This window comes from Zonotrichia leucophrys, chromosome 10, assembly GCF_028769735.1.
Source record: "Zonotrichia leucophrys gambelii isolate GWCS_2022_RI chromosome 10, RI_Zleu_2.0, whole genome shotgun sequence".
In the NCBI taxonomy this organism is placed as follows: Eukaryota; Metazoa; Chordata; class Aves; order Passeriformes; family Passerellidae; genus Zonotrichia; species Zonotrichia leucophrys.
Genome location: NC_088180.1, coordinates 11,454,442 through 11,740,929, shown reverse-complemented (window position 1 = coordinate 11,740,929; position 286,488 = coordinate 11,454,442). Strand labels below are relative to the sequence as shown.

Sequence of the window (286,488 nt, the reverse complement as noted above, 5' to 3'; positions counted from 1 at the left end):
TCCTATAAAAAACATAGAACATTCAGGACAGCCAAAACCTGTAAAAGTGACTTTCTACTAGCAGCTGACAGAGCCATCTCAACTGCAGCAGGCAAACACAGGGTGGAAAGGAGTTCTCATGGTATTCCAAGGGGGAGGCAGGAAGATGAGGGCAATGTAGTAGAAGTTTTCCTAACCTTCCTCTGGCCAGAGGTCTCAAGAGGACTACAGCAGGAGAATAACAAGGCCATTCAGAACAAAATCTTACCTTCTAACACTGCTTTTTTCTTTTAAATGTCTGTGTTAATTTTGCAAGGGAAAATACCAGTGGGAGTAATTGTGAATCCAAGTACTTCTGAACTTAAATGTTTACTCTGGAAAGGCTAAATAACTTGGAGACAAATCTATGCTTCAAACACTGCTTCCTATATGCACTGTATGGAATTCTGCCAGCAGCACAGGTACCTATGGCAAGATGGTCTCATGCACACACCTGGTCTTCTCCATTAAAGAAAGAGAGAGATGCAAGGGCAGGATGGAAGTGGTGACTCCCCAGCTGAGCCAGATGGCTGATCTGGTTATTGTCCTTGGCTGCTCACCTTCCTGGAGATGGGAATTTTCTGTTACCTAATTTTAACAGGAAGAAGTTAAGGAGCTCAGGAGCTGTCTTCCATACACTTAAAACAATGCCTCAAAAACAGCAGTTAAGAGAAAGGGAAGGAGAATAGGGAGGAGGTTATTAATTAAATCCAGGCATTGAACTTGCTGTGGCCTTTTCTCACAAGACAACTGTACATTAATCCTTGAAAGAACATTCTTGACAAGCCATCTGTCCCCACACTTACTCAGCTGAGCTCTCTTTTCCAAAAAATAACTTCTATCTCAAAACAAAAAATTTATTAGTTGGGTAGCAACCAAAATAAGAGAAAAATGTGAGAGAAAATTTTCTTATATTGGTACCTACATAAAAGTCTTTGCCAAAACATTTCCAACTCCAATTTGGTAGGGCAGAAGGCTGAATATGAAGAGCTCTTGATTCCTGGGTAGAAGGTGATGGGCACTCCGAAAAAGGGTTCTTAAGTTATTCCATGAAGTGTCTCACCCCTTTATTGCTCAAAGCAATAAAAAAAGAAATTATAAATAGCTAATAAAAAGCCAAATTATTGCAAAAATAATGTGCATTACTTGCAGAATAATGAGTCGTGACCGCAGCTGTGCTTCTTGAACTTTCTGCTAATTAAACTTATGATAATCCTGGCAAGACTTGCCAAGATATTATAAGTCATGCCTAAAAAGTTCAGTACACTTACAAAAATATATATAAGCCTCTGCAGTATCAAGACCCACATCTCTTCTCAATGAATTTGTCATTCTTACTAAGTATAGAAAGCAGCAATTGGAAAAAAAGACCAACCAAGGGCAGAAAACCCTGAGGGTAAGTGTTCTCACCAAAACACCCTAGGTAGTGGACATCATCAGGGAAGGCTTCTTCCCCCTCTTTGCCTTAAATTCAGAGACATGCTGGAGGTCTAAGCAGCTGTTTGGCTTCCCTGATGGCAGAACAGTGTATGAGGAACCATTTCAAAGGATGATACAGGAAAAACGGTAAGATGTAGCACAAAAAATATTTATTTCACCACACTCACACAGGTTTTTACATCTTTGCATACAAAGGAGACTGGACTAAAAACTATCTCCTTGAAAAACTAGTCCATAGGGTGAGGTTTACAGTGGGAAACTTATTGTGCAAGTCCATGTCCTATATCAAAGATAAAAAAATACAGGGGCAGAAAGCAGAGCATATAAACCTTGTTAAATAATTGAGTCACCACAGTAAAATCACAACCTGCATTTAACTTCCTCACTCAACAATTATTTTTATTTTTGTAATTATATGTAATCCACAGTAATGTCTGACTTTCCTGCAGCAACCAGCACCATAGATATCTCCTAAAATGGACACACCTTGGCACAAAACTCAGGTGCTGATTTCCCAATATAATGTTGGGAGGCAAACCAGTCATAGAAAAAAGCAACATCCTTATGGCCTGTCAAGGCAAAGCTAATTAAAAGATTATTTACCCGTTAAACCTCTCCCCACAGGAAACCAAAAAACATTCAAATACAGTTCAAAGTGGTCATTTCATAAGCCTTTTAAAAAATGGCAATTAAAGTGCTTAATCCTCTTATTTTATTGCCTCTATTTAGTTCAGTTTGTGTCATGACACTGTGAAACCACTGGTTTTGGTATCAGAGAGGGGAAAGGGAGAGAGTCCATCTGCCAGCCCACACACCTGTGCATTGATTAGCACTGCTGGACCTTGACCCAAAAAAAGCACTTGAGGCATATTTACCATCAATATTGCTGTCTGCTGGAACAAACAAGTGAAATCCTCTACATAATCCCATTTGTTCTGGCTTTCACAATGTGCTGGCTGGACCCACTGAGGCATCTCAGCAGCTCTAGGAGTGCTGGCAGCAGGAGGGATACATCTTCTTTTGGGGGAGAAACATTTTTCCACAGGAATCTACAGGGAGTTTCAGAGACCAAACAGAGCTGACCTGCACCTGGATGTGGTGCTAAGTGGATTTTAGCAATGCTTCACCTCACAGACACTGCCAAAGAGCGGGCAAGAATAGATCCAGTATGTGCCTTTCTTCCTGCAGAGTCACCACTGCTGCCTCCAGGATTCTTCCAGCCTCAGATGCTGTATTTTTCTAATAATTAAAGTGAAGATTTTCATATTACATAAGAATGCATTGTTCTGCAATGAGTCAGAAAATGCTGGTTTAAAAATATATTGTACTCAGTTCATTGCTGCATGTCATCTTTTTTTCTACCTTAGCAGGTAGAAAAGCCCTGAGACCAACTTTGTATTTTTACCCACGAGCTGACAGGCTGTTTCCTACCCTCAGCTGGTGGTGAAACAACAACTCATCTTGTCATGCTTTTAATGCCTTAACAGCTTTGGTCAGGTTGCTGTAAAATCCAGATATGCTAGATGGAAAAAAGGAATCCACCACTGTCTGGGGAAGATAGCCACCAAGATCCGTCTGGAAGAAAGTGAGGAGCTCAGTCCTGTTTGGCTCCCTGCAAAGACAATGAAAGTCATTTTATAGACAGTGGTTTAAGAGCATCAAGAACTTTTCAGTGACTCTTACTTGTATTACAACAGATACTTCCAAAAGCTTTTCTTTTTTTAAACAAAACAGACAAATTTCAGTAGCTACAAAATTTAAATTTATCCAGGCCCTAATTAGCCTGTTTACATGACTGTTTATAAATTATGGCAAATCAACCAGATACTTATTTACCAAAAATTAAGACCATACTTGTATGTTTTGCTGAATTTCTAAATTTCAAGACGTCAGGGAGAATTGCACCATGATAACAGTTTCTGCAACTGTAAATACTTCCCTCTAGTAAATGAAGATAAACTAATTCATTGCACAAAAATGAGAACAGGAAGGGCACTCAGTCATAATGATTACTGGGAAGGCAGAAACATACCATTGCCAAGAAGTTACAGGTCACATGTGGCCACATAAACACACAAGACAGTGGATAAGGAGGGCTTTAGAGTTTATACCATTCAAGCAGGATGTTTCTTACCCTGGAACAGGTATGCAGAAACAGCCACAAGGATAATTAAAACCTCTCACAAAATTTGGCTGAGGAGGACACAGCGGGTGTTCCACATTGGTGGCTGAAAGAAAAAGCATTGAAGGAAAGTGTCATTCTTCCAGCAGACAGGAAAGAGTCCTTGGCAGGCAAAACTCCAGATGGGAAGCAAAGTCACTGTTCAAAATGTATTTAAAAAGAACTGCAGTACAACCTCTTCAGTGTGGGGCTGACAAGGGGTCAGAAAAGACCATTAAAAGGAACCACTCTGGCTTTAGAATGGGGAAATCAAAGAAGTGCTGCATTTAGAAGCAATTGTTACTGAGCTCTGAAGGAGGAAACACTGACATTTGACACAGTTTCATCAAGGCCATGTTGTGCCAGGGCACTGCTTTTCTTGAGAGGTCATTTGGGCTGCTTCCAACAAATCCACATCACACAGATACATCACGTGGCTGCTGAAAAGCTGCACTCCAGCAAGTATATAAATTCCTGACAAGGCTTTTCTGAGCAGGATAGGAAAATGGGACACCTGAATAGTGGGGCAATAAAAGCTTAGACTTGTAAAAGTAAACAACAGAATGAAAGTGAAAAACCAAATAAACATCCTTCTATACAGTAGCAGCCCCTTAAAAATCAGCACTATTTTTTTTATAAAACCAATCATTTTCACATACAGGAGTGATACATTTATTCAATGGCTTCACTGAACCCTGTGCAGAAAATGTTAAAACAGGATTTAGCCTAAATGAGACTCCTTTTAGAAAATTCTGTAAACTTGAAGCAACAAAAAACCCACACTCAAAATACCCCAGAATTTAACAGTAAATGAAATACTTATTCAATTTCAAAAGCATAGCAAGGGAACAAGCCATAGGCCAGTCTTACCATTATCTGAGTGTTAAGATGATTTACATACTCTGGGAACAACAATGTAGAGAGATTACTATTTTCTCTTCTGATCAAGATCAGACCAACAAGTACTGACCAGCTTGTTACTTAGTTTTAATTTGATGTTTATTTCTGGTAGCTTTATTTTATAGTCGTCTCCAGTAGCTGTTGGTTATCTCCAAATGTAACATGAAGCTGTTCAGAACACAAGTGACTCACCAGCAGACAGCATCGTCCCATCTTCGTATTGCTTCATCACTACTACATCCACAAACTCCCTCGGTGAAATAATCCTCATGCAAGCTGAAGGGGTTGTGGTTCTGCATATAGACACAGTCTGGAAATCACAGAACAGAGTTATGTCAGTTATGTTTCCAAAAGTAAAAAAAATTTCTGTACTTTCTGGCAATCCTTTAGTTATACTTTCTAAACTCCATCAAGGTGTTCTATACCCTTTGTTGATGTAAAATATGTAAAACACCACAGTTAAAAGGCACCACTATGATCAGTCAATGACAGGAAAAAACCAGAGTGACAAGGTGTTGCTTAAATGTTCAGAGGAAACAGATACCACAAGAGATGCTGAAATGCAATCTGGCACATCTGTGCTCCCAGGACAGTTAAAACCCTTGTCCTCCCCAGGACACTGGCAAAGATAATTTCTTTGTGTGGTATACACAAGATACAACTTGATAACCCAGTTTGTTACACAGCACAAACATTAACCCTACCATCTGCCTCCCTGATTGGCTCCCAAAACAGAAGTTTCTACCACATTGGTAGATCCTGGCAAGTCTGTGAATTTCAAGTGGCAGGCTGCAGCATTCCTGAAGTTGTCTATAATGAGTACTAAATACCTACAGGATTTCCTCAAGAAAAATAAGCTTCCTGGAACTTCCACAAACATTTCTGAGACTAGCTGTGTTTGCACCTGGCTGCCCCCAAACACATATGACTACCTCAGATTGGGGATCTAAATCCAATGCCTTTTTAATTTTCCCACATGCTTTAAAAAAGGAATTCAGACTGTATAAGCATGGCAGCAGAAGCTGCTGCTCATACACAGCCCTGTTCATCTGTCTGCTCAAATTGCAGCATCTCCATTTTAATGACAGATGCAAAGCACTGGGTGCTGAGGCCAGCTGAAGGCAGGGTGTGATGGGCAGAGCGTCACTGCTGCCATGGTGAAAGACGGGGCCTGAATTGATGCCTGATGACGTGAATGCCTCACTGCTTAGCTAAGTCTGGGTACTCTCTAAACCTATTCTTACATCACACTGAGCTTGCTAAAAACAATCATTCTTAACTTGATTAGCAGCATTAACAACAATGTAGTGCAGCAATCTCTAATGTTATATATTTAACGTTATACATGCATATATATGTATGTATATGTTATACATTTGCATATTTTAGCCAAGAATGATTTTCCTTTCCTTCCAGAAAAATAAACTATTGTCTATACATATATATATATATGTATGTTAATGAAACGTATAAAGTGTATGCAAAAGGACAAAGCAAAAAAGAAACAAAACCAAAGGAAAAAAGGTTTCTTACTTAACCCAGCATCGTTCAGCTGATCCAGCCAGAAACACACTACAACTTAAGACTTGATAAGACTCCCTGCACATAACATCGGCTGTCTCATAAGGCCCAAACGCTGCATTAATCTCCCCAGAACAGTTTTTAAGGAACTTACGTCACTGATGGCTTCGATGACCTCGAAGTCCTTCACGTTTTGGTCCCACTTGGTCCTGAGCCCGCCGGCCACCGGCTTTATGCACTCCCAGACGTTCTGCGGGCTGGCGGGCAGGACGCCCTCTCCCTTGTACCTGCGGGGAACGAAACGAAACCGAAGCGCGCTGCTCTACCCTGCCCGGCCCCGGCAGCACCGCGGGCAGGATTCCGCTCCCCAGGAACGAGCATTACTCACAAATTGCCAGCGAACTCCGCCGAAGGTCTCCAGGACACCGCCACCTCACCCTGCGGGACGGGAAGCGTTCAGTCCCCGGGCCGGCTCCCGCCGCAGCCCCCCAACCCACCGTGCTGCGGCAGCCCCGCCAGCCCCTGACCCACCGTGCTGCGGCAGCCCCACCAGACCCCGACCCACCGTGCTGCGGCAGCCCCGCCAGCCGTCGGGATCCCGTCGGTAGAGCCGCAGCTGCTCGGCCGCCGCCTCAGCACGCCCCGCGCAGTCCATGGCGGGCGGGCGGGGCCGCTGCGGCGCCGCTTTGAGCGCCCGCGCCGCGCCGCCCCTGGGCCGATGGCGGCGCCGCCCCTCACCTGAGGGTGACGCCGGCCCGGCCCGGCTGCGCCTCACGGGACAGCGAGCGCGGGGCTGGTGAGCGGCAGAGCCCGGGCAGCGGGGCAGGCACGGCGGGGATGTGGTAACGTGTGTGGGATCGGAGGCGGAGCGGGGCTGCCTCAGAGATCGGGCCGCCCCGCGCTCGTCACTGGTGTAGTCCCAGTCCCAGTGACGCGGAGAGAAACAAGCGAAAAACCAACCAAGAAATCTTCAGTATCTAAAGGAAGTGGGAAATTGCAGTGGTGAAAAACGGGATACAATTTGGAAACTACGAGTAATGAAGTGCGTCTCAGTGGCATCGAAAGTTTGCCACTGGGAAGGTTACCAGGCTGGTCGGAGGTTCACCAGAAAATTAACAGAGGATCTAGGATTTAATCTAGACCTCTGACTACGTTGACAAATAACTCCCCTGCCCATGTGATACACTCTAAAGAAACTCACTATTCTCTCTATATAACATTTTTTCCTGGTTTTTTTGGGCCACAGCATATTCAAACAAGGCATAGCAAGATCTACTCTAAGTAGCAACTCGGATTGCAGGAAACTGATTCCCTGCTGAATTTATTCAGGAAGCATCTTCAGCTCTGGCTGCATCAGATAAAAAGGAGCCTCATCTGATGTATTTCTGTATTGTTTTAATTGAAGTGCCCCAAGTACATTGCTTTTGATTTTCCAGTAGGCAGAGATTTTGGGTTTTGATGGCGTAACAGAGGGAATAAATTGGAATAAACTTCTTTTCTTAGATTTGCGACATATCAGTTGTGATATTAAAGTAAGGTACAATAAAGAGTAAAACACAAGACTTTTTCCAACTTGAGTGGCTGCATACACGATTTTTACAAGAACTACATTGCAGTTACTCTGACAGACTTCCAACAGCAAATAAAGCACAACTGCACATACACCGGCTCAAAACACAACGAGGCAGGGGCACTTTCTCAGACATTTGAGCACACCAGTTCACTAGGCTCAGACATACTTAGATCAACACTGTTTTTAGATTTTTTTTTGGCGAGTTTTGCCCCAGTTTTTGGATACTTGTCCTTGGTATGAATGACCTGGATGTACTGGTCATTGCTGCTGTTCTGCGGATCACTGCTGGATTCAATGGAAATGGAATCAGACTCTGTTAGAGATTGCTCCAGCTTTTGCTTTGATTTTGGTTTCACACGTGGCTCAGAATAATTCAGGTGTACTTTCTTGTACGCATATGGAGGCCTGTCCAGGTCCAGCTCAAAACCATCATCCCAGGATTTGTAATGCACTCTGGCTAGATCTTTGCTCATTAGAATATGGCCATCAGCACGATCTCCAATGTAAAACCGTGATGCTGGCCGAAGGTCAGACAGCGAGCGAGGGCGATGGGATCTGTTCATGAATTCTTTCTCAAGTTCTTCTTCATCCTCCTCATCTTCACTGGGATGAGGAGAATACATCTGGTGTGGTGTCCGAACCACGTATCTCCTGACATGGCGTGGATACAACTCAATAATGTCTCCTGCTTCCTCCTTTCTGAAATGCCTTTGGAGTCGGGAGGTAGAACGCAGCGATTTTTTGCGGGACTCGTTTTCATTAACCAGAAAATACCTGGTAGCATACGGTCTGCATCCCAGAAATACAGGAGCCCCTGCCCCAAGGACATCCGAATTTACCTGCCGAATGGCTTTTCTGAAGAGAGGGTCAGAATGGACATCTTCAGTGTGCTTTTTGAAAGTCACTGGTGTGTAGGGCTTTGTTTTGGACAGCTCACTTGCACTCCTATGAACAACACTTGGGTATCTTTAGGAAGGAAGAAAAAGAAAGGAAATATTGATATACACACTCATCAATCAATGGAATTGAAACATATAAAAGAATTCACTGCTCTGGAAGTCAAAGACTAGGTTGAAAAAGTGAAAAAAATTATCATATCTCCCCTGCTGCAAATTTTAATAACAATTTTGAGAAACATATCCTAGAAATTAGGAGATATATTTGTTGTTCTCTAGGAGAGGATTCACATTTGTCCTCTCAAGTTATATTCCCTTTCTGTTTTCTTATTGTTCTGAGAATTGTTCTTTATCCACTTGGAAAAAAACCCCAGCAGGTAGTTTAAAGCCTCCATCTATTGATATGTCAAGCTGTTTTTTTTATAACTAAAGCTGCACAGACATTCTGCAGAGAGTTCCTTCACTCTGTATTTGTTTTCTTCGTGGAGATGGTATCCTGCACAAAGTATTTTAGTTATGTGCCTGAGGGCAAGTCTAGTGTTTACCTTTGCTTGAGCTGTGTGTAAACTCCATCAGCTACATCATTTCAAAGGTTTATAATCCCATCTCTGTTAAGGGAGAATTAAGGATGTGGTGTCACAATGATATCAATAGTACCTGTGAATGTATCTGCTTTTGAAAAATTCCTCTGCTGTCTTACAGCTCCAGACAGTCTGAATGCACAGCTGTTTTGAAAATAAACAAGTATGGCATGGAGCTGCTGGAATAAATACCATTTCAAAACCAAAGCAGTCTTACCTGTTTGTGATATGATCATTTCTTGGTTTCTGTACACTTGACACAGAGGGAGCTGGTGTTAAAGAGGTCGAAGTTGTGGGAGTTGCATTGGCAGGTCTCACAACATCAGTTGCTGGCACAGCTTGGGGCACAGACTGGGAAATGGTTTGAATTCTGGTGCCTTTGCTCACAGGAGATTCAAAGTTCAAGACACTGCCGTTCTTTCGGGGTGTTGAGGACCGAGCAGAAGACTCCTGGCTGATGATATCGGTTTCTTGCTCTGGTCTTTTGTCATTAGCATCCAGATTTTGGATTCTGGCTAGAAAACAGATATTATTAGAGGAAATTTCCATGTCTCTGCATTTAGAAACTGTTGTGCAAATTCAGTTGCTTGAATTCCCCCTTCAGTCAGGGATCCAAGGCCAATAGAACCTCTTGTGTTCAGAAAAGAGAAACTGGTGTCATACTGGGAGACTTGGTGATCAAGGGGTAGATCTTCATACATAGCAAATAGAGTATTTGGGACACAGAAAAACACTGAATGTTGCACTGTAGGATTGCAAAACGGGCAACAAGCCAATTTTTCATCTGCCTACCAGACTCTGAATTGCATGCAAAGTCTGAGATGATTTGAATTATCAGAGATGCATCTCAGGTTCTTCCCTGTTGGTGATAAAAGCAGGAAAATACCCAGTCCAAAAATTCCAGGTGAATTCAGGTTTAAACTATGCACAATGCCTTTCAGTGTTGCCAAGATTGGGTCAAACTGAGCTCAGAAACCATCTAAAAGGAGGATTCTACAGGAAATACAGTTTTTAAAATGTAATTGTACTTCCCTGTATGTATGAGAAATCAAAATGAGTTTACATCCAAATACTTTATTAATAGTGACATTTCTAAAGGTCACCAACTTACCTACTGCCAACTGAACCACCTTTTTCTTATCTTCAGTTCTTTCCTAAAATACATTCAGAAGAATGAGAATTTGTAAATTATTATGGATTAGAGAATAAATCCCCAGCTCTGTAAGGATTAAAAATACAGGATTTGTTTTATTTTGTGAAAGACTAGAAGTGACTTTAGAGATTTAATTAGGCTCATACTTTACTGAAGACCCCTCAAATTACATGTGAAAGTGCTTTTCACCATACTTACTGTTTGTATCTTCATTCTCAGTTGATTGTTGGTGAATTTTAATGATCTTGCAATACTTTGTAGGTAGTAGATTAGCATGCTAGAAGAGAAAGGGGTGATTATGAGTCATTTCAGACATTCTTGACAGTTTCTTTTTAAGGGTTTTTAGGTCAAAATGATTTACAAATTCAGCTGCTGCTCTGTAACATTTTCTTATATGGTAATAATGGATTGCAGCCTTCTTTCAAGCAAATATGGATGAAAGAAATGACGCTGAAAACAGCTTTAACAGCAGTTCTAATTTCACCTGTAGTTTTTGCAGGTACTTTCATTGTGTATGTAACCTGGGATGCATTTCCAACTGGTTTTGTTTTGGTTTTTTTAATTCTAGACAAATAATTTTGACAGATATTGTTTTGTTTTTTTCCAGTCCAAGGTTACAGAACAGGGACACCATAGTTACAGCTGAGCTTGCACAACCATGCCAATGCAATTTTGTTGGCTGGCTGAAATAACACCTTGTTTGCCCTGGCACAGATGAGAAGAGATCCTGGCAGATTATGGCCTGACAAAATGGATTGCACTGGCTTTCAGACAAAGTCTTATAGGCTAGATCTCATACCAGAAACAATTACATATGTGCTTAGCTGTCAGTTTGAAGCAGTCAAAAGTAATACTTAAATTTGTAAATATTACATGACTGGGACCTTAGAGGGAAAAGTTACAGATAAGAAGTGTTGCTTTGGTCTTTCTCTTTTGAAAAGCTGCCAGTGGGACAAGCTCTGCCTTTGCAGTTTGCACAAGAAGAAAATGGTACAAAGATACAAGCAAAACAAAACAGAACTTTTCAGGGAAGCAAAGTGAATTTCAAACAGCTCAAAATCAATATTATTTCCCAACTGTGAAGAATTATTTATAACCCAAATAAGAAAAGACTTCCACTGGAGAGTCTGCAGCAAGTTATATTAAATTAACACTTAAGAGCAGACCTTCATAATTGATTTATCTTGTCATAAATCTGGATGACTGAGTAGCTTCTTTAAATGACAGACTGAGTCCTGCTCAGTGTCAGAAACTGAACTGATGACCATGAAGAAATGGAAAATTTATTTCTGAGGAGTTCTTAAGAGGGAAGAGGTTCTTAAACTTCCTGGAACCATCAGCACTGCAAGCCTTGACACAATGCAGTGCTTTAACGAAGTATCCCAGAAGGAGAAATTCCTTTTGAAAGCCTTTTTAACATAAATCCATTCCTGTCTGGTCCATATACCGCACATTCAGTGAGGTGTTGGAATTGTTGTTTCAGTTGTGCTTAGTGTGAAACTACAACAGTGCAATGTTTGTTCCTCAGTATCTACATTTAACTCACCAGAGATAAGGCCAGTATTAATACAATCATTTAACCTGCCTACAAAAACCAAGGTACTTACAATAACAGCAGTAGTGCAGGCAGGACAACCACAGGGCTGCTGATGTAAGTAATCACTGTGTTGAACCATGTGGGAAAATCATTTTGAATTGTTTCAGAAACAATATCATATATTTTTTCTTGACCACTACAGGAGGCGTGGGAAGAAAAAAAAAAGTAAAATTAAGTTGTAAGGAATCCTGAATATATTTGTTAAGAAGTGTTGCATTGAATAATAAACAAACTTGGAGGGTGCTTGAATGCAGACATAAGACAGTGATGTTTGAGAGATTTCTCAGTGGCACATTGCATTATGTAAATATAAACTAATTATGTATATAAAGCAAATCAACTCAGGACTTTGACCTATTCACCTTATTAAACCATAAACAATAAAATATTGGTAGCAGAAAGCATTGTCCTCTCAACTTGTTTTGAATTTACATCTGTAATTTGTGTATTATGAAACATAATAAGTTTATTGTAAGAAGGGGAAATAAAATCTTTGCAATTTTCATTGTTCATCATACCTTACCTGAAGGGGCCACAGCTTAAGGATGGCTTATATCGGGCAATAGCAAAAATTGTTGGTAACATGCACAAGAACAGCATAAACAGCAACATGGCCAAGTAGAAATTATTGGATCTGCAAGAAGGTGTAACAAGTTTCAGATTATACTCGTCAGAGAGAAAACCAGAGACAACATAAAAGGTGCAAGTCTGAATCTACCTATCCAGTTCAAGATCAACATGTCTGGAAGATTAAAATCTTCTGCTATAATTAGAAAGTCTGAACAGAGATGGTTTCAACTGACTTCTAATGATCAAAATTCTATTTGCACTGTTTTCCAGATACCACTGCTGCAGCCAGAGAACTGGTTACTGCACCCTTTGACAAAAGCTGCCCTTACTGCCTAATTGTGTTGAGGGAGAAAAAATACAGCAGCAGCAGAAGTCAATTAATCTTAAAAAAGTTAGAAATGACTGATTATTAAGAATTAAAGATGCCCAAAATTATTTGCATTTTGAATAAACTGTTAAGATATTCATCATGATAGAAGAAAAATTAGGAAGTCTGTTGTGCAATGTGCAATGGACAAAAGCAGATATTGCATAGCTTTTAAAGAGAGAAACATCAAGAAATAAGACTTGCAACAGCTAACACATATGGGTTATTATGCTCTGTCAGATTTGTATGGAAATAAAGCATTTATGTTAGGCCATAATAGCTACCTAGGAACGTTCCCTGACATATTTTTTAATTCTTGCACATCTTCAACTACCTTACTTCACAAACCCTCCAGTTTCTCAGTAACTATGTCTTTTTTCCTCAGACCTTTGCTATCAGAGTTAGTGTGAAATTTGATTGTCAGCTTTTAGAGCTAAAACTTGCTGTAATTTTCTTCATATTGATGGAAGATATTTCCATTGCCTGCATTTTATTTTTTTCCTTCTATTTCATTCTCAGTTTGACTCACCGAGATGCTCTGAAAACCTGCTGATGGGGTACATTGCATGTCAGCACAGCCCAGCTCCTCAGGTACATGAGTCCAATCAACTTGAGCACATTGAATGCTGGTAAGCAAGGTGAAAAGAAAGCTCCCATCCTGTAAAAATCATATCATATCATATCATATAATATCATATATGATATCTTGTTGCCAGAGGCCATTTTGATAGAAATAAAATAAACTAAAAAAAAAACCCCAAACCTCACACCAGGTAAACAGATTAATAGCTCACTATTAACCTATGATCTCTTAATATAAAAGACTACCCTGTCAATATCCATATAAATAGGTTTCATTTAAATAATCAAATTGATTTAACAATCAGCCAACAAAGGACAAGAAAAAACACATAAGGACTTCATACCAGATCATTCCTTGGTTGTAGACCAAATGCAATACGTTCTCTGCAATTTTGAATTCTCCATATTCTGGCTACAAGAAACACAGTGTAAGATGAATACCTTTATCTTAATCTCATTTTCAGGCCATTTATTAGGTTCATTTGACTGAATCAGTTTGCAGACAGTACATGGCCTGAAACACCAGATCAAAAAACCACTGCTGGCAGGCAGTGGGAACACAGCAAAACCTTCTCTGCACTGGGGATTAAACAAATTTATTCCTCTTTAGTTTACTTCACATCTTTAAGGACAAACAGTCCACGGCCTTTCATGCCAACAGCTTCTTGCAAACCAAGTATTACCCACTGTAATTTTCTTAGAGGGCTGTGTGGTGTTGGTTACTGTTTTTTGGACCACTATCTACATTAAGTAAAGATGTTAGAGCTGCAGAAAAGAGGATGTGGGCAACAACTACGTGCCCTCTGTGTCACCTCAGACTGTGGGAACTGCGCTATGATATTATGTGAAAACCAAACATTTTTACTTCAGAGCCATGTGAGTAGGCTTGAGAAAAACATTCATCTCAACGTTTATCCTATACCCTCCAATTTAAACTCAGTGTGAGCTGTGCCTTTGTAGATGTGTGCTACCGAGAAATTATTCATCTGTGGAAAGACTTTAAGGACATTTAGTACTGAGGAAAGGAGCCTACCAATCTTTCACATCTTAGCTTGATAAAATAAGGACTGTACTTACAAACTTGCTTTCTAGATCCCAGCACCAGCAATCACTCAGATATCGGACACACAGCCCACGGAAAAAATCAATTAGCAGGATGCTTGCCACTGTGAAAATCATGTCGATAATTGAAAGCTTGAGCATCTCCTGAAATGCACATTGTTCACACATACTGAGTCATTCTGAAAGCAAATGGACTGCATATGGCTCTTTTGCATTTGTAATTCTATTTTTGGCTCAAGCTCAATATTCTGATAAAATATGAATTGAATATATGAATAATTTCCTTTTAAAATTTTCCTGTTTGACTTTTCCCTTACTTGTCTTTTTTCTCTTAAAGAGAATAAATATAATCAAGCTTCTAGGGTGCCTTTTATTGTTTGCAGGTGTAAAATTCTGGTCGTGATGGTCAAACTTTCTTTTTAATGACTTTCTTTTTAATGTTCTAAAAATGTATCTAGCTAAACTGAAATGGTTTGTTTTTTGTATTGCACCCATTCTTTTATTAAGCTATCTCTTGTAATATGTATTTACAAAGTGTTTCACCATGAGAAAAATCTTATTATTCAGACAAACAACGCAATGGGATAGGATCATCAAACCATAAAAAATAGTTTTTTCATGCTTAAAAAAGAATGTGGTTATCCTATATTTAATTGAGCTTTAAAAATATACAATTAAAATAGGAAAAAATCAGTTCTATAAATCTCTAAGCCATTCTGGGGAAAAAAGCAAACATTCAAACCCCTATTTTCCATGAGATTGTGCTGAAAGGATATACAAGAACAGAAATCAGGCTAATAAACCTCAGAGGGGTCTTTTCCTCCACATGTTCAAACAAGACCTTTAATATTCCTCATTCTGGAACAAGAAGCTCAGAAAATCAGAAGCACACTAACATGGTTCTTAATCCAATGGCCTGGACATGACTGCGACACTGTCAGAGACAACAGTGACATCTTGTGCATTTTTGTGGTTAAAATTTCTCTCTGAATGTATTAATGCCCCTGGAAGTCACAAGCAATGTACTCTTCACATGTAGAGAAGCAAGAGGTGTCATATTAAATCTGCAGATTTTCTGCACCCCAAATGTGAGAACATGGCACTGCCATCCAACTGTCCCCATTCCTACAAACTGATGGGATTTTGAAAGCATTTGTTGTTGCTCTCTCTCCCTCGGAAAAAGTGAAGAGCACTTGATTGTCTAGAAATTTATTGAAGCAGAGACTTCTGATATTGTACAAATGACCAAGAGCACAATCTCATGCTTGTTTCAGATGCACCTCCATCTCTTGAGGCAGCAATCTGAGTCTGCACACAGTGCATGTTGCTGCTTATATGTCTGTATAGTCTGTTTCTCTGCAGGGGTTAGAAGGATGCACCATGTTAAAATAGGATCCATACCACAGATCTGTACAGATCTGCCTCTGCAGAGCTGAAGACAGAGACCAAACCTGGCAAAAGAACATTTGGACAGCACTAAAAATACTGCAGATACTGAATAAAACCCAAAGCTTGTATCTATAGCACTTTGCACAATCTCTTCCTACATCATCCTTGGCTAAATTCTGGAATTTATGCAAAGAAAAGTTCTGAGATTAAACACAGCACGACATGATTTTAACTTTTTGTCAAATGTGAGTTAAGTGGAGTAAGTTGATGACAATAAAACAATTACATACTTGACCAACATAAGTCTCCCAGCACTGATCCTGTGGGTTCTGGGTGTTAAGGGAAATAGTTTGGTTAACCAGTGAGTCTGTCAGGCCTTGGGTGAGATGCTCTTCTGACATGACAAAGCCATTTCTCTTAATTTGTACATTAGGAATGGTTACATTGTCGTCCTTAGAAAGAGTGTTGGTTGCCAAGGAGGTGGTAGAATTACTCGCATTGTTGTTCACATCAGAGTCCTGAAATAATAAATGTCCCAAAAGCTACTTTTTAACTGTAAATAGGTGCAGATGTCTGCACCTTCTACAGCATACACTCACATACAGACATTTTTTCATATATTTCCAAGCACCAGTTAGGCAACTGTTAAACAGCTGTCAATGCACAGAGTCAGATGGAACACCAAAGGGCAGGACTTAAAGCTAATTCAGGTAGGTGGGAATACTTCAAATTGATCCAGTTATGCTTAAAAATTAATAATTAAATTAAAATTAATAATTAAAAAGACTCTATAAATAGTCGTAAATAAACATTACTCTCTAAACTTAACTTGACAATGCTATCAACCCATAATATTTTAATACATTTCAAACAAATTTTTATCTAACTTCATGTACTTCACAATAAACAGAATTCTGTCTAGGAAGTCTACTAGCTTTACACGTCAGAAAACATCAAGTTAAACTTACAGTGACACTCATACTGTCCACTTTATCCAGTAGGGCAATGATTAAACTGTAGAGGTTTCCCAGGTATAGGACAAGAACCCTGAAAAGAGAATAAAATACAGATTACCAGCACTGCTAACCATTGACTTCTCATAAGATCTCTGGTTTGGCTGTACTAAAACAGGAACCAGAACACAGTTCTCCTTTCCTCCTTTTCTCTCCACATATTTTTTACACTGCATAATGCCCATACCTGGCAAGCTGGAAGCGAAGAGTGGTCCTTGGATGGTACATCTCCAGAGCTGCCACAAGTTCAAAAGCAGAGGGTGCAATCATTGTGATCAGTGACACAACTACACTGACCTGTGGACCAGAAACATGAAGTCTTTGATGCTGGTCTTCTGTGGAATCTTGGGCTGACTGAAATTCTGCTGAGGCACATGCTTTGGTGATTGCTTTTCTTGGAGGGGATGCTTTAAAGAGTTATTATTGACATTAGTAATAACAGTAGTTATGATCCAAAAATTATAGATTTGCAATACCACTCAGGAATCCTTACTGCAGATATTGTAGCTTCCAAGTTCTACTTTATTAATTGAAATCAAAGTAGGAAATATGAAATTGTGTAGGAAATATGGTGCTAGCATCTTCCTCTGGAATGGGTGAGTGGCTTCTTCATGCCTGTTCACTTTCTACTGTCACTCATTCCTCTGAATGGAAATCATCACAGAACATTCAGTATCCCCTGATAACTGAATCAGTTACTGTTATCAAAGTCAATTCCTTTCTAGTCCATCAGCCCAGTGTTTGGTCAGCTCTGTCCGAGGTGTAAAAGTAGATTTGTAAGTGACAGGAAAGCTTTGTGCTCACAAAATAGGGACCTGCTAGAACTGCCCAGCTCAGCTGCACTAACACCTGCCTGCAGAGCTGAGGGAGCAAGCGCACCAAGGCAGATCCACTCTGCCCACTAATTCCTCATTTCTCCTGGCTCATCTCTTGCTATTTATACCTCTGTGCACACTACTGCTGCAGAAAGCCCCCAGACAGCAATCCTGCTTCTAACACAGAGATGGCATAAAGACAGAGTACCTCATTTTTTTCCCAAAGAGTCAATTCCTTCTTGGTGCGCTCCAGCCTTTGGGATCGATCCACGACAAAGTAGATGATGTAAATACTTCCAGCAAGGGACAGAAGCACGAGGATGTTTGCAATAATTCTTAAGCTTATGGTCACTGCCCTAGGAAAAAGATTTATACCAGTCTTAATGACACCTTGGTAATTTCTAACAGGTTTTGGAAGTATTAGACAAGAAGATTAGCACTGATATCTGCATTGAAACAGTGCTTTGAAAAGTATCTCTTATCTCATATACATACAAGTTTTTGCTTTTCTTCTTTTCCTGCTCTTCCAATATAGCTTCCTTGAAAGAAACACAGCATTACCATTTTAATAATGTTCAGCAAAAATAATGCACACGTCTTTCACAGAAATTAAAGCATACTAATAAAAAAACCATCACATCCTGGAGGTGCAAGCAGGTAAATGCCACTGTCCTCATTGATTTGTAGCACTGATATGTGATATTAAAAACTGATGGAGATTTCTGAGAAACAAATACATAGTAATCAGATACTTGGGCATTTTCAGCCATGCATGCTTAAGGAAATACAACAAGAGGGATTTTTTGGCAGGATGTGCCTTTCAAATATGTGTGTCACTAATATAATACAGTACTGTCAAATGTAATCCTCAGTCATTGAATTAACTAAATATCATAGCGTATTAATTTACTCTTGGCACAATTGGAAGTAATTTTTGTTCAATGAGAATACACCAAATTTGGTAAATAAATTACTTTTTATAAAAACACATATGCTCTTACATTCTAGATGCAAAAAATCTATATTTTAAACAGGTTTTTTAATATTTAGAGATTTAATATTTTAATATGTCCCTCCATTTGTTATGGAGAGATGAAATAAACCATGGAATTATAGAATATCTCAAGTTGGAAAGGACCCATAAAGACCATCAAGTCCAACTTCCTGGTACTCAGAGGAATACTTTAAACTAAACCATTTCTCTAAAAGCATCATCCAGATGCTCCTTGGACTCCAACAAGCTTGATGCCATGACCACTTCCCTGGGGAGCCTGATTAATAGCTGATAAAATAAAGAAGAAAGAACAATAAATTGTGTGCAGAAAGTTATAAACCAAAGAGAAAGATATAAAACTTATTATTATGTAAAAGAGCATCTTGTAAAATATGACCTGTTGTACCTGGATTCCCTGAGGCATAAAACTTCCTTTGCATAAAAACAACTATACATTCTATAAATTTGTTTATTTTCCTGCCAAATCAATTTGATTCCAACACTCAATGAAATTTCATCACTAGCAGATTTGTTTCTGGTTATCTAACTTCTTGTCACACATACAGGCACATTAAATAAAACTCTCCCAAGGAAGGACACAATGGCCTTGCTGGGATGTCAGCAAATATGATGTGCCTCTAATACCACACAGATGTGATACTTGCCCTCCCCTAGGCAAATAGATATGCAAATAAATACAAAAAAACAATAGGAAGTGCAAGGGGATGAGTGGAAAAACTTACATGGCTTACAGATAACAAGTAAATCAACTTGAAATAATTCAAAGGTCAGTTTCTCACCCTGATGCTGTTGACTATGGCTGCAGCTTTGCTCTCTGCAGCCTCAGGGTTTCCTATCAAGTAATCCCAAGCACAGAACAGTCTCCAGCAGAAAGTGTAATTTTCATCAGAGGCACTTGCTAAACTCATTCTTGAGTTCTTTGCCATTCTGTAAAAGAAACCCAGGTATTTAACTGCTTCTGGTGTGTGAAGATGGTAATGAAGGAAGTCACTGGTTTGGTTCATGGTTTTAAGATGTTTACACATTTAGAGCTACCAAAGGTTGCAGAAATTAGCATCACTGTTGGCAGCTTTCTGAAGCACATAAAACAGGAACTTGAATTTACATCTAAAGAGCAATGACTCATTGTGGAAAAGCATTTCAATATTTACAGTCTTTACAACTGACAAATAAAGCAAATAAATCTTACTAGATGTGGGTTACACCTATTTCAGTTTTACAACCTCAAGGTAGGATCCAGTTGAAATACGTAATCACTAAGATCGCTGTTACAGGAATTAAATCTAGTTTGGCATAACTAGTGATTGTGCACAAGGTCTGTTTGTTTGCTGTACTATTTTAGCCCTCAAAATATATGTTGCTGTCAAATAGAAACCCAGGGCCATTTTACAGACCTTGGGAAAAAGAAAGAAAACCCCTCCTACTCATGTCAGGTGAGCATGGTTACAGAATACTGCAAAACATAGGAAATGAAATGAAGATTAATAGCTTATGAAAGAAAGGGCATCTGAAAGGACAACATTAAAGGGAAGCTGTACAAGCTAAGAAAAGGATCACTGAGCTAAGTCAGAAGAAAAGCTGATCCTATCTAGAAATTACAGATGTGTAGATCAGTGTCAAATATACCAGTGACCCTTGGCACAAACCAGCAGGTAGATTAAAAATAAATGAAAAGGGAAGGTTTGACCTCAAAACTGAGAGCGATTACAGACAACACTAAAAACATCCCTGGACTGCACTGTGCCAGATGAATAGGTATCCAGAAGGGAAGAAGAGAAAGCAAATCAGGAGAGGATAGAGTGACCTTGCCCCTTCTCCAAGCATTGCACATCCCTGGATTTATGGCCAGCTCAGGCAGTCTTGCTCTCTCTGCTAAGCAACTCCCACTCTTTCCCTTCCACAGCAAAAAAATTAAGCTTACATTCCAATGGGCTGCCACATACCCACTAAAGCAATGCAAATGATATTACACCTAGGATGGCACTTTTATATTTGTATTTCAATAGATGGGAATATTAATAATGCTGAAAGCATTACACTTCAAATAGAAATTTCTGTCATAACACTATTTATAACAGACAAGAGGGGAAAGGACTTCCACAGAGACAAAGCTTAGAGATGATCTGTGCTGCCCTTCCTTTAAAGTCTGGGAACTGGAACAGAGGGTGAGGATTAGCAAGATAAAGGGCAGTCTAGAGTTGAACTCATTCTGCCTCCATGATAATAGCAGAGGTGAGCATGTTAATAGAACTACACAGAATAAATAAAGAGGAAGTGGAGTAAATACCATTGCTGATTGCCTGAGCACACAGGTTTATGAACAGCAATAAATAAATGGGCAGTCTTACTTTTTTAGAAGGATGATGAAGCTGTAAGCAAACACAGCCATTCCAACAAGGAAGTAGGCAAGAGGCAGCCGGTATCCAGCCTTCCCAATCTTCCTGTCCCGGCCGTAATAGCCATAAAACAGAACAGAGTACTGGAGGTAGCCCTGCAAAGACCAGAGCCCATCAGTAAGAGCAGTAACCAACAATCACAACAGAACAGTGACAGCAAAATAACAAAGAGTGGTTTGAGTCTTGCCCCAAGGGACCAGATGGTGTCCAGGTCCTGAGCAGATGCAATGTGCTCCTTGGGAATGGTCTTGCTGAGCGTGCTGCCGAACGGGGCTCCAGCCAGGAGCTGCGGGAGAAAGAGGAGGTCTCAGGAGATGGGGAAAAGAGAGAAGAGGTCTCAGGAGCTGCACGAGCCCGTCTGAGCCAGGGCAGCACAGTGGAACCCATCAAGAGCTGCCCACTTGGATGGTGCTCTCAAGGTAGCGAGCACTGTGTCAGCACTGTGCCAGCTTTAAAAGCCATGCTTTCAATGTGAGCATTTCAAAATTAAATGGGGCAGTGCTTGATCTCAAAATGATAGTTCAGGATTAAATTTACTTTTCCTTAAAAATTAAAAAGTGAATGTGAACACCTTTTTTTTTCTGGTTTATTTTTTATTTGTTCGAGGGATGTTTACTTTTTTATTTTGTGCAGTGAGAATAAAACCATGTGTTCAGATAACACTATTAAAGCACAGGGTAGGTGAGGCAAAATAATATATATGAATAATTGAACCAAGTTAACAAACTGCCTTACTCATATGCAAGAGCTAAACAAAGTTGTGGCTGTTCAGAACTTTTAGAAAATGCTTTCTAATGGACAATAATCCAGAGTCTGGAGAGGGATGGTTTGTTTTTCTTGGTGTCATTTAAACTTCTCATTAGTGAAAATGACACTAATAGGGCTTAAGTGTACTCAACACCCACTACATCTTGTAAGAATGGATTCTTTATTTTAGTAATCAGATAAAAACATATTCTCTAAAAACATTAGTACCATGTTGACAAAATACAATCTTGAACACTAATAGAAAAAGTCTGTTATCCTTTGGCAGAGAAAAACCTCTTAATACGAGAATTTATTTTAAATAATTCATTTTGCAGTGTACATTTTAAACTGATGCATGACTTAAAGTGTGGTGTTTGTTCCATTGAGAAAGGAAAGTTCAACAGTAAATGCTTCCCTGTAAATATGAACAGTGTGTTCTTACCTCTGGTAGGACTACAAATGCTCCTGTCATTATGGTAAGGACAATATTGATTCCAAACAGCCATCTCAGGAAGATGAAGTAAGAGGCAACTCCAGACCCAAAATGACCTTAAACCACAAAAAACCATTATGTGACCTGCACAGTCTATAAAAGCTTCAATCATTTATCCATGAAGTGGTTGAATAACAGGCAAAAAGAAAAACCTTTCTTATGGAGGGCATTCAGCAAACTAGAGAATTTTTTCATTTTCAGAATCCCAAAAGGACAAAATTGACTTTTTCAAAAGTTACCCCCCAACTAAGACCATCATTGAGAACTGTGCAGTTTCTGAGGCATCAGGAAAAGATTAAAAACCAAAATTTTAAATAAAGATTTCACTGCTGAAAATATTCATTTAACTCCCTCCCAAATATTTAATTCAGTATACATTAAAAAAATACATCAGAAGACTCATCATTTTAGCAAGTGTTTTACTAATAGCATGAACTCTTTATACTTACTCTCGATTTTCTTTATTCTCATTTCCCAAGGAATAAAGATCACCACAAAATTGTATGCAAGTCGAATGAACTTCTTCCAAAGCTGAGAAAAAAGCAGAGAAATATGACACTTCTTCACATGAAAAAAAAAAAAAATTAAAAATGAAGCGCTGAGTATTTTGCTCATGTCTTTATCAAAAGAATTGCTCCAAACATTGATGACTAAGGTCTTATTAGGAGCATAATGCCTCAAAGAAAATTCTCTTAGAGAAAAAATATGCTTTTTTATTCAACAGCAGCAAATTTAACTACTTTATTCTCAGCTCTACGTTGTGCAGCCAACATCTGCAGAAATCCTGTGGTTATATTTTGTAGTCTTTATTCAACCTCTATTTTTGCCTGGCCAGATGCTTTTCCTGCACACACTGTACACCTGGGGGAGAAGTAGTAAAGTCCACCTGGGCAAAAGTGAGAACAGTTTTTGAATTGTTGAGTTAGAGCTATAACTTCACAGTGTCAACAGAAAAAAAAATTGTATTCCAGGCATTATAAAGTATTTTTCTTACTTCTAGATATTAAAACCCCATCTATATTTTAAGGCATATTTTGCAAATATGAAAAGCTTATGTAAATACATATACGCCTAGTAACTGCATTTTGTTCTTAGCGCGTGTTCAACCACTGAGTTCCTAATTTTGATGATGTAGTGCTTGTTTTGCTGTGCTACAGTTTTTGTCTCCTTGGTCACCAGGTTATTCTGTAAGAAAATATGTGGGGAAAAAAAATCTCTTCCAGTTAAAAAAAAAAAAACAAAACAAACCAAAAAAAACCCCAAAAAACCCACACCAAAAAAAAGGCAGCTCATTCTGTTGCTGTTGCTGAATTTAGCCCTAATGTAAATTCTATACCCCTAATTTGTGCTAGGATAAAAGAATACAGGTCCCCTACACATAATGCTGGTACTAATTAACTGCTGAATGTCTTCAAGAAAATACAACAGAAGCAATTAGATTTGACATAAACTTTTATTCACTGGGAACTATAATTTAAAAGCCTTTTGTGTTTGTATAGGAAGAACTATATGAGCAAGCACCGAGCCCAATCTCTGATTTACTGATATTCTGATTTAGCACTTTCTTCCTAGCTAAAGTCCTAGTTCCACTCATATCAAAGGCAAAAAATAGTGTTTATTTTACCAGCATTTTCACTTCGCTGCATTTGTCACACATGCAATGGCAGAAAAAAGAAGACTTACTCTTTTTACATTGGAAAGTGCTCTGAGATTGGGGCCAGCATCTCAGAGCACCAGATACATGTGCAGCTCTTCAGTTGTTCACATGAATAAAATGCATGGTGTTCTATTGGCCTAACCCTGCCTTTTTGATTTAAGATAAATTATTAATGAAAAGTCTACTTGTTTTGATGACAAAAATATTCTTGACTGCTTAGATGACTAAAGAATTCTTCTCTTGGTTGCTGATTAAATACTATTTCCTGAATATTATAAATTTCCAGAAACTCAGGCCAGTGTCTGTTTTCAGTAGTGTAAATAGATTTGCTAAGATTTGATTCAAATTCTCTAAGTATAATGCAAGCAAATCCTCTTCTTTAATAATGTATTTAACATAAGCTATTGTAGGATTGTCTTCCAAACTAAAAGCCAGACATATTTTTCATGCTAAGCTATTGAACTGTGGCCCCAGTTTGTTGAAATTGCTCTTCAGAGGATACTGCATCATGTTTGTTGTTATCCCTTTCACATCACCCCCTCTAACAGGCATCAATATTTGTAGGCTGTCTGAAAAGAAAGCTTATACTGCATTAACAAAAGGATATTCATCCCTCAACACATGAAATTAGTCTGCAAAAATGTAATTGCTAAAATTACAATGGAAAAGAGAAGAAGGAAAAAAACCAATAAAGAAGGTTTTAACTGTTTTTTTCTCTCTCTACAGTCGCGAGCTGAAGTATCAGGAGTGCAGAGCGAGCACTCACTTCTCTGAATCAGAACTGCAAATGCTTATTGGTGGGAACAAGAAATTTCAAAGAAATTTCAGAGGTTTGAGCCCAAGCAGCCTTACCTCTGCCCCAGCAGCAAAAATGTCAAAGATTTGAGCCCAAGCAGCCTTACCTCTGCCCCAGCAGCCTGGTAACCCCTCGTTCTGGTGAGCCTCCCCTCGTACTTGAGCACGATCTCCTTGGCCTGCCTGCGTGAGAGGGGAGGTCAGTCTGCATCGCTCACATCTCTCATTCTGCACCAACAGCATCTGCCAGAGGGCTCAGATGCTCTGAAATACAGCCATGGGATGGCCCACCATCAGCTCCTAACACAGGCAATGCTTTTTTCTCTGACTATTGAGCTTTTTACTGATACTTTAAAACCACTCAGACTTTGAGAGAATTTGGCATTCAAGAGTTTGACTGCTGGGAAAGTTTTCTGTTCCTCTAATTTATTTCTCTGTCCTTTTGTTTCAAGGTCTTTCTTTTAAATGGTAGAACCCAAGTGAGTAAAATAGCAAGATCCCCTTTACAGTCTGACAATCTCCTGTGGATACTGACACCTCTTCTGCAGGTGTGGTCCTGTGAGAGTTACATGTTCATCTGGCCATACACAGTCTTTGACCTCAGCAGAAGGTGAATTGGGACCACCAAGATCTGATCAAAAGGACAGGAAAGCAATAAGTCACAGACTCTAAGAGAGAAAAACCCCTTTTTGCTTCCCACAAGGACTCTTGGCTGGGTAGGGATTCCTCATGGCTGTATTGCCATCTGAGCACCATACAGGGTTTGGACAGAAAATGCCAGATCAAAAGGGAATAAAAAACCCAAGCATCACACTGATCATGAGGTGAAAGGCCTGACACAGTTTAGACAGATGGGCCTGAAGAGTTAGTCACATGCTCTTTCTTTGGAAATCTGGAATTATAATAATTGAAATCCTAAACTGTGAAACATGTTCTTAGTACACTGACCATACTTTTTAAACCTACAAGTGTCCAGTATTTACTGCATTTACAATATGTTGCCTGAAGCTATGACCAGCTTCTGTTCTCGTACCATGTAATTACCTTAAAAAGGTATTTAATGACCTTAAATACATTAATTACCTTAAAAGGCTGGTTCTCCTTTTTGGGACACAGTGAAACAATTTACCTTAAAAACATATTATGGAGCATTACCAACAGCCTTCCTTGAGACAAATTAATAGCTGACAGTCTCTTTTAGCAGTTAATAGTCAAAGCGTGATTTCTTGCTCTTTTTTTGTTCTGTGACTTTCTAAAGGGAGCCACAGAGACGCACCAATTTCCCTTACAGACTGTCCACCCAGAGGCTGCCGTGTCAGCCAGCCCTCAGATCTGCCCAGAGCATCCTCATGGAACACTTTCCTAGCAGTTCTAAATCATTCCTGTGCTCCCTCCTGAGGCTGGGAGCACTGTCACAGTCAGTGAGCCTGAAAATCTCTGCACAGGCACCTTTACCTGAGCGCCCTCAGCTTCTGCCGCATGGGCCACGGCCGGCAGCGGATGTTGGACATGATCTCCTTCTGGTACTGGATGTTCTGAAAGATCTGCTCTGGGTCATGGCTCTCAGCCTTCTCTTCACCAGCATCGTCTTCTGAGTTGCTGGCAGGCAGCACATAACCCACGAGAGCAAAAAAGGAGACAAGTTATTCTGTGGGATTCCTAGCAAAGCACTGATTCGCACAGGATTCAACTCTTGGAGCATTGTAAGAACGAGGGAACTCACACAACCTTCTTGTTTTAAAGTTGATTAATAATTTGGATGGTTTCTCCATATCCAGGACATACTTCTTTCCCTCCCCACCACTTGCTGTTCAGTCATAAATTATCCCCACTCCTGACCAGGAATCCCAGCCTTTCTTATTCAAGCATTTCAGGCCATTCAGCTTTTACATCACGCTAGCAAGACTGTCTGTGTATTTTTCTGGAACAAAGTGCTGTCTAAACATTTCCAGAAAGAGTAGATAACATTAATGTAGTAATCATACCCATTTTTTTATTGTTAGAATGGGGGGAGCAGGCGATTCAGTCATGGTCACCATTTAATCCTCTTCCCTGCTGAGGGGCACAGGGGTGTGGGACCCCACATACCAAGAATTACTTGTCCCTGTGAAAACATTCCTGTGCTTTGATGCAGATTTCTGTGGATGATTATTAAATCACCTTTTCTGATGCTGTCACCACATTTGCTAAGCTACAGCTCTTGCTGTAGCTGTGTTGGTCTATGAAACAGCAGCAATATTCATTCTTACAGAGGCTTAGGTCTAAAAGCCTGTGGTGACTGTGTCTCCCTGAATGGCATGAAGGGATCTGAAGTACTGCAACAACCACCAGCCAGGAACTTTCCCAATTGTATGGCTATGTACTTGCTGGGAAAGTTCTCTGCAATTTTACTGAAAAGGCAGCCTTTTAATCACTTAGAAATAAATCATAACCTAAACCATGCCATGGAATAATATTTGGGGGACATACTTCATCGGACCACTAATCTGTTAGTCTGCAGTCCTGTCCCTTCAGTCACAGGGGACATTCAAGGGAAATTTGTAATTACACAGGAGAAGAAAACGAGACTTCTTACCATATACCCTGAACTCTTTGGAGTTACTTTGCTTTATGTACAGTGTTTATATTTCAGTATGAAATATGAGTTTGACAAAATAAAGAAAAACAAAGAGGTTTGGAACACATCTTAAAATACAGAGAAGGATTTTTCTCATGCCATTTCCATGCTACCACACTGTTACTCAAACCAGGCTACCTTCCCCAGCCTGACACACACCCTGTCTGCATGGAAGTGAAAAGACAAGCTCCCACTGCTGTGCTGGACAAAGCAGCCTGTCCCTTGAGGAGAGGGGGGGTCCCTTACCTGTGGGGAGGCTCCTGGTAGGTGTAGATGCCGGTTTGCCGTTTCACCGTGCGCTGCTTCTTGCAGGACTTGGCAGCTCTGGGTGCAGGGGAGCCTGGAGCTGCTGCCATGGAGCAGGTGGGACTCTGCAGGGCTGGAGGCAGCCTGCAGCTCGCTGGGCAGGCGTCTCAGCAGCAGCCAAATGTTATTAAGCAGAGAGCAGCGAGCCCTGTGGAGCAGAGGATCACTGCCCGCTGCTCCAGCCTGGAGAAGCTGCTGCTGCCTGGCACTGCCTTAAAGCCACAGCACACTGCAGCCCCTCCACTGCCCCTCCAAGGCCAGATCAAGGTGGGAAGCAGAGCTCAAAGGAGATCCAGCCTAATGCACAGCCAGGTTTGCCTTGTTGTGGATGAGGGACATTCCTCATCACACCACTGCACTGGCTCTGGGTGGTGTTTCCAACAAACCTTCTGTAGGTGCTGTTGGTGTTCCTGCTTCCTGTGCTTGACACAAGGTTCTTGCTCAGGAAAAGCAAGATGGTGTTTTGGCCTTTAGCAACAGAGAAACATGCAATGTCATCGTCCCACAGGGCTTCCAGTTTTAGTGAAGGAGAGTCCCCTGACACCCTTTCTATGGTCAGCACCAACACAACCTCTCTGTCAGCATCTCTGTGATGCTGGCCTTGTTTTCCAGGACAGAATAAACTTCTCCAGGTTCTGCTGGGCCCAGGAAAGTGAGTTTTTAGAGCTTTTCTCCATCACAGAAGTTACAGATATTCTGGTGCCATTATTAAAACATAGCAAAACAGATCAAAAATACAATATATTAATAGTTCCTGCAGCCATAATTTGATGCTCAGAAAGTGGGAGTGAAAGGAAGAGTTTGAAGAGAGTTTTTACTTGTTCCTAACTTGGTATTTTCTCTCCTTAATAGCTCTGCACACAGTGCAGCAACAATTTTGATTGCATAAATCAATGGTCTGTTGTAGCTAACTTTCCCTTGCAGCGGCCGACAAAAAGAACATTTAGTTCTTGCTTCTAAATTTCCTGTAGAGAATAGCACAGACTGCTTTTTCTCTCCATCCTGAATTAATCTAAAATACTGCCCCTTGGTGAAAAGTTTTACTTTTTTACTGTCTATTGTCCTAGACTTATTCAGTTAAATAATCAAAGGGCTAAGTGGTCACAAGCCTTATCTTTTCTTACAGAATTGAAAGAGTAAATTAATTATGTGTAATTTACTGAATTTCTGAGATGACCAGATAAATATGATTCTGCTTTTCCAAAATGTATATCTCACAATAAAGCCTAGAGTTTTCTTGCTGGGTGAAGCTTCCCTAGTAATCTGTGTGTTGCATTAGCATAAAGCAGAATGGTAAAGAAATGCCCCTATTCAGAGTTCAGCTGTATTCTGCATTACAGAATGTGTCATATGCATGACTATTAAAGCCTAACAAAACCTACTTACTGTGTGGGGCTTTTTCTGTGAACTGAACTCCCCAGTCCCAGCTTCAGTCTGAGCATCTCTTGCACCCACCTCCTTTAGCCCCAATAGAGACTGAAGCCTTTGGACTCCAGTTTACAGCTCACCATGGATGGATCACAGAAAAATTTACTTTTTATTTGTTTTTTAAGTCTGTTAAACAAAGGCTGTTAGAACTTTGACATCTCAGTCTTTCTGCACCATTCCTAAATCCACAAACTTCTGAATGGCTTTCCTATTTGGCTTCCAGTTCACATGATGGAGAAAATATCCCACCACCCTCTCTCTATCAGACCATTCATCAAGTGAAAGCAAACAGCCAAAAGGAATAGATATCAGCCCAGAAGCACATCTCCATTAAAAGTCTTATCATCTCTTCCTAGCTGGAAAAACAAAAGAGCTATTCTGGTTGCCAGGAACACCCTTTAGAGCTTTGATGCTCACAGAACTGCAAACACACCCACATCACCACTTTTTTTGACATGCCACAAGATATATTTTCAGTTATATAATTTAAAAGCAGGAATACGTTAGCTCAAATGTCCTTCCTTGGCTGAAGTTATTTTTCTTTGCATCTCAGCCAGTGGCACAGCACTGGGGGCAGGTTCTGCTGCCTCAGCTCATGAGGATGAGTGCCCCTCTAACACAGTCCATCAGCTCCCTGCTTATTCCAGCTTTGTGTATAAATGTATCTCATGTTGCAGATAAACACTCACCCAAAAGACAGCCTTTGACACAGTAATGCCTGAATTCCCCTGAAGACATAAGCTAGATCTCCAAAATCTGCTGGAGAGAAACACAGATATCTCTCCTTCTGTACTACCATTCCTGCCTCATTGTTTTCCCTCAGACTTTGGATGTCCCACTTTTCATCTAAAGGAACCACAGTGGAGAGATTAACATCATTTACAGTTTCTAGAGATGACTATTTCACAAATAAAGCAGTATCCTTCAATGCCATGGTGTTACAGCCCTACCAAACCCATTAAAACACTAACATTACTGATTTACATCAATCTAATTGGCTAGTGCATGTTAATGTGTCAACAAGGCAGAAAAATTTTGTTCCCCTTTGTTAGAAGAAAGCTGAGAGTCTAAAAAAACACAAAGGGACAATTTAAGGCTGACATTTATACGGCTCTAACAGTGCCAGTGCTGGAGGCACATACATCATGAGAAGTTACTACCAAACACTAAAAGCACAATGAGCAGCAAGAGACTTATGAATTCCAAGCCCATCTGACAGAAAGATGCAGGGAAAATGGAAAGCAGGCTTCAAGGGCTCATCCCTGAAGTTGGCAATATCCTCTGTTGTCCATGATCCCTGCAAGAGCCTCTGAAGAATTCAAGTGTTAACTCAGATCACAAAGAGGGTTTTGGTTTTGCTTTTCGACTCAGCCAGCAGTTCAGCAACCAGAACACCCAGCTGCCCATTCCAATCTGCTCTATTGAATCCAGAAACCTGCTTGGGTTTGTTTTAGTCTGAGGGAATACTACAGGGGTTATAGATTTGATTTCAATTGCTATTAACAGGATGTAAAACAGGACATTAGCCTTTTACTGCAAAACTTTCAGCTCTCTGTGTGTAATAGGAAGACTCACATTTGATCCACAGGATCATTTTGCATTTTCAAACACTTACCCAGGAAGGAGCTGGGCTGGTGAACTCTGCTTACTGACAATTCAAGGAAAGAGTAGGCTTTATTCTTTCCCATATGCTCTATTCCCATAGAGGTAGAGTTTACATTTTACCCATCATTCCAGCACTGCAGTTCAACTCAGGACCTTTTCAAAATCTCCCTGCTTGGGAGATTCAGAACATTGCTGACTTGAATTTCAAGGTTAAAAATTAAGAAAGGGACAAGTTTTCCAGTCATCTTTGTAAGAAAAAGAGAATATTATCCCTCCACATCCTTAAGTACAGAAAACCAAGGTGGGGAAAAAGCATTTGGAAACACTAACCAAGACATCTTGTGTATTTTTAAGCGAAGTAATTATCAGCAGTGCTGACAACTTTCACAGACCCCAGTGATAGGCAATGGTGCTGCAGAGCATCCACGTTTGTGTGAAAACATTGAAGCTCCTCCTAGTAGAGGACCTTGACTTGTAGAGCTGAAAGAACTAAGATCAAAAGTTAGACTTCACATAGACTTCAAAGGCAGACATTTAATTCTCAATTTGCAACCTCAGTTCACCTGTTTAGTCCCCAGATATGCAGCTGGACATAAGAGCAGTTATGGGATTTCCAGGGTAACAGTGCCAAAGCAATAGTTTTCACTTACTGGGAATAAAATTGATCTACTGAGCTCTGGTAAATCATTCTCTCCTGCTAAGATTGTTTGGACAGCCTAATTTCATACGGTAGGTTCTGCTCTTCAATTTCAGCATGTTCATAACTCTTGCTGACATTTATCACACTTGGATCAAGGGGAATGCTCCCATCGTAGTTCAATTTTCTTTGTGAATTCACATCCCACATAAAAAAAAAAATCCATTTTAAAAAGCTCCTTCTGTGCAGTTAACTGATCTTACAGCATCATGAGATGATTAGTTTTATTCTGGGATGAGTTTCATGACTATTAAAATACATATTTCTCTGACAGTACAACTCAAAAGAAAATATATTGAAATCAGGAAATTTTCAGGAGTGTTTTAGAGACCAGTGCTAAGACAGAGGGTAAGGAAGAAAACCAAGGGAAAAAAGGGGCTGAAGACAAATGGAAACATCCCCATGCCAAGCCAAACACCCATGGAGGGGAAGAACAGGCATTAAAGCTTTTACAGCCAGCTCAGCTGATGCCTTGGCTTGCAGCCCTGCCTGGCTCACTGTCCCTGGGACTTGCAGCTCTCAACTTTCAGGTGGCAAAAGAGCAATTGGACACCATCAGAAAACTGATTTTTCAAGAATAATATATAATCTGCAGCTTCTTCTGCTATGAGGAAATCAGTATTTTCTTTGCTTAATGATGAAATGAGTATTTTCTTTGCCAGCAGTCTGATGTGCATCCCACAGACGTGTGCATTTCACCAGAGACCTTTTTGAAAGCCCTGTAACCAAATTATTTTCCAGACTTACGTGAGTCGTTACAAGCCAGACCTAGGAGTCAGTGAAAATGAAGAAGATAATTTTAGATTATTTAATAAATAGATAAAAAAAAGAAGAAATTTCTCATTTTAGAAGAAAGAGGAAAAATATTCCAGGAACTGACAATGGCAGAAACTAACTGAATACCCAGGACTTTACAGAGTGGTGATATTTGGGACAACCTTGCTAGTCAAAAGCCTGGAAGAGGTGGGATGTATCTGGAGCAGACATCCATAAAAACCTATTTTTGGTTTCCTTGGGTTTTGTGACATCCATTCAATTTCCCAGACTTAAAATCCCACCCTAATTTTAAAGGGTTTGGCATTGGAATAGTAAGATTAGTTCACTTACATTTATTGGCTAACATCTTTACAAAGGAGATGTTCATAAAAAATGGACAAGGAAATTCAGATGAGCTTAATTCACTGCATAAGGAATGTAAGTAATCCTATTAAAAACCCAGGAGATTGTTTAGGTACACAATGCTTAACTCATTAGCAAACAATAATCATCATTTGTCCAAGAAAAAAACCACAAATGCAGCTCCTCAAATTACTGTCTGCAAAGAGATCAGTTTATTCCTCTTGCCCTCCAGGATATTGCATCAACACTGTGCTTGGGAAAGCTGGGGGTACCAGGCTGGGGATACAGGATCACCTGAATGCAGCACCTAACACATTAGTTAAAAAAAAACAGATCTAGAAATTGATCAAGAAACTATGAGGGAAAAACTCTGAAAGGGTATAAAAACAAAAAGAAAAGATTTGGAGACCTCAAAATATTACACTCCTGTAGAAAATTACTTTAAATATTCTTCACAGAAAGACAGTGTGGTATAAATACTGCAATAACTCAATGCAACAAAATTAGTAATTTCTTCTTATCCTACCCTAAAGACATGCCTCTAAAGCTAAAAAAAAAGGATGTTCAGACTGATGTTTATTAAAAGTAGGCAAAATGTTATTAATTTTATGCAGTCTCAGAAGCACTGTGCTGCCTGAGCTTACTGAATATCAGATGACCTTGAAAGTGCCTGAGTCATGGGCAGTTCAAGCTGCAGCCTAAACAACCATCCTAAATCTTATACATCGTCACCTACTCATTATCTGGGCTTTGTACTTTCCTACCACTGGGGGATTTTCACATAAATTATACAGGAAATGAAGCAAAATGCAATTACATTCTCCAACAGCTCCAAGGCAGATAGATAGCAAAGGCATGCAGCACAGTTCAAGAGTCAGCTTTCAACAAATGTCACCTATTAGGAGGAATCTAAATGAAACATATATCACTAAGCCTCCCACTTCTAAATTATATCATTATCTCATCACTAGGACAAGCAGTTATAAGGTTACAGCAATTTCAAATAATCAGCTTTCAAACAGATTTCTCAAAGGGACTTTTCATCTTTGCTTTTACACATCACCATTTGGACTTTCACATATACTAGAAAATTCTGTTCTATTATATTATATTAAATTGAGTTATCCCAATGAAAACATCTCTAGTAAGGTTAACCCAGACACTTAATAATCCATTAGCACCCTTGGTTTTTCAATATAACAAGTTTTCTCATAATGGCTTTTCAGTCTCAAAAGGAAAAGACACAGCTATGGAACTTCTGAGTGTTCTGGATTGATGGGATTCAGCTGAACAGTGGGAACACTGCAATGATGAATAAAATCACATTTTTTCCCCTGCCTTCAGTGGATGGTAAGTAGGGCCAACAGCCTTTGCATTAATCAAGGTCCCAGGAGACCACATGGAACACTCACATCTTCAAGGGATGATCCCTTCTTGACCCACTTTTTAAAGTGAGGATCTTGGACTTTTTGTGGTTTGCATTTGGGGTCTTTTATGGGTGCTACCCTCAGTGCAAAAGCATTAAAAAACAACACAAAATGCAGTTTACAGACATTAGGTAAACACTAACAATATCTTGATACATATATTTCAAACAGTCCTTTCTTCCCAGGATCTCACCATGCAAATACCTCTCTCTGCTGCTGAATTAATTATCACTGAGCTTATGGACATCAAATGTTTGAGGCCAAAAGTTACAAGAAAAGCCTCAAATCATAAAGCAGTGAAGAGACTTTCTTAGTTACTGCAGTGATGATCTCTCTCCTGCCAGCACACATTAAACACACACTGGTTTTTTGGAAGTTCATCTATGGTGTTCACTGGTCTCATGGTACATTTTATTTCCTCTGTAGGCGGAATGTTTTGAGAAAGCTCTTTAATAGCCAGCAAGGGCTTAGCTAAATTAACCCATCTAAGATTTGAGATGTGCTGTGAAGATGCATATGAGCAGCCTCTAAGGCTCAGCTAAAGCAAAATAGTTTAAATCTTAATAAGAAAATTATGACTCACAACCTATCATTAATAAACTTTTTATTATTATTAAACAACAAACTAAGTCTGATTTCTTTTTTTTTTTTCCACTTTCCTTTCTTGTATTTCCTGCTCATGGTATAATCATTAAATTCTCATTACAGTGTTTAATTTTCACACTTTTAGACAACACCATATATTCTTCTCAAGGTTTTAACATGTGCAGTTCTTCACTATTTAAAAATATTTCTAAGGTGACACCTATATGCAGAAAACATATCAAAAGAATTGAATAAATTTGTTTAGGTTTAATTAAATGGGTGCAACCTCTTTGCAACTTGTAAATCATCTTAGCTGTAACTAATCCTGATTTGTTTAATTGGGTAAGTGGTTTAAATGCTTAAAGGACTAAACTAAACTAGCTCCAAAATAGGAAGCTATTTAATTCAGCCTGTGCAAACCTTTATATTTGTATTGTATTTCAAAGCACATAAAGGTGAACAAGAATAAACTACTGAAAATATTGGTTTATGGTTTAATTAGTCCTTTTATGATATGTACTTGTTTTCAAATAGATAACATGTCTATCAATAGGAAAGAAAAAGTTATGGAAGTGGTGATATCTGAGAAAAAAAACACAAAAAGAACATGAGTGAAAGTTTTTATAAAAATTCTTACTTTTCATGAATAAAAGGATTTTCCTTTGAGGCTCCGTTTCTATTATCACACAATGAATCTTCTGCCATCACAAACACAGATGTTCCCTTAACTCTGCACAAATGCCAAAAGCTTTGTCTTAATATGCACTCTGGGAGGGCTTCTATGTTAATGAGGATATATTAGAAATTTATTAAGTAAAGTTCCTGCATCTCTGCTGGTCCTTAGCCTGTCCCTTCTGTGTGGTCCAAGTCGAGCACTGCCCAAGATGAGCCTGCAGGAAAGCAAAGCAAATCATGAGCTTTGCAGGGGGAACAGGGTGAGGACAGCACCCTGCCCCTGTCTGTACCATAAATGTGTTTGTGGGAAGAATTGGATGCACCCAGGGGTGATCAGTGGGATGAGAACCCCTTCACCTGCAGGAGGACACAAATGAACCCCTGAATGCGGCAGGAGGATAAAATGCTGCAGTCCTGGATTTGCTGCCTGAATTAAACACCCTGGTAATTAATTTCTCCATTAGATGCTGCTTCCAGACCTGGGAGGGGGCAAAGCCATCCCCACCCTTATTGCACGTATGAACATAAATCACCGCAAAGATCAGATCGGTGCTTCCAGGAGAACTTTCAGCACCTGCAACATCCCTCTCTGCTGGAGGCTCCTGGCAGGCAGCAGCGTTTGGGTTTTCCCTGCAGAGATCCGAACGCTCCACCGTGTGGCCAAGCTGCTCCCTCTGCACGGCTGCCTTGGGAATGGTATTTTCTGCATTGGGAATGGTGCTTTGCCTCCAAGAAAATTTAGATTGACTCTAGGGAAAGAAGCAAAACATCGAAAAGAAGGTGTTTTCAGCTAAAAAAAATACCCCTCAAATAAATTCTCCAGATACAGTCACACGTATCTGGTTTAATTGCAGAGCATTGGATGGCCATAGATAAACCTGAGAGCACTAAAGTCACAGGGAACTGATGTAAAAGTTAAATCTCCACTCAAAGTCCATATCAGAATTTAAAAATCAAAGACCATTCTTTTCATTTGCTAATAGGGTGTGAGCAACTAGGAAAAAGAATCTTCATATATATTATGCAAAATGTTTCCTTATTCTCCTTCTTCCTGAAATATATAAACTGCACCACTTTTTCACTTAGGGTTGAGGGATTTTTCTTTACTTTTTAATATAAGAAGCATTAAGAATAGAATATTTCTCACTTGAACTTTTTTGCTCAATTCTTTAGTGAACTTTTTAAGCACTATTTCTTCCATATAGCATAAATATTCAGTGTCACATTAAGCGCTTAATATCCACAGGTGACTAAGAAACTAAATATTATTATTAACATTTATCAACAAAGCAATCAAAAAGAAGGGATATTTAGACTCCCATTTAGAGAAATAACATCTTCTGCTGAAATGTGAAGTTCTTGTAAATAATTAGATGGTTTTGATACTAAAGGGAGGCATTTGATTCTAATGAGTAATGTTTCCCAGAAATGTGACTCCATTGTCTAATTTTCATAAAACTAATCTCTATTTCTCATAATGATGAATAATAAAATCAATATATTCGAAGTGTCAGAACATAAAACAAGCTTGGAGTGCAGAACACGTGATTTGTCAGATTCGTGGTCCTTTTTGTAGAAGGTAAATGAAAATGTTGAAACAGCATTCATATTTCAACCGCCAGAGCCTACTTCTGAAAATTACTTTCTCAAACCATTAGTATAATCCACTGTTTACTTATTGTGAAAAGTCTCCTTGAAATAAAATCGAGGGGTGGTGCATTCAATACTGAGTGCTCTGCTGCTCCTGCACACACAAACCAGACAAATTCCGTAAAACATCAGTTTTAAGTACCAAGTCCAGACATTTAAGTGTTCTGTTTAAACACAAGGAGCTAATCTGATTTTCTTGTAGCCTGATTTGAAATTTGCAACATAATCTAAAATAAAGAAACCAAATCAATGAGATTAGGAACCTGTACTTTGAGGAAAAAAACCCAACAGAATAAATCCATAGACATGCACAGAAACAAAACAACTGGAATCTGAGATGAATGTAGCTAAACAACATTCTCTCATTTGAGATGACATACACTGATTTCCTGGAACATTTAACATTAATGTGATTTGCTGCTGATCAATTAGAAACCAAGAATACCTGGAGAGGAAAGGTTCAAGTCACTGGATCATAAATCTCAGTTTTAGAAGGTGAAAATTCTCAAGCACCCATTCCTGAAGGTCACATCCTCCCTGTGGCCAGGGCAGCACCTTGCAAGAAATTCCATAGTGGAAAGAAAAATGAAGGCATGAAAGCAAAGCTTAAAACATTTGTCCCCTGAAGAGGGAAAGTGTCTGCAAAAAACTTGATAGAAGTGGGAAATGCAGCAGGGCAACTACAGGAAGGACTGAGGGGAACAGGTTTCATCAGTTTCACATTTCAGGTTTCACCAGTGCTGGAACCCAGGATGCTCTGAGTCACACCACATCCAAACCAGCCTGAAAGGGATTCTTCTGAAACACTGCTGGGATAAACAGATGTTGTTTATCAGATCTCAGAATGTGTCAAAGATCATTTAGCAACGAGTTTCACTGGTTGTTTGTGGACCATGTGTGTTTCAGCAAATAACGTGAGCAACACATAAAGAGAAATTATCAGGTTAGGAAAATTCTTGAGAGATTTCTAGGAACAGAAGTTATAGGGGGAACTTTGAGATGTCTGAACATTTTCTTTTAGTAACAAACATTTTTGAGAACCCCCATATCAATTGTAGCCACATCAATAATTACTACACCTCTGGAAATTACACTTCTATTTCGCTCTCATATCTCATCACACATATCAGATCTGGTAGACAACTGCTTAATCAATTTTTGGTGATTTTTACAGAAACATAGGTGGTTTGGCTGTATAATCCTTTTCATGCATCTGTGGGGGATACTAGTCTCTGAGCATTTAAATGAGTGCTACTATAAAATGCAATTTCCTGATCCAACTGCAAGAAAAGAATTTTTTTAAAATCATTTTCTGTGCTTCAACTGAAGCACAGCTGAGAGAAAAACTTCAGTGGGGGACTAAGGCCAGAGAAATGAGAAGGCAACAAAGACTTCAGCTTCTGCAGCTACTCAGCTCTTCACAAAGCCTTTTGCCATGACCTCCCATACATTTAGAACACAGCCACTTGTCACCAAGAAATCATTTCCAGTCTGCCCACCAGGCCAAGGAAACAAGGTTATTCAGAACAAACCTGAGGACTGGAATCCTCCAATTGTCAAGTGGATGGTTAAACATGGTCAGCTCACCTGGGAATGGTGGTGGTGGGCCAGCTTGCTAGGGATCTGCAGGAACTTCCCCTAAGTATTGAAAGAAATTGTATTCATTGTGGTGAACATATTTATCCCTGGCTAGGTGAGTAGCCTGTGATACCTTTGTGTCCCAAACTGCTGGTGAATCACTGGAAGCAGCAAGGGAAGCTTCTCCTGGAATATTTAACAGCACCTGCTGGGGCTAAAGGCTGGCTGCTGGCAGTGGGATGAGCATAGTCAAAAGGCATTAATAGTCCTTAGAGGAGAATCCATGTAGTGAATTTCCTGTACCTTCATCACTTCATCCTGTCAGGACAAATCAGCCTGCTTGGTCTCTGCCTTTCTGAAAGCTGAATAAACAAAACCCTCAGGAAAACAATTGCTATTTCCAGTGAAATGAGCAGCCTTTCTTTCACTGATTTGCCAAGCAAAAAACTGCCAAGAAGATAGAGAGAGGAAGACAGTCAAACACTTATGAAAAAGGAAATACCATCCCCAAGTTGAATTTGGCTGGTTGAATTGGCAGGATGGGATCAGAAAGGGTATAATCAGAGAGAACAGAATAACAGAATGAATCGGAGTTGACTGGAGGAGGAAACAGAAGTAGATTGTTCAGCCTTGCAGCCTATTGGTGCTGCTGTCAGACACAGCCAACCCTTCCAAGCTCCTTTGGGAAGTCGTGTGCTCTGCCAGGATACAAGAGATGGAGCTCCAGCATGAAAGGGATCTTTCCTGCTTTCAGCCAGTGCCCCAGGCTCTGCATGCTCCCTCCTGTAGTTACTCTGTGATGATGAGGGAGGGAAAAACGCCCAGGATTTGAATGCAAGTGAGAAATCACCTACTAGTATGAGCAGTCACTACTCACTGACATCTGCTGTAGGACTCTGCCTACTGCACCCCAGAAAAAATTCATTGTTACAGGGAAGCAAAGCCTGGAGATGAGCCTGTCCCAGGCAGGCTGTGCTGCTGCCCAGCTCAGTGTGCCAGCCTGCTCTGCTGGTGACCAGGCACAGTGTCCCCACGAGATGGCTGCAGAGGCTGTGGCATCACAGCGAGCACTCAGAGCTGCAGGGCTCAGAGTGCCTCAAATGCATGGGGCACTGCAAGAAGTCCCTCTTTCAAAAACGCAAGTCCTTGAGACATTTGTCAAAACATCATTAAAAACGATTTTTTTAAAAAGCAGAATTAATTAATTCTCCCATTGTTTAGATTTTTTTCCCTTCCTGTTTAGCATTTTGTTCTGCTCATTTTTTTGGTTATATGCTCCACACAATTCAAATAATCAGCATCAGATTATTTTTTCTTTCTGCTTTTTTAAAATCAATCTTTTTTTGGTAAGTTCTTTTGAAGCTTCTGCATCTCTGTTTTCTGCAATTAGGCTTTTTGTGTTAATTACACTGATTGCCAAACCTTCCATCTCTCCCATGCTTGGCTGCCATTCCCTGCTCACGGTGCCTGTTCACTACACCGCCCATTCCTTCTCATTTTGGATTTTTTGGTAACTGGCCATGCCATTCCCTAGCTTGACACCAGCTGTGGGTCTTAAGCTCCAATTCAGCCGAGGAACATAGGCATAACTCCAAACACAAGCTTGAGCAGGAAAAGCTTGGCTGGTCACCTAGCCCTGGAAACGTTGCCCTGACAAGGAAGATCAACAGCACCTAAACAGCAACCTCAGCCAAGGGCTCCCACTCACTGTGAGTGTGGGCAGCTAAATCCAAGTTTTAGCATGGGTAACACAAACACTTTAGTCCAGGGACAGCTACTTGCCTTTATAATTGTAATTTTCTGAGGTCTGAAGGACACAGTGCTGATTTTAGCCCGGAAACCTCTTCTGTAATGGGTATTAAATGTCAAACAACCAGAATCCCTTTCTTAGCCTATATCTAATAACAGCCTTAGTTTGCAAAGTCCCACAATAAAACCCTACATATGATTTCTCCAAAATCCATCTCTATCCCACCCTTGGTTGAACCCTGGCTCATTGTCAGGTTTCTCTGCTGTTCAGAATAGCTACACTTGTTCAAATCCATTAATTATGCCAATGTTGGAGCAAACTTTGGCTAAACAGTAAACCAAAGCCTACCTATTTCTACCCAGCCCATCTTTAGGCATGATTACTTACAGATTTACATCCTCATTTTTACCATGAAACCATTTTTCAGACTGATTCTTCCAAAGTTTAAACAAACAATTGATGCCAGCCTCAGCCACAACCTCAGCATAGAAGCCAACATCCTATTTTATCCTTTAATTGTGCTCAACCATTAACCAATAAAAAAAAAAACAAACTACCATCACACATATATTTAGTACATTTGGGTTTTTTACATCCCTTTTTTTTCTGCCCCAAGAGGGAACAAAATTATTCAGTGTCAGACTTTCATGGACCTTGCTCATCAGGAAAAAAAAAGCTCTGGTCTAGATTTTGACCATGAATAAACCTTCATGGCCTCATCTAAACCCAGTGCCTTAATTTTCATTATTACAGTGTATGCAAAGCATGTGAGTCACACAGATATCCCCTCTGGATAAGGCCACAAAGGCTTTGTTCTAAGCCCAAATGTGCACATTTCCCCTTCTGAAATCAATCCACGTGGCCATTACTAGCTGTTGTTTCATGCTTGTGGATTTGAGGCTTGGCTCTTATTGGAGAGTTGATTGATTAATTTCAATATTGCAAAAGCCTCATTTAGCCAGGGGGACATTTCTGGAGCTCAATTTTCTAACTGAAAACCAACCATAAGAGTACATTAAAATTATCTAATTTTGAGCCTCTGAATCTTTTCATGAGAACTTGCTCATGAGCATCTTTCCCATTTATTGTTTAAAGATACTTTCAGTCATTGTGTCATTGAAATTAGACATGTATGTGATTTTTTCCCCCTATTTCTAATTCTAGAATCTAAAAAGGATTTTCTTGCAGCTTGCTTTTTACAACCTCTAAAAAGTGTGACAATTAAGACAGAGATCCTCAAACAAGGTCCAGAACATGAGGAGGTTCTAGAACTAGGCATAAATATATAAGACAAGTGCTAAACCAGGCAAAACTGTTTATTTTAGAAAGATCTCATTACTGAAGCAGAAAGGACAGTTAATCACTTTGCTTCTGTTTCCCTGGGAAACTGTTCCATTAATGGCATTTCCCACCAAGTTAGCACTTTATTAATATTTTATTTGAAATTAAATCAAATTATGATCATTTGAAGAAAGTAATATAATTGCAATTTAATCTCTTTTCCATTTTCCCTTCCAATTTAATTCAATACGTGATAAAGAGTGGGAAAACAGAGGGGGTGGATTTTTTATATCTATACTTCTTAGTTGTGAGAAAAGAGTGGGTAGTTGTAAATATTTGTGGAAACTTTAAATCTTAAAAAACGAATATGAAAACATGGAACACTTTCATGTGCAATTCAAAATCAGCCTTTGAGGTGGAAAAAAGTGTGCTGCAATATTCTCAGATTTTTAAAAGCAGTTATAATTTTTTATCCAAGCTTGGGAACAAAGGAAGCTGCAAAAGAAAGATTTATCAATAAGCACACAGATATGAAGAAATTGTAAAAGCAGTTGATGGGTAAAAATATATTTACTTCCCCTGCTCAAAAAATTACTGTTTTCTCCCTTTCACTGAGGTTCTGTAGTGGTTGTCTGGAGAGTTTAAAAACACCTGCTGAGAAATAATTTTATTTTTTATATATATAAATACACATACACATATATGCATACATATATATGTATACGTGCATACATATTTTATATATATATATATGTATATATATATAAAATACATAACAAGCATTTTCAATCAGTGATGAATCCTAACATTTTTAGAATATTTTACATTCTGAAGTAGGATTTCTTTTCCAAATGATGACACATGGATTTTAAATATTAGTAGGAAATTATTATTGAAATATATTATGAATATAAACATTACCTTTAAATTCATTTGTTTTAAACCATAAAATATCCTGCATGTATTTAATTTTTCTAAGTGTGACATTAATATTAATGTATCTATATATTAGATAAAATTATGGAAATAACTGGAATATTAAGATTACTATGAAATTGTATGCATTCATACCACTTACATCTGCTGTCTGAAAGGGCTGTATCAGATATTCTGAGCAGAATAATCAAGTGCTGTAGGCTTTTCTAGTTATCTCTTTTTCCTGATATTACTGTAGTCATTACAAGTGACACAACAAACTAAGCACTGACCAAAAGACAACTCTTGGACTGAAAATAAATCTTGTCTAGTTGGAAAAAAAAATCATGCATTGTGAGAGCAATTCCTTCTCAAGACAGAAATGTAAACTGATTTCCAGACAACAGCAGTCCCAGGAATCTCAGGAGTCTTGGGGGAATGCTGGCAGGGCAGCAGTGCTGTGGGTGAGGAGGATGGGATGTCCTCTGCAGCACTCATCTCCTCTTCATCCTGTCCAAAAAAGCCACATTTGTCACCTCCACTGACAAGGACAGCTGTGCCCTAGAGGTGGTTAACTCATAGGATCCAAGAAATATCTGCACATGAAAAAGAAATGCACTCCATCCCTTATTTGGCTAATTAAGGAGAAAACCAGTCTTAGCAGTTTTGAGAAAATCCAAGACAAATTTAAGCATCTGGTATTTTCCACTCATCTCTTCATTTGGGCTTTCTTGGCATATGAGCTGGAGTTTTGGCTGATTTCCACTACAAGCAGAGAAGAGAAGAAGTCAAGAAGTGTCCTCACTTTCCCACCATTCATCTTCACTCTTTTCCAAAAAAACAGTGATAAGGCCAGAGGAATCTCTGTGGGCATCCCAGGCATAGTGGAGCATCTGACTTCCTTCTAAAAAACTTATACTATATGTAGTTGCAATAATTTTGACATATTTTCTCCACACATCCAATTACTTGGAGCCTCTTGACAGCTCTTTTGGCAACTCCTTTTCCTGCTGCCTCCTCAGCTACAAAAGGCTGTTTTTCTTGTCAACCCTAGTTGCATTTGCAAAAAAGAAAAAAAAAAGCCAGGAAGAGATCTCCAACAGATTAGCAAAAGAATAAAAATCTTCCCCCCTCCTCTACAAATATTTTCATGTATCTAAATTCTGTACAAATAACTATGTTCCCAGGTTTAACCAGGAGTTGCACTCATTACTGAAAAAGAAAAATTTCATACTATTCGTCTTCAAAATGATGGTGTGTGAGAAATGTTCAGCCTCTTAACGGAGCTTATTTGACTTCACTTTATCAGGAACATAATTTTACAACAGCTGATGACCAAGATGAATAAAATCTGTTTCTTGCACGTGAGGAATACAGGTTTTGCACACATTCCCATTAAACAGCTTCACTCAAGCAAGACTACAGAAAAATGTAGTTTGGGGTCTCATGTTTAACACCAGAAGAAGAAATCACAGCAGTATAAATTACAGTTTGATCTCCAACACAGACAGTTTAATAGGCCATGATTTAGCAAAGCATTTAAGCAAATGTTTAAATCCCATTGATTTAAGTGGGATTTAAGTACATATTAAGTACTTAGCTGAATTGAGGCCATACTGTGAAGGGACTCTTAGAATAAGGAAAGCACAGTAGGCTTTAGGGATCTTTATTTACAGCTCAGATGTTTAACTTTGCAAATTTGGCTTAGGAACCTGTATAATGCAAAAAAGGAGCCAAGGACAGACTGCAAGAACATTTGGCTGCCCAGGGTCACTTCAGGATAATGCAACATACCAATATGAGATTCAGTTTCTAAAATGCTTTTATCCTGAAATTTACCACATATAATTTATAATTAAGCTGACTTGCCTCAATGTGTCATTCAGCAATTGTATGTACAGATCTCTGATACTGCCAAATTTCTTGTGCTCTCATTTGTTCTTTTCCCATTTTCCCTCTCACTTTTAACCCCAACCTTCTGGTTGCAGGGTGAGGAGGAGGCACATGGCATTTGCTGTTTGTCAATCAACTCTCACTGCAGAACTAGAAATATAAAAAGCAAAAAGCAACAAGTGTTTCATCCTGGAACATGAAAATGTGTTTCCCCAAGAGGGGATCAAAACAGATATTTCACTTAAAGGATCTCTGTTAAAATGATATCATTTCTCCCATGGATGTATCAAAACTGTGTTGTGTCTATATGGACTTTGCCAAATATTATAGCTGTAACAAAATATTATATTGACTGTAGGAGGACTTTTATTTATTTATCTTTTCTTCTTGACCCCAAATCTTATCTGACTCTTATCTAATATATCTAACTCTACTGACACTATTGCAGAAGACTGAACTGTTTCTATTTATCTTGCAGAGTAGGAGTTTGCTTTTGGGGACATTAATAACTCTTATTGTCAGTTTTCTTCTTTCTGGGAACCAGCCTATTTCCGGAGAGCTCTGGAAACAGGAAACAGAACATTGTATCATGTCCAAACACTGCATTTTGTAGGGAAATAAAGACTCATGGAATCACTACTCATAAATTAAAAAAGATTGCTTTTGAGAGAAGTTCTTATGTAGCAGTATGCCCTGAGACTTATTGGAAACTTTCTTGGTACTGTTTTTATGGCAGGTCCAAATAACAATATGATCAAATTTTAGGCATCTAAAAAAAAAATCTCTTTAATTTCACTGCTCAGGTTTGGCTTATTTCTAATAAACATGTACTTATATAGATAACACTGCAGAAATCAATACTCTTCATAATTCTATAAATAAATAATAAAGAGTATTTTCTGTTAGTTAAGAGAGACGAGCAATGTTTTCAAGGCATTTAGTTTGCTGTGGGGAAAGTATCCTAGCAAAACTAATCCCTGATTTATAAATTCAATTTTCAGATTTGTGCTGAACAAGTTTGTGATAATGCTGCGAGTAAATCTCACCCTTTCCTGACTCCTAACAGGTGGTAAATTTTCAGAAAAAACATTTTTTATGCCAAGAAGACACAGAGAGTCTGTTAGAGCCACTTACAGTGCAGCCACTACAATCAAAGTACTTCCAAGTACTCACCCAGCTCAAAAACATACAAGTGCAAGGCCAGTTTAACTACATGATAAGCTGATTTTCTGTCACTGTGTGCACTTTTCCTGGTAATTAAACCCTGCTAAGGAAGTTGTATCAGCCAGGGAATGCCCTGATATCTCTGTGGGTGCCTGTGGAGATGAGCGCACACAAACCATCCGCCCCTCTTGCTCTCACCTGAGTGTGTGCAGAATACTCTGATTCCATTGCTCAGACTTGCTCTGGATTTCTTAGAACTGTGCTAATCCCAGCTTGAACCCCAGGACACAGCAGTCTCTGAGCTGAGGCCAAATGCATTTCTAATGATTAGCAGATAAATTAGGGAAATACTGAGCCTATTAAAATGAACATACTCAGGAATGTAATTGGATAGTGAATTAAATCATTCCTTTCACACTGATTAAACCAATAAAACAGGATGATGGCTCATGCTCTGAAAGTGTATTACCTGACATTTCATCATCCAGTCTGTCAGAAAACAGAGAAGAAAGAGTCACCAAGCTTTAGCAACTACATTCAGAACATTATGGCTATTTAAAAAACAGTCTGTGTTCCCACTGTAAATACCTCAAAGTAAATTTTTACGCTATCCAATGTGTAAATATTTACAATGGATAGAAGCTTAATTTTTCTTCATTCTCAATCATGACAAAACACATTTGTCTCATTTTCCTCCTCAGCTGAATCAAATCTTTTTGATAGTAGTATAATGTGGCTACAAAAATCTACTTTGGGAAAAGATTTAGGTAAACAGCTAAAGAGGATTACTTTTTCAGCAAATACACTAGAGGTTTCCAATACTTTTTGTTTTCACTTGCAATCTCTCCAGACAGGCTAAACTCCCAAGCAGTGGGAAGCAAATAGCTTGTGTAGCACAGAAAACAGTGGTTCTGTACTGGAGGAAGGGAAAATAAACAATTTTTCAGTAAACTTTCTGTTCAGTATATTACTAGATTGAGCCACTGTCAGTTTTATACCAAGGTGTTTATCTGAACAAAATAAATGCCAGAGAGGCTGTTCTCATTCAGAAAATACAAGTTAATATCCAATTTCAATTAACTGTGAAGTAGGAATCTCAGGAATTACAGTAGGTGTGATAATCTCATGTGGAGTTAAAATACTCCCAGCAGTCACACCCCAAATGTCTTTGGGTTTTATTTGTTTAAATTACCAGGTAATACCTTAATGCTTTAGGACGACTGTCTCTGTTCTAGAGGGTGAATGGGGTTCTGCTGAGCTCTAACCAGGGCAGCTGCACTTGGTTTGAGTCCTGTGAGGAGTAAAGCAAATCTCAAATATCTGCCCTGCCTCCTGTGCTCTCTGCAGAGCTGCCAGCCCTGAGTGGAGAACTGAAGCAGCTTTTATAGGATGTGTCTTTTCTCAGACCCCAGGAGCCCTGAAGTGCTCGAGCTGATGCTCCACAGATCTGCCCAAGCCCTGGAAAGCATCCAGCAGTCCCAATGGAGAGATCAGGAGAGATTAATTTCATCTGCTGCTGGAGTCAAGTGTGCTGCTGCAGGGTAAAGCAGCGCTTTGTGAGCTCACCCTGGTCAGATTAGACTGCTCCAGGTCCCAGAGTTATTCCAGCACAGAGAAAGGCTCCACTGCTGGTTGCAGAGCAGGCTGGCTGTTCTTTGCCTCCCTTTGGGTTTGTGGCTATCAGTTTGTCAGCACGGAGGGCTCCTGGCAGGCACTGCCAGCTCTGGGCAGTGCCACCACCCCACAGTGCCACACATGGATGGGGACTCACCCAGGGAATGTGCTGGAAACTGGAAACCCAACTTGGCCCGATCAAGGAACCATCCCGGATGAGAAGGGAATTTACTGAAGGAATTACCCAAATGAGACTGGCAGGCTGTAAGCAATGTAATGTGTTGGTTATTTCCAACATCTAGGGGATATATTGTCCTTCAGATAAAAAATAAACCCGTAAGAGGGGAAAGTTATTTGGTAAAATCACCACAAACCAGAAAGAGTCACTGTATCTTCAAAAGCAAAACTATTTTCAGGCCAACAAAGAAAAGGATTTTGAAGTCTCAGCTATAAATATTCAAAATATTCCACAAACCACTTTGAGAACCCCTTAGACATGGCCAAAAGCCCAGGCTTTAGAGATATTCTTGTTTCTGTGACATTGGCATCAGGTGTTTTTCTGCAATTTTCCGTAGAAACCTTTGCCTTGTCCTCCACAACCTGTGTAAGGTTACTGAGAAACAATGCCACAGACAACAGTTTCCCTGCAGCTTTCCTCCTTTTTTATAGGTTATGCTTTATGGTTTGTATGTACTAAAGTAGACTTAAAAGACAATTATTTCTTTTAATGTCCTACAAGTTCTGTACCAGAGCTCTGATTCCATTGCAGACATTTCTGCTCATCTTAGTGCCAGTTGTAGTTTACTTGCAGAGGACAGAGTGTGTCCATCTGAATTCCTGCTGAAAGTTACTTAAGAATGTAAAGCAACTAAATTAAACAAGTATCCTTATAATCAAACCCACAATAATCTCTATAATTAGCTCTTTTTATCTTTTTTCTTTTTTCATAATAGAACAGCAAAAGACCAGGACTTCTCAGACAGTAAGAAGAATCAAAAACAGAAAATAAGATCAAATATCTTTGTTTTACCAACAATTTTTAGGCTCAGAGACCAGCAAGTCTGTGGAAAAGTCAATACACAGACTTGTGGGCACCATTATATAATTTCCTGTTGCTTTTCCAAGAATCCCATGATCATTTAATGTGGCACTTGCAGGAAATATATAAAAAGGAGTATTGAAGACAGAATTGCAGCAGTGTGATGACATCAATACAAATGCAAATATACACCATCCAGAGATTGTTCCAAGAATGTTATTAAAAATAATCAGCTCTATGAATTCTGGGAGCCCAGGACGGCTGTGCCAGAGAACCTCTTTGGAAGGCCATTGCCAGCAGAGTACAGAAGACACAATCCAATAAATGAGGCCAATCTTTTGAAGAAATGCTAAGTTTGATCCATCATCAATACCTGAGGAACTACCCAAATCTAGGAGTGCAAAGCAATTCTGAAATCGGTACAAAACCACCTGAGGTTTCCAGAGGCTTGGGGAGACACCATTGGTTCAGATGCAGCCAGCACAAATTATTCACAAAACATTAAATTTTCCTTTGTGCCAATGATTCTATGGAGTCACAGCCCAGAGGCCTGACATCTTCAGAGTTTTATTTGCATTTGGGCATTGAGGAATGGCACCTGCAGCTCACCCTAGCCCTAGGAAAGGGGGTCCAGGAGCCCTTGGTACCAGCTTGGCACTGCAGAAATGTCCAGGACAGCAAAGCAAGAGGGAGGACCAATATTTGCTGCACTACAGAGCAGGGTGGAAAATCCAGGCTGTTTCCATAAGGGTTTAATCTACCCCTGTGCTAGCCCAGCTCAAACTGTGTTAGTGTCAGCTGCCACTCTGAGATTTATTAGAAAGGAGTTTAATGGCTCCATCAAACAGTATCCTTTGTTTGAAAGAGGGAAGTACTGATTGCTGATATTATGCCCAAATACATTTAAGACTCTAAAACAGGCTATGGGCAGTAAATTTATTAGAATCAAGTATTAGCAGCTTATTTTTGGTCTATGTCAAGCACTCAGTGCGGGGGGAAGAGATCCCCCACCAAGTATTCAATTAGTAACAATGATCTCACAATGTATTCCTTCTGCTGGGACTCTCATAAGCACTGAGCTCTGAAAACTGGCTGAAATCACTGCTACCAAGTGTGAAATAGGGCAGTGGGAGAGAAGAGGGAATAATAACAATAAAAGGAAGGACTTCTGAAAGTTATAAACCAATAAAAAGGAGTCTGAGCATCACGAGGTAGAAAGCAGGAGGTGCCCACATAGGAAAGGCCTCAGGCTTTGGAGAAATACCCACATAGCAAAGGCCTCAGGCTTCTTCTCATGGCATCTATCCCAAAGAACTTGGACATCCACAGGTTTTCTTTAGTGTGCTGTGACTACCTACTAAAATATCATAAGATGGATCAGGTGCTGCAGTTCCTACCTTAGTGATTCTCAGAGGAAGGTGAGAAATTTGTCAAGGACAATTATAGGACAAAGAGCATGGTATCTGCATAGGAGGAAGAATTTCAGAATTTTACAATCCAGCTTTAAATATACTCCAAACTCTTGCTAGCTCCTCTGAGAGGTGTCTGCAGGGTGCACATGTCCAATAATTCCCCTGGGCCCTGAGCTCAGCTGCTTTCCAAGAACCTCATTGTGCAAGAGCAAATTTGCACTGACATCACATGGCCCTGGCATCTCCCCTCAGCTCTCCCTGCAGTGTGCCAGAGTGTATAATCTCAATTGGAGTAAATAATGTTGTTTCTGTGACACCTGATGACTTTCACCTGATAACTGGAGAGGGCTCTGGCCACCAGGACAGGAAATGGATTTTCCCTTTGTCTCTGTCCGTGTTACACCCAATTTGGTTTTTCTGTCAAAGGCAGGCAGGGACTCAAGATGGCAATAGAGAGCTGGAAAACTCAGATTCCTGCAAAGAGCTATAAATATCCCTTTTGTTGCTTAATGTGTTGTTAAACCACTTGCTTGAGAGGCCTTTAGTGTTAATCTGCCCATCAGTCTCTCAAAAATTCCCATCTAAAATTATCAACAAGTAGTTTGGTCAGTAGAGAATGTTTATTTGCAGTTGCACAACTCTCAGTTTGCAGAATATTATCTGCTTAAAACATAAGCAAACAGCCACAGTCTAGGAAAGCCAGGACTGTGAAAATTAATTCATAACCTTATTTTGCAGCAAATTTAGTGTTAGAAGATTTAGCAACATTTAGCATACTTTGGATATATCATATGCCTTATGGGCAAATATTGTAATATTTTTTTTTTCAATGGCTATCAGTAAAACATATGATTTTAGATAGGAAGTGTGTGTTTTTGCAAAGAAGAGGTTTCTAGTTCCCCGTGTGTGGAACCACCCTGCAATAGAACCTGGATGCAGGATTTCTGGCTTGGCTTTGGGGCTGCTGTGCAGAACTGCTGTGTGCTCCCTGCCAGCTGCTGCCTTCCATCCCAGAGGTGGCAGCCTGGAAATGATGAATGAACTAATTCATACAGTCTGCAGCTGAGTGTCAGAGACATACCTAATACACATTGCACATGCCTGCATGTAAGGACACAAACTAAATTTGGGTTACCAGCACTGAAAAGCCAAGGAATTGTACAATTACCACTTACCAGTATTTCCCATGTTAAATTCATCCAAAAAAAGGTAACATTTTCTACAAGATTATCCTTAATCAGTCTTTGTTCCTTGAAGATCTTGTAGCAGTTTACCTCTTTCAGCCCGAGTGGCTCTGAGGGCTGTGTCAGGGGCTGGGCCAGAGCTGATAAGGGTTTATCCCTTCACTTCTGTGGACTTCACATCGAGCCTACTGCCCCTGCTGGGAGACAAAAAAAAATTGGTTTTTTTTTTAAATAGAAAAGGCTAATTTATGCCTAAGCTGCTGTTTCTGATCAGAGTAAATGTTGAAAGCTTTAAAGCTTTAAAGCTGATTACAAATTAAAATATCTGTGTCCCCAAATGCTCGCCTAACTTCAAACAATTGGCTGCAGAGGGGGAGCTGCAGGGACAGGTGTGCTGAGGACTGACACCTATGTCAAGATCAGAAGAGGGCACTAGGGCTTAAGTTATATTCAGCATAATCCCAGACAAAGAGAGAGGGGGAGAAAAAAACAGTGAAAAGTGTCAGAAATTTTCTTTTGTTATTCTGCTGCTTCTCTCTCATGGAGTGAGAAAGCAGGCGGGGCTGGAGGCCCATGGGACCGGGATCTGTGGCAGCTCCAGCACAGCTCAAGGGGCAATTTCTGTCACAAACATTTACAGCAGAGCTGCCAAACTGTGGGACATCACTCCCCAGCCCACCCCACCCTGCTCGGGTCAATCCCTGCCTGTTGTTCCTCTGCTGGGCTCTGCTCTGTGCAGGCAGCAAAGGCAAAGCCACCAGGGTGGAGCTGCTCACAGGGACAAAGAGCTGCCCATCCACCCTGCTGGGCAGCAGGGAGGGACAGGAGATGCCCCTCATGCAGAAGATTTTACACTGCAGCTTAACGGTGATAAAAAAGCCTCACACCCCCCAACAAAAACCCCTTTGTGTCTTGTTCTCCTCAGAGCCATGAAACAGAATAATTGCATTATCATTGTTACTGGCTGCTAAAGATGGTGTGGTGTTTGAAGCAGCACAAAATGAATTTTCATTACACAGGACCTTGCCACAGATTGTGCATGTCCTGTGCTAAGGGGGGGGCATTCAGTGGTGGTGTGGAACCACACAACACTAGCCAGTTTATATCAGCCAGCTCAGCTCTTTTATCCTCCTCTGCTGCCATTGCAGGGAGGATTGTCTGGACAAAGAGAACCCAGGGTTTCTCTGAAACACCTTCTGTGTGAATATTTTCCTCCCCTTTGGCTCTAAACAGGATTTAGGAAGAGCTGCGCCACACACACTGCATCACACCACTGGACATGTGAATATCCACTATTTATCAATAAATCCATATAAACCTGAGTTGCATGACATACAGACAGCTGTACTAGTTGAAGCAAAATTACCCTGTGTTATAAAAGATAAACACATAAGACTGTAATAGGACTGTAATCAACACTTTCCAGATGTCCTCTCCCAAGTCCCAGCCATTTCTGGCTCAGGGACTTCAAGTCAGATGGTGTCTTTTTTAGATATCCCTTGGTAGATTTTGATATGAATTTCCTCTGGCTTCCTTTAGAGAATGTAAGAAAGATCCAGGAGGAAATACAGTGAATTAGTTTTCTGGCATTTGTTTCTGTTGTCACCAAGAAGAGCAGCCCCAAATTCATCCTTACTCCACACAGAGGTCAGCCCATGCAAGGATGCTGAGGAAGAGCTGTTGGACACCATTGCCTTAGAGACAGGAGTTTTGTGTCCCTTCCTTACTGTTGAACATAAAACTCATCTCAACATCCCTCCTGAAAGTCCATATCCACCTAAACCACCCCAATGGGAGCATTTGGCTTTAAGCTTCCAGGACTTGGAGAAATCAGGGGCCAGAAAGCCCTTTCAGAGAAGAAAAAAAAAAGAACCTTCAACACAATCACTGTTTGAAAATTCATTTACCTCTTATTAAAATGGAAAAGTCAAGTACAGCATCAGTGTTGGGACTGCAGAATTTGTAAAAGCAGGAGGACAGAGATGGATGTGTAGCAGCCTTCAGAGCACAGAAAGCTGTCCTAAAATCACTGTAGGGCCACTGCATTTTATCCTTCCTGCTGGCCTTAACTGTAGCATATATTGAAATACTGAAGGATTCATTTACCAGGAAATGTGCATCCTTTAAATTTTCTGTCAATTCTGTAAAAGAATTATTGGATTCTATGCACTGAAATGCCTGAATAATGTACATGATTTTTCAATATAGCTTGTATTATTGTTAGCTTGCAATATATGCACATGTAAACAATGCAAACAAAATATTTAAGAGGCATCTCACAGTGGGCAACAAATTATGCATCAAGTATTTATTATCTAGTGTATATTCCTCTGTACGCTGGAGGGAAAAAACCTTGGCTTATGCCTAGAAAAAAAAGATATTCTGAACCCACTGAGAATAATTCAAATTGCATTTTATAAGAAGAAATTATGGGTACAAGAGACCATCTGTCTTTGGTTTCTTAAATGCTGCCTTTCAAAATGCAAGATCCCTAGCCTGAGTCTATTTTCTATTTAAAAAATAATTATTGTGTTTTACTAAAAATTGAGGAAGGAAAAGCTGAACTCCTCATGCTTCTTCTAAGATAGACAGGAACAGAAGGGGACTGGCACGTTTGTGTGTAAATCGGGAGCAACTTCATCAAAGAAATTATTAATTTGGGTAGAATGCAGGAAAAAAAAAATTAAAAATCAGAGAACAAACCATTTGGGTTTCTGAAGCAGCCTATGTTACAGCACCTCTCCACAGACTGACCCTTAAAAAGTTTATCAGTGTGGTTTCCCAATGTGTTTGAGGGTAGCAGGTCTCTGTAACTAAAGTCAAATCTTCTAAGGTGGCTTGATATTGCTCTGGCATCTCCCTTTGAACAAGACTTTTAAATCTTATTCTGCAGCTTTGAGATCACCTTGCCAACTCAGACAAGTATCCCTCCTGTTCCAGACAGAAGGTGCTGACACTTCTCTTCCTAAAAACCTCGGAAAAAAATAAATGTCTGTAGCACAAATATCAGCACGTGAGGAATCCTCATGGACCTGAGAGGAAAGGGATGGAAAGTCTGAATTACAGGTAGGAAAAGCTGCTGTACATGCTGGGCAAAGGGCTTTCCCAGGAGACCTCAGCAGCCTCATTTACCTGGTGTAAATGTGTGTGGATGCTGAATATCAATTACAGATCAACAACAGAACATGCAGAATTTCTAAAAGATAAATTTGGTTCACATGGAGGACCTTGTCAGAACTTTTCTTACCTCCTTGTAACTGAATTGTGTCACCACTGAGATTTCCTTGACTGCTATCCCAGGTTGGCTATCACTTCTCTCCAAAACAATTTCCTCTTGGCTGTCTTTGCTTTTCAAACTCAAACAGTTGAGAGAAGAACCTAAAAATTCAGATTATCAGAGAAACACAGTGTTGCCTTTCATCTAGTCCATCCCATGCTTACAGCACACTAAGGACCAAAATAAGAGCCCATATTCAGCCAGATTCTCATTGATGTCAATGCTCTCACCTCAGAATTACTCAGGTCACATGAACACATCACTGAAATAAATTGTGTTCCTGGAGAATTGGCTCTTCCCATGCAGAGTCACAGTCACGACAGCAGAGTCTGATGGCAGGGATTAAAGGTGGGATCTCCCACAGAGATCTAAAAAGGCAGCAACACCCACCAGAAATTTACTACAGTTATGATTCAGGATCTTGCCACCAACGTCTTGGAATGTCTGGTTATTTTAGCAGACATTCCAGGGGGCATACACTGTCAGAAATATCCAAAGGATTTACACTAGCCAAGAAAAGGAGGAAAACACTTAATGAGGGTGTATTCCTGACTGCAGTCAAAACTACACTTGTGTAATTCTTAAAATTTTGAAATTCATCTCTCCACTCCACCAGTATAAAGCTGGACAGGAGAGGATTCTTGATGGTACTTTAGGAGAAATGGAATTTGAACTTGAAATGAAGGAGCTAATTTATGGCTAATGGCTGCTAATGATGGCAGCAAAATTGTGTGTTTATTGCAAACATTTAAAACTTCAAGGGCAGACATTTACAAAGGTGAGAGTCAATAGTGCCTTCATAAAGCTGGAAAGTAAAAAGACATAAATGAGTATTAATGTTATGTTTAAAAGGGAAAAAACCAAAGTTACACTAATGCAGATGTAGAATAAGAAACACAGAAAATGAAAAAAAAAATTAGGATAAAAAGTGTGGCAGTTTAGTGGGATTGATTTGCTCTTTCAAAGTCAATAATAAAAAATCTCTGCTTTGAAAAGGAAGGACAGGCTCAGTGAAAGGCAAATGCTTGTTACTTTTATTTTAAAAAGCATAAAAAATAACGAGGAAAAGTTGAAAGCTAGGGATGTACTTTGGGGGAATATGTCTTTCCCTAGACATTAAATGGGAACAAAACCCACATGCTTTCAAATTAGGACTTTTAGAGACATGAGACACATATTATATATCTCTTGGAAAAGGGACAGTGATTTTAAAGATGTTGTTTAAATTTAGATCTTTGGTATTTTCAAGTATTGAATATGCCATCAGGAAAGGTTAGGAGCAATGTGCCAGCTTCACTAATATCATCCATTTCTATCTGATCAAGCCAGTAACAGATTGGACACAGATTGATCAGGATAAATTTGTGTGGAGTTCAGCTCTCCCTGGAAGAAAGCACTATGTGAAGTTAAACATGGTTTCATGGGAAAAAATTATGAAAACAAAACAGAAAAGCAGAGAAATGCCTTGAGACAGTCAGAATTTGTAAATGAAGTGATAGAAATGGTGAAGGAATTGCCCTGACACCTAGCACTGAACCTTTTGGGCACACTGCTCCCACTTCTGGACTGATTGCTGCAGGACAGCTGGATATGGACCCATCATTATTGCCCAGGAAATCATCCCAGCCCTCAATAATGTCAGCAGAGGAGACCTGAGGACATGACATGCTCCTTCTGGTATGAGTCCCCTCTCAGAGCACAGTGGGGATTTGGACCTAGGGTTTAATTTAGTGCCAGCCTGCACACAGCTCTCCCTAATAACCATCCAAGTGACCAGAGCATGCCAGGACGGTGCCTCTTTAATTATAAAAGATGCTTTTCCAAAGACAAAAGAACTACCACCACCCACCCATTCCAAAATCAAAACCAGACCAGAATCTTGGAGAATTTACAAAAAAAATAAAACCATAACTCATGTTTAACAGATCAGTGCTCTATCTTTTCAAGCTTTGTGTAGCAGCACATCATTCACTTCACCTTAATTTCACTATTATATTATAGTTTGCACCACTGTAATTGTCTCTCTGAAAACAGATCCCAAAAAGATTCAGAGAGGCATCTCTCTACCCAGTGTACTGACTGTGCTTATTGATGTGAGTGGTAGAATAATTTACATGAGAGCTATCAAGATATTCTACAGCCAATTTGTAATCTTCTGTTTTCATGGTAGAGAGAGCAAACATTTTCATGAAAGAAGGCCAGCTTATTTCACTGTATGGATTTTTAACTTGGGGGATGACAACTTTCCTTTTTGAAATGAAGAAAAATGCAGACCTCAAAAAAAAAAAAAAAAAAAAAAGAACAGAAAAACCCTCACATCTTCTGCTTCTCTGTGGAAGAAACTGAGAAATCCACATTACACTGCAGACCTGTTCCTCAAGCACAGCATACACAAACCAGCATTTGAGGTGATGGAATGGAAGAGTGCACAGGCTCACTCAATATGCTCCTTCCTTTACCCACAGAATTTACTGCTTGCAGCAACAGCTAAGAGGAGAATTTGAATTGTGGTTTTTACTGAAGTGCACCACTAACCAGCAACTCTGCCATAAGAAACACTGATTGCATAAAGCCATAAAGCATTGCAGCATAACAATACACACAATTAAGAAATTAAAGAGTAGTTAGGAAATCTCACCAAGACCTTGGTGGAATTAAGATAAACTTTTACAAACTGAGGAGCCAGCACTGAGACTGGAACAGTTTTCAGAGGGAGGACAGTGTGTAGGGCTGGGTTTTGTAAGGCAATGCTCATCCATAACTCAGGAAATGTTTTTGGTGAGCCTCATGGGGCAGAGACAGCTCCTTCCACCCTCAGGCCACAGCTCTCAAGTTTCACACACTAGTCACAATAACCATAAAGGACACTGTTTAAAAAATAAACTAAAAAAAAAAGAAAAAAAAAATCAGCTCTATTTTCCCACCTCATATATTCCTGCAGTAACTCCCACAGTTCTGAAGGCATGGAAGAAATGGTAATTTCCTACAGGAGAAACCTTATGTGCTAAAATAATGTAACACAGATAATAACAACTTACTCCTTGACTAAACATTACCATGTCCCTGCAGCCCCATGGGAGGGACGACACCAGAGTAAGTTCCACATCAAAAATTGGATAAAATCACCATGTTTTTGGTCCCTAGAAGGAAAAGTCACCTTTAAGAAAGGTAAAAGCTCTTGCTTTACTGTGGTGGGTCTTTTTGATGCTGGTGAACAGAACATGACAAATACTCCAGCAAGGCAAATCTGCTGAAGGTGAAAAGCACAGCCAGACTAAACTGGAATTATCTGCGTGGCACTGGGGCTGATGTTTGTAACCAGATACTGTGGAAACACAAGTGAACTTGACCTTGCCCTTATCTTTGGACTTGCAAAATGATCTCTGCTGGAAACTTCCTCACATTTCCTTTCATGTGCCAGATCAAGCCTGAGACCAATCAGATAAAGCAGCGTGCCCTGAAGGCTCCACTGCAGCTGTCCAGGCAGTTAACCTTAGCCATGGAAGAAAGAAAATAATCAAACAATCTGTTTTCTTTGCAGCCCTACAACTGCTGCATCACATGACGTGACACTAATTTCCCCACAGTGTGTGCTTTGAAGCTGACAAGTGTTAGGCTGTGATTAAAAATTCCAAATGGATGTAAGTATCTGTCACTCAGATGGGTCCCTCAGCTGCACTGGTGGCCACAGGAACAACCAGGAACCCACCAGCCCATTTATGTAGGAGGAAAGTGCTGCAGAGACTTAATTAGAGGGTGCATCACTTAACTTCCTCAGCAGATACAGACTTGACTCACAATCAGCCTAAATGAAAGGCAAATAGTTATTATATTACCCTTTAGGATCAAGGACTATACGGTAGAAAAACACAACCAACCAAACCAAACTAACCCAACAACAAAACCCCTTAAAATCACCATAAGAAATTTTGCATACCTGCTCCCAGAACTCACAGGTTTATTGTGATCAGTTTTATTACCTGGTTCAGGAAAATAGCTGTTTTACCAGCTAGTTTTCATTTCCCCATGAAAAACCTCTACCAAAACACACTAATTACGATAAACAAACAAGAAGTGTAATTGGATAACTTCAGTACCTGCAGGGAATTGTGCCTTTTGAAGTAACCTCATGTCAGACAAAAATGACAGCTCCTTTTAGACACTATTTCTTTCATAACTGTGCTACAGCTAATTGTAAATGCTTTGAATATGCACTTACAATTAAACAAATATCTTGTGTCTTGTTAGCAGGACACAAGATTGAGCTATTTTAGCTTCTTTGATGAATCACTCATTCCAAAACCTTTTTAGAGTAATGAATGCTTTTTAAGTAAAATACAGCTGAACTGTAGAGGTTATTAAAGTGTATTAAAGTGTATTAAACAGACATTCTAAACATTAAATACCAAGTGAACACAGTAAGTAGGAGCACTACAGATGATTTAAATCAAGAACCAAAAGCTAGAAAGTGAATAGAAAAATTAAAAACATTTTCAATAATAGTTACAGCAAATACTCAAACCAGTTGTTTAGTCTAAGATGAAATCCTTATTTGGGACATATTGGACCAAAAATGCCTTTTGATGTTCATGTGCTGGCTTTCTTTCATGGAGGAGCAGGAGGAATGTGGGAGAGGAGCAATGGCATTTTCCTTTCAAACACTCACTTGTGTGAGTAATTTTACCACATGAAGACTCCTGTTGGGTTTACCAGGACTATTTGTGTAAGGAGTTCCTCATGGGCATGATTGTTCACAGGTTCCAGGCTATTAGAGGCTATTAACTCTGCTCCATGGTAATAACATTATTTACATGTTTATTCTCAATGAACAGGCCCAGTCATTAAGAGGCAGTAAGGAAAATATTTCACTGGACAATATATTTCTCCAAAGTACAGTTATTTTAAATATAGATCGTCAAAGCTGCTATCAAGCAAGGAGTTGAAAAAAAGCAAATGAGTTTGAAAGTCACATTCTTTTTTTCAAACTTTTTTTTTCCCCTGAAAATTGACCCAAAAGGAAGAGGGGGAAAAAGTCCCTGGCACAGGAATCATCTATAAATTGTGAACACCCTTTTGATTATGCTGCAGAAGCTTCAAATACAAAACAGTTCCTTTTCCCTTTCCCATACCGAAAATGTTACAAAACATTTCCCTTGTTTTGACTTACAAAATTCCACATGAATTTTGATGAAAACAGGAACTAAATAGTATAGCATTTTACTCTCAAATTTGTATTAAAAACCGCAGTGCTTTCCACTGTCAGAGCTATTTTCTTTTGTCATTATAAATACCCAGAGTAACGTGGGCACAGTTTCTCTGCAGAGGATCTCTGGGTAGTGTGTGCTGGTGAATTCCAGGGTGCTTCTACAGCAGTGCAGGAAAAAAACCTCCTTATAATCACACAGACCTCAGGGCCATCCAGGATGAGAGATTTTCCCTTCTCCACACCTTTTTCATTAAATTGGGAGAAGTCAATGTTGGCATTGGATGCCTCCTTGGATTCCAGCATCCCTGTGCAACCACTGCAGCTGTTTCCAAACAGGAGGAGGGATGACCTGGCATTCCAACAGAGAGGACTCAGAGTTATCCCATTTGCACATCCACCTCCTGTAGCTTCTCTTGCCTTTGCCCATCTTGTTTTTTGCACTGAAAGTGATAGCTGTCCCACCCAAGAGCAATGGGCTCCAACATACAGGGTTATACCCATTAAAGACCACGCATGGCAAGAAATTAATATCTTGTTAGAAACATGACACTGATACAAGGGCATTATAATCACTGAAAGATTTAAGGGGACATGATTATAGTAATTTATCTCTTGATGTGATTACAGTAATTTGTATCTATTAAAATTAACACACATTTTAAATCTCTTGCCATGTTAACTTTTTTAAGGAAATGATATGCTTCAATTTCATTATATGAAATTCACCCCAAGCACGCTACTTATTACTTTTCAATTTTGTTGCACAGCTATAACACAACCACAAAACAAAGAGTACCAGATACAGAATTAAGTTACCTCAATGATCAGAATGATAAGAATGAAATTGTGGGTATTTCTGGCAGTTTTTGTGAAGATTTTTTTTTCTTTTGAAGGCTCTTCTGCACAAGTGACATAACTGTTCTCTTCCCTTGACATCACCTGTCATAAACATTGCACCAAAGGGACAAATCAATATACCTTCAATCCATAGTAGCATTTCCCCAGCCAGATTTTGCTTGTATGCCATTCAGATACATCCACATTTCCAAATGGCAAGGGAGAGAGGATTTCTGATGAATAAATATACGGAGCAATTAAAATGAATGCCCATGGTGGAATCTTTCTAGGATAATAATAGATAAGCAATAACTAGATAAGCAATGCTCATTCTTTGTGTGTTCAGAGGAATTTCAAACCAAGAATCACCCCAGCATCAGGTAGCAGATGTGCTGTTGCTGTTTTACAGCTGAGGAAGGCAAGTGGCAGCAACACAGGCATTTGGAAAGAGGATGAAATAGTTACAGGGACAAAATAAGAGTAAGCACAGCTTTTCACACACTAAAATGAAGCTCTCAGGAGGCTTCTTTTCATTCTTCTGTCTCCTGGTGACATGAGGGGTCTCCAAGCTGCCACATATCTATACTAAAAATCTGAGAAAAGTGTTGACCAACTCTTCAGTCCACTAATTTTTACCCACTAGCTGGAGTTCAGCTGTTAATGCTGTCCAAGCACTTTCTCCTGGATTTGAATTCTGATTCCTACCTTTGGAGAAGGATGTGTGAGCAGTGGCAAGCACTTGGTTTAGATGATGAAGGTAATGAAGGAAAATAACTAACAAACCTCAGCAGCAAGCAAGATGGAAAGGTCACAGACCAAACAGTGCCAAAGTAAAGTGGATTTGGCAGAGGAGAAAAGAGAGGGGAATAAAAACAGCATAAAATTCAAATTATCCCATGTTAGCACAACCTAGAGAGCACTCCCTTCCTGCCCAAGTCCCACAATCAAACACTATTGATCTTCCCTAACTTCTAGCAGATTTCAGGCAGAGGAAAATCAGGTTCCAAGAAAACAAATCAAGTGCCAGAACTGTGATACCTATTTCTGCCTCCTTTCCCTCTTCCTGGGCAGGCCTGAATTTCACCAATTTCCCACTAATCATCATTTCAATGTTCTACATTTACAGCAGCAAGCCAGAGCTAGCTGCACTTTCCCTTCTATCCTAAACTGGCATAGTTTCAAAATGTTGTGCCATAATTTCACAAAGCAGACTGGGGACACACTAAATTTGTATCTGCTTTTGGCAGCAGTTTATACCAAAGAGGCACTGTGTCAGGATGCTAAAATAGTTTTTAAAAATCCAGGGAAATGTTGGGTACAGCACACCTTCCAGTAGCTGGTTTCAAGCAACCCATGTGCAGCACTGTTACACTGCTGTCCCATAAGAGCCAAACAACTGAGCTTTGTTTTAGGCTGGCTTAACATTGACAATGTCTGTATTTTTAATTTCTATCTAAATCAAAAGGAATATTTGATTCCAGATAAAACATTTAAACAAATGTACATAACTGCTAAAACCAATTACAGAAATTATGTGAGGACATGCAAGAAGGAAAGGTCAAAGGTTAGTCTATATTAAAATTCATGACAAATTGGTTGTTCTTTTAATTAAAAAAACCACAGGTTTTCATTTTTTAATTTGATAAAATACATGTTTAAGAAACTTCACTCCTACCACATACTGGTTTTCTGTGGCTCAGTTTGTACAGTTCACACAAAAGACAAATGTGGTTTATATAATTATTTTTGGACACTTTCAAGGATTTCCTAAAATGCTTCAATAAATGGTTAAAAAATCAGGTTAGCCTCTTCAGAAAAAGAGCACAGCCCAATATTGATGAATTCCCAACATTCAACACCTCCAGCTCTCTTTGCAAAGAATATCCATGCAATTTCCATGTTCCCAGCTGCCCAGCTTCCCCTAATTCATCTCAGAATTTTGTGCTATTGTGTTTACACTATGTATGAAGGTAATACTTCCTCCAAAGAGGAAAATTTGATTTCTTATGATGTATAAAGTAACAAGAAGAAAGTGGACCTAAACTAATAGTAGAGTATTTAATCACAGTAACTCAAGCAAATATTATGAAACACATTTTACAAACAGGTAATTTGAGCTGATTTGAGCAAGGTGATGGAATGAAGTAACAACATCAAAGCAAGAAATGCTATTTCATTATTTATTTGGATTCAGATCACTGGATATAAGCAGCACACAGAGACACTCCCCACTTCATGCAGATATTTCTGACAGAGGCTTGTTGCTGTCCTGACTTTCTGTGTTGGCAGCTGACATTAAGCAAAGTCACCCCCATTGCTGGAAATAACACACAACAGAAAAAGGGCCACACCAACTATAGATTAGCCCTGCTCCAACCTTTTGAAAGAAAAATGTTGTGCTAACTTTGAGATTTAGATGAAAGAACATGCCTGTATGGTGGAACTAACCCACCAAAGAAGCTGCTTTGACTGGTCTCTATTTTCCCAGCTGTTCAGCCATTGAAGGGCTGTACTGCAGTGTGTCACAGAATTTTAGTTGTCAAATAAACAAGCACAAGAAGCCTGCAATACTGGGATAAATATTTTCTTCTCTTTTACTCTTTTAAACAACTGACCACTGCTATTTCTTGAAATAGCAACATACAGCATCAGACAAGAAATTACCTCAAACTTTGCATTTTTCAAGGTGTCTTCCCTTCCCAGCTCTCCCAACTCTTCTGTGCAGAATCACAAATCCATTATTCTACGATCCTTTCCCACTCCCACTTACTCCATGAGACCAGTCCATGCCAACGGCCTCACCATGACAATGGCTGTGAAAGGTTCAGAGTCTGTCTCTGAAAGAATGACTGACTAAACAATGACAAAGACAGAAAAAAATTCTATAAAGTTGCACTCACTTTCCCCCAAAAAGCCACATCAGAAGGAAGGAAGGAAGACAGCTTGACTGAATACACTAAGGAATGCATTTAAATTTAAATTAAAACCTGATTATTGACATAATGCATTTGTATTTAGGAAACCCAGTGATTAACTGAAGAGAAAGTAAAAAGAAATGAAGCATGGCCTACAATAGAATTGTGGAGGCAGCATGCTTTAGTTGACTTGAAATGCTGCTATCTCTATGTAAAACTGTTGTAGGTTTTGAATGGGTTTTTCTTGGTTAAATTTGTTTTGTGTTGTAGTTTTCAAAAGACTTAACCTCATGAATGGTATGTGAAAAGAAATTTCAGTGCCAATTATTTTCTGTAGCTTAATAAAAAATACATTCTTAATAATGCAGATACCATGTGTTTAATTTATTCTGAATATATAATGATGCAAATGCAGACAGAAAAATGGCTGTGTTTCTGCAGGTAGAAGGGAAACCAGCTAACGTCACTGTAGCAGAATTTCTTGTACAGGTTTCATCAACATTTCTAATCTATCTGCAGCTGCCTGAGCAGGTGGAATGTGTTTGGAGAAGAGCAGTATTAGCTTTGCAGTGCTATGTCTATAGATGTGAAATTCATACATTTTCTCTGGTAATTTGCATGTGTCTGTATCATCACCAGTGATGCTACTAACATTGTGACTAAACCAGTGATATATTTGTCAGTGTTGTGTTAAAATTATCTTTTATTAAAATAGTATCAGCCATTCATTCAGGAATTTTTTTAAATGTCCTGTTTTGTTTTGTTTTTAAGTGAGGCTTCCAAGTGAGGCTGACCAATATTTTTCCCTGTCACTGCAAATGAGAAATAGGAACTCAAATCAGAGCTCAGTCTCCAGAAAGATGAAATGACCAAGAACTAAAAGCCTGGAGGTGAAAAGTAATTGGCACGACAACTTCTGGGATGTATGTAAAATATACTGAAAGTGTCAAATAGAATAGGAATTTTTGGTTGCTGTGATAACAAACAACCATCATGATACAATTTTCACTCCCAGAAGTGTTTGGACAATGCTCCCAGGCACATGGCGTGGTCCTGTGCAGGGCCAGGGCTGGATGAGCCTTGTGGGTCCCTCCCAGCTTAGCCAATCCTCTGATTCTGTGATAAATGAGAAAACCTTGATTTATCAGTATTTGATCAGTAAATAAAAAGGGGCTTCAGGAAGTTTTTTTTTTTTTTTTTTAATAAAAATTGTCAAAGGGGAAAAGAAAAATTCACCTCAAGGTACTTCTGAATTAGGCAAGTCCAACAAAGTTGGCAACCACCCCTTTTCCTCTACTTGCTGCTAGGAGTCGCTCCAGACATTTGCCATTCTGTAAAGGCCCCCTTTCAACGGGTCAGTGCTCACCCACTTCCATGTGCTCTTCCAGGTCCTCTTCCTCTTTCCACATGATATTTTCATTTTCATATGATATAATTACAGTGCAATCCTTTGATTTCTACTGCTCCCAAAAAAGACAATAAAAACAATACAGCAAGGTAATGAAACAAACTTATCTAAAAAAAACCAAAAAATGTAGATATTCACAAGTTTAACAATATTATTTCCTCCTTGGCAATGTCTCTCCTCCACCTTTTTAATAAAAAGCATAAGTGTTATAGAATATATATGGAAAAAATCATCAGTGCCAGATGAAAAGTGTTCCAGGTAAGCAGCACTCCCAGTTTAGCAAATTGTAAAGGTTCAGAGTTGTTTGAAGTTGAGACCCCACAGACAACAAGCTGCCTTTAATGCCAGCATTAGCCCATCTCCTCCTGCCCTGGCTGCCCTTTCTGGGGCTATTTCTGTAAATATAACAAGGTATTAGATTGCCAAGATCACCAGTCAGAGCACTTCAGGTCCTGACATCTACTAAGAGAATGGTTTGGGCACAAACTTTCATCATTTTAGATGTTTTGACTATGAAGTCATGGGCAGCATCACCCTGGGAATCCTATTTATAGCTCTTGTGCTTCTCTGTATGGTCCTGAATTAAAGGTAGAAGATTACTTCACTTCTTTTTTACACAGTAGCAAACTTGTTGAAATAAAGTCAGTTCAGTTGAATTTTTAGAGCAAAAGGAAATCAGGCATTCAGAGTGCTGCCTTTTAACAGTGAAAGGAGCTTTTATTCTTTTTATAAATATCATATTTTATATGAGGTTTATAAATACACTTGGCAAAGAAGTTCCATCCAAATGTTAGCAATTTCATATCTTTCATTTAAAGGATATTGACCCAGTTGATTTGTAATTAATTGCAGGCTTTTTCCCATTAGCTTATCGATTGAGGAGCCTGCAGTGCATTCCTGACTGCATTATAAATTACAGCTGTGCTTCCAGGGTACATTTGGTTGCAGTTAATTCCCATTCTCTACATTTTTCACATTGTAAGAGTTACCTGCTCTACATCTTGCCAAACCATATCCCTTACAGTAGAGAACTACAGGTCCTTTGTTTTTGTACATCTGCTTCTATTAGCAATAAATCCCATTTTCTGCTTATTCAGATTTAAGAATGCAACAGTGAAACCCAAAAATGCCTTTATTCTCATGCTCTCAAAAAAAGGCCTCAGCCAAAGATCAGGAAACCTTCTGGAGGTTTTCCATTGATTTCAGAGAGCTTTGAATGAGTCTGATTCAAACCCAGCAGAGTAGGTTGTTGCAAAAGTAGGCTTGAAGACCATACTTTAAAAAAAGCCCCACACCTTCAAATAATTAAAAAAAAAATCCTTTACTGGAAGCTCAATAAACCTAACAACAGTATAAAAATTAAAACATAAGATAAAATAAAAGCAAAACATCTAGGAAAGGGGCAAATAAAGATGGAGGCATTAGAAAACAGCAAGTGCATTCATATAAACTTGCTTCTCAGTAAAGGCTATTTCTCTTACTAAAAACCCCAACCAAACAAAACTTGCGCTTAAATAGCACTTACCTGAATTCACAGTAGTGGAGTTCAGTAATATGGATTGGAGTTCTCAGGTAATCCACAACCTCAACCATCTTTATTGTCTACGCAAAGAGAAAACCAAACCAAAAAAACAAAACCAGTAAGAAATTAAATTAAAAAAAAGTAATTTAATCTAGATTATGTCTAAATTGTGGCAGGAGAGAACAGTATCACACCCTAAATTTTAAGGACCAAGGCAAGAGCAGCTCTCATTGCAAAAAATAGAGCCATTTCTTTTTCTGTTCAGGGAGGTGCAGTTCTGCATGGTGGTTGTAGGCACAGATGTGTGTCCTGAGCAGCACCTCTGTCAGGCTCATCCTCAGCAGCCCTTAATTCCATTTTAGTAATTTAGAAATAAGCTGCTTTCCCCAAAATGCGTCTTCTTGGCACCACAAACTCAACATCCTGAAAATGAAAGGATTTCATTTAAGTACCTAAATTACTGACACGTTCAAGTCATTACCAAGAGGGAACATCTCTTGGAACACTGGAATTGTCGTCCATCCTGGCAAACACTGTAGCACTGCATTTCCACCCAAAATGGGAAGGCTTCTGAGGCCAGTCACATTTTAGAGGTCCATCTTCTCTCTCTTGATCTTCACAGCAGGATTTCCACTAAAAACCCAACAATGGGGGAGAAACTGATGTCTTGCTTTCATAGAAAGGTTTTCCAACAAATGAGATAGAATTAAACTAGAGAGGATAAACCCATTCCAGCTGAAAAAAGCCTGCCTCAGAGAGGGTTTCTGTGCCAGCACAGGCTAAACCAGTTCCTAAAACAGAGCATAGTTCAACACCAGAGAGTTGTTCTACATTTCTTTCAGAGTCTTTGCCAACAGAGCAGTATCAATTTAAGGGCTCAGCTGCACATCCCGGGCAGCACAGCCACATCCATGAGCACTGTTCAGCCTGGGCACTACTGCATGAGCAGGGACAGGGTCCCCCATGTGCAAATTCCTTTTGAACTCACAAAGTTGCCCTTGCACCATGAGCACAGCCAGGCCCATTCACTGCTCACTCCTGCCAGGCAAACACATGCAGCACAACCAGAAAAATTCAATCTGCTCACACAAATCTGCCTGACAGGGATCAAACTCCCCATCAAACCTGGCTTGACACCATCCTGCCAGCAAACATCTGTAGCAGAGACATGGCCTAAAAGTCACTGCTTTAAAGGGAAAGGCCACCAGCTGAGCCTTGCTTTACCTTTGATCTTTTTGAATGTTATATCAAAGCAATCCAAAGGGCCTCTGCTGAAGGGGTTGTTGCTGCACTGAAAAGGCAAAAGCAGAAACACAAGAGGAGGTGAGGGATGAAATACACACACACAGAGCGCCCTAAGCCCCCCAGAAATAAAGGGAGTTCTAGCAGTATTGACTTTATTGTGGGTGCCTGTCACTGGCTATCTGAAGACCAACCATGCCGCTTGTATAAGACCCAAAATGTCTGAATGCATCTGGCTAGGGATTACATGTCCATATGTGCAACCAAACCATTAATCAAATAACTCATTTTTATTCTGCCACTCATCAAATTTCTTTCAGAATGATATCAGTTAAAATGTTTGCACAGATGGCAGCTTCCAACAGCAAAGACTGAATACCACATACTGCAGACACACAGTGTAAAACTACCATGACACTGCATTATTTCAATCTATGCACCTAGCTGCTTCAAGCCCTTGAAAAATGTTCCTGTTTAAACCATAATTTATGAATGGTCTCGGAATAATCTGTGGCTGCAGCCAGCACACAGTCATTGATCAGGCTGGATCCATTCACCTTTTTGGACAGAGGCTAACAGGCTGTGTGATGGGCTGCTGTGCAGGTTCCCTGTTCCCAAGTGGAAATTCCACCTGCTTTTCCAATGCACCAGCTGACACACAAAGACATGCTGAGGTGTGCTCTCACCCAGCCTAAGCAACCTGAAATAAGGATTCTGGATATCTGTGAATGCACACTCATTATCACACAGCAATTTCTGTTTACCTCGAGACCCTTGTCCCTTCCTCCAAGGCAAGCCAGCCAGCCCCTGCAAGGAATGGTGACCTTGACACACATTAATTTGACAGAGCTCCCATGCCTGCTGTAATTCCCTGGAGGAAAGAGATAGTACTGATCCGAGTTCCTCGGGGGATGGGCTGTGTCTCGTAGTGTCCTTGGAAAGCAAAGCACTACCACTGCCAATATAGTGAAAAAAGCTATTTTGGAAAATAAATTTTTGGAAATTTTTGGAAAATCAATGACCAGACCTACTGGGTGTTTTCCCTTCCACAACACAAAGAAACATGAGGCACTCCAACTATCTCCCAAGGAGGGCAGAAACTCACAATCCATTAAAGCAAATACTTAGAAAAACAGAAATCCCCAAAGGAGTTCTCTGGTACACACTTATTAGCAAAACTAATCTTGGCTTCTTAACTCCCTGATTATGCTTTCGAGGAATAAGGAAGAGGCTTTTAGTTTTCTTGGCAATCCCACTGAAAACTGCCAAGATGAAGAACAAGTAAGAAAGGTCATTTCAATAGCTGAGCAAATGGCAGAAGCAGACTACCAAAAAGTAAGAGAGACATGATCTTAAATGAAATGTGCTGGACAGAATTAATCCCCCCCAGCAAACTAAAAAAGAAGGCTGGTCCATATTCAGCTTACAGTTTTTTGCTTCTGTTACATCCCATGTTGCCTTCCATCTTTACTCTTCAGCAGTCTAACATTGTCCCTGGCCCTGCTCTTGGCCATTCCCATTTAGCCACACCTGCCTCTGAAGCACAGATACACACTGATATCACAACAAACATCTCTCAGAAAACAGAGCTGAGGTCTCCTCTGCACTGCCACTCACCTTGCTCTGCTCTATATCCTCATGTTTGCCCCCAAAACCACTTTCTTCAAATTGACTTTGTGATGTGAACTCCTCATTAGAGAAACTAATCCAGGCTTATAGAGTCCTACACACCTGAGCTTTGATAAATTACTGGAGGCTAACTTGACTCATACCTGAAAGTGAAATACCCTTACATAGCTCATAACTGGTTATTTTTGTAATGAACTTTTTTATTTACAGCATCCCTGCTGAAATCCTTGATGTTACACTGCTGTGCACAAACAGTAAATATTTTTTTTCATTCACTGTTTTGGCACAGACAAGCTGACTAGCAGTTAGCAGCATTAAGCCAGGCTTCTCAGCTGTGTAACAGGTATTAAGATGAAATCACAGCTGCATGAGTTTTGGTTTACAAATATCCTTCTCTGGGTGAGGGGAAGGACAAATTAAGCTTAGTCTCAACTGACATCAATTGCAAGGATTGCAAACATAGTATGTTAGGTCAAATATACAATTACTCACTAGAAAGTGCTTTTTGTGTACTTGAAAATCAGTCTAATGGACTGTCTCAGTGGCAATGGCCTTATTTGTGCATGCAGAGCATGACAAAGGATACAGGTAAACTGCCTGGTTTTGATGAAAGAGGGCCTCAAAAAAGGCTGGAGGTGCAGACAGTTTATAGATGGATTACAGCAACATAGCCTGTGCTGGTCAATCACAAAAGCATAAACTATATTAATTCACTTTAATGTAGTAACTGCACAATCCGTCCTAAAATATTTATCAGCTGGTTTTCCCTCATCCACAAGAACAAACATTTAAGCAGATTGCTTAAATGGTTTAACTGAATAGAATTAATGCAATATTTTAGTGAAATTCAGGCTTCTGGACAAGATGCTTCTGTTTGCAACTGTGACCCAAAGGCAGTATAATTCAGCATTCCCATATTAAGTAAATTAATTGGCTTTCATTCTAATTCGTCATGTTATCAGAGACAGACATATAAAACCATAGGGTGGAAAGAAAGAAAACACAAAGGAGGAGGAAAAAAAGGAATATTCTTCCAGTGAACAAAGCACAATTTATGTTTTGGTTTTTATTAACCAAGCATGATTAAGCTATGTCCAGTAGAGCTGGAGAGTCAATACACAGCATTCCTATCAGCAGTGATACATGCCTCACTTCTCCAAAGGATGATTAAATGGGTGTAAGAATCCACTGGGATATTTTCAGTGTGACACTTCTGCCATGACTTTATCCAAAACACAGAGTATCAGCTCTCAGGAAACATGCCACTTCCTAACTCAAAGGCTTCAGAAAGCCTCAGTGGCAGCCCAGATAGAGCAGGAATTTCAGTGATGGTTTGATCACATACCTTGCTCCATGGTGTTTTCATTCCCTAGGATGCATCACACAGTGTCAAAGCTGCACAGGCTGTAATGAAAGAGCAGGTTTGCAAACACAAACTGCTTTGGGCCTCCCCCTGCACTGCTGACCAAGGACTTTTCAGTGAGAGGAAAACGCAAGTGGCTGAATCGAGTCAGATCCTTCCCATTGCAGAGGAGGGGGAAAATGGTATTGCCAAGGCAGCTGAAACAGGGGAATTTCAGCTCATTATACTTGTATAATAATATTCTTAAATAATTCCCAGAGAAGTGGAAAATCAGGGAAAATTATGACAGGCAAAGCCTGGCTGCTGGTCAGAAACCCAAGAGCCAGTTTAACCACATCTATCTGGCATGGGTTTTTGTGGCAACTGGTATCAATAACTCACCCTAATGTCAAGAGTGTGTATTTTTTCCAGGAGTGGTCAGGATCTGATTTTTTGAATCAGATGATGCTGCCATTAATAAAACCTGCAGTCCATACGATGATTAATTAACATGACTAATATCAACAAGCTTGAGAGCCTATGTGTCAAAGACAAACCAATCATTCCTTCCTTTGCTCTTTAATGTATTTATGGTCTTGTGCAGAGGAGGAAAACATCTAGTAAAGGAGAAAGCTATAAATAGTAATGGGCAAGCAACTATAGCAATTTATTTTTTACCATGGTAAAATAAGAGTAGAAGCAGTTAATAATGGAATTGTCCCATATTAAAAAAAAAAAAAAAAAAAAAAAAAAACAACCAAAAAACCCAAACCCCAATAAAACCCCAAACCAAGTAGGGAGAAATTATTAAAAAAAAAAAAAAAAGACAAAAACCAACCAAACAAACAAAAAAAAACCCAACAAAATAAAAGGGGCTTCTCAATCCCTACTTTATCATGAACAAGCTGACCTTTGGGGAAAAATACCTGGGTCTTTTGGAACAGGAGCAGCCTGGATTTCTATCAAAGCACTGGCAGTGGTGTTTTTTGTGGTAAACCATTGGGATTAAAAAAACAAAGCAAAATTATATTCTCATTTCTTAATGTCAGGCGTTTGCAGAACTCCTGTAAGAACACAGAACATGATTGGTAGTGTAGCAGCAATCCATTAGGGGTGCAAGGCTCTTTTCACAATCCCTGCCCTCACCACGTTATACATCCCTAAAAACAAATTAACCAGAACAAAAATTTGGAAGCCTAGAGAACAAAACACCCAGCAAAACACTCAGACAGTTTAGTCAGGAATGGTTCAGGACATTTGAGTTAGAAGTTGATAAGGTGGTGTCTGCAGCTGGAAACCTTATCCAAAACTCAGCACAGGAGTGCTTTGTGCACTGACCAGGGCTAAAAATTCATAATAGCATCCACCTCCAGAGCAGAATTTTTCCACAAAGAGATCTGAAATTTCTCCCCCAAAAGAGGCTCCAATCTGAGCCCTGACATGACAGAAACTCACCACTGCTGAGGACAATTTGTAGTTGGCAGGACAATGCCTTTACAAGGAGCTATTGAAATAGATGCTGCTGCACTGGGTTTTGCTATAAAAACAAGTGAACTTGATCACCAATTTAAAAGTGTATTCACAATTGCTATTTGATATTTACAGAGAACCTTTAACCAATTCAAAACAAATTAATCCTACACAGAACAGAGAGCTCCTATATCAGCTTCACAGAGGCATATGACATGTTCTCATCATGCACATGAACAAACAGGAAAGAACAGATTTATTGTGAACTGGGGTTTTTGCTATAAATTAAAAGGCTGTTCCCTTTTATATGTCATGTGTATTTAATTTCACTCCATAGGGTAATCCACTGAGAATTCAGAGAGTGCCAAGATCTACTTTCCCCATTCCTTTTATTTCCTTAGGCAAATATCTAGAATTAGAGACAGAGAAAAGATGAAAAAAAAAAAGAAAGGCCAAGGGAAATACAGAGGCCCAAGAAAGAAAGTAAGACCAGTCTAAACAAGGATTTTTCCTGGTCTCTGCAAGCAGCACTGATTATTTATAACAGGCAAAGGCATCTGTCTTTGATTATGATTTCATGTATACTGAGGATGGTGGAGAGCTTAGTGTGTGCCAGAGAAGACTGTCAGCTGCAGTTTGAAATTCTAGTGAGAAAAATGAATCTCTCTCCCAGGGAGAGCCTTCTACCTTTGACTAACTGAAGGACAAACGGAAAGAGCTTTTGTGCCAGGAAAAACAAAACTGCAAGCCATTACAGAAGGTAAGGAAATCAGATTCAATTTGCAAGCAAAGATAGAGTCAGAGCACACAAATTTTACAGAAATATCCTTTGAAGTGTAACTGTTCAAAGGTGTTTCAACCGGTTTAAATTTAAAACTGAGGAATCCATATGATGGAAAAGATCAGCTTTCCTTTCTACGAACCTTTTTTTGGTAGGCTACAAACAGCCTTTGGTTTTGTGTTATTTGAGAAGCATTGCACAGTGGCTTTAGGGAATAAAAGCAGCCCAAAAAGGCACTAGGTAAGTAAAGCATGAGGATACCCAGAGGACACACATAAATCTGAGAGAGGCACTTTACCATCTCTCTACCCATGACAAGATGCTCCAGTCTAACAATCTATTAAACTGGCATGTAAAACATTAAACCTGCTGAATGTGTGTACTATGGTCCCTTTCAATGAAAACAGAAACAGCTGGACCTCTGCAGCCCAGTCAACCCACAAGGGGAGGGATAAAAGCAGCCAGAAGCATCTTGCAAGCAGAGGCTTTTCTCTGAAAAAAGACAGGGAAATGGGGAGTGTTGCAGTGCTGTCCCTTTTGGAAGGGTGGAAATTGCACACTGCAGTGACAGGCCTAAAAGCCATCAAGACATGTGACACTCTGCAGCCTGAGCAAGTGCTCTGAGCCTTTGTTTCATTTTCTAGGGCTGAGAGAAGCAGCTTCCAATTAGTCATTCCTGTCCTTGAGGACACCCCTTCCCTATCTGAGATCAAATGAGCAAAACGCCAAAGACTTCAGGGCTCCCTTCTCCCCACTGCCAGGTACATCAGCAATAGGCATCACTTGTTCCTCTCTCCTCATTTAGAACTAGATCTTAGCCCTCAGTTACAACCAGAAACCCTTTCCTGCCTTTTCAAAAAGCCACCAGGCACCCTGACTGTGCTACCAGTAGTGCCAAAAGGACATCTGCTGATTTGATGGACAAGCTATGGTTAAGAGTCAGCTGAAATCTGTACAGCCTGTCAAGAGGAAGGAGCTGACAGCATTTTGTTGACACATTTCCTCAAAGTAATGTGCAGTCTTAGAGATTTGATTTTGAAATACTCTGCATTTGAAAGTTGCCAAGTGATAAAATGTCATTTGCACTGAAATTCCATTTTATCAGCTTCGCATCAGCTTGAGCAAACTAGAAGGAAGGAGTCTAGATAATTTTTAATTATGGTGGCAGGGTAATTATGGAAGTTTAGCCACTGGAGTAAAATGCTCTCAAAGAAAAGCTGTTTTATTGATTGATTGGCTACATCTGGTAGCATATATAAAAACTATAAAATCACATTAAATTATTTTCTTGTAGTAGCTAGTCTTTTAACACTTCTCATTTAACACACTCCATTAAAAAACAGAACATAAATCCCAGATAAAATAACAGAACTCCAGTCAGTAATCACCATTGGATTTCGTCAAAAAATAGAGCTTCAGGCTTGAGCCTGGACTGTAGATGTGACTGGGATTTTTGCCATTTCAGTGCCACTGGAATGGGTTCAGACTTGGGGTTGGTGAGTTACACTAATAATGATAATGAATGATAATTTCTATCAGGCAGCCTGGGTTAGCAGGGAAAGCTGTCACATTCTTTTATGTACCTGACATTGTGCTGAGAAATTGCTATCACTGAACAAGCTGACTGAGGGCAAGTGTGATAAAAGAAAATGTCAAACTGAATCCAAACTATTTTCTTATTCTCCCACTTCACCTTCCTTTTTTAGACCGTGCTTAACCCCTTGGATTTTATTTTCAGACCACAGCATTTCCTAGTCCAAACACCCTTGCCATTTCTCAAACCACTCCCATAATTTCTTTCAATTCTGAAAATGGAGCAGGAAACTTCTTAGAAGAGTCACAAGGGACAGGGCATAAATACTGAAGCCAGTATTTATTTATTTATTGGAAGTGATTTTAGTGATGGGTGCACCACACCCAGTAACCCAAATCTATCAGGAAAGGCTGTTCAGCATTTTAAGACTGTTGGGTTTCTCTAAGTGCCCCAAATAGGGCATATTAAGAATAAGGCCACAAAATTCCTAAGGGCATTAAAGTCTTTTAGAGAATGCCCAGTGGCTGCATGCATTGAGTTTGCTTTGCACATTTTCAAAATTTGACTTCATATCACCTTCTTTATTGATTTCTGTGTGAAAGGGGAAATCAAGTGAAGCATCTGTTTCCTTCTTCAGGACAAAGTCCCGGCAGGAGGAATGCAACATTCATTTTTTGGAAAGCCTTAGCTGAAGGGCTTTTATCCTTTAGGTATATGAAAAGATCATTTCTCAGAGGGCACAGATGAGATTTCAAAACCAGCAGCACTGGCTTCTCAGACAACAATGAACACCCTCAGGTACCCCAGGCACTCAGTGTCTCTTACAGACTTACCTTTGCAAAGCCAGGCACAAATGGAGCTTCCACATCTAAAACCTGCAGCTGAACAACTTGGAGGTGAAATGCCGGTGTCTAGAGAAAGCAAAAGGCTTAACAGCGCTGGAGTACCTTACTCAATGTCCAGGTACAATGATAAGGATACAAAAAAAAAAAAAAAAAAAAACCAAAAAGAAAAAGAATACTAACCATTATCAGGTGCTCTCTCATTAAACAAAGAGCAAGCAGGGAAAACTTCTCACACTTGTACACAGAACTTGCACCTAGCAAGACAGGAAAATAGTAATAACAATAACAATACACCTCCTCACTTTCCATAATACAGCCGGGCCTAGCGTAATATTGCCGGGCCTGGCGTTTTATACCCAGGCCTAGAGTAATATAGCCTGAGCTCTTAAATGCTTATCTAATTTCTTAAATTCAAACTCATGGAGATACTCCATGGGCAAAAGGGAAATATATGTGAATTCTGATTCAAAACTAATATTCATTGTTACTCATAAGAACTTACAAAACATCCCAGATATTTTATATGTTTACATGGGAAGGAATCTCATCAGACACAACTAGAATTAACTTGTTGGTCTCAGATGATGCTTTTGATCACTGTAGCTTTAAGGAGTGTGTTTGCATTTCTGCTCAACTGAACACTTAAGAAAAACCAAAAGAAAATGTTGCTTGCTATGCCAGTCTCACTAGAATGGGATCTACAGTGATAAAATTTCCATTATGTTCAAAGTCATCAGCAATCAGTCAGTGGGACAGAAGAACTGGGAGCTGCACTTTCAAACAACATGTCTAGGTTATTTCTTTTTGTCTTTAGTGCAGACTTGGTGCACAACAGGTAAGATAATAAGTGTGGTTTCAGCATCACAGACAAACCTGGCCTTGGATCTGCAGAAATACAAAAAATAAACATCTGGTTAATCAACTTTAAACTAAATAACCCTATGTCTTTTAAAAATTAACAACAGCACTAAAATATCATTCAAGTTTGATTATACTGTAACATTCAAAATTGGGTGAATTTTTCCAAAATGGGGTGAATATTTGTGCATGACTCATGAAAGCCCTGCAAATCCCAGCCAGCTCCGGAAAGGGTGACACAGCTCCACCAGCATCTCGCCTCTGCCATAATGAGCTTTAATTATGTAATTATTTCACACTTCAAGTGATTTGCACATGTTGTTCGTGATCCTAGAAGCCATAGTAGTAACATATGAGAAATTATGAGGCTCTGTCCTCAAAGCTAGATGTCTGCAAGTAGCAGAAACAACAGAAAATCCTTAGAAATCTTGTTAGAGCTGAAACATCATTTCCCTGCAAGATCATAACAACTGTTACCCAGCTCAATCTTGCACTTTTTGGATATTCTCTTTTAACAGGATGCACCCCTGCTGAGGCCTGAGCTAGATCAGCTCTCCACACTCAGATAGACTGAACTGCTCAGATTTAAATTTGTGTTACTGAAAGCTGGAAGGGGATAGACAGCAGAACATAATTTGAGGTTTAACAACGAATAGAAAACAAGGAGATGCTTTTCATTGCATTAGGCATATTAAAGACTGAAGATTTACTGCACCCACACACACTCTCTGGAAATGATCAGTTATTCTACCTAGGTTAAAAAAACCTGCAATTGTCTTTGCAAAACAAATCATTAGATTTGCATACAATCATACTGTGTAGCCACATGAAAATAAATTATATTTTCTGCTTGCATTTCTATTGCAGATTTAATTGATGTAACAGTGCAGAAAACTGAGACAAAATTTTATTTCTTCTGCCTTTTAATTACCATCTGCTAACATAAGATTACATTTCTTAAAGTGACTGGGTCTACCTGCCAGCTGAATTTTTCGCCTGATTTCCTCAAGCTCTGGCAGCTGCCTTCATTATTGGTGAAAATGGCATGGCAAAGCTAGCATGAAAAATGAGGCTAAGCACCTGTCACTTCATTTTTCTGCAAAGAAACAAAGAAAACACATGAAGCTCTCTGCTCTGCACCATCTATACTCAGCAACAATTTGCTGCAAATAGAATAAAGCATCAGTTTGTTCTTGCACGGAGGAAGAAGCACGACATATAAAAGCACCTCTAGCAAACTTACATTTTTATGATAATCAGAAAAGATAAATCTCTGAATAAACAGTGCAAGGAAATAAAACAAAGAAAGTGTGCTGCTATAAATAGAATCATTCCCTAAATACCAACAATTTGGTGATAAGAGCTTTACTACTGAACTTCACCTAACAAGCTGCAGTCATGCCTCTGATTATTTCCCTCTACAGCACAAAGAGCCTCCAATTACAGCATGAATCAGCCAGGTACTAAGCACATTAGGCCCATGAGTAATCTCACTGCAATCACAAGTGTTTGGATGCTCCAATATTTTCTAGAATTGAGCCCTTGATCCCTGTGAAAGATGGATAAGACCTGATGGGTTTCAAGCCAGTGCCTGCTGGAAAAGGGAACCATTACATCAGAACCAGCTGTTTGAACATCCTTGGAAACCTGTCAGCTTTTATGAGTGGGAGAACTCACCTGAAAAGAACCCAAGAATGGAAACTATGGAGGAGGGCAAAGAAAAAGGCATAAAAAGCACATTATACCAGCTTGTTTCTATTGAGTTTTCTGCTTCATCGCAAAATAAGTGTGGCTATGTCAGCTGCTCTTTTCCAAAAGCAAAATAAACCAGATCAGGATGCCTGGAGCAGTGCTAAAACCTAAAACCAGGGCTGGATCCCCTATTTTCTGCAAGCTCAGAGTGAACATTTTGGCCAATTTGTGCCAGGTCTTATCTGCACAAAGTACAGAGCTACAGCAGGGGCTCTGATTGCCTGAGAGGGAAAAGAGTGAATCCATGAGATAATTCCTTTAAAGAAATGCTAAACTAAGCAGTATGAGCAGATTCTGCTATGACTGAGTCACAACCTGGTTTTTCCAATGTGTGGAATATCTAGAATCACCTGCCACCTTGAAGAAACTTTATCTCCTCTAAAATATCCCAATTGTGAGCTGTGATGGCTCTTAAGAAATACACTGCACAACCAAAAGGAACATGTAGCTACAGAATGTTCTGAAGTAATGGGAATTTTCTGGCCAAGAGTTACCTCTGTGGCATAACAATACCAGGAACTAAATTGTGACACAAGATGTTGCTGATTTTGCTTGAAGATAACTTTCTGCCAGGCAGGATGCAGAGAGAAGCACTGCCCACTTTGCAGAGTGACAGTTGAATCTTACAAATGATAAAAAAGTAAAATAAAATAAAATATATAGATTTTATGTTTCTGCAGTTGTGTTTTCTAATGTGTTTTTTCTCCATCCATTGTCTTATTTTCTGCCAAATTTTAAGGGAGCATCTGCAGATGATTTTGCTGAAGTGTGGCAGGAACCATGAACAATCTTAATTTTACAAATGGTCCAGAAGCTGCCTAAAGGAAAGGCTTCAAGTTATCAGATGCTGAAGTTTGTTTATACAAGGTCACAAAAAAACTGTGATGCATTTAAATATAAGCGAATCATTTTATAGAATTTTCAAAGTATTTTTTTCAATCAGAAAGATCCTCATTGCTCCCATTTAAAACTCTATTACAGTCTCTTCTTTTATTTCCCCCTAGCAGAGGCATATGAAATAAAGCTTTGTATTATGGAGATACTTGTCTTTGCTCCATGAAGTTACTGTAATCATCCTCTAATCCAAATGATCCATGAGAAGCCAAATCACCAACTTTAAACAAAAGTTTGAAGCTATATCTAAAACATGTCCAAAACACTCACTCTGTGAGATTCAGTTTTTATACAAAACTGAAGTTGTCCTGTTTTCCTTTGGAAATGAATATGCACATGCCCAAAAATTGAATTTCTTTCCTTCTGCTTTGCCAAAAAAAAGATTTTTAGGAGGAAAAGCCATGAAGAGATCTGAAATTTCAGTCATCCTGGAATGAATCAAAGAGTTTAGGGGGTAAATATATACTTTATTTCATCCATATTTATGGAATGATAATTGAAATTTTTTGCATGACAATCTTTGATGAAATTCACTTGAGCATCTAGTGGGAAGTGTGAGGAGTCTTATTGGTTTAATTCTTTTTAAAGACACTTCTAAATTTTGTGAGACAGTGACTGAAATATCACACCAATTTCCCAAGAAATCCTTAGCAGTGCATTTTAGCACTTACAGTGGTGAAGAGTTCAGACCAGGGTCAGATAACAGCAATGCTGTGTGGGCTCCTGTTATCTTCACTTTCACTGCCATCTCTTATAATTAGTGTGCTAAAACACACATTCTAATGCTTGCAACAAAAAGGAAAACTACATCTGTTAGCAAGTGCCAGGCTGCTCATCCAATGCACTGATGGATCGAGCTGGGCCATGTAGGGACCTTGTCCATCACACATTTCTTACAACAAAAGCAGGATTGGGTCACTGCTTGGGGTGAAAAATTGGCAAATACAGATGTTGCAGGCAACAAAACCAGGAGTTCAGTAGGTGGCAGCCTTTGCTTGGAGTTGGTGTGGAACCAGCAGCATGGGTGTTGGACCCGGAGATGTTCTGGGAGGAGGGAGATGCCAAACAGAGAATTTCACCACACGAGGTCAAAGATGCCAAAGTATCTCTCCCAGATGATCAGGGGCAATCCAGCCCTGTCCAAGCTGCCTTTCTGGGGGGCGCAGCCCAGCACATTTCCTCCTGCCACTTCAGCAGGGTAGGGAATTGGGTGGTTTGTGCAGGTGGTTTTGGTGTTCAAACCAGGACAATTTCAGCACATTGCCCCCAGAGCATGACACCACTTCCACAGCTCCAAGGCTCTCTAGATTAAAGCTTTAATGAAAAGAAATATTTGTCACAGCTATTCCTCATGACTAAATACATCCCTGGGTTTTAACTTTTTCCCTTTTCGCCTTACTCCTATTAGTTTTAATTATGAAAGGAAAATAAAATAAATTTTTTTTTAAGCCTACCCCAACCTTTTTATGTGTTATTTTTTTAAACAGTCTACATTATTTTAAAGATCTGGCAATTAAGAAGCATGCTTTTCACCACATAACAAGACTGAAATATGCAATTAGAAATGCACGTGGATTTTTAAGGTGCTCTTACACATTAAATAAGTTATGCACCAGGGGCTAAGTAACCACCTATGGCTTCTGCCATTCTTTTAGCCAATTTCAATATGGCAGCTTTTGATCTGTAGAATTACATTTAGAAACCCTCAGCCTTCATGTGTAAAGCAATAAGCTTAGTAAACAGTCATTTAATCCTTGATTCTTAAAGTTAATAGAAGAGAAACAATATATATAAAAACAATATATCATATATATATGTGATGTGTATTTAATTTGAAGGAAAACTATTCACCTTTTCTTTGTTCTACCTTAGTTGAAGGTAAGCCAGTGTCTTTCTATGGCATTAAGAGTGTTTATGGATTTGATGTCAGAAGACTCAAAGTGTGGTAATCTATAAGAAAAAGAAAAAATCACCAGACTTCATCATCTTGAGGCACATCCTTTGAAAAACCAAATAGTCATATTTCTGAAGCCATAAAAGACAATTCCTGTCATCTAGCTTGACTACCACATACCACAAGTCAAATATCCTCTCTCAATTATTTCTGGATTGGATCCACAGTTTCAGACTGAGCTATGGCATCTTCTTCAAAAGGATACTCAGACTTTAGGGAGGGAAAATATTCATCTTCCTATTTTGGATAGTCTATTGGTAGCCCTGACATCAAGATTAATTCCAGTGTTAACTACACCCCTCTATATCCCAAAGAGCGCAATCTCCAGCCTCTTGTCCACATTTCCACCCTGATTCTTTTGCTACGCTTTTATTATCCAGTGCAAAACCATTACTTTTAAATGTACTGCACCCTAATGCTGGCTGGGGCTTACTGCAAAATTACAAGGCTCAAAAAATAGGAGATGCACTCTTCTCAATTATACAGAGCATTATTCCATACAGGAATACAACATTCTTAAACTCTCAGCAAAGAGATAGTGTGAGCAAAGGTGAAATTTTAAAAATAAATTAATAGATTAATAAATGAAAGAGCTGAAGATACATTCAGTACCAAAAGCTACTGAAGGATTGACCCAACACTCTGTAGTAGCTGACAGAGCTCTTCCTTTCCCAACCCTAATTTTAACCTTGTTTTTGGCATTCCTTGACACCTTCTTGACTATGTTCCTGTTTTTGTAGAGACACAGCTGAGATTCTGGGCTAGCAATCCAAGGGAATGGAAAGCCAAGGTTTTACTTTCCTCAGAGAATGGCCAGAGCATTCTTTGACTCACTTTCTGAAAGACAGGAAAGTCAACACTTGTTATTTTGAGGTGTATTGGAAGGTTTCCTTGCCTGAATTTCAGAGGGAACATCACCACCTTCTCTAACCAAGCCCCTAAATTGCAAAACCTGACCTAAAGCATTTCACCGAGGCACAGGGAGAATGCCAGCAAACATTCTGACAAATATCAGGTGCAGTCATTTTGGTTAGATAGGAAATGTTCTGATGTATTTGAGGAATGTGCTGAAAATGCAGTGTGAATATCAAAAAGCTGAGTAGGTCTTTCAAGTCATTTGCTGTCCATATGCAACATCATTATCTAATATCTATCCAGTCTTTCCCAGAGAAATCAATATTAGACTGTGTGCTAAGTTCATATTTTATTAACTACTCCTAGAGCAGAAAGTGCATGTGCTCAGTTAAGCTCCCCCTCTGACTGCCATTTAAAGGTGATGAAATCTTTTAGATCCAAAACCTTTCTCAACATGCTACAATTTCACACCAACTAGGACAAAGTTATTAATAAAAAGATAGCAAGATAGCATCCTCTCAGATTACCTGGGCAATTTCAAACATCCTTTCTGTTTTCATAAAATATATGTGGAGAGGGAGCAGAAATCAGGATTTATTTATACCCGACACCAATAATCTGCACTACAGCCCTGTACTTATGTAAAAGAATAAACTGTTTGAGGCATCACAGTTACAAAACTTTGACTGGCAAAGTGCATTTAGCAGGCTGCTGGGAGGTCTGTGTAAACAATAATAATTTGTGTCAGGACTTATGTTGAGGGTCATTGTGACTTAGTGTAATGATGCTAAACAGCATGACTTTCTTATTAGTAGATAATATAGTCACAATATTTAATAAGTAGTTATATTGTGGTCCTATGACAAATTCATCACTGGTTATGAAACACCCCACAATTGTCTACTATTTCCAGCCAGCTCATTTATATTAAAGGAATTTTGGGAACAAAACGGCTTCTGTGGTAATTCAATTTTATAGCATGCTACACTGCATATTAAGGTGTATATCAAAAATTTGCAGGAAGCTGTACACAGATGCTCATGACTCTGCAAATCAGAGTGAGATTACCTTCTAACCCCAGATATTTTCAGAAGTTCAGTGAAGGTCAGCAAAGACCAACCAAATTCACTTGACAATTTTGGGGCAGGACTCTTCTTGTCTCAAAACAAGAAGATCCATTTACTTTTTCTTGCTATCTTCCTTATGACATTTTCCTACTCTCTCAGCTTCATCTTTTTGTCATGCCTTTTTTCCAACTACTTTTGACCATGAACCATTTGATAATACATTGACATCTGCTTTTCATCTAAAAATCAGTTATTAACTCGCTCTTATGGGACACAAGAAACCTCAGACTGCAGCCTACATATAGTCAAATTGAGATGAGTGACCAGAAGAGCACTGGTTATTTATACTCTGTCCTTCCCAAACCTTTCCAACAGTCAGCTTTTGATGCTGTCCTCAAAGAGCAAAATCTATATTTGAAGCTTTTTTCTGCTTTTAGGCTTTATATACCTTTGCCATTCTTCTCGGCTTAGGGCTCTGTGCTTTCAACCTCTTTTTCTCCCTTAGCTTCTATGCTGGTTTCAGGCTGGTCCATCAATTTTATGCAATTGATGCAAATTTATTTATGGTCCTCAATTCAAATCTGGTCTACATCAGGACTGTATGCATGCAACTAAGGTAGTTCAGGAATGGGGGGGGGAAGTGAATCTATTGGTATATTGTCTTTTTCTGTAGAGGATTTCAAAGGTAGAATGTTCTTTCTGATTCTGCTACACCTGTCTTCAGCTAAGAACTTGGTTCTACTACTTCAATAAATATCACAAGACTCAGATCTCACTAAGAAAGTCAAAAAGACTTTAACAAAGAAAACCAGGATAAAATCCCACAATGGGAAAATCTACTTTCCTTTTGCAGTGATGGATATTGCAGGTTGGGAGAAATGAGAAAATGATCTGGGTGAAAGGCATGTGAAATTATCTGGGAATGGTCACCCAACCCAAGATACCCAATCATCTCCACAGACTCCTATATTTTTATCACCTCCCCTCACTCTCATTCCCTACCAGAAAATTTACCACTATTTCTATATTTTAATTATGATTCTTGCTCAGACCAGAATTAATTTTGTCCAAAATTATCTTTATACTCCCCTTTCTTGGTATTTCTTTTCCTTCACACAGTTCAATCATGCCTTGATTAAGCCCCTCAGTAGGAGCTCTATCATCAGCCAGATGCTATCAAAAGATTTTACATTTCCATCCTCATACTATTTCTCCCATAAGTAACAAATCTAGCAGCATGCTGCTCAACCCCAATAACACAAATACCTGCAATGCAAAATATAATTTAGCACCATGTTTCCTCACTGAATAGGGAGAAGCTTTACTATTCTGCTACTCTTACAAGAAGTTAAACATTTTCCCTACACTTTTCAGGTCTCTTCTATCAGAACTGCTCTGTATTTATACTACTTCTGCTTTTAATTTACAGCTGTCTCCTCTCACTCAAGTCCAACCTTTGCCTTGCTTGCTATCTGTATGCAAGTCACTTTTCACAGTTCTGTAAAGCATTATCTCATTATTCTGTCTCTCGCTGTTGAGCATTTTCAGACCGTCCGTGTGAAAGATGAGATATAAAAATAAATTGAATTGGAATACATGATGCTAAGTCCTGAACTTAAACAGACTACACCCACAGTGCATATATAATTTGACAGCTACAGGCTATGCTTTCATGGCATACATCAAAAGGATTAATGCAAGGGAAATGAAGTTCTAACCATCCTGGGCAGTCTGACCTAGACATCAGACCCATGGCCACAGAACCCCAGGTTGCTGTTAAACAATCTGCCAAAGAAGAATTGGGGTGATTCCAGCAAAATCAAACGGGATGATTCCAGAGCCAAACTTCCAAGTTCATCTGGAAACATTCCTGTGTTTTGTTCCTGATGTCCAGGTAGCATCCAGCCTTCATTAATACAACATAAAAAAGCATTTGGGAGCTCACAGATTTCTGTCAGAAAAAACCAAACAACAATAAAATCCCCACAATAGAGGCAGGATGATTTAGAGCACTTCTAAAGCACTTCTAAAGTAGTATGGAGGTTTGGGTGTTGACTTCGGTAAAACTGGACAAATATTTTCATTCTAAGGAGGAGTAGCAAAGATGAAAATACTGAGGATGTAGGTTGACGTAAGGAAAAGGAAAAGCTTCTTCCAATTGTGTGGTCTTTAAAAAAATCCAGAGCATTTTTGTTTTCCATTGGTATTTCAACTGACATAAAATAAGAAGGACAGAGATATAAGTAATTTCATGCATCAAATCCTGTAAATATGACTACTTGAACATTAGAAGAACAGAAAGTTCATCCCATACCAATGTGTACAGATTTAAGAGTTGTAATTGTTTCACCTTGTGGCAAAACAATAAAAGAATACATCAGAGAATCAACAGAAGTCATTCCAATTGCTCTAACTGTAGTTAACTCTCTTGGTGTAAGAGCTGTGACTTTGAAACTTACCTTCCTTCATATGGTCTTTTATCCGAAAAATAAGATGGCACTGAAGTGATATGAAGAATAAATAATGAATGTATTTAGACTTTTTATTTACACATAGATATATCACTATGATCTAAATCCATCTAATAAAACTTAAATCTGAAATGGTTATTGTGACTTTTGTTTAAATTCAATAATTAAAATTATTAAAAATGATCAGATTTTAAATTGTAGAAACAGATTTTAAATATAAGACACTAATATTCTAGGCCTTTCTGAAAATTAATTTCCACAGGACAGCTTTTCCTACACTGACTGCAATAAGATTAAACTTGCATGCCTTCTTATTAATCTGATAAAATATCAAGCCCCAAGATAGGCATTAATTTTTGAGTATAGGAAAAATTATTTTCTACTGCAGCGAAGCTCAAAACTATAGCTATGTCAGGACTTTTTATTTTTAAACAGTGAAAAAAAAAGCACTAAAAAAGCCTTTGCATGCTCCTTCATAGTGCTGAGGCACACAGAGTATTTCCCAAAAACAAACATCTCTCTGAGCCTAATGGGATGGCATATGTGACGTAGTCCATCATTTCATGTAGATTTAAATGGCTGGAAGTTATTCAATTTTCAAGATTTATATTGCAAAATACAGATATTTTTAGGCAGAAAAAACACCTGTTTCCATCACTTTTTTCCTACTCAACACAAGTGATGTTTATTGTGGGTTATGTTCTCCCTCTAGACAACAGTGACATAACGTTGGTAAAGCTGCCTGATAATGTAGGAGGAATTTAGCCAAGAGCAACAGCCATTGTGAAGTGGATTCAATCCTTTCAACAAATCTCCACTAAAAGTAATTTAACTCAGGTAAAACTTGATATTTTACCTCAAGCCTTCATTTAGAAGTTAGTTACCCGCCAGTACACATATTTTAAATCCTCATGGCATATATTGAACAAACTGAAATAGAATAAATGTTTTTAAAGAGAAACAAAGGAAGATTATGTACAAGCTGGCAAGTAGAAATGTTACAGGAATATTTATTGCAATTATCAGCCAACTTTATATTTTAATGATCTGGGTTTAAATTAGGGAGAAGCATAAAACTTGTGCTATAAAGAAGCAATTCCATTTATTCCACTAATAAGTTGCAACCTGTTTCCGTTTTATGAGCGTGCACATAAACGTATTCAGTTAACTTGAATTATGTATGCATGCCTGAATGTTCATGAACCATTTCTAATGGCTTTAGGTTATTGCAAATCTGATATCCTGAGAGTAACTTATCCACAAACATGTATGGAAGTGGCAAACTCAGCCCTGCGCCCCATTTGTCTGTTTCTGCTTAAGAGTGCCAAGGAAAAGGGATTTTAAACTTCACTTCTACTGCTGCAGATGGGTGGCCTTTAGCTCAGGGGCTGCTCTGAGAGAGTCCTGATGGCACTGAAAAGCTGGTCCTGCCTGCTGAATTTACACAGCTCCCTGACAGCTTCCTGTGGAGAGATGAAAGAATCTGGGGACATTGCAACAAGAGGGAGAGATGGCATGGAAAAAGGGACATGATAAAAGAGCACTGTGCTGCTTGGAAAAATTATGTTAAATCACTCTTGGGATTGGTAAATAATGAAGCACAACCAGAACTATTCAGCTTCTAGACAAAATCTATCATTATTATTGCCATCATCATTTTAGAATTCTGGTTTGCAACCTGAGTGCTGAAAAAAGAAAATAAGAAGTTAATCACTGAAATCACTATTCAAGAAAATTTATGCATCTTCCTCAACAATGAATTAGCAGATTACCTGCGTTTTAGTTTTACTTTATGCTGCATTCACCTTTCTCTTGTCCACAGACCTGCTCTGCAAGCAGCACGCTGATACAATGTGCTCACTGGTAGTAAAAACCAGAGGAATACTATTTAACAATAATATTACTAACAGAAGACAAGAAAAAGAAAAGAAAGAAAGAAAGATTCTTAAACCAAATCTTGAACCCAATACACAGCTTATCACAGGCCAAAACAGGAATATAAAAGAACAGTCAGGAGTTTAAGCTATGTAAAGGATTGTTTGTTTGACTGGTGTGTGGATATGATGAAAAGGACAACAGACAAGCAGAATTTTAGAAAGAAAATCCAGATGCAGGCTGGGCAAATGTGGGATGCAGCACAAAGAAAATCCTAGACAGAGCTTTTGAGTCTGGGTACCAGCTGAAAACAATCTCCTGTTTTTGATCCTCCTATGCTCAAGGAAAAGGTACTTGGCATGTCTTTTTAAATAAACAGGATTAGATGAAAGACATTTGTCTCCAACAACAAATTCTCTTTCTAACTGGAACAAACTTGTGAGACTGAATGCTTGACTAACTCAAAACCAGTGACAATGTTTTTTTGAAAAGACTTCCAGTATTTTCATTAACATCATATGCACCATGGCAATGAGGTGGCCTGCATTTTACCAGTACAAAAAATAAAACTTCATATTACAGTTTTACCAATAAGCTGTAAAAACACCCATTCTGAAAGTCACTGTGAAGTTTGATAACCCATTACAGTAAATAACATTTCTGGGGGCTAATCTGTAGTGATGACTCAAGACATAAAATCTCTTTCCTACAAACCTGATTTCTGGCACTGGAAATAACTGCACAGCTGTGAGATTTGCTGACTCCAGTATTTAACATCAAGAACTTGGAACACAAGATCTCAGTTCTAATCAAGCAGCTATATATGTTTAATGTAATTCTGTCACTGTACAGCATAAGCTCTCCTTTCTTTGAAGAGCTCTGATGAAGGACAGATCCAGAGCTGTATTGTAAGGAACAGCCTGTGATACTTCTGTGTAAAATCAGCTGTACAATCAAAATTCTGAATTTATGGATCACAGAACATGAATAAAAAGACACATACTTAATATCAGAGTTTTCCTGAGAGGTCAACAAATTACCAAAATGTGCTGGTGGGTCCATTTTACAGTGCAGAGGATTTCTATGACTGTTCAGTTGTTATTTTCACCCACTGCAACATGCCTACAAATGAATTATAAAAATTAATATCAAGAATAGTCATGGCCTTAGAGAAGATTTAGGTCTAGGCATTCTCAGACAAAACACATGACTAAGCCATCACTATCAGCAATACTAAATTTTATCAGCTTATGAGGGCAGGACAGAAACTGCCCGGGTGAGTAATAATTATTTTCCAATTTCCAGCTAGGCCCAAGATCAGATACTCTGGAGGAAAGGGTGACTGTGCTGGCCAATTTACAGCGATGTTAAATCTCACCTGTGTGTGACTACCAGCCCAGGGAGTGCCCATGCCCACACAGAATTCACCTCCCTGTGCTCAGCCCAGCTCCTCATTACACTGCCCAGTGGCTGAGCTGGACTGGGCTCCTAGCAGCTGCACACATTCCTTCCTTTTTCTCAGCTTCATGTTTCTGTTTGATTTTGTTGACTCTATGGAAATGGAGCCAACTTTTCTGCCAGTTTTAATGGATTTTGCCTTGAAATAAACAGAAAAATGCCCATCTATAATAGCTGCTAATTTAGTTCCTAATCTGTGTTATGCCAGACAGGAAGTTTCTTTGGCTGACTCTGAGGGAAACAGTAAGAAACACAGAAATGAGAAAGGGCAAGATTTATCTAGGAGGTGGCAGCAGCTAAACTCTTCAGCTAATGCAGCTGCTGACATTTCCAGCCATTCAGTGCATTCCTCCCTAGGGAGAATAAAGCTAAAAGAAACTACTTAGTATGAAACTACTGGATGTCCATTAAAAGTCATTCTAGTGGTGAAGATGAAGAGGCTCATTGGCAAAATACTTTTTGTATAAATCTAAAAACAACATTAAAAGCTATCCAAAAGGCAGGCAGTTAAATAGATTCTTTCACACTGAGAAGCAGCAGTACATGAGACTAAAATGGATTCTAGGAAAAAAAAAATTACTTTTGATTCCAGCCACTGATAAAGAGATTTCCCAGTCAATGTCTGTGTAATGCTGGAGAGAAGGATTTTTTGCACAAAGCCCTAAGAGGTCCTAGAAAATATGATTCAAAGAACAGTTTTAGGAGCAAAATTCTAAGAAATTTTTAGGGATGGCAGATGACTTTCTTATATTAACACATCTTATACAGGATAACAGAAATAAAAAATAGCTTTGTTCTACTGAAGTATGGGACTTAAAGGTTCTCTCTGTTCAAACACTATGGAAATTATGGAATCTTGGATAGTAACATCTGATGCTAATGAACTTTAAAAATGAATGGAGATGATTTAAACTAGTTCAGAATTAAATTTAGTCAAAATATCTTTAAAATAACTAGCCTATGAAACAGGATAGGCAGTTTTGGGAAAAGAGTCTTTGTAAGGTGCCTGCCAATGATGGTATCCAACTCCAACAAATGAGAATATACCAAACATCTCTCTGGACATGACTCTCCCATGGAACATTCAGTAGTAATTCCATAGCCCTATTCCCTCATGCTCAAAATATTTCTGCACAGTAACCCTTCAGGATACAAATCAAGGTCAACACTTCAGTGCCCCAGGCTTTTCACAAAACAGCAACAATTCCTGCTCCCAGAACTCCAAACTTGCCAGATTACCCATATTTAAGTCCTGTTTCTAGCAGATAGCTCTGGGAATGGGTGAAGACTGCATGAAATATGAATGGAAAACAGCTCCACAGAAGTACAGTTTTACCTCCATAAGTAGATAGCTTGGTCAAGTCTATAATTTATGTTCCCTCTAGACACTACAGTCACAAGCAAGGCAATGCATTCCCTGATTTAACCAGATTTTCCAAGGGCATGGGTTTAAGTGCTGCTCACTGACCTCCCTCTTCATTTGAGTTCACTGGCCATAATGAGGTGCTGTGAACTCCACTGTTAGATTTACACTTTTGTTTCACATTCATCTTATCTGCTCACCACCTCCTCAGTTGGACAGAAAGTCAGAACATTTAGCCCTTTATAAAAGCTGGCAAGATTTATCAATCTTTTACCTTGTTATATAAGCCTGAAATGAAAAGCTAAAAGAGACTAAAAAACTTAAGTGGGAATCTTTGTCAACTTCTGTGAATGCCATTTAAGAAAATCGAACAGAAAAGAGATGTACATGGAGAAGGCGGTTAAGGAAAACATTTCAATTCATTTTCAGCAAATCTGGTTTTCTACTTTGCTGCTGAAATGAAAGCACAAGTGGCAACAACTCCATGCCTACGCTTGTTATTGCCTACTCAAGAATCAAGTGCTCTTTCACTCAAGACTTGATTGTTGGAAAGAAAATAAACTGTCAACCGGTGAGACTTGTTATCAAGCTGGAAAGTGAGAAAGGCTTGCTTGCTGCTGCTAGTCTTGGGATTTCATCAAAATGGCTTTTAGAAGCACATTCTTTTGCTGTAATCCTTGAAGGAGCTCTCTTGGAGGAATAGCATGCAAGGAGATCAGAGGGAAAGAGCCCCCCACCCAGGCCTGTTTTCCTTACAGTGTCCTTGCCCCTGTAATTGAGACAACATGGTTCAGCTGAGACAAAAAGGGATTCCAGAGGCTTCAGTTCTCCCCTTAGTTCTATAGTGCCCTGGTTTTACACATTGGAAAGCCGTTTAATCTTTCCCTACTTCAGTTTTCCCATCTGTAAGCTATGACCGATATTCAGCTTTTAATGACACACTAGGAGGTCTCGGATGATGTCTATTTACTCAAGCTAACTTGCCACAAATTAATTTGGCATTTGATCAAACCTCATGTTCTCTGTTCTCTGACAAACAGCCTTCTCTGGGCTGTAACCCCCTTCCATTCTCTGAAAGTTGCTCTCTTTGTGCTGTTCCCCACCCAAACTTCAAGCTAAAGATCACTTTGCATGAAAAATGTTCAACAAAAGCTTCTTGGCCTGCTACTGACTGTCACACAGGTGTGAAAGTCTCCTGGGAGTAAACCCTAGGAACAGCTCCAGAATTCATACAGCATCCCACTGTGCTCATCACTCACTTCTGCCTCTCTAAGCAGCACTTCAGCAGGAGATTGCAAATAGTGCTAATCCAAAGATGACAGAGCAATGGGGATTGGAGCAGAAACTATTTTAAGTGATATGACTAATAAGTCCAAAATGATAGTAGCAGTTTCATTAGATTTCATTTATTAGTTGCTTGTGGAACAGCTTTCAATGAGACCTATACACCAGGGTCTACATATTAGTTAATAATATTTCAAGGTTATACTTATCCTAAAAGGATGTCTTCTAGATAATTAAAGGTAATTGACCCAGGTCAGTATTCTTATTAAACAGCGACAATGAAGATGATTTTCATAGACCAGATTAAAATAAACATAATATGGGCCAGTGTCAATATAACCTGACAGGGAGAAGACAATGCAAGACAGCACACTGGGAAAAAAGAGTCATAATTTTACTGCTCAATTTAGCCCAAAAGACTGGGGTTTATTCACATGTTTAAATAATTCTGCAGATTAAAGAGTAATATATGCAGAAATTAGAATTTTTAGGGCTAAATTGCATCCAGTTTACACAGTAGACAGTGCAGGCCTTTCCTATATGGTTTAGCAAGAAGAAGCAAACATGGCAGGTTAACCAAAGATTGATTTACCCATTTAGCCCTAGTGTCCTGCTTTGGTAACAGCCAAAGCAGATGCTTAATGAAAGGTTATGAACACAGGACAAGCACAGAATTTATCCTGCCAATTCTCAGCAAACCTGCAGTTTGGAAATTTCCTGAGCTGGAGCCTGGCCCTACATCAGTATCTTTAATGACTCTTCATGAACTAATTTTTCCATGAGTTTATCTAATCATTTTAAGAAACCATTTCTATTTTGGCATCTCCAGCATCCTGTAGCAATAACTTCCACAATTTAATTAGGTGTTGCCAGATCACTTCACTTGGTTTTTTTTAAGAGAAAATAAATAATCACTATCTCTTCACTCACTTCATGCTCCTCCTAGCCTTATGTAGCTCCAGGATATCTTGCCTCCCCCTTATTAGTCACCTTTTCTCAAAACTGGAGAAACCCAGGTGACTGAATCCTCCCTTGCACAGAAACCATCACATCCCTCTGATCACATTGTTTTCTTTTGTACCTCCACAACTTGCATCATATTCTTGAGATGGGACAGCTGGAATTGCACAAAGTATTCAAAAATGAGGTTGCACCCTGTATTTTATTCTAAATGTGGAAAACATTAAGAACATCATTTATAACCCTCCATGCATTTATAGCACGCCCCAATTCCCCCTATTCAGCTGTCACAGTATGTCTCTGCTCTTCATGTTTTGTCCTCATCCCAGCTCTGTGCTTTCCATCATCCCTTCACCTATGCTCTGTCAGCACTACATCTTTCTTCTTCTCCTCCATTTCTTCTGACCTCAGATACAAGACAGCAAGCTCCCTGACCCATATCCCTGAAAATCTGGAGGATTTATGGTGCCTCTCCCTGTATCCAAGCTTTGTGCACTACTCAGACTCACATGCTGTATAATATCTATAATATCTAGTAACTCCATAGCCCTATTCCCTTATGCACAAAATATTTTATTTTGTGCATAAATAAAATAAATAAATACTTTATTTTAGCCTGTCCCTCTGCCTTAGCAGCTGAAGGTAGAATTCTAGCTTCAGAAAGATTCACTGCACACTTTTCAGACATTTTAAGGTAAGTTTTTATATATAAAAACACCACAAGGCATTTTTCCTAAAGAAGTAAAGCTAAGTAAGATGTACTTGCTCGTGTAGAATCCCAAACATAGTTAAATAAATCAGGCATCACAAATTGAGGCTCTGGTCATAATGCACTTCTCACAACCATATGGACAAAGAAAAGTTCCCTTCAGGGCAGGCTCAGCTCCTGCAGGGGGCAAATTACCCTTCAGAGGTGCTTGTATCTCATTGACTATATTGAGAATCTGGGACATGTGTGATCCTAAAATTAACATCTCAGTTAAGTGAGATGTCTCTGGAATTTTGCATTTCTAGGACAAAACAACCTGGGGTTACATGGAAACAGAGCAGCAGTTAAGAACCCAGCCTAGACAGCCTTCATCCCAATATCCTAAACCTTACAAGCAATACCTTAAGTTTTAAACCCACTTTTTCCTAGGTAGATTTTGTACAGTTAAAGGCAGACCATACAACAATTGTTGTGGACTGTGCCAAGCAAAATCCCCAGGGTGTTTGCTTCTGTTGGGAATAATTGCCAAAGTGGGCAATTCATTGAAACTTTAGCTATCAGGTTTCCTGCTTTCCCTATAAACTTTTACAGACTGGGCATTTCAAAATGGTCTAGCTCATATCCAAGTGTTTTTTCATGGCTTCAAGGATTTCTTTTCAACAACACACAGCTAGAGGTCCACTAAGCAGCAAAACCACAGCATCTGCAACCTCTCTCCTCCTTCTCCTGAATGCTGAGCAGTCCCTACATTTGAATTGCATTTTTGTCTTGGTTTCTCAGCCTTCTAGTGTTACTTTTATGCAATTGCCTAGTTAGCAGAACACTTCTTGCCATCCCTTTCCTTGAAGCAGCCTCATACTTCAGACTGACACAATAAAACCAAACCTCAAGAATCTCTCACGCAGACCAATTGGCCCTGGGTACTGCTTGTTTCATTTTTATTTTTCATTTTATTTTTTCATCATGACTGTAAACCAAAATGAACTGAAGGGAGCGAAACCACAGACACCAATGTACATGTAAGACTTCAGCTGAAGTCTCCAAAAAGACAGATGCACCCATTTCCTCAGGGGAACCTAATCTTTCACCCACATCTCCATAATCCCATGACAGCAGAAAACACATTTGCTTGCAGAATTTTGTCTATGGATCTACAGTATCAGTTCTTGTATGAGGGTGACTCCATGGGAAATTAGGACGAACTGTTTAAACAGGGAATGACAGGAAAAGAATTCAAAATACCCACCTAAACTAGTCAAAGCAGGAGTCAAGGAGCTTAGTATCACAATACACCACTTTTGAGCACAATAGCATTCAATTTAAAATCAAAAATATTGAGTCAAATTGTACTGATAATGCAGAATGCTTCCAGGCAAATGCTACATGAGAATGTTTGCTTTTCCTGTATTTCAGATAAGGATGAACAACTTTCTTTTTCCCCTTGGTACTCTAGGACTATTCTATCCACCTGCTACCTGTTTATATTTCTTGTAATTATCATGGGCTACACTTGGTTTACTCAAGGATAACTACCACACATCCTAAAACTTAATTAATTGAAAAAAAAAAAAAAACCTAAACATTTATCTGGATTAATCTTCCAAATGCAATTAGGGAATTTTTTATTCTACTATCACTTCTTGCCAAGGAAAATTTGTACTAGAAAGGTGTATAAAAAAGAGGCTGAGTTATTCACTTTACACATGGAGTGAGCAATTGCAGCACAAACTCATCCATTACACCTGTCCTATGAAAACACTTCCTTTAGTGCTTCTCCCCATTGCTGTGACAACAAAAGGTGTTTCTTCCAACAGGTGCAAGTATGTACAAGAATTTAATTCAAACACATCATATCACATTGCAGATTAAAAAGCAAGAATGGCAACACTGCTGGAAAGCACCACCCAAAATTATTATGTATACACATATACATTAATGTTGCCATGTCATCAGCCATAAAAGAAGATAAGTTTTTCACTCATTTGAACAGACATTATTTGCTTTGCTAACTAAACCCCTGCCACAGTGGTATTACTTTAGAATAACAAATATGATCAGAAGAGAGACATGAAAGTGTGACTCCAGATTTTCTCTGCATTAGTCAGAAAGGCGAACACAGAGACCAAACGCCAGAGAAACAGATCTCTACAAGCTCACAATAAAGGCTGAATATAGGATGCCCCTGAAGAGGCAATCACTGCCTTGTTGTAAGGCTTGTGTGAGGTGATCACATCTGTGGTTTTTACCATGAAGCCAGAAGTGGCTCCATGTGTTGGACAGGCAACCCTGAGTGCTGTTTTTAGAAATGCAGCAAGGAGAACTTATTGAAGGCATTGAGATGTAAGATCCTCAAAAGTTAATGTATGATCCCCACAAGTAACAGAAAAGAAATTGTCTCTAGTCAAAATATTGCCTGAATTGGCCCTTCTACAAATGGCAGAAAAAGAATAATTTAGAGAATAATTGTCAGCAGATATTCTTCCCCATCTATGTCCTCTGACTGAGCTCTGGCCTTCACACTGAGCAAGATGATCCTGAGACTGAGCAAAAAAAAAACAAAAAAAGGAATGATTTGCCCTTTTGTGAAGTTGGTGGGGTTTTGCCATTTTTCTCACTCTTGACAAGTAAATAGATAATAACAGGAGCAAAACTAAGATCTCTTTCATTCCAGTTTGGGCAATTCAGATGAGACAGTTGCAGATCTTTATGGATCTTCCTTCCTATGCCACCACTGATGGTCTAAATTCTTTCTCAGTTTTCCAAAGACTGAACTGTCCTCTTTACTATTTACCAAGCCTCCATTACACCAAAATCTTGTGAAGACAGTTTGGCAGCATTATTGCCACTTTATCTTTAAAAAAATTATGTTCTTCCTGTTTGCCACTTTGCAAAGGGGTGTTTATTTGAAAGAATAGAGCAGGGATGGTACTCTGTGAAATGGCTGCTCACATGGCTGCTATATAAATAATTCCTTCCTGTGTTTATGGGCCTGCCCCAGTCCCAGGGCTGTGGCCAGATTTGGACAAGCCTTGACAGGTCTGTGCATTAGTGCTGCTCAGCATTATGTAAGTCTCACTCCTCCCAAAACAAAGCAAGCAAGCTCATTTCCCCATAGCCCCAGACCCTCCTGGGAGGAGGATAAAGATCTGAAACACAAACCCTGACCCAGAGCCTGATGTGCTGCCCTCACAAACTCGGCCCTCTCTTATCACCACACGTGGCTAAACAAAAGCTGGATTCTTCTGACTGAAAGCAAACCCAGGTTTTCAACTCCTTTCCCCATCAATACCGAATCCAATATCTAAATTTAGATTTGAAAAGGCTTCTCAAAGAGAACTAATGAAAATTATATGACTTTTTAAACAATCTATTAATTTTCTCCCTTTGTATTAAGAGGCTGTTTCGAAAATGGTTGTGGCCGAATTCCAAACCCCTGCACTAGAAGATATGCGAGGAGAGCACAAAACATCTTCTATAAAAAGATTTTTCAACTGGGAAAGTGAATATGTCCATTTACCAAGCAGGCAAGAGGCCCTGCTGAAATAATTGAAAATGTAAGCGGCATGGCATGGCATAGCAGGGAGCAGAGCTGTGCACTCTCACTCTGCAGTGATCCCAGCCATGGAACTGAGCCCACCCCAGCCAGAACTGGAGCCAGAGCAGGGATTCAGGCAGACAGGGCTGCTCCACAGTCTGGCTCCTGCACCCTGTGCTAGATATTCACCCTGATCTCAGCAGGAAAGCATGTGTTTGCAGAGCTGGCTTGGGCTGCGCAAAGTTAAACTCTTTATTAAATTTTCTACTTGGCAGTAGGCAGCAACAACTTTCGAGCATGCTAAAAAAGTTTATTTTTAAGATCCAGATTTATACAGTGGAGCGCTGCACATGTTTTCTGAATCAATGTTTTTCCCCTCCTTCCCTGTGGAGATCAGGGCTGCAATTTTTCCAGAGATGTTTAAGATTAAGAGTCTAGCCCCCCCCTTTTCAGAAATTCCTAATTTTAACTGGCTATGATCCCTGCAGTGTAACCATTCAGTACTACTGACGCTGTTTTTAATCATAATTTTTGGTTTTGACCAGTTCATGATCAAGTAAGAGGTGCTACTTGAGAAAGAAAGGTACAAGCAAAGATTTGAAGTTAAAGATTCATAAATGCAGGCTGCTATAAATAATTAATTTTGCCTTGGTTTTTGGTTTGTTGGGTTTTTTTTCCAATCATGCATATTTGATCTTATTTGGAAATAACCAGAACTTTTACAATTTTTCTAATCTTCAAAGCAGCTCTTTTCTAAACACCTGAAACCCCCAATTTTTAAACTACCATTTAATATCAAATTCACAAAAAGCCTCTACTAAGTGGGTAGCTTCCTTACTAACTGCGTTAATTGCTAAAAGCATAAGCTAGCTCTTAGCAACATATAAAACCCATGGAATGCATAGCTTTATAAAATACAGATTGAACTTTTCAAAGCTCAGATTTAACCAGCTATTGGCTGACTGTAACACACTGGTTATCAATAAATCCAATTTGTGTCACAAAATTGATGGTATACATGTACAAGTTAACACAGAATCTGGCAGCAGTGTATTTTACAAAACACTGCCATGCAATTTTTAAACAAGCTGAATTAAAATTAAATCTCAGAAAACCTGTCAGCACCCATAAACATAGACAAATTGACCTCTCCACCACCCCCTGCACTCATTCTTGCCAAAAGAAAATTACACACAAAAGATGAAATCACTCTCAAATCTATCTGCCAAGCCCACAAGGGGAATTCAGATCACATTTTCTATCTATAAAATGTCCATTTTAGCCACTAAAGCAGGAGCTACAAATATAGAACATTTAATGCCAGTGTCAACTGTTAAAATCAACTCCATAATTTAAAACCTCTGTCCCTCCTCTGCTCAATTACATATTGCAATCAAATCCACTTTCAGCTGAAACCCTGTGCATCAGTGACTCCCTTTTTCACGGCACAGAGACTTCCTGCTAAAGAAACAGGGAGAGCCATTGCTGGAGGAGAATGAAGCACCTACAGCACAGTGCAGATTTCATTCTTCCCTAATTCTGCAAGACAAAAGCGTTGTCTTAAAGCACACAGCTTCTGTTTGCAGTTCAATCAATGCTGACATGACAAAATACATTGACAAGGTTTCCAAGAGAGCACTTTGCCCAGCTGTGCCCTGCTGGGTTACCTAACAGTGACACCATGTGAAGAGCTGTATGTCACAGACATGTTTTATAAAAAATACTTTCCTTAGGATTTTTTCTCCTGAGAAGCTGAGACGCCTCAGGAACAAAATGTAAACAATGGTTATCTGCTGCTGTGGGATGCAACAGGTGGATCTGTGATTGTTGTGGTTGTTTCTAAGTAATTGATGTGATTGTTTCTAAGTAATGGCCAATCACAGTCAGCTGGCTCAGACTCTGTCTGAGACACAAACGTTGGTTATAATTTTTTCTTTTTCTATTCTTAGCCAGCCTTCTGATGAAATCCTTTCTTCTATTGTTTTAGTATAGTTTTAATATAATATATATCATAAAATAATAAATCAAGCCTTCTGAAACATGGAGTCAGATCCCCATCTCTCCCCTCATCCTCAGACCCCTGTGAGCACCGTCACAGCTGTGCCCTGCTGGGTTACCTAACAGTGACACCGTGTGAAGAGCTGGAAACTTCACAGCCCTTGAGGCTGAATGCTTTTCTGCCAAGCACAACAGGAACAGCACCAATATTCCAGGGGACAGGGAGAATTTTCCCTGCTGCTTGCACAGTGCTGGGGTCTCTCTGGAACATCCAATCTCCTCTGTGTCCCCCCTTTCCCATCACCAGTGGGATGTGCAGTCCTGTACCTGACAGCTGAAATCTCACATCCATTGTGCTCCAGCCCTCAGGGTGAGTTTATGGCTAACCTGGGTAAGGGAGAGCTCCCTTCTCACAGGAAAATCACTTGATGCAATACTCAGATGTTCCTGATGCACTGAGAGATAACTGGAGAACGAGACCCCTGAGAAGACACTTCATCACCCTCCCAAGCACCATGGAAAGAACAATTTACTGGTTTCTTGAGCTGATACATTTCCTGCTCAGGATAATACAAATCAGAGGCCCAGCAGCTTCTTTTCTATCAGGGCATCCTTTAGGTTGCATTAGAAAAATTTTAAAAGCAAAAGTTCAGATATAAATTATTAACCACATTAAATCAGTTCGATGGTAGAAATTTGTTTATGGTTACTTAATAGGTGCAAACAGGGGACATTGCCAAGCTGCTGACAGCCTTCCAACTGAAGCAACAAATTACAAATTTTCAACCCCCCCTCCACATTATTTCAACTGCACATATTTTAACATTTTTAACTTGGTGGAGTTATAATTCCAGAGAAATCATTATTCCAAAAAAGAGAAAATTAAGTACAATTAAGTTTCTACTGAATTAGGTAGAATTGTAACAGCAAGTTGTGGGAAAGAAGAGCAATAGGGTTTACATAGCAAAATTTTCTGGTTTTTAAACAAGGCAACACTTGTGTAGCTACAATGGAATGCTACTCCCACTAGATTTCAACTGCACTTCTGCAAACTAGCACATGTAGATAGACAAAATAGGAAGTGTTCTTGGATGGAAAGTACAGCTTTTCAGTTGAAAAAACTGTGGCTGTTCATAAAACTAAATTTCAATTTAAAAAGGTTTATATAGTACAAACACATGCAGCTGAAGTTAGTGTGCTCAAATTTCAGTTTTACACACAAAAAAAAAGGGAAAATCAAGTAAATTAGGACATTTTTATGAAAAGAGAAGTATTAGTGGTACATACAAGGACTAACATTTGGAATTAGCCTAAATATGCCAAAGTGTCAATGACAGAGGAACCAGTCACAGAAAATCTTTTTGCTTTTAAGGAAATATCAGGGGTTCCAGACATCTAATTTGCAGTGTAAGCTGATTTCAGAGTATTCCACTTTAGAAAAAATAATCCATTACAAGAAACTACTACATTAACATTTAGTTTTCTCTTTTGTGTCTTTGTCACTTCCTAAAAATTAGAAGACACATAAAATGTATTTCAAGAGCAAATATGATGAAACTGATGTATGACATGGCATCCTCTGCTACCAAAAAAAAAAGCTTGGAAGTTCTTTTATGTGCAAAACATCCTTAAAATGGAAGGAGAACTGTCTGGGAAGCTCACACACCTACAAAGGAATTGCATCACAGGGAGGGTACTGGACTTGCTGACGGTCCAGGCACAACTGGGTGTCCCGGTATTCTCACTGCCACCAGGATTTCACTGGTCTGGGAGCACAGACCCCAACTTAACCAAATTTAGACCCTCCCTCTTGCTCCAGTTCTCAGCAGACAAGTCAAAAAAGCAAAAGAAGCCAATCAAAATTTTGCATGGAGTGTGTGCTTCCTGATTAAATCAAAGTAATTGACATTACAGGTAAGATTTAGGCCTCACCAAGGACAGCCAGTACCTCAAAATCAAAAGAGATAATTATCTAGCAAAAACAATACACTGAATACCAACCAAGAAAAGAACAATGAGATGGAAAATGGAAACTTCTTCAAAATAGGTGACAACTGTTATCCTAAAACCTTCTTTGCTGTGTGGGAGTTGAACTTTGAGGAGCACCCTGGGGTTCACAGCTCGATCAGTGAGAACCAGGAATGTTTTATTTGCAATGCCTTTGCCTGAGATCATCCATCTGCACACTCTGCTGCCACACAGCTCCTTCAGGAGCTGCCAGCACTGCCCAGCCCTTCAGACTAGGTGGGTTTTCCCATGCAGTACATCTCCTTTTTACCAATAATTCTCAAAATCTATATTAAAAAGCACACACCATGCACCAAGCAGACAGATTGCAGTTAAGCTAGTGGCTACAGATAAGGGCAATAAGCAATTAATGACAGAAAGTATCCAGGCACCAAGTTTCATTTTTTCCCCCAAAATAAAAATGGGATGTGTTAAAAACAAAACACATAAACCATTAGTGAAATACATGTTATTACTGCCCATTTATCTCTTTATGAGTAACTGTTTGAGGAGATACGAATACCACAATATTTAGGCACATTTTCTTCCTTGGCAGAGGTGGCTGCTGGAAAATAATCAAGTCATGAAATGCTCCAAGTTCTGCTTTCTGCTGGTTTAATCCTTTAATTTTCCCCTCACTCTTTATATAGGCTTTAGAAACAAATTAATCCAACAATTTTGAACTAACACACATCTATGAAGCGAACTGCAGAGCTGTCTCAAGTAAACCTCTCCCTATGAAATTAATTGTTGAATTTCTCACCATCTTTAAAATGCTTTTTTCTCTGAAAAGATGCAGCTCCCTAATTAAAGCCAGGAAGGTAGTTCTTGGAAACTCTGAATTTTGTTGGTATACACATAGGCATAGGCAAACCCAGCAGGAACCCCTAAGCCTGGAAATCTATCTGCTTCTTTCAGAGCAATTTTGGGATGAGGACAAACAGAGGGAAAGGCAGATGGCAGAAGTGTAGCTGTCAGCAAAGGCAGAGCTGAGCAGAGGCACACACCTCACCACCAGAACCTTGAACCTTGGCAGAAACAGATGTGACCTCAACATTCCATGACCAGAGGTGGGACAATGCTGTTCTGGAAGCTCACACCAATCTCTGAGCACTGAGGTGTGGAGTTCAGGCCCAAGTGTGGAACCATGGCTTGGAAAATGAGCTGTAAGCTTCCCCCACATTGTTCAAGCTGCTGCCAGCTCCCAAATCCAACTGAAAGTTTTACAAGGAGATACTTTCCAATGTTGTCACTATCAGAGACCAACTTCCTTATTGCTTGAATAGGGTGATGATGAGCAGGCCACAAAATCTGAGAAAGGATTAGATGGGCCAGTCTTGCGTGACTAGTCACAAAATTTCCTTTAATTCAGTGCCAAAACCAAGAGAATCTGAGGACCAATGCAGCCAGGATTATCACAAGAAATACACTTCTCCAGAAGCAAAATAGACCTACTACTTCTCATTAAAAATGAACAAATTCAAAAAAAAAAAAAATTATTGCAGCAATACTTTCTAAAAGAGCACCTAAAACTACAGACCTATTTGCTTCAAATGATTTCATCTCTTTGGTCCTCTGGGACTTCCAGACATATTGACAAACTAAACTGGTCTAACTACTCTGGCATCTTGGCATGTAATCATTTAAAACAGAGACACTTCCTAACTTGTGCAAAATTGAAACATTTGTTTGAGAATAATTAGTGCCTTAGCCCAACAACGCTTGGCAGATTTTTCTCATTAGTTGAGAAAAATGATTGAGGCAGTCAGACAAGCAAGCAGACTTTGTCAGGCATTCTGTGAAAATAATTTGGACCACACACTTGGCTGCAGAGCCAGATAACGTATGTCATTCTTTGCTATCTTAACAGGTAGGATTAAAAAAAAAAAAACCACAACAAGAAACAACCATCTGGCACATGAAAACTGAATTTTTTCACATCTTTAGCACAGCTCTTCCATGTTCTCTGTGCAAGCCACAATGATCAAGTCATCCAGTGTTAGGCCCCCACTTATACTCATTTCTATTTCCTATTGTACAGTCAGAACCAGAGCTGAAAATATTCATTGTGAGTCACAGGCTGTGCAGGTCCCAGAACAATATTTGCAGAGAATTCATGCTGGGATAGCCAACTGTGCTTTCCTTCTCCAGGGATGTTTTAACGTGCAGAGCATGCTCAAGGCAAACTGGGATCAAGGAAATATCAAATCACAACATGTTTTAGTAGGCTGTACAACTTCCAGATATGTTTCCTCTCTGAGGTCCTTCCAGAGATCAGGCTACTACAAACAAAGACAAAGCTCAGGGTGCCAGGTAACTTCACTGTACCAAACCAAACTGCACAGGATTCATTCTATAAATGTAACTATTTGCTATTTTAAGTTAAACATTCATATATCAATGCAACTAAATTAGGCACAGGATGGATAAAAGCTTTTTGTCCTCCAGATATATCAAGAACTTCTGAAGTGTATTTTACACTATTTCAGTGAGAAAACAAATTTCAGGCTTTAACATGAATTTGTAGAACAAATCAGCTGGTCAAACCATCAGATGTAAACTGATATAGTACAATTTATAAATGTCAAATTATGAAATAATTACATTTGCTAGCAGCATTTACATATTTCCCATGTCTGCCTGCAGCCTTTAAGTAGCCATTTGGCCTATTATGCTTAGATAACCACCTGGAACTCCTCCCTGGGAAAGTTCCCAAGTCTAGACACTAAAAATCACATATGTTTCCAATTATGAGAAACTATTACTATAAGGCCGACATAAATCTCCTACATCAACAATCAGTTGCCAATTATATCACATTCCACAATATGCCTTCTTGCTATAACTAATTTATGGAATGCTTAGCCTAGAAAAATCAATAAAATTAGGCGAAAAGGAGAAGTAAAAATATCAGACCTTGACATCAGGGTGAACATTTGAACCCAAAAGTTAGTTTTGTATGGCTGCAATGAGCTGGATCAACAGAACTATAAATTGTACAATATAAAAAGGTTCATTGTGCAAGCAGTGTTGGCTGTTACCCACAGCATCCATCACACTCAATCCTGCATCATGCAACAAGAGTCTTTAAAACACATTTAACAAAATTTTGGTGGGTTTTTGTCTTGCTGTGTTACACATCCACTACACAAGAGGCCAGAATTGCAGTAAGGCTTTTTTGAACAGTGCAACAAAATCCAGGGAGATCTGTTCTGCTTCATGTCAATCACTCTGAAATACTTTTACCATGGTTGTAAACAGCAACTGCCAAAAATCAGCTGATTTTTAGGAAACTCTAGAAAACAAAGATGATTCAAAATGAGATTAGTGGGAAAACAGCCTTTACCAAAAGCAAGCTGCTTACACGAAGAATGACATTTTATACATAATCTATATACATATAGAGAGGGAAATATCACACTTTACAGGACTAGTAAAAACACTTGTAATTCACCTAAGGTATTAGAGCATTTTCCCTTTGTTTCCCACTGAGAGGATTTATTCATCTGCTTTCTATAATCAAGCAGTATCACCTTAATGTTTATGGATGTCACTGTATTCATTTAAGCACAATTTAATTCCTTATGAAAAATTGCGATTTTTTTTCAGTACAGTGTTGTTTCAGTTTTAAATTGTGAATTTGTTCTGAAAATGATAATTTCCCTCAGTTTACCAATGGGGAAGGGCATCCAGAAATAAAAGGATTGCAGTCTTTGTTTTCTGGACTATAGACTCCTGAAGATTACAGCCCCTCTTTCGAGGCAAGTCAATCAACATTTTCAGATTATGTATTATCAAATATATCAGTTTGTTTTGTTTGCAGTATTTTATATAGAAAGCATTAAATGCAAGCAACAAAAAACTACAGAACTAACTACAGGTCTAACTACAGAAACCATGGAGAACAATCTTTTGCCATCTAAGTCAGACTAATCCCATGTTCCTCTAGACTCCTGCTGCTGGAATACCTGAGCATCTCCTGTTGTCAGCACTTGCATAAAAATAAGAGAACAAGGAGAGCAAAACTCTACAAAGCTGTCTTCTGAAATTACCAGAGCAAAGTTTAGTGTGTGATTACATTCATTTAAGTTCAACAAATTCCTGACATTCTGATGACTGTAAAACATTCTAGGGAAAATTGTACTTGTCAAATTGCTAAAAGTATTTCTTTTCCTAAATACTATAAATTTCAATAAAAGTTGGTTAGAATCCTAATTTCAGCAACAGTTCAGAATCAGAAATACCTCTGATAGATGGAAAATATATAACATTGAGGCTTTACACTCATTAGAAGTTGTTCCTTGGAACACAGGAGTCACCCCAAAAATGTTTCACTAGGAATTATCTGGCATGGGACTTAAATTTGTGATAACACAAGGCATATTATCTTCCTTTATAGGGTTTTCCACAAGTTAATATATTCAGCAAAGCAATAGTGCAAAATAAAGGGAATTTTGGGACAGGAGTTTCAAGGTTAGTCTCTTTTTCTCAGTATTTGAGGTCTTTAAATCTTCAAAGCAGGGAGATGTCAGAGCACACACCTCATTTGAGAGGCCAATCAGTAGTAAAATTGGAGAGTGGTTATCACCTTTCACACCTCAGAAGCGATCTACATCCCCAAGAATTCTGAGAAGCTCAGTGTTGATGAGACTACAACGACAAAGCAGCTAGGTACATTGTGCTACCATTACCTTAGGAACGGTGCACATTCAATTTTGTCCTTCATTCTTTTTGAAATGGAACTATCCTCCAGGTTAATGTATTTGTTGTATAAACAGCTCATTCGAGGTTTAGCAAAAAAAAAAAAAAAAAAAAAAAAAGAGAAACTTAAAAAAGCATAGATGCAAAAGAATTGTTTTAAAGAAATTAAAATTTTCCCCCAAACAAAGGATGGTTTTAAAACCCACAATTCCTTAGTATTATTGTTAGATTAAACCCAATATAATTACAAACCAAACAATTATCAGAATGCTAATTTCATGGACAGCACATTAATTCATCTCTTTTCTCATTTCCTAATGATTCACCTTATAACACCAAGTTACATTTCTGCTTACCTCAAGCAATTCCTGAAAACAACATTGTGTGAGGCAGAGGAACTTTGAGGTGTTTTTAATGATATCTTCAAAGAGGAAAAACTTGGCACAGTACTGAAAAAGAAAATTCATGCTTAACCTGAAAAAAAATTTGGATTAAGATTAATCATTCAAAAGCAAAACACACTTGCTTTTTATGTTTTAAGAACTTGATATACTGGATAGTTTTTGCAATGGCCTCACTTCTGTGAACAATTCAAAACTTTATATATTTTAATTCATTCCAATTGACCTTTTTCAGACATGTTCTAAAGGAAATCCCCTAAAAATCCAAGGAAGACCCTTTTTTGTGGCAAGTGGCCTAGTATTTCAGAATTTTTTTCCCATACAAATATAGGGCTTAGTACCAATACAAAACCACTAATGGCTAAATCCCATTGACTTCCAGCTAGATACAGACTTCCCACCTACCAGGGTTACTTTTGAAAGTATATAGATATCCAAAAATACAGATCAACAACTGCATTTTCAAGAGTACTTAATGGTTTAGATCATATTTCATACATTCCTATGGGAACTACATACCTCACCTGGTTAGATCCTTCTGAAAATCCTAGAAGTGCCTGTAAGTGGGAATTTTAATCTCATCCTTCCTATCCATGAGTGTTTGACTTTACATGCATTACTCTTTAAGCACCATTACTCATTTTTTCTCATATTTTTAACTCTGCAGTACAGATATCTGCATATTCTGTATTACAGCTGTACTGGCTAGGTGCAGTTGATTATTTTGGAATTAGGTTATGACATAAAAATAAAGCAGCAAAATCTCAAAACCTTTCATTGACTTGACAGAAAGAACTGCAGTTGGGAGACTGTGAGAAGGTGGTTGTTTTGATTTTCCAAACCCACAGAAATGCAATATTTAGTAGCAGCATGTGACAACTGCATTGGCAGCATTTCCAGAAACCACAGACGTGCCCGTGCCCCTCCCACTGTGCCAAACAAGACACTCAGCACTCCAGCACCAGGTGGGGAAAAAGGACATCAGGACAGGCAGAAATGAGGATTGATCCTCTGCCCACTGCAGGCAGCGAGGATTTTATCACTGCATTACAAGCAGTAGAACCATTAGTTGCCTTACCTGCAAGACACAGCATGAGAGCTCTTAAAAAGAAAGGTAGGGTAAAATAAAAAAGCAGCACTGATGTGTCAGTAACCATAATATAATCAGGGATAATTTGTGACCTAATTGAGAAACAGAGGCAGGGAGATAAATTTCCCCAGTGCTGTGTGAAACATTAGATGCACACCCTAATAAAGATGATGAGATTTGTGTCTCTAATTTGGCCTGAAGTGCACAAACTGTCCTATCCTCAAATATTTCTCCAAGTGCATTTTTCAAGTTTCAGCAAAGGAAGGAGTGCAGATTATGTGGCTTGGAATGAAATGAGCCATCCATCAATAAATACAGCAGCAGTAATAAGCAATGAAATGAGCTGGGATAGGGCATAACCAGCAACTAAAAAAAAAGAGGAAAAGGCAGAAGAGATGATGCTGAGGATACACAGTCAACATGAGGCAAAATGAATGATAAATAGGGAGGGGCACAGACTGTGAAAAAGGAAAGTGTCATTCACCAGCAGTGACACACTGACACACTTGGCCAGGATGGATGGATGGATGGATGGACTCAGGGATCAAACACGGCACAAGGAGCAGCTCCGTGGGTATGTTACTGACAGACAGACCTGAGAAAGATCAAATGCTTCTTACATCCCAGTGTGAACAGGGGGCACAGGTGACTGATTTCTAAAATAGGACTATGGCCTTCTAAGAGATGAAACTGAAATGCTTTAGGAACTTTGGCTTATATAGCTGCAGATGCTGTTTTAATCTAAGAAGTAATAAAACATCTTAAATTCTCAATGAGAAGGAAATTACTTTCCAAGCTTTTCAGAAGTTAAGCTGGGGAAGCAAGCAGGTATTTACATTTCTGGTTAGACACAGATCCCTCCAGACGAGAGTGGCAGTGAAACAGGGAGAGGCTCATTTTTCCTAGAGCTAAATCCTGACTGAAGAAAAACACATCACATTTACTTCAGAGACCTTCATTTACCAAGAAAGGAAAACAAACAAAATCCTACTTTTTGCAAGAAAGCAAAATTCTAATAAAAAGCATTAAGTCAAACTCTTCTAGTTTTTCAGACTCTCAAGTAAAGCTCCACACCCTGGCTGCTAAAACTCACCTGAGGCAATGCTGTACCTCTTCTGCAATGCTCAGCAAGCCAGTGGAACACTTAATGAAAGACAGGATGTGAGTCTTTGTAGAGCACTGTAAAGAACATGGAAAAAGGAAAAAGGCAAAATCACAGAGAAAAATTGGATTTTGCTAAGTTTAACTTTGATATCAAAACAGAAACTTACATTTTAATCACCAGTGAGAGGTACAAAACTGAGAACAGCAAGCATATGATTTTTACAGCATAGTGTTCCTTACAGTGCCCTTTTCAATTGTTTTCATTGCAGTGGGCAAAATCCCACAGGCTCCAATGGAGGACAGGTTCACCTCTCAGGTTTACTATAAATAAGAAAAAAAAAATCCTGTGTTACAAACACCCAGTAGTCAGAGAAAGAAGACAAAGGGCAGGAGCACCAACAGATAAGCCAAGCTGAAACAGCTCCCAGAACAACACAGCAGGTTTCACCTCTCCACTTCCAGACAATGCCTAAGTCATCCTACCTTCCACTTTAGGAACCTGCCACTTCCACTAGAGCACACACAACTGAGGACGAGCTTTGTGTTATTCACAACACTCAGATCAGGAGGCTCCAGGGAGGGAACAAGCCCAGAACTGCCTGAGAGATCCCTCAGAGCCCTGGGTGCTGGCTGCAGGGTATCCCTGCACACAGCACATTAGCTCAGTTGGGTGGAAAAGCAAATGGCACTCAGCAAAGGAGCCCTCTCAGATGTGCTGTGTCAGGAGCAGGCTCGGTCGGATGTGAGCTCACGCAGCTCTGAGGCAGGACTGCAAACATCTGTCAGGCACAACAGGCTCCACTCACTGCTGGGAGGCAGCTCCTTTAAACTCTTCCAACAGCAAAAAATAGTTTCCAGAGCAGCTCTGACTTTCTAGGAGAATTGACCAAGGGTGGAGGAGCCACCACATGATGTTTCATGGAATTAGATCAGCAATTTGCCATTCCTTGTGTGGCAATTGGTACAGCAGGGTGTGGAAAAAGCAAACACTTCAGTATGTGGACAATACCTCAAACAGCTAGAAATGCATTAAACCTGCTTTTATTTAGCTCTACCAGGACAAGTCTTGGCCTGTATTTAGTTGAGTAGAAGATGGTTAACAGATTAGAAGATGGTTTACAGATTTTTCTTCCTTCTAAACTTGTATGAGATAGGGAGTCTGAACTGAGATAGAACACACATTAAAGCAGCACCCTTTAGGTAGGATGGACCATTATTCACAAGAATTTGTGAACATTTTGAAGCTCAGGATGTGCTTGGTAAGAATTCTCGACATCTGGTCGTGTCTGAGTCCAACCTCACTGAGGCCTGAGCCCCTGGGATTTTCACAAAGCAGCTGCAGAATATTGCCTGGCTGCCCTCCAGCTCCTGGGACCCGGAGGACTGTGTCTGGCAGGACAGAGCAGGCAATGTGTCTTCACAAAAACCTGCTGCAATTATGAGAAATCACTCACAAGGTAACAGCACAGGAGAAGAAGCAGGGGCAGACACGCAGGACAGGGAGATTCAGGACCATATGAAGACATTAATCAGCACAAGGAACGAGCTCCAGGGTCAGCACAGACAAAATACCAGAGCAGCCAGATCAGAGCAGGAAGAGAGTGATCTCAGCTGATATCATGAACTGGGGAACAGCTCCCAAGGGGCTGTAATCACTGAGGAGGGGTGAACAGCTTTTGGTATCAGCCATTACACATATCCCTCCAGATGAAGAGTTCCTCATCTCACATGTTCCTGGTTTAGGGGTGCATGAGAAAAAACTGTGACAAGCATTATAACAATCCATCTCACTTCTGAGGACCCTTGAAAGGCCAGGAAAGCTAAAATTAAAAATAAATAATATAAAAAAACCATTCTACTTTAAGCAATACCTGCCAAACCTTTGTCAAAACCTGATATATCCACCAACACCTGTTTAATCTTTGGCATCAAAAACGCTTCTGCAATTTTAATTTAATTTGAAAAATCAGCGACAAGGAACCAGACAGTTTAATTTACCCATGAATGCAAGTAGTGGGCAGCAACATGAAGGAATTTATCTCAAGCTTAATCCTAGGGGAAACATTTATATGAAGAAGAAAATCATAAATCTTAAACTACTGATATTTGCTACTGAGGCAAATCAATTTAAAAATGGTTAAAGGAATGCTGGAAAACATCCTGACTACCATGAAGAATTCAAAGGAGTTTTTTCAAAGATAAGCTCAACTATAAATTTCAATTTTAAAAAATCAGCTGAAAAAGTACACTAGAAAAATACATAAAAGATAAACTGCTTTGTCAGCTGTGATGTAAAACTAAAGGGGGAAGGTCATAAAATTGATGCCCAGGTGACCCAGACTGCCCCAGCAGGGACACCAAAGCCCCCACACCCTCATGGTGCCAATCTGACACAGATGTGGGATTTTTCAAAACAGAGGTATGAATATTTGCTGTAAGGACCAGCAGATGAATATAAAATTAGGAATTAAGCTAATACTGCCCACTCACATTTGTTTTAAGCATCACTGAGTGACCCACTGCAAGAACAGGTTTGCATACTTAGCTCATTTAATTTCATGTTTCCATGTCTCTTCTTTTATCACTGTTGCTAATTACATCCTTGAGCATATTCTTGCCAGGAGAATGTTTCTGCTCATCTCCTTTTGGCCAGGGACTGATGCAGCAAATTGCACTGCTTTTCTTTTGCGGGATTCCTCCATTGCCCAAAGATTCCTTCTGCCTCATCCTGGACAGATTTCCTCCAGACCTTGGGACAAAAAGGCAAATAGGGATAGTGAAGGCAAAAAATTTGCCTTTTTGCAAAAGGGATCGTGAAAAAACAGGACCACTTGCAACAGAGGCAGAAGAAAACTTCTTGACAAGATGATCTCACTTTATTCAGGGGAAAAATGCCCCTAAAAAACCAGGAAACCAATTTCTGCTGAAATGAGCCTTGGCAAAAGCCTTACATGAGAGATGTTTGGAAGTACAGGCACTCTGAAAGGTGAGCACTGCACTCACCAGTGTCTACTGATTTCTTGCTAGAGCCTCAGCTCTGCAGAAACCAACATTTCCTTGCAATACAAATGCTAAAAAATAGATCCTTTTGTGGAGGATTTGGGCTTGGCCAAACCCTGCAACACCTGGCTGGCTCAGACACTGAATGTTTACTGTTTGGGGTTTTTACCAATGACATGCAATGCAAGCATTTTCTCAGCATTTCTAATATGTCCTGTTTCCATTTTTGACCCTTTATTTCATTGAAAATACAAAATAGATAAAAATAAAGCAGAAAAATAATTTCCTAAGCCATTTGGAAATTATTCTGATCCTTGCTACTTACTGCAACAAGAACAGATGTTTCAATTGTCTGGAGGGAACTTCTCTTTGTGTATGTGTGTTTTATTTTGTATGGGGTTTTAGTTTCTGAGGGCTTGGTTTGTTTGTTCTTAAACAAATTTTGCCTTAAAAGCTGATCTGGCTGGTTCTGTGGCAGCAGGGTACAGCACAAGATAGAACTATCTCTGTTAATCACATGGTACTACTGCAGCTCAGTCACAGGAATTGTCATAACAATCCTCACAGCCAGTTTATCAAAGAACCACTTAATCTGACATACATTAAACATCAGCTGCTGAACATAAGTTCATATTAATTCCAAGCTAATTGGAGTCACAATGCAAATCCTCTACCTTGGCTGCAGAAGGAAAGCTGCAGAGAAATAGATTTGATTAACCGAATACACCACAAAAGAAGAATATATAAAAATGGGTCCTGCTCTGCCCAGAGCTCTATGTGGGCAACTCCCTGCTGGAGACACCAAGTGCTGCAATTACCTGTCAGACAAAACATTTTGACTCAATGGACCATCCCTCCAAGTTTTTACACATAACTGGGTAGATAGTTTCCAGGTAACTGGAATTAGGATTAAAGTAGACTGGAATATCTTCATCTGATATGGTCATATTGCAGTTTTATTTGGTTTTTGTGGTTTTTTTTTTCTCCTGATTTAGTGTGTATCAAGGGCAGCATATATCAAGGCCAGTTCACACAACTGAAATTCAAAGGAAAATATTCTAAAATGTTGCGGTGATAATAAAAATTGAACACTGAACCATAATTCACATAAGTAAAAGTTATTTCAGAAACAAAACCATATTTAACATCTCAACCTAATTACAAAATTAATTAATTAAGTGTATGAAATATGTTTGGAATTTCTCTATGGTTTATTTCCTAGACTCTATGTGAACAACCTCATTGGAAAATATTGCATATAACAGGTTAAAAGTGGCTGAAAAAATCAGTCAAATATTTTAATCACAGAATAACATTAAGCTCAATTTACCTTCTATGCAAATAAATAAAAAGGAAAAGACACCTAAATAGTATCACTGAGCATTGTGATCTATTGCACAGGTGAGAGGGCAATAAAATCAGACCTACATTAATTAATAATTAGGAATAATGGGCAGGAGCTGGCCTATCAGGATTCCCATTAGAAAAATCAACATCACTGAAACCAGACCATTCTCTGTTCCTTCTCCTGTACTGAGGTTGAGCTCTGGGACCCAGCCCTGCAGACACAGTGACCTGCAGCAGCAGCATCCTCCTGCCACCCTCCACGGCTGACAAAACCTCCTGAAGGACAAGATTCCAACAATAAATAGGAATTTCCAGGCATGTGTTTAAAAGCTTCCATGCTGTTCGTGGTGATTTGTGATTCTAATGCCTGAGAGTTACTGCAAATCATTGCATTTCTGACTTTATGCTTATTTATGGCCAGCTCCAAATCAATGAAAATCTTAGAGAGTTGAAGTCTGCTGTCTGAAAGAGTAGGAATAAAGTGCATTTTATGGTGTATTAATTATTATGATCTAGTGGTTAATCCCTTACAACACAATCACAAGTGTAGCCACTGCTTTCCAGTACACTTGTCAAAGAAACAAAAGTGTTAATGTTAGGTTTTTCACTATTGCCCCTAGTTTAAACCATTGCTGCAAGGCAGCAGGAAGCTTTGAATTTTTTTTTCTTTTCACAAATTATAAAATCTGCAAATTATTAGAGTGCAAATTAACAAGTTTCTACTGTGTCTAGTTTATGTATATTTAAATCCTACTTTATTGGCTCTTAATTAAATACATATAAGGAACCTCAGTTTGAAATACCACCACACTCTCCTAATCCCTTCATCATTTTCTCTACACAGTGCCTTTCTGATTTCCCATTTCAAATTGTTTTCTTTGTAAGCATTTTAAAACTAGCTTTTACTATTTCCACTTTCTAATTACAAGCACTCATATTAATTTATCCTAATAGAGCCTCCTTCTTTGCAAGTACTGTTTCTAAACACAAGAGAACTAAGGTGAAAGGCATAAAGATCTTATGATAAACCATTAAAGAAACTTGCATCAGCAAGTTTTGCTTCTTTAAAGAAGCAAAACAGAGGTCAGATGAGAAGGGAGCTGATGGACTCTCTTTGGACAAGGAAATGAATTTCTTAGGTATAAAAATGATTTTCAAAATGATGATAAACTATATGTATAATTTAGTTCAACAGATACTTTTGGCTGAAGAAAAACAATGAAGTGAAAGGCTCAGAAATGTCACAGTCATTATTTGTGAAGCACCTGCCTTCTTCCAGGCCAGACTGACACACAGATGTTGGCCTTCCTGCACTCTGCCCTGATTGCTCAGCACTCCAAGGGCTGTGGTCTGTGCCAGGATGCACATCCTGCCATTTCTCCTCTTACTGATGATTTACTTGGCATGGCAACACTTAAATTATGGGCCAGAGGCAGAACCAGGGGATGGACACACATCATTCCCTTGTTCCACTTGTAACTGTCCCTGCAGATCGCCTAGGAGCTGCTCACAGACCTCCCCTCCTAAACAAATAACATGGTTTTGCCAATCCATTTGCTTTGTCAAAAAGGGAGCTCCTCCAGCAGTACAAAAGGGGTTTAATGTCCAGGCTGGGGAAAGGAGTAGCAGGAGACAATAATATTTTCACTCAGCTGAGCTGCAGGAGGATGTTTGAGGATGTTCAAGGATGCTCACCTGCAGCTTTGGTACCAGTGCAGAAATCAGCATTAAGGGAGTGTGCTCAGAGATGCTCTCTCCATTTGCAGGCCTTGTCCTTATGGATGCACACTTTTATCTTCTGAAATAGCAACAGCTAAGTTTGCCAAATCTGTAGGTCACAACTCTTCTTTTCTTGCATTTCATGGAGCTGTTTGTTAAGCTGGAGAAGATAAGTCGTTTCATGAATAAAAGCATTCTTCTATTCCTAAATTATCTATAAACAGACTGGTTTTTATAAACTCATGGATTATTCATGCATAAAAATCCTGTATTCAAATATATTACTGCCTACAGTCTGTTTGTTTACTACATGCTGCTCTTACAGCTTCAACTATTTATGTCATGCTCGATTGTAAATCACATGGCATTGTTTCTGATCCAGAGCTGGGTGAATGAAAATGTTATAAAGGAGAAGAAAAAAAAGACTTTACAATGAAGATGAAGCAGTTTTAAAGCCACCTTCCAGAGAAACCATACACTTAGAATCTCATATGTGTATATATAACTCAAGAGAAAGACTAAGGTGGGGTAAAAAATCCTCAATCATTCAGGCAGCATAATATTCAAATTTTTGCAGTATTCACGTAAGTCCAACTATTTTGCTTCTGTATCACAGGGAGCACATATGTTGAAGGAAATACAGTAAAATCCAGGTCCCTGGAGCTCAAATTTAAATCCTTTACACACAACAAAAGTAAAATGGAGACTGAAATGGGGAAGCTGCAATCTGTTCTTGGTTTGCAGAAGCTTCTGTTCAATTCATTTACTGAACAGCAAATCTTCTGCACTACAGCATTAATGAGAATAGATACAAAAAGCTTTCAAACTTAAACAAAGAAATGGCTGCTACTTTAGGGTATTTTCAAGTATTTCCCAGAGATTAACGTATGAGGCAGATGCTCGAATACCAGCACACAATACTTTAATTTAGTTCAGCATCTCTGCAGGCAGTGGCTTCTCCATTACTGCTGGCTCCCAGAACACAAGAGAATGTTATTGCAGGGCACTTTTAAATTAAAATCCCCAAATAAGCTGTTAGACTTTACACACATCAATCTTTTGTAAATACAATAAGGCAGATTTAATTGGTTTTACTTTCATTTTATAACAAATGTTACTATCTATTATGTAAGAAAGCTATTTTTAAAAAGACCCATAAAATGGATTAGAAAGCAATTCTATAAGTGATAAAATAGGGGCAGAGAGTTATTATGGAGGAATGTCAGCAAGTGCCCAGCTAAGGTTGTTTACTCAATGCCAAATAATCATCTTTGGAAGTTGAAATAATAAACTTAAATAGTTTCAAATTAAGTCTTGCAAGAAATGGAAGCGTTATTGAAGCAGTAGAGGAAATTGGGAAAAAAGAAAAACACCACATAAAATGAACCCACATAACAAATATTAACATGATGACAATGAATGGTTTATCCGAAAGAATGAGGATGAATAATGCTGGGCTAATAATGACTGGCCTGATCTGCAAAGCTCAGAATGGAAAGTAGCTTCATGGAAATGGAGGTATTTGAGCACATGGTCTCTGTTTGAACCCCAGTTAAACCTGAAAAAAATATTTACAAGCTAGTCTTCTGTTGATTTTCTGTGAACACTTCAGAGCTGTGAATTTCTACAGTTAGAAAGGATGTCTGACAATGTGGAAGAGTGAACATGGAGAACATTAAATCTTATTTACAGCTGTGCAATTATTCAAGTCTATTTTCCAGTTGTATCCTGTTGCACTGTTAAAGCTCAATACATTATCTATTTGTAGCAATACCCACACATCCACATATGAAAATACTTCAGTTCAAAGCCTCGAGCACTTTAGCTAAGGAGGAAGGTCTGTACCTCTCTGTGACCTGTCCTTTTCCCCAGAGGACCAAACAACACACAGGCAGATATATGCATTCAGCTACTGGGCTGCATTTTTGTCAGGAAAGTTTTAACCTTTGCTGTGCAAAACAATTGACAGTGAACTCAGTTACAATTTCTGAGAACATTATCAAGAAAGAAGGTATTAATTAAAAAAAAAACAAACTCAAAACAGTCAACCAAAAAACCCAAAAACCTGTGTTAAAAAAAAAAAACATATTAAAATTGTATATGCATGTATTGTTTATACATGTATTTATTTATTAACATATTTTTAGCAGAAGCTTTTCAAGCTCTCTGAGAGGACCTCTGCTCAGGTCCAGACAGGGAATGTAAATGACAGGACCTGAAAATCAGAGCTTTTACTTTAGTAAAGAAGTTTCCATAAAGTCCTGTTTCACTTCATTATAGGCTTCAGACCCAAGGTGGAACAAATTAACATAGCCCTGTAACTTATTGGACAGCTGACCTTACACTGACCTAGCAGAGTAATAGAGTTTCAAGAGTGAAGTTTTCTGCACTCAGATATCCACAAAAATTAGTTAATTTCAGATTGTTTCATTTACCTGTGTCTATTCCATATCTGAAATCATGACATTATTTTTTATATTGTTCACCTCCTGAGGGGCAGCATAACTCTTGCTCTCTGACTTCTGTGTTTCTGGCACGTTCCTCTCCCCATCCAAATGGGTTTTCTCCTCTTCCTCCTGCTCCTTGCAGAGCTCTTCCTCCTTCTTTGGCAGTTGTGCTGCTCTACTTTCCATAGCAGGAAACTCACCTTGCTGATAAATCAAAGAGATTGGAAGTGGGGACTCATCACCTTCCTGCAAGTGGTTAAAATAAAAATGGACTATGGTCATTTCTGTGGTTTCCACTCTTCTTTGCCTTAAGCTGGAGATTTTATCATCTCTCTGAGTTATTTTCAGCTTTTAGTGCAACATATTAAATCTTCTCTGCCTGACTTTGTCTTGTCATTTGATCCTGATTTCCCCTCTTATATGCAGCCTCCATTGGTCTTCTGTGTCATTCAAGTCTCTTCCTGCATTACTCTCTCACAGGGGTCATATCATGGAAGGGGATATCACCTGGAATATCCCTCTTTTTTCTGATTACCAGATGTGGAAGTTTTATGCAATAAACCCAAGCCTCCCCAATACATAATGAGTTTTCTGCCAGCCTAATGGCAGGAGTGCATGTCTCCAAATGTGAGCCACCACCTCCAAAATGCACTTTGATCACAAGAATCCTCAGCAAGCAACACATTACCTGTGGGTACATAAAAAGGCTATGGCCAAACTGTCCCACAGCTCCAGGAGGAGAACTGGTTTTTTTGGTCACATTACAGGTATAGGATGGCAGCATCCAGACCTTGAGGGCATCCAGAAGAGGTTGAACAGCAAAATAGCTCTGTAAACAGAGATGTATTCAGGAAAAAAATAACTTCAAGCTTTAAAACAGAAAGCAATTTTTTTCTCTCTTTCAAATACCACAAACCAGCAGATGTCACAAACCTTGATGATCCTGTATAGACAATACAGACCTGCCTCTCTATTTAATGGCTCCAAATTCCCTCAGAGTTAAGCTTTGCTGCTACAATACCATCAGCTAATGCAGATATGCCACACAAATTCCTCAGGAAATTAGCAGAGCTGCTTCCAAGCACAAAGCTCTGTGCTGGAGGATTCCCATGCAGAGTGCTCTGAGCTTTCACTCAGTGCCCAATGCACTTTCTCATTGCTCTGATGAGGAACTTCATCAGTTCATTCCAGAATCTAGGTCCTATGTTAAAGCATAAACAAAAAACTCCAGCATATAAAATAAAGTTTACAACAGCACAGTGAAGATTTTCTGCTTGTTTGCCTTTACTGAGCTGAGATCAGTATTTTGAAGTTGAAGCACGATGTGCACGAAGGCCAAGCCAGGAGAAGGGATGTTCTTTACAATAGAAGAAACGGGCCAATCCTTAATTCTTCTTGGCTCTGCCTTCCAGGAAAGTGAAATGCATCAGTCCAGCCAAGGTTTCAGCCTCTCCATGCTCAGTTTACCCAGGACACTGCTGCCCACGTTTGTCTGTTCCAAACCAAGTACAACTGCATTGCACACTGAGGTCTCGAGGGACACCAGGCTCTCCAGGGGCCAGAGCACAGCACAAAGCTCAGCCTGGGAACTGCCAGGGGACTGACTTGAGTCCCCAAAGCCAAGGACACACAAAACAACAGGAAAACGTACCTGTGCCCTTCCTTACACAGCACCAATTCCCTTCAGTCACAGACCTGCCTCTCTTGTTCCACCCAGGTTCTCTTTGCTTTGGAGATTTAGCCAGCCCTCTAACATTTCTTTAATTTGGGTGTCTAAAAGAATCATTTAACTTTCTTTTCCATCTTCCTAAATTTGCATGGTTTATATTATTTATCTTTTCCACTTCATTAACCAGCTGAAAAATCAATAGCAGTGAATTTTATCATAGTTGCAGAGGAGCCCTCTGTTGTGCTAAGCTGCTATTTTAGGAACCGGAGCAGTTTGTGAATCTATCTAAGTATTTTGGCAAGCTGCTCTTTTTGCCTTTGCCCTCCCTTTTGCTTTGGACACAACACAGAAATGTTTCTGTGCCTCTGCATGGTGAAAATTGATATAAAACAGCTTTGGTCATTTTTATATACTTTTTTTTTTCCCTGCTAAGAAAGTTAATACCATGGAAAAAACTGGTCAGGAGGATCGAATGTTTATGCAGGACGTCATGCTGCTTTGGTGTGCCAGCTCTCCAAGAGTCTATAAGGAAGCCAGCCAGACAGGCTCTGCAGCCTGCACTCTGACCCCAGCGACCTTTTCATTTTTCAAAGTTTATCTAGCCCCATCCCAGCACAACTTGCATTGAAACCAATCCCTCTGCTCCTGGATTTTTGGCAGAAGGTGACTTCCTTCATATGGAAAAGTGTTTAATACCAATTTAATGGTCTGTCTAGCCACTGTAAGCCCCCAGCCCCCTCCCTGAGTCTCCCACTGGCAAGAAACTGTGAAATAATATGCTTGAAATAGCCCTAATTCTTCTCCTCAGTGTGGTAGTTGTTTTTCTAATAAGCAATTTTTTGAAAAAGCCATAGAGGAGAAACTATTAGCTACAGAGTTGAATGACATTTTTAATAAATTCCTTTGCATATATATAGTATTTTTTCATTTAAAAAACTTGTTTTTTTCATTATTTCTTCTCTTAAACATTTGCACAGTAAGGAAAGGGCCCCAGCAGACCCCAAAAGATTTCCATTCAGACTTGTTGGAACTGTAATAGCAAATCACATTTATGCAAATTCACTTCTATGCCAAAAAAAAAAAAATCTAAGTAACAACTTTATCTTGGTTGTAAAAAGAAAGATCTTGGCACAATGCCAACAAAAAGTCCTAACAAAGAGGGAAGTAAAAAGGAGATTGGGAGATGCCTAGTTTTCCTAAAGCAATGAGTTTGTTGCTGCAAGAAATGTCTTGATTCAAAGGAAGCTGCAATTGTCCTTTGAGATAAGGAAAAGTCTGAAAGTTTACAGCAGGGTTGCTGTGTCAGGGGACAAAGTGCAGCCTCACACCTCCCCCAGGCAGGGTTAGGATGGGGAGAGGAAAACAGAAACCCAGAACTGGGAGAGATGCAATGAGCTGGCTTTGGGCGAGCTTCAGCATCCGCTTAGTCACGGCCTTACACTGGAGCAACCCATCCTTCCCACTTTGGGGATGCAGGAACCAAAGCTGTTCCAACAGTGATTTCAATTGCTTTCTAGCCTTTAAAAAGTAATCCAGCCCAGCTGTACACCCCTTCAGAGGAGAGAGCTGAGAATGCCAGCAACACCCTGCTGTGCCTTAAGAAACCTCAGAGAAGTCCCTCTGAGGAAATAGGAAAGTGCTGCCTGCACCCAAGTCCCATTTGGACTCAAACCATTTAATTTTCCAGGAAGAGGGAGGCACATTTAGATAGGACCAAAGAACAAACCCCCATAGTTTAATGGCAGTGAGCTGCCCTGTGTTGTGCTGAAATGCTGCAGGGCAACATTTTGGCTGTGGGGGATTCAATGGCTTGTGCTGCTGCAAAGGATCACCTCCCCTGTCTCTTGGGAGCAACACAAAACAGGAAACTATGGAAGGAAGAATGAAAACATTCATATAGGTTCTGTTTGTAACATTTTTTAAGTTAGAATTTTCTTGAGTGAATACAAAACCTAACTGAAAATCTAGAGTGATTGCTGGTTTTTCTCTTTTTAGAAATACAATAATTTCAATAATTCTAATAGTTTGAGTTCTAATAATTTCAAAAGCCAGAGAATCTAGCACAGCCAGTCACATAGGGGAAGTACTAAGCAGGATAAGACACACAGGTTTGCAATTTCCATCACCTACAATACTGACACTCCACAAACATCTACAGCATCATTCTGCAGCTGAAAAAAATCCCATCTCATTAACAAGAACAAACAGCTGCAAACATTGTAATTTTATGTCCTTTTTTTCACCTCTTTAGGAGTTGTCAAGAGGGAGAAAGTACCGTATCAGCTGTGACACAGCAGCCCCAGGGCTGATGTCCATCCCACTGGATTGCAGTCTGAGCCCCAATCTCAGACTGAGGCCCAGTGATCAAAATAATTTTTGTTTTCTCTCATGTGGCTGCCAGAGAAAAGCATTTCAGAAGCAGTGAAGTGAGAGAAATAGGAAATACAGGATAACATGAAGAAAAAAAGCTCGTATGGAAACTTCCTGGACTTTTTGATGTCTCCATGAGAAATGTTCTGCACACACCTGCCAGTCTTCACTCCAAGATCCACTGCTCTGTCTCATGGTCTAGAGCTTTCAAGCAGTGCCATCACCTACCTTTCAGGAAGGAGTTCAGACTTCATTTCTTTGGCAACAAACAATATGCTCATCCCTAATTCCTTTTCTAAATACCACATGGTGGCACAGCCTTGGAATGATGTCAGTCTCAAGACACCATATGTGCCGTTAAACTGAGCACAGCTCACGCACTCTGCAACCACAAAGAATCCAAAGAGATGAGCAAGGGTCCTCTTCTGGAAAATGGCTTCAAATGACCAAAGAAAATAAAAGTATTTTCAGAAAAATGCAAGTTATGATACACAATGATGATGCAAGTTTGGATAGCCAAGATTATGAAAACACCCAATCAACTCCAGTTGTGCAATTGTATTTTCTTGCAATTTCTCCAAATCCGTCACATTGGATAATTAATGAAATAGGAGGAAGGTGGTGACACATGATGCTCAGAAAGTTTACAGAGAATCTATGCAGTGAGGTATTCTATGTTTGTTCCATGCTTCTGAGCTGCGGTTAAGGTGTTATGCATCATAAAAACTCTGCTTTGCTTCTTTGGGATCCTACAATTCAGCTTCAAATAGTTCAGCAGCACAGCTTGCCCCACTCCCATCCTTTCACTGTTAAGTGCTTTTTTCTTACCCCCAGAGATCAAAGAGATGTTTTTGTGGTTTGCTGTTCCATCCACATTCCCTCTCCCTCCTCTCTTCCTTCCTTCCTCTCTGCTCGGTGCAGCACAGCAGCCCCAGGCATTAATCACTCACACCAGCCACCTTCACACGAGCTCATGGAGCCAACATCCTGCTCTGGACACTACCCCAGCCTTCAGCAGCCCCCTGGCTCTCACTTGCAGTGCACTGAATCCACTGCTAGCTGCACAATTCCTCTCTGGCTCTTTGACTAATTTTAAGGTCTAATTTTGATTCCGAGTCAAATCAAGTACATTTGAGTGTTTGATAAAGACTGTGAGTCTAGTAGGTAAATGATAATTGAGGGAAAAGTCTCCAGATTGCTGTTTTCCTGGACTTTGCTGCCACCTCATTCCCTTGACAAGGCTAAAGTTTCACATTTGATTGGAACAGGGCAACAGCTTTATTTTCCAAACCAGAGAATCTGGGTCAGCCGAGGAATAAGAGGACAGACTTCATTTTACAGGACATCAAATATAAAAACCACTGCTCTGAGCAGACTGTCCTCCCATTAGGCTAATTTAGGCTAAGTTTTACCAAACACTAAAATAAATGAGCTACAGCTCTTTTTCCTGGCATGATACTGGGGAATGGTCAACTGAGAGCTTGGATCAAGACCAGCTACAGCAGACCATGACAGATCTCACCTATTGCTTATTTCTTTTTATCCCATCACACCAAGCAGGCTTGCACATTATTAGAAGTTTCCAATAAAACAGGTATGCACTTAAAGGTTTCCTCACAAGCATTTGGTTTTCATGTATTAATGTACAGACACCTTCTGCACTGTTTTGCCTATGAGGTCATACAGTCAAAAAGGAACTCATAGTCAAAGCAAAACCTGCACTGATATTTTTCTTCCTTTTCAGGCAAGTTGAATGATTTTTTTTTCAAAGGCATCATTAAATATTACTTGTGAACTATTCCATAAATAATCCTTGCACATGGTGCATTGCAGCATTTAACATTCAAATTACAGCTATTCTGGCTGGACTCTCAGGTGCGTCGTGGGTTATGGGCTTCCCCAGAGGATAAGCAGAACCTTCATCTCCACTGTGATTATTCACAATGTTATGTATATATCTGTTATATATTGTTGAAATTGTTGTCAAAGTAAACAGCCCTGTCAAGAGTTACCCTTACATTAATTTATACGAAATAAATTTGGAGAAGGGAAACAAAGGAACAGAGTTAAATAGAGTCAACAGTTAAAAACACATATTGTAAATCTCAGGATATTGTTTTTCTGCATTGCAATAAAAATACCAAAAAATACAGTGTGCATGTAGCCAAGGATAAATAACTCAAAATATTATGAATAAATCAGCAACTGAGTGTGAATAAACATCACCTCTCAATCCGTGTGGAGAATACATGAGGCATATTGAGAATGCACAGTCATTTCCATAGGAAGTCCCGCAATTCCTGCTTCAGGATTTTTCATTCTACAGCACATGTGGATGGCATTGTCCTGCTCTTCAGCTTGCTTGAAATTGTTTACAGTGTATTATTACTTCACTGCTAATAAAGGACACGGTGCAAGAACCCTGCCAAACAGCACTTTTGGTAAGGCAGAATAGGCCTTAATTCCAGGCACATAAACCAAAGGGGAAAAAAATTACTGTCAAGGGACAGGGTTATTTTCCCAAAGGAACATCTGTTCTTAACATATCTCATGAAAACACATACAATAAACCGTAAGTTCAAAACAGAAACTGCACTCAAACACTGCCCAACAGAAGTCCACAATCCCGGGAAAACTTCTTTTAAATCCCCAGCAACCCGTAGGCTCGAGGAGAACCATTTCCTCTGTGTACACTGCAGCCCTTCAGAACTGCAGCCATTTGGCAGGGAGCTTGCAAAGCCACAAAAGGATGGGAATTAGCCATGTCAGCATCTTCCCTAGCTGCAGAATGTAGCTCAGTCCTCCACTCTGCCAAAAATCAGTTGTAAAGCCAGCATGACAGCCGAGAGGAAGGTAATCCTGGCCAGCTGTTCCCAGCTGCAGCCAACATCATCAGCAGCACACAGCAAGCACCAACATGCAGCAGCTAAAAATCTACCTGAGAGGAGGTAGGGGAGATGAAGTCTGATTCCAGGATCAATAAAGTGCCTTGGGGATGCTGACAGTGCTTAGCTCAGCTCAGCCAGCTGATCCAACAGAGGCTGCAGCAATGTGGCTGCAGGACCTCAGCACCAGGAATGGGAAATTCCCATCAATCCACCACCTTGGGCACTGCAGAAAAACTGCTAGCCAGAGTATCAGAGCCTAAGCACATCTCAAGCCTTGATTAAAAACCAGACTTTATTATGAGGTAGGAAAAAAAGCAGCTTTTTCCCTTCTCTTCAGTGCCTCAGCTACTGCCTGCCCACACGTGCAGAGAAGCACTGACTGAGGCACAACAATTCACACCATGTTCAATTCAACTCAGGGGGCAGCTGGGACCAAAGAACCTGTCTTGTCTTTCCACTGTTTTTTTGCTGACAGTAACTTTAGGGATGTCAGATCTGTTCTTACTTGTTCATCTTAGCTTCCTCCTTCACACATACTGAGACAACAAAAGAGTTCTCTAACATATGTGCAGAAATGATGAAGGCTTACAGTTGTCATCTAAATATTTGTATTGAAGTGATAATTAACTGTTTCTAAGAGCTTGGCTTTACTACAAAGATAGCAAGTCAGAATAAGGGTATTAAGTTTCCTCTGTTATCAATCAGTAATTTCTGCTCTAATGCTGCAAAATGTGCCTTAGGGGCACCCTCTCCTCCTGCTGCTGTTCTGCTCAAGGGAAAAAGTGATGACTTTTTCTTATGTTATACTCCATTACACCACACAGCTTCAGCTACATGCTCCTGCTATCCTAAATGCACCATTCTGCTCATCTACACAGATAACTAAATTTAATTACATTAATAATTGTTGTGGTTTAGTACGTTGCCAAAGTTTACCTCCTAGCTTGTTAGGCCTACAATTTAATTAGCAGCAGTGAATTTTAAATGAACGATATTATCTAAACAATTATTTAAGGGGGTTTGCTGTTGTTGTTTCTGCACCACCTAAACAAAATAAACAAAATTATCTATTTTCCTCACTGCACGAGTCAGAAGGGAAACAGTAGCCCAGACACTTGTGGCATAAGGAAGAGATTCCTTTGGACCCACTGAAATCAGTTTAGAGGGTCAGCTACAATATGGTAATTTCTCTAAGTGCCAGCATTCCTCCAAGTTGAGTTTTATCTGATTTGCAGTAAATCCACAATGGTCCTTATATCTCTGATAAGGTCCTGGGCTGAACCTATATTTCCAATATTCACACTCACCTTAAGCTTTTTGTTTCTGATACACAACAGAAAAAAGCCTCAGTCAGGTACTTTCGTCCCTGACACAAGCAACTCCAAATCTCCTTCATTCATTTGAATCCAAACTAAATCCTCTTTATCTCAGACATGAAGATGATAATACATACTTGTCATTCTCCTGTAATCAACACAACCTTAAGCTTAAGCAAACTCTGATTTTAGCCAGCTGGTAATCACTATTCATTCCTCTACATTTATTTTAATTATATTAGACATATTCGATGAATATCACCCATAAATTTCAACCACTAAAAGAAAAGCCACCATAAAAGCCCTAAAAACAAAATAAACACCAAACTCACATGTTTCCTGATCTCACCAGTCCCTCAAGTGGACTTTTTCTTGCTGTTGTTCATGAGGTGGGTTATTTGTGGGGGTTTTTGGATGGTTGGCTGGTTTTGGGCTGGTTTTCTTGTTTGTTTGTTTCATTGGTTGGTTTGGGTTTTTTTTTTTTGAGGGGGTGGGAGAGATGCTCTGCTCTGTTGCAGCTTAAGGTCTATGAATTACTTACATCACCGTTCAGGTTAAAAGACAGCTCTTCAAGGTGTTTATTAACCATCCTTATGACACTAAATCATGATTATGAATGTTTTCAGTTCTGCAGAGTGAAAGGTCTGTAGAATCAATAAAGCAATCCACCACAATGCTTAATTAACTCTCTCTCATAACTGCACTTACAACAACAACCATGCTTGAGAAAAATGAAACTAAACAAATCAGCCTCAAACACCCACACCAAACTACAGAGGAGCAGTGAGTTAAAGTCAGAAAGAGTCTTCTGGATACGGAAAAGAAATAGATTCCAAATTGTTCAGTACACTTAGGAAGGAAGCATATTGGAAAGCACACAAATATTACAAAAAGAGCCATGAAGCTCTGCACCAGTGTGTGCAGGTGACATATGCCAGAGCCAGAGAGGGGATGTCTCTCCTGTAACTGAGCTCGTTTGGTTCCTGCAGTGATAACTCAGTTTGCTTCCCAAAGTGAGACTTCAGGAGTAATAAAAGGAAACAAAACAAATGTCCTTTGCCAGCAGAACAGTGGTGATTTCTCACTCTGCCAGCATCACATTAGCTGATATTACTGCAAGTGGCTTTTCAGCTCTTGGTTGGCATTACTGTACGCCTGACAATAGGAAAAGAGCAGAGAACAAAGCCTGGAGCTGAGATATGTTTGCCAAGGCATCTTGCTCAAGCCAAAAGGAGGAATACTCACAAAATTAACATCTTGCTCTGCTTCAGCTTCAAGTGGTCTGTCATTTCTGGGGGCATTTTAAAGAATATATACAACTGGCACAATGACTGCTGGAGAGCTGCTCCTGTGCTTTTTGCATGCTATCTCACTGTAACCCACACCACAAAGCTGCCTGGATTGCTAAATCAAACAATTACAAGGATATTGAACATCTGGAAGGCTGCAGGCCTGGCAGAGGGTTGACATCTTTTACACTTCAAGATAATGACCTGCAGTTTTATGTGTTTTCTGATGGCCACGGCCTGATTGCTGAAGACAGAAACACACCATCACCCACCATGCCTCATCAGCTGTGAGTACAAGAGGACTACTCATGGGGAATTTCCTCAGATCAAGAACATGATTTATTGATCAATTACAAGAGAAAATAGTCTCCCCATTTTTACATCTGAATTCAACAATTCATTTCTTAGTAGTGAGCATTTAATGCTAATGATGAACATCTGAGGTTCCAGAGAAATCCGATTTTCAGGGACAAATCTCAACTGGCCTAGAAATCAGTCTTTCAAAATTTGTATCTCAAAAGTTGGACAACCAAATACTACCAGATTTTTCTGAAATGTTTTTTCTGTTTTGTGATCACATTGATAAATAATTGTGTCTAATTGATCTCATAGCGTAAACAGAATGTTTGTTAGTAAAGTCTCAAATCAAAACATATCAGAAGTATCCTCCTTATAAAATTAAAACAACACATCAGATTATACACTTCTACTGGTTATGAAAATAATGGTAACCAAGTAACAAAAAAAAAGGCTGAAATTCAATGTGTCTGAATAATTTACACATTAGGTTCTGGGAATTTATTTGAGCTGGAACTTGCACAAGAAACTGAAGGAATGCAAAAATCACTTAGGCACCAACTGCAGGGTGAGTTTCAAACAGGTATCTGAAAAATAACATTTCCAGAATGAACCACTGCCTCCAGCATACCACTGAAGACAGAGAAAAGGTAACACAGAAATCAGTAAATCTTCCTTTAGTGCCAGTTCCAGGTCTATGTCCAACTCCTACATTGCTCTTGAGAAGGACGGCAGGTTTGTGTGTAACCACACTCACTGAACAGCATCTCACCAGCCTCTCCCTAGAAATGTGCTCCACGAAGATCAGCCTCACTCAATGCATGTACAGCTATGGCTACTAAGCCCATCCTTTATCATAAAAGCTCACCTCAAACAAAACACATGGAAAGGAACTACAAATTTAACCCCAGATACACTCCCAAATTTAATTTTACTTTTCTTTCTAGTGTACTTAAAACTGTATTTTGGAATCCAAACCTTGCATCTTTGCATAGTGGTAAGTTCTTTTACCAACATCCAAAATTATACCAAGATTTTTCTCTGTGCTGCACCATGCTGCATCATCAACTCCTGAAATATTTAGGAAAGTATTCCATACAAAATTCAGGCTAAGCAGCTACAACCCTCACCTAATTAAAGGAATTTCTTCTGTTGCAAAAAGGAAGGTCTGTGTTTGGATAGATTTTTCATATGCCCATTAGAAAAACTTTCACTATTTAAAGTGTACCATTTACCTCAAGAGGTTAAAAAAAAAATAGCAGCACACTATTTAATTAACAAATTCTCATTATTAATTCTCATTATTTGTGCCTTGTCCAAATTGAAAGCAAAGCCAATATAATGACATTCATCTACAGTTCACTCCACTTTGCTGATTTTGTGGAAACCTTTTTTAAACTCACTCCTACATCCCATGGTAACAGTGCAGAGCTCAGAGATGCGCAGGTGAGGGGCCACTGCCAATGTCCTCAGCACTGATACCCTGCCAAAATTGGTATTCAAGTGTTTCTCTGCAAAAGCAGAACAAAGAGATGATTTTGTCTGTATACTACTTAATTAGAATTGGGTCTCCCTGGGGAAAGTACAATCTCTGACACTTCACCTGAAGGCAAATTCCAGGATCCTGTACAGAAAAGCTCATCAGGGGAAATGAGGCACATCCTGTTTACTTTTCAGCTCACTTAGCTCATTAACATCCACGTACACAGACACCTCACCCAATCTGGGGTATATTATGCATTCCTGCAACACAACTCTGTAGCCATATTAGTTAATGGCTTGAGGGTGTTTTGTTTATTTGGTTGTTATTTGGTGTTGTGTGGTTTGGGTTTTTTTCTTTGATATACTTGGTTGGGTGGTTTGAGAGTTTTTTTGCAATTTAATACCTATGCTTTTTAAGTAAGTCACTGTCTCAAAAGAATAACTGTTACCCACACAGATTTAATGAGGAATTTAGAGGAGTGAAGCCCATGTTATGATGCAGTCCTTTTTCTAACATCACTCTAGAAACCACTGACTATAAATGCCCTGCTTGTAGCATGAGTTCCAGCTCTGTTTGTTTTTAAATAATGATCACACTTTTATTTCCCCCACCATTTACTAAAGAGGAATGGGCAATTTAACATGACATTTTTTCAGTGCAACAAATCTTGGTGATGTTCCACTTCAAAGTCATTGCATAGCCCAAGATCTGATATGCACACAAAAAAACATAAGAGAAAATGGGTTATTGTGTTTTTTCTCCAAAATCAGCAGTCCCCTTAACAAGACCTTCTAGATCTGAATGCAGGCAAACACCCCAAAGAAAAATACCTTTCAAAAGGAAAATACAGAAAACCAGGCAAAATTTAATTAGTACTACAGAACTAATGCTTCTTATTTGAGCACCAGCAACGTAAGGAGTGTGACTATATCACAATTTTTGTGATATAGCCCTAGTGCTCTAATGAAACACATCCAGCCACAATTACAGAGCTGACCAAAGTCACCATTGTGTTTTATCCAACAGAAAGGATTTATGCAACCCAGGATCAGTGCCCTGCTCGCTGAGCCCTGTGACACATCTGCTGCACTGGAGCCAGCCCTGCCTGGGGATGCACTGCTGGGAGCAGCACATCCCACAAACTGCTGAATAAATCCATCCCATCATCTGGGACCATGAACATTTTTCCTCAGAGCTGAATGGAAAGATGCTTTGCTTTCCCTTCCTATTAAGTTGTATTTTGCTGAGGCCACAGCACACGCACCACAGTCTCGTCAACAGCTGTTTTTCCTTCTAAGCTTGCCCTGTCACTTAGGGATTTGAATTTTTGCTGATAAAGTGTAATAGAAGCTGCTTCCTGCTACACCACAGTGAAACAGATGTTTTAAAAATTGTGGTAGCCCTAAAGCTGGTCTCTGTAGCAAAATCTGTCTCAGGCTAACTTTCCTTCTGTCACAAAACCAGACATTATATTTCTTTTCCTGCTGCTTGATTGAAGTGAATATCAAACTAGCATTTTAAATAAGACTTCTTTTTGGATGAGCGGACTGCCACAGAAAACAGCAGTGTCAGAAGGAAGATACAAAGGTGCATATCAAAGAAACTGGGAGAAGAAGGTGCTCAGGTGGTCCCTGAGCTCACCTTGCTGCTCCCAACACAGGATCAGCACCTTTGGCACTCCTGGCAGGTGTCTGTCAAGCCTGATCTCACCGAGATGAAGTGATTCCACAGCAGCCCTGAGCAATCCATTCCAGTGACAAATTATCCTGAACAATTGCAAGGTTCTCCTCCTATCTAACTCCTCATCTCTTTTTCCTTCATTTAAACTCATCAGTTCTTGTCCTGTCCCATGAAGACATGAAAAAACAGATTATTCTCTTCCTCCAAATGGCAGCTTTTTGCATATACCTTCTCAGCCTTCTTCAGCTCCAGACTACAAAATCCAAATGTCTTCAGTGTGCTTCCATAGCTGGAATTTTCTTTTATTATCTTTATAACTTGCCTCTGTTCCATCTGCTGTGTATCTGCTTTGCTCCGTGGTACCCAGGGCTGGACAGGGAGCTGGCTGACATGGAGCCACCAAGTACAATGAGAGGCTTTCCTCCTGTATTTAAAACACAATACTTTTGAAACTTTTATCTTTACAGATGACACTCTTAGGGGTTTTTCCTCATAGTTTCCATTTTGACACAGAGAGTTCAGGACTGGAAGATAGCTGATAGACAGAGATTCGATGTGCAGCTGAGACAGTGGCTCACAAAATATTCCTGCTCTCACACCAGATCCAGGTAATGTGCACCACACGGTCAATGTTCAAAGTTTTAGGATCCAAGAAACTTCCAGGAATGCTGGAGAATAGTGAAATCTACACTCTAAACACACGTTTTATTTATATATAACTCAATTCTCTTTACCACCTTTTGTGCTGTTTGGTCCTGGCACTGGCAATAGCCTTCGTGCACTCTTTAAATGTGTAAAAATAACCATCATTTCTCTATTCCTAAGGCTTGGTCTGGACAGAAGCTCAGCAATTGCAGCTCCCTCCTATGCAACCACAGTCATGCCCAGTATGGCCTTTTGCCTGTGGCTTGAGACAGGCACATACCCTCTCACCCACTGAGGATTTGTGTTTGCCAACACACATTATTTCTCCCAGCTCACACACATTTGGATGATTCCTAAAACATTCCCCAAGATGCTGTCTGATTAGCTGATACCAGCAGGCTTTGCTTACCAATGCTTTTCTCATCTGCTCCCCTGCATTTGCAGCACTCTTGAGTTTCCTACTCCTACTTCCAATCACTTTATCTTCCCACAGAGTATTCCAAAGCTGTCAGAGGTTAGACTGTCAGGGCTTGATATTTCCTTATCTTTGCCCTACTCCCTAAATTTTTGTCTGAAATAAAACCTTTGGAGAGGTTATCACATGCCAGGCTGCACATTCTTGCACCTTTCATGTCCTGTGCTTCCCGCTATTCACTATTACAGTTTGGCTGTATCAAATTTGCTATTTAGACCCACACCCACAGCAGAACTTTTGGGCTGAGTTTGAGAAATCTTGTAAGTTCTGCCAGGAAAACAAAGAAAGGATGCCGCAGCAAAATCTTTCCTTACAAATATAAATAAATAAACAAACAAACAAATAAATGAAAATAACTGCTAGACCCAGGGTACCCATCCATTCAGAGTGACCGGACCTCCTTACCCAAACAAGGGCACAGCAAACACCAGCCAGGAGAGGATGCCTGCCTGACCCACTAAAATTAAAGGAACTATTGAGCAGTAATAATTCATTCAGCTGGAATAAACAGACATCTGGATCTGAACATGACTGGAAAAACTCCATTCCTCAAAGCTATCTTAGTAACTTCATGGAGAAGCCTCAGCTTGGCTTGCAGTGGCACAGAGTAGAGGACACCAACAGGTGCATGGCACACTTGGTGTTTTATGTTTTTATGGCAGTACAGATGTCCCTGCAGAGCAATGGGAATTTTGTACACTCTAAGTCATGCACCAGGAAGGAAACAATTGCATCATTCTATCCTGAAGCAGAAATAGAAAGCAGACAAGTCAACGAGAAGAAATTCCCCAATTATAAGAGCTGGGAATGACATCTTAATGTCTCATTGGAAAAATGAGAAAGGGGAAAAAATTCAGCTTAACCTAGACATGGGAGAAGCAGCCAAGGCAGACATCTTCAAAAGACCCTCAGGGATGATCTGTTCTCCTGTTTTATACTCCATCTATTTTCCCCTCTCCTTTTCATGGTCACTGCTCTTGTCCTGGAATCCTACAGGTGAACCCCTTAACCTACATATGCTGCAGGACTCAAAGCAAGGCTGCAATCCCATCACTGGCAGATTTTCCATGTACTTTCTCAAACCACAGCATGAATAAGCTTCTTGCAATCATTTACCGGTAAGAGAATTCATTTCCCTTTATAACCAACAAAACAAAACAAGAATTCTCCATCTGCTTTCACATGTGAGAGAAATGTTTGACTGAAATACCCTTCTACGTGATTCAGATATGGAAACTCTTTGAAGCCTTACTATAAAATCTGTATCACATCACACTACAGCTAAGTGCAAAGCCTCTGAGATATTGTTACCACTTTTGAGAAAGGTATTTCTATTACAAAACAGTCAGTTACCTAATGCAACGTTCCTGCCCAAGAGTCCTAGTGAAACAGCCTCTCTTGCAGAAAATAAGCAATTTTATAAACCTGAGAATAAAGCAAAAAAGTCATTAGTTTGGTCCATGGAAATAGTAATATGAACAAAGAACTACAATAGTTGTAGTTCATAACTCAACAGACATTTCTATTAAAAAACAGGTATATCTACACAGAGTCTGCAATCCCCCTCCCTGCGAGGTCATCAAGAGTTTCTATTGCCTTTTGCTGCTTCAAATGTTTGCTTAATGAAACAAATGAAAAATCAGAAAAGCAGGATTCAAACAAGTGCTGAAGAATCTGAGAGCAGTCCAGAGGCAAAACTGAGAAAGTAGCAGTACATTAGAAAGCAGTTCATGATACAGATAGGAAAATGCAGGCAGAGGAGGGATCCCTGGTCTCTGCAGGTAACCCTGACAGAAAACTTGAACGGAAAAAGAAAAAGAAAATTTTGAAACGCACTCAGATTTAATAATTTGTCTTAAAACACACACTTTTTGTGCAAGCAACACAGAAAGTGGCTGGCTTTTTGTAACCCCAAAAACTCGGGGAATCCGAATTTTAAATTCCCAGATCCGCACAAAGTGCATCTTTCTCCAGCCTGAGGTAGCAGAGGCTGGGCTGGAGATCAGTGCTGTCTCAAGAAGGTTGTGAGCTGAGCCCAGAGGCCCCATTTTTATATGCAATAATTTTTCTGCAGATGAGCAGGCAGCCCGTGAGCTGTGAGCACACAGGGCATCTGCAGTGCCTCGTTCCCTGCTCCTCTGCAGGGATCTCCCAGCGCCCAGAGCTGAGCAGGAGGGAACCGGAGCAGCCTGGGAGTGTCCAGCTGGGGGGAGTGTTCCCCCAGCTGTGTGACAGCATGGCTTTACAAATCACAGCCTTTCAGGCAGTAATTATGGCTAAAACCTCCCAGCCTTGCTGGAGCAGGCTAACGCTGCCGTAATTCCCAAGTACAATAAGGAGCAGTAACTCTGCTGATCAGCTGCCTTAAAACCCTGGACCAATTAGAGCAGAGGGACTAACAGAGATTAACACAATTGGATCAAACTGATCCTGTGGAAAGCAAGGCCTTTTAGAGGGAGCATGAGGTTCCCTTCCAGGGAACAGCATCGAGCACAGCACACAAAAACTGCTCACTTTTTTCCTCAAAAGAGAGCTCTGGATTGAGCACAATGCAGTTCTGATGTACACAGGGAAAAAAAAAAAAAAAAAAAAAAAAAAAACAAAAAACCACCAAAAAAACCCAAAACAGCGAGGGGTTCTAGGAATATTCATTCTTTTTGTTTGTGCACATAATTTCTGAGTTCAGAAGTGTTTGGGCACATGGTGGGAGTGTTCTGTGCAAGGCCATGAGCTGGACGCAATGATCTTGATGGGTCCCTTCCAGCTCAGCATATTCTATGCTTCTGTTCTATTCTGTGATTCTCCTTAGCCCTTGGCCTCTTTAATTATAAGTCTGTGTTTCAAGAAAGTTTCAATGAGGCTGCTGTAAGAAAAAATTTCCTCTCTGAAATGGATCGTGCTTTTTTCTTTAAATATACACTAAAACTGCTTACAGATTGTACACATACTGAAAAATAATAAGAAGAATATCCAATCTATCTTGTCAGATTTTGCAAGAGTAGAGTTGCTGAGAGATGCAAAGCCTTGAAGAATTAAAGGATTGCAATTTCCATGCAACAGATCCTACACACAGGCTGGTAAGAGATTTTGCTGGTACAATAATCAATATTGGCTGCAGGTTTCTGCATTTCTAAGGTATTCTACACTTGTTTAAAGCATTTTTACAAAGCTGGGCTTAATATTTTTGCCAGTGAACGTGTTACTATCAGTGCCAACAAGAGAAATTCCTGGAGCTTTTGCTCTCCAGAAAGTTAAGCACACCAGTGTGTCAGAGAGAGCATATGTATAAAAGGAGATTCTCAGCTGTCTCATCAATTATCCAGGCAATATTTAATGATAGATTAATGTTCCAGAAAATAAAAAAAAAATCACTAGGTAAAACCTGTTTCTTTCCTACATTCTCTTCTGTGCCACTGACAACACAATTTTAGATATTTCAGATGAAGGACAAATATCACAGTGTCTTCATGTTGCACAGAGAGCCCCTTCCTTCAAGATCTTGCAAAAAGAAACTGGCACTGAAGATTTCTTTCATAAGGCTACAAAGATCTGTCTCCCAGCACTGACCAGGTGACCTTGAGAGGATTTACTGACCTACTTTCCAATTTTGACTTTTAATTGACAATTCACATTTCTTCCTGACAGCAGACATTTCACTTGAATGTCGTTTGGATTATCATCAGACAGGAACTTGGGCAAGCAGAATTAAAGAGGCTGATTAACAAATATTCCAGTTTTTAACATCTGAGTTAGATATGAGTTGTTGAATTCCAAGATCTCCACACCCACATGGTGACCTGTCAACCTTAACTCAGATTTGTTCAGTTGGAAGAGAGGAACAAGTGCTCTGCTTGGCACAACCAATTCCAAGCTTCTGTCCCAAGAAATTACAAGATTTTCAAAACAGTGATTCCGCTCAGACCTGCTGTTCTTTTCTGTCTTCTCACTCACTTGAAATTTTGCTTAAAATTTTAGCTCAGATTAAACAACAAAACCCAGTTTTTCTAAATAATGTGGACAATTCCAGCCTTTATCACTGCAATAGTGCAATACAGGCTATGGCAGCCAGGCAGAGCACGAACAGGCAGGTGCTGAACAAGTTTTCTACCACAGGCAGCTTTGCCAGCAAATATCTGGCCTGCAGTACCCTTGCTATTTCTGTCCTGGATGTCTCTGGAGGAATGGCTGCCAAATGAAAAGTACCGTACCAATTTGTGCGGTGGTTTTGTGATGTGCATAAATGAGTTCTTGGATAGGCTTGAATTCCTCCTGACTCGTGATTTAAGTGCAAATTTCAGTTCTGGTGTGTCTAAAGGGGAAAGGTTTCCGCATTGCTATGCAAGTCTGCCAGCTGGCCCCCACTGCCACTTTGTTCCTTTGCTTTTAAAACTAAAACATGAAGCTTAAAACAGTTGTTTTAATATTTAGCATTGTAGAAGGTTGTGTTCATACGAGGGCCCTGGAGAGAAGAGCTTTTGAGCAACTGGGGGAGCCACTGAAAGTCAGTGTATATAGGACACATCAGCTGCACTGCTTTTATATCTCACCTCTCCTGACAATGAGCTGGGAACCATCAGGCTTGGCCAAGGACTTATAGAGAACAACTGATACTGAAAATGAAGTTAAATATTAGATGTTAGGCTGAATACATCAGTGTTCTTTGATTTTAAAAGGCATGAACAAGGCTATAGAGGTCTTTTCTAGCTTTAAAACACTGAGGTGATTTTAAGGTGGAAAATTCAGCTCCACATGCCAAACACCTGAACCTTATAACTGTGCCATTCCAGGGGCTTGTTAGAGATAACTAGTCCAGCCTCTAGCTACTGAGTAACACATACCTTGCACTTATTATATTGGATGCTTATGTCCTCTTACAAACTTTTTCCTTGTTTAATGGTCTGTAATCTACTCCTTAAAACTGCCCTTTCTTTGGCAGTATTATCCCTCAGTTACTATATTTATTCTAATGTGGCTTTATGAGCACTGAAACGAGATGGAAAATTCTCTCACTGCCCTGTGAACACCCATCACACCCTGCTTACCAGGTTAGCATAATGCCCCAGGTGATTGTGCTGCAGAAATTCAGAGATTCACAGCCCTGGTTTCCCTATAAAGCTGATTTAACATCCACTTGTGAAGCAACCCAACAGACACACAACAGGATAAAATAGAGGCCAGCTGAGCTTGCACTCAGTACTTTTCAAGATGAGTAAAGCACACAGGAGTCACTATCCTGTCCAACTATTGTATAAGATGTTAAAAGGCTTTAAAATCAGAGGCACTTGTTTTAAAGCATATTTAAATATTTACTGCATGCATTGCAATCTCTCAACTTGGTGCATGACTTTCAGCTCCTGTAACTGACACAGACCTCATGCTCTTAGTACCTCTGCCAGAACACAGATTCTGCACTCCTATTGAAAGCAGGGGAAGTTAAATCACTCCTCTTGGACCCCCGTCAGAGTCCTTCAGTCTGCCTATTATATAAACTTCCTTTAACTATGAGGAACAAGAAACAAATAACTATTCTCCACTAAGGGGCTTTTTATTTATTAATTCATTTTGGAATTATAGTCTCATTTTCTCTCTCAATAGACCAGAATCAGGTTAAATTTCTTTCACTAAATTTCCTCCACAACTTTTACTTACATTAATGTAGGCACTTTCCTGGTACTAAATTAGCATGACAAGCTACCTTGTTATGGGCATGTTAACAGAAATGTCTATATGCTTTCTTAGTAATGAAAACCTGCCCTCGCTGTTATTCTAATAATCAGAAATTCCATCTCTCCCTAGCCAGCTGCCAAATTTCTTCTTTCCTGAAAGTAAATAATGTCTATTCAATACTTGTATATTATACTTCTGGATCCAAGCCAAACGGTTTTCATGCCATGAAAACCTTGTGATTTAAATGCATCACGTGAGACAGGACAGCAACAAATCAACCAGAGCAGGATAATGGGTTTGAACAGGATAATGTAACAAGCAGTTGTTGAAGGTTTGGAAAAGGACTAGGAAACACACTGGTGCTAGAACAAGATCCTCTGCTGCCTTCAGCTTCAGTGGCTGTTTGTGATTTGTTCCACTGTGCAAAAAAGCACTGGAAAAAGCAATGTTATTAAAACCCAGATGTGTGGAGAGAGCTTGATTCCTTCTAAATATGTCAACATAGGCTGAGCTATGCCATCTTTCTCACAGCCATGCAGGCAGCTGCCTGCACAACATCCACACAGAAATAACTCCTACCCTGGCTATGGAGGAGAAGCATTACCATTTTACTCAGCTGAAGATAACCTGCATTTATCCAGAAACTTGATTAATGTACCAGATCCCTTGAAAATGTGAAAAACACAAATTTGGCAGAGATTAATTTTTTCCCCTACCAATCCCACTGCTAAGAGCTCCAGGAAGAAATCCTTCTCAGTTGAACATAAATACGTAGCAGACTTCTAAGAAAACAATCCTGTGAGCACAATTGTTGCAGCGGACAGAGAGTGGCTGGTGATGGATAACAGGAATATTAGTGAACAAGGAGCAGTTATTCCTGCAGTCACTCAGCAAATCCAGAGCACAGGCACTTTGTCTCTGCAGAGTTTCACTGTGCCACATGAGCTGCTCAGGAGGAAGACTATGGTTTTAAACATCCTTCCCGCTGAAGTGCACATCATGGTAGTTATTTGCAAGGCCATTTAATTTGCAAGATATGGGCATTGAAATGCTAAACACGACCAATTTACTTTTGGAAAATATCATTGATGCTTCAGGTGCCACAGATAAGTGGTTTATCCCTGTGCACACAGGCAGATTGTTCACTTCACAGGCAGTGGGTGCTACCATACCTAGTCCTGCAGGACTGTCCCCTGTGGGGACAGAAGTGTGACCGTGTTCACGGGGGTCTGAGGATGAGGGAAGAGATGAGGATCTGACTCCATGTTGCAGAAGGCTTGATTTGATTTTTTATGATATATATTATATTAAAACTATACTAAAAGAACAGAAGAAAGGATTTCCTCAGAAGGCTAGCTAAGAATAGAAAAAGAAGGAATGATGACAAAAGCTTGTGTCTCAGACAGAGTCCAAGCCAGCTGACTGTGATTGGCCATTAATTAGAAACATCCACATGAGACCAATCACAGATCCACCTGTTGCATTCCACAGCAGCAGATAACCATTGTTTACATTTTGTTCCTGAGGCTTCTCAGGAGGAAAAATGCTAAGGAACGGATTTTTCAGAAAGTACCATGGCTACAGAAGAGCCAAGATTTGGGTCCTGCTTTGTGTCAGGAGTGCTGTGTCAGCTCAGCCAGGCACAGAGGGTCCTGCTCACAGTCCTGTGTGTCTCCCACTCACAGCCTGGTGCTCCCTTACCCCACTTCACCTGATGTGAAGTGCACATCAGGCATTTCCAACCCCTGTGACAACCTCAAGGCTCTGCTACTCTGTCTTTTATGGAGTGATTCATGCCCAAAAAGCAGGTTTGTGAAACTGATGTAGTCATGTTCATAACACAAGTTTTTCTCCTCCTCAGCATGAGCCCAGGCTTCAGGCATTCTGCAGCAGGTGACCAGAGCCAGCTGCCTCCAGGGCAGAGCCACATCCAGCGTGGGCAGCACTCCCAGCACAACCTGGGCATATCTGCAAGTCCTTCCTGCTAAACTCTGGAAAAGTCCCTCAAAAAAACAGTAAAAACCACTGTGAGACAATAAATATTCTAGCTGCTTACCCTGGTTCACTGCCAGCTAAATGAGTTGTTGGGTATCTCTCCTTTCTTCTTGCCAGCATTTCTAAATGCAATGTATAAAAAAATTAAGGTCATCAGCAGGAGTTAAGGGCTGTTCTGAATTAAAAATTCTGCCCAACATTTAAGAGCAGAAACTTAAGTTACCAGCTGAACACATGGAATGTAATGAAATACAGAGAAACACAGGCCCTCATGAAATGCAACACAAGTAAGAAGAAATACTTCAATTTAGTCTGGTACTTTCCTATTTCACAAATAGTTGGTGAGTTGAAGAAGCCAACAAATCAAGCCAGAGAATGACCTAAAACCCCAGAAGAATGAGAGTTACTAAAAATTACCGGTAGGAAAAAATCCTAGATGCTTTAAAAAGCCAGAGATGTTTTTAACAGCCATTTAAAAATACATATCTGCTCCAATGCTCAGGTATCAAATGCTGCTCTTCCATTTATTTTTTCTAACATATCACACACTTTTCTTTCCCACCATCCACAGTTATAACTACAAGAGCACCCACTGCAACACACTCAGTCTCCTCTAACCACAGAGCTACTACTTCAAAGCAAAGCAAAAATCTGATTTATCAAATACAGAACACAGCAGTATTTCAGATGTCAAATCTCCTCGTGCTAAAATATGTATATCCTTGACAAACTAATTGTTTTTCTGTGGCACTGTGACCTAGCCAAAGCCTGAAGCTGCTCTGCAGCCCTGATCAAGGGGCTGACAGCAGCAAGAGTGATGGATGGCAGAGGCAGCCACTGGCTCTGGCTGAGCAGGCTCCGCTGTACCACCCATCCATCACCCTGACAGCCCGAGAAATTCTGCTCAAATTTATCTACAGGGCACTAAGCAGGCAGAAGGCAGAGCATATATCCCACCAGCTGAAAGGGTAGATAACCAGGGAGGAACATCAGGCCATTTAGTTTCCAGGAGTAAATTGGTAAATCCCATTTGGCTCTGCTGGCCAGGCAAGTGAGGTTATGCCAGGAAGAAATGCCATGGAAATGCAACTGTGAAAATGGTAATGATGTATCAAAAATGAAAAATAAAGTTACTGGAAAGAAGTCTTCCCCTCCTGGCTTTTATTTAGAGAGAAAAGCCCAAACTAAGGTTAAGAAAAAAATAAAATAATTAAGTGGAGCCTGGGCACTGTGTGTGCTGTAAAGAGGAAAAAGATGAAAGGTCATAAAATAATTGAGTCCTTGAATGCCAACAACTGGAGTTTTAAATCAGGACTTGACTGACACAAAGGTTGAACTATCTCTGTCAGTTTGTCAAACCATAAATAAAGTAATATTCTGCATTATTTTGCAGTGAGTGATGACAATATTCTCTTCTGCATATGAACTCCTTCCCAAACTGACACAGGGTGTGCCTGTATCATACCTGGCACATCACTGGTGTTAGTGCAACTCACCAGAATAAACTTTGTCTTATGTAACAGCAATACACCTTAATGTGCCACATAGAAGGATTGAATAAAACACTTCTGTTTTATACATAGAGGGAAAATCAATTTGGTTGTGGCAGGCCAAAGGGGGCATTTTAAAATTAAGTTGTAGTCAAGACAGAGTTGGGCAGAAAAAATTTAGAACCCTCAAAGAAATCTTTTTTTTGATCCCTCCTGCCTTTCTCTTTTTCACTTTGAAAGGCAGCAGGCTGCAGCTTGACTGTACCAAAATACTCCACTGGGTATTTATCTTGAGAACTTCCTGCAGGTGATACAGTGATTTTCTGTAAATTTGAAGATTAGAGAATTTAATACTCATATTGAGTAAACAACTGCCTGTCAGATTTTCAAATGTTTTCCTGCAATAAGGGGGAGAACCATAATTGCCTGAACTGCTTTGTTTGATTTGTAAACGAACACCCTCCTTTAATCAATTGACACTAATTAGTAAATTGGTGATCTGAACATTTCTTGCTTTATTTTCATAAACTCCTGTAATTTCTGGTACCGTGCTCATGTGCTGTAAGTAAAGGTTGTAAGGGTTTTCTCAGAAATATCTGACAATTTTAGCTTTATACAAGAATTGACTCATTGACTTTCAAGTTAACTGCTCTTGAAATAAGCATTATGTAGTTCCTAAGCACTTGCTTGTAAATTCAGTGAGAAATAGATTTAAAAACCCCCAAATAAACATATGTTCTTCACACACTCTCCTGTCTATTTCTGCATTGTGTCACTTGTAAAATTTAAAGTGTGTTCTTGTGACAATGCAAGAGCACAGGCCCTGGTAACTCATCCCAAAGACATCTCTCACATTCAGAGCAGCCAAATTCCCACTGGCTCTGGGAGCACAGGGAGACCAGCTCAGCATCACAGAGGCTGTAACAATATGCATATCTGAAACCAAGATGTTAACTTTTACATTTGAGTACTCAAATGGCTGCTCTGGGCAATTCAAAGAACCTTTTCACCCTTCTGGCTGGCCAATTGCTAACTCTGGGAAGTCACAGGGTAACTTTTTGGGCAAATTAACTCTGAAATTTCAAAATAAATGAACAGAGTTTGATTTACCAAAAAAATAAAAAATCAGGCCCTGTTTAGAAGGACAATTACCATTTCTACCCCAATTCCAGAGCAATCTTCATTTTGTAATTTCTCTTGAAAAAGAACATAGTAAATCAGAATGTTATGAAGGCAACCTTACCAAATTTCACTTGGCCTGTCTGGGTCAGACTTCATTTAATTAAATTACTTGATTTCCATACCAAAGTTCAGTGTTATTATTCAAACTAATCCTTGCCATTATATTAATAACACCAAAGAAGCCATGCCATGCAAAAAGCATTTGTGCTAGGAAGAGGTTTTGACCATGAAGAAGCACAATCAAAGAAGTGCAGCAGCATTCAGGAGACAACTTAAAGAATAGATGTCTCTTTAATAGTGCTTAAACTATCTACTCCAGATCACAATGCTGGTGTTGTTCTTGCTTGGCTGACCATATGGAAATTAAGCTTTGCCCCTGTTCTTCACTGCTGTTTTCCTAATGTTGGCTTCTGAGCCATTTAATTGCACTCTGTCATAAAACTGGGTGCTCAGCCTGACAGGAACAAGGATCACCTAAGTGCTATTGTGGTGACCAGAGCACTTGTATAGGCAATGGAGGTGAAAACCTTTACACTTCAGAAAGAGAAAAGAAAATGCATTTCACCAAGGGGCAGCACAATGCCCCTCCTAAGCCTAAACAATTGCAAATGTACAGGCTCTGGACGCTGCCATATTCACAATGGGGCCATTCATGGGGACTTTGCTGAGGCAAGTTAGGGCAGGAGGGTCAGAGGGCTCTGAACTTTGATCTATCGCTTCAAATTTGGCAGGCCTTAAAGAACCTCCTGCTTCAGTAAGTTTCTTGATTAACCTAATAAGAATTACACAAGAAGTGCTGTGATCTTAGCCCTGCATCGGATTAGCTGCCTAGACGGTGTTCTGTGAAGCCTAAAAATCTCATCAAGGAGCATAATGAGAAATAGACGATGGAAGTGCCGAGAAAAAGGGCTCCAGTTTGTGTTTTAATTGTGCAGGCAAGGAAATGAAATGAAAGTTACACGAGAGCTGCATTTTCTGAAGAAGCAGAGTATTTCTCCATAGAAACATTATCTTAAACTCTGAGGGGAAAAAAAACCCTAACAAAATTGAAAGCTGGGAAGTGAATTCAAGATGAACCTTCAATAATTCAGAAACAATTTTTTCCTTTTGCCACCTTCCCCATAGAATAGAATCTAATACCGACATTCATATTTATGATAAATTCTAAAAATTAGTTCAACAAAAAAGTCACCATAAGCAGCACTAAAGGATATCCACAGCTACCTTATCAAAACCGTGTCAAGGAAGAAAGAAATTTGAATTGTTACAAAGAAGAAGGATTAGCAATTAATTCCTGAATTAGGCCATTAGTATATTCAGAATTTTTTCCATTTAATGAACTACCACTACATTAGCCCATTTTTATTATATTGTAATATAATTTAATTTATAAAATTAATCAAATATAATTCATCTTTGAATTAGCAGGATTATTCCTTTTCCATAGATGTTTTGAAAGGTTTCATTGCTAACATAAAATGCGAATCTGAGTAGCCACAAGAAGCGTACTCTTCAGAAATATTAAGAATTTCTTGAAAGGCCTAGGTAAAAAATATTCATGCTTCAGCAATTTTAGCTCATCCTTGCACTATATCTGCAGACTGGAAGATCAGTAAGTGACCATGTTTTGGTGTCCTGGTTTGCAGTGGCTCAAATAGTGAAAAAAGGCAGGTTAGAAGCTGACTTATGCAGGACAGTTCTCTGCTCAGTTTGGGATCAAGTGCCAGCAAAGGCAATTGGGTCTGTGCCTCAAAAAAAAAGTGGGAGAAAGAAGTCTCCAGGTATGCAATTAATAAAAAGGGAGAAAAAACCCCAAACCCCACACCACCAAATCAGTGGGTTTTTTAAAGATCTCTGGTTCTGTTTATAAGGTGTTGGGCTCCCCCTTAATAGAAAGTGCTTGGACAGCACTTGGGATCAGGCTCCCGAGTTTCCATGCTCACTAAAGACTGCATCCTAAAAATCCAGAATGAATTCCACCTGTGAGCACTGCACAAGTCCATGGACAGGATTTGCTCAGCACGCAGAGCACTCCCACCAAAGACCTGGTGCACCACAAAGTGTCTGTGCAGCTTCACCAGGGAGCAGCACCAACACCCAGCCACAAGTGTGGGTGAATCCTCAGCACCCTGCGCTGTATACTCACACAGCAACAGCAAAACATTCCCCAGGAAACATTCCAAAATTGCTCCTTTGAAAAGTGAAGGAAGTTCACTCGTGGGTCAATGGGGTAATTATGGCAGAATGAGCCTGCCAAGCTCCAACAACAGTTTCACGTTTCAACAATGCTCCTTCCCACAATCCCAAGTGAGTGATTTCTTCTACTCCATGTGCTTCTTCTCTTATGAAATAATAACAATAAAAGACAGCTAATCAGCGCTATCAATTAGGAGTCATCTCATAGTATAAAATTATACTCTGAATTGAAAAATGAAAACATTTTAAGCTGCATTTTAGTCACTAACAATCTTATTTGTTTTGCTATTCTATCTCAATGTTCCTGAGTTTTCTGTGGAAGAATTTGTAAGATCCTGACATGGTATCTTGTCTGAATATCAAAGAGCTCAGAGACCAGGAGGGAAACTCCTCCAAGAGGCTTTTATGATACAGTGGAGTAAAACCTGGTGCCAAGTGGAAAGTAGCATATTGAGTTGAGTTGCTAAACTTGCTGGGAAGCTGTTTACATATACAAGCCACAGTAATTGCAAGATAATAAATTTATTTATCTTCAATTAAGCAAACCTCATGGAATAAGCTTGCATATCATTTGTGCTGTCTAACACTCATGTTTTTTCATCGCTGTTACAAAAGCTTTTTTCCAGCAGGGCCTGTTAACAGCAAAATTAAAATGTAACACGAAAAAGCCATCCTTTATAGCCAATAGAGAAGAAAGCACCAGAAGGAAATAAGTGTTAATGATTAAAAAAAGCAAGCAGCACTTTGAAAAGACGTAAGATATATGTGTAGCTTAATGGATAGAGCAGTGATGCCATCCATCTGCTTTTGCTGTGCATAAAAAAGAAAGTTATGAGCAGCTACAGACACAAAGGCTGAGTGGTGACCCTGCCTGAGCATCCCCTTTAAAGGCCCAGATGTGTTTTCCTTCTAGTTTGTTAGGTAAGGAATTGAGCTGACTGGCAAGTCTGGGCAATTCTAAACAATTAGCTACACAAATGATGTTTAAACCCCCTTTGATGTTCTAGCTGAGCTGCCACAAGCAGAGAACAATAGATCAGAGATGTGAACTGCCATGCAGGTATGGAACAATAGAAAAACAGCTTTGGTAAATTTTCTGTGCCCCCACATCATACCTACAAGTCTCCATAAAATTGTACACCAGGGAGAAATTACCAAAGCAGAAGTATGCATCCAAAACCAGCGTGTCTTGCAAAACAAATATGCAGCAAGTAATACAACAATCATATACACTTTGAAATTCAAAGCCTCCATCTAGAAAAGATTTCTCTATCTACATGCTAGCACCAAACTGAAAATATTTGTTTGAACTCTCTATGAAGCATCACTAAAAATATTCAGAAAGGTTTAATGTTATATACCTGGGGAACCATCTAAAATGCCTCCAAGAGAAACTACTGTGAAGATCTTTAAGAAAAGCAGAGCAGTGTCTTTTTCTTTCATGCAGGTATGAAAAACCCCCATCAATTTAGAACAAGATGAAGCCTATATTCACTTATTTTATTTTTATTATGTCTGTACATTCAGATTTATAACTACTGAACTGTCGACTAGACTGTTTTGTTTCTTCCTTAGCTAAATATTTTAGCCTAATCACACAGTGCCTTCACAAAAGTGACACCCTGCCAGGCAGTGGAGCACAGTGTCTCCTGGAGCAAGATTAATCTCCAAATAAGTGAGGATAAGGAACAACAGTGTCTAGAGTGGCTCAGCATCTTTAGGAGAGAATTCAAACGCAGTTGATACATTGGGTTAAGCTGCCTTGGCAGTGGTCTGTCCATAAGCCCAAAGGCAGATGCATCAGTCATGGAAACTATTATGTTGTGCCTATTTACCTAGAAACACTCAATTTAAAACTTAATGGTCTAATGGTATGGCAGGAGCTGTGGTTTGTAAACAGGCAGGAAATTTGACTGTGTGGAAAAACAAAAAAACTGTTGCAAGCTTTGCTTGCCTTTCTTTTCTTTTTTAAAGACAGGGATTTTGCAAATATTAAATAGTTCATCTAACTTGGGAGAGCTATGCAATGTAACAAAACTGTTTGATTTATTGTATTATCACTGGGCTTTGTAGAGGCTCCATAGGAGGGTTGCTAAATAAAAAAGGTTCTCAGTTTTGGCATGAGAAATGCACTCCTCAGGTAGGAAAATATGCATTTATCAACAGCTTTGCCTATCTGAAAATACTACTCTGTTGGAAAAACTATTTCTGTCGTTTGCAGAAAGTGCATATTTCAATTTTCAGTCACATCAATATCCTACTCTATTTATGATTACTCTTATTATTTGTGGTGCCTCTCAACCCAGTGATCCCAGGCATGAGCCAAGAAATGCGTGAATCCAGAACAAAGAGTACAGTTGCTAAAAGCTCACATTGAGGCTGGGAGCAGCAGGCAATAGATTGCACAGGCAGGAAACATAAAGACATATCAGCAACAAAATCAGTGCCTGCTTTCTGTCAGTATCTAGGATAGTTCCCACTGAAAATTTTCGCTTAAATTTTGAAAGGAAAATTATTGCCCATATGCATAGTTTATATTAATACCAAATATTTTGTTAATACCAAATATATGTAAATAAAAGCACATTACATATATTACAATATATGTAATGAAAGCACATTTATTACATATATTACAATATACATATTATGCATTACAAACAAAACATGATCACATACCCATAATTGCTATCATGAAGTTGTTCAAGAAAAGGCAGAGAAAACACCCAAATTTAAGGGCAAGGGCATTCTCAAAGCAGCTTCTTTGCTGGATTTATATGAAGGCATTCAAAGGGGCTTATATCTAGTGCTGTGCTGGTCAGGGAGGCTTTGCAACAGCAGAATTCAAAAAGGGGTTACAACACAAAAGCTTCAGATTAGTTTTACTGACTGTTAAAAGGTGAGATAAAACAATTCATGAATTCAAAAAGATCAAGTAGGGAGGAAGATCAATATGAAAGGAATTAGTGCCTAAGTTTTCAGATAGATGTGCCAGCATGCTGCTTGGATTTATAATTATAAAGCAATTAATACTTAGCTCAATAATAAATTATTAGCTGCCATGGAAACGACTGAAATATAAGGGAAGCTATTAAAGGCAACGAGATGGCCTGCAGGAGACAAAGGGGGGAGGCAGCTTATTCACCAGGCACACTGTGCCCTTCCTCCAGCTTCTTATGCTATCACACACCACTCTGAGATTGCTAAAGGAGAAATTGCAAAATGCCTGAACTCACACAGAGCCAATTGTCAGGGTTTAGCAGGGCTTTTTTTTTGTGTTAAGATGATAATTTGATTATAGAGTCAGATATTTTTCTGGTGTAATCCTAGGGATATCACACATCCCTTTTTACCTGAGCAACTAGTTGAAGCAGCTATTTTCAAGAACTTGTAGGGGACAGGTAATGCCACTGAAAAGCAGAAAAGGAGAGTTAATGCCTTCTATCAAAAAGAAGAAATTGAGGAGCAAGAAAAATATAGGCTAGGCAGCTTAACTGCAGCTTCCTGGAAAAAAATCATGAACAAACAATTCATTTGTAACCACCTGGAATAAAACAAGAAGATGATGAGCAACCAACATGGATTTGTTCAAAGCAAATTATATCAAACCAGTCTAATTTCTTTTTGTAACAAAATAAAAGACTCTGACTTAAAACACTGAATGGTGCCCTGATGTCCTCATGTGCAGACAAAGGAAGTTTGGTCTAAGTCAGGTACTACCATGTGACTAACAGAATTTTGCCTGCAGATTATTGACCTGCATGTTGCCAAAGTGGAGAGAAGCATCAAACAGGGCTGCACAAACAACTCTGGATGCATGGCCCTGAAAATCCATCACTGATTTGTTGATGGAAAAGCACATGTCATTAAATGCAAGTAACATGGCATGGAAAGTCTGCCACTACTTTGGAAAACAGGATTAAAACTCACAGTGTTTACAGGGGATCCCAAAATCGATATGAATCAATGATGTCATTTTGTAGTGAAAAAAACCCAAGAAGACAACTGTGATACTCAAACCATAAACAGGCTTCAGGGTACATGGATACACAAAGCAGAAGTCCATCCCTCTCCCTTCTTTAGTGTGACTGAGCACAGGACAGATAGACTGGCACCAGGCAAAGAGAAAGCCACAAGAATTATCAAATATTATCTATGAAAACAGGTCTAAAGATATGGTTAGAGCTAAATTTTAGGGGGAAAAAGCTTTCTAAGCCAGAAACAGTTAAACATACAGTGAGCTGCCCAGGGAAGTTCTGTCTGGAGAAACTTCCTGAAGGTCTTTTAGGACAGGTTACAAAATTTTAATTAGGAGTATCATAGGCATAACTGACCTCATTTTCCATCAAGAGGCACAACAGGTAACATCTTTGGGTCTCCTGTGGTCTTATTTTTCTAAGAGTTTACAATATTATTTTTTCCCCATTTCTAATCTCATCTGGATGAATTGTAAGGAATTTGTCTGGGGTTTCCAGACATGAGGCAGCCTTTTCCTGGCAGAAACCCTAGACTGACTACAGACATGCATACCCTCACAGGGCACATATGCAATATATTGAATGCTTCAGCCAAGGACTGCTCTATATCCAGAAATCAACAGCACATGTGCAATAATCCATCACTTTTGGGAAGCATCAGACTTTATTGAATAGGCACTGGAACAACAGTGCAATATTCAGGGAAACTGAAGTCCCAGAAATCCTCCTATTCTTTGGATACAAGAGGGATGAAACAACAGGAGAAATATTCTTTGGTCACAACTCTAGGCCATCACTTTACCAAACAAAAGCACTTATTCTCTCAACTCATATTTTGTTTTCTCATACAATTTACTAGCACTCAGCTGGCTGCATCTGTGATTCCTTTGAAACAAAAAAAAAAAACCAATTCAACACTATCTGCCTGAGCTCCTCTGTTTACTAGTCTCCACAATAACTTCTTCAATCACACACCTGAACTCCATTATCAGCATTCACATAGAGTACACAAGGTGATGGGGTGGTAATTTTTTCCAATTTAACTTAAACAAGGGAAAGTGGTTCTTCAGCTTCAGAAATATTTCCACCAGCATAACTGTATTTGGTCTTATGCTTACAGAATCACAAAAGCAATGATCTACATCAGAAAAATCTGTAAAGGAATTTATACTAAATTGAAATAAAATAAGGAATGTTACTGGAGCTGGTGGCCACAGAACAGGAACTGTGCAAATAATTATAAGGAGGAAGAAAGAATGCAGAGATGGTGAAGCCATTGAAAATTCATCCTGTGCCATCATAGAATGGTTTAGTTGGGAGCAGATAAGCAAATCAGCTTCTGCCAATTGCCCCTCTGACAGCAGGCAGCAGCTCCACCACTGCCTTGCCCTGCTGAGCAAAAGCATGGGAGAAGGCAGTAACTCCAGTCAATAAGCACACCCACTGGTATTATCATACAAAAGAATTGATGAAAGGAGTTCCTGAAAAAAAAAGTTTCTAATTATACTAATCCCAAAATGTACCGGCAGAAATCAGTTCTGCATTCCAGCCCATAGGAACTGAGGTGTGCAGCTGTGTGCAATCCCCTGGATGCAGCAGGGTCTCAGAGATTCTCAGGGAAGAGGAGGAGCTGGTTTGATACAGTCTAGATCAGAATGGCCCTGAGCTCAGACTTTAAAAAATATGCTTCCTGTCAAGGTATCTTGTCCAGTGTGAGCAATTCCTCATTGAATTGCAGCAAGCAAAGCTTCTATGGATTTGCCAAAGACCATCATCTTCTGTTTAGCCACACCCGTATTTGTTTACTTCAGATGTTCTCTTCCTTCTTTTATATCAGCTTGAGAACAGTAGAAAACAAACCCCAAAGACAGCTCTCCTTGTCACCCTGTATCAGCAGGAGTTATCTTTCTTTGCATAAAGTTCTGCCTGCAGAGCATCATCCCAGCAGATTTCTGTGTCCCACATCCGAGAGGAGCAGGATTACCTGCACACACAATGCAAGTTACTGCTCCAGACTGACATGAACACTCTGAAATAGGGGATCCACAGCCCTGTGGCTTCTCTCCTATTCTCTTTTGGCTTTTCCCCAAAAGAAATACCACAGAATAAAGTACAATACAAGGAAATCCAGTCACAGAAGCTGAAAAGAGAGCTGAGCTGTTTTTATCCGCACATCAGGGTCCTTTGGGTCAACGTGGCTTCTTTCAACCTGTAAATTCTGTGTCATCCACAGCAAGAAACAGCCCAAGTGATGCCCATGGAGGGGCTGGGGATGGCTGGTACCCCCAGCCATACCCAAAGTGAAAGGAATCACAGTTAAAGCACAGTATGCTGTAAGACATCTTTCAGCATAGAAAAAACATAAGGGAGATGATGACCAAACAAGAAAGGAGATCCTTTCTTTCAGAAGTTCCTTTTTTCCTGGTTGTTAAATCAAATCTGACCATCTCCTAAATTTCTTTTATCATCTTTTATTGAATTTTTTATAACATTTTCCATGCCCATATTACTCCAAATTTTTCATTATTGCTGCCCTATTTTTAACCTCACTCTTCCCAGAATGTGGCTTGTAGATGTGATGCATAAATCACAAGGCTATTCTGGCTAATCTTGTAATAAAAATGTAATTTATAATACTTTGCACAGAAAACAACAACACTTTCCTCAACTGACTCAGCACTGAAGTTCTAACAACCCAAAATGTGAATAAAGCATGTATCTTATCTGGCTGTTAGTTTTGTATATCACCTTGGAAAGATTATGATTCTCCCTCTCCCCAGGCTTCAGCCTCTCCATGGATGACAGATGTATGCCATGAACATACTTCTAGAAATGGTATAGAACAGATGTTAGGGTGTAGGTATAAGGTAGATAAAACAAAGATTCAGTCTTGATTTGCTGGGTTAGCAGATGACCAGTCCTCATAAATCAAACAAAATCCAAGCAAGAGATAAGACAACCTGGTGGAGTTAGCTAGCCTCATCATTTCTTACTGAGATGTCTCTCTATTTCACATTTCATTCTAAGGCTGTTATTTCAACCCAATCCAACTGTACAGGGCTACAAGTTCAAGTAAAAAAAAAAGATGCCCAATGTTCACAAATTTGCTGACACAATAAACAATAAAGGTACTGAGCACTTCACCAGATACAAATGTTAATTGTCATCTTTCAGTTCCTACAGATAATATTTGACAACTCTCTTCCTTTCACCTGAAAGCATGAGAAGGAGGTGAGACACAAAACACATCTCTCAATCTCCTACCCCAAATAATGTTCTGTGCCTCTAGGAAAGATGTGGTACAACTGAACAACTTTGAAAGCATTCCATCCTATCGTCACAGGACAGAGCTAACACAGGCAAATAATTAACTACCTTACACCCACCCTGTCCTTCCAGCATTGCTTTATCTCAATCAATGAACCCTTCACAAGGCACCAGCACTCTGATTTGCACTGCTGGCTGTTTGACAAACAAATCAGCCACATCGTTTTCTAAAACTCTATTTTTATTTTTTGATGAGCATTGAGTAATGTCTGTAACACATTCTTGATATGAAAGCTGCTCAGCATCATGAGTCAGTGCCCTCCTCCCCCAGCCCCAGCAGGAGTGACAGATCCAGCACTGATGCCTCTGCTCAGGTTTCATTTCATTTCATTTCATTTCATTACACAGTGTAACAGGCCAATATCCACAGCTCGGGCAGCCGAGCCAGGAAACTCAAACTGCTGCTGCTTATTAAACATTGTGCCATCAAATCACGTTAGGAGCATTAAAATGTAAATAAATACTGTTGGGTCACTGGTTAGACTTCTCCTTAGCTCATCTTTAAAGTGCTTTGAGAAATCTTTTTGCAAATACCTCGGTGAAGCACCAAAGGTTCTTTAAAGATGTTTGCCTTTGAAGATCCAGCTGCAACAGGATTAAATTTACTTTTACAGCAGTCTGTGGTTACAAAAAGACATCCTCCCAACTGGAGGGTACTGGGATACCTAGAGTACCTCTTGGCAGCTTTCAAAGCATTGGAGCCAACCAAGGAAACCAGCTTTTGTGTATGTCAAGGAGGTAAAAAAAAAAAGAAAAGTTTAAAAAGTGATAATACTGTTGAGGTGCTCCCAGTGTCCATCTTATACATAGGAAGAGTTGTGGAAATATATTTCAGTTTCGGTTGTGCCACCTTCAAGAAATGAAGGAATAGTTGCCCTCTCCACAGGCCACAGATTGTGAGGGTAAGGGCTGTTTATTTTTCATACATTTGCATATCTTAGATGTACACTCTATGCCTTAAATTTAACCTTATTCCAAATGAAGTCACTTCTACATCACATTATTTTTAAATTTTTTAAGTTCAAAATAAATCCAAACCCAGGGTCATGTGTAGGCAGGCAAACATCTGAGTGAATGGGAAGCCAAGGATTGATTGCTTTGAGCCTAAAGACCTGCACAAATCATGATGCAGAGAGGCTTTAATAAAGTACATTATGTGGACGGCCAATGCTGGTATTTTCCCTCTGCTGTTCTGACCTAGAAGTGCCCAGCTGGGCAGGCCTTCCACAGCTGCATTCATGCATGTGGAAGAATTTGGTACCAATTCTGAGCACTGGGAAATCTTCATGGTTATTGAGCCACGGGAACTGCACCTTAACCAACACTAAGGGCTGGGTGAGTGACTCCAGACATGATGTCTCATCATTTTAGCATCGTGCACACTACATGTAACCTCTGCAGAGGATTAAACAACTTAACCAAGTACCAGGGATTAAAGAAATGCATTCTGACCTTGTAAAAGGTATTTCACACACTCTTTAAAGCAATCACAATATATTAATTAACATATTGAAAGAGAGGCATTAACTACAATCTCATTATACTTCTGAAATTAACATATCTGGATAAAACCTAGGAAAATGCAAAGTTATTGTTTTCATTTCTTTAGTGTCTTTCTCAAATATGATAATGCAGCCATGAAGCCACTTAATAATTAGGTTAAGAAAATGGACTGGAAGGAAGCAGAAGCAGCTCAAAATATTGAGCCAATGACCAAAAAGTCAAGCAAAGTGTTTCATTGAGCATAATGGCCTCAGAACAAATTCTGGAAAGAGCTCAGTGCCTCTACAGTGTAAGTTCAAGGTTCATGCAGAGTGAAGTAAAATCATGGATCCCTATAAATTAACAGAGCTTTAGCTGACCTTTACCTGACTGCCCTGGAGAAGTGAACAGCTCCTTGGTTTCTATTGTAGAGGAAGCCTTGCAAATAAACAAATGGGGTTCCAGAGGTCAAAATTAAATAGAAACCTCTTGGTAGCGTGTTAACCTGTATATTTGTTTGGACAGGCACAAGAATGTGTTGACAAGGAGGCTGAAATGAGCAAAATCTTTGGACCTGTGACATGGAATATAATTCTATCAGCAACTGAATTTTTTTTTCACATTTGGCAATGCTTTTTTCCTACAAGCAGGATGCATGGTATTTGAAATTCAGCTCTGGTAAGTAATCACACATGTGATTTCAGAATTTGCTTTCCATTAACATTAATTCCAATTCAAAAGCATAAAGGTTTGTAAAGGGAAAACAGGCACAACCACATCAAGTCACTTGAAAGGCAATCATGTGTGCATTCAAACTGCTTTTACAATCTCAACCCTATTCCTTTCAACCACCCCATTTAATGGTGGCTGTACTATTTCTGTTGCTATGGGTATGCACACTTGAATTTTCTATCATTATTAGAATTTGTGTTAAGAATCCACAAATGTGTAAGTTCCATAATGAAATTCTCATCTTGAACATGTTAAAACACAGCTGTGAAAGACAGCAAGACTACATCCAGGACAGTGGGTTTGCAGTAACAGCCAAGAAGCTTTAAACAGCATTAAAGGCAGAAGCTAAGAGGCTGAAAGCCAGCTGTAAAAATTCTCATTTGACTTCTTGATGCCAAGTTAAGCAGGGCTACTATGAAGGAAGATGCTGCTGCCTTGGATTTCATGTAGCATCTGTATTTCCAGAGAAATACAACAACATACATAGCAACAGAAGTAAAGCAAAACCTATGAAGGTTTTCCCAAGAAGCACAGTAAAGAAGCCACAAGGGGAGAAAATATCAACAGGAACATGTCCCTACTAAAACTTAAAAAAAAAAAAAATTAAGTTAACTTAAACGAAGCCTGGGCTTTACTTGGACACCATGATTCTTACATCTTTATAATCCTTACACCACCACTTTTCAGCAAGCCTTGAGGTGGTTGTCTGAGTCACAAAGGCCAACAAGGCTGAAAGTCCCTTGGCTTTGCCCACTCTTACTTTCATTACAAATTCTCTCCATGTTTAGATCTAATTTGTGACAAAATTAAGATTAATCTGGAGAAACTCTTAATACTAAGAAAGTTTCCCTACTATTATTATAACCCTTTGACTTCCTAGGATAGTGTCTCTAAATGTGTCCCAGGTTCTTGCATTTACAAAACCATAGCCAGGCCAGCTCAGTAATCTAAGGGAGCTCAAAGCCTTGGACATAATCCCTTGTACATTCAATACAGTTCATGATCCTTTTATGCATGTTTATTCATTTGTTCCTAGTTTTGCAATGTTAATGAAAACCAAACCCAAGCAAGCTTTATTAGATTTTCATTGCAAATATTTGCAACTGAGATGCAGTTAATTAAAATTAAAACAAAAAAATATACCTTGCAGAGCATGTTCACTATGGAAAACTATTTATGTGTACTTTTCCTTGATCTCTTTGGCAAGGTCTGTGTTAAATCAGGATTTCAGAAGATGGGACTGAAATAATTTAGGACAGAGCCACAAATTAGAAACTTGCTTGAAATTTTCATCATATTGTGGATAAAAGAGATCAACTCTAAATGAAAATTTAAGACATTTGTTTGTTTTCCCAACCCTGAATCTACTTTAGCTGGTACCTGAAACTTGCCTAAAAAGTCCTTTATCAAGAACAAGTAGCAGATAACACCATACTGCCACAATAACACTGCTCTTTCCTACAGAAACAGTACTTGCATCACTTACAAAAACACTGGAATTTAATAATTAAACACAAAATTACTTGCTACAAAGGAGGTTTTTTTGTCATTGACAGTGTGAATTTTTGTATCAGCATTAGTGAGAACAAACTGGCCAAGTAGCCATCTGACTGCACATGAAGGAAAACAAATTGATCACAAGAAAACTTAATTTGGTAAAATTGCATATTCCTGTTTATTATTTGCTTTCCCCTTTTATCTTATAAAAGAAAGCTGTGTGCATACACAGCTGTATATGTCTGTATAGGCACATACACCTGTACATATCTTCTTGTCATTATTGATGAATGTCATGACATTAAAAGATCATTTAAGATCTAAGGCTAGCTGTTATTTTGTTAAAGGCACCTGCACTGGGAGAGGATCAAATAATAAAAATGTGAAAGGGATATATTATTTCATTTTATGTCCTCCAAGGGTGCAATGCTCATTGAACTAAGTGCACCTAGACAAACCCATTTCTGCCACTTCACAGCATTCTCCAGCTCACATACCACATGTGAAGGGCTCCAGCACAGCTTCCCCACCAGCAAAATGCTCTTGAAGGTGCCTGTCCTAAAGGCAAGGGTCTAAGCAGAGCAGACCATCTGCAGTGGGGCTCTGGTGAACAAACCACAGCTCTGAGGGACACAGGAAAATCAGAATTTACCAATTGGCACAGCTATGAGGGCCCTTGTTCAAGTGCAAAAACAGTGACTCAGGACAAAGGAGGCCCAGCTCGTTTGTGCCACATCCTGGACAGAGCAGCTGCCACCCCTCCCTTCTGCTGTCCCTCAAAGGGACACGTGGCCAACGGGGACACAGAGGTGCCACCAGCAGCCCTGGCACAGCCCCCGGGGACACCAACAGCCCATCTGTACTGCCCTGCCTGGCCCCCTGCCTTGCTTGGGTTTTCCAACATTCCAAACCGCTGCCAAAGATCTATTAAAAAACCCTTTGGATTCCTTTTTCAGGGAATCCATACAAGCCAAGAACCATTTGGTCCAAAAGCAAATTTATCTTCTCTGTTAGTTTGGGGAAAACACCTTAACTACTATCAGTTGTCTGGAGGCTTGGTGTAAAAGATGCTCCACCCTCAAAACTCTCCAATTTATTCTTATTTGCTCTTCTTTTTCTCTCATTGGGTCCGTAAGGCCTGATGTATTTACACTAACACCTTTTCTTGCAGCTAGAGACCTCTCTGGAAATTTTACCTTTATCACTCATGAAGCACTTTTAATACAGCACAGTAAATCCTGTCCTGCTGGATTCATTGTTGGGGTTTTTTTTCATTTTTTTGTATTTTTTTTCCTTTTTTTTTTTTTTGTGAAGTCATCAGAAAACACTAGAAATAAATTCATGAGCCCTCCAGAGTAGCAAATTTAATTGCTGGTTTTTTCCAGGCTCTGTAGGACAAGTACAAGTCATGTTTCAACCTGAAACAAAAGGACTGATTTATAGCCCTTTTTCCTTTGATATCAAACTGGGATCACTTCATAGGAATATTTTGAAAAGAGACTGACTCATATTTCAACCCTTTAAAGCAAATCACAAGAATGAAACTTTATAACATCATTTTAAAGCAATTGAAGGGTAAAAGTAGCTAACAGGAAATACTCATATCTGTTTAAAACCTTGGAAAATTAAATTAAAATTTTAATTTACTGTATTTGGGGTTACATATTTGTACTTTCACATAGATGGAAAATGTAGTGGACCTAATTGTAACATCCTAGCAACTAACACTGGCTTTGCTTATGGATGATATTAGCTATTGAAAAATTAATAGCATTCTAACTTTCCAGGAAAATGGCAGGCTCTCTGGAGGAGCATAGCATAATGGCAGCTCAATTTATTTTGAAATGTTTGGTTAGGGCTGATTCTTGGAAATAGCTCAGCTGTAAGCCCATACAAATGCAATCCACCAGTGCAGGATTGAGGAATGAAATCCTTTACCACACCTAGAAATGCAAAGCTTGATTCAAAACAGCTGTTCCTAAAGGTTCTATCATCTGCTCAAGAGGGTAAAATAACAAATAAAAACAGACCTTACTCTTTGAAATTATGAAAGGTACCCTTATTCCACTAGGTGGTTGTTTATAAAGATTTGCTTGGTTTGCTGTTGTGGTTCCAACACACCTTACACATCTATCCAGCAGGATTTCTGGAGGGGATCTGTCTGCCTGCAATATCTCTTCTTTAGTGTTAAGCTCCTGCTTGGTTTAATAAATTTTCTCTCAGCTTCTAAAAGTCATGGTGCCATTTTAGGACATGACTGTGCTAAAGAGAGAGAGCAAAGTGTACCAGGTAGCTTAGCTAAAATCATTTGCTACTGTGTGATGCATCTGTTACAGATTTTCCCCTGGACTGAGATAAGGTTGGAGCTGATTCATCTACAGATGAATACCAGAAAGTTTAAATTGGAAGAGGGGATTATAAAGAAAAAAAAATCCTTAGGCCTTTAAATGATGAACTGAAAATGAAATATGCCTCTCCAAGTGACTTACAGGGTTTACAGCTCTCAGGATATCTTCCATATAATCACCTTTCAGTGTCCTGTGTTTACCACAGGAAATTGCTCCTGGCCAAGACCTATATGGTGACTGCAGACCATTGCAGCTCCAGAGTGTGCCTTGCACTGCGGGCAGCATCTGAGAGGGCACCTGAGCTGCTGCTGCACTCAGCCTCCTCCTCTCTCACCAGAGTGAGCCTCTCACTCGTGCACAGCTCAGGGAGTCTGGGTGCAAAACCCCACTTGGACAGACACTGGGAAAAGGCACGGTCCATAGAAACCAAAAAGCTTGGCTGTCTGTTACAGGACAGAAATCTCTCTGCTGAGACATTTGCAAACTCAGGACAATCTGTCTCCCACCTTGCTCATGGCTGATGCTCCCACATCCCACACCTGAGATGCCCAGAGCTGACAGGAGAGCCCACAGGTTCCTGCAGGGCTGAACCTCCCTGTGCTTGCCAAGAGAGGGAATGGCACCCTGATGAGCATGAATTGTGTCAGTGGAACATAAGCAGGTTCAATATTAGCCTGTGACCATCTTGTTTTACCAACATCATCACTGTCTCCATGCATATGTTTTATGTGACAGAAGATGCAAAGGCTCAGCTATTCCTCAAGGCATTTTCAGAAGCGTTTGTCTTGAGCTTTTGCTTTTCCCCCAAAGTATTCAGCTCTAAAGACTGAAGGAATTGCTTAGGGTGACTCACATCCAGGCTTTACTAAAAGCATGAAACCCTGTGCTCTTGCAGACACTCGTTATTTGAAACAGACTTTTCCTAAAAAGTCACTAGAAAAAAAATAATTGAATTGCAGAAAATGGAAAGCCCATGCTCATTGCACCCCTGCATTCCATAATCATGGACTTCAGTCCAGAAGAACCTCCATTCAGAGCTCTGTACCTACCTCACCAGACCACATCACCCCCAGGAGATGATGCAATTCTGTGCATGTTGCACAGCTCTGTGTGTGCTACCACTACTGACATCACATTTCACTTTAAATACATGTATACTTTCTAAGAAAGACAGGTAGAGTGCTTAAAATTTTGGCCTGATTCTGTTGAAGATTAGTCATAATAAAGTAAGGAATGTATTTCTTTTAAAACTGCCATAAAGATTCAGTGAGTCACTGTCCTATAGGTGCCTGGGAGGCAGCAACCAGTGGGAATTGCTGTTTTTACAGTAAACCATAAAAATGCATTGATTTACAGAAGTAACTATTAGCTAAGCTGCTGAATCATAGATCTCATGCAGAAGCATTCACAATGCCACGATCCCCTGAGAATTTACCTCTTAAGCAAGAGCTCAGATGTAAAATCACAAAACCCAACAAACTAGGCACTATGGAAATAAGTTGAAAATTGAGGTGCAATCCTGCAATTTATACAGCATTTAATAGTTACCAGAATGAAGGTTATTTCATGTAAGTGACACAGAATCAGCCTCTCAGCAGGAGGTGTGTTAGCTTATGAATCAGCAGCGAAGCACCACCAAACAGAGGTACAATATTTGGCACTTCATCTGAATAAGAGCATACTGAGCAACAAATTTCATCATCCTTTGCTGTTATACTCATTACCAACTCACCAAAGTGGATTCCTTGCACTTATTCTTCATTTAGGTCTTTCTGTCGTGGACTGCTCTACAAAATTTTTGTCACTTCTGCAGTAACACGGCTCCATCACAGAGGTAAACAAGCCTTCGGTAAGGATTTAATCAGTGGATGCAGATCACAAGAAAAATATTTATTAAAAAACCCACACACTATTGTGTGTCACAAGTGCAAAACCAGCACAGCCCAGCACAATACCTGACATTATTTCATTGTGCTTCCCTGGCAGCTTGCAGAAATCCTTCATAACATATTTATCAACAGCTCTTGAATCATTGAGTGATACCAATCTCAGCCAATTTTTCTGGCAAGATTTTCAAGGTCTCATGAGCAAGAATCTTTCTCAAAGAAGACCACTTAGAAATCCAATTAAAAACAACTTCACTAGAAAGAATAGCAGATTTCCTCATTTACTAAAGCAACTAAACAACACAATATATGCTTTAACTGACTTGACATTTTCAAGATAATCTGTGCCTGTGAGTTGGCTCTTGGAGACCCAAGCCTTGGATTGCATGTTGGCTGCTGGACTCTGACAATGGGACTGTGCAGGTATCATTGTTTCTGCAACCTTTTACTGAAACTGAAAATGTCTTTTGATATTGTGCTGAAATCCACCTACAACACTGGCCTGTGGCTAATCATTGCCAAGAAAGCTGCAATGGCAGAAGTGGTCTGAGACAAAGAAAACCCTGGGACTGAAATTTACTGAAATAAATTTACTGTAAATAAATTTAAGCTAAGTGCACAGCCCTGCAATGCTGTTCCTTTAAAAGTCATCAAACACTTCTTAAACTCTCTTAAATTACCATAAAAGCATGACTAAAGTTTAAAAAAGCCTAATCAAAAGAACCCCCCATGAAACAAGAAGCTTCTTGCTTTAGATAAGATTTCTGCTCAGTAGAGAAAAATGTCTTGAGCAAACAAGAGATGGTACATGATTCAAATTACAACTGTACACATAAGTAATTAAAAAAATTATTTGTCCTAGAAAAATTACTTGTACTCCAATGAATTGAAATCTAAATTATAAAGCTCAATCTTATTATTAATCCTTCATCTTTGCTACAGCCATGTCTGCCTAAGTATACTCTGTACTCCTAAGGGATTACTTTTAAAACACCAGAGATTTCATCCTAGCTACTTTTTCCTCAAGAAATCCTTCCAAAAAAAGCTCCTACCTTTGTATCTCACAACAATAAACAAGTCAGAAGGTTCTTTGTTCTCTTGACAAAATTATTGATTATGACTTTCAGGGATTAAAACCTACTATATACCCCAGGAATTGAATAATTATATTTTGATGGCAGTTAAGTAGGTATTAAGACAGCAATATCTCAGAGGTATTGATAAGTCTTTTCCATAATAGGACAGAAAATGTACACTTACAACTGTACAGGTCACAACCTTGCTCTCCATCACCTCATTCTTACCAGAGCATTTCCCACTTTCCTGCTATTAGATCATAACAGCCCTAAGGAGATATAAAAGTAGTGTAGGTGACATTGACCCCAGGCTGATGATGTCCCCCTGGGCCTGTCCTGCAGCTCAGGGCTGTTCTGTGGGGCTGTGGCTCCTCTGCCAGACCAGCACCCCTGCCCCAGGCACGAGGGTGGCTCCTAAAGCCAAGGGACACCCATCTAGCAGAGCCTGTGCTCAGCACCCGGGAACATCTGCCCACATCTGGCAGCAGCACCAGGTAAACCATCCTGCCAAAGGGGAAATTACACTCCTTGGGAGGAAAGGCTTTTGACAGGTTTTTTCCTTGAGTAATTTGTGTGGAGGGCTGGTTGACCCTGGAAGATCACACAGTAATAGGAGAACTAATATATGAAATTGCACAAGGGATGACACAAGACAGCAAGCAACTGATTAGGAAGAGGACTTGGGGACTGTATCAAGCTTCAGTGCTTTTCTTAACCTGGATTCAATTTTATTAGAGACACTCTTTTCCTTTTTTAAAGATTGGTCTCTGTATTTCAGTGACTATATGAAAATTCTTGCTATTCATCCATTTATTCTCATTGGGGCCATGCCTAAGCACCTCTGTCAGACTTCTTCAACCCAAATCTCTCATGCAGGGTTTTTGCACAAGGGACAGGCATCTGGGGCAGCAATTCACAGGTTAAGGAGGGATCATCATGCTGCTGTTACTGCTAAGAAATGCATCTCCCATTCAGTCCCACCAAGAGGTTTCAGAAAGTCTCTTTGCTTCTTCGAGCTACATCAAATCACACAAAATCACCCCTTACCTTTTCCAAAGGACTCTGCCCTTCTCTCAGATACTCACAGCCACAACATTACTGCCTTAAGACTAGAGAAAAATTTCAGCCAGGAAAACCTGCCTCATTGAATAGGAGCAGACCCAGAAGTAAATTGAATGCAATTCTTCTTGACAGCTTGGAACTTTTACCCTCTTCTTTCTCACTGACAAGTTGTACTGTAAGAAAGACAATAGACTCCTTCAGCATCTGTGTAAAATTACTTTACTCATTTATGCATTTATGAATGAAATAATTTAGGAAATGATACTTTGCCTCTGGGAAAGTAGGCTAGCAAACTTGAATAAATGTAATTACTTGCTTGTTAGTTATTTCTCAAGATGGATAAAGGTTTCTGAAAAATCTTGATGTGGTGTGGGAGAACAATTAGATCTACCCTTCATCTCTTCTGTTAGTTTCTACACAAATCTTCTATTGCATTAATTACAGGAAAACTGGGTTTTTTTCTTCTAAGATTTCCCACCCATGTGACCATGGCAGCAAGAGTAACTCCACCAAAGCTGGCCCAGGCAGGGTGGTAATTGCAATTACCAGTATTACCAAAATTTGTACAATTTTACAAGAGCATAAAGCAACCACCACCCCTGAGTATCCAGAGCAGAGCCCCACCTTTCTGAATCAATTCATCCAAACTACTGACACAGAACAGCAAAGATTCCGTTTTGACTTCTCCAAAGAGTAGAACACAAGCTGCAATTATTCGTTACAAGAATGCAAAATCTTAGCTGGAAAGCTCTTTAATTGTCCTTTTTTATATAAAAACAATTTTATCTCAGCAAGCAGTTTATAAACATTCCTCTTATCTGCTACTGGGGTTGTTAGAATAATTTTTTTCATAAAACAGTTAAGCTCTTTAGATAGATGAATTAAAATCTACATTTTAAAAAATAACCTCAAGCAACCTGCTTTCTGCTCAAATTAGCATTTGCCTTTGAAAATTGTCTTTTCAACTTTTGCTTCAAACAAAAGACATAAAACAAAATAAAAATCCTAACAGGATTTTTAAATAACTCTCTATTTTTTGTTTAGTTGTTATGAAATCCAGACAAATCCTCCTTATATTGAGCTACTCCATAACAGTTCACTGTAAACCCTTCTGGAAAAAATTCTGGTTTTATTCAAAAATTGTGCACTAAAGCATTTGGAATTGAGCAAATCCTAGCTTATTGCAGAAAGCACTGGAGCAGACATTTAAATTTCCTTACGTGATCCCAATAAGTAAATTGTAAAAATAAAGTAAATCTCATGCGTGTTTGCAATATTGTAGCTTTGGGCCCCTGACCACCCAAACGTGTCTGCAAACTAGAATGACCACACAGAAAGCAACAGTACAGAAAAGACCAAAAAATCCAGGTCTAATCTCCCAGACGTGAACTATTTTCAGCCTCCAGTTCACACTGTTAAAAATTATATTTGTATTCATAACCCATGTTTTTCTCTTCAAGTACTGATCTGAAACACACACAACTGGGTTTGAGACAACACAACGCAGAGGAAAGCATAAATGCAGCAGTGAAAGCTGTCTCTGTGCTCTGTAAGCCTAGCATTGCTTGCAGGAAAGCAAATTAATAAGTTAAATATCAATATCACTGCAGCACATCATCTCCCTCAGACACAGAGGGGCACACAGAGCCCACCAAGGAACTGAGCACAGATACACAGGGCCTGGCACTGGCGATGATGGAGCCAAACTCAGGTCACTTTCTTTCCTTGTCCTCTTCATAAAAGATAAAAATAGAAGGTAAAACAGGAAACTGCTTTTGAACAAACAAATTCATTGGATTTAATGTTCATTGTTTCATTTAAACACCTTGGTCAATAGACGTTCTACCCACAAAAATTATTTTCAAAATCAAAGAGAAGGAATTAATGAGGTGACACTGGCATCACCACATCTGTTGACAAACTTAAAGCATCAGGGAATACTTTTTAATTTCTCCTCTTCATTTTTTGCCAGGTTTCAAATTTTTCTTGCATTTGAAAAAACAAACAAAAAAAATTAGACACCCACCACCTATTAAAAGCAATTCTGCCAGTTTTTAACAAAAGGTAACACTCTTTTCTTCATGTGTATACTCTTTGTAAATGATTACACACGCAAGAAATTCTTGTGGCTGGTTATGTTTAAGTTACTTGGCCCAACAATAACATTGTATTTTTAATAAGAAGAAATAAATCTCTATAGGTACAAAAGGACCAAATCCAAGACCCAGATTTATAGAGCCCACAGAGCAAATAGGAAGGTGTGATATGGCAACCAAGAACCAGCAGCAACAATACCTTTCAGGTGATGCAAAGCCACAGGACCTTGCACAGGACCCACCACCTCACTCTTCACTGGGGAACCTTTCTCCTCCAGCACAAACAAACACAGAACAACAGAAAGGCAATCTAAACAGGAACAGCTTTTCACCTTCAGCTACGTCTATGAAGAGCTCAAAGAACAAATGATCAAGGATTTTGCTCGCTGTGCGAGTTTAATATTTCCCAATACACACTGGATGGCTGTACAGTATACTGGAGCACTGATTTAATTGGATCTAATTCAGCGTTGCTTGACAGCCCAGACTAGCCTGCTGATGACATATACCACTGTTTTAATAAGTGAAAGGGCCCAGAATTGTTGGGAAAACACACTAAATAAGGAGGTGGCTCCCTTAGAAGTGCAGAATTCAGCTGGTGGCTTTTAAAAGCAACTAGTTTCTAACTGCTGGGTGCATTTTGTCACTGAAAGTGATTGCTTCAAAGATGCACAACAAAAACAGGAGTTCCTGTTATCTGATTCACATAATTACTTTTAATGTCTGCAGATACCACAGATCTGTTGATTGTTAGCCAAGCTCTGAGAGAAGGTAAGCACAAGAAAGTGAGTTAATTTATTACCATCACCTTGGATTTCCTTCTTGTGCACTGGAAAACCATGACAATATTGCTATCTTGCTTCTTGTTTAGCATAACTCCACTCAGAAGTATGTTATAAACAGCAAGCCATTGTTTATAAATTGAGTGATGATATAAACACTGAAATGAAATACAGCAGAGAAAAATGGAGAAAAAATGTGGTTTGGTTACGTATTAGAGAAATGTTATATTTCCAGGCATAGGGCTTCCAAGACTATGTTTTAGAAGTGCTATTACTGTTACTTGATGGAGTTCAAAATGCCTATTTTCCAGCTGGCATCTCAAAAGGTTTACAGTTACTCTGTCTTACAACGAACCAAGCTTAAGAATAATTGTCCTCCTGCAGATGCCCTGAAATGACCTAAATCCTTTATTTGGCCTAGAAACAATAAAGCACACAAGATAATTTCCAGAAAGTGCTCTTTTGACTTCTTAGGATCTAAAACTTCTTAATCCTACTACATCTTCCATGCTGGAAGCAGACCAGCCCTGTGGCTACAATTATTCCTCTTTACCAAGCACCATCAGCATGCCTGGTGCTTAAAGACACCATGGCAATAACTCAGCAAATAGGAAAACAAATGTATCAAGGTCCAGCCATAAAATACAGCTTGAAAGACAGACTGGCACAGCCTAATCAGGTGTTTGCCCTGTTTGGGAGCCTGTTGGACAGAGTTCCCTGGGAGACGGACCCAAAGTGCAAAGGATTCCAGAAGAAATGGATGTTCTTCAAGAAGGCAGTCTGGAAAGGTGCAGTAGCAGGACATCCCCATGTGCTGGATGAGGAAAGGAAAGACTTAACCAGGGGGCTAAACAGAGCTTTGCATGGAACACCAGCAAAAAAGGAATCTATGACCTTAGGAAGAACAACAAACCAACTTTAGGAAGACTAAAATGATGTATTAATGTTATGCAAGGGAAAAATTAGACTGGTCAAAGTCAGAGTAGAACTTACTCTGGATAATACCATAAATTATAATAAAAATATTTCTATAAATACATTATCAATAAAAGGAAGGATAAGGAGAACTTCCACCCTTCATTGAATGTGGGAGGGAACAGAGGAAAGGCCTGAGGTATTTAATGCCTTCTTTGCCTCAGTCTTTTAGGGTAAGATGAGTTGTTTTGCAGGTACCCAGCCTCCTGATTTGGCAAACAGGGATGGGGAGCTGTAAGAAGCCCTCACAATCCAGGGGGAAATATTCAGTGACCTTTTACAGCATTTAGACACACACAAGTCTATAGGGCCCAGCAGGAACCACCCAAGGGGACTGAGAGAGTTAACAGCTGGACTTGATTTTAAAGGACTTCTCCAACCTAAATGATTATATGATTCTAGGGTTGATGCCACACTATTACTCATTCTTTACTAAAGACTACAATACAGGCTACAAAGCACAATGAGTCTTCTTGTTTCTGCCCTTTTTTTTGTTTCTATTTTTCATCTTAAACAAACTTGCTTTTCTTCTAAATCTTCAAGCAATGCAATAAGTTTTTCCTCCTTTGGTTTAACTTTAGAGTGGATATGTCAGCCAAAAACCACCACCAGCTCTGGGTATTGATTTCTTCAAAACTCTTCCTGGTCTGACCAAGCTCCACGACATGAAGGGGAAAAAAAAAATAAGTCCCTCTCATATTAACTTGTGGCATTGTATGTTCAGCACACGCCACTAACTTTACCAAACTGCTGAACAACATCCTTTAAAGGCTTCAGAAGACTGCAAAGGTCTGCTACAGCCCTTCCCAAGGTGCCAGGGAGTTCATACAAGTCAGCAGTTGCACAACCTCACTCATGCTGGATCCTGCTCTCTTTTGGAATAAAAATCGCCTTTAACAGTTTAATGAAATATGTATCTTCCCAAAGTTAGTTACTGGAGGGAAAAAGTGTTTCTCCACACCTCTCAGTGGGTGTTGACCTCAGCTAAACCTTTCATGACTCACTGCCGTCCAGAGAATGCAACCAGAGACAACACAAGTGATTTACTATTCCTGCGCCTCGAGCCCTGCCCTCAGTAGGGCACCACTTTAGAGAACGGAGGTCGTGTTTGTGACCCTGCTGAGCAAAGCGTGGTTCGGCAGTTGGGATGGTTTCTGAGTTATATTTTACACCCAGAGTTACAAACAACTGGTACAAGTCCAGCAGCTATGATGCACCACCAAGTCAGCAAAGTTCTCTGCTCATAACCAGTCTGTCAACAAGCTCTGGCTGTCAAGCATTTGAGAGAAAGAGTGCTGCTAAGCTGTTTCCAAAATGTCCCTGGTTGTCCCATGTGCTCCAATCCTGTCAACCATCAGTGCTCCACCAGTCCTGTAAACCACATTCTGAAAAACTAAAAGTTTCCAATTTTGATTACTTTGTCATTTATTTCATAGCTTCAGCAAGGTCTCTAATGTTCAACTGGAATGATAACCACAGCTCATTAGAATGAATAATAAAGCCTAGTTTATACTGTTTCCCTCTAGTACAAATTTCTCCTTGCTTCCAAGATTCTTACAACTCTGATCCACATATGCACATGTGTGTGTGCACTTAGAACTAAATATAAGCTAAAGACAAGGATCACGACCAAATTGGGTATGGAATACTCATCCAACCTTTCTTGATGGGTGTTGTCCACCATGACATGAGTTATGTACTCATGATCTCCAAAACTTCCTGTGGCCCCAGCTGGGCACGCACTGTTGAACTTGAATTATTTACAGTGCTCAGAAGTTTCCTCCTCCCCAAACTTAAGAGCAACAAGAGCCCAGCCACTACAAATAGCATTTCTCAAAAAAATGCTCCATTTCTAGTCTGGGCTCCAAAATCTCTGGGGAGGTTCTCCCACAGGATATATTCTCAGGGAGTTGCTTCTGTTCCGTTTATGGCCCGTTAATATTATGAGAGAGTAAAAAAACAAAACAAAACAAAACAAATCTTTAGCATACCTGAAAAACAGACCTATTACACTGCAGAATTTTAACATTCACCCAGGGAAGCAAAACCCAAACAAAACAAGAGGCTAAAAGTAAAGATCCAAGACTCTGAATGTACTCCAAGGTCAAAGCTGTTTCCTTTGTGCCCAATTTGTGGCAATCCACTGCAGCCATAAAATTGACATAAATCAGACATATGCGGAGAGCATTGAAAAATGTCAACATTACAAAAAAACACCCAGCAGTAACTTCTGAGTTCGAAAGACAGTCATTTAAAACATCTCACACAAGATGGAGTGTTCACCAAATAAGGAGACCCCCCTGGAGCTGAGGAGATTGGCTGGGTTACCGCATTAACCAAATGTTTTAAGTAGTGCCCTTACACCATTAAACTTAAAGTGGTGTCAGTGTTCCCATCTATGCTTTAATTTCCACATTCTACAACCACTATTAAAACAAAATACTTCAGATTAGATCTAGCCTAACAAGGTGGGGTTTTTTTGTCTGTTTGTTGCTGGCTTGGGTTTCTTTAAAATGGTGTTTTATGTTGCCCTGGCTGCATATATTCCAAGAGGTTTAAAACAATCCATTTCAACTGAGTTTTTATTTTGCTTTTAATATTCAGAGACATTTGAGGTTTAATTTGAACATTCATAGTCATCTCCCACTTTTTTCTGCTGAAAAAGGGCAAATTGCCATTAGCATGCAATGCCATATGATTGTAGCCTTTTAAAATATCACGCAGTCTGATCCTTGCCAACAGCAAGCTCTCGTAATAATTTTTAAGCCTCAGAATCCGGGACAAAAGTTATCAGGCATCTCCCATCCCTGTAATCGCTCAGCACCTTTGAGAATCAGGCCACTTTCATTGAGACGTCTAAATATAGTTTTAGATACTTAACTTTAGGAACTCGGATTTTTGAAAAAATGAGGTCAAAATGATTAAAGTAAATCTCATCACCTTTGACATTCATAATTAAATGAATATTTAAATGAAAGTAGTTGCTTAAGACTGTGTGTTCTTTCTGGCAATACTCAGTTCTGAGTATTTTTTTTTCCTAATTTGCAATGTTTTATGGCTTTACTACCGAGACAGCTTGCTCTCAGTGTCTGAAGTGCAGTGGTACATTCCAGCAGGTTTGCCAGCACAGAAGCACCACTCTGCCACCTTCCTGATAAAAATGACAACATTCCAGTGCCTGGAACAGCTCAGCAGGAGCTGCAGAGGCAATATTCCAGCAGGTGCACCAATTTGCTGAAACACCAGGCGAATTTCCCCCTCCTTACCACAACAGGAAATGACAGGAACTGGAAAGTTCAGCCAGGAAAAGCTCCAGACTGGGCAACACCTCTTTTCTTTGGGAAGCAAAGATCCCTTTTCCCACTGTGTATTTGCCTCTGCAGGAGTCAGAGCACTGCTGGTACCAAGGTGTGATAGCTCTGCTCAGCTGATGGCTGGTACCTTATCCTGCCCCCACACACACATTCAGAGCTGTGCCTTCCCTTCTTTTTCTTTCCTCATGTTTAGTTCTAGCTCAAACTTCCAACAGCTAACATAACAATCTTGTTTAAACTAAGACTAAAACTTACTCAACAATATCCTCTTGCCCAATAGGAGAAATATTTCATCTACAGCAGCAAAGGAGCACTCATTCAGGGTTATGGAGCCCCCTACAAATCATAAGAAAAGCACAGTCACTGGTTGTTTGTTTTTATTTTTAATCTCACAGTAATTCTCTGCAGTTCCTCCCACTATTAGGATGATTTTAACCAAGATCATTCTGTGTGCACATGCTGGTAAAGGGCAATGTAATGCCTACAAAGTCATCTGTAAAAATGCAATCCCTAATATAAAGCAGATAAAGGAGAAATTACATTTTCCTCCTCCACTTGTGGTTAGTCTGGTTGCCTCAATCCAATTTTCCTAACTGACTTTGCATTACTCTGCAGTTACATGTTTGCACTTTAATGTTTATCTCCTAAATCTTGAGCCGTGCACTTCAGTCATGTCTGTGGAATATGTGATGTAATCTCACTAGATGTGTGTAATTAGAAAGATATAATCAAAAACCATAACCCAAAGGAGGATTTTTTTTTTCCTTTCCAGACTTTAAATTCATAGGCAATGTTGAAAACAGTTTGTAATTTAATCCCTTTAGTATGCAGCAGATCACTAAAGGATACTGTGCATAAACTGAAAGGGCTTTCTTTGCTGAGAAAGAAAAATGGTTCACGTGACTGTTCAGTATCTACAACATGCAGAGAACCCCCATACATGTTCTGCTTTTACAGAAAAGAGATTGCAGTTCCCCCTGTACATCTACAGGACCTTGGAGGAACATATTTACCTATTACTGTTACTCAGGAACAAAGTACTTGAGCTCACTTTCATCTCCAGTGCAACACAGCACCACAAACTAGGAGGGAAAACTTTCTCATTGTCATAACAAGATTAAAATGCCATTAAAACATGCAACAATCTCAGTAAATGATAATTGCTATAACTAATAGCCAGGAGATTAAATGAAGGGGAAAGAAGTTTGGTCTGGGTATTGGGAATGAAATCCTAATGGCAAGACCTGCAGTGCACAACCCCAGCAGCCCTGCAGGCTGCAGGGACAGCTCGCTGGGAGCTGGGGCTAATCTGCACACGCAGTCACAGCTGCTCATCAGAGAGGATTTTATAAGGCTTTACGCTTTTATTTATTTTATTTTATTTATTTACGCTCCTCAACATAGACAGCGCTTTTTACAAAATACACAGGGATGGAAAACACAGCTCCAAGAGCTTCAAAGGAAAGCTTTATCAGTGGAATGGCTGGCATTGCTTCTCTGAAACCAGCTTCTGTGTGCCCAACTTTATCTACAATGAGCCCACCCGCTGCAGGACTGGTCCAGCCCCCACTGCCAAGGATGCTTGCACAAATAGCAGGCAGCACACACAGGCAAAAAATGGATTTGAACAAAGTTCAGACCCTCTTTAAAACTCTTGTATGAAATTGCTTTCAATGAGAAATAGCTTTTTTTTTTAAGCAGTTTCAGAGAACTGTTTCTTTCAAAAAAAGAAAAAAATTGTTTCACTATGAAAACAAGAAGAACTACACTGATTGAAACACATTTAAACACTCTTGTAGTAGAGTGACCAAAAAAAGGTGTAAATGTGAATATCTACACTTCTCCCCAGTGCAGTCTGACAGAACACCTTAAGCTGCTTCTCTTTATCCAAAAGTGGCAGCTCAGGGACCTGTGGGACAGCATCCAGCCAAGCTGGATCAAGGAACCAACTCAAACAGCAGCACAGCCAGCAGACTCCTCTTCCTCACAAGAACACAGCTATCTCATCTTTTACAATTCAGCAGCATCAAAACCAAATTAACTACAAACATTTTACTAATAACTCTTACCCACATCCGGCACAAGGTCAATGTGTGTGAGAATCATTTTAAAATGTGTCTGATGGTCATATTCCTTATTTTAAGTCTACCAAGAAAACCAAGTGTGCTGAGCAGCTGAATTGGTTAACTTTTTGCTCTGACTGTGAATTGCACCATCCTCTTGTCTGAGTTACATGGTCACTTATTAGACAACGTGTTATATGAGATGTTTTACAACACATTAATATCTGCTTCTCAACTACCAGCCATCTTATTAAATTCTCAGCATGTTCTCACTTTGGAGCCATCCAGATAATATAGACAGCAACATTAACAGCAATAAAGACATTGCTAGATGTAATGTAGTATCTAATTAACAGTGATCTCAGTGGGGCACGGCCAGGAGAGGACAACTGAATAAAAATCATCTGCATTATTTAAAGTTACTGAAATATACAATTAATGGCAACAGCACCCATTTTAATTAAAACTTAGAAGTTGTGATCCAAACTGGCTGAATCTGACACAAAAGTAATGTCCTTTATCAGGTTTAAAGCAATTAGCCAATTTCTAGCCATCCTTTTCTTGTCTCTCCCAATTATTTATGGTTTAATATCTATTAAAGCCCACGGCCATGGCCATCACCAAGCACCCAAATTCCATATTGTGAGAACAGAGCTCTAAAGACCTTCTGGAACTCTTCTCCCCTTTTGTGTTGGCCAACCACTGAAACAGGGGTCAGGGTTGTTTATCCCTGCAAGCTGCTCATTGTCAGGATGAGCAAAAAGCAGAAAGTCCTACAGCTGGGAAGGCCTCAGGATTTTCAAAAAACAAAGTGGCCACACTGGAGCCCAATGCTGGACAAAATGAAGCCACTTGTTAACATATTCCTCTCTATTTTAATCTCCTGCTGTTCTTCATTGCCAAAAGAGGGCTGCTACTGCCAGCTGTAATACCAATGCTTGGTTTCTGATCTGCTATACACACCCTCCAGGGTACTTTCCAAGTGCTCCATCACCTGTTTCTCTCATCATTTCTGTAACATACAATGGCAAAGAGGAATGCTTTCTGTGTCAGCATGGGGGAGCATTTCTGCAAATACACAGGAGTCTGTGGTTGTAAATGTTGATCTACATTCATTAAAGCCACCCCAAGCCACTGAATCTGTTCTCAAGAACGAATTTGAGCTGTATGATCACAGAACCTCACTTTTTTTGGTACTCCATTCTCAGAAGATATTTTGTTTTTCTCTTCCAGAGTAGCACTTCCCCCTCAACTTGTGAATCATTTCTGGTCTTGTTTTCTGTCTCTCACAGCATGTCAGTTCCAATGCTCTGCTTTAATGAAACACTTGGCAAGCCAGTACAGCTTTTTCACCTGTAGTTTTTTAAATTAATTTAGTATCTTCTCAAGCAGCACATTCCCTTGCAGACCACATCAAGATAACACTTCAGCCATATGTGGATGAAAGCCTCTCTCCTCCCTGACACAGCCAACTCAAACACAAGCAGCCACTCCCAGGAAGCTGCTGCTAATAACATATTTCCTCAATTTCCTTTTTCAGTTTTTCTTTCTCATTCATTCTCCTCAACAGGATATTGAAAGGTTTCTGACCTCCATAAAGGTCATTGCATTAGGAGATAGCAAATTCTTCTCTCAGCCTTGATATTTCCCACTTCTCAGCCTTTCAAACTTTGGTATAAACTCTTCAGCTAATTAAAAACTTCTTGCAGAGACTCTCCAAAATATCCTTCCTTAAGTTTTTGTTTTCATCTCCTCTCTAAAACTGTATTTATTTAATCACCAAGAAATAAGCATTGTTCACTACGTTGCCTTTTATTTTTCCATTCCATCACAGATCACTTTCACACACATACCCCTAACTCACCACTCCACTTTCAGAGAGGCTAAAAAACATCAGTCTTGGCCAGACTGATTAGTGAGACACAAAGTACCAGCTAGAAATGCTTCTTCACCATGGCTTTTCATTCAGACACCTACTAGACACACTTCTACATACTATTGTATGTGGAAACTTTTGTTTTTAATGGCAACTCACTAAATGGGCATTGTCAACATGCTATGTATTTCATTTGAAGGATGTTTCCCTGCACAACATGTGCCATGATTTCCCTAGGCACTGAATTGAAACTGAGTTTAAATGGGTTTGATATTTCACTGTTTTTCCTTGTTTTCCATAGTTCCTGCTTGATAGTTAGTACGTTTTAAGTGTTATAGAATCTGACAATAGCTGCATGCAATGCATTATTTACAGAACTTTTCACTTCAGTCTTCTACCTGACTGTCTGGAAAGTCAAACCATTCATAGACAGAAAAAACAGCTTGTAAAATTTCTTGATTTGTTAAAACCTTTATAAGCACAAGTTATTTAAAACAGTAGGTCTGTAGTCAAAGAACTGGAAAAACAGTGTTGAGATCAACTGAATCAAATGACTTAGCAATTGGAAAAGCTTTACTAGGGTCAGGCTGGTTTCTGAACAGAGTATACCCTATTTAACTGAGATAAACCAGGTAAAAAGAACAAACTATTCTTTCCACATCTGCCAAAATAACAATTGGAGTCTGACTTGTCTTTAACAAAGCCTGGTGTCTAAATAATAAATCACCTCAGTTCAGCTTGCCATGAGACTTTTTTCCAGAAAAACTAAACTCCTATAGTTCTAAATTTCATTTTTGTTTCCAAACCCAAACAAGCAGAAAACCTAAGAAGCTGGAGAGAGTGGTTTGAAACACTACAGTCAGTAAAAAGGTTAAATTTTACTAGTCATTTCATGGTTTTAATTATTTGATCTGTTTTAATTTCATGCCAATAACTATCAGATGCTGTCAAACTAGGACTTGGTTTAAACTTCTTAAAACTTTGATGTTTTAACACCTACACATTTCAAAAGGAAGCAGATTTGTGAGCACTTGAAGAGGCAAAGTGAAAGAGGCCAGAGCTTCAGAGAGCATCAGGACTCTGCTTCCTGACACCTGTGGCCTGAAGGACTGAAAAGCTCCTGCCAAACGCTCCCAGAGCCCACTGTGACATTCCTCCCTTCTGTCTTTCACTCAGCATACGTTAAACCAGGCTTGGGTTTGACTCACCCACCCACCAGAAGCTGTGCCGAGGATGAAACGTGAGGAAGTGATCTCATCCTGGATCCAGCAGATCTTTCATTGCCTAACGATGGATGTGGGAATTTCCCACTGCTTCTCTGACAGAGTTTTTTTCTGGGGCACTTTCAAGGCTGCGCTGCAGAACAGATTTACCAAGTTCAGCATTAACAAACCATAGCAGGGTGGTGTGCCAGAGACCACAGATGGCTAATGAATAATTTGCTAAAAAAAAAAAAAAACACTTCACCATATATAAGGCAATGCCCAAAACATTATGGAAAATGTGATGCTTTCAGCAGTCCCAGGCTCAGCCCATATCTGACATCACCACTACACTGCAACTTATGTCCCACCTTCAGCCCCTAATCAAAGGACAATAAGCAAATTGCAAACTGTACATGAAACCTTCCCTTCAGAAGTGATATCTAATTACCCCCAGCACCTCTAAGAACACAATTATTTCCAGAATCCATATTATACTATCTTTGAAAATTGCTCATATCAAATCCCAATGCTACCAAATTAACCTACCAGCATAGCTTAAATAAAACAAAAGCTCAGAACATCAATTTCCACCTCATAATCATTTGAGACCTTTCTAATGACAAACTGCCACAATGCAAACATAAAATATTGTTTTCTTCCAGCTCTGTATAGTACAGGTATAGCACTTCTACAGTAAATTACAGCAGTATTTTGTCTTCTCTACTTGTCTTTTTTTAAACAAGAAAAAAAAAGTATCAACTGAAGATTACGCCTGAGTTTGGACTGAATTTTTTTTTTGACAGGTGTTGGGAAAATAGTACATTCCCTGTAGAAGTGGCTTGTTTGCCATCAGCTTTAAAGCCAATTACAAGCTTAATACCAGCCTTGTTCAGTCCATATAGCCAAAACACTTTTACAACCATTCTTGTGTCCAGCAGTAGCTTAACTGCAGCTTTCCAATGAATCTGAACAAAAAAAACTATAAAGCAAACTGGAGAAAGGTACAGAGGATCTGCAGAAACAACAAGCAGTACATCATCATTTTGTGTTTTACTAGACACCTGCCTCTTATTATCCAAGTGCAGCCTTCCCTGTACCTAAAAGCAGCAACACTTAAAGTCAGATGAGAAAACACCATGTTTTACATTTGCTCATTCTTCCTTGCAAGACAAATACAATAGTCTGTATTGTACTAAAAAATGGATTTATGCACTGCTTTTTTTAGCAAAATGAAATAATGGTAAATGAATAAGAATTCTATCCTGAATTCCATCCTGACATGCTGAGAATATAAATTATGTTTCATAAAACCATCACACATAACTAATCTAGATGGGTGCTGCTCGCACAAGCTATTAGCCAGCACTTTAAAAGCTACAGCCTAGTTTAGTGGAGATAATTTTAATTGACTCAAGGGTGTATCTCAATGGTCATGAAATTGTTAGGAAAATGTATTGCAGGGGAAGAGCATTCCCTCAGCTGTGGGGAGCACAGTCAATGCAATCTAATAATGCTCTGGGTTTCCAACTGCTAGATGCATTTTGAGATTGGAAGTGATTGCATTGAGGATGTAGATGGGCCACATAAATGGAAGCTTTTATTGCTGGTTAGCATAATTACTGCAACTGTCTGCACTGTGTTTGCATCTGCTGGAGCTTGGTTAAGATTTTTGGAGAGTCACATAATGGGAGAATAGTTGTTTTCACAACGAGCTGCTTCCCTGGCTATTTGCATGAAATGCTTTCTCGGGGTTTTCTGCTTATCTTCTGGAGAGGATAAAACATGAAATGGGCAGGACTATAACACCACTACCTGAAGAGCCCACTAAATTGTGATAAATCATAGATAAAAAAATAGCTCAAACCAGTTATAGTAAGGCATCCCCGCAGACTCACAAACATTAACTAAGAATCTAGTTAAACAAGAAAAAAGATATTATAAAAAAATCTGTTCCTTTATGTTGCATCTTGGGAGTATTTAGCAACTTGAAAGAGACCTTAATTCAAAAACCCCAAACTGGAGATAGCATTTCTAAGTCAATCATCATTTTTCTCTCCCTCTCCATTTTTGGAGTGTTTGTTTTGTTGTAGCTTTGTACTCTTTTTCTTATTTAAAACCTTTCTTACTCCAGCACTTCTTTCTTCCCTTTACTCTTGCTTATATTACAGACAATGAACAATGCCTTGATTTTGAAATAACTCCATATCTGATTTTCTTATTGAATTTAAAGCAGGGGAGTTATGTTGTACAGTTAAGCAAAGCTCTGCTCATCTCATACCATTGCCATGGAGTCACTGGGAGTCACCACAACCCATCATGCAAGGACTCGGGTGTTCTGCTGAGAATTTCCCTCCAACAGAAGTCAAAACCAAAGTTTCAGCCCTAATCTTGAAGGTCAGCTTCAGGGTTGGCCTCTGTCCCCTCTGCTCAGTGGGGTCACCCATGGCTGAGATCCACAGCCGTGGGAAATGCTGCTCTGGGACACTCAACATCTGCACGGGGTTGTGAGGCCGGGCTGTGCTTCCCACCGCTGGAAGAACAAAGCCAAGACTCCTCCTTCTGCTTTGGCTTTTCCCACCTGGCTTTCAAACTACATCGATAAGGGGGAGGAGAAAGAAGGAATTAGAAATAGCATTTGTTTTAACTGAGGATTTTTCATATGCTTTGAACTCTGATCAGTACTACCAGGAGACTGCCTCAGCTGAGAGCCTCCCAGTGTTGTGCATATTGCATTTCCCTTTAAGGGACAAGCATCTAAGAATTCCTTTTGCCTTTGATTTTGCCCAATACCCAGAGAGCACAAGCAACCAGCAGAGGCCTCTGACAGGTTGTTGGCCCTGCTCTAAGTGCCTGCAAAACAGATCAGACCTTATCGTGGCTGAGCCAGACACCATCACACCGCCAGAAGGGCCCTGGGGCCTTAAAACCACGGCCTCACTTGTTGAGCCAAATCCGATCTCCCAGCTTTGAATCCTGCCAGCACTGGAAAACCAGTGTGCTAAGCTAAAGCTACTTATCTAGCTCATTTGCAACCAAATTTTTAAGATTAACCAGTCTAACACTGCTATAGCTAAATATTTAATTGGTTCTGAAACAGCAAGGGTAACATGAATCAGGATGCAACAATTTCTTGTTAACCACAGGGGACGCAGCACAGGAGCAAGTAAGGAGATGTGGAAGCCATTGATTGCATTAGCACAGATCATTCCAAGGGAAACAAATATTCCAGTCACCTCAAAGGCTGGGACACCTGCACAGCAGGTGCACTAAGCTGGTGTGTGCTGCAGTTACCTTTGGCACCACACATTCAGCTATGCCCATCTCATTTTCCAATCTGTGGGTCAATGTATAGAAATTATTAATTTTTTTTACTAGTTTTGCATACACACCGTTTCAGTTCATTAAAATGGATCCAGCACATTTCTTGTGGTTTCATGTAAATTTAAATACAAGTAAAATTGGAAGGAAAACATATTCCTGTTTGTTTGGTGGGGTTTTTTTCCTCTTCTCTATCAAATCCAGTGACAGAGATTAATGTCAGGCAGGGTGCTGTGTCCCAGCTACAATGACAGTGGTACCAGCAGTAATTAGGGCTACTTGGGCTCCCACATATAGCACATCTTTGGGAGGACTTTCTGTTTAGTAAAACCAGTACAATAATCTCAGTATTAGAGATGCTCATCTTTACTACAAAAAAAAAAAAAAAAAACCACAAAAAACAAAAAAACCCTACTTCTTGGGATTCTTCAAAGCTGTCTCAACCAAAACTAAAATCCTGAAATTCTTTTGGCTTTTCAGTACCTCAGCTGATCATTTTTATTGGAAAAGCTGGCACGGTACTCTTTTTATCAAGCTAGTCAGTCAAAAATGTCTTAAAACACATTGTAGGCCTACATAGTAGGATTTAGACTGCAAAAAGCTTGTGCTAATTGCCTTCCAAATCCTGTATATTGCGTCTCACAACATATAGGCTACCAATGTAACAAGTACCAAGAGGAAGCAGTAAAGACCAGCCTCTAACCTTGCACAGGAAATGCTTTCTGAAACACTGAAAGTGAATATCTCTTGGGCACTGATTGCTCTGCTTGCCACAGAGCTAGAGACACACTTCACAGACAGCAATACACTTTTCAAGAATGTTTGGTGCATTAACCACAGAATTGCATATAAATAGTTCTGACTAAAGCTTGCTTTTAGGTACCAGTACAAAGTGTGCCAGGAGGAGACAAAACGTACTTAAAGACCTATTCAAATTTTATTTGAAGAATAAAAATGAGCCTCACTTAAGACTTTTTTCATTGCTACATCAATGCCAAATCCTTATTTGCAATATGTAGAGTTAAAGTGAATAAAGGGATCTATCAGTTCCAATCCTGATCCTTAGATACTCTATTATTATTAAGTACAATCTTTTTAAATGAATGCAAAATTACTGTCACTCAAGGTAATAAGTTCCAACTATGTAACTTGACAAATCTATCATCATTATTACCTTGCATTTTTTCCTCTCCCATTGCAATTGCACAATATTGGCTGCCTTAAATTAATTGTTATTTTAATGAAGTAAGACCAATTTAATGAATTCAAATATGAAAAGGTCTGAATTGATTTTACATCTTTCCTTATCAACCTGGACTGCAATTCCTGTCATAAAAGTACAGGCTCTTCAAAAATAATTGTTCAGGGCCAAATTTAAAAGCTTCAGTGGGAGCTTGATTTGATCTTCTATGTAGCCCCCAATTAAAAGAAATACACTATAAAAACAAGGTGATTTCAAGACAACTGATGACAGCAGTGAATTTAATACATCTATTTAAAACCATACAAAAGTATGTTAAAAGCAAGATGCATAAAGAACAAATGTTTGATTTTACACAAAACATTCTCTCCAGGTTTTTTAAGAAAGCGGCAATATCCTGCTGCACTTAGCTCTGTGATCATAGGTTAACAATTGCTTCATCCAGAAACTAATCACCTTTATGACAGCAAAGTGGAAATCATTATCCTGGGTTTTGAAAGCATGTAAATAACTGCCTGAGACAGCCTATTTCCAGATTTATTTTGTCTGTCTATTCAAACATCACTAATATTATATATACAGACATTAATGTACAAGGAAGCTTAAAAAGCTGAGTGTAACCACTCACCCAACAACTGGCCCAATTCAACCAGAGGCCACTTATGCTAAATACCCCTTTTTCTAGTATGTCCTCTTCCAAAAAGTAAACCTTTGCATAAGGAAAAATCTTTTAAGAAGAGTAAAACAATTGATTTTAGAAGGATCAATATTTCATTTAGGATGCACATTATGCATCACTGCGTAATGCCTTAATGGCTGGAAATGAATCACATCCAGAAAATCTAAACCCAGATCCTGTAATAAATATTAGCCTGCCTGTCAGGCAATCAAGCAGAAGATTTCTGATGAATCTCTCAGTCACATGCCTGAGTCAAACCAGTGTCCTGTCACTCCGAGGGATAAACAGCCGAGGCTGAAGCTTTTGAGATCTCAAATGTGAATAGGATTTTTGCACCATATCTCCAAATTTTGCATGAAGAGCCCCATTGACAAACAGAGCCTTGGCTCAGGCTCTTGGCAGGACTGTGTGCAGGGGCTGAGAGCCAAGGGCACCCAAAATCAGGGATGCCTGCACTGAGGTGAGCAGGGGCAGCCCCAGCACAGACTCTGCTCCAGGAGAGGAGAAGGCCCAGCTGTGCTCTGCCTCTGCCTCCCAGCAGCCACAGACAGCCCAGTAACAGGGCTACACTCCCACGGCACATTTTTCATGGTATGTAACACCTGCACCTATGCAAACTATCATACCTTCTTCAAATTAAGGAAATGAAGATGATTTCTCTTACATTTTAAATAATCTCTGTAGCTGGGCTGCACAACAAGTTTCAAGGTCAATTTCTTAGCTATGTACTACATCTACAAGCATCTCTAAGAGCCTGGTGGAAGCTAAACACACTTTCTGGCAGAGCTTCTCAAAATACGATTACTGGATTTAAATATTCAAATCCTCTCACCTGAAAGAAACACTTACATTCTCTTGCTGAGACTTCCAGTCTAGATAACTTAGGAGATTATTTTTCTATTCCCATGCTGCATTCTATGTTTGCCAACAGCCAACTGATTGGAGGTCAGAAATAAAAGCCAAGTCGCCACAGTTGGGAAGGATGGATGATTTCTCACCTACCTACGTGGTTATTCTGGGCATCCCACAGTGCTAATTTGGAAAGACAGGAAAAGTATATAAGTAGAAAAACGTTAAAAAGCAAGAGAATTTTCAAGCAAATTTTGGGTTTTTTCCAAATGGACAAGAATTATAGGTCAATATGAATGCTATTAACATTAAATACCAACACTACTACTTGAATCATTAGCACTTTTAATAGCTCTGGGTTTTTGGGCTGCTAACAAACAACTGGACTCTTCTCTTATTGCGTTATTTTTCTATTCCTTTATCTCAGGGTCTATCATGGTTGTAGTCTTCAAATAAATTCTCAGTGCCAGAAATATGCCATGCACTTTTTAATTTTAGGTTTTAAGTAAAGATTTACCATTCCTCTTTAGCTTAAATCATGGAGCATTAACATCTTCCAGCAATCAGAGAGACCACTAAACAGCACTGTTTTGACATATTTATAATATACTGCACTGGATCATGTTGCTTTTTACATTGGATTAAATAGTTTTGTCTTCTGGCTGATATTCTTGCAGCTGTATCAGTCAAAGAATTTCATTTCATGATGACACTGTGGTTCAGCTCATGTTGCAATTGGCTATCTGTAGATGTTGGCTGGAGAGGGTAATTTTTCTTTCATTTTGCATAAATTGGCTGCCCAAAATATCCAGAAAACTTAATACATTTTTGTTGATGACAATGAGCTTTTATATCCAAACAAATTCTAGCAAATGGCAGTTGAGGTAATACAACAAAGTATGCAATGACGGAAGAGAATTGATTATGTTAAATCATTCTACATTAGTTGCATAACCAGAATTTATCACACAAAGAAGTCATCCATTGACCTATTCAAACATATTATCAAATGCACATTACTCTGTTTATCCTTTGGGGATGTTACCAAGGGACTTGGCCAGAACAACCCAAAAAAAAAACCTCCCATCTCTCCTAATACTGTATCTCAAGATGGATACTAGGCTATTAATCAGAAAAACATTTTTAAAAACTCCCAACAGTAATAACTTAGCAACTGGTTTTTTTTTTTTCTCTTTTACATAGTTTCAGGATTTTAATTCCATAATAAATTTAGCTAGGAATTCAACCAATCAAAAATCACAGAAACATTTAGGTTGGATAAGACCTTTATTAAGATAAAGTCCAACCACTGAGGTAGAACTGCCAAATCCACCACTGCAGCCTGTCCCTAAGTGCCTGCAGGGATGGTCACTCCACTTCCCTGGGCACAATCTTCCAATGCCTGATGACCCTTTTGGCGAAAAAACGTTTCCTAATCTCCAATCTGAGTTTAAAGATTCAGAAAACTATGGGGATGTCTCTTCAATATACTCCTGTCACATGGCAGGAATTCTTCTAGGAATGTGTCCAGGGTCCAGTCTGGCTGTTCAAAAGCTCCAGCTCATAGTTTGTGTTTGTGCATTTCCACTGGTGTGCTGGATGGGCCTGTGGGGACAAGCTGCAATCACAGCTCATTTTTCACTGAGCAAACTGCAGCACAATATCAGGACCAGACAGATCTTTTTTCCTGAACCACACCACATTATGAGCTGGAAACTGTGCTGTTGTTCGGAAAGCATTCCCTGCATGACCTCAAGTGCAGCAATTCCTGTCACTTAAGCTGGGACAAAATCTAAGGAGAAAAATTCAAACCAAGCAATTCAGCTAGATGATGCAATAGGGAACATTTTAGTATGTTGTAAAAAAAATATTATAATTAAACACAAAAATCCTAGAAACCTCCTTCTACATGAACCAGACTGTGACTTAATCACATGAGCCTTTAGAAAAGCCTCAAGACATAATGGGATTTTTGCAAGAGCCTTCAGAGCTGACAAGTCTGCTAAAGACACACTCAGCCTCCTCCCTTTACTGAAGATGTTTTTATTTCCTATATTCTTTTGATATGAAATAAGCACAGACTGGAAGTATAGAGCTGCTTTTTTAGCCAAATGTAACATATTCTAATATTGTACAACTTCAAACTCAAACTCAACACTGAGTCATTGCAAAGTGGTGAAATTAGAAAACTGTCTTGGCCAACTACTCTGCAGTAACTCACCAGCACAGGAGAGCTTTACACTGGCAAAAGATTCACTGCTGCCTTTTCCTGAGAGCAGTCCTTCACTTACTGCATTTTTTCAGCTTTGCACTGCATAAAAAGGATGACCTGTGCATGGCCCAGATATTGATTTTGTGTTCAGAAGCAAAAGCCTCACAAACTTATTCATGGAATGATTCACAGCCTATTATACAACGTGTTTCACTAGCACTTCTCCACCCACTGCTGATTTCCTGAAGCTCATGAGGTAACCACAGCAATTACTTAGATAGGAAAGAAATATGCTCCATTATAGAGGTAACACAATATGGCTTAGCAGGTTAGGCACAGAGGAGGAGTCAGCACCGTGCAGGCAGTCAGGTCCCCGTTGGCCACCAATTCGTATTACTGGTTTGTGGGTTAGATTTTTTAAATAGAAAAAGGGAACTAATCCCACCTAGATTTCAATTAAAGTGTGGGTATTTTCCACAGGCAATGCTTCCTTCCTCACACAGAGAAGTGTAAAGCAGCGTTACTGGGAAAATCCCCACAATTTTTCAAATTAATCTTAACCAAGATGCTAATGGCCCATTTGCTGAAAATGTGAAATCACATTCCCAAAGAGAAACCTACCAGAATCTTAAGTGAAACAAAATAAAATAAAACAAAACAAGAGGAGAATATGCCAGCCCTTTAGAAGACCAAGCTATAAAAGCAAGTGTGGGCAGAGAGGAAACAAAAGGAAATTATCAAAGGTGGTGCTGTAACATAGTTCTGCATTTCTTCCTCAGGGGAAACACTTGGGAAGCTCTGAACCTTCTCCTACCCCTGACAGCCCCACTGGGCACCTCTGGTGGGCTCTGGCCAGCACCACTGGTGTGGGGCTGTAAGGCAAGACAAAAGGAGTGGCTACTGGATTAATTAACATCCTTTGTCTTCTATTAATGAGAAAATAAGCTCTTGATGCAAACAGCTTTTCCTCTCAACTAGAGATCTAGAAAAAACATTTCTCCAACATTTTTGAAGTTAAATTCTCACCATAGACCAGGATATCATTTCAGGAGTAAAGAAAAAAATTACTGAGGTCACAGAAGCTAATAAGTTCTCCCAGCACGCATTTAAAAATACTCTGTGCTACATATAAAATTTGTGAGAGATTATTCTGAAGTCCTCAAGCCTGAGTAAGCTCCAAGGGCACATCAGCTCTGTACAAGGCAGAAGACAGAGCATGGGAAGGAGCCAGGTAAAGAGTGGAATCCTGTCCTGCACTCACATAACTTCTGCAGAGTGAATTCCCTGAGACACCCCCACAATCTTTCCTGGGTTTTATTTATACTCACAGCTAAGGATGTGCTGGAATCAACAAGGAAACAAAGACACTGTGTCAACAGCTTCGGGTCATCTTGCCACTAAGAGTCTTTCAACATCAGAAGCTGATTTTGGTGTCTGTTATTTTCATCATTGCTGCCAATCAACAGAACGAGAAAGGCAAACTCATCTGATTGATTTTCATTGCCCACAGCTAAAATCTCTGTCTTAACAGAAGTAGCAAACTTATCATCACACAACACTATTTTCTTTTTAGAACTGTGCACACAGTGAAATACTAAAGACATGCACCTGTCTCAGACAGCAATTTTACAGAGGAAGAGATAATATATATCATATTTTACCTTTGCGTACCCCCCATAGCTGTCAAAATTAGAAAATATGTTAATTCTTCCATTCTTTTATTCATCTGTAATGTTTACCAATCCTTATACTGTGCCAAGATCCTAAATGAAAGGTTTAGGCCCAAATAATGAATCTAATAACAGAGATTGTCTATTGAAATACGGGCAAAATAAAATTATTCTCAAAATAGTCTATGCAAAAAATATTTAATATACTTGTATCTTAATGGAAAGCACCAGTAAAAGCAAATATTTAAGAGAGACTGAAGAATAAAAGCTTTGTGTCATTTTCTGTTCCACATCTAACTAAAAGGAAATTAAAATTTATGGTTCCTAATTTCTCTATATGCCTACTCCCACCTATGGTATCTCTAAGAGAAACTGGTCCCAAGAGCAGAACCCATTGTTTCTCTGACCATGGTAAAGATGGGCTGTGGTGGCATTTTCCCTCCCCACAGGTCTGATCTCAGAAATGCTCATTAGACCTCAGCCTCAACAAACAGCACCTGGGCTGAGCTCTTCTTGAGCTTTTCAGAGACACTGGCTGCTCCCAAGAACTTGTGCTGCCTAATGAGATCCTGCTTTTTGCCTTAATTGAACACTTCAGACATTTTTTTGCCTGAATGACAACCCAATAATATGAGATAATATTTTTGTTCTTAAACATTCAACGAAAGTGTCCAACCCAAAATGCAGCCAGAATGAAACATTTATGCCTAAAGCTGACTCTCTTGGAGCCCTGTGAACAATGGTCCAAAATGAGACCCTTGGAGCTCTCAACACTGCAGGGTCTGCAGCCACCAAACTCCCTCTGAGTGGGGACCCTCAGAGCCAGGGAATTCTCATATTTTCTGTTCTCAGCTGATTCTATTCTCCTCAAGGCTGATCCCTTCACCCACTGAGAAGATGCAAAGGCATCTGAAGTGAGTATTTCACAACCTTCAAGGGGAAATTTTCACAGGTACCTTGTGCACACTCTGAATCTTTGTGCATATGCTATAGCAAATGTGCCAGGAATGCTGCTCTCCTGCATTCTGAAGTAGCCTGTATTTGTAAATTAGGCCTGAAAGTTAGTATTGTGGCATCTTAATCCTACACAAATCCTTTGCTAAATTGTTTAATTTTGGTTATAAATGAAGTTAAATGTTGTTAAGTGCTGTTAAGTTTAAATGCTGTTGTGCCTCTAGGCCGTGTTCCTTTCTATGCTTTTGTCGCTTCACCCAGTGCATAATTTTGGATTTATTTCCGTTTGGATTGATTGGCTCTGGATTTTTGTTTACTTTTCCTTGGTTGGCCTAACCATTTAGCAAGTAGCAGAGTGAACCTTGCCAATGAACTTGCTTGTGCTGTTGCTTTTATATTAAACCTGTTAGTACCGATGCTTTTGTCCATGATTCTTTAAGTAACCTAAAAACACTCATTCACAACATAGGCCGTCTTTTTTTTTTCTATTTAGTTTTAAGTCATTCTGGAAAGTCATCATCATCATTTCCCTTAGGGAAGCCTTCAGACTTTCAGTTTTGTAATGAGTTACTTCTGCAAATGACAAAGTGTGCAGCTGGGTTTCAAGCAGCAATTTCATGTCATCGATTGTCAGTGGGCTGTGTCCAAAGATGCACACTCGAGTGAAAGCTTGGCCTTACAAACAATATCCATCCCAGTGCTCCAGGGAATCCACTGATCATTTGGGCTGGGGATGAAATTTCTTTTCTCTTTCAACCCAGAGCTCTGTAAAGAGCAGATGTTCTCGATGAAGTATCCATAATGATGCCAAGATGTTTGGATTTTTTTTTTCCCTGAGCAGTTAATTTCACATCCAGCAACGTGTGCAAGTAATGTAAAGTTGTTCCTTCTGATGCAAGACACCTCAGTCTCGCCTGTACTGACTTTGATGTTCTATCAAACTGTCTGAGCCACAGGCACACAGACACCAGTGATTGCAGGGTGGACACAAATCCCAGCCCAGAGCCTGCACTGGCATCCTCAGGTGCTAAAGCAGAAACCTCCCCTCTCAGGACTGCTCCTCCCACATTAGATGCAGCCTCAGCCCTGTTGCTGAGTTTGATTAAGTTCTTCTTGAACTCCTCTCTAAGGTGCATTAACACCAATCAAGTTAAATGTGTGCCACCCGTTTGTTCTCCAATACTTGAAGTGATTAGGAAGCATATTAACAGTTCTGTCTTGAAATGGAAAAACAAACAAAGCCATTCCATGGTTAAAAGCAGACTCACTCCTGTTCTGATCTGAAACCCCATCCGCAGAAGTGAAAACAAAAGGAATAATGCAATTATGTTCACACATTTAGTCAGTGAACACAGTCAGTGATGTAACTCCAACACTTAAGTATTCTGTTTTGATTTATCTAGTAACTTTAACCATAAAGGGACACAACACAGCCCTGGTCATGCCAGCAGCTTACCCAGTCATGTTTCAACAATACAGTTCAAACATGAGGACCCCAGCCAGCAGACCTGCTCCTGTGCTGATAGCTGAGCCAAACTGGACACCATTTTCAGCATCTTTGTGCTGCACTGCAGAAATGCAGCTCCTGTGTAACCCTGTCCTCTTACAGGCAGTACCCAGGAGAGCTAAGGAATTTATCCAAGTTCTCCTGCTTTATCACCATTTAAGAAAACAATGGCAGCACTGGACAAGGTTGGCCAGCAGTGTGCACTCTTGCACTCTTCCTGCTTTCATGCTCACTGTGGGTGAATTAAACTTGGAGAACATTTGGAACATTTGTCCAACATGCACTGCTACCAACACAAAGCCTTCCCTTACAGTCAAAGGCAAGAGTATGCAAATCCAGGCAAGAACACAGCCAGGACACAATGTGTTCTGAATATCCTGACTGGCATCTAGTCCCTTGGGGAGCACTGCCAGCAGGAACAGATGAGCTACTCTGTGCTGAGAAGGTTTAATAAACATGGCAGTTTTCAGCAGCTCCCTGACACCTCCACCATCTGCTGCAGCAAGATATTATTGTGAAACAAGAGTCATGCGAGCCTGAATGTGCTTGGAGTACAGAGAAATGAAACTCATGTTAACCAAAATGGGGTGGAACAGCACAGCTACACACTGGGAAATATCCTCCAGTGGGTCTCCCTGTCTGATGGCTGTGGGCAGCCCTTTTAAGGGCAAACCTCTGTTCCATTAAGATAATTATTTTTTTTAAAGATGGAGTTTTCATTCTTGATAATTTCAAGGATTATTAATTGCAAACTAATAATCCTTGTACATGCAAAGGATTGATAATGGAGGATCAAAATGCAGGATCCAAGCCTTAATGGACCCAGTAGAACTGAGGTGGCTTGTCACAACATCCTGTAAGCCTATTTTCAAGTTCCACAATGTACCTGGAGAGGAAACACATTTCAGACCAATAACATGACCAAATCACAACAAGTAATTGCTCTGGCCACTATCATCATGTCTGGCTTATCAGAAATCAATGTGAAACAATCTAAATCTGGGTGGCAGATGCTAACTACCTCCAGAAACGTGTAACTCCTTCAGTATTATGACAAAAAAGGACCACAGCAGAAGTCCAGCCTCCTTGTGGTAACAACTGGGGAACTGGTTCCACAAAAGCCTGCTCCCAACAAGCTTAGCTTTCCACAAACTATCTAAAAAATGGAAGAACTTTTGCAAGCAATTAAAAAACCCCACAAAAACCAAACCAAACAAAAAAAAAAATCACACAACAGAAAACTAGATACAGACAAACTAGATACAGACTTTGCAAAAAAGCTGCATTCTTTCCAATCAACCTCTTGACTGTATTCAGGCTTTCCTGCAGCAAGGGAAGGAGCCCCATCAAAAAATTAATCCAAACATCAGCTGAGCATCAGCCAAGATAGTTATCTGGTCCATATTTTACCTCATGTTTGGGTTGCCTAACACACCTAATCAAATCCATAGGTTTGGTCCCCTCCCAGCCTCCACACTGCCTCTCCCTGTGTCAGACACAAGACAGTGTACAAAATGCATTTCAGATGGAATGATTCAACATGGAAAACAGAGTTCATCCAGAAGGAAAGATTTTCTAAATTGAAAAGCTCCAAAACCTCTGTCTATCTGGCAACTTTTTGCTGTATGCTCTTTTTGCTTCCTGGACATAAGAGATAAGAAATGAACTTTTGATTTCATACTACAAAAGTTTCCTATCAATACTACTAAAACAGCCAAGGAAGAACCTCAGCACACATCAGCTTGACAGGAAATATGAAAAGGCAATGTAACTTTTTGGTGATCTGGTGGGTCCTTGGAATTTGGAAAACAGCAAGAGCCAGTCCACCTGGTCTTTAAAGATCAGTCAGATTCTTTTCTAAAAATTAAAAAGAATTGAACCAAGAAATACTGTGTGCCTTATCTCACACTGGAAGCTGATTTTAATAGCAGATTGCATTTAGAGGTCTGTTGTAACAATGAGTTAAAACCATACATTTCAGAGAGTTAAGCTAATGAGTTAATTTGCAGAAACTGTACAGGAGCACTCCAGAAGCCTGGTAGCCCACTATTCTGAACATCTCACTGGTTTAGCACTGGATTTAAGCTGTCACCATCGCTTTGCCTCAGAAAGCTTTAAGCTATTGCAGGTTGAAAACTGAAACCTGTGACTGTCCACTGCTTCTGGGCACAGAGAGAGGCTCTGGGCTGAAGGGGTGTTCTGGTTTGTGCTCTGGCTGTGCAATCCAGGAGAACTTGTGGTCTTGTACCCTGCTTTTCATAACAGTAGTCAAGATACTTCCCACTAATAAGGCAAAAAATTAACAGCACAGAAAAACTATGAATAAATGTTAAAGGATAACAGTGATAGGGGTGCATTTGGTTTAACTTGCACAGGATGAGAACTTCCACTTGCCTTAATATGCTTAGTTCAGAACAGCAGAGCCTTATCCTTCCTTCCCATTGATACAAACTGACAAGTTAGAAGTCCAACCAACACTTTTCTCCAACAAAAATAGCACAGATGTAGAAAATAATTACCTCCCACCAGCCCCACAAAGCAAAAGCAGGCAGTGATGTCCATATCTCCCCAGAAAAGCTGTATTTTAGAAGTCTGTTCCCTATAGCAGCCATACAAACCCACACATCTGCACATGAGTTCTCCTGCTTGAATGGTGATTTGGCAGTGTGACAAAACACACAAGCAACACCTTCACACAGGACCTTCCTCGTGCCTCACCATGAAGCCCTCTCCATCAATTGTCATTTCCCTCCAATTGCTCTACCTATTCTTTACTTCTAAGTCATTCCGAGCTCAAGACAACTGAACACCCATTCCCCATGAAATCTGGGATTTACAGAATCCCAGGCACAGATGTGTTACCACAATGCCCTAATACTCCACATTAATAACTGTATTCCAGCCTTCTCCCTCTCATTCTCTTACCTGCTCAAATGCATGTTGGATTATACTAAAATGTTATTGTGCTAAAAAGCAAAGAAATAAACTGTATTAAAGCATTCCTCAAATAGAACTGTGCAGCACCAGTGAGGCAGACACTATGAGGGCACACATAGCTCAGATATTTCCTGTGAATCTATTTGACCAGGAGGCATCCACTGCCTTGTTATAGAGCTCTGCAGTTGCCCCCAGTGGAAATATCTTGGCACTCCTCTAAAGTCATGAAATGCAGATGTAGCAGTTTGCACTGAGCTGATGCTTTGGAGATGTGCCATCACACAAACTCAACACATTATTAATCTGGTCACAATTTCCATTTAAACTCAATGACACTTGAAATGATACGCCTTTACATTTAAATTATGGATAGGTTTGGAAATATTTTAATCAGTAATCAATTCCCTACCCCACCTAAAAACAGATGGTAAAATGTTTCAGTTAATAGAAGGAGCATATGAAGGGGGAAAGGCTTAGAAATAATACTACTAAGCAACACAAAGAATGTTTAATAAATGGGCCAGACCCTGAGCTCACCAGAGTCAGGAAAAAATACTGTCTGTTCTTTGATTAAGTCAATGTTGGGGCACTCTGACACACATTGGTATTTGCTTATTTTCAGCATATGCTGCATAATTCCAGCAGATGCTTTCCCATTAAGTATTAAAAAAATAATTTTCCACTTGTCAATTTCTTATTTTGATAAACACTTTTTTTGTACCAAAAATGAAAAATATTATTGGATTACCAGTAGAAACATACTTAATATAAAACACTCACAAGGGCAAGTTTAAAAATATAGCAATGGAGTTACTGATTTTGGTTTTTACAAAACACAGTGTAGCATGTTATTACATAAAAATCATGTAAGCAAAGGGTTGTAAAGAATCAAACACCATCTAGTTATCTGATTAGAACCTCCTGTTCCAGTTTCATTGTAGCTATAGGGAATAACAATTAACATCCACCAGTCAACTCAGCGCTCACGTCAAACTGGCCTTTGAAGGCAAACTGTTCATTCCTACTGGTGCAGGAAATTAAAGATCAACTTGTAATTAAACAAAGCTAACATTTCTAGGTGCACTCAAAGTTTGGCCAGATTTGAGTAGGCTTGTGTAGGAAGAAATACATCCTGAACTCTCAAAAGAAGATACTATGATAAAAGTTAGCTTAGCAAAAGAAAATACTTGGAAGATGATTGTTTTAAAGGGATAAATATTTATGTTTTCCATCCCTCATTCTTCAACATGACTACGTTAGTCTAAGTGGAAGAATAGCTCAACATGTGGAGTAGTACACCCCAAAAGATAGAAGTCAGTGAAGTTATGAACCAAAATGAGCATCTTTTGGAAAAAAGTGCTCAGGAACCTTGGCACCTAGCACTAGCACCAAGCCACCTGTACAGAGTTTAGCATCCAAAATTCATTCACAACCTGACCTCTGACTGTAGCCTCATTCATCTTTCCTTAGTGAGAGGATCACACTCAGGAGACACACACAGATGCTTAATTTTAGAGTACATTTCCTTCTTAACCGGACAGATCTTTCCTACATCCTCCTTTGCCACAGAGCAGCCAAAATCATTACAGAGCCCGACAGGCTGCCTTGCTGCAGCTTTTTTCTTTGCTGAAGGGAAGGAGCAGTGATAGCAGCAGGAAGGTTAACACATGGCACCACTGTACAAAAGGCAGATACATCACAGAACACCAGTTCTCTTTTAGGACAGGTTAACTTTCTGTGACACAGCTGAAGAAATCTCAGTTTCATGCCCCCTGTTCTAGCTTGTTGGTGCTTAGAAGGAACCTGGCTGGTCTCTCCAGCACCTTCAAAGTTTTCATCCTGCAAAACTGCTTCAGATGAACCCATGCACTAGACTGGGATCCCCAGTCACTCCAAGAGGACTTCACTGAACTTCATAGATCTGATCAAGCAAATGCATCCAAGTGTGAACCTTCTGTGGAGGGTTATAAATCACCCCCAGATTACTTAAGTCAACCATGCAGTGATTTACCTCTTCAAACACTGAACTATATTTCTAAAAGCAGAACAAGTTCGATCATTACTCCATTGAAGTGGCAAAACATAAAAAAATATGACATGGTAAGAGTATTACATATGCATGAAGTGTTCCTGCTTGCTAGGATAACACTGTGCATGGTGGTTGGAATTAATTTTCCGACTAGAATACAACGTTATTAATAAAGCATGACAGAAAAAAAAAATCAAATATGTTGATTTAAAAATCAAGTAATGTCTTTGTGCAGCAATCAGATACAACTTCAGTAATGAGTGTGTTATCATAACCCACGAGAGACAAACAGGCACATTCAGTGTATCAGTGAAAGAAACCTTTCCTCACTCAGGCAAGCAAATCAGGTGGGATTTTCAGAAACACTCATTTGACTCTGAGCAAGACAAATTCTCAGGGAGCCACAGCCCCACACTCAGAAGAGGTTCTGAAGTTACACAGTTTGTCTAGGAAACACTAACACCTGCCTGGTTTGGCCCTCATCTTGCTTTTCTGAAGAGAAACACCAGGATTTCACACCAAGAGCGGAACAAAACTCCCTTTGCTCATTTGCTCAATTACAAAGACCATGTTTTACCCTTAGCTGGTCTGTGCATGGGCAATCAAGTACCATTTACTGACCCATGTACTCCCAGCACAAAGGCTAGATGCCAAAGCTCCAAGGAGGTGGTACAGGGAGGATGAAAGCAAGGGAAAGATGTGCAATCATCTAGGACAGCATCCCACCACCAGAGCAGGCGATGGCTTCTGGTATGAGCAGCATGCACAAGGAGGGGTGGATGGCATCCATCAGTCTCAATTCCCAAAGGCTCAAACAGGAAAGGAGACCAACTCCTGAGGATTAGGGATTGGCAGAGGCGAAAACTCAGTGGAGAATCTGCCACAAAATCCCTCTGTATGGACTGTCTATGGATTTTTCTGAGCAGCACAAAGAAATGCGGGCAAACAGGTGATTTAGTTTCTGCTAGCCAAGCCTTCTGTTCCTCCCACATTCCTCTTGTCCTTCACTTCAGTATTCAGGCCAGACAATTCTTTATGAAGCAAATATCCACTCCAGCCCCAAGCATCTGTTCCACACACCCCTGCTTAGGCAGAGTTCTCAGCTCTCGCTGCTTTTCCTCCTCCTCTTCCTCTGCCCACTCTCACATCCACAGCCAACCTCTCACTTCCCCTCTTCCAGCACGGTTCAGTTCATCTGCCTGCTTGGCTCCTGCAGGAACTGCCACTCACACACTCCCCAAAGGTACAGAGAGACATTAGGAAACAGCTTGAAATAGAGCAAGGAAAAAGGTTTTGGTCTTGGCCTGAAGCATTTGAAGTCTGCAGTGCTGCAATTGTTTTAAAGCACCTTATGTATTCCTAGCAAAGCCATGCATTACTACATTTCCTGACAGTAGATTTTAGATATTTTTTTAACTCCCAGCATGTGTCCACAGTGGTGTGCACATATCCAATAGTTTAACAGCTGACACTGTCATCTCCTAGTTATCCAAATGGCTCTTAAGTCATTAGCCATAACCTGAGCATGAGATGCAAATGAGCAAGGTGGGGACAGAGAGGATCTTTCAGATCAGTCAGAAAATTATTTCCTAAGTAACCTTCAACTCACTCTGCTCCAAAAGGTGCTGTGGACTAAAGCAATCTTTACTAAACAATGCAGGAAAAAAAAATCCTTTGCTGTGTCACTGCTATCAGAAACCACTGTGCACTTCAGAGTGGGCAGACATCTGTTACATCTGTTTCAATGAGAAGCCCCGAGGGATATTCTGCAGTTTGGCACCGCGGCTGAATGTTATAATGTCAAATATGAAGCACACAACACAGCAGGGTGTCCAGGGACAGGGAAAGGCAATCCAAAGGACTGCCCTAGTTTCTGTTAAAAATAGGTCAAAGAGCTGGTATAATCAAAGTCTGGCAGTGCATACTAATCACTGACAGCGTGTCTCACACTTGCAGTGACTGCAAGCAACTCATACACAGCCTTATTAGCTAAACACACAAAAAGCCTTTTCAGATACCTAATATTTGAAACATAAATGTAGGTTTCCTATCTCTGCAAGAAATTGGTTTTACTCTGGATGACCTGTCAGATTAATTCCCAGTTAAATCAATAACCAATTGAGATATACTTTCCAGGTAATGATTTAAAATTCATTAATATATATTTGCTGAACTAATAAACAAATATTTTACACTATGAATATCAAATAGCTTGTAGATGTTAATTATAGAACATGAGATTGCTGCACAAGTGCATTTAAAAAAACCACTTGTGATATTGCAGAGAGGCAGATACGAAATGGAAAGAAAGTAGAAAAATTTTATGCATTTTTACAAGTAAAATGTTACTTTAAGAAAAAAATTAGTCTCCTTACCCAAAAATTAATACATATCCTCAACAACATTGCGTTTACAGCTGATCAGAAAATTCCTTTTAATTTGATCAGTAAGTAGCACAGGAGGAAAAGAACAATGTTACTGTGTCACTGAGATAAACCATCACACAATGAAAGATAAACCAGTCACAAATTGCTCTATGTATCCATTCTTTGGGAGTCAACAATGCTGCCAGAGGAGGGAAAAGGCTGAGAAACTAATTTTGCAGTTTATACTAAAACAATACATGAATTGACACGTTAAACAAAGGCTCTTTCAGAGGTCCCAAACAATCTCACAGAACCCTCCTAAATGAACACCTGTAATGAAATAAAGACAAATCTGGACTCTGAAAGCAATGTGATGTAACAATGGTTTCAGTTAGATGCATCCTTAACTCCCACGTTGCAAAATTATTGACTTGGCTGTATCACCTTTCCTCTTCGATCTGTTCACCCTACCAGAAAAATCTGAAATAGCAACAAGATCATGGATTTCTGCAGCCTAAGAAAGAATTGCACAAAAATGCTCTCAGAAAATTATTCTTCTTGATAAATTTCTTGATTTTCAAGGGGTAGGAAAAAGAAACAGAAAAATTTTTCTAAGTCTCTCTGGAATTAGCACAATTTTAGCCAAACAACCAATGTGTTTCAAAAGCTTTTCTAATTGTGAACAAAGGAAAGGTTCCCTTTTCCTGCTCTAATGCACATGTTTTGCATACAGCCAATATGTAGACCTTGCTAATAGCAATTTGCTGCTCAAACAGTAGAGTGAATTTAAAAACCAGAAAATGCACTTGTCCCTTCAAATGAACAGATTTTCCAATTACAGCAGGGGCCACACTCAGCAATACAAAGAAATTTTCTGGTATTCTTAGTTTCAACTTAGAAACCAATAAAACAATCTCATTTACTTATAATCTTTATAAGGGTAATTTTTTTAACGATTGGGTAATTCTACGCTTTGAGTTGAAAGAAACTCCTGTCTCAGCAAAGGTCTCATGGTGAAGAGTGCTGTTGATTGTGTTTTGCAATCAGCAATGGAGACAGAGCTGGCTGAAGCACTGTTTGCCCAAGCACACACAACTGAGCATTACTTTTCAAGAAATAATTGTGTTAATTTAAGGCATTTAAATTGGACAGGCTAGAATTAATGGCTATGTTTCTCAAAGTTAATTTTTCCTATGGAATAAGTTCCTTGCAAGATGTATTCAGAAATATTAATGTAGGAATTTATCCAGGCATGGGGGAAAAGGGCACTTGTGAGCATTTGGCTCCACAAGGCCACAGGAAACTCAGGCTCCTTCAGTTTTCACTGGCACCAAGCATTTTTGATCTTGCACAAAGCAGCAAGATCTTAGAATGCTTTTGACCCAAGAATTGTTGCTTCCAAGTCAGGTTCTTCTGACACACACATCAATCCTGAAAATCCATTCATCTCTCCAGCAGGATTTTGCTGACAGCATGTTCAGACACATGGGGCAAGAAGACCCTCATTTTAATAAGTGGAGGTATATGGATGGATTAGGCACATTAAGAAAATTTAGTAATGCCCCTGCAAGAAAGCTATCAATTTAGCAAATAATCAATATCACAATTCTGCAAAGTAATCAGAAAGCATGTGAATTCAATAAAATCTATTTAGACTAAGTTATCTCCTTTTCTTCCACCAAGACCCACATTATTAATTTCAAATTACATCATTTCCTGCTTGTTTACTAAATCTGGACAACTAAAAGGAAAGACATAGGCAGTGAAGGCACAGCAGAATGGTGTGGCACAAAGGCTGTGATTGCAGCATTTTTTGCACTAGATGTAGGTCACACAAACTATTTGAGTGTTGGTAAAGTCTACAGGAATACTGATGGAAACACTCTGCAGTTAAGAAGCAGTGAAAATATTTCCATGAGATGGTCAATTCTGCTGTATAAATAATGGCAGCCTCTTCAATTTTCCCATGACAGCATTGATCTGGGAGGCAGGACCAGTAGGAGATTGATCAGTGAGACATTGCAGTTATACACCAATCCATCATTCAGCAGAGGATATCTAATGCTCATGGCTGCTGCTCTGATGAAACCAGCAACCCACACAGTAACTACTGTAAACTCTCTGGTTCCAACAGGGCCAACATGGACAAATTTGGCTGTAACAATTCATTAGTGAACAGTGTTGAAGTTCCTGTAATTCAAAAATCAGCACCTTCCCTAATCGCTCATCTCTGTGCTTTCAGACACAATGTCCTTTACCATTATTTATTGCACATTGTAAAAAGGATGGAGGAGAAAATCACATTAGAGTCAGATCTTGGCAGTACTCTTCAAACAGAGGATTCTTCCATGAACAATATATTATGAACAGTTTGAAGTCAATCAAAGCACTGTGTCTGTTAACTCACAAGCTCAGAAAATGCAGTCACTCAGCATTTGTTTCTCTTGACCTTAGCCACAGGCTGATGAATTCTCTGCAAGCACAGCCCAGCTCATATTATAAAACCTCACACTTAGGAGATAAAAATCCCCTCAGTCTCACACCTGACCAGTCCATTGGAGCTGAATGCTACATACAGAAATTCACTGCATAAACAAACCAGCCCAGTTTATTACTTTAAGAGATAACCAGACCTTGTCAAAACAACCATCAGGCACTGTTGAGCACAAATACTAAACAAGAACTCCACAACATTCATCACCTTGTTTTTTTAAAATTTCTATAACCCAGAAATTTCCACAAATGCTTTCCATCTTTAAAAACCTGGAGAGAAGAGTTGCATCCCATAACAAATATTATGGGAAACTCCTCTTCCTTTTGATGTTAGTTAATGCTAAATGAAGTTTCATGCATACATGATGAGCAGGCACAGCATCCCTTATGTGAAAGCTTCTGACCAAAGTAGATTTTTCTGTCTAATCCCCCACAAGAAATAATTCTTAGGCAATCATACTACACATGTGTGCCTGTCCAGCTATCTGTTTTCCCAGCAGCTTTTCAACACCAATTTGAGCTCTATTTGCACTTAGAGAATATTAAAATTCTACAAGTTTCCCAAAAATTGGAAGCTATGCAAAGGAGATGAGGCAAGAGACAGAAGCATAATTTTATTTTCATGCCTTTAACTCATTCCTCTACCAAAACCTCTCATCTATACAAGCATCTGGAGAGCCCTTACCCCAAAATGCAGGAACAGGCACAAAAAGCCAAGCCCAGGGCAGGCAGAAGCTGCTGCCCAAGCCCAGGAGCAATGTCCTCAGAGCCATCCCTGGTCACCAATCCCCTCATCACACCTCATGTCCTTGGGTTCACTCCAGCCCTGCTCAGACACCTTAAGAACACAGATCTCACTGCCTAATCTTTGCTCACTGGCACCCACCAATACATGCCTGTCTTGAAATAACATTTTCGTTCAAGAATCTGAAAAGAACAGACAGGTTCAAGTAATTCATCATGTAATTTTTTAAATCTGGTGAATTTTAATTGAGATACAAAAAACAAAACTCACAAACTCTTCTTCAAGTGATATCAATACTTGTCTACATTAGACAGTGGAAAGATGCTGAACATGGTTCTTACCTCCCCAAAAGTACCAAACCTCCCTTGGTTGAATGCATTGCTTATTTGTGCCTTGCTTTACCAATTTCTGTGACCTCCTTGGACAAAGTTTTTGGTTTGGTTCCATTATGAAAGCAATGTTCCCTCACAGTGCCCAGTGCAGGACAATGTTTCTGTACCACATCTATAAAAATTCTGGCTTGTTTTTCATGTAAGCCTGAGCAAAAATCAGCAACGAGAATAGACCCTTAAGACAATACCTAAGGTGGCACACAAAATATTGAAATTCTGATAATGTAAGTCTTAAAATAAAAATCTGATGTCTCATAACTAAGTCATGAGACCTCATCAGCTCACTACAACAGTCTCAGTTCTTCCTCTAAAATCCAGGCTCTCTCCAGGGAGCCATCTTGCTAATATTTCTCAGTAGAACCTAGTCTGAGCACAATTGCCACTAATTTTACTTACCTCATTTGCTTGGTATCTCAGATTTTTATAATGGCTGGCACTTCTGATGCATTTTAATATGGTTTAAAAAGGAATCAGGCTGAATAAAGAGAAGAAAATGCTATTGTCTCCTTTCCCTGTGTAGCTGAAATCTAATTGCAAGCCCATTTTCCTGGCAGAGCTACCAGTTTTTCACACAGGTCTCATTCCTAAAGATGTGCACTGTGTTGTATTGCAGATTATTTCAGACTGCACTTCAATACAAGGAATTTACAGGTACCAGAGCAGAGCTCAGGACATATCAGAGGAACACAAAAGGTCCTTCTGGGGGGGTTTGTGCCAGATGGACAGCAGTTCTCTCTCCTGGCTGCTCCTGCTCCAGCAGCAATGCCTGTGACCTCTGCAGGCTGCTCTGCGTGCTCACAGAGCCATAGGATTTGAAATTAGCAAATGAATATTTAATCAATTAATATCAGGCAAGTGTGACAGACTCAGATAAGCCAGTCTTTTCCACAGTGGGAAATCACGAATGTTTCATTAAAAAGAGCGTATTTCTGTGCACACCTTGTGTAAAACACAAGTAATAAAACAAAAGGAAAAATAAGCCCATTTCCACAAACTCCTCCACAGATTATTTTTTTTTTAATTTACAACAGCATCAAGGTGCTGGTAGCTATCTAAGAATTAAAAATTAAAAGCTGTAAATTATTTTCATTTCAGACTTACTGAAAAGGAAATTACCCCACACTTTTTTTGTTTAAACATCCTAAATGCAGGTAATTGTCTGAACCTCATCCCTTGGGTCGTTCTTCTGTCAAAGAGCAGCAGTAGGCATGGTAAAACTTCACTCACAGAAGTGTTCTGTACCAGTTTGAAGCAGCAGCATGTTCCTTCCTCTGGCTGCTCCTGCCCATTGTTGGCACCCCAGGAATGCCTGGTGCAGGCATTTGCAGAATCCAAACAGGGCATCTCTACCACAACCCTTTCCAATTAGATTTTCCAGCAGCCCCTCCCTGGGCACCTCATCCTTCCTGAGGAGGCTGTGGGAGCACCTTGTATTCCCAGTGCTCAGGTATGGCCATAGGAACAAATCCATTGCAACCTGGGAACCTCTTTCTTCACCCACAGGGATCACAGGGAGGAAAAAGAAAAACTAAATGAAAAATTATTTAAAAAATAATAAAAATAAGCACAACTAATAAATTTTTATTAAGGTCAACACTTGTGTTCTCACCACAGGCACACTCTGCAGGCACAATTACTGAACCACTTGTAGCACGGGTATGATTTTCAGTGAAGGGAAAAATGAATCTGCTTTTTAATCACACCAGCTTCCACAAAGCTCTCAATGAGGTTAAACAACAAGCCACAGACACAGGTCTGGGTGGTCCATCAAGACCACACTTTCAGGAGTTTTCATGAAGGATACAGAGCCTTGTGCAGCAGCTACTGGAGAGAGCTTCTCCCTCAAGTGCTCAGGGCTTTGAGCTTTTCAGAGATGATAATTGGCTTCACTCCCCAGAGTGGGTTTATGCATGCTTATTTCCATGGATCATTTTTTATCTGTGACAGTAATTGCTGTCCATCCCCACGTGCAGTTTCCACCTTACACTGTGTTAGACCATGCTGCTGCTGGAGTGCACAAGGCACTGATTTCCCAGATCACCACATTTCCAGTTCCAAATCCCACATCCTCAAAATTCTTGCTGATCATGAGCTCACACAGACTCCCAGCCACCTGTGAGTGTATTTAATTTACAGCAGACATGCTTTCTGCCTAAGAAAAATATCTGAATACACCCTTTCAAGCATTACTTGAAAGTAGCTAGATTCACCAGCAACTTTGGGAATAGTGATTGGGCATGGGATTTTCCTGCCTTGTCCCTCTCCAGTCATACTCAAAACAGCATGAGGGCTGGCAAAGAAAACCTCTCAGTCATATTTCAGGTCCTTAGAAGTGTCCTTTCTGGGATTCCTTGGTTAAAGAGTTAGGGCACAGTGGGAGGTAAGGAAAAATACTCATTTTCTTTTTTCATCCTCAGAAAAAACAAACTCCCACTGATATCTTTTTCATTGGTATGTACCTTTTCTTCTAAGGAAAGGAAAAATACTCTGCTATATTTTAAAATACATAGCAACCAAACCAACTGTCCTCTAAGGCTTTACAAATACTCTGAATCCCTCATAGAAGCAGACTTCTTGTTTTAAATGGGAATTTGCAACCTGTTTCTGGATTCTGCCAAAACATGCAACTTCTACACTTTGCTCCATGTTCAAGGATAAACCATTTGCTTGTGAATGAGATCCTTCTCAGTAAGTAATTAAGAAAAAAGTCTATTTTACAGCAAGATAGCTGCCCTGCAGGTTATGCATTGAAATTCCTCTACTGCACAGCTGATAGTCAAGGAGGCTCCTTTTAATAAAATCTAAATTTGCCTTTAGCCTTCCTGTAAATGTGGTATTTACCTTCTGTTAACAATCTTTCAGTGGTGGTAATAAATGCACTGCAGACAGAAAAGAAATACAATTCCATACAGTAGAATGTCTGTGTGGCAAAACAATAGCACTACATTCTTTGTGCAGTAGCATCTGCCAAGTCTGATAAGAACTGCAAGAAAACACTTTTTTAATGTATAAATCGTGATCCATGTTCAACACAGAGAAGAAAATTTGAATTGCCTGGACAAAAACCTGAGCAATGCAGCGCTCTGGAATTACAACCCTGGATTTTACTGACTTATCTGCCTTGCAGTGGGAATAGTATCACCTCCAAAAACAGTCTTTTTTTTCTCCAAAAGAAATCCCATTATCAAATTGAGAAAAAGCTGCTTAAATCTGAGGCTGTGCACAGCCTTTTGCTTCCAGAAAACAAGTTCTTTTTTCCAACAGTATATTTGAATATACATATCTTCCATACAAGAAATGATCATAAAATGTATCTCAATATAAGCATTAAAACAAACCTAGAATACACCACATTACACTTGAAATAGTACAACTACAATGAAGCTGACTGATTGCACTCAAAACTATGATTAAATCCTCTGAATTTAACTATGTAGAGTTTATATCTAAGAGAGGAAAATATACCACAACACTACCCACAAAATTAGGGCAAGAGTGCTTAGGACACAAGAAGCTGCATTTTGTTGGCAAATACAATAATCAGCCCTGTGCCAAGCCATAGCAAGCTGAGATGTCCTGAAGTTTATTCAGTAAGAGATCTCTCTGATGCAGATTGCTTTTCTCCCACACTACTTTTTAATTGTGAAGAGGCTGTTCTGATCCTCCAGAAGGAACAGACTCAGCACACAAACTCCGTGCAAAATTTAGATCTATTATGTGAATAATGCACCCCTCTCCTTCTCTCTTTGACCCTTCTTACCCACCACAGCAAGAAAGAGCAGCGAAGGTGAAGTTCCCTCCAGCAAACCCCCAAAGTGCTGTGCCCCAGGCCCAGACTTTTCTCCTCATCCCTGACAGGAACAGCTTCATTCAGTATTCAAAAAATAATTACCAGAAGGCCCAAAAGATACACTGAATTTCACTGGCATAAAACTTCTCAGGATGAATCTTAGAATTTGTACTTTTGGGGGTTGGTAGCACTAATCCTGCCACTGAAACCTCTGAGCACCTGTGAATGGTTATTACCACGAGCACCTGACAGGTATATTATACACTCACAGCAAATACTTAAACAAGCAGAAAATCAGCCAAAGGGCTCTGTGCATTTGCATAATTTGTCAGTACCTGTGACACACTTGTGCTTGCAGGCTGTAGAAATGTCAAAATATACTTTCAGTGGTAGATGATGCTCAATGTTTGATTCTAGGTCTTGAAATACAGAATATATTTAATTTAGAAATATAGTACTAAGATAAATGCCCCTTTCAGCTAAACATATTTCAAGTATATGGGCAGTTTATTATTTTTAAAATATTTTTATTTTTATGGGAATACAGCATTAGAGATATATTTGCCTATTATGCTATACTCCTGTGTCTGCATTTTTACAGAAAACATGAAGTTGGAGGTATTTCCAGGCATTTCTAGATGAAGGATGCACAGATTCCCTCAAGTCAGCTGTTGCAAAATCAGCTGCTCTGCATGAAATTCAAACCCAGGAGGATTAAAGAGTTCAAATTAAAACATCCAAGTGGATGATCAGTGATGACCATCTCATTCCCTCTGGTATATTGATTTTAGAAGACCAACAAGCGCCTTCCAAAAATAGGAAGATCCTATTTCAATATTTAAGACCCAGTGTACAGGTGACAAGCAATTTTCTGGCCATTTTTGTTCCATTCCCTCCTGGTGCTGCCAAAACACAGCCTTGGGTATGGCACCACTGGTATCTGCCTCACCATCAGCAACAACATGAATCCCTCACCTGAAGCCACAGGGGCTGACCATCCTCTTACTTGAACTGCTGGGAAAATGGAGACAGTATTTTGGAAATACCCAACTGAAAAAGAAACCAAAACAAAACAAAATTGATTGGGTTTTTTCTCCTTTTCACACCATCTATGTTGCTAAGGAATTTGATCTACGATTCTCTGCCTCAAACATTCCTGGAGTTGTGTGATAATGATTTCTTCCTTCACTTTGCTCAGAAGAACACTTATGAAGAAAGGACACTCTGGTTGTGTGTCTGAAGGGGAGGCAGCAGTCTAGAAAGCCCCACAGGTGCCTGAGAGCTGGTGGGACCCAGTTCTGCAAACCATGGGAGCATGAGGAGCCACATCAGCACAAAAAGCTCAGGCAGTGGCCTCAGTTAAAATCTCAACTTTCCTCCCACCCCATCACATCACCTGGGGAAGGCTTTTTGCAATTAAGGAGCAGAGATAATCACACATAATGAGTTTGAGCACAGGCTGAAGGCTTCCTCACTGCTCCTCTGGGTCACAGGCAAGGCACAGGACTAACACAGATGAGATGGTTAAATCATCAAGCACCAACATCTAAAAAACAGCTTAAAATCTTCATTTCTCTTCAAATCTGCTCCTGTTTTGCCTTCATGTCTGTTTCTACAGCTTAAAAGTCCAGGAAGGGATGTTTAGGACATACAAGGTGAACTTTAAATAAACACGGGAGATTTGTCATTTGCTCAGACACTCAGTGATTTCAGAGTATAAAAGGGGATGCAGGAGGCTCCCTTGCAGGGTGAGAGCATCCCCTCTGTCCTGTCAACCACTTAGTCCAACAGCAGTTATAAAAACCCCTAGGGGCTGATTTTTAAGACCTCACTTCCACAAAACCCAAACACTGCTTTCTAAACACCACCGGCACTTAAGCCTTAAACAATGAATATGTTTTATGAGATAAATTCTGTAGCTACCAAGAAAATTGCCAGTAATTTCAGGGGAGTTGAGGGAGAGGTGGTTTGACCAGGAAACCAAATCCGTGAGGCTGAAATGGGAAATTAGATTTTCTTATAGGAAAAAAGCCTAAATGAAAAATGTATTTTAAAAATTACAAACATTCCCATTTCATTAAGAAAATACTTTTTCAAATTAAAGAGTAACTCAGTCACATTTGAATGTCCTGGATTTCTCTTTTTCTTTGTCTTGCTTTGTTACATTTGTAATGCCAGAAAAGTAGCTTTTAACTCAGCAACAGCTGGAGTCAGACTCTGGGAATTATTGTATTTTCATCTACCCTAACGAGACCACTTCCTCTGGAGGGAATCAAAGTGTTTTACATCACAGGGTCACAAGCTATGACATATGTAAGTGCTCTGCAGGAATTCAACAAAAGCAGTTGCACATAGAAAAGACTGGAAAAAATTGCTTCCATTAAGTCTCATTCATTGACTCTTTAAAATTCCTGCAAACAAATTCCACATTCTGCGCCTTGTTTTGTTTGTGGACTGTAACATTGGCCTTTGTATTCAGTGAGGAAGAGTGAGCATTAAAAGGAGATCAGTGTGAAAAATCTTAGTTTTATGGAAAACACAAGCACACAAAATGGAACCCTGTTTGTAGGTTCAACACCAAAACATTAGTCAGATGTTATTTACAAGGCAATATGACACTCAAGCTGGAAAATTCAGCTTCAGATAAACTTACGTCATCTTTATCCACCTTCTCGTGTGTGCTCAGCAGACTGGGGGCACCATGTAACAAAAGGCAGCTGATTACAAAGGTAATATTTGTAAAATATTAACATAATATAAACACCTTGCATATTTACCATGATTCCATGAAACTAAACAGAGCTGCTGGCAGCAGCAGGGATTTATTATCCCAGGCAGAAAACAAAAAAAAAAGAAATACAAAAATTAAGTAAGCACTGGGAGGCAAGGTGACTGAATTTAGCTGCTCAAGAAAGCAAAGAAGATCTGGTTTGTCTCCATGGGTACAAGAACCAAATGGGTCTGCCAGGGTGACTGCCTCAATGAGATCAGACTCTGGGAGCCACAGATATTACTTTTCAGATGGTGGCTACAGACTATTATTAACAATCAGAAGCTCCAGAATCATGGCCATAGGGCACACAAGCTCTGAAATAACTTCCCCAGAGTGATCTGTGAGGAGTCAGGAGGCAGGTGTGTGATCCATCCATCCTGTTATTGGCCCTGTGAAGTCCCCAGGCATTCAATCCCTGAGCAGCCAGCTCTGACACTGGCAGTGTCACAGATTCTGGCTTTTACTGCTCAAGATACTGTTAGGTCTGATGCCAACATTTTTATTATATAAAAAGAAGCAACAGAAAGGAAGTTAAGATTATCACCATCATACACCTGAGATTGAACAGAATTTAAGTCAAAAAAGAAATAGCATTGTCACAGCCTTAGGGCTTTCCTCTGCTGACTTCCAAAGGCTGGAGATAGACACAGCTGAGATGCTGAGCTTCTCCAGATATTGCAAAAATCCTTCCTAATGGAAGAAATCTATTCAGAGAGGTCACTGTCCCTTGAGCCTCTGGCCTTGTTCCCATCTCCTAAGTTTTAAAATCCTATCTGGCCCCCTAAAGAGGTAAAGAGTTTTGCTTTGCTGCATAGTATTTCTGGAGATTTCCACCATCCATCTCCCCCAAAAAAGTCACTGATTGGCACAGCAAGAGCTGGATCCAACAGTGATTCCCAAAAGCACTCTTCTCACTGCTTTTTCCAGGGGAGCCAAGAAATGCATTACAAGTCACTTCCAGTTCCTACTGTACCCATAAGACACTCTGTAATTCAGGGTGCACCATTAAACAAAGCCCTGGAGATGACAAGATCAAAGTGGGATTCTGAACTTTAAAACACAGGTTCATCTGGGTTTGCACTCACTTCTTCTTCTTTGTATTGTTAAAGCACAGGGTGCTGTGGGAGGGAAAGTTGTGAAAACGTTAAGGGGAGCGCAGAGGAAAAGGCACAGCTGACAGTAAAATGACAGAGCTTAATTCCGCCAGATTGTCTGTAGGTGCAAGAGATTTTGTTCAGCTCCGGGGGAGCCTGGGTTTGGAATTGTTTTTATTAACTCCTTCCTCAGGAGTTTTATTAACTCCTTCCTATCAGGGCAGAAAAGCATTTGGAGCCTGAATTATTTATTTTTTTTTTTTATTACCAAAGCAAACTAATCAGACTTATAAAAATATAGGATGATGGATTCTGCAGACGCAAAAATCAGTTTTTCTTCCCGTTATTGGTTATCTCTGCCAAGTTACAATTCATTGCAGATTTTATGCGTCTGCATTTTAAATCCTCAAAGTAACAGCCCCCGGAGCTGCAGAGTGGGACAAAGAGCTGCAGCCGGTTTGTTGTGAGCAGCAAAGTGCAGATCCCTGTTAGCAGCACAATCTCGTGTGCCATCTCCCCGTTGTTCCACCCTGCAGCAGGGCAGGCGCCAGCCTCGCAGCCAGGAGCTGAGTTCTTCATTTCACCTATATTTATTTCCTCAGCCTCTCGCTGAAGCAGTGAACCAGATGAAGCCGGTTTGAGCCGCCTGTGACAGGATATCAGCTATTGAGAGGCTGCATACATTAGCTGCCAGAACAGATGAGTGCTTTAACACTTACAAATCACGGGAGGGGAAGAATAGAGCAAGAAGAGATCATTCACGTGCTCCTTGCTTAGATATGCTGATAGCTTATCAGTTCAACACAGACAAGCCAGATGTGGAGGTGAGGGGAATTCGAGCACAAAAATACCTCAACCTGTCTGCAAGCTTGTACAGCAGGGGTGCAAAGCAGAGCACTCTCAGAGGTGTTTATATCCAGCTCTGCAGAAATTCCAGCTGTCAAAAACCTCAATCATGTATGGAAATTGAAATTCAACCCCCTAGTGAAAAAACATTGGAGGGTCAGGGCAGGCACAACTTCCTTGATTCAGGGCAGGCAGAGAGCTTTGCCTTGTTACTCACATTCTTTAATGGCAATCTATTACTGGGGAAATTACATGAATTCTGTTTAATCCCCATATTGCCATTTGCTCACACAGGAATTTCCATTTGTTTCAGCTCTTCACAAGGTTATTCAAGGGACAGCACAAAATCCTAAAGGAAGGCTAAGAGATCATTCTTCCAGAAGCTCCTCTATAGTAGGAGAAAATGAAATATCTGTTGCCTTTATGGACATAAGATAAAGGCTGAGGTTTCCCATATACACATAATGTTTGTTTAAATGAGTACAGTAACTTTACATTTGAGGAAACACATTTATTTCTGTATATAAACAGAATGATGAAAGATTAAGGACAGCTGTGCATCTGTTTATCCCTAACGTATACACTACTATCTGACTCCAGGCTAACAGACATTTTAACCTCCCCTTCAGCACCTGATCTATCATTGCTTTCATACTTGAATGCCTTCCTGTGGCTGCTCACAGACTGTAGAGCTGGTTTTGGGGGGTGGTGGGGAATGGCACTGCTCACATCACACACAGTAATCTGGGGGAAGGAAGGGGGGAAGCTCTTCTCTACTCCAGCTCACTCCATACCAGTTTGGTTTTTTCACTTAATAGAGTCCATACTTCAAGTGCTGAAGCACTTGAATGCAGTGAAAAAAAAAAAAAAAAAAAAAAAAAGAATAGACACAAATTCCTCTAAAGCAAACGGAAAGACTCAGAACTTAAACTGCAAATCCCACAGTGATTGAATTCATTCATTACAAAGATGCAGCTCTCAGAGGCACCATGGCTTTTTGGAAGCAGAACCTGGCAGCTTTCACCTGAATTCTCTGGTCCTGTTCTGGTGTCCATGGGGTATCAGAGGAGTAGGGAGCTGTCAGACTCAACTGAGGGCACCTGGATCTGCTCCTCCAGGGCTGGAGTGCCACAGACACCCTTTCACAAAAATCCTTTCTTTAGGATTTTTCTCCCTTCTGAGAAGATGTGGACTCAGCAACAAAATGTAAACAATGGTTATCTGCTGCTGTGGAATGCAACAGGTGGATCCGTGATTGGTCTCATGTGGTTTGGATTTACTGACCACTCACAGCAGAGCTGGGTCTCACCCTCTGCTGGGACACAGACCTTTGTTTTTCATTCCTTTTCTATTCTTAGCTTAGCTAGCCTTCTGAGAACTTTCCTTCTATTTCTTTTTAGTATAGTCATAATGTAATAAATATATATCATAAAATAATAAATCAAGCCTTCTGAACAGGAGGCCAACATTCTCGTCTCTCTCTCACCCCGAAGACCCTTGTGACCACTGTGACACTGGAGCACATGTGCCAGCAGCCAGTGGGAGCAGGCAGGTACAGAGAGCAGCACAGAGCCAGCCAAGCACTCCAGGAGCTCATTCACTCCATGAGGACAGCAGGGGCTCAGGAAGGTGACCATGGAGCACAATTAAATACACACAAACCCCACAGGATCCAGCAGCTGGGGCTACCCTGGTATCACCTCCCTCAGGGGCTCATCCACCAGATGTTTGGACATGAACAGCCACAGCAGTTTAACAGCAGAATAATTCACAAATTTCTGAATCACTGCAGTCAAGAGGAATATTCAATGCCAAGGGAAGGATGAATTGCTCCACTTCAATCCTTTCTAATATAAGATTTCAAGCATCACCAAAAGAAAAGGGTTACTTTTAAGTACAAGATGGACTAATGAAAACTGGAATAAACCAGTTGCCTTCAGATAAGGGTTGTTTAAAGTTTAATGGTTTTGGATTTCTTTCAGATTTAGCTCAATCAAAAATAAGATGACTTTTTTTGCAGTCAAATATTAGCACATTTCTAATAGCTGAGTTGATGCAAAAATGGGGCCTAAATCAGCCCTTAAAGGGTAAAGAATGACAGCATGTCCCTCTCACAAGGATGTGGAAAAAGTAGTGCTAGAAATCTCTAAATAGGGAGAAGGAAGGCAATTAATTTCACATTTCCCAAAACATTTTTTGAGAGTGTTGGTTGGGCTATTAAAAACACAAGTTATTTATAGAAACCTTTAAGACTTGTGTGAAAGGAGACCTTGTTAGAAGAAGTGGTAGTCATTTTGGACTGGCCAAGCATAATGTGTGCAGTGCTTTTATACCTGCAGGGCATTTCCTCAGGGCAGAGCCAACTTTAAAATGCAGATTTTTGCAGTACACCATCTCCCTCTACCATGTTTCTAGAGGTTAGTTCATCCCCAGGGAGCAAAGGAATAACAAAGACACCTCCAAAGAACCAAAACATGGAGGCACTGACTGGCTACTTCCCTTTCAAAAGGGGAGATAAATGCACACACACACCTGATTGCACAATTTTCTGCTCAATACTCCTTCCCCTTCCACCATTTTTCTCTCCTACTCTTGCTAAGAGAATAAAGATGCAGGCTGCTCTAATTTCTACCTTACTTGGCCACCACACTACACAAAGCTCATGGAAACCTATGTTCTTCAAGTCCTTCACACATCTGTTCAGTCTGATTAAAATTAGCCACTAAGTGAGGTAGGATATGGGACAAGGAACTAGCAGTTAGACAGAAAAATCCCAAGTTATTTACATTAAAAAAGCCCAACAGAAATACCCCACAACATTTGTAACAAAATCAACAAAACAGGAAGCAGAGTCTGGGCCCATATTCTCACAGACCACTTGGCTGCTTTTACTTGAATTACTTAGTTGATTCTCGGTCAGGTGTGTACCCTTTAGAAATGTCAACTTTTCAGGAAAGGATAAAGAACTAAAAATAGCAGGGTCACAATCCTGAACAGACTGAATCCTTAACAGCAGATGCAAATCAGGGTAAGTGCTTTACTGCCCATATCATTCCTAAAAATCCCAACTATCCACCAAGGAAGCCATACCCCAGGTGTTAGCAGGAACCCTCAACAAGGTCTTCCCATGCAGCTCTGCACAATTATTGGTGCCCAGAACCTTCAGGCTCAGGAAGAAAATTGCCACTGATCAATTGGCACACACAGTCTCCAAATACATTTACACTTATAGCCACTTGATCTCCTGGATAACTTTTTTGCCCTGTCAGCAATTAATAATGCCAGTAATTACTACATGAAGTTATACTTCTTTAAAAGCATAATTGCAATTTCCACTCCCAGCTAACACAAGGTAACAATCATTTGTGTCATGAACCTTGGCATTCAATGTTGACATTCATGAACTTGGAGCAGAAATAAAGAGAGCAAATGACACATAGTCCAAGGAAACACTCACACTATGGACTTAAACACCAAATCACAAAGTTATTTTCTTCTTCTGTCTGAGAACATACAATTATTTAGTATTCATATTACAGTGCAGTCCCTTCTCAAGCTGATTTAAAGCCTACATTATAATTGCTAATGATTACTCATGAAAAAGAGACTATTATATGTAAAAACTGCAATCAATGCTAATCTATTCACCTATCCATTTTATACTGATACATTTTCTAAACAAAGCTCTGCCTGAATTGCTCATAATTAGCTTCTATTCTTACATTTTTAATTGCTCTTCTCCCCCTCCCGTTTTCAAACTGAACATTTTACATATCTTCAGACTTTTTTTTTAAAAGATTTGGACTGAATTTTTATGAGTGAAAACCTGACACTGTAGAATTTGGAGTTTTAAAATAACCCCTCTGTTGTCAAATAATAAATGCCTAAGCAGTGTTTCAGGAAATAAATATTTTAAAACAAGATCAAAATTTCAGGCACAGCATCCATGCAGCCTGAGAGCATCTAAGAGAGAAGAGGTGGCTTAGCTACCATTTGATTTTTATTTTTTTTTTCCAAAAGCCAAATGCATTCTGCCCCTCATCTGCAGGCTGTCAAGAGCCTGGTAATCAAGAGACATTTGGCACTCCAGCTGGGAAAAACACTGCATTTAAGGGTCTCTCTCTGCTGAGACTCCAGTGCTGCTCCCCAGCTTTCACACACACAGCATTGGAGCTGCTCCGTTTACTGCACTGACACCCAAGCATCATTTCATGGAAAGATGTGCTGGTTTGGGCTGGGACAGAGTGAGTTCTCTTTGCAGTAGCTGGGATGGGGCTGTGATTTTGGGTTTGTGCTGATAGCAGCGTTGATGGCACAGGGGTGTTTTTGGTGGTGGTGGGCAGAGCTTGCACACAGCCACGGCCTGTTCTGCTCCAAGTAACCATTAAGTGTGAAGGAGCCCTGCTCTGCCCTCCTGGAGATGGTGAGCACCTGCCTGCCCACAGGACATGGTGAATGAATTCCTTGCTTGGCTTTGATTGCATGCACAGCTTTTGCTTTACCCATTAAACTGTCTTTATCTCAACCCACGAGTTCTCACTTTTACACTCATGATTTTCTCCCCCATCCCAGTGCAGGGGGAGGGAGAGAAAGGCTGTGTAGTGCTTAGTCACTGGTGGGGGCAAACCACAACAAAAGACAACTGGAACAGCTGACATGTGAGAGCCAACAAAGCATCTTCTGCACTGCACAGCTCAAGTTCTCCTAGTTATTAGGTAGTACTCCTACATATCAGATGATGTGTCTTTCTTAGGTGCAGCCCCCTGTCAAACTAACACTTTGAGAAAATGGAATTCAAATTGCAACTCCCATTCAGGTATTTTCTTCTCTCATTCTATGAAAATCAATCCCACCTTATATTCAGAATAATATCTCTGGTCCTCAGAGGGCAAGAAGGAATACATCTGGCTTCAGCTACAGACAAAAGAGAGCAGCTTGTTGCTGAGTGCTCCCTGCCAAATCCCTTCCCCACACAAAGTTATGTAAAAGCAGACAAAATTATCCTGTTTCAGTGCATTCAACTTGTGGAAAAACCCTCTGATTTTAATGAACTGTTCCTCTGCTAAAGCACTTAAAAGTGGCATTTGCTAACGCTCATCTTTACATCAAATTCAGCGGTTGTTGGATCAGACTCTCAATCTGCAAGAGTCCTTCACAACCAGTTTTATGCAATTTCCAAAGTGTTGCACTAATCAGTAGATGCTTTAATCTTCATAAATGCAGGAGAGCTCTTAGGGACTAGTGCTACAGTGACTGGAGAAACTCATTCCAAAACATTTTAATCCTTTCAGAAGCCTTGCGTTTTCAAGCTCAACAAAAAAACAGAGTGCATAACCTGCATGAGTTTGCATAAGGAAATATTCAGAGCTAAAAATGACCAAATTCACTAAGTGAATAAGTCTACTTGCCAGCAAAATTTGTGAATAAAATTCATTGATGAATTTCTAGTCAAGCCAGACAGCACCTTGAACTGTCTTAATTTGCATCCGTATTTCCAAACTTTCAACAACTTGGAAAGATCCATCCATATGCATCATATGTATTCATGAGAAAGTCATGCATACAAACATATCACACACATTCTGTTTCCAGTTACATGTCCCAGCAGAGGATCTGTGTTTTCACTTCAAGGCAGTACTGCCCAATGTATCTAGGAAAAGTCAGTGTTGAGGTTTGCTGGTCTCACTGTGGATTAGGTTTAGCACAATCTCAATTTGCCATGTTCTTAGAACTGCTCCAGCACATACTTGCAACACATTCAGACATCCCTGTCTGCATGAACAGGGAGGCAGAGTGTGCCTCCTGACGTGCCCTCTCCTTCTCTAGGCCCCCTCTTCTCCTCAGGGCCACAGGACATTATCATAGATGAATTTATAAGGAAATCAGTAACATTACAGTGGAAGCAAGGAAGGGAGGAGAAAATGAAATCTGGTTAGCAGGAAATGTTCAGATTCAGCAGTTTTCTTTCAGTACCAGCTGTGGGTGTGCCTGGGATGGAGCGAACTCTCCTCATGGCAGTTCCTGCATTTGTGATAACATCACAGTGATAATGCAGCAGTGCTGTGGCTGCTGCTGAGCACTCACAGCAGCAGGGCTTTCCCTCCAACCTCACCTCCTCTTCCCAAAGAGGTCAGCAGTGCCAGAGAATGGAAAGGCACACAGCTCGGACAGCTGACCCAGACTGAGCACAGATGTCACAGACATCTTTCTTGAAAAATCCTTTCCTTAGGATTTTTTCTCCTGAGAAGCTGAGAGGCCTCAGGAATAAAATGTAAACAATTGTTATCTGCTGCTGTGGAATGCAACAGGTGGATTGGTCTCATAGAGTTGTTTCTAATTAATGGCCAATCACAGTCAGCTGGCTTGGACAAGAGTCAGAGACACAAACCTTTGTTATCATTCCTTCTTTTCTATTCTTAGCTAGCCTTCTGATGAAATCCTTTCTTCTATTCTTTTAGTATAGTTTTGGTGTAATATATATAATAAAATAATAAATCAAGCCTTCTGAAACATGGAGTCAAGATCCTCGTCTCTTCCCTCCTCCTAAGGCCCCTGTGAACACTGTCACACAGATGTTCCTTAGCATGGGATATTACACCCTGCAATAAAAACGTGAGGGGTGGGAGCGTGGGGAAATTTGTGGTTAAGGGCACGCATCTTCCAAAGTAGCCCTTACACATACTGGGCCCTGCTTCCCAGGAGGTGACTGGACATCTGCCTGGTGATGGGGAGCGGGGAATAAAAAACCTTTTTTTGCTTTGGTTTTCTATGCAGCCTTCACTTTTCCCATTAGACTGCTTTCATCTCAACCTTTCACTTTGTCCAACTTTTATCTTCCTGACCCACAGAGGAAGTGGATCAAGAGAACAACTGGGTCTGGCAGCCAGCTGAGGTCACCACACCATCATATCTATTTTAGAGCAAAAATTGGCATTGCCTGCTTCACAGCAATGTTGGGTTCTGGTGTTGCTATAAACTTGTACATTAGATTGCCTTGAGGCTCACAGTCATGCTGGCACAACAGGAGCCCCAGAACACCAATATCACACTGACATTCATGGTTTAATAAAACAGGACAATGTTACCTCTGCCAATTTTAAAACTTCTGATCTTTCTCTGGAAGCCAAATAAATCATATTTAAGAGCTGGAGTATGTAAAGCTACTATACTGTTTTGCAGCAGTAGCTTCTCTAAAAAGAAAAAAAACCAAAACCTGTACAGCTCTATGCTTTCAGTCACCTGAGCAATAAGATTCTCTCTAGATGCAGCTGTCTCACCTTAAGTGTTTTCCTTGCTCTCTCCAAGGAAAAGAATATTGCAACTGTCTCACATGCCCAGAGACATCACAAGCAAAGTAATTATTCATTCTATTGTCTTATCCTTGTGTCAAGAACACAACCATCTTTTCTGAGGCTTGATTTGAATCAAAACTGCTGTGTTTTGAACAGAGCTGTCAATGGTACTTAGGACTTACACAAGCCTTTTCCAAGACTTACAAAATAAAATCAAAATCATTTAATTATCTGCCATTCATGTGTGCTTGATAAGTTGAAGAGAGCTAACTTTCAAATCCTTTCCAAAGAAATAAAGGCATTATTTTATGAAGTCTGACTCTTGCTAAAGACAATGTCAGCTTGGAAAAGTGGAGATATAGAGTTCCTCTGTCAAATTCATACGGCAGATCCCTACAACAAGTAAAGGCTTCCATTTTGAAAGCACAGCCAAAAAGTATCTGAAATTTTAACCCCAAATGAACAGGTATTAATTACATTGACACAACAGAGCCCTCAACATGCTGGGTCCTGGGAACAGCCATTAGTGTTCACTTTCCACAGAGCCACACTGCAAGAAGGAAGAGTTTCAAACCAGATTTAAGGCAGAGCTCCTCAGTGATCCCAGCTGGCACAGAATCCTGAGGTACAGACCAGGGAAACAAGCTGAAGCTGCAGTTTCTTACTTGGAAGATGAAGTGACTGAATTGCTCTAGATTTGCAAGAAATGCAGATCTTTTCCTCTTAGAAAGTCATCCTCCTTGCTGAGGCACTGTCAGTGAAGCCATGTCCCCTCTAAGTGTCCTCACTTTCCCTCACACCAGTCGAACCCCAACCAACTCTGGCTGAACTCTGCCTTGGTCCCAGCTGTACACACTTTGATTTTCTGCATTAATTCTTTCTACTCCCAAAGCTTTTCAGTTCAAACTTCAAAACCCTCTCTTCTTTCTGTGTCTTTATTTGTATTGTGACATGTCACAGCAGGCTTTGCAGTATGTGCTAGGTCAGCTGCTGTCTACCTCTCATGTTCCAGGACATCCTTGGTTTTAGCTGCACAGAAAGTCCTAACATATAAGAAAGATCTGAAGACAGCAACTGGTGAGAAAAATTCTGCTCCATCTAAGACCTTGTGATCAGTTTTTCCCCAATTTTTGTATCCCAGGTGCTTCCTAGTTTGGGAAGTTCACTACCATTTCTACTTCAGGGAAAGCACACTTGCTGTACTTACATGAATATAAATTGTGTGGACATCTTTACTCAATTAGAAATATTTTGGTTCACTTTGGGGAAAAAAAAAATCTAACTCGGGCTAATCTAAGTTAGAATAAATTGCCTTTCCCTCAGCCATTTTCCCCAAGGTGCATGTTAACCATTATCCTTAAGGGAAACAAACTCAAAGAACATCCTTGTGTTGTGGAGGCAAGTTGCTGATGTCAGCATTGGCTGGCATGATGTTAGATCTACAGGCAAAATTCATGAGCATACTTTACATCTTCCCACATGCTGTTTCATTTTCATTTCAGAAATGAGGGGCTCACTCGTCTTTTTGCTGTAGTTCAGAATCAGAGCAATCCTAAGGTAGGCGAGAAAAAAAAAAACTAGAAAACAACTCCTGGCTGGCATATGACAGATCAGTCATAAACCTACAGATTTTCATCTCTGCAATCAAAACTAACCAAGAGGGGCTCTCAGAGAGCCTTGCCACATTTCTGTATGATACAGCATTGTCTGGTTGTCTGTTGAGGGGATGCCCCCACCCTTAGAAGCATTCTTGATCAGGAGCTTTAAACAATCTGCTCTAGTGAAAGGTGGTCCTGCCCATGGCAGGGAAATTGAATTAAATGCTCTTTTAGGGCCCTTCCAATCCAAAGCCTTCAATGAGTCAGAGCTGCACTGCCTCAGTACCTTTTGAAGAGCACTAATTATATAATTACTTTTATTGGCTATCAATAAAGCAGCGTATATTTTTTTCCCCTGCAGAAATGTTACATGCATTTGCTGCAGTAAATGAGGATGTTATGGTCCTATGAAAGATCTGAGAGGAAACTCTATGGAGCCTGCAGGAATTAAAACAATAGTGCATCTCCTAAACACTGATTATGACATGATAGTTAGTGCACTGACACTTATGGGGGGAAAAACTACTTGGCATAAAACACAAAGTCCTCTGCAGTTGGTGCTTTTCTATGCCAAAACCTGCTTATAAATGAAGCAGTGATTTGGGTATCTGAAATAAATAAGTGACAGATTCCAAGGCTCCAAGTTGCTTTATACCACACGGGGCAGCTGCTGAGACATCTCAGCAGCACAAAAAGCTCTTGCAAAGCCAAGTGTGGCGTGAGACAGCCACAGAACATCCCAGCAGCTCCACTGCTGGCAGGCTGCTGGTTTGATACTGAAATGAATTTGTTAGCCCAACAATCATCCATGGACAAGAAAGCAGCTCTGGGCTGCATATTTTTACAAGCATTCTGTAGTTTCCCCTGTGTTGCTGCAGCATAATGACAGCAGAACAAACCAGTGTTTTAATTTTGGAAGTGTCATTACTCATGTATCCAATCCTCATGAATTAGTTTAAGGAGAAGACATAAATGAATGCTGAAGCTGTGCATTTTGCTTCAGATTTATTCTTCTTTCATATGGTGACTACAAAATGTAAAATGTATTTCTGTTCTGCCTGTAAAGTCATACAGTCAAGTTTAACTGAATGGCACCCAAAAGTTACAGATGCAAAATTCTGAACTAAGTGTGTAACTATATTTTTTTATGTTTTCAGCTTTCATCAAATTGCAAACTTAACTAGAAATTACATAATGTAATTCATCATGTGAATAGTTAACACTTCCTTCTGTGTTAAAATCAGTCCTGAAATTAAAAAACAATTTCAGATTGCAAAAAATTAACTTGATTTTTGGAAGTCTCACTGACATACTTCTTAGGAGTCCATAGTATGAACTAGGTAGCAGTTCATACACTAAAAACAATTCCCATCTCAAGTCAGGCAACATTCACATACAAAATAGCTGAAACTCAAGTACCCAGCAGGACAAAGTAATAGAAACTTGAAAATTATTTTAAAAAATACAGAAGTCCGTGTTTAAAAGAGCATTATAGAGCTCACTGTTTCCAAAGGAATTGTTTTCACTATACTTATAACAGATAAACAAAGAGATAATAGAGAAACAGATAAAGATGATTTAATGCTATAAAGAAAATGAGTCACAAATGTTTCATGGTTCCTTAAGCAGAAATCATGAACTTGACCAAGTAGCTGCAATTTTAAAGCAGGATTTGCTAACATAACACACCACATAGTAAGTGGGAAGCAACACTTAGCTACATTACTGTGCCACAAGTTCTACTTCTGAAGAATAAATATAAGCTTCTGTAAGGAAAAAATAAGATTTTATTTCTATTTCTGTCTGTGTATTTACATTTAAACTTTTAAAAGTAAAATCCCAAAGACCTACTAAAAATTCCTGTAATGTTATCCAAACTGACTTATTTACCTCCTTTTTGTTTTCCAGTCCTTGTTCAAGCTGATGGTGAATGCTGTATATCTAATCATAATCCTGCTGTTATCACAGCTGTTATGTGCTTTATTTTTGATGACTTAAAGACAGATGTTCCAAAATTGCCCTAGATTCCTGCCAGCCTTTTCAATTGCATTATACAAACAATTAAACTTTCCTGACCCTATTCCTGTCTCTAGATAAAATTCAGACGTTGACACTTCAAGAAGGAAATCATGTATGTAAATTGGTTCTAATGACAGCTATTGATGTGTATTCATATGCAAATAGAGTATTATCAAACATTAAAATGTCCAGGAGCAGTAGTTGGATGGATGTAGTCAAGAAAAATTAACTAGAAGACGCATATTCCAGATACTTCCCACAGTATGTAATGCAATTAAACAGAAGCAAAGGGAAATTCACACTAGAAACTGCCTCTCTCCTGCCATGCCTATTTATTCCCCATCATCTGTTATTATTGTTGAGAATCTTCACATTGTGTCCCAATTAAGCAAATCTCTCAGAATTAATAAGGGCTCACCTTCTCTATCACCACATCTTTAATGTTAGGAACTGAAAACACTGGCACCTCATGCTGTATGTGAGTGTGAGCAGTTAGAATAATAACAATTATAAGATGTGCTTGCCAAAAAAATGATTACAAGCCAAGCTTTATTGCAAGGGTGTCTTGTTTGGGAGGATTTAGCACAATTCGATGGGGTAACAGCAGTTGTCAGGCATTGATACTAAGCATAATAACTATTAAAAAGACAACTCAGTTATTGAATATTCAGGCTGCTACACCATTGTTTGGGCATGGTTGGAACACAGATTATTTTGCTATGGTTTGTTAGTTTTATAATGAAGATTTTTAAAACATTACAGCAAACAAGTTCTTTTTGTTTGATTTTCTACCCAGTGGGTTTCCTAGAACCCAATGATAAAAAGATGACAGCATTCAAAATTTCCTGAGAGTGTGACTAAATTTACTTATCCAAAGCATTTCTTGATTCTTACTTGTAAGTCACTTGTGAGATTTCAAGGATTCTGATGTATTTTTCTGTATGTTTCAGTTGCATTAATCTTAGCATTGTATCTTTTACTTCGTGTTTTCAAGCCACTCCTCCTACCTTTTTGCCATTTCCTTTCCAAAAAATATTGGGAAAGGATATTAAAAAATATTCCATATCAAAGAACTATAAGATTTATTTCTACCTCACAATATAGGGCAAGCTGATAAGTTTAAGAACTATGAAAGACCCTCCTGTATTTTCCCTGCTATCTGAGTCCTCCCCTTTAAGCACTGAATCCTCCCAACAAGCATCAACAACCATTTCAAAAAGATTTTGTCTTTTATGATCATCCCTGGTTAAAAAATCTTGAATATGATTTAATTTTAGAATTTCTAGCCTAAAATGCTGGCTCAGCAAAACTCTGCTTTCCTCTTTTTGCCTCTTCTTTCCTTATCTCACTTTCTGCACCCACCTCCATTCTGCTGGAGGAGACTGTGTGATATTCAGGGGAGAGAGTTAATGCTCAGAGAGGATATTTGTGTTGCACCCCACAGACACAGTGGAGATCCACAGCCACTCGAGGCAGCTGCCACCTCCACATTCAGGCTGCTGATGCTGCACATAGCCCACCAATATTTATCACAGCCAAAGTTAAAGGAAAGCAAGGATCCATTTTTCTCCTACGCATTATTTCACAGAGTGGAAAATGGCAGATATGCACTTGTGAAAAAAAAAAAAAAAAGTGCAGCGAAAGAAGCAACTGTTTTGGGATCCCTCTGCAACCAGAGGAAAAAAACTCCCCCAGAAAACATTAAGAAAAAAATAAATCACAGGACAGACTCAAACTCAGCCCAATTGGTCTCCTTTTTCCAGTCTAGTCTGGTATTGTACATAAATTCAGGCCAATATCCTACTTTATGTTAACCTTTGTAAGGCAGAAGCAGACAGGAAATACTATTATTTATTCAATACTATTATTTAACATTTTAAATCTAAACCATTCAATTTCTGATCTTTTTCACAGGATAATTTGTACCTTCATGAAGAGTGAAGCATAGGAAGGGAGCTTGGCCTTGATTAAACACCAGCTCAGTAAACTGGATTTTCCTGTTTCTCTCTCATGAATGCACTGGAAGCACATGAAGATGTAAAGCTACAACATTTATCCACATTCTCTCCTCTCTTCTTCCCCTGCATTGCTCTCTTTGCCCAAGGAATCTATCCTGGATAACACAAGTAGAGATTAATTTATAGTGTCAGGGAAGTTACCAGTTCCTTGTGTCCAGAGAAGAAGTAAGAGCTCCCAGATACATTACAAAGCTTCCCCAGGAGCCCTGAAAAATGCTTGAAGTTTAATGGGGATTCATTAATCAGGAGAAAACATCTTCAGTCACATGTAAAGAACCAAAACTGGGAGACTGTGACAGTCACAAAGTACCCCAGTACAGAATCACTGAATATGATTTGCTCCTCAGTTACTGATCCTTCATCATTTTTCCTGGTCTGAAGAGCGACAGGGATGCATAAACATTGCTTATTTGCCAACAAATACAGCACCTTTTCTCACTGAAAATCAAATAGATTTTCACTCAAATCAAAATAGATGCCCATCTCATCCATAGACACCACAACACTAAAATCACCCGCTCAGCTCTCATGCCACAGCATAAAAACGAGCAGAACCAAAGGGAAAATAAATTCACAAGGAAATCTTTCATAGTGTACCTGCTATAAATACACATAAAGGGGACAACACAGATTTGGTTTGTTTTTGTTTCAGAACAAATGTGTTCCTGTTGAATTCCTGTGCTAAAGACGTTAGCTGGTATACTCATGGGAGATTTTTGACTGGTTTGGACATACATTAAATACAGTTTTTTTCATGAAGTACTTCTTCAAGAGTCACCCTTTCCAACTGGGAAGCTACATTAGAAAGTAACATTAGATCCAAGGCCAGCTGTTGCATTTAGGAGCCTTGCAGGGATGAAACCATCACTGATGAGGACACAGGTACTGACAGGGCATTTCCCACTGCAAGTCCCCCCCTCCCCTCAAGTGTTGTGACCACTTGAGAAACTTTAGCCACAACCCCAGCACCACGCAAGCCAGACTCTTGGGAACACAATTCCCTTATTTTGTCTTAGGCTCAGGCCCACTGGGCCCAAATTTCACTCCAGTCTCTCCCCCTTACCTCATGATAGGAAATATGAGAGAGAGCATAGGGATTTTGGTGAAATTGAGGTGAATAAAGTGGGTATAAGACACAACTCAGCAGATTTCCAAGCTAGAACTTGGATCTGAATTTAAGTTGATACTTAATTGCTGGAAAAAGACAATTCTCCTATTAAGTCTCTCATAAAGGTATGCACAATTATCTAAGAGACTGGAAAAGATTTTTCATTTAATCTAACAAGCACTTTTAACCAAACAAAGTTTAATCTCACTTCTAACAAAGCACATCATTTCTCTAACACAGCCTTTATGAATTCCACTTTGTTTCTTCTTTCTCTGCCCTACTGAAGGCAGAGAAAAGGCTCCAAACTAAGCCAAAAAATTCCCCCAAAATGCATGTGTTCTGTGGTCAGAGACAGCTGTGCATATAACACAGTCAAACACATCTATCCTGTGTCAGCAACAGGCTGGATCAATCCTCAGCCTCAGCATTTGGGACCACAAATCTGGCCTGCAGGCATGTTTGCTTCCTTCACCTTTCCTCAGCATCCACCATCTGTTACACATTTTAATTATCAGGAACCTTTTAACTGAATTAGCAGACTGCAGGTCAGGCCTTTGCTGGATGCTTTTTCCTGCTGAGACTCAGGGAGCTCAGACTTACAGGTCTTGCTGCTCCTACTGGTCTTTCAGCTGCACCTGCATGAAGAGTTCTCTTCCTTCTCTACAGACTACTGCATAGTTTATTTTGAACTACCACAAAATTCAATTATCCCAAAAGATCTTTCATCCATATTTTTAACTCTTGCCACATTTTTGGAAGAAACCTTCTTACTCTCCAACTTAAACATTTGCCACAAAGGCAAGATCACAAAAATATCTATGTTGTTAAAAAGCTTTAAGTCCTCGCATCTTAGTGAAATGATATGCAAAAAGACATTGGAAGGACATAAAGAAGGCAATTCAATGAACAGTGACAATGTGCGTGATTTCACATTCTAAACCACAGCATCTTTGATGCTGTGCATTGCAGTTGTAAAAGAAAATTGTTTATAAGATTAAAATAATTACTTCAAAATAGTAAGGAATGCCAGCTCTATCATCCATTAGGCCTCCTGAATAGCCAGGTACAACAGGATTAAAAGCACACATCAGAAGTAAACTCAGGAAAAGCAGTGTGGGTGTATCTTCAACCCAGACCAAATCAGATCTCAGACACACAAACCACATAGCAAAGTAATTCCAATCATGTTTTGTTTTTTAAAGACTCTCCACACAGTTTTACATAGGCATAAACTGGTTAAATGAGACCTTCCTTAAGAAAACAAGGTAACTATTATTCTGTGTTTATGATTAATTGATATTTGACATCAACATGTTTATTGCACCATTCCTTAGGCACATTACCCTTAATAAGGGCCTCCTACCTAAATTACAAAGGCTTTGCAAAGACTGAATGCATATTAAGATAATTCTAGAGCTCTTGGAAGGAGCAGCCTACTCTGATCTACATGTGCTGTTCTTCAGGACAGACCCCATCTGAGTCCTGTTTGATCAGAACTCTTTCATGGAATCTGAAAGTAGGGAAGGTCTTCCCAAGTGTCAGAAAAACTCTCATTAAAATGTGGACTTTGGGCACAATTCTCTCACAGGGCTTTAATTTCTCACTGCATGACCACTGTTCCACATGTCATCTTATTTCAGTTTGAAACGCTTCCTAATTATCTTTTTATCTTGTTAAAGGGTGAAAATTTTCCAAGTAGTGCTTTCCTCTGGAGATTTGTTTCCACCAGAGAGGCTCTGTTAATATGTACAGCCAGATTTGCCATCCTCTTGAACTGATCTTGGTCTAAGGCTATTCCTTTGCCACAATCAAACAGGTAGGCTAGCTATAAAATACTATTGTCTCAATATCTCCCTTTCTACTTTTCAGATCTTTAGGATTTAAAGTTTATTTCCCCTTGCATACCCCTTCCTTCTTCACAATTTCAGTATCTCATGGAAGCTTTTCACACACACTCATACATGCTACTACTTTCACACCAGACTTTTCACCGTCAGACAAGGAAGGTTTCAGGTTGAAAAAATGAAGGAAACAACATCTAATATGTTTTTTATGAGCACTAACAGTCATCTGGTAGATTTCATAGAGTCTCACAACGCCACAACGCTCAACATACACAGTGCTTCAAACTGAGAAACAGCAAAAGATGTAATTTTCCTTCAATATATGAACTTGATCTTGATTTTCAAAACAAGTTTAAATCAGTACTTACAGTTCAACTCCTGGTAAGTCTGCATATCACAAGTCTCAATACTGAGAGAAATGTATTTTTTTTTAAGATACCAGATTGATTAACATGAAGGAATTATTCAAACCCTTGCTGAGCTCTCAATACAAAGTACTGAACAAATAAGCACTACAGCCTTAAATCTCAAGATAATCCCTCCATTCTGTGGAAGAACCCACCCACCAATTTGTCATCAAGCACTTTGGAAACTTTTTCTTAGTACTACACTTGCACTAAACATCTACATTGCCAAAACAAACCTTACACCATGGTAAAGCTTTTTGCCTGGCATTTGGCAGGCCTCCTGCCAATGCCATGGACTCTGCTGCTTCCAGAGACCAATTTGTGTGTGATCTATTAACATTCATCCTTCGTTCTGAAACTCCAGCGTACAGTTCAATTTTATATTTATGAGCACTACTCAAAACAAGCAAAAGGCCTCCTGCTGCTTTCTGCAGAATGAAAGCATGTGTCTGACAGGAAGCAAAGAAAGCTATTTCAGGATTATCCATGTGGCTCAAAGTTAAACAGGATTTCAAGATGAAAATGTAGCAGATCTGTAAAATAACACCTTTATGTTTTTTCAGGAGCATTTAATATGCAAAACCATAAATCCGTCTAATTTGTTAGCTAAAAAACAGAAAGGTAAAAATACATCAATTTGAGATCTTTGGTAACAGAAGGCTCATTTCTTTAAAAGAAAGGACTTTAGAAGACAAGGATCCAGGTTAACAAAAGGTTAATATCTGTCACCTGACAGAGATCAGTATCTGCCCATTCCAGGGGCTAACGTTTCAGAGGCTACAACAATTAAACCATAAGAAAGCCATGACCAGTGTAATGCAATCGTTGTATTAGTCAGGCAGATCATTTTACATTGCTGGGTACTCTGAAATATCCCATGAGGATTCCAGATGTAAATTCTTGACGAGAAAGGAAATGATAGCAGCGTCTCAAAGATTTATTTTTACTTTCTGTACAGCACAGTGAGCACATGGTAGAATAACGAGTCCATTCATTCATAATTGCAGATGTTTTACACATCTTGCTGAAACATGTGCATTAATGTGTTATATGGAGCTCTCTCTTCTGTTTCCAAAGTGTTAGGGTAATTATTCTCTGATTTGCATGTTTGAAGTGTATACATATATGCAGAAACTCTTCTGAGCTCCTGTTCCAGTTATCGCTGTTACAGCTCGTGTCAATCACAAATCACATCATTTCCTCCCTGGAAGGTGGGGATGCTGCACAGTTATTGATTCACAGTTCAAACCCCAGAAGGTTCTGGCACCAGGGCTCATTCCTGTGGGCTGCACAGTGTGAACCTCCTCACCCGTGTTAGCTGATAAGGCACCTCGTATAACATGGATATTTGTGCCACTGCTGGAAGATTACTTCCAGTCATCCTGGCAATCCCAGGAGCTGGCTGGTTACTGCACACAAACCTTTCATGGGATTCAAAGATACTATCACAGAGACTATTTCAAACAAAGAAGAAAACTACTCAGCAGTGACAGAAAAGGGGTTTGGGTTTTGTTTTTTTTTTTTTTAAATCAAACACTTCAACTCTTTGGATTAATTGCTTTCAGATCCACCGATTTTTTTATTTTTTGTTTTTCCTTTTCAGTCTCACTTCCTCTCCTGTTCTTTCTCCTTCCTTGTCCTCCAAACCAGGAAGGTGGCTATGGCTATAAAACGCTGTGTTCTCTCCAGGTTATTATCAATGCTTTGTTATCCTGATATGCTTCTACAGGCATTTCACCTCTAACCACATTCTGCAAAAGACTAATCTTTACATCTATTTCAGTCCTGCCAACTTGCTCTACTTAAAGGTGCTTTGCTAATGTATTTGTTTATTAGAAACAATAATATCTCCATTCACGGGATTACTGCATCCCATTTCCCTAACTTGAGATCTTTTCACACAGAGATAACTTGTTTGAAAAAGTTCAACCAACACTTTTTAAACTCTAGCACATGTGACAAGCCACCAAAGTAGAGATGTAAAAATAAAAGGAACTGCCTAATTTTCAAAGTCCCAAGCCCATCAGCCTCTATTGACTGCAATGTACATTCTGCCCCTTCAGCTGCTGAAACCAGACTCTACTCTAGACTCAAGTGCTCAAACAAAATGCAAGTTGGATCACATCAGTCATCTGGGACTACAAAAATATTTTATCAACCAAAGATCACAAGTATATAGAGTTTCATGGCAGAAGAAATTAATAAATGTAGCAGCAACCTCAGACCCATTTGCAAGGCCAAGACCAAAATACGTACACTGAACAGGGTGAAAATAAGTTACTGAACTACTGATGACCAGAACATGAAATTATAGAATATGCTGAGCTTGAGGGGACCCATCAGGTTCACCCATTCCAACTCCTGGCCCTGCACAGAACATCCCAACAGTCAAACAATGTGCCTGAAATTGTCATCCAAACCCTTCTGAACCTCAGGCAGGTTCCTGACTTCTTTTTGGGTTATTTTAACAGAATAACACTTCATATCTACAAACCATTTCCAACTTTACTGTTTCAAAAGCAATATTTTGCCTTTGATTTCTTTTTATGTTACCACTCTCATCATAGCATAAAGCCTGACACATTAGGAATGACTGGAACTATGTGGTAATTTGAAGAAGTTGGCTCTTCAAATAACTTGCTCTTTTCCCCATGCCACTGAGTTTACCTGTAGATGGCCTTAAAGATTACTTACAGCAGGGGAAAAAAAGTATGTGTTGGGTTATTTGACTAGAAAGGAATATACTTTGTTATTGACATCCCAGCTTCCCCAGGAAAGGAGTAAAAACTTTATTTTGAAATGTTCACACTAAACAATCTGTTCCAAAACACTGTACAAAGCAATTGTGAACTTGGAGTACTTTCTAGCACATTCTACCTTGGCTGTGGACCTTACGTGTATTTTTGGTATAGATTACAGCTATGCACAAGTCATCACTGGAGAAAATTCCTATTAGTAAGGGATGCATGATGACATTCTCATTCATAAATGCTGCATTATTATTCTTGCTGGAACACAGGTAAAGTTTATTTTTACCCTGTAATTTCTACCTAGTCAGAATGAGTTAAGAGGCTTGCACTTATAAAGTGTACAGGATACAAAATGAATTATAAGCATGTCAAGGTATGAAAGGGAATTAGTGATGATGGCTGAATCTCAGAAGAACTTCAAGTTAAATTCACAAAGGGCCTTATTTGAGCTTTAGACATGAATCTGAAATTGGGGTGAACACAGAAATACCATCTGTCACTCTCAACCCTACTCTTAGCATTCCGTCCAGGTGAGAAATACCAGGAATCTCATTTAGATTTTTTGGTATTTCTTTTTCTAATTACTGCTGAAGCTGCAAACTGCAGTGTAAGACCCGGGGGAAAAAATACGGAAAGTTACAGAAACATTTTGGGTTTGGGATAGAGAAGCCATGTGCTAATTTCACGCTCAACATACCAGGGTTTATTTACCTAAAACACAACTGTAGTATGCAATGGTCCCTGCAAAGAATGAGAACCCAGCCATAGACTGGGGTACTCAAAGGGCTGGAGGGTTGGCATGGAGAGTAAATTACGAGGCAGAAATATCCCACAAATCCACATTTTTGTATAATTAAGCTGTTGTAGATTTTCATATGGATGAATGCTCTTGGGACACCTGATATGAGCTATTAGCTGGAGCAATGCAAAATTTAATTTACACAGTGAGTAAAGATATTTTTCTAACAAATTTTTCGCGACTAAAATAGAGGGCGGAGTACAAGAAGCACATTTGCCATGAAAAGTCATTTTTCATCCATGTGAAAGAATGAAATTTTCCCAGTATGGTGATTAAGCAAAAATGAATGATTTTGCCTGGAGGATGCATTATTTTCACTCTGTCATTAAAAAAAATCAGCTATTGAACTTAGAGCATGTTTTGTGCGGACAGATAATTTTTCTCTGAATTATTAATTATTCAAAACCCACTATCAAACCCTTGAATACATACTTTTTTATTCAAATGATGATAACATGAAAACTGAAAGGGTTTAGTATTCAGGGTATGAGGGGGGTTCAGTTCTACATGCTTTGTATATCACATTTATATTAAAATATAAACACCTATTACACAAAACCTTATTCTGCACATGACATTGCACTAGACAGGCTTTGAATTTTTTTTCTTGAATACTAAAATCTTGTGTGTTGCAGACACCAAAGCAATGAAACGGAATCTACAGAAGAAAATGGAATTATACAGCCTTGAGCATTATGGAGTCTGCATGCTGTTCTTTGTTAAACAAGCACCATACCCCCTTGTCTGTCAGGGCTTCCATTTTCAGCAGTGGTTCAGCACTGCCTCTCTAAATGACACAGAGCAAGGAAAATAAGGTTTTCAATGAAGCCTCACACAATTAAAATGTTAAATATTTCACATACTATTCTGATGTCTGCAGGAGGTAAAGCTTCACAGGGAGCTAACTTATCCTCCACAGGCAAAGGAAATGAAGCAGTTTCAGCCATCAGATGGCTTTACCTCAGTGCATGTTCCAAAGAGATTCACAGGCTTTGCTCTCAAATAAAAAATAATTTAGAAAAAGAGGCTGATGGAGGCCATATTACAAAGAGAACAGTTCAGTCTCATTTGACAGGCAGTAACCATGGGTCAGACTGTACAATTGATTTTTCAGAACACTTCTTTGATTTCTATAGGGAGTTTAGCTTAAAAATTGATGAGACAATATGTCCTTATTAAAGCAACCATTTTAGGGGAAAAAAAACCTCTCACCTGTTTAAATTTAACTCTTGTTCCCACTGAAGACTGACAAAAGCATCTATTTTAGTAGAACATCTCTTCAAGCCCCAACTTTTAGGAATTCTTAGCTACAAAATCTAGTTTGCAGAATAGGATAAATACAGCTATCTACAAATAAAGCTTGGCAAGTTCCTGAGAGCTTGTAGGACGGGAACCCAAATTGTTGGTTGGGTTTTAGTGTCACTTCCTTAGAGCTACAAGGTTAAGCATAACAGAAGCAAAGCACACACAAAGACGCAGAATTAGTGAGGACACTAACTTCCTACCAGGGAAATGATCCAAACTGTGCAACACCTTTGTAACTGGGTGTTGTGGGTGTGATCTGAGCAGGATCCCAGCCCAGGACATGGGGCAGTGGCCCCCATTCCCAGGAAGGGAAACACACCCAGGGAGCCACAGGAGGGCTGCACCAAACAGGGCTGGCTCCCACTGGAAATGACACAGGGGGTTTGAACAGCACACAAAAGCTCCATTGAGAAAGGGTTTAAAAGTTTTAACTGTAGTGAATCACAGAATCAACTTGTTGAAGTATTCCACATCACACTAACTGGTTCTTCAGTTTTAAAAACTGCAAAGACCAGTGTCCTTGCTGTCTTCACCTATAACTGCCCAGAAAAGCAAGGTGACATTTTGTTGTCATCTTATTGCAAGGGTTCCATACTGTTATCTCCTTATCACAAAAGTTCCATACCTTCTTGGTGTTTCTGGTGGGCAGCTCCTCAGAGCACTGACTCTTTCTTCTTCACAAAGCAACCACTGACTCCAGTTCCCTTCTCACCCAGCCACCCCACTCTTTTATAGCATCTTCTTCTCATTGCTTACACCTGTGGCCTGTTAAAGTCAGGCCTGCTCCTAATCTTTGCTAATTGGCCCAGCTGCAACTCCTTAGGGGTAAGATTACTTTCTACACTATCTTTGTTTTCCTATGTTCTATCCCCCTACAACATTTCCCCTTTAGATGTCATCCAGGAGACTTTGAGTGCAGCACCAAGGCTGATGTCAAAAAGCAAATCTGCTCTGCAATTATTACACATTGTTTATAACTGAACAGCATTTAAGTCTGCACTCAATCCAAGTCCACCCTCTGTCCTCAGCTGCACACAAACATTACAGACTTTTCTCCCATGAAGTCCAACAACAGAGATAAGGCAAGATATGAAACAGTGAAGTCACGAGGGTCAGAGAGTTCGAAAGTTAACAACATGACAGCCCCATGTGCAGCAAAATGTTCCAGATGCATAATGCCTTCTCTGGAGGAAAAGAAAATAAACCAAACAAACCAAGCCCATGTCTTTGACTTTTCAAATCAATTTGCAAATTTACACAATAATTTTTATACAAAAACAAAAAAAGGGTGAGGGGGCAGGGATAAGATGATGGAGATGGGGGGCACACACAGATTTGGAAACACCTGGTATGACAACCGTAGTTTACAGTCCAGGTGTTTAGGATCCTTCCCCAAAAAGCTGAATAATCTTGGTTTACAATTACCATCAGCTTAATCCAGGCCCTTCATACAAAGAATAAAAAGGATTCAAGGGATACTCTACTGCAGCCCTCAAGGTTTCACTCAGAAAACAGTACTCAAGTTTCCCCACTTACTTTTTCAGCCCTGGGTTTCCACACCTTTTTTTACACATGCTCAAAGCCAAGCATTTAATTTTATTCCAGATAAGAGGTGTTTTTCAGGGTTTCTGCCAGAATGACAAAGTCAGCAGGATTTCGACAAAGTGCAGCAGGAATTTAAAGAGTAAAGGCAAAGTAGCCCATCACCTGGGAAGTGCTGATAATGACAGCAACCAAGCTGGAGAACCACTTGGAATATTTAATCAGGCTGTGGTACAGATTAATTTTATACTGTCTTTAAAGTGCTTTGAAGATGAAAAGCATTACTTAATTGTTTTATCTCCAGCCTCATCACCAGCACTATGCCTCACCCCACCTAACGGTGCAAGGCAGGTGCTGAACTTCTCTGTCCCACTGGGCTGTGACAAGGGACAACTGGTTCCAGCAGCACCCCAACCCCTTTATCTGCTCTCCAGCAAGTAACAATTGATTGCTGGGTAGATATTTGTAAAAACATTCTACTCTTCCTTCACATCAGCCCAGCTGTGCAACTCCAAATGTATTCTGGCTAAATGTTTAATCAGTATCAATTGAAAAAAAATTAAAAAACCGTTAACAGTAATAGTGATTTTCACTTTCAAAGCATCAGCAGCTGTGACAGCACCCAAGCAATTAACAGGTTCCTTTGGGCTTATTTTTCATATACAAACATTGTATCTCCTACAGCAGTTTAGGTAGATTAGAGGACACTGCAATCCAAAGACTGTTTAACACCTCCCTTTGAAAATTACTTTCACCAAAAGAGTGTGAGAACAACACAGAGAAACTGTTCTACTTATCCATCACTGTGAGACCAAATTTGGACAACAGTACAAATACACAGCAAGTGGTATCTTCAGTCCTCAATTAATTCTTGAAAAAGCAGAGTTCACTTAAAGGGGTGACAGGAGAGAAAGATTCAGACATTGTGTGTCCGACTGCACATTCATTGATCAGGAATCACGGTACAATTATATTGCATTTTAAAAATGCGTGATATTGCTTCAATCAGGGGCTATCACCTCTGGCTTCTAACTACATACTCCAAGACAAAAGGATAGGAAAACTCAGTTCTGCAGTGCATCAAATGCCCCAATACTCAAGACAAGCCCAGCACACACAACTGCCAGGGCTGTACACCTTTCTGCAATTTCTAAGCATTTTACACTAGTGACCATCACACTCATCTCATGTTACACCAAGAAATGGGGCTGCTGTTTTTTTATGCTGTTTAAAATTCATCCCTCAAGCTTTGGGGATTTTTGTGCCTTTCTTTTCGGTGGGTGGGCATGGGGAGGTGTTGGTGAAGATCTGGGGGAGAAGGACACCTTGCCTTAAGCATGCAATACAGAGAACTGCACTAAGTAACATGCTGTGAGCAACAGAGAAACTTGGGGATGAAAGCAAACATAGGGAAAGGGACTGGAACTTCCAGGGTACCCCATAGCAGTCATCCTGTGCAAACACAACACCTGGCAAATGTCTGAACCACCACTGTGGTAACAGGGAGAACACACCTGAAGAACCTCACAGTCTGGAACAACTCCTAGGCACACATGTAAACAACCAAGGTATCAATCAAAGAGTGCATTTGCACTAATTTAACATGTTAAGAATGAGTCACAGCTGACTTGCTTTCTTGCCTTTCTCAGACAAAAGAATCAAGTTACCATCTCAATCCTTTTTATTTTCCTTTTTTTGTTTGGCTTTTTCTTATAAAAACCAACACTTAAATAAATAAAAACACACAGAGATACCATGAAAGCTTTTAAAGAGAAGAGCACACTTTCCTTGGAGAAACAAGATGCAGCAGTGGGAACACACTAGCTAGCACATGGGAGCCAGAGTAAGGAATTGCAAAGTTCTTCAGTGCTCTTGTCATCAATGCTTTCAGGCATCCTCTTATTTTATAAACACCTCACATAGGGATAACATAGGCCTTTATTAATTCATCCCCCTGTTGAAAGGACAGGATCCTACACCCAAGCTCTGTGACACGAGACACAGAGAATGCACAATAACTCAAATTCATTTGATTTCTATCCAAACAAATTGAATCAAGCAGATTACAGATTAATTACAATTCTCTAAGTCAAAGAAAAATTCAGCAGCCTTTTCCCAGAATCTGCTTTGTGACTATCTTTAAAAAATGCTAGAGAGGATTTGCCACTGCCGTTTACATGCTTTTTTTTAAAGTGGCTTATTTCATTAGCTGTCTTAGAGCTGAGGGACCACATGAGTGTGCACTTCATCCCCTCTGGGCAACAGCCCCTCCAAAATTATTGATTTCACAAGGTCAGTAATTCAGCTGGAGTGTCAACCTCAAAATCCATGAGAGGCCTGAACATAAAAGACTTGACATAGATCATTGTGCCTGGCAAAATCTCCAAGGTTTGCCATGCCTGGGAAGTCTTCCATTCCAAAACACAGGAACTTCTCAATGGAATATCAGCAAGGTTGTTATGGCACTGGTGAAGCAACACAACCCTTGAAGGCTCACCACCAGCTTTTACATACAGTGTTCTGCACATGAACTGAGAGACACTTCAATGGAAATGTTTGCATTTCAACACAAGTCTCCTTGGTGAGTGATCTAGCTTGTCTCTAAGATCAAAGAGATGTGCATTAACATCTTCTGGCTTGCAGAGGAAAACACACAGAACCCACCCATAACTCAAAGTATACTGAACTACAGAAAAGCAGACAGGGAAAACAAGAGGAAACAGAACGGATAAAGCAGATCATCCTCCAGAAACAGGACTAAATACAGATGCAGATTAGCCTGGCAAACTGAGCATTTCTAGGAAGTGCTGATATGCCACTGTATTGCCAAAATTAGAAAAACTGTGTAGGAAGCAATTAGCTACTGTAGCTTCTCCCTACTTAAAATGATTGTTCAAGGCTACATTGTAATATGTGGTTGGTCATACCAATTCGGGATGTAAATGCTGGCATGAAAAATGCCATTTATTCAATCTCAACTTCAAAAAAAATCAAATTGATTCGAGAGAAATAACAGTTCTTTTCTTGACCATTCTGCATTTACACTTCAATTCTATTCCCAACACACAGCTTTGCTGTGCACATTGTATGTGTGTCCTCCATAATTAAAGCTTTATTTGAACCTCCCCCTTCTTTCCACAACTCTCTTGGTTAGATCAAAACAGTAGAGACAAAAACTGAAACATGCCTGGGGTGCAGGAGAGAACAAGAAAGACTATTTAGTGAAGTAGGCTAATGGTGTTGCAGAGGAAGGGGGCTGATTTTCACATCTCAGAACTGTTAAGCCTGCAAATATTACTGAAATCACATCTGGGAACAAAGCTCTGCTTTAAGTAAGTTCACCATGAGTGTTGCTAAGCAATGGAGAATAGATGAGGGAAAGGGAGGGTGCCTGACTTTAGGATTAGGAGGATGGATAGAAGATAAAGTAAGGCTTCTGCACAGCTTTATTTGTAAAAAACTTCCAAGTTCTTTGTTTTTATTGCCTGTCTTCCAAACTAGTTGTACCATGATTAATCAGGTCTCATTCATTGTCCACCCCAATGCACAGCCAGCACAAAGAGAGGTGCTGCATCCTGGAGCACGGGCACAAGCATCTGAGCACCAGAACTGCCAACATCTGTCTCTGGATTTCACAGGTAAGAACAGGAGAAGCTTTCCTGATGCAAATACTACAGAACTTAATGTCTATGTTTTAGAGAAATACTGCAGATACTTGTTTTTATGTAACTTAAACTATGCTGTGTATGGGAAATAAAATACTTGTGGTGGCTAGAGCTTGCTCTAACTCTACTCTTATGCTGATAGTTACAGAAAAGTGAAGTATTTTATCTTATAAGATCAATAAATGTCATATCTTCATCTTACTTGAATGTTTTTTCTGTCCACTCTCTACTGGCATCTTGATATTGTAAAAGTTTCTTATTCTGCTTTAGCAAGATTGCTTCCAATCCTTAGGAAAGCAACTACACATTTTCAGCTGCAGACAAATGCATTGCCTCATATTATTTCCCAGAAAACATTTGTTGCCTTGTTCAGCTAAATGCCTCCATAAACTATAGCATGTACATTTGTAAAGCATGCATTGTTGGAAGAGTAAATTGAATTCTTTGATTCATTTTTACATGGCAGCAGTATTTTTCTTTTTTTTTTTTCTTTTTAATCATCATAAATACTCCAGAATGCTCATCCCTTTATTACTCAGCATTATATTCCATATGCTGAGGCATTTGCAGCCTCACAGGTCATTTCATAGGCATTAAACTTTTACTGTATACCTGTCTTTTTAACATTTGCTAATAACTCATCTGGAAAGAGAGTGACATTTGTTGCTGAGTAACAGATGTCTGCACACACAGCATGAACTAAGAGCATTTCTCAGCCTGAGATCCTAGATTATGATTAACTATCTAGTCAGGATTCCAGTTAGAGATATTACGAAGGCCTTTCCCAAAACTCAAGATATTCAAAACCTATCACTTCTGCAGCACTCCAGCAGTGCTCCCTGCACATGGGATGCATTTCCCTGACAGGCAAATGGCATTTAACAGACTAAACAATAGAAACTAATTAAGAAGATTTAGTGTTGTAATCACATTTTTATTTTATGCACCTTTAATGTTTTCAGAAGCAGAGACTCTGAACCAAACATTTTAAGCTCAAAGAAGCATGGACACTGCGTAAAGGCAAATTAAGCCACATGCTGCAAAAACAGCCTAAAAGTTTTCCTCTGAAGGGTGATAAATTAATTACTGAGAGTGGGAAGTTTACCATGCCTAACACATAAAATAGGTCACCTCTTGTACTATATTTTATTTGCATACACAGTCAGAAGCAAATCTATGGGCAGCTGCTTTAGAGCTGAACAAGCACACTCATATCATTTGTCATCCTCCAAGAACTCATCCAGGCAGTCCAAAACAAAGTCATCAAGTGGAAATATAGACCAGGATGGAAGAAAGATGCTTTGGATGGCCCAGCAGCTACAAGTTTCATATAGCAAACCTCTTGAAATGGATGACATGTAGAAAATGCACTGAGATCCATCATGTTGCATTGCCTAATTGACTTCTTTCCCCCTTTTGCTTTTTCTTAATGAGAAGCAGGGAATGAGAGAAGAAGAAATCTTCCCTATCAGCAGCAGCAGGGGTTGCTGCAGCAAGATGATAATTCCCTCCTGCTACTCTGCTGACAAGCACCAAGCTGCACAGGAAGAGCAAAGCATTTTAATCACAGGATTGAAAAATGCAGCAGTTCCTAAAGCTTCACCTTACCTTGGCTGATTTACATTAATTTAGGATCAACTGGCTTTCAGAGGAATAATGTTATCCATGGAAGATAACAGAGGAGGAAAAAATTGTTGGAAATTCTAGTTTCCCTGTGTATAACATGCAAGGATCTATGTATATACACAGTTTTGGAGCATCTTAGATAAGCAAGGATTATTGAATTCCTTAAAAGCACAGTGCAAACTTGAGGACTCCCTAATTCCATACCAAATGTTTTTTAAGTGCCACACTTTCAAATACACACCATTAAAAGGAAAAAAAAAAACACATCAGAAACTAGATTCAGAGTCCAGTCCAGCGTCCATTGGAACCACCAAAAATCTGTGACAGAGGCCTCGTTGAGGTTTTGGCTCTGGCTCTTTCATCAGATTATCATTTATGACAAAGGCAATCCATAAGGAGCTGCTAAGACAAATACAAATCTTGTGTCAAATTCAGTCAGACACCCCCCCAAAATTAAAAATTTGAGCACACAGCAGCTTCCAGGCAGCAGCTTTGGGCATGTGGCACAACATCTGCTACAAAAACACTCGAAAGCAGACCTGCGGCAAACTGGAGCCGTGCCAGCTCCCAGATTATCCCCCCTCCAAGGCTGCCAAGGCAATGGACAGATGGCAGCCAGTGCACTCACAGGATAGTTAGCTCAGTTAACAATCAAGTATGCTAAATGATTTCAGATTCACTCTGCACCAAGCATTGTACTTTCCAGTGAACCATTAACACTGTGTCCTAATAGAAATATGGTTTGGTATGAAGGAACTGGCAGATCCTGTATTTTACAAGACAGTTTCTCTGGAACAATTTGTCAGGGAACATTAGATCTGCCTTCATGAATAAAGTGAGAATCTGCCAAGTTTGCCAGGCGGGTTTGTTCATCATTTGAATTCTGCAGTGTTTGAGGAGTGAGGATGGAAACAAACAGGAGGATGCAGGTCAGTTATCCACACAAGCTGCTGCCAGTGATGCTCTCAGTGGAAAGCAGGAGGGTGTTAGGAGCACATAGGATCTCCCATCACAGCAGCTGTGCCCCTGCAGTAGGGCACCACACAGCTCTCCTGCACTGGACAGCTATCACAAGCAGCCTGCTGGTGACACACTTGTCACCCAAATGCACAGATGTGAGAACTCATCCCAGAAAAGCTAAAGGTTCTTGGGTTTAAATGGGTAAAATCTGTAAAGAAAATTTGGCCCCCATATATCAAGTACTCAGAACTAGTACATAGTATACAGGTGGACTTTCGGCCCATGTACCTAAACAGCTGGTCAAAAGTGTAATAGAATTTATTTATTACATAGTTGGCTCCCATGACCATTTTATTCATCATTGTTGCACCTAATAAATACCCTGAGAAAATACACACCACCAGCCCTTTTCTGCCTGCACTGGAAAAATCCAACAGCAGAAAGCAGGGAAGAAACCCAAGAAAAACAAGTGGAAAAATAGAAGGACAGGGAAGAGAGAGAACTTAGTGAGCTCTGTTGAAGGAGGTAGGAGTTGTGTCATGGATACCAGAAAAGCAGCACCTCACACTTCTTAGCTGTTATCTCAGTTGCAAAGAGTAGGACTGAAGCAAACTGGAAAACCTGAAGCATTTCTAGTGGGCAACCAACAAATGAGATCCCCACACAGTCAGGTGAGAGCAGCAGCTTCTGACCAGTGCAGTGAAGCCTTGTGCTTTGGACTCAGAGCTCTCCCAGGGCACAGAGCTCGTTCTGCTGCAGCTGCTGAGCCCAGAGCAGATGAATTGCATGGTGCAGGGCTGAAGGAACCTTCCAGCAATGCTGTGCCTGCTTTGCTGAATGAGAGGGCATCACTCAAGTGCTCATCACTGCCCAGAGCAGCTGCATTGCATGGTGCAGGGCTGCAGGAACCCCCAACAATGCTGTGCCTGCATTGCTCAGTGAGAGGGTGCTGCTGGTCGGTATATGCAATTACGAACAGAGACGGGGCAGATTTGAACTAGAATCGTGAGCTATTTATTCAGCACATCAGTCTTAGTACATTGTTAGGACAATGGAGACGGGATGTTAACAGCTCTCTGATCTAAAGGAAATGCTAAGGGGGTGTTACATTACAGCATTGAATAACTATCTCAATTTAGATTTCAGCCAATCACACACAGAGCAAAACATATTGACAAGAATTCTATCTAATCATATGAAACACACGTAAGGGTAGCTAATGCAATGGCTCGCTCATGAGAGACAAAGCACAGATCTATTCATACTAACTTTCTAAAGATATACATTAAATAACCTTGTTGCAATCTATAAGGCTAGTTTTACAGAAGTCTATTGTGCTATTTGTCACGTCTGCTCTACTGTTGAGAAAAATTTTGGCTGTATTAGCAATGTTCACAAAATTTCTCTCAAAGGCATGTCTTTTTTAACTATTTTCTTAAAACTCTCTAACTTCATGAATCTCAGCAATTCCCCCTCTCTGTTGACTTAGAAACTTTCATATTTTTTTTTGTCGTTTACTACATGTGTTTCATATCTTTACTGAGCATCACAGAGATGCTCATCACCGCCCTGAGCAGATGCGTTGCATGGTGAAGGGTTGCAGGAACTCTCCCAGAAACGCTGTGCCTGCCTTGCTTAATGAAAGGACATCACAAGCTCTGCCCACTCTCCCTTTCTGCTCTGACACCAGTTTCCTTCAGGGCATTGCAAAGTTATACCAAGAAAATCAGCACCAGCAGGCAAGAACTCCTATTCCCTGCTCTTCCAACATGGAAAGGTGTCACAGAAATATCAGAGCAAGAGCTCTGCCAGAGCACGGAGCTCCTCAGCTGTCCTCCCTGCAGCTCTGCTCTCCCTTGAGGAGGCAATGTTGTGACCCCAGCGTGTGATCACCAGAGCAGGGAGTCAGAGATGCAATTTTAAAAAAAAAAAAAAATCAAGAGCAAACCGGTTAAAAATGGAGACAGAAGCAACCTCATTTTCTGACTCAACTTTATGAAAATCTGATTAGACCTCAGTGAAATTTAATCTTTGCCTTCCAGACCTTCTGAGACAACAATAAAGATCTCCTGAGCTCATAAAGTACCCAGAGAGGAGAGATACTACCCAGCCAGGAAAATAGCTGAGAAAAATTATTTTTCTTGGCCCTAATCACCAGGTAAATCTGCAAAAAATGTCATTAAAAGTAAATTATAAAAAGCTACGTGTCACTACTTTCAAACACAAGAATACACTTTATCAAAGTAATAAAATAATATGAAAAAGACAAGACAAATTAGCTACAGCAATAATCAGGAATGCCAGACATTCAGAAGAGAGTATTTGTTCAAATTGCTAAGATAGTCAAGAGACAGAAATATTAGCACTGTGGGACCACTGGGAGTCAAATTTTCTCCTTTTTTCCTACCACAAATTTACAGCAAAAACAAAACTACCAGATATTTTTTTATATTATCAGCCCTTCCCCAGAACAATTCTGCTTCAAAACCACTCATTAAGCTGGAACTGGCAAAACCCAAAGTTCCAGGCTTTTATTCTCATCCAGAGGATCCACATTTCTCCATGTCCTTGTAACAGCTGTTCCTACGTTGCCTCATGAGACAAAGAAATATGGGAATTTCTTTGACTTTCCTCGAAACATTTTTACTTTCATGGACAGATAATACATGGAGCCATTAGCCCCCAGGGGTCTCACAGCCAAATCTTTCCTACTTGGGGCTGCAAGAGCCCACCACAAGCCATGTTTTGCTGGCACAGTGTAAAACCAGAAAATCCTACAACACTGGTGTTTCTTGGATTCTTCCAATGCTCTGCTCACAGTCCAACAAGTTCAGCTTTTGCAGCTTGCAGGAAAGAAAGCAAGCAATTCTTACCAAAGTACAGCAGTCTGGGAAATTAAAACAGAAAGGGAAAAGCCAGACATGAATGGGTGGTAAAATTGTATTTCCAATCTTCTCCTCTAATGGTGTAGTACAGCAGCCATCTCCAACCAACTCATCATACCAGACAAAGTGATATGTGCAGGAAATGTTAAATATTAAAGAAACAAACAGATGCTAAAAAAAATCCTAAACTATGGGGTGTGCAGAGCCAAAATAATTGGGATAATGTGCACGTACCGAGTTAAAAACTTGAGGATGGTAGATTATATATATATATATGTGTGTGTGTGTATATATATATATCTATCAATCATCTAGGAACTCAATTTAATTTCTGCATGCACTGATTCCCCCATGTCCTTATTGTTGCTTATAGAATCCTTTACTTACTAATTCCATGTCTCATACAGCCATGCAACAAAAACATGGTTATGTTGTATATAGTTACCCAGCAGAATGTCTGTGGAATAAAGTTTGCTGATTAAAATCCTATTTTAATCATGCAATTAAAAAGTCTACAGTAATATTGCAATTACTTTACTTTTAAAATGCATCTGTGCAGAAAGCTAGAAGACAGGAATGAATATGGTATTCTGATCTCTCACTGTACAAATGCACAATGATTCTCAATCTGTTCTTGCCTGGGCAAGTCAGAGTGTGTGCAACATTCAAGATTAATTAGAAGTAACACGTGTTCCTCATGAATGATGCCATGTCTAGTACTACATGTAAATTAATTCATGTCAGCATGGGCCAGGTTGTGTCATGATTTTTTCTTTTTTTTTTTTGGAAAAGATGTACAATTTTTTGACTGCAGCTGCTATAGATTGGCTGTAGAGACATTTTATAAAAATAAAACTTTGGGCAATGTGTAAGTTGGTTTTCTGCTAGGTTTTTTATTTTGTTTGATCTTTGCCAACTAACTGGGATAAGAGAATTCACAAGGTATGAATACATTACACTCTGTCTGGGCATCTCTAGCATGAGCAGCGTGGTTATCACAAAGACTCCCCAGCAGCCACCTCTTCCCAGCTTATCGCCCTGAGGAAACGGCGCTGCCTCCAACACCAAACACAAAACAACAGCACATTACACATGCACAAGCCAAGGTCTCAGCTTCAACTCGCCTTTGATCTCCCGTAACTGAAGGAAGTGTAAACCAAGATCAAGTTTATTAACTACAGATCAAAGTGCAGCCTAGCTCTTCCCTTCCCAGCAGCAATTAGAGACTAGAGGTAAATTTCTAGAGAAAATTATTTTGAGATATATATATAGGTTATTTTTGCAATCATTGAATGCGCCATTCCAGTGTAAAAACACAACTTCAGGACATTATGACCCATATTTCTCCCAGCTCTTACTTGGAGATTCCTGTTCCTCCCCTGGCATTAGGGTGTTTGTTAATTGGGAGAGTGGACGCATAGCACCATGTTAAGAGCAAACAGAACTACTGTGGTAACACAGTAAAAACTTAAAGGTTCAATCATTTTAAAATGCATTTTCTCCTCAAAATACATTCTTCCAACTGATTCAGCTGTACTGAGAGATTGCCAGTACACGTTATTTGAAAACTCATTGAGTATAAAAAACCAAATATATTTCTCCAGCCTTGGAAATTGCCTTCTCTTCCCAGCATCATGTGAATTCATCACTTAAGTGCACTGCAAAACAAAAAGCTATACAGCTCTTGGATTTCACTTTTAGTAGCAGTTTAGTCACCTTTTATAACCCAAGAATTGCAATTCTTTACTATAGGAGCAGTTTCGAAAATATTATAGTGTCTAATCTTTATGAAACTTAATTGTAGAATGCTCTTAATATGGCCTTTAAAATAAAACATAATCTAAGTACCATAAAAGCCTTGCAGCTTCTTACACAATTAAATTCTTTGAATGAAATGACTTGCAGTTTTGCAAGTCAAAGCAGCAGATGTATATGCTAAAGCACAACTCAGAGTAAGCAGATGCCACTAATGATTGAGACTTATGACTGAACTTTTTTTCCAAATATAAAGCAATATGAAACCAAGACATCTGTGAATTACATGATTTTTGAGGGCATTCATACAGATATATCAGTCTTGAAACAGGACAAATGTTTTCATTACAAGTTTGATCATTCCCACAGCAGTCAGCAGGAGGTTTGGGGTACAGTTTGGGGTACAGGTGTCAGGAGCACAAGACTGGTTCTTGTAAAGCATCACCACCCTCAGCTTACACCATGCTAAGCCAGCCCACCTAAAACAACATGTCCTAAAGTAGATTTTTTTTCTTAAAATACCAGCTGAGAGACAAGTGATAACAGCTAAAACTCAGACTACCTTCTTTATTAAAAATAACACAGCCCTGTCTCTTCAAATTAACACTTTCACCCCCTCTTCTCCAGCTCATCTCCTGTGCCCTCTGCTACATTCCAGTGCCACCAGACCCTCACATCAGCGACTGGATTGCACCCAGGGTTCATCCTCTTACAGCTGGTTTCAAAACCACAAGGTAAATTGGCATTTACCCTTACAGATGCCCAGCAACCATTACCACACCATATTCAGCTCTCTCCTTATATTGGCAAGTACAGCCCAGTATAAAGAGTTGGGTTTTTAAAAAAAAAAAAATATTCTAAACCTACAGCCAATACTGACACGTTTCCTTACATTCCCAAATTAGTTGCATAATGCTGCTGCCCTTTTGTAAAGATAGATCACACTGGCACCTCAGAAATGGCTGCAGTTTCCAAGTGATGACAGAATTTCACATCCCCGCCCTATTCCCACCGAGCGCCAGGATCCTTTCCAACGCCTGCAGCAATGCTTTGAAGTAGGTGCAAATGCAGCAAATGCAAAAGATTAAAGGATTCTGGAGTTCATGGAAAGAGGTGCAGAGCTCAGTATCACCAGAAAGATTCAACTGAACATTTTAAATTTTTATTTAAAGAATTTCATCATGAGAGGAGTTACACCATAGTACTTTTCCTCAGGATATATTTTACATAACTGTCTATGCTGCCTGTGACTAAATCCTTAGATGCATAGAAATGGACACATGTTCAGCCTTCCACCGTTCCAGCAGATCTCACACACAGATAACAGCATACCAAGAGCTGAAAGGTTAAAAAATGTTCAAAATAGACAGCAATATTACCTCAACATTTTCTTTTTTAAGCAGCTTTCACACAGAATGTTTAAAGGAGAAGTTTCACATTTAAAACATCCTCCTACAGGGGGAAGCTGCAATATTTCTGACAGACATTTTCATTTTTGTTCAGCATTGCACTTACTCAGTATCCTGTCAGTTTAGGAACTAGGAATCAGGGCTTTCAAAAATCAGCTGATGACATGAGTCCCAGTCACTGTCTGTCCCTCCAAAGGTGGCTTACCAAGCATTATTCTTTTAAGGCAGGGGAAGAGGAAAAGTGGGGTTGATGATGATTTTTGTTTTAATTTTTTTATTTTTAATCCTTCAAATCACAACTGTTAGCCAAGCCAAAGTTGAATATTCAAGTAACAAGGGTTTCCACCTCAGTCACTGCTGCTCAATGTCCTGGAGTGTGCCAGCAGCCAAACCTGCATACCCACAGAATATCACAAAATCGTTCACTAAGACATTCTGACATGAGCTCCCATAAGATGGAGTATAACACAGGGTGCTGCAAATTCAGGTAGCTTTTAAAGTAATAGGCCATAAAAGACTCCCTAAAACTTTCTGATGAGTATACAAACAGTGGGAAATAAAGTCCATCAGCTACAGTGATATTTTATGTCTGGAGATAAGAATGACAGATCTGGAAACAGCACTGGTCTTAGATTAAAGGCCATCAATTGAGCAGAGAAGCAGAAGTGCCTCTGTTTCTCTGCTATTTCTATTCAACTCTGGGTCTGTCTGCCCAAACCTCATCCTCAAACCTGAGCTCCAGCCTCTTCCTTTCCCAGATGGCATATCTCACCTTCCCCCATCAGGGCCTCAGCACCACATCCCTTTTCCTCTGCTCCAAACACCACGGGCCTGTTCTCCCAGCACACCAAAGTCTTTCCCTTGCTGCCCATCCATGCTCCCTCCTTGCCCTTGGTGATGCAGAGCAAGCAGCAGCAGTGTTGGAAAAATCCTGCAAGAGCTGAGCCACAACCACCACAGCAAGATGCTTTTATATTTACTGAACCCTCGGATCCACAGTTCCCACAAACCTGCATGGAAGGACGTGAGCTGTGCTGGAACTCTCCACCTTACAGCTGACCCCAGTAAGCACTAGCTAGACTTCTGTTACTGATGCTCTTTCATTTGAGAATCAACACAAATTGTCTAAATACATTTAAAAAAGGTTGAGTTTGGATTTTCTCCCAAGACCAGCATTGCTGAAATTAACCTGAAGAAGATCTAGTTTCTCTTCCTGGACCTGTGATACACCATAACAGATTTGTCCCATTTCTAATACTTGTATCTTTCCCCCCCCCTCCTAGACTGAGCTGCAGAAATAATTTACACATGGGCATTACCAACTTCCCTGTCCTTGTATAAGACCTCTTCCTTTTTCATCTGTTTCCCATTGCTTTATTAAAATTTAAGAAAGAGAAGAGGACTGGGAAAAGGGAGGAAATGAGGGAGTGTTGGTTACATAGTTTGAACACTTAGAACTCCAAGGTAGGGAACACAGTATAACTAGTAGAAATATTTGTAAAGATAACTTTAAAGGCCTAGCACATAAACAGTACTCTGAGTTACAGTTCTTTATCCTTAACAGAGTCAGCATGAGAGCCCTGAGGCTACAGTAAAGTTAATAAGCATGAACAACAGAATTGCCAACACCAGGACAGAGTTTATATGTATCCTGTGCACATGCTTTGTCAAATGTAACTAATTTTTACTGAAGATAAATAGGAATACTAATGACTATCTTAGCCTGTGGCACTGGCTTGGCAAGGTACCACACACAATGAGAAAGCACAACAAATTTAAGAACTTCTAAAAATACATTAGCAGTAATGGCAGTTGTTGGCTTCTTTGCTGTTTTGTCTTATATTTTCAGTGAGACCTAGTGAAGTCATTAGACTTATGCAATGATTTTATTTTCTCCACTTGTATAGAGCAAGTCAGGCTTTTCTAAGAGGGTCAGGGCCAAGATAAGGTATCTGACCTGTCTTCTTTCCCAGCTGGAACACCGTTTGCTCTCCCCTAAGCCCTATATCACATGAGGGTGGAACACAACCCTAAACTACAACATCCTCAGACCTCCTCTGGGCTTAGGAGCTAAAATTATCATTTTTCACCAATACAGTCGCACCTAGAGGCCCTGAGGAGTGAACAGCTAACACTGTTTAATCTAGTCTGCCCCCCGCTCCTTCTCAACAAGTCCTTTAATAACCCAAAGGTGTGAAGAGATGAAAGCTATGCAGCAAAAGCCAACAACTCAAAATACTAAATAACTCTATTCCCTGACTTGTGACTTCTAAGTTTCCTTGGCCAGTCCTCAAAGGTTCTTCCTGAGACCAGGAGGCCTTATCTGATGGAATTCAACATCAGTAACTTCAAAGCCATGCTCTGCAGGCATGGTGGGGAAATCAATCCAACTGTGATACACCGTTATTAGATCAGCTATTGCCACTCAGAAAAGAAACCTGTGAACCTGCCCGTGGAAGTGTCAGCTCAGTGTTCATCAACTAAGGAAAAAAGGAGTCAGAGGACTAATCCTCCAAGGAAAAGAGAATGAAACCTAACACACCTTCATGTGTCTGTCACCACAAACTTGGATGGTGGTGGAATTCAAGTTTTGTTTCACTGTTTTAAACTGTATTCAGCTTGCTTCGTATCCCAAAAGAACACTGGGGACAAGAACATTCTAGGAAAAAAATTACAATTATGGATAGAAAATGTCATCAACACTGAAAGAGACAAGAAATATGATACTCTTTCAGGCTGGAAAAAAAAAAAAGGGATTTAGACGGGAATAAACTATCACAGCACAGTTTTGGATTTTAAAACACTTCTCAGTCTTAGAACACTTCTTCAAAGCACTGTTTTAAAGACCAGTTCAGATTGCTATGAGCAAATCCCTCTGAGCCCCCAGCCCAAAGGTCATTTGAAGTGGCACACAGCAGAAAAGACTTGTTCAGTATTTTCACCATCACCACCACCTCAGCCAGAGGCCAGGACCAGCCCAGGCTGATTCAGAGCTCCCACCAGATGGTGTGTGCCAAGAGGCTCCCTCAGAGCCCTGGCTAGAAGCTGAAGCTGCCCCCAAGATAACCTGCAATCTGAAATGGGAGATTGTGCTAAGACACCACCTGCTCCCCCTTGCAGTGCAAGCAAGGCTCTGGATGGCAGCCAGTCCCAGGGGCATGGAATTCTGCTGCTTGTTCACACATACATGCACCAGAGATTGAACGTGTTTTTTCCTAGTGCAGAATCCTTATTCCAGAAAACACAGAGCTGTTGGGTATTTTCTCACTCCCCTCCTCTGTAGATGCAATGTAGTCTGAAGGGCAGAGAATGAGAAAAATCTAAACTCCTTTTTAATGAATTTAACTCCTTCCACTGCCTTAGGCAGAAGATTCAACCCGAGATGAACATGTGTTTTCATACCTTCAAGCAAGTCTCATCAAGACCAGGCTGACAAATGCAGCCCAGAACTAACACAATCAGTATTTCCCTATAATATGGCCTAACCCATTGTAGAAGGTTTTTCATATATAAGTTGATGCAAAGAGCCTCCTCATTCTTTGAAACTTAAAACCAAGAATTTCTGCCTGAAACTGTCCAGTATTTTTCACCAAAAAGGAGACTTGGCCTCCCAGCCTCACAAGCTCCTGATACAGGCAGCTGGGCTCTCCCCTCCACAGCTCTAGAACAACACCAAAGCTTTTGTTTTAAACCAGCACTTTTCTGTGTGACTATCTTTGGACATGGTGATCACAGCCTTTCTGCAGGCCTTTGTATCACAAAGTTGTTGCAGACAGAGAGCAAAGCCTGTGTCCACTGGTGTAAGAGCCCTGACCATGAAGGAAGCACACACCCCACCAGAACTAAACTGATGCAGTATTGAATCTCTGCTCTGTTAGAAAGAAAAGGAGCAGAGTGTGTTGTTGCCTTTTTGCCAACCTGGAAATGAAATTTGAGATAATTTTAGTAAGGAGATAATATAAAAGAGGACCTTTATTTGAAGGCCTTCAAGGGGCAATCATGGAAAAATGTCCACAAAATCCTAAATTCCCCACCCAGGGTGAGTACATTTTTATAGGCTTTAGGAAATTAGCATAATTGATTAAAAGCACCAATTAGGGGGACAAGTGGTGATGCAATTCCCCCCAGGGCAAGCCCCTTCTCTGGAGCCCCCCTTGGCTCTGGCTATGCTTTGTGCATGAGAATGAATCTGCAAGAGTTGCTCTCAGCCTTGGTTCCCAGGGAGAGCCAAGATAGCACAGAGCTTGTACCTCCTGGGGCTTGGAGCTCTGGAATTTGTTGTGTCTCTCTGCTTGAGGAAAGGCCATGAAAAAGTACTGGGTAAACCAGTCATTAATACAATAGACTGCAGAGAATGTATGTGTGAAGAATACAAAGAACACAGAGAAAAAGGCAAAACCTAAATGGCATCAGTGTGAGCATGGCAATTGTTATCTGAGATCCAGCTCAGGGGAGAATCAGCTCTAAGACTGTGTTGTAATATACCAGTCCAAAGAAAATGGAAAGGAAATGCTTCAAATCCTGGTACACCATTTATTTTCTAATTTAGGCACTGAGCAGAATTGCCTAAAGGCTGCTTGACATTACCAGCCCATTGCTCCAGGACTGGTCCTGCAGATCAAACTCCAGCATAAGCTGAGTTGTCCCTAAGGCATCCTGCACTGTATACCTGGATTTTGTATGTCTGACCTCCTCCAGGAGACACCAGCTGCCCTGCCTTGGGTAACAATGGGCCGTTAAAGGTTTCCACAAGGCACGACCTTTAATAAATCTGAGGTTTGGGTTGAGGGGCAGGGAATTGCAGGGATGAAGATGAGGGGAACAGTGGGAAGAGGCTCATAGGAGCAGCAGGTCAGCTTTGCTCTCCTGGCTGCAGCCTCCCAAGCCAGGGACCTCCCAATGAGCCAGCGAGGTGTCTGTCACAGGGTTTCCCTCTGCAGTTTCACACCCCATTAACATGCCCGGCAAAGTCTACTGTTGTCTGCACAGGAGGAAGCATCACCTCTTGAATCTTTGCACCACTCACTACTGTTTTGACAGTGCTTGATTATAACCTATGGTGTAAAACAAATCAAATGCATTTGCCTGCCTGCATTGCAGAGTGAAGATATTTAGCAGATACACAGTAAAACCTTTCCAAGTTATATCCAGATATTAAATTGCAAACAGATATTCTGTTGACTGCTTCTAGCAGAAACACTCAAAGAATTATTTTAACAGTCTCAAAACTATTCATTACTGTGGAAGAAACCAAAAACAGGCATCTCTGGAAGAGAGCAAGATCCAACAATACAGAAATACAAACTCATGACATGGAGGACAGCTGTGAAAAACAAAATTAGCAATGCTTTCACTGGTCAGAGCACATACTGAAATGATAACTAGAAACCCAGAGTGATATTATTATGCTTTTGTTATATGACCTTGTCAGAACTTCACTTGGCTGGAGAAAGTCTTGTAGTTCTGTTCTTTCATTTCACCCCTAGAGCCAAGTATCACTTAGATACATTTATTTTCTCAGCATGCTATTGTAGGAAGTTGTAATTTTACTCAATATACACAAAGTCATTTCTCTGTTCACAAAAAAGAAAAAGAGTCTCTATCCGAACTTGTGCATTGTGTATCTAAACAGTAAAGGAAATCATTGCATTAAGAAAGCACTTCATTACCAGCCATTCAGATCAAATCTTTGTTGAAAAATTGTAATGAATAGCACATTTATACTACAGGCTTCCTTATGTTCTAAACTATGTTTTGACCACTATACCCACACTCAGAAACCTTCTGTCCACTCTTGCAAATCCCACAATTGTTACAGAGCAGAGTGAAATTCCTGTTTTGCTTTCAACTAAAATTTCTAAACACACATTTGCAGCATAAGTCCTGGTAAAATGCTGGAAAACAGAGCCTGTACATTTGCTTTTACTGCATCCATGCGGTCTGTGCTGCTTTCTGCTCCTCTGGTTAACAACCCTCCCATTCCTGCTGTGAAAGCTGCTGGGTTTAGTTGACCAACACCTGGCATTTCCCCAGTATCCTTCAGTTGCCAAAGAAAAAACCTAAAACTGCAGATAAAACTTATCATGCCCTTGTATTAATTAGATGTCCTGAGCAGTGCTCAGAAGGCACTGGAACAGTAACACCTACAACAGGTCAGTAGAGTAAGAATACTGACCTCTTGTAGGTGTAACTTGAGGTAACACCTACCTCAAGGTAATTGAGGGTTTATAATTTACCCTCAATTATAAATAAGAAAGCAAAAAGCCCTTGAAGCAGGTGACCTCTGAAGGCATCTGATCCATTCCTCAGTTTCCAGGACATAATTAGCACACTCAGCCATGGCAACATTGCTGATTCAGGTCAGACCTCCTTTATCATCACTTTGGTCTTGCAACTGTATGAACTACCTGTCTAACAATCTAATTAAACCTTCTCCTGCTAAACACCATATGGTCAGGCCACATCATGAGCCATTGCATGACAATGTAAGTTATCAGAAGGAGCAAAGCAGAAGGTCATGTCCAAAAGGCAGCAAATAGGAGCTGACCTTTCTCAGCAGGGGCTCATAGCCCTGATTTTCCTCAGCAAACACCCATAGAATGGTGATCAGCTTTTATAGGCTTCAAATACCCGCATACACCTTGTAGCAAATGAATTTTGGGAACCAAAGTACCACTGGAGGCTTGAGTAGGCTTGGGCAGCCTGTCCTTTCCCAGGCAAGCATCCAGTTACACTGAGCACATTCACCAGCCATTAAAATACATATAAACCAACTTCAACTGGCCATGACACTCCTGGGCTGACATCTCCAAGGTAACACCAAGTTTTTATCACAGGCTTGCTGACCCTTATCAGACAAAGCCAACCACACACAGAATTTCCACATCCCCTATGCTGCCTCCAGCATGCGAGGTCAGCCATATGTCACAGACGCCGCACACCTGCTTCAAGGGCAGGAAGCTAGACTGTGACTTTTACCAAATGCCTTCATCCTGCCAGGAATTAATTTCTCCCTAAAGCCCTCCTGACATTTCTGTGGATCAGAAACTGTTAATTAAACACTTGCAGCCATGTCCTTTCTCCCCATTTGCATCCTGAATGCAGCACCAGTGCAGCTGCAAGCAAGACCCGTTCATCTGCCTTGCTTCCAGCTGGATTTGTCTGCAACAAAGAGCAGAGCTGAACTCATCCATTTGTCCCCAGAACCCTTCTCTGGAGCCATAATGGACAAGCGAACCCTAGAATTAACCTAGTGCAGCAATCATGAAATAATTAAATCCTTGAAGAACACACAGAGAGCCCACAACTGCAGCTGTATTGCCATGGGTGCACAGGCATCAGGCATGCAGCTCTCCCCTGGAAATTTGCAGCTGTGCTTTGTGGGCTTCAAATGGCACACAGGGAGCCTGAGAGCTGCTGCAGAGGCCTTGAACCAACATACGGAAAAAGTTTCCAGCCTAAATTCAAGATGATATTTTTCCGATAGATTTTTATCTTACATATACCAAAAAATTTGCACTCCTGGAGGTTTTTTCCAAAAACTGTTTCAGTGTAATTTTGCCTACGTGCACAGGAGAAATGCTTTAAACAAACCTGCTCCTTTAAGTGTTTGCTTTAGTGGATGCTATTGCAATGAATTATCTTTCTTTAGCCACAGCTGCCTCCCAATGGATTTCCTCTGTTTCTTACAGGGAATTTAACAGCAGTCTCTCCAATCCAAGAGAACTGACAAACTGCTTCAGTTTAGTGAGGCTCCATGCTGGGCGAGTCCCAGAACCTCCTATTCTTTACAAACAGCATTTCTTTTTAAAAGGTGCAGAGAGTTTGTTTCCATATGCTCAGGATTTCTCAACACTGCTGTTCTTACAAACTAGTAAATGAATGCCTCCAGCTAGCAGTAACATTTCTATCAATGTAACAGCCCAGCCCACAGGGATCTAATTTACTGAAACTGGTTAAGTGCTACACAAACATCATCTAGAGAGATTAATTGGCTGTTAAAGTTTGATTGCTTTGCAATCCCTTGGTGATGGTTGGAAAATGAAAAAGTGATCTTTTGTCATTACGTAAATACCTTAAGGTACAGTATATATGCAGGGCTTTGTGTGCATTTTATAAACACAGCAAGTCTTCAGTGGGTAGGAGAGCCATGACCCATTTATTTATACTGAAGTTTATTTAGTATATTCATTATGGATGACATTTTCCTGAAGTTTATTTAGGAGCAAAGTCTTCCCAGGCTGTAATTAATCCAAATTAAAACACATTTATGCTGATCATTAAAGCAATTTGTTGCAGACAAGTTTCCATTTGATCATTTCCCAAAGTCTGTATTACTGTATTCTGAATCTTCCATTTCCTAAGTGCAACTTTTCATTTCTTCTTCTAAAAAAATAATAAAAATACCATAAGCCAGCTACCCCTGGCTTCTGGAATTTTTCCACTCAGAGATTCCCTGAAGTTACAGGGGAATTTGGTGTCAGTCTTCTATTACTCAGTTTTCTCCATTTCTGGTTTGTAAAACTCTTGCTTAACCAAGAGTTTTATAACGCTGGTTTTCTCAGGGGAGAGTCCTGATCAGATGTGAGGAAGGGTGCACAGAGCAGCTCAGAGCTCTGCTCACTGACCGTGCTACAAGATGCTGTGAGGAATCAGGACTAGACACCAGCCAAATGAGCTGTCAGTGGGATCCTTCCAAGCAACTTCAGCAATGAAAATTACTGATTTACACAGTGCAGTCCCGTGGATATAACAAACTACTTTTCCTGGGCTTGTGAAAGAAATTGTCATAATTTTATCTCATTAACAACACTTACATCTCCAATACCTACAGGCATGCCCAGAGGGACAGGTGTCCCTCATTATTGTTTGTATCAGCGTTTAGGATGGTGCAGCAAGGATCAGAAATTCACAGGCAACAGAGTAAGAACAAGTGCTGTTAACATCAGAGTGGAATTATTGAAATCACTACTAGCAATGTGAATAAGAAAAGAAACGTTTTTCAGATTCAGGGGAATTTGAAGCTCTTGCATAGCAGGAAAAATGCTTTTTATTCTTAAGCTCAGGAAAATCTGATCAAGAATCAGCAATACAAAATCCTCAGCATCCCCCACTAAATTGCTCTTCCACTGATATATGACTGAATATCCATAATACTTCAGCATCTGGGTTGCATGTAAAGCTGTAATACAGAGGGTGGGGATAAACTAAGAACCACAGACTTTATATAAAACAGTCTTAAAATAGACTTTCCAAAGGCAGGGCATGAAGAATTTAAACAATTTGCAGATAGTGATACGTTTGTAGTCTGGGTATATGAACAAAAACCCACTTTGTTGTGAGCTATACAAGTGTGACAGCCCATTTATTGAGGAATTTGCACAGTTCTGAAAGAGAGAAAACTGAATAAACCACCCCCTCCAGCTGGGGTGTAGGGCAGGGGGTGGGAGCTAAATCTTTAGTGAGATCCACAGCTGGTACAGGAAAATAGGTAATGGCCTTTGGGGAAAAGTCATGGAAAAATCCATGATAGGAGTGTCTGTTAATGCACACGAGGTTACCACTGCAGAACAAAGTTCTCAGACACCACGGTGATGAGCATGTTACAAAAAGAGAGAGTACCAGTTTATGAACTCGAGGGTTCTAGCAGAGCAGTCCATCAAATGGGCCTGGGCCTAGCTTGTTCAAAAGAAGAAAATCAACCAAAAAACACCAAAACACACCAACACAGCCCCAGGAAAGGCACAGAGGGTGCCTAGCTCAGTCCTTCAGAGCATATCTGCCTTGTTAATTACAGCTTTCCACTTGCCTTTGGCCATTTCATCAGATCTTGGGCCAGCAGAGGGGAGGGAGGGGAGTTTGAAGCTTGCAAACCAAGTTCTTCCAAGCTAAATGCAAATGTGAGCTCTGCCAGTCTTTTCAAAAGCTGATGTGCACACATCCCTCCCCTTCCCACCCTCCTTCTCCTCCACCTCCATTCTGAGATGCCTGGAGAGCCATGCACTACCCAGGAGCACTTAATCCAAGAGATGCCACTTGCATCCAAGAGATTATCATTGGATTTGGCAAGTGAGATATGCTGGAGGCCAAGATTAGCAGGGGAAGAGGGAATGCACTGTTTGGAGCTGTTAATTGTCGTCTACCAAGAAAATCTTTTGCCACTGAAGCCTGAATTTGCACTCTGTGTTCACTAAGGGCGAACACACCAAACTCTACTTTAAATTATTTAAAACTATCATGCAGCTGGCTTGGATCACATCTGTGTAAAATAGCTGACTCAAAACCTCAGATTGCTTATCCTGTTCAGATTACATTCCCTCACTCATTCTTGTATTTAAATGAAACGGTTTCAAAACAGGCACCTATATCACTTAGGAAAGAAACACACTTTAAAAGAAGTAATAAAACTGTCTCCTTTCTGCAGTGAAAAGGATCCTAATTGCCTCACACTTACTAACACCTCCCAGATTTATGGTGCCAGTTGGATTCATCTCCCTCATATCCCATTAAGAGTGGCCATTTCCTGCCACAGATACACTGAGCAGACCCTGTGCTCTAACCTGCAGATAACCAGAATGGCAGCTCCCTTATTTACTCTGCAGTCCTGGGGCAGCAGCACTGTTTGCCTTCTCTGCTGCAGCTGTGCACGTTGGGATCAGCACTTGAAGGGTTTTTATGTTCACTTGAAAGTGTCTTTCCTGGGCAGCACACTCTGGAATCTCACCCATTATGTACAACTCTTTAAACTGGCTCCCACCTTTTACAGCTTCCTAACTGGCTGTTCTGCAATTTATGAGCAGAAACTTAAATGATCTGAATCTCCTGTATCTAATTGCAGCAAGGGAGGCCACAGCATTTGTTGTGCCTTTTCATTGATTTCTAGCCTTGAAATCCTTGCTTTGTACAGCATTGTCAGAGGCAATTATGGTACACATGTAAAGCCTGGATTCCACCAAAGATCCTAATATCTCACACTACAGAGACCCTTCAGAACCTGTAAAGCTTACTGATGGTTCCAATTTCCTTTCTGAAGTTGGCCTCAAGTCCTTTCCCTCCTCCCCTTCCCACCAGGTACATTGAGCTTTTCAGTTTGTGCAGATTTTTTTTTTAATGGAACTAATACTCCATTTTCTTAATATCTTAAAAGACTTTGAGCATGTTCAATATAGAATTTTTTTAAATCTGCCTTCTATTGAGAGCAGCAAGACACTGATAACAGAAGAGCTGCCAGCACTTTGTAATGCCCAGCATCATCTCCACACAACTTAGAGATTTCAGGATTCTGGAAGGATCTCCTTGGCTTTTCATACTGGTGTTCATCCTGCCAATGGGACTGGTTTGGAATTCAGGAGGAAAAGAGTTAATCAAATGACATTTTTTTTCCAAGTGTTTTCTCATTTGGGCCATTAAAATTCATTTAAACTTTAAAAGAGCTTCTAAGACTTTCCACTTGAATGACATCAAACAGTGCAGTCTAAAGTTTTCCAGTATGTTACTTGACCCCTCAAATGCAGGCGTTGTGTGTTAGTCACATTCTAGACCTCAGGAATCTCTTAAACTTCAAGGTTTTATTTATTTGTTTTAAAGCCTGCTTAAAGCTTTTAATCTCCACTTCCCCATCCAATACTGGTAGATACAAGTTATGTTTGCCACATACTACTTATCATTTCTATTATCTTAAAACAATTCCTGTGTTGCTTTTCTGGTAGAAACCTATCTGAATGATGCCTAAAAGACATCTTTGCACTTCTAGCATACAATTACTGCACCTGAAAATCTTTCATCATAAGTCTGAATGATTTTCCCATATTTTTCAAACACTGCTTTCTCACTGAAGGAGTTACTGGAGTGCCTTGCACTACAGTTGGGATTTTTAAATATAAAGTAACCAGAATGTTATTTGGCTTCCAAAGATAGTCCTTCCTTCCAGTGAAGGACTCCCTTAGTGCCACAATCTAATAGCATTCACAGCTTATATTAGATTGTTTTAGCAGTGATTAGATTGAAACCATATACTGAATGCTTTTTTCAGCTCTGTTATAGGAAAAATTTTCCCTAAGTTTTGTTTATTTTATAAAGTTGAAAAAATAAAATATTTAAAGTCAGGCATCACAAGAACTTATGGATATTTACCTTTACAGTTCCTAACTTGGCATACTACTTTTCTTCTATGATGCTCAGCCTGATGATGTTCCATTCATGCTATCACAGACATAAACTTCAAATATCATCAAACCTCTGCTCACCCCAACAATTTGGCCTTTAATTCATAAGATATCACATGCAAATGTGGAAGAGCTTAATAGCATTCCAGTCTTTTACTGAAAAGTACAAGAAAGTAACACTACACTTGCCATTTTCCACTGAGCTGCACTTTCTTTACATCTGGTAAAGGGAGCATTGCCCACTTTTTAAAGCAACAGAGGATTTAAATTATGAGAGGCTGATTTTCAAGTTCTCTGCTCAAGTGAGAGAATAACACAGATAGATGGAAATAGAGGAGTTTGATAAAATAATAGGTGAAGCCAAGCACTGCACAGTCTCCATTCTCAGTTTTACTAAGAGCAGCACACAGAGGGGTATTTTACACCATTTTAGCCTGGGGATGAAGGTGTGGGACAGAAGGGCTGAACTACTGACCACATTTTCTCTATTAATTCCTATGTTTTTCAAAACAACAGACCCACAGATACTGGTTGGGTTGTGCCACAATATCCTAGAAAGGAATAATGCTCTGTACACCTGCAAACAGATCAGAGCACTCATGTCAGTGTCAGAAAAGGGACAAATCAGTTTTGTTTCTACTAGACATAAAATAATGACAACACTGGTCCCCAGTTCTTTCCCACCCAATTCTCCTTATGACTTTTCAAGCAAGAGCAGTAACCTCATTTGCCAGAATAAACACCAAGAGTGTTGTTACAGCCTATTTTGTTCATTTTTTCTTATTAAATTCTGACACATAAAGGCCAAACCCAAACAAAATATGCACATTCCACAATGTCAGTCATTGAAGACCTGCTTTACCCTAGCAAGCATCTGTGCCTAAATACCATTAAATGTTACACAATCAGTCAATATCAACATATTGGCTGCCTGCAAAAAAGAGTCCCCACACTTTTCATGTCAACTCCCACTCAAAAAATCCCCCCACATTTGGGGTAAAGCCATTCTCAGGTCCATCCTTTGTAGAATAAAACTTTCAAGATAGCTCAAATTAATTAATTTTGAGTATTTCTATTAGCATTCAGAAACAAGCTTTCCAAACATAGTCCTGACAGCAATGCTGGGATTATAATTCTAAGAGTTTATGTAGGTGCTGATCAGCTCCTAAAACCAACAGCCCTGGCATTTTTGTTAAAATAAAATAGCTTTCCCTGCAAGCATTTATTTCTCAGCACAGCCTCAAAATTACAGCATTTCTTGTCATTCCTGAAGGAATTGTTCTAATATCCTTGACACTGTGTTTGTGTGGCAAGGAGCCACACAAGGAGCACAGAGCACAAATGCAGACTTCCAGGAAATTTCACCTGTGCCTTTATTGTCTTGTTTTCACTAGACAATTGCAAATATCTGGTTCTAGGATTATAATGTCTAATTTATTCTTATTAACCTTACTGAAAACTGCTACTCTACTGATGTGTCTCCTTGGAGAATCCATGGCTCCAGTTGCCCAAGGTGCTTTTCAGCTGTCTGTTTACTGAAGCAATACTTAAAACAGGAAAAAACAACCAGAAGACAGGGGGAAAAAAAAAGAAAACCAAAACACAGACAAATGCAAGAGTTCTCAGGAGACTGAATTTAACAGCATTTGTAGACCATAATGTGAAGACACACCCCCCTCAAGTGATTGCAGTAATTTCTTCAAGAGAATTACAAATAGCATTTAAATTTATTTAAAATAAGGTTAATTAAACTGGAATGCCTAACTACAGTTTCTTTCCCTTGCCTTAGGAATAAAAAAAAAAAAAAAAATACCCCAAACTTTGAAAAGCATCAAAAATTTTGAAGATTGGTTTGTTCAAAACATTTGTTCATAGCTCAGGTTACAAGGGAAATCTTTGCATCATTTTCCCTCATATGGGAATATTATGAGGGCATATTAATATTCCCTTTAAGCTTCTCAATACTTGAAGCTGAATATCACAGCCCTTTCAAATTACATAAAGAACAACTTGGCATGAAATTAATGTGGATGTGGGGCTTTGGTTATTTTTAACAAGTATTTCAAGCACTTTTTTCACTCTTGCCATGCAGCAAGAACTAAGAACATTTCAGTCAAAGTTTAAAGAGGTATTTGACTAAAAATTGGAAGTGGTTAACATTCTGATGCAATTTTAACTGCCACGTGAATATCTAATTGGGCAATCTCTTGCCTTAATGGACTGTTTCAAAGTGCTCTGTCCTCACAGCTAATGACTGATTCAGTTTTTACAGCAGAACCAACTCAGATTACACTTCTTATCAATTTTAATTCATATGATCTTATGAGTTCCTTCAGAAAGTGTAGCCATTTACCAGACTCCTGTAAGGAGATATTCCTCACACATTTCCAGGGGGAGTGCTTGGGGGAAGGTTTGTGCATGTGGAGTGTGATATAAAACCTCCTGAAAGCATTAGGTGTTGGAAAATCCAAATCGCATTTAGGTAGAGCAACTTCTCCCCAACACCCCAACTTTATGTTTTTTAAAACACTCAACCAAGCAATTGCTAGTTAAATAACACAGAAATGGCCATGATACCACACAAACCCCATAAATCTCACTGTGTATGCACTCATCACTCATATTCGATAGTGATAGGTATATTTTAAATTTCACATAATCCCATTATCTAGCAACACCAAATGCAGACAACTGTATAATTTCCAAAGACAGCTTCTTGGCATATAAACAAAAGTTATCTCCTTACTAATAAATTAAACAACTTTCATTGTGAACAAAAAAACATATTTCTCTATGCCAAGATTATGCATAAATTTATGGGCACCAAGAAATTAAGAAACTGTTATCTGTTCAGAAAGAAGTCTCTGCACACACAATAACTCCTTTCATGTTCATGATCAGCCTTTTGTTCCAGTCTCCTCATGAAGATCTACAGTTTCTTCCCACCTTTGGTTCCTAAATGTAACTTTCTTTTATAAATAAGGAATAAATACAGACCCAATGTCAGTGGGTTCACCCAGCTTTGGCTCTGACCAAAGAGTCAGAGACACAGATCTTTGTTATTCATTCGTTTCTATTCTTAGCTTAGCTAGCTTCTGAGGAAACCTTTTCTTTCTATTTCTTTTTGGTATAGATATAATGTAATACATATATATACATATATATATAATATAAAATAATAAATCAAGCCTTCTGAACATGGAGTCAACATCCTCGTCTCTTCCTTCACCTGAAAACCCTTGTGACCATGGTCACAACAGATTCAAAATTAGGTATGTTCTACAGGAGTGTTGCAGCCCAAAATAAATGACAAAATAAATCACTTTTTTCTAATGGCTTTGATGTGACTGTAGAAAAAGCTTCTTGTCTCATCAAGACCTTTCATATTCTATTAAGTGACCTGACCTAACCATTTAAAAATTCATTTAATGCTACCAGCAGTTGTGAAGTAGGAGGACAAAGGAAAGACCAGCAATGAACAAAGGTCTGACCAAACTGAAGGCATCACAAGGATTAGCTTGTGCTGATGTTTAGGAGGAAATTCAAAGCTTTAGGTTTTAATAGGGGTTTTTATTTGTCATTTTTCTCTAGGTTTGGTAATAGGGGTCAAAAGTGGAACTATCTGTTTGTTCTGAGCCATGACAGTGTATTCTTGCTTAAACTCCTCCTTTGGAATGCTAGATGAAGTCCATTGAAAAATAATCTTTTGGGTTTTTTATATTCAATCAGATGCTCATACCTGCACCAAGACAAGTTTTACATTTCTTACACGGCTGCCACTGCTGGTTCCAACATCCCAAACCAGGGAAATGGCAGCAGAGCCCATGAGAGCTGCAGTCATGAGCAATTTAAGTAGGCACAGACGAAGCATCTGCAGGAACATTACCCTCCAAGCTTCAGTGGTTTGCTTTTTCTTTGCACTGGTGCTTGCATTTTTACTACGTGGTAAAAATATCTAGAGGCGTAGGTTGAAGGGGTTTTAATCTACGACTTGTTTAACTTCAAAACAATAAATAAAAAATAAAAATCAATTAGAACAGCCAGGGAAAGAGAGCTGCTTTTGTTGGCTTCAAATGAAGGAGTCTAATATATCCTTTCATAAACAAACCTCCTCTCCACTAAGGTTTCTTGTAAGAACAAGGCAGGCTTCAAAAGAGGTTCAGAGATTCAGTGAGGATAGGAACCCAAAAGTTCAGAAAATTCATTTGTCTGCAAAGCAGAGCTGTAAGTCCCAAGGGAGCAGCTTGAGTGAGACTTTCTAGTGCTTACCAGGTCTGCTCAAGCACAAAGGGCACTGTAAAAACAACTCTCAGGGTGCTTTTCAGGAAACTAGACGTTTTCTGCTGAACCAGCCAGAACCCATTAATTTCAGCACATAAAATGATGAATAGAGAAGCTGGCTGCCCTCAAAGGTAAACAGAGGTCAAGGTGGAGCTTGGCAAGCAGCTAGTTTTTGGTTAAAATACCACCCAAAAAAAAAAAAAAATTGTTTCATGCAAAACCGCTCAAATTAAAGGAAGTAATTTGCATAAAGATTTTATAAATTATTTTGATCACCTTCCAAGAATAATCCAGTTGATGAGTTTAATGGCAGAAACATTATCAGATCAGAAGACTTCTAGGGAAAACAAAAAAAAAAAACATGATTTTTTATAAAGTGAAACCATAGTATTCCATTGAATATTATGATTTCAATGGCCAGCTAATTGTGTACGTACTTGTCCAAACAAGAGAGGCCTACAAGTCCCAATAGGTTTTATTTAGCATCAAAAAAATTGCAAGTTATCTGCAGTCATCAACAAGAGAAGGTCAAAAGTCCGTAAATAAATGATTTCCTGCTTATTCTTCTTTGGATGTTAATAATTTTATCAAAATTGGCTGTTATTCCTTGAGCCTGAGATCAAGCTCTGCAGATGTAACAGGCTCCATGTTTAGACACCCAGGAGAGGGCCCTTCAATCACCCAGTGCAAAACAAAAACTAAATAAATATTTAGTGCAATACAACACCAGGTTGCAAAGGAAAACTGACCAACAATTCATTCTTTCAAAATATCTTCATGCTGTTCCAAGTAGACAAGAGCCTTGACTGACAAACCTTCACAGGACTCAATTAGTGACCCATTGAACAGCACAGGTGCTCAAAGGTAAGATCTGCAGGGTTCCTGCTTTTTGAGTGTATAGATGGAGTTAATAAAATCACCAAAACTGGGGTAATGAGAATAATTTTGCTCTTTCCTTCCCACCCTCCAGATAATTCTACTTTAATTTGTGTCTAACCCCCCCTATACAGCTTCGCTCCTCTTCTGGTGCTTCATTTTCTCTTCTCCAGACCCCTTTTAGCCCTAAGGCAAGGCAGAGAGGGTGAGGACTGTCAGAGGAAGGAAAGGAAGAGTGGGAGGGAATGCCCTGGGCCTGAGCAAAACAGGTTTTCAGAAATCCCCCACTTTCTCATCTCAGGCAGTGCCAGAGAAAATAACTGGAAAGCAGTCACCTGAACCCATGGCCAGGCTCTCATTCACACACCCCACTGGCCTCTGCTTGCCAGCAGATGTGATCAAACGCGTTCACAGCTCCAGGGATCCCAAACTGACAAATTTCATACATCAGCCTTCCACAAAAATAGAAGGAAATCAATCACAAGGGTTACTCATCACACAGCCCTAGGAATCAGCTGCTCGTGATGCCACTGGCTTGCTGGTGGATACAGGAGGGAGACTGGATACATTTTAATTGCATCACCCAAGAGATGCCTATCTGCCCTCTTTATGGAGCAGAATCTGTTTAGAGGAGTCTACCTTCACCCATGGCCAAAAAAAGCTTTGCAACAATGCAAATCAAAATGTCCTTGCCTTAGAAAAACATTACAAACTGATATTTTGCTTGCACTTAGAAACAGGACTCATGTTCTGACCCAGGCAAGTCCAGGCTAGGTTGCCCCTGACCCTGACTAATGTTTTCTTGGCATGTTTTTGATGTGTATCATCTCCCTAGAGCACAGCACACAGAGAGCTTCCAGTTACTGAAGCAGCTCCTCTTTCCTGAGAATGCCCAGATGACGAGTTGGAATCTAGATTTTCCATGAAACTTATTGTCATAGGACCTTTAAGGGCAAGGGAAGACTAAAGGATTGAAATAAATACATTTAGAGGAAAACATGGGATAAAGGAGAAGAGGGGAAAATTGAGATTCAGGTTCCAAAGAAGAATGGATAAATTCTTAGAGGGGAGACTAAAACAAGGAAGGGTGGCAATGCTAGGGAGAATAGGATAGAAACTAAGAAAACATTATTATTATTATTATTATTGTTATTATTATTATTTCACCCCCAGGAGAAACTCTGCATCCTAGGAGAAAGTGAAAGAGGGTTTCCACAGGAAAAATGTGCTGTGGCTCCATCATTCAGCAATTTTTGCTTCTGCCTCTGCACCTTCCTATCTCTGACCTATCCTGCAAGAGCACTTGCAATGAGGGATTTGGGAGGGCTTTGAGCATTTCACCCCATTTTATTTATCATTTAGCCTTTTTTAGTCAAGACCACAATACTGATTCTCACAAAATCTAAACCTATGAGCTGTCACTAGAAGGGCATCCCTTTAGCCATCACAGTGACATGTGCCCAGGGAAGTGCCTGTCACACAGCAGGACAGAGCACACAGATCACCCAGGTCAGTTAATCAGCAAGGAAAAACTGGATACACAGTGCTCTAGTGCCTACAGAAGGGGTGCAATAAGCTCCTTAGCCAAAAACCCTCATCCCTGCCGCAGAGCTGTGGTTTATCAGATAACTTAATTCACATTCACACAGCAACTTTTATCCTATGATCCCAAAACCACTTTATAGGTCATGCATCCAGCATAATTTACCTATTCATACATACTCTCCAGCAGATGTAGCCACACCAAAGTCAGAAGTAATATTTCATTTTCACCGAGAGGTGAGGATGAAGCATTTTCTCAAACCAGATTCCTCCTGCTAACCAGAGAAACACCACATGCAAAGTAATAGAATTTTCCTAATACTGGAATAAGAATCTAATTATTCCCTAATTTTGCCAGCTCCTATGAATCATGAGGAAGAGATTAAAGCAAAAGTAAATATTGGTTCCTAGTCCTATTTACAGTAATCATCTCAAACAATGAAGCTACTTGAGTCACTTATATTATTAGAAGGTGGATGTGGTTATATTTTCATCATTAAATTTGCAGATAACTCCCTGCAAACCAAGTGTTACTACTCTGGAGAATTACTGAAGTCTAAGCAGCAGCTGTGCCCATCCTAGCAATACAATGCAATTTTTCTGAAAATTCAAATGCAATCTGCTCCCAGGCATGAGCAGAGTGGCAGTGGAGAGCTGAGCATTGCAAAGCAGCAGCAGACTAAAAACCTAACAGAGATCAACAGCCTTACATTTATCAGCAGCTAAAGATTTTCAAAGGGTGGTGAATAAAAAAAACCTCCACCACTGCTCAGCCCCCCTTTAAAACACACCTCTCCTCAAAACTGGCTACTAAATTAATTTTCCAGAAGAGCTTTAAGTACCTTGAGCAAATAACACTGTGCTACATCCTTCTGGCACTCCTCTCATCCCAGAGAGCACTGCACACATCACTTAAATCAAATACTTGTGTTTTCACTCCTGTTTTGTCAATGACCAGATGTTTGAGCAGTTCTATCAGTGGTTAGAGAAGGAGCCAGAGAAGCATGATGAATAGCACGAGGATGAGTGGGCAACACTTCAAAAAGTCTGTGCTTTAAATCCCTTAGAATTTAAGAGGTTTAAGTGCCACGATACTCAGTTCATTTTATCACAGTGATTTAAATAGCCTGTTCTGAAACTGTAAGTCAGATAATCAAGGCATGAACATTTTAGTCATAAAAGCTTGAACAGCTACAACACTGCTTGATAATTATAGGTGTGCAATTTTATGGCAATAAGGATCTCTTTAAACTGAAAGCCCAGATTTTTCTTCCTATAGCTTGGCAATTTTATTTACAGCAAATTAAAGTAAGACATGCTCTTTCCTAAAAAAAAATTTCCATAATGCTTCACCAAAAGATACCCAAGTCCTACTTGTGCTGGCCTTTGAAACAAAAGCCTCCATTCAAGAGAAAGAAAAGCAAAACTTCACACACAAATACACTTGACAGTACAAGTCTTTCAAGAAACACTGGAATAACAAATACTCAAAAGCATTTTGGTGTAATCTCACTGTCCTTCTGATCAGAATGTCATAAAGGAAAAGCAGAAAGTTAAAGTTCAAATCTGTCAAAGTGTAAGTAAAAACATATCTTTGACACACTTCATTGTACACACTTCAAAGCTCTTTACTGGTTTTCTGTATAAATTCCATTTTACCCTTTGCCTAGAAGACACCAACTCTCCAATGGACTATGCAGCCTTTTAATGGCAAGTACTTTACTCTGTTGGGGAATGAATATTGGAGGAAAAAATCTGAATGCCATATCAACCAGGCCTTCCTTCCAAAGAAGGAAATTTATCACCATCTTGGAGTTCAGGTACATTGAGGGTTTACTCAACTCTCCTCTTAAAGGGAAAAAAAAAAAAAAAAAGCCAAATCAAGTCTCTTGAGTTCAGAATAAAGGACAAAGGATGGTTTTTCATCTGTGAAATGCCAGCGAGACACAGCCCTGCCATAAGTGCAATGCAGGGACCCTGCCTTGCTCTCCAGCCTGGGGAAAACATCACAGGCTGGAGACAGCCATGGAGCACACTCTGTGTCTGTGGCAAATCTGTTTTGTACCCAGGGGGCTCCTGAGCCAAAGAAAAAAATAGAAAGAAGTCAAAACACACACTCACACAAAGAAATAAGTCAAAGCATGCAAATAATTGTAGACTGAGCAGGAAAATGGAGAGAACATGTTTCAGTTCTGTCAGATCCCGAGGGTTTTAAGCCAGAAGTATTACCAGTATGATCCACCATCCAGTCCAAAATTCCCTAACAACATGACAAGCTGGCTTGACAACGCTGCTTGCAAAAGATAACACTCACAGAAAAAAAACATAGACACACTTTCACAAAGGGTCACACCAAGAAAGAACAAGCAATGCAACATTTTTCCATGTCATCAGCATGAAACTCCACCTAAAAGCAAGACTGAATCTTAAAGTGACAATATTAAAAAAAAGTTTTCTGGCTGTTTCCTACATTTCAAAGCAAGCAACAGAATCTGAGCTGCACTAAGTTCTCCCCAGCACACGCTAATCCTTCAAAAGCCTTTCCTCCTATGCCTGAGGGATCCCTGACCTCTGCACAAGCTCCTTACTCTTAAGGTTCCCCTTCTGCCACTCCTTACCCACCATGTACCAAAAAACCAAAAATCTCTTCTGTGACTGCACTCAGCAGATCCCTTTTCCCCCTCCTTCCATATTCTCTGTCCTTTCATTCCTTAGAGAAAACATCCCAAGCCAAAGTCAATCACAGCTGGAAAAGGCACCTTGAAATCAGAACAACTGCCTTGACCTCTCTGAGACCTCCAGTGGTCTCAGAGAGGCCACTGGAGAAAAAAAGCCTTCTACTTATCCAAGGGGTTGCTATTTATTTTTTTTTTATTTACTTGAAGTTCAGCATTGGCATTCAAATTCCTTACCTGTAATGCAAGGGAGACTATAACAGGTACAGCAAAGGGTCTTACCACAGATGTTGTTTCTACATTGCCTTATTTTCCAGAAAATGTGGTTATCTTGCATAGCACATACTAATGTCATATAGTTCCCATTTCCTGAGTAAGATTTGTAAACCAAGCCAGATTTTCATCTCTATTCTAAATCTGACTTCTTTTGAATTAATCTATTCTCTCCCAAAGTTTAATATTTCAAAGCTGCCTTTTCAACCATTAACAATAAATAGTAGTAACAGTATTACCCCAATCATGACCACTTTTGCAACAAAAATCTCTAGTTACCTAGTTTTATCATATTCCAGTAATTAAAAGGAATGTTTTTCTGAACAATTTCCTTGGATATGTTGCATTCTTAAATGCCTGTACAATGGCTTTAAAATTACTACCAAGTTAAAGAGAAAATGGTGTTCTGAGACTCTCTGGGAATGGTTATCCTTAATTCTTTTCCATTTTTTTTTAAAGGTAATTTATAACATTACTAAAAAAACCTACTGGCAGAAACAGCACACAGTTGCCAAAGATCTTTGATCTTCGTCAGTAACTGCCACACCATGTTTAGGGAAGTGATTTATGATCAGACAAAATTCACAACTCTACATATTCCAGTCACAGGCTCTCTCTGAGGCAATTGCCATGACCATGCATGGCATGCCATAGAAAATATTTTCTAAGAAACCTTGAGAAAAAGGACTGAACCCCTCAGTGACAGCAACAATGAACCTCAGACATCTCAACTTGCTAGACAGTTTTTTTCAGCCCTATCTTTGCTCCTGAATACTTTGCAGCTTTAAGTACTTTGTTGTCTGCACGTACTAAGCAACTCTCAGCACCGTCCTCTTTCCATATTCCAGCACCATGAAAGCGGAATTACATCAACTCCTGCTCCCAGCAGAGGTCTGGACCCTGTGACCAGTTCATCCTGCCTCCTAATTAACTTCTCAGGTACAAGGGCTTGCTGCTGTCATAATCAGCCCTTTCAAGCTTCCATGATGAGACTCTAAATCTCTTCAGCACACAACAGCTTTGGTGGGTTAAGAGTCAATTGAATCTTTTTAGTAAAAACAACCGTCTTCCACTGACCTGTGCAAATTTTATTTGCTTGATGGAGCTGATCAAACTCTTGAATCAATTGTTAGCAAGTGCTTCCAATGACACAAGCATTGGCTTGTGCTGCTCTTTGTTACTCATTGGTGAGGTGGTGATGAGGTATTTGAAGGATTTCCAAACAAGAACATACAGTTATCAGCATGCCACAAGATGCAGGATTTATTGAAAGTTAACTTTTTATTTTAAATTAACATAAAATGGTTTAAAAAATCATATGCTGTGAGCCAAGTGAAAAGGCATCCACCTCAAAGGGTGGATAGCAGAAGAGAACAATTAGCAAGTTGTTCATATTGAAAATAAACAAAACATGCTCGCGACTAAAGCAGTGAACAGCAGCTATGAGAGTAGCAAATTTATTTACAATTTAAAAATAAAAGGACAGTATTTTCCAGCTCTGCTCCCAAATAGTTCCATCATTGATTGAAACTTGATCAAAATGTCACCTGAGCTTCTCTTGAATTCAAGTATGTTACTAAATCATCCGTAATAAAACATCTAAAAAGTACCAGTGCTCCATTCACAGCCAACTATAATTTAAAATAATAGTAATTACCCCTATTTTTTTTCTGCTGAGCATACAGTTTTATAAGGAAGGCTTAAACACATCCTTAGTCTGTATATTCCAGGCTACTAGTCCAGTGCTACTCCTAATTAGGCAAAGACAAAAGTTTGTGATAACTCAGTCCTTAACTGGATTTAGGCTACTTTGTCCTTTTCCATCTGAGGCTGGGCAGGCCTGTGTTTTAATGTTGCAGCATCCCACTGGCAGGCCCACTAATGAATCTGCAGAAGCCCATCAATCCAAGCAAAACTCAGTAAAACTCATTTGACACCGATTTAAACCTTTCCCCCTTAGCCCTCCAAGCCCCTTTTTCTCCAAGACTTTGTTTGAGCTGTTTGAGCATTTATTTCCAGCATCACTTGATTGGGTCCAGACGTTGCATTGCATTTCAAAGTGAGATGTGGAGTGTCTGCCCGGGGCAGACAGGGTGCTGATCACCAGCATAAACATTAGGAGATAAAATACCCAGTGACACCTCCTCAGCACATCAACTCCCAGATGTGGTCAGCGAAAAGCAGCAATGAATGAGCCCATTGCTCAGAAGGTGAGCAGTGAGCACAGGAATTGCACATTGCAAATTGAAAAGGGAGAATCAGATAATTCAAAATACTTTAAAACACTTGTTTCCTTACCAATAAACGCCAAAGGGAAAAATAAACTAAAACACACTTTTGTTTTTTTTCTGCAGGCTGGGACCAAGCCACAGACTTCATTGAGTTAGCACACCCAGCAGAGAACTGCAGTGAAATAAAGGAAGAATGGACAGCTGCAGTGAAATAAAGGACCACAGACTGACTCTCTCATACAAGGAATATTATCAATATTTGCACTGAGGTAAAACCAGATAACAGGAGGAGGAATGCCAGCCAAACATTCAAGTCATAAAGACGGGGAAAATTACATCTTGAATTAATCAGTCTGTTATTACATCACTCTTTGGCCACTAACAACCAATTTATCTGGAAATGGCAGATTTTCACTTTTGGTGTATGCATGCCTGGACAGAGAGGCAGAAAGTGATATAGTTTTGTTTTAGAGAGTGTTTTGTTGAGGATTTTTTTTTTTTAAAGCTCAAGTACTCTCTACTGTAATCCTAGGGAATGAAGCCTGTTGTGAAGAAAAAACTGCTCTGCGCTTCTGAAAATACAGCCCACCAGATACTTATCCTAAAAATAAGATTTGACAGAACAAAGGTAAAAAGAATAATAAACTCTTTATCTTGTGCAGAGATTAAATTGCTATTGTTGTATTTCAGTCTGTAAATTGTGTCAGTTCTACTCCCTGCTCCAGTCTGTTCTTGTAGACTGGAGCATAGTCCACAAGACCAATAAAGGGCACTTCAATTTTTTTTTCTGCCCTTTTATTAAAAGATTCATTGCTACCACTACAGAGACCAGAAGAAAAATTATATTCAAAAATCACAGATCTGACTGAAGAAATGAGCAGGGAAACAGGTTTCTCTCATTTGTGAAGTGGCAAAATCTTGATGGAGAGGTGGAAAACTCAGAGAGAGGGAAACATGAGGTCAGATATTCAGAATGCAAATAATCCACCCAGACCTAGGAGTTTATATGCAGAGTAACCACATTGAGCTGCCTGCCAAAGTTCTCTAGAAACTCAAATTTCAAGAGGGGTGGGGGGGACCAAGAAAAGCACAACAGAAAGCATCCATTTAGACTTGAACAGGGCAGTTCTAAAGCGTGCAAGAACAACAAAATCTTGGTACTAAAACCTGAATTTTCTTTAGTAATGCACATTTTCCCATGAATAATAGAAGAGTATCCTCAATGTTTTATGAGTTATAGCTTAGTCCTGAAGACTATCTGCAGGACTTGCCTATACTGATACTTTTGCATTGAAGAGATCAGTAATATTCAGCTAGCTAATAAAGGGGCAACTACAAGCTACAATGACAGCCTCAAAAAGCAAAAATCAACAAAGTCATTCTAAAAAAATTGATTTGAAGCAAGAAAATACTTTTTTATTTCTTCACATCACTGCAGTATCCAGGAGCCCTGATAAGCCCAGACCCCAGTGTGGTAGATGCTACTGTACAGCCAATTTATGAACCAGACATGCTTCTCAATGAGTAAAAGAAAGTACATGCTAATAATGTTATTACAGCATCAGTGCAGCATTTTCTTAGACAATGAAAAGTGTGGAAGTTTTATATGCTATCTTTATTGTTATAAAAAGTAGCACTGTTACCTTGGCAACTGCTGAATCACTTGGGAGTTCGTTAAAGAAACCCAAATGTTACTTATACTTGCACATTTGCAATCAATTTAGGGAAAACAATTGGGGTTTTGTTTGGTGTGTTTTTTTAAGCAAATCACACATTTTTTCCTTATGACTATGACCCTGCAAATTTCAGCATTTTTGGGGTTTCTTTTAAATAAATCACTTCTTGGGATTTAATTAAGGCAGTTCATGTCTCATTTGCACACAAAGTAATCTGCACTTTCTTACACAACAAGTTCTAATAATTCATCTAGGATGTCAGTCAGAAATGGAAGCACAGACACTCTGCAGGGCACACAAAAATTCCCATCAGCTTCCCACCTCCTGTGCAGATGCTGGGAATGGGGACAGAAATTTTCAGGGGGGACAGGAATCCCAAACTCCTCTTTTTCAGGGGCTTAGACCACACTCCCTGGTATAGGAGCACAAAAATGGGAAAAGGTGGTTGCACAATATCCTAAAACACCAGGATAACACTGCCAAACCTGACCTTGCCTGTCTTGACTTCCAGGTGTTGGCATCCTTTGGTTTCCAGGTTTTTTCCACCCTTCCTCAGCAGTATCTGATTTTAATGTAAGGACTGGGTGCATGAAGATAATGGGAAACTGCAGGAGGATCAGTTAGTGAGATGTGATGATTCTGTGGGATGCCTCTTTTCTTTCTCGTTTTCATGAACATATTATTCCCCAAGTACAGGCCAACAGCAATGAAAAGCAGAATACTGGCAACTCTCAGTTTTTCTGTCAAGGAACCTCATGCAACTCAATTAGGCTGTAAAAGAGGGGCTGATTTTGCATAATCTCATTTTTTTTAAACTGAAATTGCCACACACAATCAGTGTGTGAGTGCAGCCCAAGTAAAATGCACATTTTCCTTAAAACAAACCCAGCCAAAAGCACATTAGACTCCTTCAGACTGTCACCTCTGAGGTGTACAGAGCCAACCAGAATAAAAGTCAAGGGTTACATCCAAATCCTCCTAACCCAAACTGGCAGGATAAAAGGAGGTTCAGGGAAAGTCTTATCACTCTCTATACCTGAAAGGAGGTTGTGGGGTTTTGTCTTCACCATTAAATCTATATCACATTGCACTTAGAGGGTCATCTTACACCATAGCCAGAGGAACTCCTGCTTTAAATACTTATTTAATATCTTTGGTGAGAGAATGGAACTAAAACCCAGCCTCCAGAAAACATGAACAATCATGAAACTAAAACCAGAATTCAGCTATAATTAAACAATTTATTTCAATAGGATATATTGAATAACTATTTCAATAGGATATATTGAATAGTTATCGAGTTCCTGAGATGGTTATTGCATTAGAAACTACATTGGCAAGAGGATAAATATAGAGCTATTGGCACCTCCACCACAGAGTTATGCTACCCCTATGGCCAATATTTATTATTCTATTTCCCAAATGCCTTTAAGAACTGAATAATTCAATTGCTCAGACCATTTGAACCTTAAACACAAAGTATTCCACATCTGCTTGCATGTAGAGAGGTCTGAGACAATGACTCAACCAGATACAACCTTAACTCCCAATTTCCTTTCATTTAAGCCTCTAATGAGATGATAACAGAAGGGCCTCAGGGTTTTGTTTTACAAGGTTGTGATAGGACTTTATAGCAACTAAAGGTTTTTTCACCCAAGTTTGTTCTTGGGGATAAAGGAGGGCAGGACATGGAAACTTTTTCTTCAAAAGGTGCAGCAGAGAACACCTCTGTAAGAGTGTGTTTGTCTCCCAGATCACTCTTGAAGAAGTGGCTCACATTAAAAAGAACTAACACAGATCAGAGTGTTTATTCACACACACATTCCAATCCCCAGACAGGTTTCAGCAGGAAAACAGAGTTCAGGCTCTGTGCAGAGACAGGCATGCTCCAGCCATGTTTAAAGGGCCATGTTTAAAATGTGCCATGTTTCTCCCACACCAACCTCTCAGTTCTGTCAGTCCTCTCTCTGTGCTGACTCTCCTGCCTGTGCTATTCCATGTGCTGGGGCTGTAAAGACCACAGATCCTGGATCTGAGTTTGCTGGCTGTTCATGTCCCCTACATACAACATCAACCAAGGTTAACTCCTCTTTCCAATCAGAGCTACAGTATGGAGCAGGAAGATTAGCTTGGAAAGTGTGACCTCATGGGGGATGTGCTATTAAAAAGTGCCCTGTTTCAGAGAGAGCCAGAAAAAGCTGGACAGAAATAAGAAATATCACTGGGAGAGCTGTACTGGGGTACAAAGCAGTAGGATACACTCACCAAACTGGCACAGACTTGAAATACTTTCAGATTCATTTTCAGACCCAAGTGACATGAATCTTAATAAAAACAAATACTGTGTAACATAAAGCCACCAAAGATTGAAAAAACGAGACAGCAAGATTGGTTTTGACAATTCGAATGTTTCAAATTTGGTGCTGATGCCCATGTCCACAGGTAAGAGGCTCTAGTAAAGGAGGGAGAAGCAAAGCAATGCCTCACTGCTGTATGTGGATTCAAATTTGTCACTTTGGCCTTGATGGATTGTTTTGGGTCAAGTTCTCATGCAAACTCCTGCAAACTGCAGTCCCAAGCCAGCTGCTCAGTGGCCACAGGTGCTGCCACAGTCCCCCTTGCCTCACATTGCTGTTGAATAAGGCTGAAAACAGCAGGAAAATTTGTGTACAGTTCCCTAGGTAGGGAAAAGAGCCATGACTTGTCACCTGTACAAGCCTGCTCTCAGCACCACCTCCTGGGAGGATTGGCAGCAGTCACCCCCATCACATTTTGGGAGCCCCGAGAGGAAGAGGAGCTGCCATCTCCTCCTGACCTCACAAGGAAGAGGGAAAGCAAACAGGACAAGGGGGCTGCCAGGGACACCCTCCTCAGAGCACTGAGCAGCAAGACAGAGGTAAAAAAGCAGAGTGGAAGAAATAGAGAGTTGCCATGAATGCATTCTCGTAATGTTTTAGTTATTCATACTAACTTAAGGCCTATTAGGCTGGTTTGTGTTTACCCAGGTTCACATGGCCCTGCTACAGCACCCAAGGCAATTACCTCTGATTACAGGACAAAATTACTAAAGAGCTTCAGCACACAATGCCTGGGCTCAGAGCTGCCATACATTCCAAGATCACCTCCAAAAAAGGACCAAGCTGGGCACTTAATCCTGTTTCCCAGAGGGGAGAAGCTACCTTTAAAAACACACCACCATCATGGGGAAGGAAATAATTACAGACTTCCACAGCAGAGAGAAGAGCTCTTTCTTCCTGCCCCATGCCCAGTGTCCCTTTCTGTACCCCTCCAAAGCAATGGCAGGGGGAAGGTCACAGGAAGAAGCACTCACACAACAAGATTCTACAGAAAGGTGCTGTGCTTGTCCACTCACTCCTGTGTCACCACATTTCCTACACAGCAGGATGCAGAACAGCAGCTCCATTTCTCCTCCAGCTTTTCTGCCCCTCCTGCTTAAACTGCTTGTCATTTGACATTGCTGCCTGCTACTCTGCTGTTCCACAGCCTCACAAGTGAGACCGTGAATCCACACATCAGCCAAGACTGCCTAGCAGAAAAGGAACCCCATGATTAAGGAACAGGATGAAATTCTGTATGGCATTTAAAAATAAATAAAAACAGGACAAAGAATAGAAGCAAAAGTGTTTTGCTGCATCTCCTTACAAAAATATCTTTTAAGCTCTAGCTGCTTATGTGCAAAGCAATTCACAGCAGTAAAAAGACAGGAGAGAGCTCTTGCTAAGCAGTGAATAGAAGCAATTAGCCAAGAGAAGAGCATAAGCAACTTGCACTATGCCTTCATACAGCTTATCAGGTTTATTCTGCCCTGTTACATCTGTGTAATTTATATTAAAAAGCCAGCAGCTATTTGGCAAGATTTGCATCTAGAAACAGCAATTTAATCACATATGAAAGATCAGTGGAAGTGGATGCCTCAGGACATTGCAAACTTCTCACCTCCTACTAACCTGCCTGAAACTTGCCCTTGTCATATTAAATGTTCACTAAAAATAACTTTTAAATATCTGTTTCATTATTAGGCTCATCTCTCTAAACAGAAACAAAATTTATTAAGTTATCATGCAAAATATTGAATGCTTGCACAGCAGAAACAAGCAGCTTGCAAGTTCAGCACTCTTCGCTCTGCAGTGATGTAACCACTATAACATAGCAGAATTCCTAGCAATTTCTTGGCCAGGCAGAAACAAGTTGAATGGCAGATGTTAGAGATTCATCATGAAAAAACCCTCCAGAAGCAAAACTGTCAAACAGGACTTTACTCCCTAAAATAACAAAAGGAAGGGATTCACATGGAACCTGGATGTGGTAGCTAACACCATCACGTCCAGGGTACCCTGTCCTGTTGTTCCATTATTACGTTTCTGACATTTTAATACTGAGCAGCAGTTATATATTTACCAAATACTTCACCTTTGAAGCCTGACCTCAAAGTGTCCTAAAGCTTCAAACCATGACCAGTTAAATGACTAATTTTAGGCAGTCCTGTATTTATTGCTGTTATACAAAGAACAGAGCTCTTAATCAACCAAGGCTTCTCAGAAGTCTCATTTCTTTCTTCTTTATAAACCTCTTTATGGGCAACAATCAGACAAGACCAGGAGTTGTTTACTTGCTGATTGGTGCTCAGAATTTTTTCTAAATATGTGTGTGCCTGCACTACAAACAGAGTTGTTGCAACAGGTACCTTCCATGAACTCTTAAGAATTGGGGTCAAGAACAGAAGGGGTTTTAAACTAGCATTAGTTTGCCAGACATGGCACTAATCACTCCCAAATCAAAGCTTATAGAAAGCATGGACAGCCTGCTGAGATGTACTTGATCTGTGAGTAACCCCTCTCACTTTATCAATATTCCACTTCAGAGGATGGAATTTCATAGTTGAAAAAAGGAAAACAACTTAAGTGTCCAACATAAAAGCAAAGCTCTGCCCAGTAAGCAAAAAATGGCAATTCTGCCACTTAATTGGAACCTTAATTAGAAAGCAAAAATACATTTCATACACAAACTGCTTTCCTTTATTAAACCCCCTTTCAGAAAAAAGAATCTCTCTGGGAGCTGTAGCCTGGGGGATTTTTTTGTTTGTTTGGATTTTTTTATTTTTTTCTACAGTCACTTATCTGCTTCTTGTAAAACAAGACCAACACAGAGGAAAATTTCTATTGAGTCCATGAAAAAAATATCAAGTGCAGAAGTTAATGTAGGTGTTAATGCTCGGAATGGTGGGGCTTTATACAACCTCATCACCTGATATATGTGCCAAGGCCAAGCCTCACCTGCTGCTGTGTTCAGCTGTTTGCCAATTGTGACATTTTCTCACCAGCAGCAAAACCCTTGAGACCCCAAGAGCCCCAGTTTCCAATGCCTGCCTGGGCCTTGAACGTGCTCCTTAGCCCACATTTATAATCAGACTTTTCTTGAGGAAAAGAAATTGCTACAACAGGATTCAGTCACATCTCGGAGAGAGCAAAAAGCAGATATTCAGACTAAACTGGTAGCTCAGTAATCAGTGTCCTGATTAAGATAAGCTGGAAGTAATTGAGAAAGCAAAAGACTTTTACACTATGAATCCACACCTAACAAACAATTCAATCCATCCATTTTTCCAGCAGCTCAGGCAATAAGTACTACTGGGATTTTCACTAATAAGTCTACAAAAAGTAATCATGGAAACAATCTTTTTCCACAAGCATCACTGAAATCTTAGGACAGAGATTCTATATGGCAACCTTTCATTGTTATTATTGTTTTTTAAATTGTGCCACAACTGACCCTTCACTCATTTTCTTTCATCTCTGAAACACAAAAGGATTCTTGCAATCATGCTACTTAAAAAAACAAATCTGATTTAAAACAACAGTTGTAAACATTAATAGGTTTAAACAATAATGATGATGGCTTGCCTGCCAGTTCCATCTGTAGCTAAATCTGTGTTAATTCACAGTAGAATTTCTAACTAATTTGTGGATGCCACAAGAAACAGAGCTGTGTTCAATTAGCATGACCAGTAAACTATCAAGATAAGGGAAAAATACATTTCTATATAAACGTAGCATATTTGCCCTTTATTACAGCAAAAATACATGCCTAAAATTAATTTATCCACTACAAAGCTGTCATTTTCTTTAATTTAGGATATTTGGGCTCAGATGCATTCCAAGATAAGGATGCTAAAGAGGAATCCTTTATTACTACAAGGCTGCTGTTTCACATGGAGTAACACAGTGAGAGTCCCTCTCAGCATGAAGGGTGCCAGTCCAAGCTTTAAGGGACACTCCCAAAAAAAACAATAAAGCAGATATTCCTTGCCATCTTAGACATGCTTATCAGTTTATATATTTTTTTTCCCCAAATACTTATGTGCAAAAAACATTTCAAATTCTTAATCATTATGTGCAGGAACATTCAGAAAATCTAAGTCCCAAAGGCAAAGTACACACAACAGGACAAAACTGTTCCCCATGACCTATTGGGATATATGTACATGTAATTTACACATTACATGTGAATGTAATAGACATGTAATAAAAAACAGAACATGATAAATCAGAATTTTTTTAAGAAATGGAAAATATAAGGATTTTATAACCTACAAGACTAACATGCATTTTATAAATCTAAGAGAAATTGTATTATATGTAAAATTCTCCTATCCTTCTTGATAATTCTCAAATTACTTTCCATAAGCATGGTCCATTTGGCAATTTCCAAGAGATGTCAGTAATAACAGCAATATTTAATTCAGTAATTAATTAAAAACCCAAGTTTTTTTTAAAGATACACTTCAGTTCTGCAAACTTTGTTATGCAGGTGTTCTGTCAAAAGAGTTTTCAGGTTCACAGGCAAATCTGAAAAGGCTATTAATGGAAAATAAAGCAAAGGCATTGCTTCAACCAGCTGGACCATGCTGTAACTAACATTACAATAAATATGATCTTTCCAAAGGACACAGCCACTCTAGACATGCAGTGCACACTTGTTCTGAAATACACATTTACACTCAAGATTATGATATAATCATCCATGTGATCTAAATAGGGAATTAACAGCTTTTCTCTTCCACAGAGGGACCAGCTGATGAATGAGAAGGTGAAAATTATAGGTTTTAGAGACATATGAAGAAAAGTCATTTAATCCACAGGAAATTAAGATCATATCTGAACTGAGTCCTTTACTTGAATTGGGAATAAAACTCTTCATAAGACTTTTCCATTGTTTCTCTGAGTTATTCTTCTTTTCTACTTGGTAGGAAAAAATAAAAAATAACCAACCAAATATACAGCCCTACAATGCACATGCCTGTATCAAGTTAGGAACAAGTATAAACAGAGAAAATTTTGCAAACCAAGTATATTTTCAAATCACTTTTAAAAAGTCTTTCTGCATTGAGGAAGAAGTAATGCCTTCTCCCTCCACCCCAACTTCCTCTAGTTTCAGCTACATGAAACAATTTAATGCCTTTACATATTTCACATGTAGATCATCCAAAACACTTGCATAGCCTACCAAAAATCATTTTATGCAATAAATGCATTGTAGTACAGAGAATGCAAAACTGCAGTTCTCCCCTCACAAAACAATTTCAAAGTGAAATATGCAACATTCTAATAATTTCCTTATATTTTTTTCTGTCTAATAAGTTTCAGTCTTATAAGAATTATACCACACATCATTTGAAATGCCATAAGACACCAAGCAATTATTGGTCCGATTATTTTTTTTTTCAAGTACTAATTTAGAACTCAAATCTGTGTTTTCTAGGTTTATTTTCAAATTCATCTTAGTAATTTACCACAGTTCTTTCTAAACCTAGCCTCTAGTTAATAAGGCTTCTACACATATGGTCTGACTTTCTAAAGGGCCTATTAGGGAAGAAAGAAGAAAAAAGAAAAGAAATTCCATTACTGTTTTCATGCTTTTTCATTGAACCATCACCGCATTCGCTCGCAATAACTCTAAAGCAGGATTATAAAAGTGCTTTCCCAGAATGTGCACTAAAAGGAAAGGAGCTCCAAACCTGGAGAGGGTCTGAAAGGGGCCTCTTGTGAAGTGAATTCTCCCATGCAATCCTTTGAATCCCTTTGCCTGGTGGAGCTGCTGGGCCTCTAAACACAATCAGCTATTCCTGCAGCTGATCCCAAATACTTTCAGCAGCCCATCCCAGCAGTGATTAGGGAAACCTCATTGCACGTGTGTGATGGATCCATTAGCAGCATCCTCCTTCACCTGAGAACCAGCTGAAACAATTTTCACTTTCTTAACACGTCTTTTGAAGAGCCACATGTTGGTTACTTCTCTGCTCTCCACCATAAAGATTCTCTCCAGACATCCAGGCTTTACTGATCAGTTTTATTTGCAGTCCTACTTTGACAAATATGAAATGTCTTCAGCTTGTTAACAGTGTGCATCTAAAGCAAAGCTCTGTTAAAAATGATTAATTTTCTGCGCTAGTAGAAGTAAAAATAAAGCAAGCAACCATCTGTACTCTTCACTGTTAGGCAACATTTGTTATCCTCTTATTGATGTGATCTCAAACTGACTGGGTAAAACCAATATTTTGGATACAGGGCAGATGGAATCAGCTGCAATGTGGGGTAGAAGTCTTTTTGCTCCCTAGACAACAATGCAGCAAGTCTCTATTTCTCTACACATGATCCCAAGTACATCATCCCCTTTGATAGTATTTATCTTTATGAGCATGTCCCAGCCACCCCATTACTGGTATTTTCCTTGAACATAACAGCTGCATACCACCATCTACCCATACTATGGAAAATCCCAAATCTTTTTATCCACTTATTCATGCAAGTGAAGAAAGACAGGAAACACTGTCAATTATCCAAGTAGTCCTAAAGACCATCCATGAATTAAATTATAAAGAGCAGGGAACAAGGGAAAAAGGTCCTTGCACTTTTTCAGATTTTGAACCAAAAACTTATGGAATGCCACAATACACCTTAAGCCACATTACTTCAGGGAAGAAAAAAATAAAGCTGCACAGTTTGACAGTTGCAGTGCATCTAAAATGCAGAACTGGAAAATCCACAGAGGCTGAAGAAGTGCCAAGGGAAACAGTGGAATTTGCTAGAAGCTTTGAATTGCAAATGCAAGGGGAAATCCTCTGCTGGAAAATATATTCAAACTCTACATACAGAGCAGATGAATGCCAGAAGAAATCTGATACCTTTCTCTCCCTTTTCACCTTTTGTCTTTCAACCTTTTTTTTTTCCTGTCTCACTACTTCACCTTTCCTTATCTCTTTTTGTTCCCCTTATTAGCTGTGCTTTGTCACTGCTTTTACTTTCTTACAGAGACAAGAAAACTCAATGTTTATTCTGCAGAACATCTCAAAAAAAGGGATGTTTTTTCCAGGGTACAGGGGAAGTCCCACAAGATCACCCATATTAGCAGTTCCTCCTCATATTCATCTCTGGTGTTTTTATTCGTCCGGTGCAGGAGGTTCCATCTGTTTTTCCCCAAGGTTATCCCCCTCACCCCTGCGGTGGAAGGAGCATTCACAAACAGCACCACAGCACAGGGCAGCCCTGCTGGGACACACCACCACCCTCTGCTTTGCTCCTCAACCTAAGTGCCACATGCAGATGGTTTGAAAACTCCTGGAATGAGAGAGAATCTGCAGTACAAGCCCCAAAAACCCCGATTCAAGCTATGAGCACAGATGTAAATAAATGATGGATGAACCACTTACTTAGCTTAACATCAAGAGCTAATCTTACTGTCCAGGAGAGCTTTAAATCAAAGAGCAGACAAGGTTCTTTCCTCAGCAATGGGAGCATATCTCCAAGTGCCATGCTAAGCTCACTGTTTCAATAATTAGGGGTCTGATCCTGTACCAGAGAAGTCACTGATAGCCTTCAAATGAACAAAACTGATGCAAAAGCCATGGGATCAAAACCACGCATTCCAAAATTGCAATCCAACACAATTGCACAGTTGTCTGATGTCATCTTTTCACTGAGAAAACTGATTTGCAGGTTCTGGCCATGCTTAGGAAAGGAGGAGCAGCAGAGCTTTTATTGCTGCATTTACAGGACAAGCAGTTCAGTTGACCAAGCATTTTGGGAGCTATATTGCTCTTGTAGGTACACAATTCATTAAATCCTATTGTGGTGTCATTTCCCCTTGGAATGGGAAATGCTGCACAAAACTTCAGTTCTGTAAGTTTAAAGCAAGTAACCAGTGCAGAATTTGGCACGTGCCTTCTCATTAAATCAGAGTACAAATGCCACACACTCCAGTATCAGTAACTAGCAGGCTGCTTCTGGGAGATAGCAAAGGTTTTCCTAATTACAATTTATAACCAGAAAGGCACCCAAAAATCTGTTCCTCATTTGCCCAAGCACATTAAGCAATTTAAAAAAACCCAAGCCAACAACCAAAAACAAAACAGAATTTCAATCTTGCCTTAGCAATCGGATCTAGATATCTAAAAAATAGAACTCCAAAAGTTATATCACGTACACAGCTGGTGGACAACTCATAGGTTGCAGCAATCAAACCTGGATTAATTAGACAGGAACAGACACTGAGAGGTTACACATCATGCAACACATATGTGGCAAAGCAAAAAGCAGGTCACAGTGTGTTGGGGATGCAACACTAATTAAAAATAATAAGGCAGCACCATGCTTTAACTTTCTCTGTGCTGTTGCTGAGAAGTGTGAAAATCAGACTTTGTCTTTCTATGAACCACTCTGTTCCCGTTTGAAACACTGGATTTGTGAGGTAAACATGTATCTATGCGCCAAATTCTTGTAGGCAAAGTATGGACCTTCCTGCGGTAGCCTGAATGGCATCTTTTAAGCAAGCATGAGCACTGTGCAACACAGCAGCAAATGACTTTGTGATGGCATAACACAGCCAAGTGAAACTGCAAGGGTAGGGCGCATCAAGAAGGGGATTCAGGGGACACCTGGGCTGATCTAACAATTCACTGCTACCAGAAGGATTAACCCTTCCCAGCAGCGTGGTCCAGTCCCATTTCTGCCCTGAGCCCTGGCGCCTGTGTCAGCCCAGAGCCAGTTCAGCTGTGCCAGCCTGCAGCCAGCCCCTGTCCCTCCTTGCTGGGCCAGTTCCAGCAGCAGTGCCCTGCTCAGGGCCTGGGCCATTCCATGGAACAGCCCCACACTCCTCAGGCCTTCTGAGATGTACTTGTTAGCTTAGTTGTCAAGACAATTGTCATTGTGTCCTCTAGAAAATTTCTGTCTTTTTAGTCTTTGCCATTTCTGTGCACACACCCAGGTGTAACTCACATATAATGCCTCTTTTTGGTTTGCCAGCACATGGGGCAGGATGCAGGTGTGGAAAGGGATTTCAAGCCAGCCTTTCTGGTGCTGTGGTGCACCCCAGTTTTTTATTTTGTGTGTGTCTCTCTCAGCAGGCTGACTACACTAGATTACATTGAGCGGCAAATGCAACCCATGCACGGTGCTGCTGTGATACAGAAATTTCATTTCACTTTTGTTGTTCTTGTGCACCACTGTAAATGATGGGAGATGCAGAATCCAACCAGCCCCAATGCTCAGACTGCATAGTTCTGTGTTTTCCTCAGATTTCCCCTTTTAGAAGGTGGTTTACTTGGACAAAGAGGTGTCTTTGTCTCACCCTCGATTATGAAATTCAAATGACAGCCCTTTGCCTTAGGTGCTGCTTCTGCTTTTCCTCTCTGCTTCTTTCATTTCTCCTCCCTGCTGCTACACTGGAGTGAATAATGCATTTTTTAGCTAATTTCCATGGATTAGGCTCCCAATTAATTCAAGCCAGTTTCACACACTGCCAATTCAGGTTGCTAAAATTCAGTTGGAGTTATTGGGGTAGGGTGAGGGGGTTTCCCATCAATTTTTCCCAGATTAACTCCAAGAATTCAGTGGAAACAAATTAGTCATTTTTACACGTGAGTGTATACCATCAAGTATCTGCAGGATTTGTTTCAGCCCTAACTGAAAGCACAAATTACACTCTTCCTTTCTAAAAGGCCCAAACATGGTTTCACACCAACTGACAGTGGTAGTAATTAATGTGAAGGATCCCTGGGGTCTTTTAACCTCCTTTCTTAGCTTTTGATGGCTGAGACAGCACAACCTGTGTGCCATTTAACCATCTATAAAACTGAGTGGGGAAAAGCATTTAAACACGGCATTGAGTTTTCTTTAAACTCTCTAATGAGCTCTAGATAAAGCAGGGAGGTTTTTACTGTGGATTTTAAGAAACACTTTTTCCCCCTCAATTGTTCTCCCTAGGGCTGAGCATTTCTGTCTCTTCACAGGCAGATGAAATCCAGGGACAGCTCCCACAAAATCCAAGAGCACTGATTATGTGGAACAGGATTGCACAGTAAAAATCTGCTGCTGGACCATTTTACCCATTTCATCAGCTTGGTACAGTTTGCCCTGTCTCTTTTCAGATGTAAAATTGTGACAACTGTTTTTCCTTTGTTTCTTTCTTTGCTGCAGATTTGCCAGCTACTCCAGGGTGGTTCAGAATTATTAGCTCATTCAAACAATGCAGCTTTATGACACTTTACTTAAATCAGCTAATCCCTGAGAGAGATAGTAAGGACTATCAGTTGGACCTGGGGTTGGGAGCTAAATTTTGCCACCATACTGTGATATTGGACAAATCAGTCAACCTTCTCTAGCCTAAATCTGTGTAATACCTCAGGAAGGAAGCATCCCCCTGGCAAAGCACTTCAATATCCTCTAACAATGGAGCTTGTTCTAAGTGTAGAAGATATTAAAGGACCAGGGAGAATTAGCTTTTAGATTGATTTCCAGTTCGGGGATTGCAAGCTGACAGCACAGGAGCTGCTCCTTGCTAAATATTCCAATACTTTGTACAGTAAATTATAAAATAACATTTCCAAAATCCATCCCAAAAGGCAGAGGGGCAGCAGGCAGCAAACAGCCAAGCAGGGCTCTGCTGCCACCCAGGTTTGTTCAGCAGAGCCCTGAACTCCCCATCTGGGGCTCTGCCCATGCAGGAACAGACCCAGATCTGATCCCATTCCCAGGAACTGGGAAACTGCTTCACTTCCCCAGGTATCCACTTACTTCTCTCCACATTTGTCAAGAGTCTGAAATTCTTGGTTTGGGCTGAAGTAAAAGCAGAGCACATGAATCCTTTTAAAATACAGCAGAATCTGCTGGTAATGAGAACAGTGAAGCAGTTATGGTCTGAGCTCTATTCCTTTTATTTATGTAATGCTTTGACTTACCAAAACTGCTTTACAGAAAATTTTGACACAGCCTTATCCTGTCGAAAATTAGAATTTAGGATCTGACATCAGAAATTAAACATATGAAAAACAGCAAGTGAATAAATAAATTTTCCTATTTTGGGTTTAGAAAGAAAAAGAAATCAGGGGAAAATTGATCCAAAGCAGAAGCTGTTGGCTGTTTGGAAGAATTCAAAATTAACAAAACAACCAAATCAAAACAAAGGTCAGCTACATCTTTCAACCCAAATTGAAGTATTTGGAACATATTTTGGCAGTTGCCATCTATAAAATAAAATATTTTTCCATGTTATAATGTCACCCTAATACTATCTTTTGGTTGAAATAATTCTCCAAATTTAACATTTAAAAAAAAATTTGTCTTTTTATTTCCCAGCAAAATACCTTTATTTGAAAAATTTTATCCATAGAGGACTGAACTGGAATTTCATTTTCAGGTGCTAACCATAAGGATTTGAACCAATAGCTGCTTCCTGGGACAGCTACACACCATGCCTGGGATGTAGACATTCAGTTCAGGAGATGTGAATTTATTCTGTAGAAAAATCTTCAAAGAACATGTTGTGTGGATCAGCCCCCTCAAAGCCTCAGCACCAACTTCTTTAGTAACTGATCTTCAATTACTGCACTGATTTATGTCTTCATGTAGCCAGAGCACAGGACATCTCATGGTAACATCAGAAAATACCATCAAATCACAAACAGTTCCTGAAATAATAAAAGAAAACCATTTACAATATGAATTGAAAGAAAACAGGAAGGACACAACTGAAAATTTAGGAAATCACTGAAGTTACATTTCTTCACAATGGTTTCCTGGTCAAGGCAGGAATTGATATTGCCTGTGTTAGTACAGAGACGTCCCAGCCTCTTTTAGGTGATATTAGATAATATCTTCATAGTAAACCACCTTGCAGCAAACATATCAAGAGTTTTACTTGGTAGGGAGACTGCAAAACCAAATACTGCAGCTGAGACAAAGAAAATGGCAGCACTCTAATGGGAAACTGTTCTTTTCCTATAAATGTTCTTTTAAGAATTAACATAGTAACTATGAATTCAGCTTAGGATTTTTAATATGACCTCATAAAGTAGTGTCTTGGCCTGGAACAAACTGTGATGTCATATGCAAAATATTCATTACTAATCCACTAATTGAAAACAAAATCCTTTGGAGCCATATGCTAATAATGTCAACATTTCTGCAAGCAAAGAAGAGTCAGAACCCAGCCTGAAAGATAGAAATAGAGAATGTTTAAAATAGAGTTAGAATTTAACAGACTTTCTCATTAAAACTTCCTTTTTTTCCTCCTTTGGAAACTTCTAAGGATTGCTCCACAGGTAGATAAAAACTGTCTGAATCGCAAATTTTCTTTTCTTTATTCAGTGTAAGTCAAGCATCTGATCCTTCATGGGGATCCATCTCCTTGCAAAGAAGACAGCACCAGGCCTAGAAATCACTTAAGTACTATTTTAAGAAATTCAGTACTGAACAAACTCAGAAAAATCTCAAACACTGATTTCCCTCAGAGTTTTACTGTTTCAGAAGATAAATTCTCAGGCATTAAAAAAGACATTTTGTGACATTTAAAAGAAACAACATCCAGAAACACTGAAGGAAGTAACAATCTCCCTATGTCAAGATTTGGTCTGACTACAAGTCTTAAGTCTGGCTTTGTCAAACAGCTTCAACCTTTAGCAAGAGAGCAGCCTTCCATGAAATTCAGGCAAATCAAAATTAAATGTAAGTAATCCTTCATTCCCTGGGGAGGAGATAGGTCTGTGCTGTGAGGTGACACACTAATTTTTTATAATCATAAAATTGTAGCTCAATACCAGGCAATCATATAATTTGGATAGTGATATTTTTAGTTAGTTTTTGCCATTTCAAATAGAAACCAGGCTTTTCTCCTGTTGTGCCTGATAAAACATGAAAATACAACTGTTTAGGGCCAATGACCAAATAGAGATTTGGGGCAGGGGGTGGAGGGAGAGAAGAGGAAAATGGAAAAGGTTCCTCCAGAAGGATTAGGAATGAATTTAATGAGTTTTGCAGTTTTGTGTACCAGGAACAGAAGACTTCATGGCTTCCTGTGGAGTGTCTTGTCACCTTCCAGAGTCCCAAAATCCTCCAAGTGTGTGCTGGAGGAAACTCCAGTTTGGGGTGGCCAGAAGGAGTGTTTCACCTAAGGCTTTAATATCAGCTGTGAGAAACTTGGGTTCTTTCCTGAGTGTTCATGAAAACATGGGCAAGTGGTCTCGAGAGTATTCCAAGTTCAAGTTTATTTACTTTAGTGATTAGAATTAGATGAGCAGAGAATGGCTCACATGATAGGGGTGGGGCCATGGTGTAATAAAACAGAACAGCTTTTTAGAATTTACAGATCAAACATGAGGGCTGAACCCATAACAAGCCTCTCTAAATTCCTAAAAAACAACCTTTGGTGAGCTTGAGTATTCCAAATTTCCAGCTCATGCTCTCAGTTTAAGTGATCAATACTGAAATATGAAATCTCCAATTATTCCAAATACACTTTTTTTCTTGACAGGGTGCAATCCATCATGTAAGGATTACAGGCTTTTTGTGTTAGGAAACTGCAAATTTCTGAGATTCAACACTTATCATTACAACTGGGTGTAGAGATAGACCAGAGTTGGGGGCTGGGTAACACTGGTCTGAAAAACCTGTGTGGGCAGTGGTGCCCGTGGTGCGTGCTTGTCCCTGGAGAGAATTTAATGCAATATTTTGGGCAAAGTGTTCAAACAATGAAGAGCAGAGGAGAAAAGGAGCTTTTAAAGAAGTTGCTAGCAGGGGTTTCTACTTAGGACTTCATCTCATGACCTAGTTCACGACTGAAGAGATGCAGATGTTGATGAAACCTTCACAAACATGAAAAAAAATTGAAAATACTGGAGTAAGATGTATTGCCTGAATGACTGGGATCATGGTTTTCATGAGCTTCCCAAGGTTTTAGGAAAACAATTGTGTCAATCTCCTTCATGTGTAGAAGGAAGCATCAGTTAATTTCCCTCTGTCTGACAGGTAATCAGTCAGATGAGAAGATCTATATGTTACAACTGAGAGGCTGCAAATGACAGGATGTGCCTATATGCCAGACAAGTACACAAAGTGTAGCATTAATAATTGTTAAAAGTAAAGGTGATGGCATTAACCAGGAGACAAGGGCATGGAAGCTCTGACAGAAAGGACTGGATTGCTGAAAATGTGAGTTCAGTGTGAGAGATGCAGGTGAAGCATCTGCAGAAAATCTCACATTTTTCTGAAGAGGGAGGGTTCTGATGAAAAATTAATATCTCACTGATGCAGATCCTAAGAGATACTAATTCTGATCTTGTTTTAAAACCAGAAGGCTAAAGCTTAAAACCAGAGAATTTTCCAGAAGATATTGACCTATAAAAATAAAGCAAATTAAAATTTTCACTTATTTATACATTTTACTTATTTCTCATGGTGTTTTTGTACATCTCCCTAGCCTTACAAACTGGAGGGAAAGGTGCAATTTTATGGTAATTATATGACTGACTTACTTACTAATTTGGAAATACATGCATTGCACACAACACATCAGCCAGTCACGTTAGCAAGGTGGATGTGTTCCAGAGGTAGTATGAATAAATTGTTACCTGCAGTTGCCCTGGTAACTCCTAATTTGTCACTGCATAACAGAAGTGTATTTAAATAGCCAGAAAACTTTCCTTGAGGCTGCTGCAAAAACACACAAATGTAATTTGCTTTTACTTTGCAAATTGCATGCACGTCCACGTGTGTACATATGGACATATTTAATAGGAAAAGTGCTTTCCCAAATTAATTTTACCTTTCTTACAGCTATGTAGCTTCAGGCTGTCATCATGGAAAGAAAGCATCTTGTCCAGGCAAAGGAAAGAAATCCTTGTTCTTGCTCTGGAAGAGGAGTCCTCCAGAACCAGCTGTTCTCTTCAAACATCAGCTTTGTAATGACAGCCTTTAAAATTCCACTTTACTGGTCTCCTTTAGATGTTAGGAGGAAAATATAAAGCAAATGTAAGATTTTTTAAAGTCTTATTTATCCCAGTTCTGATTGAAAATCAGAATGATTCAACACAGCTATTGAATGAAGTCAATGGTTTGATACTTATCACTCACTGACAGCGAATAAGACTTTTTTAAACATTTCTTTCATGGTTTAAAATAAACAAGGACAGATAAGACTCATTTAAAATACATGTACACCTCCTTATTAAAAAAGAAAAAAATCCACCACCTTTAAAGTTGCTTCTTTCAATGCTTGTTAACAGAAAAACCCAAAACCGAGAAAATGTTTTCATCAAATCTAACAAATAAAAAAGGACCTAATTTTAATCCAGTGACAATCTCAAAGTCTAACAATGAGGTAAAGCATCCATAATTCTATTTAACTCTGCTTGATGTGAAGGTTTTATTTTGTGATCATTTTAGTGCATAAACCCTGATGAATAATGGAATTTTAGAAAAAGAACCCCTATTGAGCCAAGCTTCATTGACATCTGACTGGTAGCCTAAGAGCCTGCAGAGAGGGTCCAAAGCAATGCATCACAGCCTCCCAGCAGGTCATTAAGGCATTACCCAATTAGAAAGCAAGGCTAGGGAACGACATTGTTCACAGCAGAGCAAACATAATTGATTTTTATTTCAACAGGGGGGAGAACCTCCTTACTAAAGAGCTTTAGCATAATTTCTTATTTAGGAGAGGTTTAAAGAGATTTGTGCTGGAGTATTTAATTCCAAACCCTGGGACAGTCTCTGGCAATGTGTATAAATTAAGGGGCAGTTGACTTCACTCATTCATATTCAAAGTAGAGGCTCGCTTGCTGCTCCAAAGTAGCATGAAGGTTTCTGAGCGCTGGCATCCAACACCAGCTGTGCAGGGGCACAGTGCTTGGACCCTCCAAACCTTTATCCAGTTCATGTAGCTATCAGCAGGCCAGTTTCCTGCTTTGAGGCTCCTCTCCAAGGCACTTTAACATGCTAATGCACTGTGTGTAGTGCACAGCTCTTTAGGAGCACCATGCAGATGGAATTTGCTCCCAAGACATCTTCATCATCCTCCATCTCCTTCTCATCCCATTGTTTCCCCACTGGTTATTTTTAATCCCAATGTTCACAGGCACCACTGGATGGGAATGTTCAGTGACAGCTTGTAGCAAGAAAGGCTCCTAATGAACAACAGCTTGGATTTTCCCAATTCACACTGTTACAGTAACACGGGGAAAATGTTAGCCCTGTTATCTCCCATCTCCTTTTATATGATGCCTCTTTTCATTACAAACCATGCAAGTTAAAAAAAATAAAAAGGTCCTATTGCAAGCACCATACTCCATCTTTGAAAGCAATCACATCATAAATTCTATAAAGAAATGTTTGTTTTAATTTATTAACACTCAGTGCTTCAATGGCAAGAAATAAGTTTTGAAGAGAGATGGTTTTTTTTCCCAGTCTTTGCATTTAAGGTCCACTGGAGAAGAGATAGCTGGAAAATGTGATAAAATCCTCACTTTTTATGAGGCCCACAGCAACACAACTGAAGTTCTTGCTGGAAATATTTGTAGATTACTATCTCCAAACTATGTATACAGTAGACTTGAAAAAAAACTGTTTTCCTCTATTAGTTTCACTTCAGTGTGCCAAATGAAACACTTAAAAAAATTCAAAGGACTTCTTAGCTGCAGTGGCAGAAGTCCATTCCCAACTTCATACTCTGGGTCTGTACCTAAGAATCATGGGACTCATCAGTCTCTAATTTTCTATTTTCCAGCATGTTTCTGACAAAAACAATAATTTTCAACGTGACTTATACCTTAAACACACTTTAAAAAAAATCTTATTTAAAGAAAAACAGGGGGAAAAATTTACACAACACTTTAACTGCAAAGCCTGCCAGCAACACAGTGACAATTTTATTCCACCTGGCTGTTCACAAGCCCACTTTTCTGTCTCCTGTAAGTACGCTCCTGAAATACAAGGAAGCAAAGATATGGAGCAAATAATTTTTATAAACACTTACATACTCAGATATATCACAAACCTAGCAGCAGCAAGGGCAATTTAGCAGTTGTTTGTCTTACCATGGCACTCAGGAGCCCCAGGCACAGATTGCCACCCCTTAGTGCTCCTCACAACACACATCAAAGCAGCAATCCCTGACCTGAAAAATCCTCCTGTAAAAATTTATACCCAAGACCAGCTGTTTATGAGTTTATACATATATTCACAAGTCTGTGTCCCTTTTTTTAGCATTGGCATCAAAATCAATTTTTTCCTGTTGTGCAGATCAACACAGGTATAAAATTTCAGCAGCAGCAGCAGCCATATATTTACTGTGCACTGCTGCTCAGTCAGGTAGCAGCAGAGTTAGGAGGTTTTTCTGAGGGCTGCCAAGGCACACCCAGTGCCCATCTCACAAAAGACCAACATTCTCTCTTCCTTGAGTCAGGAGGACTATGACTAGAATCTTCTTCCATGGATTTTACCAGAGATAAATTCACTGTCAGTTAGCATTCAGTTATTCAAATCTACCCACACGTAACTGACTAAAGGATCATTGCTTCCACCATATCAGTGCTTGAAAAAACTTTTAAATTAACTCTGAAAAATAAAAATTAATGCATAAAGCTGTGGGGTCATTTTTGTTAGTTACTACTACAGACAAATCTCCTACACCCCAAACTCTTTTAGCTGTAGCTAAAATTCCTGGGAAATTATCTTAACTCACAAAGACATTCCCACCAACAGACCTGGTAAAAAGCTGCCAAAAGCCATTCTTAATACAGAAATTAGCTAGATCCACAAACACACAAAAGGATTAAGCTGATCCTAACTTCTAAAACAAATCATCTGAGCCAGTGGTTCTCTATCCTTCTCCATTTGTGAACATCTAAATGTTTTCTAGCTGTAACACAGATCCAGTACCATCCACCATAATAACGTTTCTTTTTCTTAGGCTTGTTACCACTGTCATGCAAGTCTTGAGAACAGTCACTGACAAAGAGGGGATTTTAGCCCGAGGGTGGGCTATCACCACTCGGGGAGTGCATTTGAAGTAGGGAGAGATATTAACCAAATATCTGGAGAGCATGTTGGAGTAAGGTGAAAGCTTTGAACTCTCTGAGCCCCTCAGACCCAGCCCTGCCTTTCCTCTGCGCTGGCTGCACCACTGAACCAACAAAGATTCAGGGGTGCCCTGTGCAGCCAGGAAATGTGCAAGAACAGCACCACATGCTGAAAGCCAGACACAGGCAGAGGAAAATGCCCTTTCCAGCTTTAAGAAGGATAAGTGGAATGGCTTACATCTGGAATTAATAGGTCTCTCGACTTAACAAAAATAGGCAATGCATGTTTTGCATGCTAGGTTAGAGTGTTTTGATTCGTAATGAGGAAAGAAAGTGTAGAATATACTGTACACGTTCTCCCACAGGTGTGTGATGTGTGGGCTGGAAAAATTGGGCTAATTTTAGAACTTTCACCTTGTTAAATGTTTCTGGAGTTTAACTTTGTAATAGGAGACATGCTGATATTATGGTCCTTGGGCATTCCTCACCAGTGAGGAAACAGAGGGAAATGATCTGAAAATTCAGTGCTTAAAATGATAACTATAAATTATACTGTAACTTCAGTTCTTTAAAAATGCTTATTTTACTGGAGGATGTTGACCAAGGCTGTGTTTTTCTCTGAGGAAGAAATGCTGCAGTTCACCACAGTAAATCTGCAAGCTGGCACTTAACTACATGAACAACCATTACTTAATCTATAAAATTTTTCTGTAATATTCAGTAAATTGTGTGCTGTTGAGATCTTAAAAATAACTCTTGGGAAACTATTCAAATTTGATTTTACATTTTACATAGTATCCTTTAGTTCCCCTTCTGTAACCTTCCTTTACATGCTCACTGGCTAACTGCATGTTCCATGCTGAACATGAATGCACAATGTATGTACTGTGTTTGTATCTGTACTAATTGAGAGACTTAATTTCAGAGAGAAAAGAGCATGAAGAGTCACTTGAACATAAAAAAGCTGCAAGGACATCAATAATGGGGCAACACGGAAAATGTCTCCTAAACAGAAGCTTCGTTTTTCTTTAGTGTCCATCAAAATATAAAACCAAAATATCAAATGAACCAGTGAGAAAACTGACATGAAAAATTTAAGTCACCAGGTTACAGATCATGGGCTTAATCAATATTACATAACCAGGTCAATGTTTTGGGTTCAAGGATTTATCCAGCCTCGTGACAGCTACGTTCACAAATACCTGTGAAAAGATACCCAGAGGTTCATTCATCCTTCAGTGTTTTGTGGCCAAAATCTTGGTGCTGAAGTGCTCAAACTCCACAAATTTAGGAGATGCAAAGTGTCCAGTAGTTTTATACAGAGCAAGAACCAGAAAGCAACATTGACAATTTAACTCCAGGTTAGGAAAGGGTGCAGATAAGGAAGTGCAGTCACAATCTGAGCAGTAATAAAGTGGGAAAGGATACCAGTAAAAAGTAAAATCTTTTCTTTGGCTCAGTACAGTACAATCAAAGAGGAGATATATGCCACCAAGCAGCACTTCTGATCATGCAGCCAAGTCCCTTTAAAGGGTACAATGAGGTGCATCCTGCAGCCCCATGGAAAGCAGATGGCACAGTAATGACCCAGGGCCTGTGAGTGTTTGAACCTGCTTTTGGTGCCACGTCCAAAGTTCACTGGTGTCACATCTGTCACGTGCCCCAGCACTAAACCAGGCACACAAAAAACATCA

At 39.7% G+C, this 286,488-nt stretch overlaps 2 protein-coding genes and 2 long non-coding RNA genes across 4 annotated transcripts; all 4 read right to left on the bottom strand.

The window, feature by feature from the left end:
* Positions 1–1,590: 1,590 nt before the first annotated feature.
* STARD5 (StAR related lipid transfer domain containing 5) lies at positions 1,591–6,761 on the bottom strand. Its single transcript, XM_064722455.1, has 6 exons — positions 6,606–6,761; positions 6,429–6,478; positions 6,195–6,327; positions 4,712–4,829; positions 3,593–3,686; positions 1,591–3,070 (listed from the first exon to the last, which is right to left on the bottom strand). Exons 1-6 carry the CDS (start codon positions 6,693–6,695, stop codon positions 2,923–2,925), a joined length of 633 nt encoding a protein of 210 aa, XP_064578525.1. The 5' UTR covers positions 6,696–6,761; the 3' UTR covers positions 1,591–2,922.
* A 619-nt stretch (positions 6,762–7,380) lies between these two features.
* On the bottom strand, positions 7,381–27,811 carry TMC3 (transmembrane channel like 3). Its single transcript, XM_064722005.1, has 22 exons — positions 27,605–27,811; positions 26,197–26,340; positions 24,849–24,924; positions 22,739–22,820; positions 22,239–22,345; positions 21,237–21,335; positions 21,002–21,144; positions 19,433–19,580; positions 18,134–18,177; positions 17,847–17,994; positions 17,011–17,120; positions 16,779–16,857; positions 16,101–16,328; positions 14,437–14,565; positions 13,704–13,771; positions 13,307–13,435; positions 12,364–12,474; positions 11,851–11,976; positions 10,442–10,520; positions 10,202–10,244; positions 9,308–9,605; positions 7,381–8,579 (listed from the first exon to the last, which is right to left on the bottom strand). Exons 1-22 carry the CDS (start codon positions 27,712–27,714, stop codon positions 7,739–7,741), a joined length of 3,342 nt encoding a protein of 1,113 aa, XP_064578075.1. The 5' UTR covers positions 27,715–27,811; the 3' UTR covers positions 7,381–7,738.
* Positions 27,812–50,677: 22,866 nt separating this feature from the next.
* On the bottom strand, positions 50,678–54,250 carry LOC135452359 (uncharacterized). The gene is made up of 3 exons (XR_010441598.1): positions 54,188–54,250; positions 53,928–54,058; positions 50,678–50,877 (listed from the first exon to the last, which is right to left on the bottom strand). It is a non-coding gene; the product is annotated as an uncharacterized LOC135452359 (long non-coding RNA).
* A 50,535-nt stretch (positions 54,251–104,785) lies between these two features.
* On the bottom strand, positions 104,786–272,542 carry LOC135452358 (uncharacterized). Its single transcript, XR_010441597.1, has 7 exons — positions 272,468–272,542; positions 116,226–116,366; positions 115,526–115,783; positions 113,067–113,250; positions 107,192–107,345; positions 107,014–107,099; positions 104,786–104,903 (listed from the first exon to the last, which is right to left on the bottom strand). It is a non-coding gene; the product is annotated as an uncharacterized LOC135452358 (long non-coding RNA).
* Between the last annotated feature and the right edge of the window lie 13,946 nt (positions 272,543–286,488).

Bases quoted from the DNA above. Each gene is read 5' to 3' on its own strand.
- TMC3 (XM_064722005.1), bottom strand. From the start codon at position 27,714: ATGGCAGCAGCTCCAGGCTCCCCTGCACCCAGAGCTGCCAAGTCCTGC. The intron at 16,858-17,010 runs GTATGGGCATTA...TTCTCTTTTCAG, and splicing joins CTTCGCTTCCAGCTTGCCAG to GGTTCTTGTCCTATACCTGG. The intron at 9,606-10,201 runs GTAAGTTGGTGA...TCTGTTTTCTAG, and splicing joins GGTGGTTCAGTTGGCAGTAG to CCAGAATCCAAAATCTGGAT.
- STARD5 (XM_064722455.1), bottom strand. From the start codon at position 6,695: ATGGACTGCGCGGGGCGTGCTGAGGCGGCGGCCGAGCAGCTGCGGCTC. The intron at 6,479-6,605 runs GTGGGTCGGGGT...CCCGTCCCGCAG, and splicing joins GGCGGGGCTGCCGCAGCACG to GGTGAGGTGGCGGTGTCCTG. The intron at 4,830-6,194 runs GTAAGTTCCTTA...TGTGATTTCCAG, and splicing joins TCATCGAAGCCATCAGTGAC to ACTGTGTCTATATGCAGAAC.